Here is a 288,358-nt window from a genome sequence, read left to right as displayed (position 1 = left end):
TGTCTGCTTTAGTGGTACTTGTATAATATATTAATATTGGAGGTATTTGACTACCTTTATTAGAGGTCCGTGGTTGGAAAGTCAGAAGTATGATAAAGTACCCTTAACGTGTGTAATGTACATATCCTGGTTTTATTTCATCTCACAGCTGATTACATCAGAACTGCATTATTTTAATACAAAAAGATCACAACTAATTGAGATATTTGAATCTGTGTTGCAGGCTTGCTGATTTTTCGAAGGATCAATATTAAATTATGGCATTTGTAACAATAATGAAAAAAAACTTTTGTTTTTCTGCAGGAGATACACTTGCATCTCGAGTTGCTGCTTCACAGCTCACTTGCCTTGGTTGTCCAGAGTTAATTGCTAAAAGCAGACAAGACTACGAGGATATAGCTGTGAAATTGGGCACAGACTTGGAATTGTAAGTATTTTTAATGTCAGACAAATATTTTGTATGTTTTGTTATTTTGTGGAAAACGGTCAAGCTCTGCTTTCCTGCTTCATTTGTCCTTTTATGGGAGCTTATGTTGCTTGTTTAAGAGTTTAGCACAGCGCTTCAACAATGTGTTTATGCACAAATGTATGTTTAGAATAGTCTAGTCTTATTGTAAGGAAAGGAAACTTTTGTAGTTGTGCTACATCAAGCAACTCATGATAGTGTCAGCTAAAGAATTCTGGGCAATGAGCTTTGTATTTCGGCAGCAGCTAGAGGTGTCTTTTTAGCCACCTGTAGATCAAAGCAGTGTGTTCACAACCTACAGATTGGTTTTATTAATACTTGTAATTTATTTTATAGCCTAAAAAAGATCCGTGCTAAAGTGTGGAAGCAAAGAATATCCAGCCCTCTCTTCAATACTAAGCAGTACACAATGGATTTGGAGCGATTATATCTGCAAATGTGGGAGCATTATGCTGCTGGAAATAAACTGGACCATCTCCTCAAGCCAATTGAAAATACAGAGTCTGCTTAACTTTCTGTTTTATGATGTAACCTTGGAGATTGTTTGAAACACAATACCAGAGGACTGGAATGCACAGTCGGGCCTGCCAATCTGTGCCACAGAAGGAAAAGATTTGAATATCTGTTGATATTTAGACATTTTATTTGCTCTCTCTAAATTTGTGTTCCTCTTGGTAAACCTACAGGGAATCTTTCAAATTGCCATCCAGTTTAGACATCATGGGCAGACATTTTTTTTTTTATGCCAATTTTAGTCTTGTCTTGCAGTATACATATTTGAAATTTCAGGCTTTTAAACATACACATTCATGTTTGTGTCTGCTAGCTGATTCCTTTATTCACAGCTTGAATCTTAGCTAACCGTGCTTATTTGAAAGATTAAAAAGAAAAAAAATAATCACACGGCATCATTAATGGTGTTCTAGTCCTTTTATAGGTTTTATAAACCACTTGTAGCCTTTTTATGTCTGGCGTCTGTTTACAAGCAGCTCTGTATGTATGCTTTTGGTATAGATGATGAAAAGTCTTTGAGGGAAAAATGTGTTTGTTTTTTTTTGCAAATATTTTATTTAAATTTTCTAAGTCAACCCATCTTCAAACAAATATCCTGTTTCCAAAAAACAAACTCAAATATACATGCTACAAATATACGTTTAGCAACAGTCAGACCTGTGCAAACAGCAAAGTGTTTAGTGGTTCATGTGTTTGAGGAGCTAAGGCAGGCTTGTGTGTATGTGTAGTAGTAGATTCAAGTGTTTCATTTATAAATTGTCATTTAAAAAAAAAAAAAATGTTCAGAGGAAGCATATACTTTTGTGTGTGTGTGTGGTTTGTTTTTTGTTTAGTTTTTTTGTTTGTTTTTTCCCTCCTGTGGATGCTTCATGCATTTGAGTGAAAAATGAGCATGTGCTTGAACAGGTTAGTTATAATTAAATAATGCACCTGCACATTGCATTGCCTGTTGATTTAATAAACCTTATGTTGACTTTGTAGGTTTTTTTTTTTTTCTGTTCATAATTGTTTTCTTTCAAATGTATGAATTTTATTTTTTTTGTTCAGTAAAATTTTCAGGTGGAATATATAATTGTTTCAGGTTTTTTTTGTCGTCGTCTTTGTGTTCCCTGCTTTGGTGTTTTAGGAATTAGAATACATGTTTGTTTTTACCTTTTTTGTGCGCACATGAAGGCTAGCCCTAAAAAGGTTGATTTGAGATTATCCAGAACAATTGAGGCAGTGCTACTGGGGTAGCAATTTGAAGAATTATCACTTCTACCAGTTAGGGCAAGACTTGTTGGTGTAGCACTCGGCAACATAATAATCTGCTTTGGCAGAATTCTGGTAAAGGCTTTCTCTAATTGGGGTCATCTTGGAAGTTCTGACTAGTGCATCTTGGCCATCTTTCCAAAAAAAACTGGGTAGCTTAGTTTGAGAGGCTTTTCACAGTTTTTATAACTTTTCTTTATAAATCACATATTCCACAGCAGTATACATTTTCTGGATAAAGGAGTATTTGTAACAAGACCGGTTTGATCTACAGGAACAAGAGATGGTGAGAGCCATGCTCAAAAGCTTAAAGGGACACTATAGTCACCAGAACAACTACAGCTTATTGTATTTGTTCTGGTGAGTAGAATCATTCCCTTCAGGCTTATTACAGTAAACACTTTTTTTTTTCCAGAGAAAATGCAGGGTTTACATTACAGCCTAGGGATAACTCCACTGGCCACCCCTCAGATGGCTACTAGAGGTGCTGCCATTCAGTGTCTCCACCCTCTGCCTAGAGACACTGAACACTTATAGTGATTCTTTGATTCGATGCATCTCTGAGGAGATGCTGATTGGCCATGGCTGTGCTGTCTCTGCCCCTTATCTGCCTCCTTGAAAGTCCCAGCCAATCCAATGCTTTCCTATGGGAAAGCATTGTGATTTCCTCAGTATAACATTTCTGATGTCAGCTGAGCAGGCAGATCAGGGACAGTGCCAGCGGATTGGAATAAAAGTAAGATTTTCCTATATTTAGGGAGGATGGAGAGGAGGAGCTAGATGGTGTTTTTAACACTATAGGTCCTATAGTGTTCCTTTAAGCTTAAAGGAAGCCGTAGACTCTACTTCATACGTAAGAACCATGATTCACCTCTACCCCTAGTTGGGAGTCAATGTAAGGGCTGCCAGAAATTGGAGGTGTAGGAGGAACTGGAAGGGGAGCCCGGTGGTGGTATTGATTATGGGTATGAGTGGGATCAATGAGAACCAGATTGCTTTAATCAAGCCTGGAGAGAACAGAAGAGGGGTCGGCTACATCAAGTTTTAGGAAATGGTGAATACAAAAGCTTTCTTGCAGGATTTGGAAATGTAATCTCTTTTCATATTGTAGGGAAGGGTGATTGACCTCAGCTTTGGTAATAAAGTTATTGTAAAATGAGTAAGGTGATTTGAGCACAAATGCTGTATTGGAGCAAAACGGCAGGTGGAACAAGGGTCCAGTTTGAAAGAAGAGTGGGCTACCCATCATTTAATGTTGCAGAGATTTTAATCAGAGGGTGCGGGGGGGGGGGGGGGGGGGCGAGGAAAATATGGTTAAAATATAAAGTGTAACATTTGCTTTTTATGCATCTATTTCTTTGAATCGCTTCATTGTTTTGTTTTTGTTTCCCCCCACCCCCCCTTCATTTCTTCACACTGTTGCTCCTAATATGTAGAGTGAAATAACCATTTTTTTTTTTTTTTTTTTTTAAATTCTTTATTTTTGTTGTGCAGGTAGGTACATGACATTTCAAACGCCACAACAGCGTACATATATATTCATATAGAATGAGCAGTGGCATGAGAGCGTGCACGTTTTTTTTAAATACAAACAATATAACAGGCTTAACATTGATGAATATTTACTGCCATGTAGTGTAGCATGTGGACGAGTTAAGGTTGCTTAGCTGTACACTATTGCAGTATAATGAATGCTGGGACATACAAGTCTGCATGGAAAACAAGACTGGTGATTCAATCGTAGGATATAGCAGACATGAGAATTTCTTGTTAAATATATTAGGTAGGTAGATGAGCAATCTGGCCACACTGAATGGCTAGTACAGTTAACCCCCAAGGCTTTACACCCTTAAACATAGCTGCATTTTATGTGTTAACACAGGACTTCTAGCGACAACATTGTTGGCATCAGTATGATCAAAGACTATGAATTGCAACACACAAAAAAAGGAAACATAAAATACTTAGTTATCAGGCATGTAGATGTCGGAATAAGGGTGGCATGATCAGACAGTCTAACGCCAACATATGCCCTGGTCTGGGGCGAGATAGAGGCTGTCCCTGGGTTGTTTAATGTGTGGCTGTCTTCAGGAGCTGTAGCTCAGTCACGGAAGGCACTGCGGTGTAGATCAACGGTAGGGTGAGCCAACCGCTTGGGTAAGCCTATGTCTGAGTCGCTCGGTGATGTTCCATGCTGTGCCTGTCAGTCAGCTGTCTCCTCGCGCACTTCGCCACATGTGAGCCCATGTGTCGTGGCAGCTTTGTTCCGGCAAGTGTTGGAGTGGTGTGTCGCGGAGATCCCTCCTGTCAGGCTGCCTCATGCAGGTATGTGACTAATGCCTTGCGTATGTAAGGGCCTTAACCAGCGACGGAGGAAAGAAGGCTTGGTTCCCATTGCGAGCTAGTGGATTTGCGTTTGCCGCCATTTTAGTGGTGCCTCGTGGTCTGAGTAGTTTGATCACTTGTGCGGTAAGGGCTACAGCGTGTGGGCCGGGATCACCCCCACCGGCCCAAGGGGGGGGGGGGACGGGGCCCTGTTTGCACATCCGTTGGAGTCCAGCACGATACCGTCGGGTGGGATAGCGGGGCAGCGGCCGTCCACCCCACTCACCACCTGAGTAGGCCTCATCCTGTAGGGACGACTGTTATCGTCTCGAGGGACTAAAACAAAGGGTTTGCAAGCCTCTCCTCTGAGCCAGTGCTCCCTTGTGCCTCGGACCGCAGCTGCTGGTCGTTAATCAGGTGTAAGATCTGCTTTTGTATGTTTAAAGTTTGAGGGTTGCAGGAGCTGTTGTTGTGTGCGACCATTCAGGTTGGCGGTCAGGCCCCGGCCCCGAAATAACCATTTTATATATAATAAAATGGACAGTGTCCACAAAACCTTCTATATGTGAAGGCAAACATGATACATAAACATCAATTTTCTATTTTGCTATCTCTATATATAAAATATTCCATGTCTGCACTATATAGACTTATGGGGGGGGGGGGGGGGGGGATGGGAACATTTTTAGAGAATGCATCTGCATAAGATTTAAAGGAACCTCAAAAAAAAAAATCTGGGTTGCAAAAGAGTGCTTTAATTAAACTCCCATATACATGGTACTTGAATCTCATTAGGAGCCAGACAGTGTCCAGAATTAGTATACATCTTGTGTTTAGGTATTTGCCACTCTGTACAAAGAATATCCCATTCAAAGTAAGGCCAGCAAGGGGGAAGAGGGTGTGGAGCTGCTGATGGCTCGTTAGTGGGATTAGACAGACTGTTCGTAAACTCTAATTTTGAATGCCTTTTCAGGTCACACTCCAGTAACCATTACACTACACAGAGCTTTTTGCCCGGGTGTTTTTATTTATTATTACTACAGTATGATTCCTATGTTTCGCTTTTGGAAGGGGTCAGCGTACTGTTTTAAAAGTAAATTTTAAATGAAATGCAAATCTGCCAGAAAACAAGAGGAATTGGGGGGGTGGGTGGGGAGAATATCTCCCAAGTCAGTTATGAATTTAGTTAAAGGGTTACTTCAGCCACCATGACCAATTCTGCTTTTTCAAGCGATCATGGTTATAGGAGTCTGGATCTGCAATATTTCACTCTGAAACACTGCTCATCCAGAGTTATTGGCACTTGTGTGCAGGGGGCAAGTTGCAACCCGGCACATGTGACTTAGATGGCCAAGAACTGTGTTCTGGATTGCCTAATGTCCATTCTGAGCCTATTTTCCATCAGAAAGAAAACCAAGGTACAAAATATTGTGAATCACCAAAGTGATAATGTATGAATGAATATAATACAAACTGCAGATGTGTAGAATTATATGGATTCAAAATAGTATCTGCAAAAGATATATAAACACTACATAGGGTAATATTGTAAGAGACCACTGAGAAGTATGGGTGGTAGAGAACTCACAAAATTAAGCAGAAATCAGGCGTATCTCCCTCTAAAATGGGGAACTGGACAGTATAGAAGATCTCCAGCGATGAATCTCAATATGAGATGATGACAAATCTTCTAATGCACTCCAAATACAGAAAAGAGAATAGATAGTGCAGATGGTATAAAAAATTAACAATTTAATTGCATATATTGCACTTACAATGTATCAGAGTAAAATCAGCTTTTCTCCACACTGGGTGGTATTCATAAGCAGCAACTGAACCAATCAGGATGTGGGATCAGGAACAATAGTAGCAGCACCAAACAATGTACAAATAAAATAAAATAAAAGTTCGGTATAAGAAACAAATAAAACAATTCCAACGCGTTTCGTCCTTCTGTGGACTTCCTCAGGGATGTATGACTGTGATGGGGGTAGGATTCCTCTTAAATATCCTTCAAATCATCTTCCAAACGATTGCCGGTGTAGGCGTGCGTTCCACTGTGGAACGCAAGTTGCTTCCGCATGACGTCATTTCCGGTATTCCGGTATCGTTTGGAATTATTTGTTTCTTATACCGAACTTTTATTTTATTTTATTTGTACATTGTTTGGTGATGCTACTACTGTTCCTGATCCCACATCCTGATTGGTTCAGTTGCTGCTTATGAATACCACCCAGTGTGGAGAAAAGCTGATTTTACTCTGATACATTGTAAGTGCAATATATGCAATTAAATTGTTAATTTTTTTATACCATCTGCACTATCTATTCTCTTTTCTGTATTTGGAGTGCATTAGAAGATTTGACATCATCTCATATTGAGATTCATCGCTGGAGATCTTCTATACTGTCCAGTTCCCCATTTTAGAGGGAGATACGCCTGATTTCTGCTTAATTTTGTGAGTTCTCTACCACCCATACTTCTCAGTGGTCTCTTACAATATTACCCTATGTAGTGTTTATATATCTTTTGCAGATACTATTTTGAATCCATATAATTCTACACATCTGCAGTTTGTATTATATTCATTCATACATTATCACTTTGGTGATTCACAATATTTTGTACCTTGGTTTTCTTTCTTTTTTTCTTGTCACTGAATTTTGAGTGTTTATAAGGGTACACTTGTAAACCTAAGGTACTGTGTGCTATATAGATACTGACGGTTAACCTTTTGTCTTTTTCCTATTTTCCATCAGAGCATGCAATCCTATCCCCTGTAATATTTTAAACCATTAACCATGCACTTCCTCCACCTCCTTTCACTCCCTCCTTTTGCCACCTCAGAGCACACGCATGTACCCATGGCCAGTAAAATGGCCCAATCGAAGGCTTCTCAATGAGAAGCCTTTGATTGGACCTCAGTGCAGCTCCTGTGACATCAGACTGGGTGCAACAGGGAACTTCGCCGTACGCTGGATAAAGGTAAGTAAATTTTTTTTAATTTTTTTTTTAAACCCCTTAAGGACCAAACTTCTGGAATAAAAGGGAATCATGACATGTCGTGTCCTTAAGGGGTTAAATAAATACAGACCTTCCAAGTCTGAAATCAGGAAAGCACAAGGCTCAGTGGAGGCGTCACAGATGTGCCTGCATGTAAAAGGACATGACATCAAAGCAAGCTAAATGAGATTTAGTGCCCTAAAATTTGCTTAACACTGAATTACAATAAATTGAAATGTGAATGGGAGAAGCTAGAATAATGTAGGCAATCTGATACTATTGTAGAGTTCTAAAATTTCCAGATCATCTATTTCTACCTACATGCTGGCAGATTCAATTCAATGCACTTTGTAGTTTAGTAAATAGCTCTACTAAGTGAGAATGGTAAGAATGAAAATATCAGGACAAAATAATCTAACAGAAAAATATATATATTTTGTCAACTGCGCTTGTTGCCATTTAATTCAGGGTTAATGACCAAACTCCATCGAGAAGAAGCCTGCATTTCCTTAAATAAAGCATATGACAAAGTTTAACCCCTTAAGGACCAAACTTCTGGAATAAAAGGGAATCATGACATGTCACGTGTCCTTAAGGGGTTAAACCTCCTGTCATCTTTAAATATGTCCATTGTGTTTCCCAATATGGAGGAGGTTTGGAAATTCACACTCCAGTCTGACACAACTGATTGAGTGATTATAAAGACCACACTTCCCATGATGCCCTGCCTGTGTGGCTCTCTGGGCATTACAGTAAATGGGATTTATATACAGAAATGGAATGCCAAGACATCTCTGCATTCTAAGCGCGTTAATAAAATAACAGAACGTTCGAAACGAAACAAAAACCCACCGTGACACGCAAACATTCTGGCCCTACCCGGAAGTAGTGAAATCACGCCTCGCTATCATATCGTAGCCGGAAGCAGTACTGTAAGCTTCCGGGTCACGGCAAGTTTGAATTCTCGCCACTATTATTGTGTGGGAGACATGGCCACTGAGTCCCTGAGTTTGTTAGAGAGGATCTCATCCCGCCTGGGGCCCATGGACAGGGTAAGAGGGGCAGGGTGTTAAAGGCTGGAGCCTTCAGGGATTGTCAATATTATAATAATAATAACTAGATCATTAATAGTGAATAAACCCCCTTCTCCTCCTTAATATGTGTTTAATTGAAAATCACCTTGGACACCTATATCTGACTCTTGGTATTGGGTAAAGCCTGATCATTTTTGCATTGTGCATTTTTTTTTTTTTTTTTTTTTAAATTATAATAATTGTTTTTACAGAAAGCATTTATAATAATTTATAATTGTTTTTACAGAAAGCAAAGCAGACTAGTTTTAAGACTGGGGGCTCACTGAGTCTAGATTGTGATGAAGCTGACAGCCCAACACCACCGCCCTGTGTCCAAGAACTACTAATGTCCGATTCAGACACTGAAATTGCACCTGTGGATGGTGAGGCTGAATAAAATGTTGTGAAATGTTTGTATTTCTCCAATAACTATTCTAAACCTTGATGGCCAACCATTTTACTATTTACCGGTGATTTGCTCTATATCTGGCCGTTTATACAAGCAGTATTCTTTGAATTGCAATCCTCTCAAGCAGTGTGAAGTATGTCCGCAATAAGAGAGCTGCTCTGGCATTGGAGCTAATTAACCCATATAAACAAAGAATGTTTAAAAAGTACCATGAGCGTGGCAAATGGTGAATAAAGTTGCGACAGCTGAAATTGATCTTTTAAAGCCTGTGGGGTTTTGTTTATCCTGTGTTAATGTAAACTATAAAAAGAGAACAATTGCATTAAATGACTAGAACAGTTGTATATAAAAACATTATTCTCCATTTCTCCCAAACAGTAATCCTACAATATCCTAGAGTTTGTTCACATGTATACATATGTACATAGGAACCCTGTTGAGTATGGTTTAATAATGATCCCAGGATCCAGGTTACTATTCACAAAAGTTTAAATGCAAAAAAAAAGCTTAAAACTTTTTTTATCATTCTAAACTTGGATAGCCATGTACGTGTGGTGGTTAGCTGTCTATTCAAGGTGATCATTGCTAGAAGCAGCAGGTTTAGGGCTGGGTACAGCCGTGAACAACACTTGGACATTAGTAAGGTTCCAACAGGCATTACATAGCGCACACACACACAAAGTGTGAGTACATGGGCATGTCCTGTCATGTTTTCACCAAATTGTGTGGCTACTGGACTAAGGAAGCACAGATGCTTGTTCTATCTATGTGTTCTTTTTTCATTTACTCTGTTATTCTTCTAGATTATATATTGTTGTAATCTGTTTTTTTGTTTCCCTTTTCTTTTAGATTACATTCGCAGTTTTGGTAATCTGAACCTCAAGTCTGCTCGGGAGAAGACAAGGTAAAAAGTCAAGGTTTATTCACTAACCGGGCTATTTACAAAAGTGAGAATTCAAAGTGAATTTGAAACTTAAGGACAAAGTAGCCAAACTGAAAACACAGCTGATTTAGAGAATTCTTCCAGTCTGGCTTTTTTGACCTTAAATTTGAAATTCACGTTGAATTCTAATTTGCAGTAAATTAAAGGAAATGAGGCTTGCTGGATATTCAAAGTGCATTTTGAAATTTAGCACAAAATAGCTGGATTAGAAAAATGTGTCCAAATCAGTTCTGATTTCATTTATTCTGGCCTTAAATTCACGTTATATGTGTGTATTTTAATTGAAATCTTCTTTTTAATAAAAATTCAAGATTATTCTTTATTTTTCTTATCTCTATAAAGCCATCAATCTGTCGAAATTGGTTTCTATCCCCTGCCACACAGTTACTGTAAATGGATTTAGCAATAGAACAATTTACTTAATTTAATCACTGCTCAGTTAACACCAGTGGTATCACGGTAGCCTAGAGCGGTGATGGAAAACTGTGGCATTGCATAAATTGGTTCTTGCCCAAATATTTCAAATGTGGATACTAGCAGGATTATTTACAAAAGTGACAACTATTAGGATTGCAGAGTGAATTTTAAATGTTAAAGGACCACTATAGGCATCCAGACCATTTCAGCTCAATGAAGTGGTCTGAGTGCCAGGTCCCTCTAGTTTTATCCCTGCAGCTGAAAACAAAACTATGTTTACACTGAGGGTTAATCCAGCCTCTTGTGGCTGTCTCACTGACAGCCACTAGAGGCGCGTCCGCGATTCTCACTGTGAAAATCACAGTGAGAAGACGCTGACGTCCATAGGAAAGCATTGAGTAATGCTTTCCTACGGGCGGTTTGAATGCGCGCGCGGCACTTGCATTCAGCGCTGGCGTCGGCAGGAGGAGAGTTCCCCAGTGCCGAGGGAGCCTGGTGCTGGAGAAAGGTAAGTGGCTGAAGGGGTTAAAACTGAGTTTGTTTTCCTGGCACTATAGTGGTCCTTTAAGACGAAACTAGCAGAACTGGGAAAATTCTCAGCTGAGCTTCCAGTTTAGCTAGTTTTATAATTGTAACTCAAAATTCATGATTGCTTTTATTTATCTCTGTTTGCAGGTCCCCTGTAAGAATATTGGAATCCAGTGATGATGACTTTGAAAATTGTAAGTCAGAATTTTCCCCAATATACGGATGTATATGAATTATTTGGATGTATAAATTGTCGTTTGTTTCTGACATTTGGAGACATTTAAAATATTTTTAAATTCCTATTTTGGCAGAGAATCTAGAATTGTTTACAAGTAATGACTCTAAGCATTGTGACCAGTGGCGTTCACACGACCCATGGGGCCTTACTCTGCGCGGGCCTGGGCCGCAACACATGGTGGCGGGCACCTGGTCGCAGGGCTGCGACCGCGGTATGTACGCCAGTGCATGCAGATACACATACACTTAAAGGACCACTACAGACACCCAGATCACATCAGCTCAATGAAGTGGGTGCCAGGTCCCTCTAGTTTTAACCCTGCAGCTGAAAACATAGCAGTTTCAGAGAAACTATGTTTCACTGAGGGTTAATCCAGCCTCTTGTGGCTGTCTCACTGACAGCCGCTAGAGGCACTTCCGCGATTCTCACTGTGAAAATCACAGTGAAAAGACGCTGAAAGTCCATAGGAAAGCATTGAGTAATGCTTTCCTATGGGCGGTTTGAATGCGTGCACGGCTCTTGCCGCGCATGCGCATTCGGAGCTCAGAGGCGGATCGGGGTGGAGGGATCCCCAGCGCCAAGGGAGTCCGGCACTGGAGAAAGGTAAGTGCTGAAGGGGTTTTAAACACACAAACACAGATGCATACACACTAGCTATATGACGTCATATTCCGGCTCCGGCATCAGCGAGGGAGCTGGGCAGAGAGCACTCAGGGGAGATTGCTCCTTCGCACGCCTGCCAGCCCGCCCGGTGACACCAGGGCAAGCTCCTGGGCCCCCCAGGAAAAGTGGCAGACCACACTGGCGTACATACCGGGTCGCAGGGAGGCTGGGCCCCCTGGTGTGCCGGGCCCGGTCACAGCCTCGGCCCCTGCGACCGTGGTATGTACGCCACTGATTGTGACCCAATATTATAGATTATTTAAAAAGTGATTTGTAAAGCCATAAACGCTGTCTACATTTATTTGGGATACAAGCCATGTTTTCCCACACCTGCATGTACATGACAAACGTACTGATTACATTGGCCATTGCTTGTTTTTTTTTTCTCCTGGTGACTTAGTCTCCAATGTCACTCATTGAGTTCCATGTTTTGAGTGGATGGATCCAAAATGTTTATTGGCAGTCTAAGAATAATAATGATCTATATACATAGTTTCTTTAAACTACTCTTCAATTCTGGGCATTCTAAAGTTTACTAACTTAGTATCTGTGGGGATAGTATTTTGCTAGTTGGACTTTCAGCAGATTAGTGCGGGTCCAACATGCCCTTTTACCAACCACTCCCTATCACTATGGGGTTTTATGATTACTTCCAACAATGCTTTCTGACTTGATGCTGTTATTTTCTCCCAAGTTCCAATTGCTTGTCAAGTTTTCACAACCTCAAACGGACACTCCAGATCCCTAAAGCACTTCAGCACGCTGAAATGCTTTAAAGTGTGAAGAGTGTATTCTCTTTTTCTAATTTTATAAAATGTTCACGTTCAAAAGAAATTTTCCTGTTACTTCCTGGTTTGTTTAGCTCAGTAAAGCTAAGCTCAAGAGGCAGCAATTGCCCAGAGCACCTGCCTTGCAAAGACTTCTGAGCAGCATTGGGAAGTCTGTGATTGGACAGCCACAGAAAGTCTGGGCAGGGATAGAAGGGGAGGTCTTGCGATTCAGACGAGATCTACACCTTTTGCATGCAAGCTTTGTTTTTCTTTTAGGATGTATCTAAAGAGGGATTTAAAAATTTTTTTTTTATGTGGGCAGTGGAGCGTACCTTTAACTTGCACCACTTGGCAATAGTGACTTTCCCAAACTAGAAGATGTAGGGAAGACATTTAGGAATTCCCTCCCTTCCTTTTTCACTATTCTTTTTTTTTAATATATATTATAGTTTATCTTGTTTTAATATGTATATTTGTATTTTGTCCTCTAATTTACTGTTTTTTTTTTTTTTTTAATCTCTTAATATAGTTTTAGTAAAGCTGAAAACTCCAAAGCCACGCACCTCTAAAAAACCTTCAAACAATCAGACTGGAAGGTAGGTAGCAATCTCCACATTGCCATAACAATGTACGCTGTTTAATGTATCTTTTATCTGTTGGTTAGGCCGAGTAAAAAAAAAAACCAAAAAACACTTGTGCCATTTGCGAATTCCTCTCTTTAGCGTCCATTTCCTTTCTGGTACTAAATAAGTTAACCTGTGAATTATTCCCCACTAGATCCTTCACCATTTAGATTTTATTTTTTTAAAATTCTTTATTTTAGTTGTGCACAGAAATAACAAGCAGCCTCAGTGCGCCACAACAGCGGCATCAGGGCAAAATGGTAGACAGTTGCAATACAGGTTGTGGCACAGATTAGTCAGGCACATTTTTTTTAAAATGAATATCATTTGTACAACAATTTGGTGACTCGTTTTGTTAAGTAGGTTAGTAGAAGGCGCAAGTCAGGAAAGATTATTCAGAGGAGTGACAAATGAGTGAATAAACAGTTTCGTTAACCAACAGGTAAAACATTTTAGGAAGGCCTTAAGAGAGGTCCTCTAGCTATAGACCGATAGATGAGCCTAAATTCAGTAGCTAGTATGAGAGATATATCTAAACTGCATGCATCTAGTTTGTAACTTAGAGATCTAGCTAGATAAGGAGGTATGAGTAATTAACACAGTAGATTGACATACTAAGTAACCGTGGCCGGCTAATATTTCACTGGGTCATGCTGTCGTCATCGTATCATCCTCGCTAGCATGGAGAGATGGACTAAACAGTTGTAGAGCATAACATAAAAGTATAAGGGAAACGTCAAATGAAAAAAAACAAACAGGAAAAGCTATAACATTTGCGGATATAAACCGTATGGGGCATCAGTTGTGTCCAGAGTCCCGGTCAGCCTACCCCCGCAGGAGGTATGCCACAGTCTCATTCTGTTGCTTTTGCGTTGTATAATTACAGAAGGTCTCGTTAGCCATAACATGCAAACATACATTAGTTCTAACATTATTAATAACAATTACATGCCATGCAACCTCGCCTGGTCGATCAGAAAACAGTTATTTGTGCCTCTTCATCAAAGGGGTGAGATGATAGCAGTCCAGAGGGTGGTACATGACGGTTAGCCGGTTTGCAGGGAGCAGTGCTTGTGTCGAGTGGGAAGGTGGGTAAGTCCAGCTCTAACAAGGTGTGCCCGACAGACCCAGAGTCATTGCCAGTGCTTATCCAATCCCTTCTGGGCGATGCACGCTGCCCTGGAGAGCCCTTGGCGTTGTGTCGCAGTCCCGGTTAGGAGCTTCTGCCTCTTTTCCGCTGCTTGGGTACAGGCTTGGTAGGTGAGCTCACCATTTAGATTTTTGCCACAACTTGGCATCATTTGCATGTTTCATTTCCTCATCCATTATCTAAGTTTCGTGATCCCCGATCACTAAAATATATATATATCACACCTCAACGTGTGTTTAGAGAATACTACAGATATAGTCCTGGTTATAATGTTTAGATTGCTTTTCATGGTTTTATTATGACTACAGTATACCAGTATTAATTTGGAATCCTTCCAATGCATTCTATTTCACATAGTTGTGGCTGTGTGATTGTTAAAACCTTTTCACCCAGCTGGACTTGTAGATAATGATGCTCTTATTAATCCCATTCACTACCATACCATTGTCCAGCACCATTTCCCTAGTACTTTGAAATAAAACCCAATGTTTGTTTAATTTGTACTATTTCTATGCTTATTTGTGCTGTTCCTGTGATAATGGCTATAAACCGTTGACCTGTCCTTTCTCTTTTGCCCTTAATGTGATATTGATACCAATTTTATATCTCAGCTTTGCAGTAAAGCATTCTCAAGGTTTAATAATTGTTTTTTTATGTGTTTACCGTAATTGCTTTTAAGAAAAGTATGCAGTTTTCTTTTTCTTTTTTTAGTGTAAAAAAGTTCATTGTAGATTCTGATGAAGACGATTTTACCTCCTTCTTCCCCAAAAATCAAAAAGGCACAAAAAGTGTAACTGGTAAGTGGTAGTCGAGAAACAACGGTATAAAACATTAGCTGCATTTTTATCATACACTAGGTAGAAGGCAGTTTAACCTCTAAACAGGAACTATCCCTTCCAATGAAGTTCAGGTAATAATATAGTGGAACCTCGGAACCAGAACACTCCCTTACCTGAACAATTCAGTATTCAAACATAAAATTTGAGAAAAAATGTCTTGGTACCCGAACAAAACTCTGTATTAGAATACAATCACATGGTGTTAACCTTGTTGGAACCTCGTTGGTATGACACATTGGCCTCCTAGCACTAGACAAAGTGAAACAGAGCTGACGGGTATAGTGAAGTTACATTTTCATTTCATTTACATTGTGTTTATTGTTTTTCTTTATGATTTTTATGCATGTATGGTACTGTACAATTTGTGTTAAAATGCTGTAATTTTGGGGATCTGGAACGGATTCATCTAATTTACATGAATTCTTATGGAAAATCTTGATTTCAGTTTTCAAACAAATCCGTTCTCAAACAGCCTTCTGGAACGGATTAGGTTAGAGTGTGTCTTTGCTATTTTATCTGGCAGCGTGGCACACGTGCATGCTTTAAGCGTATAACACTATGAGAGTTAACTAATTTACACACTTTGCCTGACGTAGAATGGAAATAAAATATAAATTACAAAAAAAAAAAAAGTTACAACTAATCACTAACGTGTTTAGCATTGGGTTGTGCAAAAAGTGAGCGCTCCTTTTTAACCTTTTCTTAATTTAGGACACTGTTGTTTTGTACAGTTGCTACTGTTGTATTGCAATGATTACTCCCCTTTTTAATTCATAGCAACCAAGAAATCTAATGGTGAATTATCTCAGACTCCACACACCAGCCGGCTGCCCTCTGCGAGCATAATCTCTCCAGTGGTTTTCAGTGATAGTGATGAAGACGATTCAGTTGTCCTAAAAAGCACGTGGCGTGACAGACATAACGGAAAGTCGAGTAATCCTAAATTTGGCAACGACCAGAAACAGAACTCGAAAGGCAACTTTTTTCAAGAATCTCCGTCACAAAATAACAAAGAAAACTCTCTCGCATCATCCAATAAGTGGTCGTTGGAAGGAAGAGATGCTGGGGGAAAAGCAGGAGGAGGAGGAATACCCAAATTCCATTCTTCTAGTTCTGATGAGGAGTTTGAATCCCTGGTGGAACGTATCAAGAATCGAACCAAGAGCCAGACACCAAGTTCGACAGTAACTAAAGCCGTGTTTCGCCATCCACCTGCAACAGGTTGGGTTATATTATTTTGCTTTCTATATTTCAAATAGTTCAAGTGCAATTATGACTTTTGTGTATGTGTGCGTTTTATGTCCACTATAAGCGGATCTTAAAGTCTAAAACAAAAGTCCTATCGCTATATTTTTTATTATATCTAGTGTTCTTGATAAAGCAGAGCAATTTTGGTCCTTACTAGAAACATGGGCCGATCCTGGCATGAATTCTGCCCACAGTCTTCTAATTGGCATCGCTAAGCCCTAATATCTAATTAATGTGCATGTTAATATCTAAACTTCATTGCTGTATCAGGGGATCCTGAGTGCAGTCGGGAAACATGGGATCTTCACTCTCACTATCCCAACTTCTTCTATAAGGTGTCCACCTGCAGTATATGCCCAACACGCCACCCAGAGATGCCGAGGGGGTTAGGGGAACATTTTACTATTTGGTTCCCTCTCTCATACTGCGCTCCAGTGCTGGGATATAAGTGATGTCCTATCCCAGCACAGTCTCTCTGAGAAGTGAGCAATGAAATTTGTAAAGATGAGTCCCCCTCACTGTATGCCGGCAGCAGAAAGCGAGAGGGGGTGCACGGTAAACAGCATCACAGGACTCCTTGCTGGTAAAACATTACAGAGCGATATTGCTTTGGAGCCCTGGATATTCTCATACACAGTGCAAATTAGTTTAATTGCTTTGGAGCTCTGTCATACGTGTATTTACATAGCACATTACTGTGCGTTATATTGCTGTGGAGCTCTGTGCTAAACGTATACATGCTGAAAGTTGCTGTGAAGCTCTGTTATTCATTCCCACACCATGCTGTGAGTTTTATTGCTGTGAAGCTCTGTTATTCATTCCCACACCATACTGTGAGTTTTATTGCTGTGAAGCTCTGTTATTCATTCCCACACCATACTGTGGGTTTTATTGCTGTGAAGCTCTGTTATTCATTCCCACACCATACTGTGAGTTTTATTGCTGTGAAGCTCTGTTATTCATTCCCACTCCATACTGTGAGTTTTATTGCTGTGAAGCTCTGTTATTCATTCCCACTCCATGCTGTGAGTTTTATTGCTGTGAAGCTCTGTTATTCATTCCCACACCATGCTGTGAGTTTTATTGCCGTGAAGCTCTGTTATTCATTCCCACACCATACTGTGAGTTTTATTGCTCACTTAATATTCCCTTTTGCCTTTCAAATTACTGTGGAGCTCTGAATTTTGCTGCTATTGAGCTCTTTGATACACACAGCAGATGTTTATATATATATATATATATATATATATATATATATATATATATATATATATATATATATATATATATATATATATATATATATATATATATATATATAATACTACCATGATGGAATAGCAAAAGACTCGGATAACCACATGGATTAAAGCATGAAGATAGAAGAATGACGTGAGAGATGAGATTATTCTATATATTATGATACACACATACATGGCAAACCATCAGTAGACATTTCAGTTGAATTGGAACTTCAGCCTTGTGAGGCCCCTGAGAAGCCAGGACAGCGGCATCTCCTGTGACCACTGCTCGTGTTGCTGTATAATTGGATGTTTTACTCTGTATTTTCATTTTATCGGATTACATTATTGCTTCTTTTTGTCACAGAGCCAGCCAAGGTTCCTTGCATTGACTTGACAAACCAATCAACGAATGTTAAAGTGCAGAGACCAAAGTCGTTCACGGGCGCTCCGTCCTCCAGTCCTTATTTCCTACCAGAGAAAACTGATAGAGGAAGCCTGCGACCTGTGGAGAAGCCGCGCTCCAGTAGTGTGTATGTAATAATTCCCCTTTAAACGTCACTGTTTAACGGACTTAATCTCGATACAAATACTGACATGTGTACTTGCACATTTTAATCTGTCAATCTTTCTTTTATTGAGGCCTTCAAAGTTACTGTACAGAAAAAAAAAATGGAGTTATAACAGATGATCAGACCTAAACATCGCGAATAAAATGCAGATTGACAGCCTCTTTTTATTTTTTTATAACTGGCTTTGAGTAAACAGGCATAACAGAGGCATAGGTATACTAATCATACATGTCTAAACTAAGTCTATGGCATTCAAGAGCACTGTATAATTCATAATCAGCAGGAATCTGGCTACAATACGCTTATCTAGTTATCAGGTTTGGTGTAGCATTAGCCTAAGCTGCTTATAGTGCTTTCACAAATTATGAGACAAATCATTTATGTGGATAGAATGCTCTGCTGGACATGTGAGGCTCAATTGAATGACACGAGCGTTAATCTGTAAACTGTGTGAGTTACTGACAGTGTTGTATGCATGGTAAGAAGTTTAGCTTTATGATTACGCAATGCTATGCTTGCCTGTATGAAATGAGCATGCTATATGCTATACATATTGGTAAAAGAAAACGGGCTTTAACAAAATATTTAGAGTCAATGATTGCCGAGAGCCAGGGTGATGCATCTCCGCGAGTGAAGGTGGCATGCAGCTACATTGTGCCAAGTCTTCGGCTTGCGTGACTCACACCCAGCTGGCTGGCTGGCTTTCACCCAATATCTATGCTGACCATCTGAGTCAAGTATGGAGACAGTTCCCGGGTAGTCCAAGCTTGGCCGCTCCGCCAACCCCAGGCCGTCTCAAGATACTCGCACATTTTAGCGTTTAATAAGTTCAGATTAAACTTGTATGTACAGTTTGTCACATTTAGGGATGTTGCAAATTAGACCTAAGCTTTAAAAGGGATCTACACTGCACAAATTTAATAAAATAAAAATCACCATTTAGTAGATATAACTCCACTGAAAACTTGCATGCATTTAATTATGCATTTTTTTTCATTTAGGGCATACTTAAAAACTGCTTGTAAAAGCTGCAGATCTCTTGTCTGAAGCCTTTGCAAGCCCTCCCCTTCTAATCCCGCCCAGACTTTCTGTGGCTGTCCAATCACAGACTTCCCAATGCAGCTCAATGAGAAGGCATGTGTTTCTATATTGATGAGCAAAGTGATGGCGGCTGAAACTTGCTTAGGTGTAAATGTGTCATTATCAATAGGTAGGCTTTTAATCACCGACGTTTTTCTTTTTGTTTTGGTTTTATCTCCTTCTTCCTTTTCTTTTGCAGGAAAGCTTCATGTAAGGTAGCAGACTGTTTTCTTCAAGAGCTCTCGTGTCCAAATTCATTATATGCGAAAAGCTTCAAGCAAAAGAAAGAGCAGTTGACAGCGAGGTTATATACTCTGTATAACAGCACTATTTTTGCCGAGAAGGTGAGTTTGCTAAATATTCTGGCATTTTATCTAGTTTTCAATCTTGAGGATGACTGTGTCCCTTCCATAATCTCTATATGTTCCACCAAAGTCCCCTCTAGATTACTCCCTTACTTCAACAGTACATTGTGCTAGTGAAACAACAAGAAAAGTTATTCTGCTTATAGTTTTCTAAAAATCAGAAAAGCACTTACACCAAAACACAAAACGAGGAATGGGATTGCTGCAACAAACTTACCACATCCCCAGTGTAACATTAAAGGAGCACTATAGTGCTAGGAAAACAAACTCGTTTTCCTGGCACTATAGGGTAATTATGCCCCCCCCCCCCCCCCCCCCCCCTTCAGCCACTTACCTTTCTCCAGCGCCGGGCTCCCTCGGCACTGGGGAACTCTCCTCCTCCTGCTGGCGTCAGCGCCGAATGCGCATGCACGACAAGAGCTGCGCGTGCATTCAAACCGCCCATAGGAAAGCATTACTCAATGCTTTCCTATGGACGTCAGCGTCTTCTCTCTGTGATTTTCACAGTGAGAATCGCGGAAGCAGCCTCTAGTGGCTGTCAGTGAGACAGCTACTAGAGGCTGGATTAACCCACAATGTTAACATGGGAGTTTCTCTGAAACTGCCATGTTTACAGCTGCAGGGTTAAAACTAGAGGGACCAGGCACCCAGACCACTTCATTGAGCTGAAGTGGTCTGGGTGCCTATAGTGGTCCTTTAAACTAAAACTCATTTGATGTTTAACTATAACTTTGGTCAAAATAATTGTACTCAGGGATGCAAACTAATCAAGCATTCAGGTAGAGAACGGACTGATAGACTGTAGCCTGTGCTTCTCCTACTGCACCACTACAGAAAAAATTGGCACCTATCAGAACAGATGATCTAAAATTATGGAAATCCATCATACTGCCGTAAAAAAAAAAATCACTGATGAAAGAGAAAAAAAAATTGAAGGTGCTTCTCCGATTCCAGAGTTATAATCAATAAGAAGTGGTGCGATGTTTAGGTGATCAGAATATAGTCAAATCCAATATAATAGCTGGTAAGCTTATGTTAAAATTAAAATTTTATTCAGACAAAAAGTTAAAAGATCTTGATAGAAGTGTAAATGAACTATCACAAAACAAAGTGCAAGCATGCTGCCGCTTACAAGATAAAGTGCTGAGTATGACGGTACATGTACCCGTTATTCACAGCCGCGCTCAGTGACAATGGGGGTTACCCATGTGGATCTGAAGTCTCTGCAGCTTCTGTCTGGTGACGTAATACGCATCGAGGTGGGCGGAGCTGAGTTTTGACTGGGTAAGACAAACGGCACTCGAGCAGCTAATATCGCAACTCCACCAGACGGAAGCGCTCCGATATATTGAATTTTTTTTGCTGCAATCTCTTTTTTATCAGAGTGCTTTTTCTGTTTCCCTATACTATTTTTTTTATTTTATAGAAGATCAGCAGTTGCCTTTTGTATTGTGTTTCAGTTACCAGTGAACATGGAAATAGTATGGAATAAAAAGATGCGCAAAACTGCTGGTTACTGTGTAACTGGGCAGAAGAAAATCCCTGCTTTACATCGCTATGCCAGGATTGAGCTGTCAGAGAAAGTTTGTGATTCTGCGGGTAAGCGTTGTTGTGTCTGTTGCTTGGGGGAAAAAAATAAAAAGTACTATAATTTAAAAGAGTTTTTCTTATCGCAAAGTTGAATGTTTTAAGGGGGGCTTCTGATTTCTATTCTTGATCAGATCGACTTCGAGACACTTTAATCCATGAAATATGTCATGCGGCCACCTGGTTGATAAACGGAGTCCGAGATGGACATGGACAATTCTGGAGATTTTACGCGGGGAAAGCCACACATATTCACCCAGAGCTGCCAATGGTTACCCGATGTCACTCTTACGAAATAAACTACAAGTATACTTATGAGTGTTCTCGCTGCAAAAATACGTGAGTGTTTCTTTCTTTAGTTTTCATTATTACCCTTGAACTTCTTATAATCATCTAATGGAAACTGGTATGCTAAGAAAGGGTAAGAAAGGAAACAGCATAAAATATGGAGCTTTTCAAAGAATTTCCTCAAATATCTAAAAGAAATGCACATATTGGCATTTTCTGAAGCTCAAAAAAGTAGCAATTTAGCAGATATACCCATATCCCATTGCTTTGGGAGTATATGAAATAACTCACAATAGCTGCAGATCCAGTATCTGCAGCTACTTCAAGCCCTCCCCTTCTTCCCCAGACATTCTGTTTCTGTCCAATCACAGACTTCTTAACGAGTCGCATTAAAACTCAGAGAGGCCTTTACAAGGAAAGTGCTATAGGCCATGTCCTGCCTCTTGACTATGGCTCCCCAGAGCTAAGCTGCCAGGAAGTAACAGGTTCGGCTGTATTACAAACGAGGAGGTGTAATAAGCTTCATATATAAGTGCTAATTTCTACTGCTAACTGATTTTAAGTCCTAATGTTGCAAGTTTCATTCTTAAAAAACGTTTTGTTTATTTTGTATTTTTTTTTTTTTTTCCCTGAAGGATCGGACGGCATTCCAAGTCTTTAGATACAGAGAAGTTTGTCTGTGCCTTATGTAAGGGGAAACTGGTCTTGATGGGTTCTACGCGAAAAGACGGCTCTCCTGCCTGCAGCCAACTCACTCCGTTCGCCAAGTTTGTCAAAGAGAATTATGGGTCTGCAAAGAAAGAAATGGCTGGCATGAGTCACGCCGAAGTGATGCGAAAACTCGGTGCTGATTTTTCAACCAAGACCAAACTTGCAAACTGAATCGGATTGTGAAAACTAAATTTTATTATCTTTATTTTTCTTCTATGGAGAGTTAGTGTTTTATCGGTAAAATATTGCAATTTTTGAATGTTATTTATCTAATTTTTTTTTTGTGTGTGCTCTTATGAATGAAAACGAGTGAATGAATTGACCAACATTACCAAGGGACAATTTAATGTCGGATATTTTGGTCAAATAATAGAAGTAAATTCAAACTGCTAGACCTCCTGGTTTTATGTGAATAGCCAGGTATACATCCCATTTTGTGTTTGCTTGTTGTCCACAACAGACATTGTATTCTAAGCACTCAGCTAAGCGTGTTCTTCTAACTGGCAGCTGTATCAAATGCTGTTCCCAATAAGTATTTTTTAATGAGTGCTAAATCACTGAAAAAGGATTCATTGGACAGGGTCCTGTGCGGTTTACATAGGAACAAAAGGTGCATGCTGTGACATCACAAAATCCTTCTCCACCAATTAAAGAATTAAATGTTTCAAAGTAGCTTGAAAGGAACGCTGTTGGTGAACGGCACTTTCTGGGTGAATTTTAACCTGTTTAGCATAATTTTACTCTAACCTATAGGCCTGTCACATTGTCCCTTTGGGTTGGCCTGTTTTGAGGGCAGGAAATGCTTTAATCTCAGGCTAAAAAAGTCCTGTTTGTATAATCAATTTTAGATTTTGTTTTAGTAATTATTGTTAATTACCTATCTGTTTTTGTAATTAATTATGCATTGGGAATTACAGGTCACACCTACCTCATACAGCATTTCCTGTTGTTGGGGACAGGCCAGGTGCATGTTGGGAAATGCTACACCGGAAATCTCTTAAAATGGTGAATAATACAAATCAATCGCAATGTAATCTGGTATTGATGGCCTTCTAGTGGATAATCTTTTTATATTTTTATATCGTTTGAGGTAAATGTATGATATGTTGAAGTAAAGAGTTAATAAAAAACCAAAAAAAAACTGATATTAACCCTTTGGAGGCTACTGAGATTCCATGCTACCATCACAATCTGAGCCATAAAAAGCCCATATATACACTGAATGTCACCAAGGGTCAATGCTCCTTAAAGAATGTTGTTTATTTGTTGCTTTTTCTACTTTCCTTTATAAATAAAGAATATTTCTGATACCAAATTGGACTTTGTTCTTGCATGGCAGGATTTCATGGGACGCGATTTTTAAATGTCCGTCTTAAGGAATTTAGAGCAAGTGAAATATTTCTATTCAATGTAATCACTAAGGAGATTATGTTATGAACCGCTGAAGCACGTTGCCACATACTTCACATGCAGTCCGTATCTACAATGTCTTCCTTGTCTACATATAGTGGTAAAGGTGACATCCACAATCCAAGATTTTATTATTATTTTTTTGTCAATCTTTATTTTATTGTGCAAATCATGAACAAAGCAGGCTTGTTGCGCCACGACAGCGGTACAAGCCCAATTTAAGCATACATGAGGTAACAGTGTCATGGTATACAGATTTCTTGCACATTTTTGTGGATGTAAGTGAATACATGGTCATCGAGTATGTCTACTGAAAATAAGCAGAAACCAGCTAACTATCAAGTGAGAGTGTTTTCTCTAGGTTATCTCTCGCAAAACTGAAAACATTAAAACGATGGAATAAGCTAAACATAACATTGGCATTAATTAAGTTGTCCATCGTTGGACATATGCCATTGAAACAATGTGAGAATAATATTCGCAGGGCGCTTAGCTGCGGCATATGATGGGTGAAGCTGATGTGGCTGTGGGGGGCAGTAGTTGTCAGCATATCATAGATAACCTAAAGCTCGGTCATGGAACATAATGATTCGCTATGCATGGGCGTGCATGATATTTGTTCTATGCTGAAGGGAGCTGTACTGCGTAGTGTGGGCCCTGCTGTATAACCCTAAGATGAGCTGGTGGCCCTTGCGTTCTGTCTACCCTGTTTCTGTCTATAGCGAGTAGTTTAGTGTCCCCTTGTGTCGGTCAGGTGGCGCCTGTAACCCCGAGGGGAAGCTCAGGGGGGGCCATAGATAAATGGCGTGAAAGTGCCTTTGGTTGCCTGTAATAGTGTGGGTGCTCCTGGAATATGTCCAAGATTTAATACGTTTTAACTTGTTTAGGAGTACAGTGAGTGTAGGAGGTGTTGCTGCTAAGGTATAATGGTCAGCCCAGTGTGGTAGGTATTCAGTGACGGTCAAAAGGGACACAGCCTAATGCTGCTGAAGACCAAACCTGCAATGGTGGTCCTTTAGCAGCCAATGCCAGTGCTCGGGGGCTCATTGTAGCTGAAGCGGGTCTAGTGTATATGTGGTATTGCCTAAGAAGCCTTTAAGCTGTAAGAGATTGTGTGCACAGCGTGTGTCAACATATGCGTGGGCAGGAAGTTATTAGGCACATTCTGGTGAGGTTAGTGAAGAAGAAGAAAAATAAAAATAAACTATTTCCGTAGTTGCAAAATTAACACTTAAAATGTTCTCAACTGTAACATGTGTAGAGTCTTATGCAAATGGTCGACGGTGGGGGGCATGCCCTAAAGTGAGTCCCACAGCACCGAGCTCCAGTTCATGTAGTGGCTGCCGCATATGGGTTTGCAGGTGGTCGCCGAGGGACAAATTCCGGTGCGGCGGCTGCGTTCCTCCTGTTATGGGCAAATGCAAATATTACAAGTTTTAGAATGAAACTTAAACTGTGTACTTTGTCTTTAAGAGATATTGCAAGTTGACATGGTGTTAGAAATGGAACATATTGTTTTTCATAGATGTTTCTTTAACCCCTTAAGGACACATGACATGTGTGACATGTCATGATTCCCTTTTATTCCAGAAGTTTGGTCCTTAAGGGGTTAAGCAATAACCTCAGTGCATAATGTTTGCGCCATTTTGTCCCAGACGAATTACAATAACAATAATGCATAAACAAGCTTCAAGGCTATGCTACGACTCTTTCAGTACACAATATACTGTGGTAACCCCAAGTTAATGGAACTTCCCCAAATCCGGGAATCTCCCACGACTGTGCACTTACGTCTTAGTATAAACAACAGATAAGCTATTCAGACTTTAAGATGCCATCTTGAACTAAGTCAGGAAAATTTCCATGACGTATGCACCCTTTAGTTATGGCCTTGTATCTTTGCCAAATTAAGGGAGGTCCTACATTGATTTAAAGTAGACAAGTTACTTTTTCATATATGAACTATGGTGACTCTAAAATGACGACACTTAAGGTATAAATAAGTGTACTTTTAAATGTTAAGAAACAGAGGAGAGACTTGGAGACAGACGCTGCTCCATCTTAAAATGACTGAGAGGCTGACATGATGACATGTTCAGAAGGGTATGTTAACCTATTAATGATATTTGCAAGCATTTAATTTCATCTTATAAACTCTGCTATAATGGATTTGATATGTCTATATTTATATTTTTATATAATAAATATCTAAAAGACAAAACTATTGCTTCCAAGACAATCCTTATTTTATATTGTATTCTCAATTATTTACATATGTTAAATAGAGGATCTCTTACTAACTGTATAACATTATGGCTAAGATATCTGTATGGTTAGCCCTGCTAAGTTCTATGCTTTAAGACATTATAGAGGTAAATAAGGGAACCGCCCACGGTTACACTCCCTAGTGTGCGCGTGGATCCAGCTGTGTCTGTCGCTGTGGTGAGCGCAGTCGTGGGGAGGTTCAATAGTCCTAGTGCCTCCGTGGCCTCCTGCATGTTATGGACTATGTGAGAGCTGCCTCCTCGATCAACCAGAAGGGTGCGCCCTGGTCCCCAGCGGTACCGGATTTGGTGTTGTCGTAGGAGGGATGTGAATGTGCCCAGGGATCTCCTCCACGCCAATGTCCCCCCCTGAGAATGTCCCCCCTGTGTGGGTCTCGATGGCTGTCTGGAGCGGTGTTTTGATCCGTTTGCTCGTTTGTATAGGGGGTTTGTTGGCTCGATTATCGGGAGCCCCGCTACCATGCGACCGTCCGCTTTGCCCGCTAAGCTCCGCCTCTTATTTATTTTTTTATGAATATCTTTTTTTCATTTTCATTTTTTGAGGGGGGGGGGGGAGCGAAAAAGAGTTTGAATGCGCAGGTCCCCAATGTTTTAAAATGTAGGTGAGCAGTGCAAGATTTTTTTTACAAAATCTGAATGTAGGTGGATTTTTAAGAAGAAAAAAAATCTAAAGACAGTAAAATATTTATAGCGTCTAAATTTTCATGATCCTTTAAAAGCTGTTCCAAATTTTGCAAATATATTTTTAATTTTTTGGGGGCTTGGTTACCAAGTTCTACAGAGGGCAATGCATTTCATTAAAAGCAATGTTTGCACCCTGGTTCAATAGAGATGTTACCCATCTTCTTCTTATTGACGTCTTCTCTCAGGTTCTCATTCGTACTTTTTTACTTGTCTTCACTCCATCACTCCATCATCTTGTCTTCACTCCTGCCTTCCTTTACATTCCCCCTATGCTACGCCCTTCCTGTCCTCCTATCACCTTCCCCTCTTCCCACTGATTTCTCAAACTATTAACCATTCATTGGAGTCACCTTTTACACCAGAAATACTGCCGATGAAACCCACACGAACAACCAACACAGGTTTTGCTTACAATCGTGTTCGTAGTTTTGTAGTGGCTACAAATTACCACCACTTTTTGTAGCTGGGTTTGCTGACCGAAACCAACAACTCGCATACATGGGAGCAAGTGAGATAGGAAAAAAGATTGAAAGGAATGTTGAATAAAGGAAACTGGATTGTGCCGAATGTGATCTAGGAGCAAATACTGGGACGAAGCCCATCTACTCCGTGTCTAATAGAGACTGGAAGTATTGCTGCAGTTTCTGGGATTTAAGTTTAGCGTTATGTTTAAAATGCACATTCAGGAGTGATAGTGGCCTGTAATTTGCAGGGAGTGTAGGATTCTTTCCTTCTTTTATTACGGGAATCTTAATGTGGTCATACAACGTGGGGTGTATGCAGTTTTTGCAAACATTGCCCAGGTAACCTGTCCACTTGAGGAATAAGTAGGTAGGCAGATATAATTACCTAATGTTCCTCCTCATTGCCATGTTTCTTCAGTTTCCGAAACTTTGACTGCCAAGAGCCACACCGATCCTATACTCTTATACAGGAATATAAAAACCGGAATCTATGGGACATGTTTCTAAATCATGGGAGTGTACATAGATATTCTATCATATGAAGTCAACGTGGGTCTTCATAAAGAAGCTAAAACATAACAGCGCCTCGTTTTTCATTTGTTTTTAGATGGTCTATTGGTTTTTTTTTTTCTTCATACAGAAAGGAACAATTACAGTAACAAAACAAATACAAAAGTATATAGATATACAAAAAAGAAAAAACAGACATGGCATTTTCTGAGGGAGCGTTTAAATCCCAATGTGTGGGGTTGAGACGAGTGGCAGGTAAAAAAGACAATTTTCAGAGGTCCCTATAAAGAGGATAGATGGGAGGGGTGCACTACATGTGACCAGTGGTGTATTTTGGATTTGTGCTGCCCTAGGCACAACTAAATTCGGGCATCCCCTAATCTAAATTTTCCCCCCTAATTCGTGTCAAGGCCACTTTTTTGACTGACAGACACAGGCCCTCATTGATACATGCACTGACATACACTCAATTGCAGATACAGTCATTGGCACACACACTGTTTAACCAACACACGTTTTCACTAACAGACACACTCTCAGATCCACATAAAATGACACACACAGTGACACACACTCACAGACATACCCATCCTCACTGATTTGACACACTCTGACAGACATACACTTTCACTCACTCACAGACACACACTGACAGCTACACTCACTCACAGACACACACTGACAGCTACACAGACTCACATAATGTGAGAGAGCAAGTAGAGCAGAGGATAGCACTTCCTTGCTGCCTGCCTAGAATATTAATAGTTTAACACCTCGGGGGGGCCCTAGGAAGGACAGCCGCAGGACACAAGGCAAACAAGGCATTTGTTTGGGAGCTTGGGGTGGCGTTTTTGGCAGCTCCCTGAAAGTGCCGACCTAGGCAAATGCCTTGTTTGCCTTGTGGTAAATACAGCCCTGCATCAATAATTTGATCTCATTGAAATGTTTATAGTACCTGGAGTCCCATGCTGTCCCTCGACTGAAGGGATTCTATGGTGTAAGAACTACAAATCTGTATTCCTTTCAATATAGTTCCCTCCCTGACACACAGAAAGCACTAAAAAAAAAAACTTTTAATACTTTGCCAATTCCAGCTGTGAAATCCCTCGGCGCTCCACGGGGACGAGGGGAATGCGCATGTACAGCGAGCGCATTAGGCCCTCACCGTAGGAAGACATTGCGTGAGGACGTCCAGCGCCAGTTAGGCGACCAAAAGTTGCTTAACCACCAGGAAGTGCTTCTAGTGGCTGTCTGATTGACAGCCACTAGAGGCAGTCTTAGTTCTGCAATGTAATCACTGCAGTTTCTCTAAAAACTTGCAGGACTAATGGGGACAGCGACACTGTACCCAGACCACTTCAATGAGCTGAAGTGGTCTGGGTGACTATAGTGTCCCTTTAAGTACACAGAAAAGGAGACCCTTGAAACAAGGGGATCCTGAGAAGCAACTTTGGACACGGAAAAGGCACTTGAATGCCCGGTAACAGGAAAGAGAGAGAGAGTAATAGGAGAATGAACAGGTGAGAGATAATGAATCATAACCTGTACCCCCAACTTGCTTGATATATCATACTAGTGATGTGGGATTATTTAAAAAACCTTATTGTATTTGTATTCAATTATTGCACTAACTCCATTTTAACTTTATACTGTGACAATCCTCCATTTTGTCCCCCTAACCTGACTTCTTCAATCCTCCATTTTGTCCTCATAACCTAACTTGTTCATTTTAAAATCACCTTACATGACAGAATTTCCCAGCACATCTAATACAATAGAACAAAGACTGTATTTTCTATAAAGATATGATTAACACAGGAATTGCTGACTTTTCCTTAGATTTGCAACAAAGTATAATTTGAAGGCCATGCGAACACAGTAGTAATGAAATGTTCTATTCATAAGAGACCTTGCACCTGGCCACGAGGCCTGAGATCACCGACCGTGTAAAATGACGCTCAAGACCCCTTGTCCCCCACCCGTGTCCAGAACAATCCCACCTCTTGGTGGGTGGACACGGGATTAACCACTTAGTCTTTTGAGCCAATTAATAATATTGATAGGTGGACACTAATCCCGACACTTGACAATTAATCCAATTAATGATGTTTATTTACTGATATTCTAATAAGCAATGATGACGTAAAATGTCTCTTAAAAGGACCTGCGTGTCCGCTTTTTAATCACTTGCCAATAAATTTTCTCGAAGTTATTTTAACCTGAACCTTGTGTGTCAGACTTAATTACTTCAGCGTATATACGCAATTTATTTTATTGATTTGGACAGGAACAGATAGACATTTAAACATTTTGGTTTACTGCTAAAAAGTACCATAACAACTTGGCTGCCCAACGTGGGGCACCGGGCTATGTCTGGCCGGTGAGCCGTCCTAAGGAAGACGCTGTTGGACGGAGGAATCCAGGGGGAAGGAAGGGAGATTGATCACCTCCAGATACACGGTAGAGACTTCTGCAGAGCCACCGGTACGTTCCGGCCCCTTTGATTGACCCGTCCACGTGTCTGTGACTGCTTCCCGGGAGGACATCAAAGACAGGTAATATCTTGCCCGGTGTCTCGTTACTCATTTGTTTACCTGCATTTTAGTCTATCTGTTGCCTGGGTGTGTTTGAATTGTGTTTGAATTGTTTGCCTGTTTCCCCATTTTGAGATAAAGGGGGGGTGGACCTGCAGGGGATTTGCCTGGGGTTCTGTCTTGCTTGTTTTCCCCTTTTTGGGATAAAGGGGGGTGGACCTGAGGGGATTTGCCTGGGTCTTCTGTTTTGTCTGTTTATCTGTTTGTATTTTGCCCCTTTTGGGATAAAGGGGGGGTGGACCCGAGGGGATTTGCCTGGGTCTTCTGTTGCCTGTTTTACTCCTTTTAGGAACCACGGTGCCGTGGTTGTAGGGAAAAAGGGGGGTTGACCTGTGGATGCGTTCCTGGGGGTCTTCTTTGCCTGTTTACCTCTTTTAGGAGCCTCGTGGCTGTGGCTGTAAGGAAAAAGGGGATTGTTGGAACTGTGGATTTTGTGTAGACTCATAATTTCCTGTGATCCTTCTCGTGACACTCTGAGAGCTTAGCTAGCCTCATTGTGCACGTGGTAACCCACAGTTTCGAGTACTGGGGCTAGTGGAATTCCAATTTTGGTAACCACTGTCCCGAGTACCGAGGCTGGGGGGATTCCAGTTTTGGTAAACCTCAGCTTCGGCTGGGGGGATTCCAGTTTTCTCTTGGTAACCGCCGCCCTGAGCGCTGGGGGCTGGTGGAATTCCAGTTTTTCTGTTTATTTGTGGTAGTGAGACTTGTAAGTGGGTTTTATAGGGGCACTACGGGGTTGAGGGAGGTGACTTTGGAGTAAGCACATGAGTAAAGGAAAGGAATTACTGTTGATTTCATTTGAACTGTGATGCATACACTGTATTTCAACTGTATTGTTGTCTTGTTTGTTTAATGAGGAGTCTCATGTACTCCTGTGTCTGTCTCTAAGGATTTTTCCTTGCCTTTCATCTTTTCTACACTTTCTATATTATTATACTATCCACTCCCATTCCTCTTAAAAGAGAAGTGATTGGTCACACACTTCTCACCTCGCTCCAATCCGTGTCTACCACCCCGGGTAGGCGGATTAAGTGACTAGTCTACGTTTTGGGAAGACGCACCTGAGAAAGTCCCAAGATTCTCGGGTGGCAGTCGAGCATTGTAGACGTTCTTGTTCAAATTTCCCTCTCTCTCTCTATATCTAGGACGCTGGTATAGGGGTAAAGGGACTATGGGACAGGATTTAGATAAGCCCAGCAAGGGCTGGTTAGCATGTGATTTGGTAGAGAACAGAGAGGGTGAAGAGATGGTTAAAGGTGTTGAAAAGATTGCAAAAGTATGTAAAATTGCTGTACCGACATGTGGGAGATTGCAACCAGAAAGTTGGCGCAAGTTACTAGCAGAAATTAAAGGCAAGCTTACAGATAATGGTTTATTAAAGACTGCTGAAGCATGGTACAGAGTAGCGAAGGCTATTCAGTTAGAAGGTTGGGTTGAGGAAGAAGTAAATCACAAAGGTGTAAAATTGTTTGTGTATCATAAAAATTGTGTTGCTGGGGTTTACCCTCAGCCAGCGCCCCAAAATGGCGCCCAGGGGATGTCCGTCCCCAAGGTTCAGTCAGCCATAGGTGATAGCCAGCTGACTATGTTCCCCACTCCCGATCCTCCCGAATCCCATCCCATCACCTCCCCTGTCTGCCCGGTCCTGAATTCTGATGGATCTTTCTTTACCCCTTCCCTTTCTCTAACGGTCCCATCATCCTCAGCCATCCCCACGCTTCCTTCCATGCCTAATCCTAACATCTCATCTGCCGCCTCCTCCCTGCAATCCCTCTCTATGGTTAATCCCCTTCCATCAGCACCCGTCCAGCTAACTACCCCTCCCTCCCATGCTACGACTCCTCTTTCTGCATCCATCCCTACTAATCCTGTCCTGTCTCCTCCGATAACCAGCTCCGCCCCAGTCCAATATCCTACCTCCTTAACCGTACCTGCCCACCCTACTCTTTTGCCCTCCCCTGCCTGGCCCTACCCCTTCCCATATCCCATGGCCCTGCCCTACCCCGGTTACCCTCCCTTTCCCCAAGCCACTCCCCAGGTTCCGGTCATGCCCAGTCCGGCCCAATCTACCCCGGAAGTGCCCATATCAAATATGGCCGCCGCTTCTTCCCTTAATCCTGAAGCAACTCCTTTCCCCGCCTCCAATACAGCGGCTCCCAGTTCAGCCCTGATGCCAGTAATTCCCGGCGACTACCTGTCCCCAGGTTACGACTCGCTAGCCACCCCTGCATCTGGGGCTCATTCCCAGCCACCGACCCTTTCACCTCACGCGGGACCTGCACCGCGTAGAAGAGTCAATATCATAGAATTCGATGATGACGAGATGGACAGGGTGTCCCATGTCTCATCGGAACTTGCTGCGGGAGCCCCATCTCATCGTTCTATCGATGATCCCTTCGGCCACAAGGGTCGGGGAGAACAGGCCCCTCCTAAATATGTAGCTTTTAACCCCACTCAAGCTAGTGCTCTGATGAAATCACTCCCGGACCCAGAAAAGCAGCCCATGCCCTTCTACCGAGGGATAGTTCAAATTCAAAAGACTTATTCAGCCGCATGGCGTGATCTATTGAGCATTTGTGCTATTAAAGCAGGGGATGCATATTGGCCAAGTATGGCCCGACACCTCAGTACAGATCAGCTCAACAGTGATGTTGATTACCCCTCTGGAGTAACTTTTTGCACCCAATTAAAAGAATGGGCTAAGGACAAACTTGCAGATCAGGCTGCTGGCCTTACTGATGTTATTCAAGATAAAGGAGAATCAGTGGAAAGGTTTCATGCAAGACTGTATCAAATGTTTACAGATTTGGGGTTTGATCTTACTGACAAAATTCATTCACAAATGCTGTCAGGTGCGTTTGTCCAAGGTGTTAAGGACTCTATACGCAAGGGAATCATTGCTGCACGCCCTGAATATAAGGTTGTTCCCCTGGACACCCTACTTTTAGTTGCTAGAGGTTTGGAATCCGCTCAGACCCCAAGAAGATCCACTTCAGCGCCTCTCATGGTATCCCGCTCCACCCCAGTCCCAAAAGGTACTAGACCGGAGGAGGGGGGACATTGTTTTAATTGTGGAGCCAAGGGGCACTTTAGAAGTGACTGCCCAGAACCTAAAAAGGAGCCAAGGGAGCCCAGAAAGCCCTCCAAACCTGCCCCAGCTCCCAAAGCCACCAAACAGGTTCCGATAATTGAGGAACCAGATGATTAGGAAATTGGCAAGCCTGTGTCTGCAACCCCTGTCATGGCAGTGTCTACAGGGGATAAAGGGGGGCCACTTGCCACAGTGACTTTGCCCATTGAAGGCCACCCTACCACATTTCTAGTTGACACAGGTGCAGCCCGTAGTGTTCTGCGAGAACAAGACCTGCCAGACCCATCCTTTCTGTCAAATATTGACGTCTCTTGTGTTGGAGTGGATGGCCAGCCAAGACATAGCCCTTTAACAACTCCATTACGAGTTGGCTCTAGCCTGCTTGCTCGCTTTGTGGTATCCTCCACATGCCCAATTAACCTATTAGGTGCTGATGTTCTTTCACGCCTGCAAGCATCCATCACCTTTACCCCGGATGGGCAGGTAGAAATGTCCACACCTCTATCTGAATCAGACACCTCAGCCTTGTGCTCCTTGCCTCTAATGCTGCATTTAGAAAAGCCCCGTGAGAAAGCAGCAGAATTAAGGTCCAATTTCCCAGAGGCATTAAAAACACAGGTGCCCGCCAAGTTATGGTCCTCAGGCCCAGAGGACATAGGTCACCTAAATGTTCCCCCTGTGGTGGTAAAGCTTATTCCAGGGGCTAAATTACCAAGAAAACCACAATATCCATTAAAACCAGCACAGGCTGCTGCCATTTCTACCCACATCAAGGCACTCTTGGAGAAGGGTGCCCTAGTGAAATGCAAATCTGAATGCAACACCCCATTATTCCCTGTGAAAAAGAAAACTCCAAAAGGTGAGCCAGAGAAGTACAGGATGGTTCAGGATCTCCGTGCTGTTAATGAAGCTACCGTCCTGGACACCCCTCTTGTACCAAATCCCCATACTCTGCTCTCTGGAGTCCCACCATCTGCAAAATTTTTCACAGTCATTGACCTAGCAAATGCCTTTTTCAGTGTTCCACTGGACCCATCCTGCCAATACCTGTTTGCTTTCACCCATGAGATGCAACAGTATACCTGGACTGTCATGCCCCAAGGGGCACAAAATTCACCAAGTCAGTTTGCAAAGGCCATGGCCACCATCCTTGACCCATGGCAAGCCGAGCACCCAGAAGTTGTTCTGCTTCAGTATGTGGATGATTTGCTGCTTTGTGGAGATGATATACCCACTACTGAAAAGTGCTCAATTAGCCTGCTTTGTTATTTGGCAGAACAAGGATGCAAAGCTTCACTCATCAAGCTACAGTTCTGCCAACCCTCAGTAATTTTCCTTGGACATTGCCTATCTCAAGGTACCAGACATCTTACCCGGGACCGGGTAAGAGCCGTACTGGATATTCCAACTCCAAGAACTTCAAAATCTCTCCATGCCTTCCTAGGCCTTATTTCCTACTGCAGAGCATGGATCCCAGAGGCCTCCCTGCTCATGCAACCTCTCTATGACGCACTTAAGTCTGACCCTTTCTGTTTAACTAATGAAGCAATAGACAATTTCAATGCTCTAAAACGTGCCATTGCTTCTGCTCCTGCCTTGGGCCTGCCTGATTACTCCAAACCTTTCAAATTATTTGTCTCTGAAAGACAAGGCCATGCAACAGGAGTTCTCACCCAAACTAATGACTTAAGAGGCCGCCAGAGGCCTATTGGATATTTCTCATGTCAACTGGACATTGTGGCCAGAGGGACTCCTTCCTGTCTCAGGGCTGTTTTTGCTGCAAGAGAGCTCATAGAAAGAACCTCAGACCTGGTCCTTGGCCACCCCCTGGTTGTTTTGGCCCCTCATGACATTTCTGCCATCATCAACCAAGTCCAGCTCAAGCACGTGTCTCCAGCCAGACACCTACGCCTCCAGTGCCATCTTCTTCTACCTGACAACATTTCCATCCAAAGATGTCAAGTTCTTAACCCATCCACTCTTCTTCCACTCCCTGAGGGGGGTATCTATTATGGATTTATCACAGATGAAACCTACATTTACCTGCTTTGTGGATGTATCAAGAAAGTCATGCATCCACATTTGACATTTTATGAAGGTGAAAAGCCTCTCTGTGAAGGCCCAGATCACGCCTTCTGTACCATGTGGTACAAACCAGACATTACTCCCGAGCCTTGCTATGAAGATGAGCTCTACCATTGGACTGATGTTAAGCTCACTGCTCAAGATTTCTATTGTGACTCTGAAGGCAATAGCATGGTCTTGGTCCAACTACCTCAACAACTTAACTACCTCTACCGCCATTGGGATACTGCTATCCCACATATTCCTGTTACCAAATTGAAGACAAGGTCATGGAATGATCTTGGGCCCATGGCAAAGTTATGGGCCACCATGGATGAAGAACAGCTACAGGAAAATGGTATTGTCAAATACCCAACAACTGACCTTCTGGAAGCATGGCCACGCCACTTCCTAGAAAAGGAATTTCAAGATCTGGTCATAGTGAATGATTATGACCCCGAAACACCTCATGACTGTTTTGAACAGATGAAGATGGAGACAGTGCACCTACCAACTGTGCACGAGAACCCATTACCAGATCCAGATTTCACCCTGTTTGTGGACGGCTCAAGATATGCTGATGAAGAAGGAAGATATCATACAGGATATGCCGTAACCACAACAGACGAAGTTATCAAATCATCAGCTTTACCGCCAGCAATGTCTGCGCAAGAAGCCGAATTACAGGCTCTGACTTCAGCATGCAAAATTTCCGAAGGAAAACGTGCCAACATCTATACAGATTCAAGATATGCTCTGGGTGTGGCACATGACTTCGGCCTAATTTGGAAGACAAGAGGATTTCTTACCACCGCCGGTACACCAGTCAAACATAGTACTGCAATTAAGGAGCTAATGGATGCCCTCCTACTCCCTGAAGAAGTGGCCGTTTTGAAGGTAAAGGCCCATGGGAAATTGGATACAGATGAAGCAAAGGGCAACCATTTGGCTGATCAGGCTGCTAAGCTAGCAGCCAGGGATCTGCAGGAAGTGGATGAAGAAGTGTCCGGACAAGAAGAAGAAGAAGTCCCTATTTTTGCTCTGCAAACTCTTCCTACTGATTTGCGAATTTTGCGAGAACAGCAAGCTGCAGTCACTCCTGAAGAAACCCAAAAATGGAAAAATAAAGGAGCTGTCCAAAAGGACGGAGTATATTACAACAACTTCAAATTTTGCCTTCCAAAAAATGTATATCCAGCAGTTGTCCAATGGGCACATGGGCCTGCACACCTGTCAAAAGAATTGATGGCCGCCCTCATACAGAAGTATTATGAAGCACCCGGAATCACAACATTGATCAACAGCTTCTGTAAGGCCTGTGTTATTTGTGCAAAATGCAATCCAGGAAGACCAATCAAGGTGCCTGCAAAACACCTGGCAAAGCCCATGTACCCCTTCCAGCGAATTCAAATTGACCACATCCAAATGCCCAAGAGTGGGCCCCATGAATATGCACTAGTCATAGTGGACATGTTCTCAGGGTGGCCAGAGGCCTACCCAGTGGCCAATATCACTGCAAAGACAACCGCAAGACGCCTACTTACAGAGATAGTATGTAGATTTGGACTCCCAGAAGTCATTGAAAGTGATCAAGGCCCAGCCTTCACAGCAACAGTGACTAAAGAAATTTGGACTGCTCTAGGGGTGACCCTAGCCTTCCACACCCCTTACCACCCACAAAGTAGTGGTAAAGTAGAGCGCATGAATGGCACTCTAAAAGCCAGAATGTTAAAAATGTCGCAAGAAACAAAGATGCCCTGGCCAGAAAGCCTGTCAATAGCTTTATTCAGTGTTAGGCACACACCTAGAGGGAAGCATTCACTGTCCCCATATGAGATTCTATTTGGGACAGCACCCAGACTAGGTTGTTATTATCCGCAGCAGTTACAGCTCCAATCAGATGTTTTAGTAGATTATGTAACTGAACTTGCAAGTGCCTTAAACAAAATACATGCCCAAGTTTTCTCTTCAATTCCAGATCCCGAATTGGATACAGGTGCCCATAACCTGCTCCCCGGAGATTGGGTTCTGGTCAAGAAGTTTGTGCGGAAAAATACCCTGGAACCAAGATTTGACGGTCCATTCCAAGTTCTCCTGATTACCGCAACTTCCGTCAAACTGGCCGGTAGGCCAAATTGGATCCACGCTTCCCACTGCAAGAAATCTCCTGCCCCAGAGGAAGCAGATACCGCACAAGCATGTACCTCTGGCACATCTTCTCCTTAATCAGCCTCATAAAGGCCCAACAAGTAGCCATCACCAAAGATATTAGTGGGTATACCTTCTGGTACAATTCATCATGCACCCATGTGGCTACTTACACCTTTGACTATTGTGATATTGTAGAATGCCCGTTCCCCACATCACAAATCCAGAGTATTTACAGAGATATCCCTCATTCAAAAGACCCATATGTTTGTGTAGTTGACAAACAATGGGGGCACAATTGTAATCATTGGGGGGCAGCGGGATGGAATGCCGGGCCTGCCTGGGGTTACAAACCAAAAAGTGCCTTATCTAAAGTAGATGAACAAGGTAGATCCCTTCTCCAGAGAATGACTTTGAGAAAGCCTGGGGGAGGTACACCAATGAAATTAATCCTTAACATTGAGCATCCAAGCCCAACGGATGCCGACCAGTATGTGATGGGAATGTATTGGAAAAAGGGTTCCTACCGTAAATTAGGGCATTTCTTCCTAAAAGATATGTGCAACTCTTCCGAGTGGCAAGGGGCCACCCATATGGTCCCTAACCCATTAAAACCTCATATCCAGACCTTTCAAGACATGATGGCCATTGCTAACCCCACCTTTGAAGATACCATGGCCGCTGAAACAGGTTTTAATGATGTAAATTTATGGTTAGAATGGATGAAATATAATGCTAATAAGCATAATAAGACTGCATGTTATGTGTGTGGTGGTGCCCGGCCTCACCTGGGTACCGTACCTCTAATCCTGCCAGTAGATATAGAGGAATGTGTTTTAAGCCTTTTTGCCTATCACTATGATTTTAACAGGTCCATATGTAGTGCATGGACAAAGGAGTATCCTCTCCTAACCAAGGATGTCAAACCCCCAGATGGTATTACCGTGTATAAAGGTAATTACACTTGTTATGCTAATTATGATGGAATTGGTAAATTCTTGGGTAACTTCTCTAAGGGGTATTGTGCTACCTACAGGAGTGTCTCTATGAACTTGTTGCAGTTTCACACCAGGTCATTAGGGGATATCTACTGGTTGTGTGGGGATTTACAGTTAAGATCCCGAATGGACAAGGAGTGGTGGGGGGAGTGTACTTTGGCTAAAGCTATTATGCCTATACATATCATCTCTGACACACACCTCAACACCCATGAGTCCAGACACACTAAGGTTAAGCGTGACGCCCCAGTAAAAGGAAGTTTTGATCCTCATGTCTATATTGATGCCATTGGGGTGCCTAGGGGGGTGCCCAATGAATTTAAAGCAAGAGATGAAGTTGCTGCAGGATTTGAATCACTTTTTGCCATAGTTACCACAAACAAGAATTTAAATTGGATAAATTACATTTATTATAATCAACAGCGCTTTGTTAATTATACCAGAGACGCCCTCCAGGGATTGGCCGAACAATTGCAGGCCACATCCCAAATGGCTTTCCAGAATAGAATGGCCCTAGATATGATCTTAGCCGAAAAAGGAGGAGTTTGTAAAATTTTGCCCGACACCTTGACATGTTGTACCTATATCCCAGAAAACACAGGCCCTAATGGTAAAGTTACATTAGCCATAGAGAAATTAAATGACCTGTCTATAGAGTTGAAAAGGAATTCTGGGATACAAGATCCCTGGGAAAGATGGTTTGGCTGGATGACGGGATGGCAAAAGGCTTTAATGCATATTGGTATGGCTATACTAATTTTTCTTTTTCTCTTTGCTCTTCTCTTTTGTTGTATTCTCCCATGTCTGAGAAAATCCCTCCTGAAGACTGTTGACCAAGCGGCACCCACTTTCACCCATCTCGAAGTTGATGACCAAGAGCTCCAAGACATCAACTCACCCTGTCTGCCGCTGCAAACAATCCCTTTTGTTGATAAAGTGCAGGAATTCTAGGAAGGGACTAGCTCAGGGACAGCATCTGTCAGTGAATGGTAAAGACCCCGTGTTGGAGAAGTGGTGGGTTAGCTGCCATGGGATACCCATGGGTGTGAAGTGTTCGAGAGCCATACTGACGGATGAGTTAGCCTACTAGGGTCAGATCTAGGGACAGCCTTGCACTTTGCATTAACACCTAGCTAGCGGCCACGGGGTTTCTGTGCCTTTGGGTTAACACGTCTTCCTGGTACTAACTTAATAAAGTTTTATCTCTTAGAATCTAACATTTCATAGGGGGGACTGATGTGGGATTATTTAAAAAACCTTATTGTATTTGTATTCAATTATTGCACTAACTCCATTTTAACTTTATACTGTGACAATCCTCCATTTTGTCCCCCTAACCTGACTTCTTCAATCCTCCATTTTGTCCTCATAACCTAACTTGTTCATTTTAAAATCACCTTACATGACAGAATTTCCCAGCACATCTAATACAATAGAACAAAGACTGTATTTTCTATAAAGATATGATTAACACAGGAATTGCTGACTTTTCCTTAGATTTGCAACAAAGTATAATTTGAAGGCCATGCGAACACAGTAGTAATGAAATGTTCTATTCATAAGAGACCTTGCACCTGGCCACGAGGCCTGAGATCACCGACCGTGTAAAATGACGCTCAAGACCCCTTGTCCCCCACCCGTGTCCAGAACAATCCCACCTCTTGGTGGGTGGACACGGGATTAACCACTTAGTCTTTTGAGCCAATTAATAATATTGATAGGTGGACACTAATCCCGACACTTGACAATTAATCCAATTAATGATGTTTATTTACTGATATTCTAATAAGCAATGATGACGTAAAATGTCTCTTAAAAGGACCTGCGTGTCCGCTTTTTAATCACTTGCCAATAAATTTTCTCGAAGTTATTTTAACCTGAACCTTGTGTGTCAGACTTAATTACTTCAGCGTATATACGCAATTTATTTTATTGATTTGGACAGGAACAGATAGACATTTAAACATTTTGGTTTACTGCTAAAAAGTACCATAACACTAGTACAAAATAATAGTAAAACTAGATGAATAGCCCCGCACGAGGGCTATAGAGGAGTAACAAACAAGAGAACCCCCAAAAATATCTCTCCAATAGCTGCCTAGTATAATATGTGGATACAACCACCTTAACTAGGGCAAACACACTAAATGCCTGCTACCGTTGGCAAACCAAAAAGTCACCTAATAAAAAAACTATAAAGTGCTACCTAAAAGTGTGAGACAAACATAAGAAAAATAAAGTAAAGGAAACGCTCAACGCGCGTTTCAGCGTGTATGCACGCCGTCGTCAGGAGCTAGTCAAACACTGTGTGCTCCCAGGCTTCTTAAATATCCGACGTATCATGACCAGATGGCTTGCAGCTGATCGAGGCAAATTGAAGGTGTCATTCTGTCCCACCTCCTATGCCGCATCATAGCCGAGTAGTGCCTATGCATTGGTGGAAGTGTGGGTCAATCATAAGGTGATCCCACAGCGGATCCGCCTATCCTCATTGCTGCACACACTCGGCGGCGGTCATAGGTTCAACAGCATGTCCGTCAAATGTGGGCGGACAAGGGGGAGGGGATGCAGTAACTAGCAATCCAATCGCCATGAATCCTTCAATGCTGGGCTGTCCAGCTAAGTGGGAGTGTGAAGCTCCGTCAAAGAGGCGGGGCTTCATGTCAATCACTCAAATCTGGTAAAAGGGGATTATTCACTAAACTAGCACATCGCACATACACCGATTATGGTGCTAAACGAGGGCTAATAGATAAATAAACAAACCACTTATGAGTGCCCACGATGGAAGATCATATTACGACATCTAACCCAAGCTTAAAGGTGAAATGAATGCTGCAAGACCAACTTTATAACTCCACTATCTTAGAAGGTTATGCTAATGCATAACATGGGTTAATACATCAAACCCATATGCTGCAAAGAGCTACAAAGAAAGACAGAGAGAGGGGCCATTAGTTAAACTGCGTTAAATGACAGTCCCTCAATTAAAGGGATAGTACTATTAAGTCAGATAAAGAGCTAGTGATTACACACAATGTTGTTCCAAAGAACAGATGACAAAAAACAAAAAAACTTTATTATTTACATATATACACCATAGCTCCTGACGACGGCGTGCATACACGCTGAAACGCGCGTCGAGCGTTTCCTTTACTTTATTTTTCTTATGTTTGTCTCACACTTTTAGGTAGCACTTTATAGTTTTTTATTAGGTGACTTTTCGGTTTGCCAACGGTAGCAGGCATTTAGTGTGTTTGCCCTAGTTAAGGTGGTTGTATCCACATATTATACTAGGCAGCTATTGGAGAGATATTTTTGGGGGTTCTCTTGTTTGTTACTCCTCTATAGCCCTCGTGCGGGGCTATTCATCTAGTTTTACTATTATTTTGTACTAGTATGATATATCAAGCAAGTTGGGGGTACAGGTTATGATTCATTATCTCTCACCTGTTCATTCTCCTATTACTCTCTCTCTCTTTCCTGTTACCGGGCATTCAAGTGCCTTTTCCGTGTCCAAAGTTGCTTCTCAGGATCCCCTTGTTTCAAGGGTCTCCTTTTCTGTGTATTTTCTCTGGGTTACCCCCTACTTTGCAGCTTTGAGGTAGGCAATGAATGGGGTCTTTTTCAATGGTTTGCATATAGCTATGTGAATTATTGGATCTACCCTATTCATCATTTGTTTCTTCGTGTCCCTTTAAGTGTTAACTGTTTTTTAATGGATTAAAGGGTTACTCCAACCAGAAAACAGTGTTTTCATAAAATGACAAGCGTTGGTTATAGTTGCTCCCCTCTCCCACCTATTTTTTGAATTTTTTTAAATAAAATAAAAAGTCAAAGTTCCCTCTGAAGGTCAGGGAGGAAGGATTGGGGTGGACGCATGCTGTGCATTCAGGTCTCATCTGCCAAATTTGCATAAAACTGACATTAGTCGTCTGAAACTTTGTTCTGGACTGGCTATTGACACAGCTGGAAGTGGAGGAGTTACACCTTCGACAGCCAGCGGGTTAATCTCTGCGTGGCTTTTCAAACCGAAACACTGCACATACAGACTCCAGGCACCATGACCACTTCACACTGAATGATTGTCACAAGCTGTCCAATCTGTACTGCTCAGGCTAATGGGATAAAGTGATCACAGTGCCTAGAGCGGGGGTGCCCAAAAGGTAGATCCCCAGGTGTTATAAAACTACATCTCCCAGATGCTTTTCGAATGCCTTAAGAGGGACACTGCATCATGGGAGCTGTAGTTTTAAAACTTCTGTGGCTCTACCTTTTGGGTACCCCTGGCTTAGAGTGTCCCTTTAAACGTTGCAGCAGGAGGCAAGGGGTTAAATATCCTGAGCACAGAGGAAATGAGTGAGTCTAGATGCTGATGATCAGTAGAGGCAGCTGAGTGATGGTGAGTGATTGAAACTCTGTATCAGTGGAGCCTCCATAGAACACTGGGATCTATACCAGGTATTGTGTGAACTCCCAACATGGCAAGTCTGTACAGTACCCTTTAAAAACCAGTTACGGTTCTATGTATTGATGTGTATCTTGTAGTGAGTTGGAAGGTTATTCACTAACGTGTGAATTGAATTTAAAGTTAATTTCATTTCACTGAAATCATAGATGACTTTAAGAACTGTTTAAACTCTACTTTGGCTTCAAATGTGAAATTCACTCTAAATTCCCAGCGATTCACACTTTAGTGTCACTTTCTTCAGGTTACCGGATTTGCTATTATTTTACTGAATTCGTCACGACTTCATGAAATCTCACGCTCGCTTTGTGTTGGTTTCATATGTATTAAGAGTGACATCTGTTAATCAAGCTGGTTCCTTTAATTATACAGGGCAGCATATTTCCTGTACTACCCAACAGCATAAGATATATCAGCTATTCAGGGAATCGCACCAGTAAATTTTGAGAATTTTTATTTTTTTTTCTCCAATTTGGATTCTTCTTCTTCTTCTTTTGGTGTAAGATTAACAATTATCTTAAAAGGTATGGGGAGGCCCTTCCCATCATACTGCAACGTTTTCACTGACTAAACTACAGTCCCAGTAGAAGATCCCCTTAATTACGTTTCAGGGCCCACTAGGGGGCACATATTTAGAAGCGGCTGTTCCTCTTTAAGATGCGACATCGAGATATATTTCCATGGGTACAACTTGGCACTTTTAAATTCCATGAGTTTATACAGGCCCAGCTAATGGCAAATGTGAGGAAGCCATGTCTTGCCTTATGGTAGTACTTGCCTTATGGTAGTAGTATGTTGGCACTGTCAAACCAAAAAGTTGCATACGTCCACCTGATCTGGTTCGGTCAAAATGATGCAACTACAGGTTAATATGTTTGTGTGTGGTGTGTTGTGTGTTTTGTTTTTGTTTGTTTGTTTTTTTTATAATCAGATTTTTTGCAGGAATACTGCCACAGGTATCTGCTTTGTGTTTGATTATCTCAGTAAGATGAAGGTTCTGACTTGGTGCTCCATGCTTTAGTGGAGTCCCAGAGGTGGCACCATGTGTTTGTGGCTGTCTAGATACTGATGTATGCATTGTCAATTTGGGGATTACAGAAACGTTTGAAATCAAAGGCCGCGTTGATTCCAATATATTGTTTGCTAACCAGGAATAACAGTTGTGTTCTTAGAAGCAATGATGACTACAACAGGAAATGGCACAAGGCTTTGATCGCCGAGTCGGAGATACCTTGTAATGGCTTTACTTATACCTGCTTGATCTGGCTTAGTTGTCGAAAACTTTAGACCCAGGGGTACCCAAAAGGTAGAACCCCAAATGTTTTAAAACTACAGCTCCCATCAGGGCCGGCCTTAGGCATTTGGGCGCCCTGTGCAAAAAATCTTCACAGCGCCCCCCCCTCCCCCACTCCTTACCCCTTCCCACACACACACACACACACACACACACACACACACACACACTCAGGCAGTCATATACAGACAGCCACACACAAACACACAGACATAGAATGTGACGGCAGATAAGAACCATTCGGCCCATCTAGTCTGGCCAGACAGTCACACATAGGCAGTCACACACAAACACACACACACACACACACGCAGGCAGACAGCCACACACGCAGGCAGACAGCCACACACGCAGGCAGACAGCCACACACGCAGGCAGACAGCCACACACGCAGGCAGACAGCCACACACGCAGGCAGACAGCCACACACGCAGGCAGACAGCCACACACGCAGGCAGACAGCCACACACGCAGGCAGACAGCCACACACGCAGGCAGACAGCCACACACGCAGGCAGACAGCCACACACGCAGGCAGACAGCCACACACGCAGGCAGACAGCCACACACGCAGGCAGACAGCCACACACGCAGGCAGACAGCCACACACGCAGGCAGACAGCCACACACGCAGGCAGACAGCCACACACGCAGGCAGACAGCCACACACGCAGGCAGACAGCCACACACGCAGGCAGACAGCCACACACGCAGGCAGACAGCCACACACGCAGGCAGACAGCCACACACGCAGGCAGACAGCCACACACGCAGGCAGACAGCCACACACGCAGGCAGACAGCCAAACACTCGCAGACAGTCAAACACACGCAGACAGTCAAACACACGCAGACAGTCAAACACACGCAGACAGTCAAACACACGCAGACAGTCAAACACACGCAGACAGTCAAACACACGCAGACAGTCAAACACACGCAGACAGTCAAACACACGCAGACAGTCAAACACACGCAGACAGTCAAACACACGCAGACAGTCAAACACACGCAGACAGTCAAACACACGCAGACAGTCAAACACACGCAGACAGTCAAACACACGCAGACAGTCAAACACACGCAGACAGTCAAACACACGCAGACAGTCAAACACACGCAGACAGTCAAACACACGCAGACAGTCAAACACACGCAGACAGTCAAACACACACAGACAGTCAAACACACACAGACAGTCAAACACACACAGACAGTCAAACACACACAGACAAACAGTCAAACACACACAGACAAACAGTCAAACACACACAGACAAACAGTCAAACACACACACACACACGCGCAGACAGTCACACACACACACACACGCGCAGACAGTCACACACACACACACGCGCAGACAGACACACACACACGCAGGCAAACGGTCACACACACACGCAGGCAGACGGCCACACACACACGCAGGCAAACAGTCACACACACACGCAGGCAGACAGCCACACACACACGCAGGCAGACAGCCACACACGCAGGCAGACAGTCACACACACACGCAGGCAGACAGCCACACACGCAGACAGTCAAACACACGCAGACAGTCAAACACACGCAGACAGTCAAACACACGCAGACAGTCAAACACACGCAGACAGTCAAACACACGCAGACAGTCAAACACACGCAGACAGTCAAACACACGCAGACAGTCAAACACACGCAGACAGTCAAACACACGCAGACAGTCAAACACACGCAGACAGTCAAACACACACAGACAAACAGTCAAACACACACAGACAAACAGTCAAACACACACAGACAAACAGTCAAACACACACAGACAAACAGTCAAACACACACAGACAAACAGTCAAACACACACAGACAGTCAAACACACACAGACAGTCAAACACACACAGACAGTCAAACACACACAGACAGTCAAACACACACAGACAGTCAAACACACACAGACAGTCAAACACACACAGACAGTCAAACACACACAGACAGTCAAACACACACACACAGACAAACAGTCAAACACACACAGACAAACAGTCAAACACACACAGACAAACAGTCAAACACACACACACACACACACACGCGCAGACAGTCACACACACACACACACGCGCAGACAGTCACACACACACACACACGCGCAGACAGTCACACACACACACACACGCGCAGGCAAACAGTCACACACACACGCAGGCAAACAGTCACACACACACGCAGGCAGACGGCCACACACACACGCAGGCAAACAGTCACACACACACGCAGGCAGACGGCCACACACACACGCAGGCAGACGGCCACACACACACGCAGGCAAACAGTCACACACACACACAGGCAGACGGCCACACACACACACAGGCAGACGGCCACACACACAGTCAGACACACACTAACATACACATTAACACATTTTTTAAAATTTATTTAGACCCCCCCCCCCTTACCTTTGGGAATGCTGGGGGGGGGGGTATCTTCCTCCCTGGTGGTCCAGTGGCTGCTGGGCTGGGCGGGCGGCTGGCGAGGGAGCACTTCCCCTGAACTGTTTGCTCAGCTCCCTCGCGCGCCGCAGAGTGAGGCTGGGAGCCGGAATATGACGTCATATTCCGCCTCCGCCTCCCAGCCTCACTCTGCGGCCGGCGAGGGAGCTGAGCAAACAGCTCAAGGGAAGTGCTCCCTCGGCAGCCGCCCGCCCAGCCCATTGCGGCTAACAGACATGCCGTGTGAGCTATGCGGCCGCAGGGCGCCCCCTGCACCATGGCGCCCTGTGCGGCCGCACAGCTCGCACACCCCTAAGGCCGGCCCTGGCTCCCATGATGCCTTGTCATTCTAAAGTATTCTAAGGGCATGCAAAGGATCATGGGAGTTGTAGTTCTACACCATCTAGGATCTACCTTTTTGGCACCCCTACTTTATAAGTAGCAAAGCTCAAGTGCAGGATTAAGCAACCTTCAGCTCTCCATATGTTGTGGACTACCTCCCCTGATGCTTTGCTAGCATTATGGCAGATGTAGCTATCACAACATCTAGAATGCCAAAGGTTTCCTACCACTGCTCTAGATATCATGTTTTCCCCTTCCTCCTGGCTTCTAGAGTCTTTAGACCCAATGCAGGATTAAACATAGTTACATAGCTGAAAAGAGACTTGCGTCCATCAAGTTCAGCCTTCCTCACATTTGTTTTTTGCTGTTGATCCATTAGAAGGCAAAAAACCCAGTTTGAAGCACTTCCAATTTTGCAACAAGCTAGGAAAAAAATTCCCTTTTGACCCCAGAATGGCAGTCAGATTTATCCTTGGATCAAGCAGTTATTACCCTACATTGAGAGATTATATCCTTGAATATTCTGTCTTTGCAAGTATGCATCTAGTAGCTGTTTGAACATCTGTATGGACTCTGATAAAACCACTTCTTCAGGCAGAGAATTCCACATCCTGATTGTTCTTACAGTAAAAAAAACAAACCTTTCCTTTTCCTTAGACAAAATCTTCTTTCTTCCATAAGGGGACTTGGGCAGCCAACTAGGACCCAGTGATAAGACGAGTGAGCCCAGAAATATGCATGGCCCTATTCTCCATCCCTTTTGTGAGGAGTGAAGGTGGGCCCCAACCTATTAACCTGTCTATGATCTTGTGGGATCTTCATCCTCCTATAACAAGGCCCAGGGAGCTGTTGCTGCATCGCAGCCATGAGTATTGACTTGATCTGTTTAGTGCCAAAAGGGAAACCATTACAAAAGGTTCGTGTCTGACTTATTCAGAACCTTTATTAGGATGCCTTCTCCTCATTGGGCTCAGTAAAGGAGTAAATTAAGCTGAAGTGGCATTGGATACCAGTTCCAGGGTACTTTGTACACAGACACAATGTCTTAAAGTGGACAATTTGGAAAAATACTGAGGGGGTTGAGGTAAAGAAAGTTTTACCTCAAGGTAAAGAAAGTTCTGGAATCCATCATTGGCAATGTCTAGTTCAGTTAACAAAAGTCTAGTTTTGCAACTTCTCCATTTATTATTATGCCCCTTCAGACAGTCTTTCAAAATGGCTCCTCTACCTATTGTTGCCATCTTGCCGGTGTTGGCTCTCACCCTATTGTGTGCGCATTCTGACCCGGACACAGCAGTAATGGAGAAAGGCAAGACGGAGCTGCAGAAACTCCAGGACTTTGCACGGCACCCTCGTTTCGGAGACTGCTGGACCCGGGCCTTGCAGACTGTGGATGTTGGGTGCAAGCAACTGGATGAAGAACAACAAAGCCGCATAGCTCTGGCATTCACACACTGCCACTTGGAGAGGTGACTGCTTGTATTTTAGCATTTTTCTAGGTCTGGGGTAGTTCCACCTTCGGCACTCCACGTGTTGTGGACTACATCTCCCATAATGCTCTTACAGCCATAATGCTAGTAAATTATCAGGGGAGATGTAGTCCATAACATCTGGAGTTCTGAAGGCTACCTACCCCTGGTCTAGGGCTTTATATTAAATAAAAACTCTGTCCGTTTTTTTTTTTTTTTTTTTTAACGTATTGATATCTGTGGAATTTGTGTTTTTTACATGATAAAAACCATACTAGAGAGCGAGAAAAATATAAAAAGTAAATGTCTCCGAATCGTAGGAAAACCTGTAGTTCTCAAACTGTTTTTGGGTTTTCATCAAACCTCATTAGATATGTTTTGTTTTTATTTTATTTTGTACTGATCTAAAGTGTGTTTTTTTTTTTTTTTTTTAAACCTTTTTTGAGATCTGGTCGTGACTACCCTGTCTGTACAGAAAAAAACTCCATACGGCAGTGCACACGTGGTATGGACTCAGTGGCCTTCAATACGTACACAGAATTCTTCACTCATGCTCACAGTATCTGTTACTATCTGCAGAATGAGATGTGGCAGGAGCAGGCCCAGGACACCATTCTAAGGTAAGTGACGAGGTATAGTACAGCATTCAAAATACTACTGGTGGTGAGGTGGTAGACTCTACCTTGGCAATTTAACTCTGCCCTGACAATACTGAAGAAATATAGTTTCTGCCCTCCTTAATCACTTCTCACGTGATCTGTGAATAAAATCAACATTTAATGGTAGTCCACTAGCCCATGCCTCCCAACTGTCCAGATTTTGGGTTCCTATCCCATCTACATTCGCTGGTGTTGTGCTTTTGGGTAGACCAGGGACTGTTCCCAACAAACAAAGCATTAAAGCTCGAGCTATGTTCAGAGCACTATGCCCTTGCAGGGAACACTAAAACAGTGATTCAGCTCAGAGTTCAGAAATTCGTACTATCTACCCAAATTTATAATGAAATGAATCTCCAAGTCTCGAAAAGATGACTGATCCATTTGTAGATTCCTCTGTGGCACATCTGGTAAATAGGATGTACTGAGCTTCACTACGTTATGATGACGTTTGAGTGGAATTCTTAGACCACTTTACAACACACATCTTGATGTTCGTACGCTAGTTTGTTGGGTGGGGTGGGTGTGTTCTGAAAATTGGGAGTGGAGGCTGGGATACCTGCTGCACCGATCACAATGCGACTACTGTCTAGATGAGGTGGGTACTTTTAAATAGATGGACTAGCCCCTTCCACAAAACCAGGCTCCCGCCTACTATTGATTTATTTTAATTTTTCTCTGCAGATTAACTGCACACTCTGACAGTGTAGCCAAGCAGCTAGAGGCCACCAACATATTGGCAGAAGAGATGATGCAAGCCCAGAATGCAACTCTTCAGTCTCAGGAGGAGATCCTACGAAACGGACACCTTCTCAAACAGACACTACAGGAGTCCACGCTGGGTAAGAGCAAGTAAAATTTGCAGAAAACCCGTCCTTTTCAATGAACCATGTAGATTCACACATTATGGTCTAATCTCAGGGATGAAGCAAGCTTTCCAAGAGATGGAGCAGTCTGCCACTGAACAGCGTTTGTTATTCTCTGAAATCTTTAACCGGATCACCTTCCTCCACCAGTTTGTTGTTGGAGAATCCAACTCGCTCTACTCCTTCCTCTACAACCTTTTGGCTTGTGTTGCTGTCTTTCTGCTCACCTCCACACAGAGAACCTCTGGAGCCAGGTATGTACCTTCCACTGCTTTACACTTCCTTAGGCTGCCTGTCTACTGAAATGAACCAGCTGGTAAGATAGTTCACTTGGTTAGTACACCAACTGTAATATTTGTCATGCATGGTCAAACTTCAGGGGGGGAAAGTTTAATTCCTGGCATGACTCATACATATAAGATAGATCACTAAAAGATGTATGCTGTAGTTATATCGCCACATGAACACTCCAGATGAGCTAAAACCCGCTTGAGATCTGAGCGGGGACCCACCAAAGGGCAGGCTATTTCAGCTGCTGCCCGTTCTAAGTATTCTCTTGCGTCCTGTTTTTTGCTCTCACAAGTTTAACCCCTTAAGGACACATGACATGTGTGACATGTCATTATTCCCTTTTATTCCAGAAGTTTGGTCCTTAAGGGGTTAAAGGGTAATCCAGACGTGGACCCCTTGCTCACGGTGCCTAGAGAGAAATCAGCTATGCCTCACTGATGATGCCTAACAAGGCTGAAACAATCGTCTGGGGTTGCTGTGTCTCTCGTGCAGAGGGAACTTGCTGGCATTTCAGATCTGGACAGCTTGTATGGGTGGGACCAGTCTGATATGTTTCAGAGATGTTCTCTCTGTAATGGCACAAGATGAGCTAAAACCAGCTTGAGATCCGAGCGGGGACCCACCAAAGGGCAGGCTAATTGAGCTGTTGTCCGTTCTCAGTATTTTCTTGCGTCCTGATTTTTTTGCTCACCCTAGGATCTAAATTCAAATCAGGCATATCTAAAGGTATCTTTTCTGGGAATACTGGAGTATTCATTGTTAAATGCTGTCTATATACTAAATGCTTTCACAACTATTTATATATATTTTCGGCATAGAATGGCAAGGCGCTATGAATTATAGAATATTCTACAGAATGCCATGAAAGTAAAAGTGGAAGGCAACGTTTGTAATTGGACAAGAATAAAAATACCATTTAAATTCAAAAGAATGATTTGTATTGCAGCAATTCAAATATATTTGTGTTTTTAGTAGTGTTTTGGAACTACTGTTCATACTGTAAAATATAGCCATCGTAATTGCAATATTTATAAAAACTAATAATGCCTTTTTCTAAATCTTGTGAAATACTGACTGTTGGAATAATGTATTTACAGATTGATCCTGTTTGGCTTAGTAGCTGCTAATGTATATTCAGAGAGAATGATCTGTTCATATATCCTTGGAGGTACTGACTCTGGCTTTGACCAGACGGTGAGTGACTTGTACTAATTCCAACAAATCTATTGGCATGGTGAGGACTATTGATAGGTGTGTATTTAAATAAAACTTCTTGTGTCATTATTTTTTTATTTATTTTTTTTTCTTTTCGTCTCCTCTCCTTGCCCTGTATTGATGACTGGAGATACATCCTAGTCTTCAGTAACGAATCATGTCAAGATATTTGAGCATTTCTGCAAAATGCCCCATTTTATTAATGTACTTCCCTCAGATACCTATTCTTCTGTAACATTTCTGGTGTCCCCCACTGGCTTTGCATTGGGCTGTAAGATTTCGAGCACCCAAAAGACTAGCGTGCATATTGTCCAGTTTTTAGGGTTGCCATTGGATATGAAAATCAGAGGGTGGGATCAGCCTTTTTTACATGGGTAGTTGTTGTTTTACAGATGTGTGTCTATAGATCTTGAATAGACCTTAAAGTCTTATGTTTTGAGTATATTAAGGGACAGAAAGCAATTCCGGGGAGGGGAGTAGAGTCTTGTGCCCCACCATTTCAAACTTAACCTGCTGCCACTTGATCTCTTCTTTCCAGGAGAGCATAGCTTTCTGGGTTGGGATATCGCGCAGAATCTCCACATCCATTGGACTTTTAGTCCTCCTCTACTTCACTGTAACCCATCGAGATGTGCAGAGACAGAGCCTGGAGGTGCTGCATGGTCTGCAGGAAACAAAAGCGGAGTTACAGAGCATTATCCGAGAAGCAGGTACTGATCTATTAAGAATGGACAGAAATGTGGCCAAGCTCATCAGGCATGAGAGGGCTGGCAATTGGGTTGTGGGCAAAAGCCTCAAATCATTCTTGTAAAAATTAAGATACAGGAAGATTTTCTTTCGATGTCCACCTACAACATAGTACAGGAGTAAGTTGCAGAATTGTATAAGCAGACCGGAATTGTGTTTTGCCTTTTTTTTAAGCCGAGCACTGTTTAACCCCTTAAGGACACATGACGTGTGACATGTCATGATTCCCTTTTATTCCAGAAGTTTGGTCCTTAAGGGGTTAAATTTGCACAAAGGCTGGTGGCCTGTGTTCTTGATGTCCACTGGGGTAGTTCCAGGTGGGCTGCAATATATGTGGCTGACCAGGCTTCTAGTCTAGCCCTCTCAAATGAATGAAATGTGCAAAAACGATGCAAAAAAGTGCCCCACTTTAACCAGGCCATTGTTGTGCTGTCTGTACCCTGTGAGAAAGAGGTAACATCAGGGAAGTTTGTGTTGACCGCATGAATTTCCTTGTACTTAATTCCAAATCTGCAATGGAACCAGGAAGACAAGATTTGCCAGAGCCTCCAATCTAAATGAGGACAGCCAACCTCCTCTGACCGCAGCATGCTGCAATAGGAAGTTATAAGGCACAGCCAAGGAGCATTACAGCATTTTTTAATTTTATTTTAATTAAATACATGGCTAAGTCTAGGTCTATAACCTCACCATAGAAACTCAGATTTTGGGATGCACAGAGATTTAAAAAAAAAAAAAAAAGGCCTGTGGGCCTCGACCAGCAATTGTAATTCATCTGAATTTTGGGTGACTGGCAATTCAACTGAAATCCCAAACTGAAATGAAATCTGTCCAAATAACGAAATAAAAAATGGACAAGCCATTTTGTTTTGTAATTAGGGGTTCCATCCCAGGCCCCTCCAAAAAGATTGGATTGGGGGGTGAGTGATTGCTTAGGTTACAGCCACTAAATATGGATTTTTATTCACAAATCAAGTTAGAAGTGACAAATAGAGGTTGGGGGGAAAAAAGAGCAGATAGAAATGTATAGTATTCTGTTTATCTAACTTTTTGGTATTTCCTATTTTGTATGTATTGTTTTTTTTGTATTTCGGTACCAAACCAGGAAACTTAAACGCTGAATCCATTGTTATCGAATTACAGGTGGTCCTCTTTTTATGACCTACCTGTTTTACGACTTTGCACTTACCACCCTGTGAGAGAGCTGGTCGTAAGTGCGAGCCATCATGGGAATTAGAGGGATACCCCGATCTTCTGCGTTCGTCTATGTTCGGGGATATTTCCCTGAACATAGACGAACGCAACAGAGCAGGGAATCCCATAGCTCCTCACTTACTGACCAATTTGTTCTACAATGGGGTTTTAGGAACGGAACCCGGTTGGTAAGTGATGTGTACCTGTGCAAAGAAACACCCACAGAGTGTTTGCGTTTTTTTGTAAAAATATTTTTTATTTATTATCAAACAAATAACTTTTTTTTTTTTTTTTTTTGACAATCATGCCAAATATTTGCTATACTACTTTCATGTTTTGTTCCACGAGTGACCATTTTATGTATATCTTTTCCCCCTTGTATCTATAAAATAACACCACCCGTGACATTTGATCTTTATTAAGTCCTCTGTAAAGATCACTGTGTGGATATTCTTTATGAGACCCTTTAGGCATGTTTCCAATCTTTAATTACATTTTTGGCCTCTTGATCTTCTTAGTTGTTGTAACTTTTTTTTTTTGTGTGTGTGTGTGTGTGTAACCTTTGCTGTAGAACATATTCTAAAAAACCCAAAAGTCTCAGACGACCAAGTTCTACTGACAAATGATCGGATGTTTGGAGATTCTGGAATTCCTGACCCATCCTTTCTTTTGGAAAATACCCGAGAACAGTACCTGCTAGACTCTCGGCATAGCGAACATCTGGGTAAGTTGAACTCTCACAATGTTTTAAGACTGTCTCCAAAGTATCTGAAATGGCATTTATTGTCTAACATTTGATATTTACTTTCAAACAAAGTTGCCTTATAATGAATTTTAATTTTGCATCATTCTGTTCCACAGAGTGTTTGTTTTGTATATGATCCTTGTCACCATTTCCATGATGGTTATATTTGATGCATAATGATCTAACAGGAGACCTTCTCACTTTACAAAATTGACTTGCATCTAAATCCCGTTACTCTGCCACAACACATTTTCAATCCTCCTCTTTATACAGTCTAGTAAAGGTCATGATTTATAGGTTCGTTGTTTTAACATTGCTGTGAGTGGATGCAATCCACCTGAATATTAAACATGGAGAGTCGTTGTGGACCAAACGGCAATTTGGCCCAAACTACGGCAATTTCGGGATCAGCAGATTTCCCAAATTCCGAATCAAAATATACTTTAATTACGGAGTAACTGAAATGCTCATTGCCAAATATGTTCGGAGGTAGTAAGTGGCCAAATTTCAAAATTCCACTTGTCATAAAACAAAACAAATATTTAATGTTCTAGATTTTTATTTATTTATTTATTTTTTTTTATTTGTCCATCAGCACAGATTACTAGCACTCCAAAGAGGAGGGGTCGCTCAAGGTCGCGCAGCGCTAGTCGCAGGACAAGTACAAGACCCTCCGAGCCAGCTGTATATAATATTGCTGTGACTCAGCCAGGGGTAAGTGTAATCTCCGTTACTAAAGTATGTTGTGTTTTTTTTTTTGCCGGGTATATTGTCAAATGAAATTCTTGTTTGAAAATTGCTTCTCAGAGAGAGGCCTTTTAGGACAAATCTCCAGTCTAAAGTTTTCTCCTAGATGGGTAGTTTTGAGATTTCAAGATTTGTGTAAATTTATAAAAAAATATATATATTAAATACTGTTTCGGTTCATGTGCTATATAAAGTTATTCTTGACTGAAATTCCTATTGGGCTCAGCCAGATACTGGATGAAAATAACTGGAGTTATATTCAACATCAGCTGTTTAACCCCTTAAGGACACATGACATGTCATGATTCCCTTTTATTCCAGAAGTTTGGTCCTTAAGGGGTTAACAAGTGGTTGTCCCCCACTGTCACATTACATCAGATGTTTATTTTCACTCCCATTAGCCTCAGCCAGAATCTCACTGAGCATGACAAGAGCTGCGATCCAATAGGTGGCTGGACAATTGCACTTAATTTGACGGGGCATAAATTCCAACAGAGTGACTTCTGTTACATTTGTTTAACCCTTCGCACCTTGCAAAGCAGAACCATTTTTAATTTTTTTTATTAATCGGGGATTTAAGAGACGATTTTGTGTAACTTGCCCCATGCTGTCCCAGGTTCCTGGGGTTGGCATGCTATGTAATTTCTTTTAAAATTATGATCCAAGGCCATCTTTCTTCTTTAGAGGACCAGGACAATGCAGCAAAGAAGGAGCCGTTCTCGATCTCGCAGCACAAGCCGTAGAAAAAGCATTCGGCCTTCTGTATTGAAGATCCCTGTGGTTCCGCCCGCGGTAATTGGAACCAGTTCAAACTGCGTAAGTGTCATACTGATTAACCAACTCTTGTATCTTAAAATATTTTGAAAACTGTTATTCACTTAACTGAGTTTAAAGGAACACTTTAGTTTTAGGAATACAAAGCTGTATTCTAAAGTAGTCATCTGCCGTACCCTGCAACACTCAAAGGGTTAAATAACCCCTAAATTCACTCTCCTTATTCCAACATTAAAGTCAGCCTCCTCAGATGTCTGCCCCAAGGGAGAACGTAGTGTGCATGCATTATGCCTTCCCCATAGGAAAGCTTTGAATCAATGCTTTCCCATGGGGGATTTTGAGATGCTGAATGTCTTAATTAACAGCTTGAGGACGTCCAACATCATTTTGCGAACTTAAACTCCAGGAAACGGCACTACAGGCAGTCCTAACCCTGCAATATAAGCCTTGCAGTTTCTCTAGAATTGCAGGGTTTAGGGAACAGGGACACTGCGTCCAATGAGATTAAGTGGTCTGGGTGCCTATAGTGTCCCTTTAAAGCAGTTGGAGATTTTTAATTTTAAAGGCTGCTAGTTTTGTCAAAATGTTGCAATTTCCGTTAACTAGCAGTTGGAGAATAACTATGATGCAGAGACTGGAAAAAAACAAAAAAAACATAATAACTGCAGTATTTACTTAATTATAACTGCCGAAAAATGTAATGCGGGTCCAAGTTTGAATTTTCTGTTTTCTATACAAGTGTATTTTCAGTTGTAGGTATACCATACACAATGCAGAATCAAGAAACAAGTCACCTTCTGTGTAAGCTGAAGTCTCATCAACTGAAACAAATGCAAGTTAAATATTCCAAGGAAAATGTATTCACTGTATGGACCAATATATCTCTGCAGATATTTAAACCATATGTTGCTATGGACTGAGACCCTTAATGCTTCAACTCTATCATCCTAACTGTATCTTGTCATTTTTAATATATTCTATTAAAGTGTTTCTATTCAACATTTTTGTGTTTACCCATGGGGTCAACCATAAATTCCACATTGAGCATAGCTGGAGAGTTTATAGAACGCTATAAGACCATGAAATCTAGTCATACACCATGATTGTACTCATCTGTTATGATCTTACACTATAACGGCCGTGAAACATAACACGTGCCCCCCCCCTTTTTTTTTTTTTAACGAACTCTACTTCCACATACACTGAAAATTCAATGTACACTTAATCCCCCCCTTAAGAATATATATCACAATTAACCCAATATAGACTTTATACCAAGAGCTATAACATGTACCAGACACATTTTAAACACAAACTGTAAATACAGAGTGGGGGAGAAAGAAAAAAAATTCACATTTGGGCCATTAGATAATACCAGCTATTTTGAATTCCCGGTTTTTTTGTTTTTTTTTAATTTATTCTATTTTGGCAATGAAATGAAAAACTGTCCGAGCAGTTTGTTGGCTTGAAGTACTTGTATTACAGCAAGTTCTCAGTCTTGATAAAACTTAACCCAGCGATGAGTATGTACACAGATTATGGGAGCGGAGTGAGTAGAGTCTCTCTTGCCAATTCAGCCTTTTCGTTGAATCTATTCTTGTGAAGCAGCACTGATCCTGCTGGGACCCCGATTATTCAGTCATCACACAGCTCGAAATTCATGGCCATAGTCAGGGAGTCTGAGAGCTTGGTAGCAATTTTGTCTGCAGAGAGATAAGGTTAAACGACCTTAATTAGTGCCTTTAAATAGAATTTAAAAAATGTTTTCCCCAACGTTACTGGCCTTGCTCAGCAAACCCCTGCAGGTGCCGCCCTCACAGTTCACTAAATTATGAATTCTAGCAAATTTAATCTGAATGGTGAATCTTAAACGAGCAGATTTGGGAAACGTTTACTGAATAACCCTGTCAGTGTATACTCTCAGTAATCTTTGCTAAATTCATTATAGTTCGAACCCATTTAAATAACTTTATACTTAACACAATGAAGACTGTACTATAGTGACATCCAGAGGCAACTAGTGGGTATTGCAATCCTTTTCAATAAAACTAACACTATTGCATCTTTACATCACTCCTTTCAGGGTTGTATCGACAAACTAGGTCAACAAGTTTGTTAAACTTACTGGCTCGCTTCTGCAGCTTTTTCCGCCTCTTGCCAGCGGCACGCAGGGCTTGTCCTTGCTGCAGGGGGTCCACCGCTCTGATTTCGTTAAGGTTGGGGGCTTTGGGGATCTGTTCAGGTTCAGTCTTTGACTTTGTTTTGGTGCTTTTAATTTCAACAGTCATAGGGCCAAACTGGAAGACAGAGCACAATAAATCAACAGCTGTGCCATGAATAAGGACTAACTGAATACCGATACAAGACTTAAAGGACCACTCTAGGCACCCAGACCACTTCAGCTTAATGAAGTGGTCTGGGTGCCAGGTCCAGCTAGGGTTAACCCATTTCTTTATAAACATAGCAGTTTCAGAGAAACTGCTATGTTTATATAAGGGTTAAGCCAGCCTCCAAATCCTCTAGTGGCTGTCTCACTGACAGCCGCTAGAGGCGCTTGCGTGATTCTCACTGTGAAAATAACAGCGAGAGCACGCAAGCGTCCATAGGAAAGCATTGTAAATGCTTTCCTATGAGACCGGCTGAATGCGCGCGCAGCTCTTGCCGCGCATGCGCATTCAGCCGAAAGGGAGGAGGAGAGCGCCCCGCCCAGCGCTGGAATAAAGGTAAGTTTTAACCCTTTCCTCTCCCCAGAGCTGGGCGGGAGCACCCGCAGGGCACTATAGTGCCAGGAAAACGAGTGTTTTCCTGGCACTACAGTGGTCCTTTAAACCGGAAACATTTTACCGAGACCACTGTCCATTTATTTTCACTTCCGCATACACTATTAGCATATACATCTATCCACAACTAAGATTGATGAGTCAGTAGCATCTGTCACAGCCTTAAAAGCTGTTTTCAAGTGAGTTTGTTAATATTATTTGCAACATCCTACAGCCCCCCCCCCCCATTAGTTAATATTATTTGCAACATCCTACAGCCCCCCCCCCCATTAGTTAATATTATTTGCAACATCCTACAGCCCCCCCCCATTAGTTAATATTATTTGCAACATCCTACAGCAGTCTACTGCCTGATGGTTTTACAGAACACATATCATGCAAGGTAAGTTTCTTATGTTTTAAAGTGCATAAATGTTGTACAGATTAAAAATTTAACTTTTTTTGTAAAAGTCCTATGTTCCCAAATAACCAGGCCATACCTCGGGATCTACGTCCTCTTCCATAGAATTAAGAGCTTCTTCCTCCTCGCTGGATTCATCTAGTTCGACGTCATCCACTTCTTGAGCTGCTGTGGTTAGACCTGACGCTTCCATGGCAATGCCTTGAGGTGCAGCCTGGATCTCTGGAGGGGATCACAGAATTACAAAGAATATTATGAAATATCAACCTTTCAAAGTGCAGCTGGCAACTAAGAGAACATCACCCTCCTCTAGACTGTAAACCTGTTTGAGCAGGGTCCTCATCAACCTATTGTTCCTGTAGCCTTTTGTAATGGTCTCATTTATTGTTAAGCACAGCGGAATAAGTTCTCGCTATGTAAATGCTGATCATATTGATCAATATAGTCATGTTCTTAAGACTTGCAATCAGGACCCAAAAAGCAAAACAAAAACACTATTTTATGATATTCCTACTTTAATTCAGGGGAGTTTAGCTGTAGCTCAGATATAAAAAAAATGCCACTAAACGGGGTTAGCAGACAGGATTGAGAAAGGCTGCAGATGTTTGATTATAGGGAGACTGTAAAAACTGTATTTATTTAATCTCATGAATTGATTATAGTGCACGGAGTCCCTTGATGCTGTGTCTGCATTCAGTGTTAAACCATTTTCGAGCAGTTTAACACTAAAGCGTCCCTGGCCATCTGCAGCCTGGCTTCTACTGGAGGTGTGGCTAAGGCAGAGATTACACACTTATTTCTAGCCATACCAATTCATACCAGCAATGTTATAAGCTGAAAGCAGTCAGCTGACACTCTCAGCCAATCACAACCGCCCACTTCAGCTCAGGCTAATGTGTCCTAATATCTCCCAACTTTTCAAGTGGACAAAAAGGGGCACTTTAATTTTAGGGGTGTGAGGGGAGCTGTGGCCAGGAGCAGGACAGTTCTGAGACATTTTATGTGACTTACTCCTAACAATTTAACTAAAACGTAATTTAGAACAAGAACCATGTATCTCATTTACACAGATGGATTTCTAAATACCCGCCTGCCAACGTCAAGGCAGACCCCCCTTGATGGGTCCTACTCTGACCTTTTACCTTGTTTCTGGCAAAAATCTATCTAATGAAACAGAAAGGGGTATTTTTTTTTATATACACCCCTTTATACTTATTAACCCTTAATAGGGAACACTTGGGATGGGCGGCAGCATTGTAACCTAGCTGTGTTATACAAAAAGAAAAGTCCTGCGCTCACTCCCATCACTCCTGGGCGGCAGCAATGACTTCAGTACACATCAGATAATACATAGTAAAAACCAAAGAAAAAAAAAAAAAGTTACCTGCGCTCTCTCCTTAATCCCTATGTATATTTAAACAAATGGAGGTAATTTAATTACTCCAATGGCCACTGGAGGGAATGCCCACCTGCCAACGTCAAGGCAGAGCCCCCTAAGCGGGTCCTAACACTGACCCTTCAGCCTGCTTCCTTGAGCTTCTGGCAAAAATATCTCTAATGAGACAGAAAGGGGTATTTTTTATATACACCCCTATATACTAATTAACCCTTAATAGGGAACACATGGGATGGGCGGCAGTCTTGTAACTGTATTCACTTTTTGTATCACACAGCTAGGTTACAATGCTGCCGCCCATCCCATGTGTTCCCTATTAAGGGTTAACAAGTATATAGGGGTGTATATAATAAAATACCCCTTTCTGTCTCAGAGATTTTTTTGCCAGAAGCTCAAGGAAGCAAGGTAAAGGGTCAGAGTAGGACCCGTCTAGGGGGTCTGCCTTGACATTGGCAGGCGGGCATTCCCTCCAGTGGCCATTGGAGTAATTAAATGACCTCAATTTGTTTAAATATACATAGGGATTAAGGAGAGAGCGCAGGAACCTTTATCCTTTGGTTTTTACTATATGTATTAGCTGATGTGTTCTGTAGTCGTTGCTGCCGCCCAAGAGTGATGGGAGGGAGCGCAGGACTTTTCTTTTTGGATTTCTAAATACACCTATTGTAACAAAGACACATTACAGAGAGTATTATTGTTGCAGAGCTCTGATATACACCAACAATATGGACCTCCTAAAAAAAAAGAGGGGCATTAGGATAAAAAGAGAGGGACAGAGGGATTTGGGGGCCAAAATAGGGACTGTCCCTTCTAAACAGGGACACTTTGGACGTGTACTTGCTCCTTAGACCAGGGATAGGCAACCTTTGGCTCTCCAGATGTTGTGGACTACATCCCCCATAATGCTCTTACACACATAATGCTGGCAAAGCATCATGGGAGGTGTAGTCCAAAACATCTGGAGAGACGAAGGTTCCCCACCCCTGCCTTAAACCAAGCAGCACAGAAGGGATGGGCTGCTGATGACTCTAGTTTAGCATTAAAATGTTAAAGATGGTTTAACACTGAATAGAAGGACGGCACCAGGGGGACTCCGGACACTTCAATAAGATAAAGTTGTTACAGTCCCTCCAGTGCCCCTTTAAACCCAGCTGTGATCTTGGCCACAATGCAGAATCCCCTCAATATTCTCTGCACCACTTACTTGACAAGGACTCGTTATTGTCCGCTTCCAGTGCTTCAAAATCAAAGGCTTTCCCCATTTCTGTAACAATCTCAGCGCTGATGTGCGTGGGCATTGTGTGGGTCTCTGGCGGGTGAGTAAAATAGCTTATTTTACCACTGAAGATAGAGGGAAAGCAGAGAAGAAAAAAAAAAAAATGTATCAAAGATCGAAGCAAATTATACAAAAATGTATCATATAAAATATTTGTAATAAAACTAAAAGGCCTTACATTTTCATTGATCTAAAACAAACACTCTTAAACATTAGTTGAAAGAGACTCTATAAAAAATACAAATCTTGGAGGCGGAGCCTAACCCTTCATGGAGACGGACGCGTGAGCCCTTAACTCTCCGACCCCGGGATTACAATCCGCAAATATTAGCGACAAAACTACGGCATCTCGCCACCAAAACCCGACCTACTGCCACCCCACATACCCCTCATCTACCTACCCCATGGGAGGCACCAAAAAACGACGGGACACTACTCAGTCTGTGGCCACAATGTTCCGCAGCAAGGACAACGGACGGGCATCTTTATCACAGGGCCCCACAGAATCAGGCTCCGAATCCGACGGGTATGAACCCGCGGAGGAGCGAACAACACCCCTCACAAAGGAGGACCTCAGGAGGATGCTCAGGGAGACCTCGGACGACATCAAGGCCTACACAACGGCCGCCCTAGAGAAACAAATTGCGGGCCTCAAAGAAGACATGGAGGCCCTGGCCTCACGCACCAGCCACGCAGAAAAACAAATAACGGAAACACAGGCCACAACCAAGACACACTCCAGGGATATTGAGACACTACAAGAAAGGGTCCTATACCTGGAGGATGGCCTAGAAGATCTTAACAACAGATCACGAAGACAAAATATCCGGATAAGGGGCCTACCTGAATCGGTCCAACCTGAGGCAATACTACCTACCATCCGGGCTATATTCCATTCCCTTCTACCGGACACACCTGAACAAGAACTCTACATTGAACGAGCGCACAGAGCCCTGCATCCCCCAACTTTCAACATGAACGCGCCCAGGGACATCATCACCAAGCTCCTATACTTCCCTGTAAAAGAGCAGCTCATGAAAGCAGCAAGGGATAACCCCCCAACATATCAGGGACACACCCTGCACTTCTATCAGGACCTGGCACCGACTACTCTGAAGAAACGCCGGGAACTCAAGCCCCTTACGACCGCGCTCATGGAGAAGGGCTGGTGATATATGTGGGAACATCCCTTCAAGCTCCTCGTCAAAAAGGGGGATCAGACATACACCCTTCACCAAGTCACGGATATGCAGGACTTCGCCAACCATATCGGACTCTCACTACGCCAACCTGCACCGGCCACCGACCCACCCGCCGAGAACCAATAAAAAAGGCTGTTTTTTTTTTGTTTTTCTTGTCTTATTTTAAAGGGTTGTAGGGATTCCTTTTAAGGTTGCTGCCTATAAGTTAAGTAAGCGCTGTCTCATTCTTCCATTTTTTTCACCCGCAGAAAACGGCCGACACGGAGAGCCGAGACCCCGTCCATCCAGACAACAGACCAAGCCAACTGCCCTGCGGGTCCACTAACCCCGAGAGCACTCCCCTCCCCCAAGCATAGACAAAATGAAGGCTCTGACCCAAAAAAGAAACACCCGCCCACCGTAGCCCACAAGGCAACTCGCCTGAGCCTCCCGCTAAAAAGCGCCTAACACCACCACCAAGGAGGTATCTATACAAGGCGCCCAGTGCTTAAGGGCGAGCCACATGACGTTCGATGCCTGATGCTAGAGGCTTTTCCCTCAGTGTGGTGTGGGCCCCCACCATAGTCTCCGCTGACCCATTGGCCCTGGGGGCAGTGACTTCCCCGGGCATGGGAGACGCGGGCCCGCTGGGCGGCGCGCCCGATCCCCCTGCCGACTTGACCACCGGGCACTACAACTGTTAAGAGATCCATAGACGGTGACCGGCAGGGGGAGAGGGGTGGGCTGCACTGCGGGTGTGAAGTCAGACTGCGGTTTACAACCTGAAGCCGCCTGCTCATTACTCAAGGTACTATGTATACCCCACCAAATGCGCTGCAAACCCAACAACCCTGAGGGAAATAGATTCCCCAAATACGGAAGACACAAAGGCCCCCCACACAACAACAAAGCACTCGGGGGCCCACGAGGCAACTCGCCTGAGCCCCCCACCAAAATACCAACCAGCCCACAACACTATCGAGACATATATATACACAAGGTGTTTAGCGTTAAGGGGCGAACCACATCGCATGTTAAGTATCAGATTGATGTTTAATGCCTAATGTTGAATGTTTATTATCCAATGTGTTATGTACACACCACCGAATGCTCTACAAACCCATCAGCCCCGCAAACAATGAACTCCCCACGCATAGAAGACACAAAGACTCCGACCCGACGACTAAGCACCCACCCACCTCGGCCCACGAGGCAATTCACCTGAGCCCCCGCCCAAATACCCACCAAACAACACCGCCACGCCCCAGACCACTACGACTATTGACGATCAGACCAAACCAGGGCACCTCTCACACCACCACAAGCAGCGGATGACAAATGAGCCCCCAGAAAAAACCCAGGGACAGCACCAGCAAGATCCACGGACCACCAGCAGGACAGGGGTCTTACCCAACACGCTGACTGGACTAATGACACGCATCACAGACCACCTTGAACAACGAATCCAGGATACCCCAGTGGGACAAGAGCCCCATTAGTTGAATCAGCAGACGAAAAAAGGGACCACCCAGAACACCCCAAGCTAGAGACCGATAGGGATATGACACACCGACGGCACACACCACATCCCAAAGCCACAGACCCCCCCGAACAAGGGACTGAAATACGCCCCACTCACGCAACAACCAACTCAGTCATGCCCCAGGCAACAAACCATAACGACCCCCGACCACCTTAGGTACCAGACCCCACCACACACCTCCCCACCTCAACGGACACAGACCCGAAGGGAAACCACACCAAACCCCCCAACATAACTCAAGGCACCGACCATACCAGGGACAAGAACCAAAGGACTCTGGTATAACCCTACACGACGGCAACCAGCCATCAGGGTAAACACCCCCCGCACACCCGTCACAGTACCACAAGACGACCTCAGAAACCCCCACCCGACTACCCACCGAACCATACCGCACTAAACTGCACAGCAACCCTACCCAGGGAGGACCAACCAGACCACATAGGGGACCCACCCTCCACCACACCATACAAAACAGCGAAATACTACAACCAAAGAATCCCGGGGAGGACAGCACCTGGTATACCGGCCGTCTTCTCCCCACAACCCCACACGGATAACACACTCCCGGCACTCTCCCCAACCCAGGGGACAGAGACCGCGGAAAGGACACATAACAAAACAGCAAACACAAGTCCAAAGACGCAACCCCCTCTTCCGACACGACACCTGGCAGTAACCTAGTAAGACCAGGTACTCTCACTCCACAACCCCTCCCCCCCCCCTTTTTCCCCCCTCTTTTCTCTCTCTCTCTCTTCTTCTTCCCCCCCCTTCTCTCTCCCCCTCCCTCCTTCTACTCCTCCCTTCCCCGAGGCACTCCCCTCACCTCGACCCTACAACAATACGAACAGCAGGACACACTCCAATACCCGAACACCTTAACCACGAAAGATGCCGGCCACTCTGACCTGCCTATCAATCATTTGCAAAGGCCTAAACAACCCCTCCAAAAGACACCAACTCATGCGGTGGGCCAATAACTCGAAAGCAGATATACTCCTACTCCAGGAGACTCACTTCACTCAAACCAAGCAGTTTCCTCTCCTGAGCCGACACTATCGGGTGAACCACTACGCCAGCTCCCCAAGGGCAAACAAAATGGAGTAGCCATCATCATACGGAAGTCATGCCCCCTCTCATACCATTGCCGACCCACAAGGCAGATACCTCACAATAATAGGCAAAATCGGCCCACAACATATGCATTCTCCTCAGTACACGTGCCCAACATACCCACCAGTTCATTCTGGAACACCCTTAGAGCACACCTGGCACTATTCCCCTCCCACCATTCGATCATCGGAGGAGACTTCAACGCCACCCCCTCGCCCACAGTAGATAGATGCCGAGCCAGAAGCCACGCACAACGCCGACAACCGACGACAAAAGCCGACAAACTCTTCGGCATTCCTCGACCGGACCCACCTCATAGACGCTTGGAGATCTCAACACCCCACGACATTAGACTACACCTTCTTCTCCCACCCACCTCAATCGCATTCCCGCATAGACCTCATCTTAATATTCCCGGCGATAGCACCCTCGCTCAAGAACATGTCCATCGGCCAGATTACCTGGCCCGACCACGCAAACACCACACTAACATTCACCATCCCAGGCACAGCCCGACCATGGTCATGGAGGCTCAACCCCACTCTCCTCCACAACCCACAGATTCGAACAACGATTGACCAGGCCCTGACCGAATACTTCAAAACAAATAAAGACTCGGTAGATTCCAAATGCACCTTATGGGCGGCACACAAAGCGGTCCTCAGGGGGACATTAATAAACCAAGCAACCATACATAAGAGAAAACAGCTCGCCCACCTGGAACAAACTCTGGCGACACTCAGAACCCTGGAGACCAAACTAAAACTCAACCCCACACCAGAAGTGACAGCTAAAATTACAAAATGCCAGTCGGAAATCAAGGAACACATGAAAAGGGACTCGATAAAAGCCCTACTGTGGTCCAAACAACTCTTTTACGACAAGGCCAATAAGGCTGACACTCTACTGGCACGAAAGCTCAGACAACGCACAGCCCAGAAACAGATAAACAGAATAGCTACACCAAATGGAACCATAACAGAAGACCCCAACAAGATAGCCGAAGTATTTCAAAACTACTTCACGTCCCTATACGACCACGACCCCGAAACGCGGCAGAACCCAAACGCCACCAAAACACTCATCGACCACTACCTGACACATACTCCGTTACCTTCCCTACCAAATGAAGCAGCACAAAAACTGATTGACCCAATAACGCCAGAAGAACTCGCGAGCACCATGAAATCGCTCAAACCAAACAAAAGCCCAGTCCCAGACGGGTTCACTGGGTTATACTACAAAACGTTCGCCCCCACACTCTCCCCCACCTATGCAACCTATACAATGCCATCCTACAAGGCAATCCACTACCACAAGAAATGCTCCAGGCCACAGTCTGCCTCCTCCCCAAACCCAATAAAACACACTTAGACCCGGGACATTTCCGGCCCATCTCCCTACTTAATGTAGACATAAAACTATTCACCAAACTCATGGCAGACCGGATATGCCCCTACCTACCTCAACTCATCCACCCTGACCAGGTAGGTTTCATCCCCACAAGACAGGCCAGCGACAACACCAGAAGAACAATCGACCTAATATGGGCCGCAACCGCGAAATGGATCCCAACCCTACTACTATCACTAGACGCAGAAAAGGCCTTTGATAGGCTGCTCTGGCCATACCTATTCGCAACGCTCCAGAAATTCGGATTCCCTACGTGCTTCCTAGAAGCACTACAAACATACGCCTCACCAAGGGCCAGCCTCCTATTGCCCCTTACACAACCACCCATGTTCACCATACACAATGGAACACGCCAGGGGTGCCCCCTATCACCGATCTTGTGCGCCCTATCTCTAGAACCGCTCCTACAGAACCTCAGACGAAATACAGCCATAAAAGGCCTCAAAATCCGAGAAGAAGAGTACAAAACCGCAGTCTACGCGGATGACCTACTTGTCACCCTCACAGACCCGACAGCCTCCTTACCACCTCTTATTCAAGCCCTAGAGCAGTACGCCAAAATCTCCGGATACAAATTCAATATAGATAAAACGGAAGCCCTACCCATACACATAGACCCCCCCACACTGGAGCACCTACAAAAGACATACCCTTTTAAGCTAAACTCCAACCACATACAATACCTAGGCATCACCCTACCAACAGATCTCTCCCAAAGCTACTCCATGAACTATACCCCAATCATACAGAAAATCACACACGAAATCACCACATGGCAGAACATGTCGATATCTTGGCTAGGCAGACTAGCCTCGGTCAAAATGAATCTCCTACCCAGACTTCTATACTTATTTCAAGCCCTCCCAATTCCACTCTCCGTCCCAGACTTCAAACGACTACAGACAAAAATAGACAAGTTCATATGGTCCAACAGACGCACGCGAATAAAGAGGCAAACCCTATACGTACCCAACAGAGACGGAGGCCTAGGCCTCCCACACCTCATCCATTACTATCAGGCAGCGCAACTAACGCAAGCCCAAAACCTGCACGCTCCATACAGAGTCAAAAGATGGGTAGACCTTGAGCACGACATATTTGGCAGAGATCACCCATCCCTCTACATCTGGCTACCAAAACAAGCCAGACCCCCCATGCCACAGACAAGCCCAGCACTGACCAACACAATCAAAATATGGGACAAAGTAGCACATAAAAGCGGCCTCACCACACCCCAGTCCCCACTCACCCCAATACTCCGCAACATACAATTCCCCCCAGGCATGACACCCAAAGACTTCACGCGCTACGAAGACAACAACCTCACGCGCCTTTACCACTTCTTCCAGGGCCAACAAATTACACCATTCTCCGAACTACAGCAAACCACAACTTTCCAAACATTTGACCTATTCAGGCATATACAGATCAAAAGCTTCCTAGCAACACCTGAAAACACAAAAGCGGGCACAACGGCACTTACCACATTTGAGAAACAATGCATGCAAGCCACAATACAGAAAGGCCAGATTTCAGCGCTCTACACCCACATAATCCAAAACGTCAAAAAAGGAGCTCTCACGTACGTGTCGGCTTGGGAGAGGGACCTGGGACCAGCAGAGGACCCAACAGACTGGGTAGACATATGGGAGGCCACAGTAACAATCTCCATCTGCGTAAACCACAAGGAACAGGCCTATAAAACACTCATGAGATGGTATATCACCCCCCTCAAGCTTAAACAGATGGGCAGGTCAGACACAGATTTGTGCTGGAAGGGATGCGGCCACAAGGGAACCTACCTCCACCAATGGTGGGAATGCCCCCCAATCAAACAAATTTGGCAACGAGTAGCGACCATGGTCTCTAGAATCCTACACACAGACATCCCACTAAATCCCTGGATCTGGCTGCTATCGAAACCACACGCAGACATACCCAGAGCACAAAACAAACTGACAGCAAAGATAGCACTAGCAGCCAGACGGGCGATAGCCGAAAAATGGGGCAGCAATGAAACACCGACCATGGAGGCAATCAGACAAAAAATAGCAGACGCAATTAAAATGGACGAATTGTCCGCAATAGTGCACGACACCACCAAACACTTTCACAAAATATGGGACCCATGGTTCTACGAATTCCCGACCCTCGCCGGCACACACTGAGCAAGCCACACACTCAAGACACCCCGAACCGGGGCACACGAATCCACCAACCCGAATGGACACCCTCCTCCCCCTTCCCCCCCCTTTTTTGTTTTTGTTGGTTTTTCTCCCACCCAGACCCACACTGCTATCCGACATCAAGACCACGCAAAACTACTAGAAACGTAAGCATCTAAGACCAAAGACAACACGAGAACCCACCATCACCAGCAACACACCCACCCCCCCCCCAAAAAAAGGGGGAAAACCAGGAAAGAAAATCTAAGATGACACACACTGACCCCCACCCCTTACTCCCATATACCCTACCACCCCAAACAGAAAAGACACAACCAAAAACGCAATTAACCCAACTCTCAAAGTCCATAATCGAGAGGTACACGGCAAATAGAACGCGAGACAGGAACAAGACGCACAAGACACTTCAAAATGTATGTAACACACCGCAAAGAGAGGGTACTCCTACCCCCATCCCTCTTACTTCTGTACCCCACCCCAAACCCAAGAAGACAGGAAAATGCATGTTGACACGAGAGTAGAAACAGTATACTTGATATGTATATACGCTTAAACTACTGACGAACAACTTCCACTTGCATGTGGAAAGTTAGAATGCTATGAAAAACAATTCAATGTAATGCAAATCTGTACCACAAACTCTAATCCCCTACTTTCTTTCTGCACCCCCACCCCAAAAACTAACACTTTTAAAAATTCAAAAATAAAGAATAAAAAATAAATAAATAAATAAATAAATACAAAGATTTGTCTGGTTGTAAAGGAACACTCTGGGAACCATAACGACTTAATTGGAATAAAAGTTGTTGCGGTTCCTGGCACCGGCTAACCTTCAGCGCTATCCTTCAGCTTCTGTTCAAGGTTGGAATCAGGAAGTCTCTTACATGGGCACCGCTAACAGGCTGAGAGTGTGATTTGACAATGTCAGCCTATAAGTGTTAACTGGCGCTGGATACAATACTTTGCAGTTAAACTGTATGCTGTTGGTTTCACCCCGTAATGTAAGCCGGTGTCCTGGTTATGGTTTTTTACACGGACTATGAAATATTGCTTGCCTGATGTTCCCAATTTATGAAACACACCTACCTCCTTTTTATATTAAAACACTTACCTAACCCAGTCTGTTAGCACCGATTTGGCCGCCTTGTCATGGTCTGGTGTCCCCCCTTTCTTCAGCTTTCCTTGCCGTTTAGCAAGCATGGCTAAGAATTCCAGGGTATCTCTAAAATCTGTCACCTTGTAGTGTTGTAAGATCTGGAAGAAGACATTTAGAGGGCTAGAACAAAGCGATTTGAAACTCTAGACCTAGTGTGTTTTAACCCAGTACTCAAAAGCCACGGTATTAGGCGACTGCCCATTTCCACTGCACTGAATATAGTGACAGAACCTCAGCCGTTGAAGATCCTTGGAGTCTGGTTTAAAAGCCATCCTGTTAAACTATAAATGCAATATACTCATGTTTGTAAATTGAGTCCGATGAGGATTCGACAGTCAAAAGAATCTCTTCATCTAAATCACATATTCTAGGGCATCTACCAACTGGGGAAGTTGGCATGGACAAAATTTTAGACCTGTCCAGTCTCTGCAGTAGGCTGGGGCAATTTCATGCTATCCTATACTTTTGGATGGACTTAATCTATGTGACCACTGATTATGTAAAAGTGCTTTTGAAGTCATTTTTGTTTCATTAGTGAAAACTTCCTAGACCCCTAAATTTTGGATAGTCATATTTTACCTGCTCCTTGTTGCAACGTCTCAATATGGCCTCCACTGGCCCTACAGGGTCCATAAGTTGCTCTATCTTCACACAGTTACGCAGGATCATGGCTGCATCTGACGTGGTAGTAGCCATGACTATTCCTGGACAGTCCAGGAGTTTGATGTGTTTGTCCAGATGAACCTCCTGTAGGCACCTAAGTTAGATGGAAGAGTTGCATGTATTAGTCAATCCTACACTGAACCAGCTGAACACTACATAATACAAAGTTCTAAGTGTCTTCAAGCTCATTATAAGAAAAACAAGACAACCCAAATTGGGGTTGGGGAGTAGAGTGAAATAGAGACATACATGGAACCAGAGACTATGTAGAGTTCTGTGGTGATGCCAGTTATAGATTCTCCAACTGTAGTTGGACTACAAGTCCTATTACCTACAGAGGAAGGCAGCCTTCGGCACTCTAGTTGTTGTGGACTACAGCTCACATAATGCTCTTGCACCAGTAATGCTGGCAAAGCATCAGAAAAGGAGGATGGTATATTTCAAAGAAGTATAGTATACCTGCCCATTCACCCCTGAGCCTGAACGTCATCCAATGTATCAAGTGGTTCATGGATTGCAGGATAAAACTTACCAGGAAAGGTTAAAGGATCTTAACATGTATAGCTTGGAGTTAAGACGAGACAGGGGGATATGATAGAAACATTTAAATACATAAAGGGAATCAACACAGTAAAGGAGGATGCTATATTTAAAAGAAGAAAAGCTACCACAACAAGAGGACAGTCATAAATTAGAGGGACAAAGGTTTAAAAATAATATCTGGAAGTTTTACTTTACTGAGAGGGTAGTGGATGCATGGAATAGCCTTCCAGCTGAAGTGGTAGAGGTTAACACAGTGAAGGAGTTTAAGCATGCGTGGGATAGGCATAAGGCTATCCTAACTATAAGATAAGGCCAGGGACTAATGAGAGTATTTAGAAAATTGGGCAGACTAGATGGGCCGAATGGTTCTTATCTGCCGTCACATTCTATGTTTCTATCAGGGGAGAGGAGTTCACAACATTGGGGGTGCCGAAGGTTGCCTACCCCTTCCTTAGTAAGTAACAACATTTGCAGGTTTTCTGATCTTCATGATGGATAATGGAGTATTAATACTGTCAAGCTCATTACTTACTTGGTTACCCCAGGTGTGGCACCCACGTTGCAGGCCCGCGCCCTCTTCAGACTGTTTATCAAACTGCTCTTCCCCACATTCGGAAACCCTGTAAGAGAAGACAAATTGAACCTTGTATGTAAAAAGATTTCTAAAATTGCCCCTTACACAGATATTCAAATATAACAAATACCTACCATATGTGTTTAAATACATTCAATCCACAATTCTTTATTTTTTTTACAGATGGCGGTACAATCAAACAAGAAAGGAAGAGAAGGTGAGAAAAGACAGGCGGAAAAAGGGGGAAGAGGAGGAGAGACTCCTTGAGTCCTGAACAGAATGTCATGTGTCAGAGATGAGAGAGACTAGAGTATATCTCTGTGATACTGGACTCCTAGTAATTGGCCCCAGACCTTTTGACAGAACCTGTGTACATCAGACTTAGGCTGTTCATCCATTGTGCCTCTAACTCTCTGAAGAACTGCAGACCTGGGTGGTGTTTCAATACTTCTCCACATCTCTACAAGAGCCCTAAGTTTTGTTAATGCTAATCTATTTGTGTGGGTTGTGGAGGAGTCTACGATCTTACAGAACTGAATGAGTACATTTCAAAGTTAAGGCCAGAGTAACAGAACTGAAAGCAGCTGCTTACTAGGAGAATTTTTCCATTTTGGCTATTTTAACCTTAAAATGTAAATTCCCTTTGGCTTCTCACTTTAGTGGGCGTAACTCTGTTAGAAAGGAGGAACGACCAAGGGGACAAGTAGGCTGATTTTTTTTTATAATTCTTTATTTTTGTTGTGGAGTAGTTTCCACTATTTTTCGAGGTAACATACAATCATCCAATACAAAAGGATAAAAGGCAAAAAAAGCAAATTTAACATTGGTTAATAGTTAACATGAGACATTCTGGGATAATTGCTCTAGCATCCTCTTACTGAAACAAACCTCTTGAGGAGTTAATAAGCACACAGGTCTGTACATTGTGCATGCCTTTCTCACGGCCTCGAGATGTACAATATGCTATGGCAGTCTAACATTTTAGTTGCCCTCAAGGTTAAGATTTACGGGTTGGTACTGCACGCCAGTAGCGCCAATGGGTTTAAGGTGTGCACTATAGTATAGCATGCTAGTGGCTGATGAGGGCTTAAGCTTATTGAAGATTGGTGTAACCTGCCAGTTGCTCTTTCAGGCTTAAAGTGTGTAGCTTGGTATATCAAGCTGATATCTCATGAGGATTTAAAGCTAACTATTCAGTCCAGCATGCTAGCAGCTCAGGCGGGCCCAATACGAGCCATACGATATAACACGCTAGCCGCCTATGTGGGGTTGAGACATACTGGCCGCTCATGTGGGTTTTAAAAAAAAAAAGGGGACACTTTGTTACTTCCCGTTAATGGCTTTTGTAACGTTAAGTGTATAGCACATTGATGGTGTAACGGAGCACTTCGTGTGGGGTCATGTTAAGCACATTGGGAACATTTGGTAATAGTTTTTGGGAAGGCAAAATGTACACATTGGCAGGTCACATCAGCGTGTCTAGTGGAGGTAACGTACGCTCAGTGAGATCGCCTGTTCGTAGCTCTAGTGGAGTAAGGGTGAGTGCGTTGGCAGTGCATGTTAGCTACTCTCGTGGGGTTAAAATAGGCTCGCGGACAGCACGAGTTAGCAACTCATGTGGAGTTGTACAATATACTTCTATAATACGTTTTAGTTTCTCATATGTAGGTAACATGATCCCATTAGTGGAGCGTGTTGCTGGCTCTTGTGGGGTGAAACTAACCACCTAGGTACCATATGTGAACGACTCTCGTGATGGTAGTACATGTTACATTGGCCGACCTCTTCGGCGATTCGTGTGGGGTGGACTCTTTGTTATCACATGTTGGCAAGATTAATGAAGTCAAAATAAACACATTGGGAAGAAACGAACTAACAAACAAGCAAAAAAAAAAAAAAAAAAAAAAAAAAAAGGTGGAAGTATAGTAAAAACAGGGATACATGGCAAAATAGATACTTGGGGGCTTGTGAAGAGCCTGGTTCACCCGAATGTCCCCAACTTGCCCATTAGGCAGGTGTATGTCCAGTCCTTTAGCGTTCTAACAGTCCTATGGAGGGTTCTGTGGACGTGGCCTTCTCTGTGCTCCTGTCTCCTCAGAGCCTTTCTCCAGTGCTGCTTTGTCGCTGGTGGAGCTGGGGGTCTTGCTTTTCCCCTGTCCAGGGAGTCCGGGCTGAGGGAGTTGGAGCTCCTGTAGGAAGTCCGTGGGGTCTTCCTCTGCTGACAGCAAAAGAACTCTGTCCCCATGCGGCACCACCAGTGTGCCAGACGTCCCCCATCTATATCTAATACCGCAGTCTCTCAGCTGCCGAGTGATTGGCATGAATCTTCTCCTTTCTAGCAGCGTTGCAAATGGTAAGTCATCAAATACTTTGATGTGAAGGTTATCTACCGTGATGGTGGGCGTCTTCCTTGAGCGGGCCAGAATTGCCGCTTTTACCGCTATGTCTCGGGTGAGTGCAATGATGTCCCTGGGGGCGTCTGCGGGGGCGGCCACGGCCTTCCGGATCCTAAATGCCGCTGTAATAGGCCATGCTTCGCCGATTTTCTTTGCTCCCATCACGATCGCCATTTTGTTGGCAAACTCTAGCAGGGCTTCTGGGCCTATTGTTTCCGGTGCTCCGCGGACCCGGACGTTTCTCTTGCGGTGCCTGGTTTCCATCGCGGTCACCGTGCGGGTAAGTTGTTGGAGTTGCTGGGTCAGGGAGGCCACTTGGGTTTGAGTCTCAGCTATGAGAACGTCTCTGTCCCCTTCTCTTGTCTCCACTGCTCCCAAGCGTGCTGTGACCCCGGTCATCTCGGACCGCACCTCTTCCAGATCCGACTTCCATACCTTCCGTAGGTCTAGTAATAACTTTTTAATATCACCTTTTGTCGAGGGCGAGTTGTCAGAGTCGGAGTCTTCCGTCTGGTATACTGCGTTGGCGGTCTGTATGGTCGGGGGGCCCCTTTCTCGGGCCGATGCCTCTGAGTCACTGGAGCTTTGGTTATCCCCTTGCGCCATCTTAGTTTGTGTCTGTGTTTGCGGCCTATTGAAGGACCGTCTGATGTCAGGCGTGTATGAGCCCTCCAGGCAGGTTATTTTCCTATGTTTTCGCCCCATATTGAGGTTGGGGGTATCTGGGTCAGTATTAGGCTGTTTGTCTGGTGTGTTTGTTGGAATTTCGTGGCGATTCGTCGATTAAAACAGTGTGTTCAGCCGGAGCTCCACACCAACACGTCTTGTTAGCTGCTCAGCTAGCCACTCCTCCCCCTCGTGTCATCCAAGTAGGCTGATTTTAAAAGAATTTCTGCACTGCCAGTATAGTATCCCAATAACTAGCTACTTTTCAGCAAAGCCGTAACGTTTTAATACATTTAAATAATGTTTATACAATGTTTCTTGAAAATGTTACACAGCACAATCTGATATACGACCGGTTCTACAACGTATGACACGGTGATCCAGTGCAGAATATGGCTATACAATGCACAATGAAAAAAAAACTGATCAAAGTAGAATTGGGAGAGGTGTGTATCACATAAGATTTTCTTGTTATGAGGATTGATGTTCTTTCAGTCCTCCTTGCTAAAACCATTAAAAGTCTTTATAAAAGGTCCATTTTCATGGCTACAATTTATGGTGTAAGGTAATATTTAATCAAAATAAAAAAGTAAAAATAGAGCAACAACCCCGACGCTAAAGGATGGAAAACAATATTTCAGTCCATCTCTGGGAACTGAAATATCAAAACACAAATATTAATTTACTAAAGCTACTAGAATTACATTTCGGCATACATAATCATCATCTAGTTATCAATATTTGCCACATACAAATGTGGATTGGGGGGTTGTCATGACTTAAAGCGGCACTGTCATGCCGAACTTACCTTTCCTCAATCTCTTCCTCTTCTCCCCCTCTCTCAGGATCTGTTCTTCTTTTCTTCCTGTCTGCTATAGTTTTCTTTAAAATCATAAGACAAAGTAGGGACTCTTTGTCTTATGGAGGATTCCTCCGCTTGACCAGCTCTGACCAGCGGAGGAGCAAAGTGTGCTTCATTTCCGCTGGTCAGAGCAATTTTCCCACAATTCTCACCTTTCCTCAGTGTTCCCACGATGCTTCCTGTCCGAAACGCGTTCTAGCTGAATGAGAACAGTATGTTCGTTTGTTTTAGAACGCAATTTGGCACTTTGTTCGGATTGGAATTTCATTCGAATGAATGAAACTCCGATCCTATTCATTGCTGCGGCTGCATCTTGCAGCCGCTTAGTAGATAACTCCCTAATTCCCACGGTATCAGGGAGCTATCTACTAAAAGGCCACATTTACTAATACTAAGTAAAAATGACTTAGTATTAGTAAATTATGCCCCTACTCGCTATACCGTGAGTAGGGGCATGTCTAGTAAGCAGTGATCAGCCAGTAAAAACCTATTGGCCCCCACCCCTAAACGACGGGTGGGGGCCCTAAAGTAAAATAAGGCGGGAGACCTATTGTCCCCCCCACCCCCACCCCTCATCCCTGAGCGGTGGGTGGGGGCCATAAAGATAATGAGGGGGGGACACAACCTACTGTCCTCCCCCCGGCCCCCACTCCTGCGCGTTGGGTGTGGGCCATAATGATAATGTCAACGTCTTCTTTTTTCTGAAATCTTCATTTTTCAGCCCCAAAAAAGGGCAAATAAAAATCCATTATACCCGAACTTAAAATAAAATAAAAAAACAGAGCGCAAAAAAAAAAAAACCTGACGAAAAAGAAAAACCCCGAGCGCAAAAAAATATTCCATCTTCACCCATGGAGGGCTCCGCGCAGACTGAGCTCCGCAGGGCGGGGAAGGCTTATAAAGCCTTGCCCTGCAATTAGGCTAAGAACACTCTGATTGGTTGGTTTAAGCCAATCAGAGTGCTCTGTCATTTTACACAGCGTGGGAAAGTTCTTTGGAATTTTCCCACGCTGTGTAAAATGACACAGAGCACCGTGATTGGATGGCTTGAAATCCATCCAATCACAGTGCTCTGTGTCATTTTACACAGCGTGGGAAAATTCCAAAGAACTTTCCAATGCTGTGTAAAATGACACAGAGCACTGTGATTGAATGGCTTGAAAATTCCAAAGGTCCCCGTCCCCCCATTGAAATGTATGGCCCCCACCCGCCACGCAGGGGTGGGGGCCGGATAGTAGGGATTTTATTTTACAGTGAGCAGCCACTGGGAGATTTTATTCTTCTTTATACTATTATGGGGGTCATATTGACCCCCATAGAGTAAGAGGGGGACCTGGGGGGGTTTAGGAAGTGGTGGGGAGCTCTGCTCCCTGCCGCTTCTGTCTTTACATATTACAAGGAGGGAGCTGCACGCCGGTAGCTCCCTCCTTGTAACAAACTGAACGAACAAACGAACACTGATTCACAGTGTTAGTTTGTTCGTCTGATTTTTCTATTCATTAATTCGTCTGTCAGATGAATGAATGAAAAGATGAAATTCCCGTTCGCATGTCCAGGTGTTTAACTGGGCATGTGCAGTAATCTCAGTGCTATCTAGTGTGGGCAGATGACGTGTCCCACAGGGACTTCACCTACCCACACAAAGATGGCGGCGCCCTGAATATAGATCGGGGCAGAAAATGCAGATTAATAAATAGGTAATCTCGGAGGTTTAGGGGCATTTGGGGGTGACTAAGGGGTCAATTGGATGTAGTGGAGGCGGGAGGGGGGTTTAAAAAAAATAAATAAAACGGGATTCGACATGACAGTGCCGCTTTAAGGGCAAAGCTTTACAAATACTAAATGTCCTGGGAAAGGAGTATTAAAAAAAATGAGCACAAACACCAATTAACAAAAATTTCAAAGTTCTGTTTGAGAATTAAGATGCATTTTATTAATTTTTCATTAAAGGGACACTATAGTCACCAAAACAGCTTTTAGCTTAATGAAGCGTTTTTGGTCTTTAGATCATGCCCCTGAAGCTTCACTGCTTACTTCTCTGCTATTTAGGATTTATATCACTTTTGTTTCGGTTTATGCAGCCCTAGCCACACCTCCCCTGGCTGTGACTGACACCGCCTGCATGGAAACAAAATAGTTTCATTTTCAATCAGATGTAACTTACTTTAAATGTTTTTATCTCCTGCTCAGTAAATTGACCTTTAATTACATACAGGGAGGCTCCTGCATGGTCTAGACGGCTATTAACAGAGCAGGAGATAAGAAATTAAACAGAATTTGCAATAAAAGAAGTATAAACATTAGATGATTCTTTACAGGAAGTGTTTAGGTAGGTTGTGCAAGTCACACGCAGAGAGGTGTGGCTTGGGCTGCATAACCAAACTTATTTAACTCCTAAATGGCAGATAATCAAGCTGTGAGACTGCAGGGGCATGTTCTATACACTAAAACTGCTTCATTAAGCTAAAGTTGTTTTGGTGACTATAGGGTCCCTTTAATGGTTATACAAAGCCATATTACATACCTACAACTCCTACACTTATAGCAGTCTTTATGTCCAGGTTCCGACAATAGTTTCCAAGAAGCTTCATTAAGGAATCAGCCCCAACACAGGCGCCAGAGCTTAACAGATCCTGGGATGCTTGCGTGACTGGCACTCTGCTTTGTTGCTGTAAAATATGAGAATATTAGTTAACAGTATGTATTATTACATAGTATAATCAACCCTTAATGCCCCAAAGCAAATCTATGGCACCAGGAAAGATCGCATTTCCCTGCAAAAAGGGCAAGCATGAGAGGGGGAAAAACCTTTTTTTTTCACATTTTTTTGGGTTTAAACTTTATTACCGCAGTTAAATAAAAATAAACACCCCTCACAACATGCGCCATACACACAGCGTGACCTCTGTTTTCACGTGTGCTGTGTTGGCACTGTGAGATAAATACGTTTTTTTTCCCCACTAGCAGTTTGAGCTTTAAATGGTTCACCAAATGAATATCTTTGACCAGCTCTTTTTCGGGTGATCTACACGTTTGAATAGAACCCTGCAAAAGCGGTGGTTACCAACTTTTCGTTGACCAAGGCGCACGCCAATGAGAGAAGCATTTCCAAGACATACTTTTTTTATATAACCATCTGTGGCTTAAAATTATCACATTTACACATATAAGGCCATATTTAAGAAGGATGCAAGATATGCACACTTCTAGTTAACCCGACGTATTAGTTTTAATTAATTGCCACTATTTAAGGAATCACATATTTACCGAAAAAAAATATACACTTAACCCCTTAAGGACACATGACATGTGTGACATGTCATGATTCCCTTTTATTCCAGAAGCTTGGTCCTTAAGGGGTTAAAGGAACACTGCAGGTATTTTAACTATTTCATCTCACTGAATTAGTTGCAGTGCCTAGGGTTCACCCACACTCTCCCTCCATTCAGGGTTAAACCATTTTAGGGCAGTTTAACAAATAATTGGGGTTCCTGGATTCCCATAGCCCCGCCCACCCATTGAAGGTGTGGCTAAGGCAGAGATTACAAATTTACTTCTAGCCATACCAATTCATAACAGCAATGGGCACTGTGATAGGACGAAAGAGGTCTGCTGATACTCCAAGCCAATCGCAGTTAACATTTGCTGATGAGGACAATTCCTCATTATTACCCAAAGCAGCACATAGAGGTTGGTCCGCCAGGACTCGTTTAGCTTTAAAACATTAAAAGCAGTTTTACACTCAATTGAAAAACGGCACCAGGGGATTCCTGACACTTTAACTACTTAAATGAGATGAAGGAGTTTCAGTGCCTACAGTGTCCCTTTAATAACCAGCCTTCAGTATATAACAGGCCTAAAGTCAATGAGATTGTGGCAAACTATGAGGTGGCTTACGACACACCCTTGTGCCTCAGGAACATTCAGTGAAGCCCCACCTAATCGCTTTTCAATGTTCGTAAAACTCTTTTTTTTTTTTTTGGAATGTTAAAATTTTTTAGGTTCATAAACAAGTTTGATATGAATACAAAGTAGCTGAAAATCTAAACTGAACATCAAATAATGTTGAAAATGGAGTTGCAAAATAGAAGCTAAAAAAAAAAGCCAAGCTTGACTTCAACCAAATGGAGATTCTTTCCAAATAGGTTTTTTTTTTAAACTAAAGTGAAAATTGTTCAAATTCACTTTAATTTAATTCCAATTTAAGGCCAAAGTAGTCAAACTGGCAGCATTGCTAACTCTGAGAACTTTTCCAGTGTGACTATTTTGTCTGAAATTTAAATGCACTTTGAATTCCTGCTCATGTTTCAGAATACGCCGTTAGGAGCAGGGAGAGGTACTGTACCAAATTCTTGTTCTGCTGTTGGGTGGATGCTTTGAAGGCGACAGTAGGAAACTCGTTCCGGAGGTATTTCAACCACTTCTCCACAATGGGCTTCGAGACCAGATCTAAACAAAGGAGCATTGGAGTAAACCACAGCCGGAGCAAAGCTTGTCATGTAAACTGAATGCCCTGGCATGTAGGGGTAAAACCAGCGCCAACAGAACTGCTATTATACGAACTGCGTGGAGTAATACATTAAAAATGGCTACTGCTAATTTCTATCCAATGACAGCTATTACTTATTATTTAGCTATTACTTAGATTTTATTTAGTTTGTGATGTTATTCTAATTATACAATAAAACAATAATTTCAATGGGATCGGCCACTCCCCAGGAGTTTGGATATTGTGTCAATGCATCCCTTCTATTTGACAAATATGCATTTGGGAGGTCGGGAAAACAAAACTGCCTGTGGAAAACCACACTGGATTTAACTCTACATGGAACGGTATTTCCATTCATGATATACAATAATAAACTAACTGCTTGGGTATGATTGGCGGCCATACTAAATATGAATCATTTCAAACCTTTAAAAAAAAGAATATTCTTGTTTCAAACAAAGTATTTTTCTAAACAAGATATGCTCGTTTTCCCCCCTCATTCAGACCTGGGAGCCATATTGGCTCTATGAGCATACACTTACTAAGGATGCCCAGAGGAAAAAAAAAGATCATATATTATTATTTATATATTATATACACACACACACTTACATTTCCGGCCGTGGTGACATAATAGCAATCATCCTCTGGTATTTACCTATTTTATTCAGGACTAGAACCAGCTTCTTGTTTGTGCCAGATTGAACGACTGCCTGCTCCACCTGTGGGCAACGACAACCCAGTGGGTCCCTGGCATCTAGTACTTCCAAAATAACATCGGCCGCCTCCACCACCTGCACGAAGAGATAACCAAAGAAGACAACACCCCCCATAGCACGAAAACAACGTTAGATTATGGAAGCAGTTTTGGTGTATAGATCGTGCCCCTGCAGTCTCACTGCTCTATTCTCTGCGATTTAGACATTAAATTACTTTTGTTTCTGTTTATGCAGCCTTGCTGTGACTCCCGCAGTCTGAATGAAAAAAAATGGTGTCATTTCGCAGTGTGTTCAATTGAACGTTAATCACACACAGGATGTTGTTGGAGGCACTAGCAGGCTATTAACAGAAGAGGAGACAAGAAATTCTAAATAAAACAGACTGTTCAATAAATAAAGTTGAAACATTAGATTTCTCCTTACAGGTAGGGTGTAGGGAGACTGTGTAAGTCACATGTAAGAGAGGTGTGGCTAGGGCTGTATAAACAAAGTGAATTAACTCCTAAATGGCAGAGGATTGAGCAGTGAGACTGCAGATGCATGATCTATACACCAAAACGGATTCATTGAGACAATTGTTTTGATGCTTAGAGTGTCCCTTACATATACATTTCAATAAAACAAAAGCACCTACTCCTCATTTGGAAGTGATCATTGATTTTAAATGCTAAATAAATTAAATGAACAAATATTAAGAAATTGTTGTGTCCAAATTGTCTCTTGCTGCGGCAATGCAGCACAGAAGCAGATATAGACTAGGTTAATCAAATCTCAAACTACAAACAGTGTTAGAATGATGAGAGTTGTATTTCAACAACTGCTATATTGTTAAATATGGAGATCCTAGTGGCTCGTCATTTTCCGCAACGTTTTATAATTTTATTTCATATTAATGAAATGAAAGGCTGTTCTGGGAAGAAATAAGTGCTCGTCAGAAAGATTTACAGCTGTAATCCTAATGCTATATTTCGTCCTGGGGTAGAAGGCTGGCTGCAGAAAACGGCACATTCATAACTCTCTAAGACGGATGCAGACAGACATATTTAAACAAATAACCATAATTAGAAATCATGTATTAACGCTATGTCTAAACAAAACGTACTTGCTGTATCCCAGGACTGGGGTAAGATTGTTAGAACCTTCAAACAAAAAGTAAAACAAGGACACTGACCTTTTTAAACTCTCGATAATAAGCCTTTCTGGAATTTTCAGTCTCCAACTGCTCATGTTTCTCAAGGCTTTTAAGATCCGCCTCCTGCGCAGACACATTTGTTTTTAATGAAACACACACAAAGATAACGGTCAGTGTCACAGCTTGTCCATAGGCAATAACCAAATCACCTTCATCTAAGAAAGGCTGTAACGTTATTGGTGTTTCCACATTACCGGGAAACTGGGCTAGGGTTCTCCTGGCACCATAACCACTACAGCAGACTACAGTAGGTATGATGCTTGGAATAATGCTTTACCTGGTCATTTAATGTGGCCCTCCCACCACCGTGTTAGTCAGTTGTCTATTCACACATATGTCTACACCTGAAATAATATTGGGCGGAACGTAAACATATTTTTTTTATAGGACTAGATCATTAAATGGTGTTATTTATTTTCGAAATGGATAACAAATCTAACAAAACAAAACCACTCTCCCACCATTCCCTTCCCAAGAAGCACACCTTGATTGAAAATTTCACTGAAATGCCAATGTATTATTTAACCAGAGATAAGGGACAGGGTCTATTCACCAAAAAAAAATAAAGTGATGTTGGAACTTTGAATGACCCTTTAACTCACATAAATAAACTTTCCATATTAGCCCCAGAAAAGAGAATACGAAGTGGGGATATGATTAAAATATACAGATATGTTCAAAATGAACCACTTGCTTACCTTTCCACGAATGAACCATCATAAACACTATGGGGACAGCTTTAGAGAGGAGAGGCAAAGTGTGGGGTTTATCCGGCAGTTTAGTTTGGCTCAATTCTGTGGAATTCGAGGTTCACTGTTTTGACTATACCCTTCAGACTGTAACTGTATGGAATATGGGAAAGTTAGAAGAGACTCACCTTCTGCTCAAACTCTCTCTGCCTCTTCAGGATGTCCTTTTGAAAGGTATCCAAGCTTCGTCTTTTCGCTACCTCCTTCTCTCGGTTTGCTCTCTGCTTCTCCCTCATTTCTTCTACCTACAGCAAGGCCAGAAATCATGGTAAAATATCAATAAACCGATACCTCTCTGTTCTGATTCAGACCTGGACCATCAGATTACAGAGATTATGTACATATGTATTCGATATGTATATATTTTATATCCTGCAATTAAAGGGTTAACCCAAGCACAATCACCACTTCAGTGATTTTAAGGTGTCATGTTGCCTGGAGTCTGCATGTGTAGCATTTTGCTTTGAAATGCTGCACATACAGAGTTTAACCCCTCTGCTGCTGGAGTTGTAACTCTACCTGGTGCCCGGCGGAGACCTTTGCAAAACGGTTTCCCCATTACCGGGAAACTGAGCTAGGGTTCTCCTGGCACCATAACCACTACAGCAGACTTGGAATAACGCTTTAACTGGTCATTTAATGTGGCCCCTACCACCACCGTGTTAGTCAGTTGTCTATTCCCACATATGTCTACACCTGAATTAATATCAGGTGAACGTAAAAATATTTTTCTTATAGGACTAGGTCATTAACTGTAACCTGAGGTTCTCAGTATTCAATTACATAATTTAATATCCTTCTTTAAAGGAAAGGAGGAACCTAATGTGCATTTGTAGCGAGTGCCACATTTGGCCTTATCCATAGAAAATCATTTAATCAATGCTTTCCTATGGTCATTTAGAAGACGCTGGATGTACTCCGTGAAGGGCCAGGAAGTGCCTCTAGTAGGTTCTGGTAGACAGCCACTAGGGGTAGGCTTAACACTGCTATGTAAACATTGCTAAGAGGACAGGGGCTTTGAACCCACACCACTCCAATAAGATAACGTGATTTGGGTGCCTATAGTGTCCCTTTAGTGGTGTATATTGTCAAATTTGGTTAACAGACTATGAAGGTAACACTGTATACTCCAACATGTATCACAGCTGATCAATGTTAAGGTGGTTGCCCCTACCCTGAATTCCGAATTCCAGGGACCTATAAATCTAGACATAAGACTGTCTGTCTGTCATAAAAGGTAGTTCACAAACAGGGGGTCCCAAGGTTAGATATTACAGCATGGATGAAAAAAAGATATATGTCTCACCCTCTTCCTCTTCTGTTCTGCCTCTCTCTTGGCCTGATCCTTGAAGTGTGACAGGTTGGGCACGCCTGGATCTTTCTTGACATTTTTTCCAGGATTTGGTGGTCCTTTACCCTGCCACGAAAAAAAAAAAAAAAAAGTGCAGTAAAAAGTTATAAACTACATGCATTAGTAAGGACAAGGCACTGCAAGGTTTCTATTTGGAGAGAGCATCTAAGGTGAGACAGAGGTGTCCGTGCTGTTACTAACAGACTGCGGCAGTGCGTGGGATCTCCTAAATATCTCGCCCATAACAGAATAAAACATTCACTGAATTATGCATATACTGATGTCGCTGTAATGTCATAAGAGCAGTTATTGCAGTGATAACAGTTACAAGTATTGTTAAGAGTAGAATTTTGTTTTTAGAAGGCGAAAGGAATAAAGACAAACATGGTTATTTACTAAAAGCAAGGACTGGAAATTCAGGTGAATTTCACATTTAATACCAAAACAGCAGCACTAAAGGCATACTTTACTTTTCAAATTTGAAATTCACCTTAAATTCCAGACAATCCTCACTTACTCAGTAAATAATCCTGAATTTGACTTGCAACCTGGAAGGGTTACTTTAAGCATCATCACAACTTTGCGTAGTGTTATAAAAGCACAAAAAGCCCACTGAGCTGATCATCTGTCTTGAGTGAAACTGCTTCTAGGGGATAAACTACTCATCCCATAAATGAGAAAACAAATTATGGAAATTGTGTCCTCTCATTCTGACTTCTTATCCTATAGATCTCTGCACAACAGTGGTTTATGGGATATGAAGAGACCTGATAGACTAAAATGAGGTGCTACTGATACACAACTGATAGGACAACTCTTCCTGGTGAGAGGGTCTGCAGGACGACCGGCTGAACAGGGCATCACCGTAAACATTGAAGGGGGATAATTTTTCCCCCTCATTTTTTAAGCATTACCTTAACCCCTTAAGGACCAAACTTCTGGAATGAAAGGGAATCATGACATGTCACGTGTCCTTAAGGGGTTAAACACATGAATTCATTTAACCCATTAGTTTGCCTTCAATGTACGAGCATGAAGATCAGATCTAATCCTGCGCCAACACTGTTCTCTCATGTGAAGCTAAACTGACCTAACCCCCTTTGTGGCTCTTAATGCTGCGAGTTAAACACCGTGACAACCCATGACAAATGTCACTTTCCAGTGATAGAAACGTAGAATGTGACGGCAGATAACCATTTGGCCCATCTAGTCTGCCCAATTTTCTAAATACTCTCATTAGTCCCTGGCCTTATCTTATAGTTAGGATAGCCTTATGCCTATCACACACATGCTTAAACTCCCTCACTGTGTTAACCTCTACCACTTCAGCTGGAAGGCTATTCCATGCATCCACTACCCTCTCAGTAAAGTAATACTTCCTGATATTATTTTTAAACCTTTGCCCCTCTAATTTAAGACTATGTCCTCTTGTTGTGGTAGTTTTTCTTCTTTTAAATATAGTCTCCTCCTTTACTGTGTTGATTCCCTTTATGTATTTAAATGTTTCTATCATATCCCCCGTCTCGTCTTTCCTCCAAGCTACACATGTTAAGATCCTTTAACCTTTCCTTGTGATTCAGTCATACCCATTAGAAAACCAGTACTTTATTTTTAAACTTATTAAAACAAACCTTTTATTCTACTTTATATCTAGATATTTTATTATTATTATTTCACATGGAGCCCTACTGAACTCTAATTCACCAAATCTGAATTTCTAGACGTTAGTAGAAGGAAACCAGCCATTATGGCGCCCAGGAGAGTGCAGTGGCTGTGTAGACTGTGGACATGTTTACAGATTACATTGTATCAGGTTTTATTATAACCTTCCATAGCTCTGAAAAAGTAGCCCAGCTGAAAACACGTGTCCGAAATGCATGACGGGGTTTGTAGTTCTAGCTGCATTCAATGCCGCTCTCTGTAGGAGTAGCCAGCACTACAAATCCCGGCATGCTCCGCGCGCTAGGTCTATCTCTGGCTGGCTGTACCCTGAGTCCTACCTGAGACTTGGCAGCTCCTTTTCCGTTCCGTCTGTGCTCTGTGGAGAGGAAACACACAGTAAACAATCAATAAATGACGGGGTGCAGCGGGAAATAGGGTGAAACACCCGAGCTGGGAATGCTGTACACTTACTGTTCCGGGACATGCTGTGTGTTTAGGTTTAGTGCGACAGCCGTAAAGGAACGTCGTAAAGAGTCTAACAGGACACGTGGTGAAGGGGGCAGGCATGGCCAATCTGTCATATAGCTCACAGAGGGCAACACACTGTGCTTCTCTCCCCTCAATATAGGGGAGGCTTTCTCACCCCATTTGGTCTCTGTAGAAACTGAGAATTCAAGGAAAATTCAAAGTGAATTTCAAATTTAAGCTCAAAGTAGCCAAGCTGGAAAAATGAATCCAAGTCAATTTGGATACTTTGGCCTTAAATTTCAAATTGACTTTAAATTCTTACTTTAGTAAATACATGGGGAATGTTCTCAATGTGAGTAAGAAATGATAACCATCGTTTTAAAATAATATAAAACTATTTTCTAAGATATTAGAAAAGCTTATCTATATTGCAGGAGTCAAACAATACTTCACAATTATCCCAATTTCAACAGTACAGTCCTGAGTTTTGGGTCTTGTACCGCCATCCTGACTTTGTTCCCTGGTGTCTCCCTTTTGGGGACACCAGGGAACAGTCCCCAAAAGCGTAGTGTGAGCACTTCGATGTTGCAATGCACTCAGGGCTCTTAGACCCCAAAGAAAACACTGAAACCGAGCTCCTTCAGGGTCTTCCCTCAGTGGGCTAGTTTGCTTGATCCGCAGACAGCCTAGCATGTATTACCACGAGGCTGGCCTGCCAGTAATCTAGGAAGACCCGCCCCTTTCTCAGTAGGTACAATCCTGTGTGACAAAATCAGTGACAATATTGCACCACCTGTACCCCACTCCCATCGGCATCTCACTTTTTGGGACACCAATGTTGAAGGATATGCAAAAGTCAGAAACTTGTCTCATTTTCCCTCCAATTTATTGATCCCTTCTAGAAGGGTTTATGCTATTGATCGGATTATTGCATTCACGCGTAGTGACAAGAGGCATAAGGTGGCCGCACACACATAGAATGTGTTACATTTTTTGTTAACAAAGTTATACTGCCGCTACAGATCACTGTACTGATTATCTTGTCTAGCATCATAGTACTGTTCCCTGGTTTACTGTCAAACCATTTAGGAAAGGTTTAATGTAAAGTGAGGTTTCTAACTCTGTTTTGATAACATGGTATTAAAAGTGCTGCCTAAGCATCATGCAGTTATAGTGGTTATAGTTTTATTAGTCTGCAAGCGCAGTGTCTAGATTGTAAATCAAACCATTTTCGAGAGACTCATCTGCAACCCCCTGCTCATTGGATTGCTAATGTGCTGTAGTGGTATGGTGCTTGAAATGTTCCCTTAATAAGACCAAAGAGATGACGCACTCACAATTTAGAGAGCTATACCAAGCTCTATATGGGCGGTATGACCTCTGCTCAAGGATGTGTGAGGATGTAACAACTTCAGGAATGTTGATCTCAAATGCAGTATGTTAAAGAACAGAAAGCTCCAATATATCAGCATTGAATTAAACAATTCTGTCTCCAGATGTTCTTGGAGGTGTGGTGAACATTTAATACATACAATGTACATACTGGTGGAACACCAAAGAAGATAACAAAGAAATCTACTTACAGTAACTCGAGCATATGCTAAAAGGATTTGGCATAGGTGGTATCATCCCCACCAAGGATATATTAAGAAACCCGTATCAAAAGTAGCAGCAAGGAGGCACATATGAGCAGGAATAAAAGAACATCAAAATTTATTAAACAACCAACATAAAACCATGTAAAATATTAACGAATACATATCACATACATTACATTTTTTTTTATCCTGAGGGTGTTTTCTTTTATATCAGCTGCAAATTTTGAATCCTGGGCAAATGATGTCATAGTAGTAGTTCTGGAGATATCAGGAGTGTGCGAGATCTGTGCTTCATACCTGGTCCGAATGCCCAGTGATAGTCCCAGAGGTGTTGCGCTTTTGTGGGGTTTAAGCCCTAGAAGCAGGATTTCAGGGCTTGGCTTCTGTCCATAGAACCCCTATATCCCAATGGTAGTAGTGATCGGTTCCTTAGTTTTGAATCACTGTGGACTTACAAAGAATTTTGCCACAGATGGAGACCTTATTAGACTTGGGATCATATATGTCCTCCTGTCTTAGACATCACAAATGGATAAGTGTTTGAAAAGAATTATTTTCCAACGTGTGCAATGGAATGTAATATGCTACTGTTAAAGGGTTACTCCAACCACCATGACCACTGAAGTGATTTGAAGTGGTCATGGTTGCAGGAGTCAGTATGTGCAGTGTTTCTGCTTTAAACACTGCACATACAGGAATATTGGGGGTTAGTTGAACTTCCAGCACACGTGACTTGCACAGAACTCTGTTTCTGACTTCATAATGTCAATTCTGTGCATAAATTATGTCTGATGTCAGCACGCACTGTATGCTGACAACAGACATAATTATGTTCTTAGCTAATTCTCCCCTCCCACATTGTGTTCTTTCTTTTTAGTTTGATAGAGTAGGACCTGCCAAAGATGGGGTACATTAACATTGTGGCAGGCTTGTGCAATGTATGATCATATAATGTAACTAAACACCCATTATTTAGGCCTAGATTAGGGTTTTTAAAAATACTAATAAAATCTGTAAGCTTTGATAGTGCTGTTTAGTGGATGAGTGAGAGTGCTGAATCTTGTGTATTATATATAAAGAATTGATTTTCTCACCACTCCTGGGTGGTATGTTTTTATTCCACATTCTCGGGTCCTCTACCAGAGGACTGGGAGTTTGAGGGTTCTGCGCAATATCTTAGCTGTCCCTAGAACTGCACTCTTCTGGACAGTGATTTTTAGATGTCCCACCTGGAATCTGTTGAAACCACTCCCCCAACTTGGGAGTCACAGCCCCAAGTGCTCCTATCACAACTGGGACTACTACTGCCTTCACTTTCCACATCCTTTCTAGTTCTTCTTTCAGTCCTTGGTATTTGTCCACCTTCTCATGTTCCTTCTTCCTGATGTTATAGTCACTGGGTATTGCCACATCCACCACCACGACAGTCTTCGGTTCCTTTTCTACCACCACGATGTCTGGTTGGTTGGCTAGCACTTGTTTGTATGTCTGGATCTTGAAGTCCCACAGGATCTTAGCCCTGTCATTCTCAACTACCCTTTGCAGTATCTCCCATCTGGACTTAGGCAGGTCCAATTCATATTCTGTACGGATGTTTCGGTACACAATCCCAGCAACTTGGTTGTGTCTCTCTGTGTATGCTGTTTCTGCTAATATCTTGCATCCGGTTACTAGGTGCTGGACTGTCTCAGAAGCCTCTTTGCACAGTATGCACCTTGGGTCTTGCCTGGTGTGGTAGACTCCAGCTTCTAATGATCTGGTGCTGAGTGCCTGTTCCTGTGCTGCTAGGATTAGTGCCTCAGTGCTTTCAGTCCTGCCTTTTCCAACCACTGGTAGGATTTTGTCATGTGAGCCACATCCACTATCTGCCAGTGGTACACCCCATGGAGAGGTTTGTCTTGCCAAGGAACCTCCTCTTCCTCTGCATCCTCTATCTGTTGAAGTCCCAGGCATTCCCTTATCATTTCATCTTTGGGAGTCATCTTCGTGATGTACTTGTAGATGCTCTGTGTTTCATCCTGGACTGTGGCCTTGACACTAATCAGGCCCCGACCTCCTTCCTTCCGGCAGGTGTACAGTCTCTGGGTGCCGGATTTCAGGTTATTGTGTAATAATTTGAAGTGGTAATGGTGCCTGGAGTCTGTAGGTGCAGTTTTTCACTATGCTCCACTTTTTCAAATAACAATGTTTGTTCATTGAAAAAAATAAAGCAAAAAGAACAAAAAATATGTATTTTTGACTATGTCAAAAAGGGGGGGAAATAATCGTGACTCAAGGCAACTTCCTTGGATCAACATCTCCTAAACTGAATTTAATCCTTATAGCCCTGTATGATTTTTTGACAGAAACACATTGAGCCTGTTTATGAAAGTATTGAGGGAATCTGCCAAAACAACTCCCTTTGGCAGTGAATTCCTTTGGGGTTATACATTGTATTCCATTAGTGAGTCGGAAAATGTTGCCGAAATTGCAATTCAGCTATGTACGAATGCCAATCTGGATGATCATTCTGAGATTAGCCACGGAAATGCAAATCTGATTGGAGCTATTTTGTGTAAACTAAAATACAAACAACAATGTCTGCACTCCATGCAAAGTGACTTTGGCATTTATCAATCACTGATTTATATGAGAATTGATCCAGAATTTTACCATTTGAAGACAGATTAGTTGATTTTATATCACCCTATATTTTTTTTATATACACAGCATATAACTAACCCCTCACAACATTACAATGACCCCAAAATAACACCGTAACAATATAACAACATAAATAAATAACATCATGAAACATAATAAAGTGCAAACAACTTGTCCGAATGATCCAATGTAGGGGTATGCCGAGATATCCCTACGCCCCAAAGGTTCTAAACCACAGGCCAGCTCGAAACCTACCATACCAAATTGCCGAATGAGCAAATGTAGGGGTATATCAAGAAACCCCTACACCCCCAGATTCTGAGCCACAGGACAGCATGAAAACCTACCATACCAACTTGCCCAAATGAGCAAATGTAGGGGTATACCATGATACCATTACACCCCCAGGTTCTGAGCCACAGGCCAGCTCGAAACCTACCACACCAACTTGTCCGAATGATCCAATGTAGGGGTATACCGAGATATCCCTACACCCCCAGGTTCTGAGCCACAGGCCAGCTCGAAACCTACCATACCAAATTGCCCGAATGAGCAAATGTAGGGGTATATCAAGATACCCCTACACCCACAGATTCTGAGCAACAGGCCAGCTCGAAACCTACCGTACCAACATACCCGAATGAGCAAATGTAGGGCTATACTGAGATACCCCTACACCAACAGGTTCTGAGCCACAGGCCAGCTCGAAACCTACCATACCAACTTGCCTGAATGAGCAAATGTAGTGGTATACTGAGGTACCCCTACACCCCGAGGTTCTGCACCACAGGCCAGTTGGAAACCTACCATACCAACTTTTAAACCACATACCAACATTTAAAAACACATAATTCAATCCCTGATATCAATCCATTCCACCTCCCACTTTACCTATCCAGTCCCCCGCCGCTGTGACCAGACGGAGGATAACTCCAAACCTAACACAAAATCAGGGAGGGTGGGAGGGACAACAACAAGGTCTGTGAGAAAGCATTAGAATGGAAACATTTTGGGGGGCGGGGCCCGACAGCCGAGCTAGCCAGACGCATATGCAGAGAGCTCTGACACAAACAAACCTAATATTGGCTATTATTAGCCAAAATCTCAAATATAGCAGTCTTGCTCAAAGATAACTTCTTTCTGAATCGTGTGGGGGCGAGTGGACACCTGATTTACAAACTTTTGCCGAGAAAAAGCACACTCCACAAATGCGGCCTAGCGAAGAAAGCGGCCTAGTGGTAGGGGGAGGCGGCCGATCTCCCGCCCTGGGGACCGTTATAAGCAGCAGCTCTCCTGACGTCCAGCATCCCCCCCTCTGGACCGGTGGGGGTCATCCCGGTCCCCGCTGGGGAATCTCACAAACTTACTACAAATGGCAAGCCCTGAGACCCAGACCTGGAGAGAGCACTTTGAGGCTTGATTTGATCGAGTCTGCCAGGAATTCTTTGAGTGCATGGAACATAAAATCACCCGCAATGATCTATTTGCTGTGAAGGGGAAAGAGGCTGAACCGGCACCCACACATTTGCTGTGAAGGGGAAAGAGGCTGAATCCAGCACCCACACAAAGTCACACCCCCCCTGCAGACGGGACCGCCGGCGGACCCTCCAGGCACCGAACCGCAAAGCAGCACGCCAACACCAATCACTCATCCATCCTACCATCTCGCAGCGGCTTTTCTGCACGACGCTCCAAACCACTCCGTCGCAGGGTCCACATAAGGCAGCGCAGATCAAGAGCACAGAGAAAGCCCAGAGACCAAGATCCAGCTACAGGACTAGATGGATTGTTGATTGGCGCAGAACAGGAGCACACAGGCATCTGGGACCGGAGGGGCTCTCACCTGCAGAACGATGGACTCAGGTCCCCCAAGGCTGACAGTCTGCCATCAACAGGCATTGGTTAAGCATTCACAGGCAGAGGCATCTAACCCCCTTAAAGGACCACTCTAGTGCCAGGAAAGCATACTCGTTTTCCTGGCACTAGAGTGCCCTGAGGGTGCCCCCACCCTCAGGGACCCACTCCCGCCCGGCTCTGGAAAGGGGAAAGGGGTAAAAACTTACCTTTTTCCAGCGCTGGGCGGAGAGCTCTCCTCCTCCTCTCCGCCTCCGTTCCTCCCCGTCGGCTGAATGCGCACGCGCGGCAAGAGCTGCGCGCGCATTCAGCCGGTCGCATAGGAAAGCATTCATAATGCTTTCCTATGGACGCTTGCGTGCTCTCACTGTGATTTTCACAGTGAGAATCACGCAAGCGCCTCTAGCGGCTGTCAGTGAGACAGCCACTAGAGGAAATAGGGGAAGGCTTAACTAATTGATAAACAAAGCAGTTTCTCTGAAACTGCTATGTTTATAAAACAATTAGTTAACCCTAGCTGGACCTGGCACCCAGACCACTTCATTAAGCTGAAGTGGTCTGGGTGCCTAGAGTGGTCCTTTAATGCAAAGCCTTACTACAAGGCTATGATGTTGTTGTTTTTTTTTTCCCTCAGCAGTCATACTTGTAATACAATCAGCTCAGGATATATGCCTCTGCAGTATTTCTCTAAGGCAATGCAGATGTACAACCAGTGGAAACTGTGCTTTAATTTTATTTCCTTTCCATTTTAGTTTTACGGTTTCACTGGTTTTATTACTTTGATTCAGTTTTAGTCTTCGCCAATATGTTTCTATGCCACTTAAGATAATTTAGCATGTTACCTACTGTTCATAACCAGCAAATACCATGCCTAGGAATGATTCATGTATACAAATAAGCTATTTCTACATTCTATAAACGTAACTACCCAGTGGCTACTACAGAGCTAATCATAGATAAGCACGTTATATAACTCTCCTTTCTTTGATGCAGTTAATGTCAGCCTACACTACTTTCAATCACGCTTAATAATGCCTTACCACTCTCTGACACAACCTGTATTATTAACCTGTTAGTTACATAAAAGTGTGCAGTTCTCTTATATGTCACAGTATAACGCCTTGTGAAATGTCTTTAATTGTTACCGTGGCAAAATAAGCATGTCTGTCGAATTTTTGCACAACAAAAATAACGACTAAAAAAAAAAAAAGAAAAAAGAATGGAAACATTTTAAGATGGCTGCCTAAATGTATCAGCCCCACCCATCCCAGGTAGCTAGCCAATCCAAACACACTAGCTCTGAATGCCCGCCTCCTAGCTCTGCCAAGGCCCTATTCCACTAAGCTGTGCTGCTCCATGGGCTACAAGACGGATCCACAATGCTGTCAGGCTCACTCTGTATGTGATTATTTACAATTATAATTACAAGCAGTATATAGGTGAATTGATAGTAATGTTTCTGTTTTTAATTAATTTACTTATCTGTGCTTTTTCTACGACACATTTTTATTTTATCTATGTTTCCCATCATTTAATTATTGTGTAAGATGTATTTCTCAATAAAAATGTATATTATTATTTGTGTTATTGCTGGTATTTATAAAACAACAGCATATTGTACAGCGCAGTATGGTCGGGATATAAATATATATAAAACATTGCCTCAGAACCATCAGAGCGGTGTCTATTTCATTCTTTTTTTTTTTTTAAGTAATTCAATTCCCACATTGCTATAGAGTAGATTATTGATTATCTGCCAATCACGGAGAATCCATGTCCTGTTTATAATCAGTTTCAGCAGAAAATCAATATTACGGGTGACCCTCTACGTTAGATTTATTTTCTAGTGAATTGGGTGGATCATGGTTCCATACAAAGTGAAAAGCCCCTTTAACACCTGACTGTGACTGTCACAAAACATTCACCCTCTGGACCTGAATGTTTGCCGTATAAATGGTTTGTGTATTGCCACCAGTCTAATCAGTTACCTGCTGAGAATGCTGGAATTTTGGCTGTAAATCTTCCGAAAATAGAAGACATTTTATACATTTTTTTATACATAATTACCAGTTAATCTCCTCAGTTAATGGAACCATAAGGGCTGGGGTATTTTAAAAGGAGGTTAAAGAAATATATATATATATATACCAGTGTGAAGTTCTTGAGTTTTCAGCAATTCTCTTGGATTTGCAGTTTCTGCAGTGGGCAACAGTTTGCCCCATTACCAGGGAACCAGGCCAGAGTGCTATTGGCATCATATCTACTACGGCAATCTGTACTGGTTATGATCCTTGGAGTAACCTTTTAATCTCTTTAGAATGCTTCTGATAGAATATGCTAATATGAAACAGAACCTGTTGTACAGCTCTGCTAAATTTGTTGGTGCTTTATAAATAATTCTAATAATAAACACGCTCGATTAATACTGATTTAATTTAGCATTGTGAACACTGGATGGCAGCACTAACCAGCAAGGCTCTCTCCTGTATGTATGTAAATATCAGAATAAAATACTTGTTGCAGTAAGAAAATACTTATGTGAACTCAGTTTAAAGTAACCGTTTGTGACTGGTACCCATGTTAAACAGTTGCAGTGTGTGTACATATTGTTTTATATTCTGCATACACATGGTCCTATACACATACACTGATTTCTTAATAGCCTTACATAAAAACTCAGTTTAAACTAACTTAAAGGGACACCCCAGACTCCTAAAGCACATTAGCTTGTTGAAGTGTTTTATCTGTGAAGAATGTGGCCTCGTTTTTCGTGTTGCAAAAAAGTGCAGAATTCAAAAGAAATTGACACTTTTATAAATTAACCTGGTTACACCCCAGTGGCTATCAATCAGACAACAGATTCTGTTACTTCCTGCTTTGTTTAGCTCAGTGGAGCCAAACTTAAGAGGCAGCAATTGCCCAGAGCATCTGCCTTGCAAAGACTTCTCATTGAGCTGCATTGTTAAGTCTGCAATGTGTCTGTAATGTGTCTCTTTGGACGTATTACTTCAAAATCATATTCCCCAACTATAGAGTATGTATGATGAGGTGGACTCAAGCCACCACAGGGTGAGATAAGACAGTGCTTGTGACATTAATAAAGGCATCCCCTGGACTGTAAGCAAGGAAGGGGAAGCATGACTGCTTCCCTACAGTAAGGGGTGGGATAGAGAGGGATACAATGTTGCAGAGATGGGATGGTATAAGAAGGGGTGTAAAGGGGAGGGCACTCACCATTCGCAGAAGGAAAGGCTAGGAACAAGTTTTCCCTTTATCCCTTCTGCGGTTTGCTAAAAAAATGAAAAAATAAAAAAAGGACAAGAAAAGATAAGTTAGAGTTAGTTTAGGGCCTGCTACTTGCCTCAGAGTTAGCGTCCTAAGTGTCCCTTCTTCAAGATGGCTGCAGTGTTCAAAGATGTGCTGATTGGGATGCTGCAGGCTTACCTGGCTTCCAATGGAGCGGGTTCCCTGTCGAAGGTGATGGCTGGGCTTCCCCAAGAGCTGATGGGAGTGGAGCAGCGGGCGGCAGAGAGTCCATCTCTGGCCAGCGGTAGGAGGCCGAGGTGGTTCAGGCCTCCTACTCACCTTTCCCCCTAGTCCGGTTCGACAAAGCAGCGGAGCAGAGGTCGGGATGAGCGAGAGGTAGTTGGCTCTCGGTAATGGAGTGGTGAGCAGAAGATCCTGGGCTTTCAGGAGGCGGCCGGGGGCAGCGATGTCAGCGGGGAGTTGGGTCCGAGATGGCGGATGACATAGAAGCTCAAGATGTCTGAGTGGAGCTTGGAGTCGTCAGATGTGATGCTGGGCACGTGTACGTGACCGACGCACGTTGTGGAAGCACGTTGTGGAGTGCTAAAGTCACAGGCCCGCCATCTTGGATCCAAATTGGTGATTTTTCACTATCGGAGACCCAGGAGAGCCGGGAAAGGGCTGAAGATACAGTCCGGAGGCCCTTCCAGCGCAGGAGGGGATTGGAGGCTACTGCACAGCCACAAGGAGAGGTAGCAGCATGATGGAGTCGGGGTCCGGTGCCTGTGAGGAGCCCAGCATCTAGGAGACACGGCAGCCGGCGGACCGGGTAGCTGCCAGAAGAATTGGATTCAGGATCCCAGGAGGAGTTGGAGGATCAGGACCAGATGGGAGTTCATGGCACTTGTCCTGTTGAGCGGGCTACCGTGGCAGCTCCAGTGAGTGGTGAGTTGGCCTGCGCTAGTGCTTGGGGTGGCCTAGCAGGGGGGCAGGGCGCGTTAGGGGACTCCCCTAGACCAAGATTAGGCTGCACAGGGGGAATTGCTGCGCTTGCTTAGGGCTGTAGTGGACAGGTTTCCAGGGAACGCTGCGCCTAGATCAGGGGAGATACGCACAGGGTTCTGAAGGAGGCACCGGCTGAAGAAACTCTGGATGTGAGTTGTCTCCTTTGGGTATGCATGTACCAGTGGAGATGCGTGACAAGATCCTCAAAGCTTTCGCTAGTTCCCCCTGAGAAGGATTGGGTGGATAGGCCGTGCCGTGGCAATCCACAGGACACGGATAAGAGTAAACAACTTCTGCGTACCTTTTGGAATTGGTTACAGGGGTTTGCGATTTTTGCGAGTATATTGACCCGTCGGTTTCCGGATGAGCGCTGTCGTTTTTCGGATATTTGGACCTTATTTGGGGTGCTTATAAGGTCAGAACTGGTTTCGATACGACCAGCAGTACAGACAAAAGATGGCGGCGTGTCCGGGATTGGACTTTGGCACTCAGGACAGCAGCCTATGGCTGTTTCTCCTAACTCCCCTGTCATCCCTCTTCCTTTCCAGGAGCAGCCGGAGCACTGTCCGGCTCGTCAGAAAAAAGGAGTGTGTTGGCTCTTTAATGAGAGCCTCTGCTGGTGATACTCCTCCTGCAGGTTTAAGCATGAGTGCTCGCGTTGCAGGGGGGCTCAGCCCACAAGTCAATACTTTAAGAAGGCAAAACAGACATTGCCTAAATCGGGGACCTGTGAAAACGGGTCTAAGGGAGAGTACACCAGTAAGCGTGGCAAGGATGTTGCCGTGTCTCGAGCGCTACCCTAAACGTCGCAACGCCGCGGTGTTGGGGGAAGGATTTTTAGTCAGTTTTTGGATCCCCTTTGTTTTTTCATCTGAGACACGTTTTGCTGATAATCCGCGGTTGGTTCGGGGTAAGGAGAATATGTTGAGTGACAAGTTGTCTAAGGGGACATCGCTGGGGCACATGGCTGGGCCTTTTGATTTTCGCCCCTTTCCTAACCTGCGGGTATCGCCCTTGGGGTTGGTGCCGTAAAAGGAGTCTGGTTCCTTTTATATGATTCAATACCTGTCCTACCTGGTGGGGAGTTCGGTGAATGATCACATTGACAAGGAGTACAGCAGGGTTCGGTACGCCTCTTTCGATCTGGCTTTGTCGCTGGTTAGGAGAGCGGGAGTGGGGGCACTCCTGGCAAAATCGGACATTGAATCGGCGTTTCAGTTGTTTCACCGAATGTTTTCACCTTCTGGGTTGTTACTTTCAGGGGTCGTATTTCTATGACATGTGCCTCTCCATGGGCTGCTCCATTTCGTGTTCATGTTTTGAAAAGTTTCCTTTGTTTTTGGAGTGGATAGTGGTTCAGTTTTCAGGCATTGATTCAGAAAATCATTATCTCGATGACTTTTTGTTTGAGGGTCCTCGGGAGTGTGAGGGATGTGCCCAGTTATTGTCATCATTCTGCGCAGTGGCAGCTTGGTTTGGCGTGCCGTGGCAGAGCAAAAGGCGGCAGGGCCTTCCACGAGCTTGTCTTTCCTGGGGATAGAAATTGACACATTGGACATGGTTTTTCATCTGCCAGACGTAAAGATCATAACCTTACACACTTAGAGAAATTGGCACTAAAAGAACTCCAAGATGATGAAAATATTGTGATCAAGCCTGCCGATAAGGGCGGAGGGATAGTCATTCAATCAGCACAAATGTATATACAAGAGGCATACAGACAATTAAATGATACAAATGTGTATGAAAAACTCCTATCTGACCCTATCAAACAAATTCAAAACACTTTTATTCAATTTTTAAACAATGGTGTGATTTTAGGTATTTTAAACAAACACGAATTTAATTTTTTAAATAACAAATTCCCCGTCACTCCTGTTTTATACTTTCTTTCGAAAATTCATAAGAATGAAACCTCCCCCCCAGGGAGGCCCATTGTTTCTGGCATAGGCTCTCTCTTATGTAACCTCTCACAATATATAGATATTCTGTTGCAGCCTTCAGTCCGTCTCATGAGATCCTATCTTCAAGATTCCATGGCTCTTTTAAACTTTTAAAAAATTTTACATGGAAACCTGATTTTATACTAGTGACCTGCGATGTTCAGTCACTGTACACAATCATACCTCATGATATAGGTTGTCAAGCTGTAAAGAATATATTAACGAAAGAAGGAAAAATCGCTGATAAACAAATTGAATTTATTTTAGAAGGTATTATCATTATTTTAAAAAACAATTATTTTTGGTTTTTAAATTCATTTTACCTTCAAAAAAGAGGGACCGCTATGGGGACTAGGTTTGCTCCCAGCTATGCAAATTTATTTATGGCTGATTGGGAGTCGGAAGCCATTTTTAGCAATCATGCTTGGAGAGCAAACCTAGTCTCCTTTTTTAGGTACATTGATGATCTTTTTTTTATTTGGGATGGTACTGAAGACAATCGCAATTCTTTTATTACTAATTTAAATACAAATAATAGAGGTATAATTCTGACCCACGAATACAGTAAAGATCAAATTAATTTTTTAGACCTTAATATTTTTATAAAAAATGGTAAGTTACACACAAAGACTTTTTTTAAAAAGGTCTGTGTCAATACTGCTATAGATAAAAGTAGCTGTCACTACCAACCCTGGCTAGACAGCGCCCCAAAAAGTCAAATGCTCAGACTCAGACGCAATTGTTCAGAAATAACAGATTTTAATACACAAGCAGACCTCCTAAAAGAAAAATTTGTTGAGAAAAACTATTCCGAAATAGAACTTGATAATACCATCAGGGATATCCAAAAAAAAGATAGAACTGAACTTTTAAAATATAAACCAAAAACCACAGATATGGCAATGCCTTTACCAATTATTTTTAATTTTAATAACAAAAGCAACAATGTAAAAAAGATCATAAGGAAGCATTGGCACCTGTTAAAACAAGATGAAACACTAAATAAAATTATACCTGAACGTCCAAATATTATCTTTAGGGGAGCACAACATTTTAAATCTATTTTAACCAATAATTTTACTAGAGAAACCAAAAAGGCCCCCTTTGTATCTTTCTTTACACAAACTAAAGGTTTTTGTAAGTGCAAAATGTGTATAGTATGCAGAACTACCAATCCTGACGTCCCTCATAAAGTCACCGAATTTGTATCAAATAAGACAAACAAGGTTTATAAAATAAATGATTTTATTCATTGTTCCACAAAAAAATGTTATATATCTGCTTGAATGCCCTTGTGGCCTCCAATATGTTGGAATGACCACAAGGTGCTTAAAGACACGCTTAAGTGAGCACTGCAGAAACTTTAAAAATGGATACCAGAATCATTCTGTATCCAAACACTTTATTACACATAATAAAGATCCAAAAATGCTAAAATGTATTGGAATAACAAAATGTGTTGTTCCATGGAGGGGCGGAAATATTAAGAATATTTTAGGCAGAAAAGAAATGGAGTGGGTTTATAGACTCCAAACCCTTGCCCCACTTGGTCTTAATGTTGATTTTGATCTGTTCAACTTTTTATAATATTTTTTATTTCTCTGTATATGCTTCTGCTTATTTTTATTCCATTGCCTCTTTGTATTTTATTTTTTTTACATTTTGGGGCTGCTGTTGCTTTAAGACATTGGTTTTCATGCACTGTTCTTATGTTTGCTTTTATATTGTGATACCATCATGTCTGGTCACACTGTTCAAGTGGATCAGACATGATGTGTATTTTCCTTTTACATGATTTCATTATATGCTTTCTTATCTAGCCTTTTCTGTCCGGCCGGCCGCAGTTTTGTGCGAGCCGACCGGCTGTTTATTTTCATTGCCATGATGACGGCTGTCATCAGCCGCGTCACTCCATTCATGCCCCTCCTATACCGACGGCCGCAGCTTCGTGCGAGCCGTCGCTTCTTCCCCCTCACGTCGGCCGCATATTCTATGCGTGCCGACGTGATGCAGCCCATTCCTCCCTCCTATCTGTAGTTCTGCTGAGACACCGGCGGCTGCGCAGTGCTTGCCGGCGTCTCACTACATTTCCCACAATCCCCCTGCTCTGTTTATGCCGGTCATGTGACCGAGCTTCATTATATTGTTTTTATTGCATTACCCGCTCGTTTTTTATATACATTTGTACAATCATGTTGTGAATATGCTTTTTTATGCTAACATACTGTTCTTATATAATTTTTAATATGATTTTATATTATCATATTCAATCCTTTGCTGTGATTGGTTAGCCCAATTTGTGGCGCCAATTTCAACTGTGTTTGTTATTTAAAGTTTCTATTGCCAGGTATCAGGTTCTTTCCCCATATTGATAACGCCGTATTGGCGAAACGCGTTTATGGTTATAATATTGTATTTTTAATATTAAAGTATATTTTATCACTTTTTATTGTATTTTTTATATACATTTATTACTTCCTTACCTGGCATTTTATCATCACTTCGGACTCCAAGAAATCCTAGGTGGGGATAATACCACCAGCGCTATTTTAAAGGAGCAGTGTACCTGCTCCCCCATTGTGAGTACCCATTTTATTTCTTTCATTTAACCATAGTTTTATATCCAGTGTACACTATTGGTTGTCTCTCTCTACCCGAGTGTTTGCCATACAAAGGACGAAGAAAACACACTAAAGACGGAGGACACCTACTGCATATCCCATAAGCGGGGATCCAAACCGCTGCACGCCCTCTACACCAGAGCAGGCTTTTGCACTTTCAAATGTGAGTTTGCATTCAAGAGTTTTATCCATTTTATTCCCTTTATTTTTAACAATACTACACTATCTGGCTTCCTTTATATACCCTTTGTCTCTTACATATGAGTGGATCCATAAGGAAGAACCAAACAAGGATAAATATTGCGGACTGAACATTGATGTACCAGACGACCACATCAGATCGATTTAGATAAGACTTTCTATTTTTATTTTTATATTTGGACTATCTGTTCATTATTTTATTTATTTTTTATTAGGCGCAGCTCTTATTTCTATTTGTTTTTATTGTGTTACTTTTAAGGATCCTTGAGGGATTCCCTTATAGAGTTGCTGCCTCCTGTGTTATCCAGCGCTTACTTATTTTTCTGTTTTTACTTTGTAAAGATCATTGTGCTGCTGAGGCAGGTGTAGCGGTACTTACCCTCTCCAGGGGCCGGCCGGGGTCCTCCCTTCTCGCCGCGCGCGGTCCTGCTCCTGCACGAGCCGCGCGCGGCTCAGCCAACGATGGGATCAGTCAGGCGGGCAGTGACCGCGAGAAGCGGTCACATGTCCCGCCCGACACTAAGAGCGCGCCGCGCGTCTCGGGCGCACTCTTAAAGGGACAGTGGGAGACTAAATTAGAATCAGTCTCCCATTGGCCCCTGTCAGGCCACATTCCCCATTCACTCACGTTTTGGGGGCGTGGATATGACAGGAGCCAATCAAAGTGAACCTTAGGGTTTTTATACTCACCTGTTTCCCCTTGCTCCTTGCCCTATCGTGGTTTCTGTCCAGTTCCCTTTAGTGCTTGTATCGTTCAGTTGGTTTTTTGGTGCTTGACCTTGGCTTTGTTCCTGACTCCGCTCTCTCTTTATCCTTGCTTGCTTATCCGCTGTTTTGTCCTCTGTGTACCAGTCCTCGGCTTGTTCTACGTTACGCTGTCTCTCAGTTCCCTTGACCTCGGCTTGTTCTGACTCTGTCTTTCTCTCGTCCTAGTCCGGCCATTCTAAGGTCCGGTAAGACGAACACTGTTTCTTGTCTCTTGACTGTGAACTATTCCTGCGTGTTGGGGTATATTACCGTGACAGCAGGTTGATCTGGTGAAGTTGGCGCGGAAGGTCAAGCTGCGGACGATGCAGTTCCTGGGTCATCTAGCTTTTGCTTGCAGGTTTCTGCCTATGGGTTGGGCCTTTTGTAATCGCTTGTCCTTGGCGGGAATCAGGGAAGCACACCATTTTATTTGGGTGACGGCTAAGCTGCGGGCTGACCTGCAAGTATGGAGTGCCTTCCGGTTTAAGTACAATGGGCGGTCATGCTGGTTGCGGGAAGCGGTGTCCAGTTCTGAGTTGGAACTCTTCACGGATGCATCGGGATTGGTAGTGTTTGGCGCCTTCATTCGGGGTTAGTGGTGTGCGGCAGCATGGTCTCCAGAATGGCGTGAGTTAGACATTATGCGTAACCTAACATTTTTGGAACTTTTTCCCATAGTGGTGGCTCTGGCATTAGGGGGGGAGAATCTTCGGGTTTGGGTGATAGTTTTTCACATGGACAGTATGAGTGTTGTCCATGTGATTAACCAATTGTCATCTGTGTCTCCTCCAGTTCTGGCTCTCTTGCGACATCCGGATGCTGCTAAGCTTAAGGTTTAATGTGTGGGTGTAGACGCGGCATATCCCGGAGGACTTGAAAGTAGTGGCTGACTCTCATATCGTTTTTATTGGGACCGTTTTCGGGAGTCGGCTCCAGGAGCGGAGCGAGAGGGTCTTTTCTGCCCTTCCTACTTATGGGACCTAGTTTCGAAAGGCTTGATGTCCTTGGTGTCGGACTCGTGTCTGCCCTGATGTGGAAGGCATACAGGTCGGTATGGTCAGGTTGGTTGTCTCTCGTGGTTACTAGAGCAGGGTCACTCTTGCACTGTGGCAGAAAAAGCATTGTCTGCTCTATCATTCCTGTTTCGGTTTTTGGGATGGCGAGACATTACCAAGGAGTTTTGCTTGCAGCGTGTCCTGAGCGGTTGGAGGAGTTGGAGGCATCCGGACAGACACCGGCCGATTTCTGTGGATTTGCTGTGGCGGTTAATGTCGGCGTTGCCTAGTGTTTGCGGCTCGTATAACGACAGTCTTTTATTCCAGGTGGCATTTGTTTTTTGGGTTTTTTGCAGCTTTGCGAGTGAGGGAGCTAGTAGCCCCCAATCGCCGTTCGGTTGCCCGTTGTTGTTATCGGATGTGAATTGGTCTGATAGTTTTGTGGACTTACATATTCGTAGGTCTAAGACTGATCAGTCCGGTAGAGGTCTATGGCTCTGGGTGGGTAGTACTGGGGGCGTGCGTTGCCCTTAGCAGGTTCGTGTCAGGGGGGTAATGATCTAGGTAGGGTTAGGACCGTGGATTTAGTGCACTCTGTAAAGCATGACTTGGCACGGTGTTGGCGTTGTTTTCTGAGTGCTCTTTGATATGGCCCGAGATTGTTCCCCGTCCATGTTGGCAAGCCTTGCCGCATGCCAAGTGTTTGGAACGGAGCAGACGCAAATTCAATGTCACCATTTCTAGGTTTGTGCTTCGACTTTGTGGTGTGTTGGTCTGACAAGTGGAGCTGGAGGGGGACAATCGTAGCTTAATAAGGGCGGATGGGGTGCACCTTAATCAGATTGGCTTGGATATTTTTATATATTTGGGTCTGCAAGCAGGAATAGAACAGGCGCTGTCTGCAGGGGGCTAAGAGGCCGGCAGAGGGGAATTAGTGCTGGCATCGCGTTGGCGGAGTTCCTGTCCAGCGCAAGTAATTCAAGAAACAAGGCTTTGGGGAGTCGCAGCCTGCTCGGGCTGATGGCGGAAGGCAGGTTGTACGAACTCTGAAAGTATACGGTTTTATCTGTCTGTTGGGTAGTCACCCCAACAGCCAACAGGTGGTGTTAATGCTGGCGGTGTTTAAAGTTAAAATTAAATAAAGCTGTGGCTGTTGCCCTTATCCAATACTAAGGCGTCATGTCATTATTGGGGGGTAACAGGAATATAATTTGGTCAGTAGTTATGCACAGGTCATATTGATGGAGATTGCAGGGATGTATGATGTCATACATTGCAACTCCAGCAGCCTCCATCAGTGTAGCCCATACATCACGTGTTCCATGTGACTAGGACCACGCACACTGAAATCTACATAATGTGTTTTGTGACAAAAAAAAGCCATGGACACAGACAGAAACACATGCTTTGTTTCTTATCACAGTCCCCTCCGTTAGCTCCTCTGTAAATGACAAGGTTATAGCAGAATGGAGCATGACATCATATTCCCTCACTAAGCCAGATCAGACAATAGAGTGTTCTATGTACTCCAAACAGGTTCACAGATCAGTTTCTGGTGGACTACAAATGAGAGAGGGCTGGTACATAGATTGCGGGCAGGCCTTCATGTTTCAGGGCCTCCTGCAGCCAGTGCTGCCCAGGTGGTGCAATATGCATCAGTGAAGGCATCAAAATGACACCCTTTCCCATGGCGGCCTGGGTCCATTGGAGGCAGTAGGACTCTTGGGGGGCTGACCTTGACACAAGGATAAAGTGATACCAACACCTAGGAGTTGTTTTGGATTCTTATGAATCCATGTCTTTGGCCAGCTTTTTCTCTTTGTCCCAGTTTCCTCATTGACTCCCCCTTCTGGGCTGTAACACCTTCTCACAAAAAACAGGTTAACAAAATCAGTTTAGCCCTCGACTGCCCTGTCAGAATTAATGCAGGTGATTCTTCAAAAGAAGATAAACACCTTGTCCCTTCCTCCTGTGTGTCTACCACATTCCACTTACAAACTGACAGGGCAGGTAGGTCATAGCTTGGTGTGAATCCCAATGGAACACTTTGCTCTTTGTGATTCGGGACATCTCAACATTCTGTAGACATTCATAAACTATGCACCTTCAAGGCTTATCATTTGTTTTTGTTTTTTCTATCTACGGAACGCCGAGGTGGCATTATTTTTTCATAATAAATGGTGCATCATTATTTATACTGACTCTTTTTTTGGATATTTTAACTATCAAACAGGCTATTGATAAATAGATAACATTTTCTATTACCCAGTGAAATGGTCCAATTTATCTGCCATAGAAGGATGAACCTACTGGGTATCAAAGCTGTAACGCTGCAGTTTGAATATAAACTACAATCAGTCCATTAAAGGACCACTATAGTCACTAAACTCACCTTTCAAACCCTCACAGGGCGGGTCGGGGATACCAACCTAAATAGGTAGGGGATCACTATATGTAAATAAATCTTTGTATTATTAAAGATATAGTGTTTATCTAAGCAACTGAGTCATGTCACAGGCCAGATTAAATTCCTGTTTCCGTAAATTTCATATAATTCGGATTATTTTCAAGAGGTATTCAAAAGATCTGGCTGCGATTGAGTTGGTGACACACAGAATCTTAGCAATTGTCAATGACGCAAGGTGCTCAGTTTGAGCAAAAACACATTTATAGAAGATAATATTTGTTCATGTGTAAAAATAGGTCAACGTTGGCCTTCCTGCATTGACCGTGTCTCAATAGAGGTTTTGTATTTCTTGTTGCATAGAGCTGGGGGGTTTATATGTAACCATGCTATGCACGCCTTCTTGTTGTTTTGCTGGATCCAAACATTACAGCGAGACCTTTAAATTCTGACCGCATCCTCTGGCTGAGATTTGACGTGCTCTATAGGGTTTGGTTCGTGCTGCCGTTTAATCTCCTTCACAGCTGGATGAGAGTCCTGTAGACACGGAGTCTGCTGCAGTCTCAGCGTGTCGGCTCATCTGGATCGCAGAGCTCCAGGAAGTTATAATCACTGGTCCCATCTGTAGGGAGCTCATTACAGGAGCTCCAAGAATATTTTTACTTCTTGCAAGCCTTGGCCGCGTTTTACACCACGTTTAGCTTCTGTCCTTTCTGTTTTAGAGAAACATTCGAGTATAATTGCATTGTGGTTTTCCCTCATACAAAGTCATGCGTTGTAACTCATGAAATAATGGTCAAGCAGGGTAATGTAATTACTTTTGTCATATCTACCGTAGCAGCTCTGGGTTTTGAGGGCCGCTAAGAAAATTAATAAATACTACAGCTCCTATGTTTTATTTTTAGAGGGACACTTTTTAGCACCACAACCACCATAGCTTATTACGGTGGTTATGGCACAAGGGGGGTCTCTGTAAAGCACTTTTTAGTTTCACCAAACCATTTTGAAGTAGATGGAACTATGAAGTATCAAAACCCCACTCTTCTTCTGCCGTGATAGCAAAGATGTTTCACTGTTGGGTTAAAATATTGAAGGATTCAGCCTTACCGAAGAGCTGTTGATCGCTTCGGTCCTGCAGAATTCAGACAGACTCCCTGTGACATATGCACATTATGTATTGCACTTGCCCAACAAACGCACGGGTTAAATCATATTTGTAACTGAAAGTTTCATTTGTTTTAGAACATCTAGTGTAATGCTGCCTGGTCTTGGCATCTTAGATGCCTGTGAACTACTTTGTCTCAGTATATCTTTTGACCGGGTTGGAATTTCAGTAAAATTCCGACACAGTCACTATGAGTATATTACAAAGATATTATCTTTATGAAATACTAATTTGCAAGGGAAGGTGGGCTGGAGGTGTGACAGTGCCACTTTAAGTCTTGCAAGTGGCGAAGTGGAGCCTCCATTGATCGGATTGATATCTGGGGGATTTCGAGGCCATAGCAACACCTTGAACTCTTTGTCATGTTCCTCGAACCATTCCTGAACAATTCTTGCAGTGTGCCTGGGTGTTTTATGCTACCCGAAAGAGGCTACTGCCATCAGGGAACACCATTGCCATGAAGGGTTGCACGTGGTCTGCATCAATCTCTGGGTAGGTGGTACATGTCAAAGTAAGATCCACATGAATGCCAGGACCCAAAGTTTTCCAGCAGAACATTGCCCTGAGCATAACACTGCCTCTGATAACCTGCCTTATTCCCATAGTGCATCCTGCTGACATCTCTTCCCCAGGTAAATGACGCACAGGCCTTCCACCTGATTTAAGAGAAAACATGACTCATGAGACAAGGCAATCTTCTTCCATAGCTCCATGGTCCAGTTCCAATGCTCAGAGCCTTGAGCGCCCATGGCCGTTATGCCATACTCTATCACCAATTTTTGTAGGTGCTAACCACTACATATCGGGAATACCTCCACAAGTCTTGCCATTTTGGAGATGATGTGACCCAGTTGTCTAGCCATCACTATTTGGACCTTGACAGAGTCACTCAGATCTTTTTGCTTGTCCATTTTTCCTGCTTCCAAAACATGAAATTCAAGAACTGACTGTTCGCTCACTGCTTAATATATCCCACCCCCTTGACTGGTGCTATTGTAACAATATAATCAATGTTATTCACTTTATCTGTCAGTGGTTTAATGTTGAGGCTGATCAGTGTTTAATCCTTTATCCATATTAACCTTATATGATGCCACAGCCTGCTAACTGTTGGCAGTCAGTGAGAATGTTATACCGCCTCACTAAGTCTCAATAAAGTACCATTCTAAAGGCACAATGTCTGACATTTTCTATTTATTTACCCACTTAGCATTAATGATATCTGTTCAGTGTTCTCCAAGAAGAGGGCAGTTGAGTGCCAGGAATGTTGTGAAGGAGGAAGTACTGAACAGCGATTATCTATTAACCCCTTAAAGGGACACTATAGTCACCTGAACAACTACAGCTTAATGTATTTGTTCAAGTATGATCTATAGCTCCCTGCAGGCAATCTAATGTAAACACTGTATTTTCAGAGAAAATACAGTGTTTACATTGATTGATAGGAATACCTCCAGTGGCCGTCACTCAGACGGCCACCAGAGGGACTTTCTATCATGCAGGGCCCTAAAAAAGGCCCTGTACACGTCAGACGTACTAAAATACGTCTGACGTGTGCAGGAGAGAGAAGGCACTGTGTGCGCACCTTCTCTCTCCAGCCTGTCAGAGAGGAGAGGGGGGCGGGCAAAGACCGTGAGCTGAGCTGTCAGTCAGCTCAGCTCGCGGCCGCGCACACCGTGCGCATGCGCGGTAGTGCGCTCAAGACTTCAGAGGGCGACATGAATGCCGCCCTCTGAAGTATGTGCGCATGTGCGGCAATGACGCTTCCAAATGACGCTCCCTGCTCGCGCCTGCCCATTTTGTCATTTTGACGAAATAGGGGGCTCGGCTTCACGAGTGTAGCGGTACTTACCTTATCCGGGGGCCGGACGCGGTCCTCTCTTCAAGCCGCGCGCGGTCCTGCGGCTGCACGAGCCGCGCGCGGCTCGTCCAACTGTTCAGACAGGAAGGCGGGCAGTGACCGCGGGAAGCGGTCACGTGTCCCGCCTGCAGCTAAGAGCGCGCCGCGAATCTCGGGCGCGCTCTTAAAGAGACAGTGGGAGCCTAAATTGCAAAAAGGCTCCCATTGGCTCCTGTCATGCCAATCACCCCATACACTTACCTGTTGGGGGAGTGGAAGTGACAGGAGCCAATCACATTAGTTTGAAGGCTACTTATACTTACCCTTTTCCCTTAGTTCCTTGCCCTATCGTGGTTTCTGCTACAGTTCCCTTTAGTGCTTGTTGTGTTCAGTTGTGTTTCTCCGTATTTGACCTTGGCTTTGTATTCTGACTTCGTTTTCGCTTTATCCTATTCTGTACTGTTTGCCGGCTTGCTGATTCCTGTGTACCAGTCCCCGGCTAGTTTTCGTTTACGCTGTCTCTTTGTGCCCTTGACCTCGGATCGTTCCTGACTCTGTCTTATCCTATTACGTCGAGTCCGGCCACTCTAAGGTCCGGTAGACGTATCTCTCCTCTGTACTGTCTTCTGTTAGGCTGGATCCTGCGTGTAGGGGTATATACTCGTTACATTACGATAGGGCCATGGACCCCGCAGATTTAGCTCAACAGATGGCGACCCATGAGGCTAGATTTGTAGAGCAGGATCACCGTATGGATCAAATAGCTCAGGCTCTCCAGACGCTCTTAGCTAGAACCATTCCAGCAACCGCACCTAACCCTCCTGCACCCCTGCTTCCTGAAGTATCGACTATGCCTAACGCTACAGCACATTTAACGCCTCCTCCTAGGTATGGAGGGGATTCTAAGACATGCAGAGGGTTCATTAACCAAATAGAGTTTCATTTTGAAATGTATCCACGTTCATTTCCCACAGAGAGGTCTAAAGTTGGGTTCTTTATGCACCAACTTACCGACAAAGCACTTGAATGGGCAAACCCTATTTGGGAGGCTAATGGACCTATGGTGCATAACTTTCACAGTTTCCTAACAGCTTTTCGCAGAACTTTTGATACTATGAAAAGGTCTAAGAATGCCGCTAGAGCATTAATGAGGGTTAAACAGGGTTCTAGGTCTGTGGCTGATTACGCTATACAGTTTCGTACCCTTGCCTCACAGGTCGATTGGACCAATAATGGGTTAACTACGGCCTTCATGGAAGGTTTATCAGACTCTATATTGGATGAGGTAGCAGCTAAGGAGCTTCCTATTGCCTTAGAGGACCTTATTGACTACCTCATCGATATAGATAATAGGATTCGTGACAGGCTCTATACTAAGAACAGGAATAGACGTTTTGTTACACCTATTCAACCCAGAGTTAATATACCGGAGAGTGTTAAAGTATCTGAAGAGGAACCTATGCAATTAGGGGTTGCCAAACTCTCAGATACTGAGAAATTACATAGGAGAAGGGAGGGACTCTGCCTATATTGTGGTAAGAGAGACCATATGGTAAAGGAGTGTCCTCTGCTCCCGGAAAACTCTCGCACCTAAGACCTTATAGGGGACTGGCCTTGGGTGTGATTTCTAAGTCTCCTACATTGCCTCCTAACCGACTGCTTCTCCCTGTTTCTTTACATATGGGAGAGAGTTGTATAGTTGAAAACATAGACGCCCTGGTTGATTCTGGGGCAGCCGAGAACTTTATAGACTCTGGTTTTGTAAAGAGAAACAATATTCCCATCAGAGAGAAGGAGATACCCTTGGCCGTTGAGGCCATAGATGGTAGACCATTGATATCTCCTGTTGTTACTCACGAGACTGCACCGCTACACATGTACACAGGGGTTCTACACTATGAAACCATTCGGTTCCAGGTCATCACCTCTCCCTCTTCACAGTTGGTGTTAGGGTATCCATGGTTACGTGCCCACAATCCCATTTTTGACTGGGAGACAGGGCAGATAAAATCATGGAGTGAAGCCTGCCATGAGTCATGTACTATTGAAGTCACGCCTGTGAATTCTATTAACGTTCCTACTGTTCCTCCTTTATCTACGACAATACCCTCTCAGTATTTAACTTTAAAGACTGTCTTTGATAAAAGAGAGGCTGACAAATTACCGCCTCACAGACCCTACGATTGTGCTATTGATTTGTTGCCTGGTACTATACCTCCTAAGGGCAGGGTGTACCCCCTATCGGTTCAAGAAAACCGTGTCATGGAGGAGTACATTAAAGAGTCATTAGACAAGGGATTTATTAGAAGATCCTCCTCTCCGGCTGGAGCGGGGTTCTTCTTTGTATCAAAGAAAGAAGGTGATTTAAGACCTTGCATTGATTATAGAGGTCTTAACAAGATCACCATCAAAAATGCTTACCCTATACCTCTAATAACAGAATTGTTTGACAGGCTCAAACATGCTACGGTATTCACCAAATTAGATCTTAGAGGAGCATACAATTTGATACGTATTAAAAAGGACCACGAATGGAAGACAGCCTTTAACACTCGGTCAGGTCATTATGAGTATACCGTCATGCCATTTGGGCTTTGCAATGCCCCAGCAGTGTTCCAAGAATTTATTAATGATGTCTTAAGGGACTTTATTCACTCATTTGTTATTGTGTACTTGGATGACATTTTAATATATTCTACTGACATTCACGCTCATCACAGACATGTTACAACAGTTCTGAAGACCCTTCTTGCTAATGGTCTTTATTGCAAATTAGAAAAATGTCTATTCGACCAGTCCGAGGTCCAGTTTTTAGGGTATTTGATTTCCGCCGAGGGTTTTCGGATGGATCCCCAGAAGCTCGCTGCAGTCATAGAATGGCCTCTGCCGCAAGGTCTGAAAGCCATCCAGCGTTTTCTGGGTTTCTCTAATTATTATAGACGTTTTATCAAAGGTTTTTCGTCTATAGTAGCGCCTATTACTCGTATGACTAAAAAGGATGGCAATACACGTGTCTGGTCTACTGAGGCACTTCAGGCTTTTGACTTTCTTAAAACTACGTTCGCCTCTGCCCCTATTTTACAGCATCCTGTCCCCTCATTGCCATATATACTTGAGGTTGATGCTTCCGATATAGGGGTAGGTGCTGTCTTATCCCAAAGAGAGTCTCCTGACAAGCCATTGCATCCTTGTGGCTTCTTTTCTAAACAAATGTCCAAGGCAGAGAGGAATTATGATGTGGGTAATCGCGAACTCCTTGCTATCATTTTAGCACTCAAAGAATGGAGACATTTGCTAGAAGGAACTAAGGATCCTATTCTCATATTTACAGATCACAAGAACCTATCCTACCTTAGCGAAGCTAAAAGATTGTCTTCAAGGCAGGCTAGGTGGTCACTGTTCTTGTCTCATTTTAATTATATAATCACCTATAGGCCAGGTGACCGGAACACCAAAGCGGATGCTCTGTCCAGACAATTCGAGACTATTGACAAACAGGAGATTGATGTCACTCCTGTCATTCCCCCAGACAGGATAATAGCAACTACTATATTGTCTATTTCCTCGTCCCTCTTGCAGGCCATACAAGCGAAACAAGGCATGGCACCCAGCGAGAGGCCTAATGATAAATTGTTCGTTGACATTCCCGAGAGACGGGATATTCTGTCACTTTATCACGATACTAAGACTGCTGGACATCCTGGTATTTCCAAAACAGTGTCAGCCGTTTCTCGGTATTTCTGGTGGGATACCTTACGTAAGGATGTTACTGACTATATAAGTGCTTGTACTACTTGTGCATGTATGAAAACCTCTCGTAGAGTTCCTTGTGGGCTGTTGCATCCGTTGCCCGTTCCCGAGAGACCTTGGTCTAATCTATCAATGGATTTTATTGTTGAATTACCCCCATCGAATGGTAACACAGTCATCCTAATGATAGTAGATCGGTTTTCCAAAATGGCTCACTTTGTGTCTCTTCGCAAGTTGCCCACTTCCAAGGAATTGGCTCTTATCTTCGCTAGAGAAGTGTTTCGATTACATGGTATTCCCTTATCTATTGTATCCGATAGGGGTAGCCAATTTATTTCCAGGTTCTGGAAAGCCTTTTGTTCGGAGATGGGTATTTCCCTCTCATTTTCTTCCGCTTACCATCCCCAGTCTAATGGAGCTGCTGAACGTGCCAACCAGTCTCTTGAGCAGTACCTCCGTTGTTTTGTGTCTCACCATCAGGACAATTGGTCTGACCTGCTTCCTTGGGCTGAATTTGCTCGGAATAATGCCACTCATGATTCTTCCGGCAAAAGCCCTTTTTACGTTGTCTATGGCCAGCATCCCGTTGTTCTTCCGGCTGCATTCTCCTCTCAGGGCATGCCAGTTCTGGATGAGCATTTGGCTGGTTTGCGTAGTACTTGGGAGCAGGTTCAGCGTTCTTTGGTGGACTCTGCTGCCCGCCAGAAGGCTCAGGCTGACAAGCATCGCAGAGCGGCTCCTTCCTATGTTGTGGGGGACAGGGTTTTGCTTTCCACACGGAATATTCGCCTCTGGGTGCCTTCTATGAAATTGGCTCCCCGCTTCATTGGTCCTTATCGCATTATACATAAGGTTAATCCCGTTTCTTATGCCTTGGGTCTGCCTAAGAATCTGCGTATACCCAATGTATTTCACACCTCTTTGTTGAAGCCTTACGTACGCAACCGCTATACCCGGCATACTCCCCCTCCCCCTCCTGTCTCTGTGGAGGGTCATGAGGAGTTCGAAGTATCTGCTGTTATTGACTCTCGTTTTCTTAGGGGTCGGCTTCAGTACTTGGTACATTGGAAGGGTTATGGGCCTGAGGAGCGCAGTTGGATTTCTGCGGATGCTGTTCATGCTCCCCGCCTTGTACGTTCTTTCCATTCGCGTTTTCCTGCCAGGCCTGGTCCTGCCCGCCCGGAGGGCGTGTCCTCAGGGGGGGGTACTGTAGCGGTACTTACCTTATCCGGGGGCCGGACGCGGTCCTCTCTTCAAGCCGCGCGCGGTCCTGCGGCTGCACGAGCCGCGCGCGGCTCGTCCGACTGTTCAGACAGGAAGGCGGGCAGTGACCGCGGGAAGCGTTCACGTGTCCCGCCTGCAGCTAAGAGCGCGCCGCGAATCTCGGGCGCGCTCTTAAAGAGACAGTGGGAGCCTAAATTGCAAAAAGGCTCCCATTGGCTCCTGTCATGCCAATCACCCCATACACTTACCTGTTGGGGGAGTGGAAGTGACAGGAGCCAATCACATTAGTTTGAAGGCTACTTATACTTACCCTTTTCCCTTAGTTCCTTGCCCTATTGTGGTTTCTGCTACAGTTCCCTTTAGTGCTTGTTGTGTTCAGTTGTGTTTCTCCGTATTTGACCTTGGCTTTGTATTCTGACTTCGTTTTCGCTTTATCCTATTCTGTACTGTTTGCCGGCTTGCTGATTCCTGTGTACCAGTCCCCGGCTAGTTTTCGTTTACGCTGTCTCTTTGTGCCCTTGACCTCGGATCGTTCCTGACTCTGTCTTATCCTATTACGTCGAGTCCGGCCACTCTAAGGTCCGGTAGACGTATCTCTCCTCTGTACTGTCTTCTGTTAGGCTGGATCCTGCGTGTAGGGGTATATACTCGTTACAACGAGGCTCCCGGCGCTGGAACCAGGTGAGTAAATTCGGCTTCCTGGAGAGTCCCTTTAAGGACTTCTGGAATAAAAGGGAATCATGACATGTCACACATGTCATGTGTCCTTAAGGGGTTAATTTACATATAATATATAGTAATATTTAATTTGCTATAAAAAAGTATTTATAGAAAAGTATTTGGAATACGATTTGAGAGTTCTACAATTAAAGGAAAACCCCAAACCCATAACAACCTCATATTATTCCAGTTGTTATGAGTCTGACTTACCTTCAGAGGTAAACCTTTTTACAACGGTTTAACTGTGAGGATGGTCCTCCGCACACAACATACCTGGCACCTAGCTTCCTTCTTCTTTGTGGTCAGTGATAGACTGAGAACATCAACTGACGGTAAGAATTAAACACAACAGACAACCTTGCCAGCCACTGTAACAATAAAAAGAGCTGAAGTTGTTATTGGAGTTGGATTGTTTCTTTAAGAGCGTTCCTTGGGGCCATTATCTATCCCTCTATCTATCTATCTATCTATCTATCTATCTATCCATCCATCCATCTAGCCATCCATCGATTTATCTATCTATCTATCCCTCTATCTATCTATCTATCCCTCTATCTATCTATCTATCTAGCCATCCACCTATCTATCTATCTATCTATCTAGCCATCCATCCATCTATCTATCGATCTATCTAGCCATCCATCCATCTAGCCATCCATCCATCTAGCCATCCACCTATCTATCGATCTATCTATCTATCTATCTATCCCTCTATCTATCTATCTATCCCTCTATCTATCTATCTATCCATCCATCCATCTAGCCATCCATCTATTTATCTATCTATCTATCTATCTATCTATCTATCTATCCCTCTATCTATCTATCTATCCCTCTATCTATCTATCTATCTATCTATCTAGCCATCCACCTATCTATCTATCGATCTATCTAGCCATCCATCCATCTAGCCATCCATCCATCTAGCCATCCACCTATCTATCGATCTATCTATCTATCTATCCCTCTATCTATCTATCTATCTATCTATCTATCTATCTATCTATCTATCCATCCATCCCTCTATCTCTCTCTCTATCTATCTATCCCTCTATCTATCTATCCCTCTATCTATCTATCCCTCTATTTCTCTATCCCTCTATCTATCTATATATCTATCTATCTATCTATCTATCCCTTTATCCATCCATCCACCCATCCCTCTACCCATCCCTCTACCCATCCCTCTATCTATCTATCTATCCCTCTATCCATCTATCTATCTATCTAGCCGTCCGTCCGTCTATCCATCCATCTATCATGGTGAAATAACACATAACATGGTAATCTACATGACACCTAGACATTCTATAAAACGCCTAAAACAGCCTTCAAACCAGGCACCGGGCAAAATTTCAAGACTGGAATTCTGGCTATTTCCTGTTGAAATTGTATATATTATTTTCTTCTTTGATTCACTCCGATAAAATGAACTTGCAGTGACTAAAATAAAACTGTTAGTATTGTCAGACTGAGCAAGTCCTGTAATTTGTGGGGTGGTTTGTCTACAAGACTGTTTCGCCCTTCGGATAACAGCAAGAGTAAAACATATTTTGAACTAGGACAAAAAACAGTATAAAGAAACTGAACTGTGCAAACGATATACTGATCAAATATTAGATACAGAGGTTTATACTAAACCGTTAAAGTTATTAAACCGTTACTTGTGTAAAATCTTAATGAAAAAAAAAAACCTCTCAACATTATTTCCCCCAGTGTCATATGCTGCTCTATAGTATGTAGAATTCATATGCTCCGGGATTCCCAATGGATTTATCACCTTAATTACTATCTGCATCATTTGACGTTCACATACTACAGGACAGCACGTCCATATGTTACCCATTGATTTGTATGCAAGTTACGTGCCTGGAAAACACAGATTATATCTCTTCTCTATCCAGGAAGCTCAGTAAGCTCTTTATTAGACCAGTCATTTTATAGGACAGGCAGGGTATGATAGAAACATTTAAATACATACAGGGAATCAACACAGTAAAGGAGGAGACTCTATTTAAAAGAAGAAAAACCACCACAACAAGAGGACATTGTCTTAAATTAGAGGGGCAAAGGTTTAAAAATAATATCAGGAAGTATTACTTTACTGAGAGGGTAGTGGATGCATGGAATAGCCTTCCAGCTGAAGTGGTAGAGTTTAACACAGTGAAAAGCATGTATGGGATAAGCATAAGCAGGGCCGGCCCTCTTGATTGGCCAGAGATCGCGAGACACTGCACAGTCTGCAGCTCACACTCGGCGGAGCTGCAGACTGTGCTGGCTTTCTGCCTCTCAGGGCAGACTGGAGGGGCCTCGCACACGATGGCATACCGGGCAAGCCGCCGGGGCCCCTCCTGGTGTCGGGTCCACGGTGAGTGACCAAGGACCTGACACAGTCTGCCTGCCCTATGGCGAGTTAGGCGGCCACGAGGCCCTAGGCGGCCGCCTAACTCGCCTAACACGCCTGGAGCCGTGACTTCACCGCGGGCAATGGACGGGCAGGCACTGGGTAAAAGGCTATCCTAGATATAAGATAAGGCCAGGCACTAATGAGAGTATTTGAAAACAGGACAGACTAAATGGGCTGAATGGTTCTTATCTGCTGTCACATTCTATGTTTCTATAAGGGCATTCTAGGGGTGAGTGTAAGAAGCTTAATATTGGCTTCACCCACTCCATACATTATTCCTGGTGTGGCCATGCCAATGGAATACGGAGAAATTTTTACGTTTACATACCGCCCAACAGTTTAGTATTATTGCTGTGGAGCTCCGTTATACACTCGGACACATTACAGGGAGTATTATTGCTGTGGAGCTCCGTTATACACTCGGACACATTACTGGGAGTATTATTGCTGTGGAGCTCCGTTATACACTCGGACACATTACTGGGAGTATTATTGCTGTGGAGCTCCGTTATACACTCAGACATATCAACTATATGGCGCTCCTAGAAAAGAGGGACATTAGGATAAAATAGACTGACAGAGGGATTTGAGCCAAAAAAAAAAAGGACTGTCCCTCCTAAATAGGGACACTTGGGAGGTATGTCCTTTTTCTAACCTAGAATTAAAATCAGTCAATCCTATTGCAAAAAAAAGTTTTTTCACATGTACAAGCATGTAAATGCCTCTTAGTTACTGTGTATTTTCCAATTTACCTCACTGGGCAGGGGGTGCATTGGATATTTTTAGGCAGTTGTCTCTCATAATATTTTGGATACTAGTTGGATTTTTTTGAGGGGAGAAGATGGGGATGCCAATGGTACTGGATAATAGGTACAGGTCAATTAAAAAGAAAAAAAAAAGACTTTCCTTCCTTTCTTTATAGCAACAACGGGATTACAAACAGAGTAGATAGGGACTTAAACTTTTACTTATGTATTCAGAAGCAGTCAAGTCCCTGTTCACGCAGGTATATAGAGACACACGGGTATATAGCGTGGTATACGAGGTCTGTCCGGAAAGTATACAGCAATGTAATGTGAAAAATAGAGACATTTATTGAAGAAGATACAAGAAACATTCTACGTAGGACAATAACACCTCAGTCCCGTTCAAAGTAGGCACCTTGGGACCTCACACAGTTCTCCCAGCATCTCTACAACTGTTCAAAACTCTCTGCAAAATCCTTTGCTGGAATCGCCATCAGCTGCCTGGTCATATTTATTTAAGGTGATTTTAGCTTTGGGAAAAGCCAGAAGTCTGGACCATCTTTGAAGCTTTGTGCCACCCTCATTGCATCTTCCCTGAAAGCCTTCTTAATCATCCGAAAAAAATATTCAAGATTAACGGAAAATTGTATTCAGATTCGTTGCTCTATTCTCTCAATCATTTTGAATGTGATGCCCACACAGTACACATGCTCACTCAACAGTGTCTAGCGCTCCCACTGACTAGTACAGTGAAGTTGTCATTGTTCACGCATGCGCACTCCAGTTCCTTCTACTTGGCAGAATTACACCACCCATCGTTTTCACCCCACCTATATTATTAGGAATGCAGAACACTCCACATGGAGTAACGCTGACTACTAGTTTGTTCTATGGGCATCCTTGTTTGTGTCCACCTACTTTCCAACACAGTGGGTAGCAGGTTGTCCATGTCATTTCCATGGAGAAAATCAGTAGTCCTTAAAGTGTCTCTGTCACTTTATAATTCCCACGGCTGAGAACCAAGGTATCCATTACTCAGAACCATCCAATGCCCCCCCAACTGTTTTTGGACCTTAACGCCTTGTCTCTTTAGGTACTGCCTAAGTTTTTAAGATGGTAGCGCCCAGAAATAGTACCATCTGCCCATAGCTGAGTGTGCGTGTAAAATTAATGAGGATCGGCCACGAGGGAGGTGTGACATTTATTATTATTATTATTATTATTATTATTGCAATTTATATAGCGCCAACAGATTCCGTAGCGCTTTACAATATTATGAGAGGGGATTTAACTATAAATAGGACAATTACAAATAAACTTACAGGAACAATAGGTTGAAGAGGACCCTGCTCGATCGAGCTTACATTCTATAGGAGGTGGGGTGTAAAACACATTAGGACAGGAATTTGCAATCAAATAAGGTGGACTGCCCTTTAGGAGAGGGCAAGAGACAGGTATGTGAGGTATTGGTTAGTCTTGGAGGCCATAAGCTTTCCTAAAGAGATGGGTTTTAACCCCTTAAGGACACATGACATGTGTGACATGTCATGATTCCCTTTTATTTCAGAAGTTTGGTCCTTAAGGGGTTAAGGCACTTCTTAAAAGATGCAAGACTAGGGGAGAGTCTGATGGCAGTAGGCAGGCTATTCCATAGGAAGGGAGCCGCCCGCGAGAAGTCCTGCAAGCGCGAGTTGGCCGTACGAGTGCGGACAACGGACAGGAGGTGGTCACGGGCAGAGCGGAGAGACCGAGAAGGGACATACCTATGGATCTGTGAGGAGATATAAGAGGGGCTAGAGTTGTTCAGTGCTTTATAGGTGTGAGTTAGTACCTTGAATTGACTCCTATAGCATACAGGAAGCCAATGTAAGGACTGGCAGAGGGGTGAGGTGTGAGAGAAACGACTAGAGAGGAAAATCAGTCTAGCAGCAGCGTTCATTACGGACTGTAGGGGTGCAGTACGGCTTTTGGGAAGACCAATCAGGAGAGGGTTACAGTAATCCATGCGGGAAATTACTAGAGCATGGACAAACTCCTTGGGGTAGTATCTGGTGCTGGAAGCCCAAAATTGTGCCCAAAATTGTGTTGTCTGCTCTGGACACAGTTCCTCTTAGGAGACTTTTCCTTACTGGAACTAAATGACTGCACACCCAGTATCAGTTGTCTATTACCTCCTAGATTGTAAATTCTCGAGATGAAGATTCTATGTGCTATCTGTACAAATAGTTCTACATTTTATGTGTACTTAATTGGAAACATGTATTTTTTTTTCTTGTGTTGCCTGGCTCTGGGTGGTTTACCATTCTGTTACAAAAAACATCTAGATCTGGCAATCCATGTCTTAAGTTGTGAAACTTGAAAAGGGGCAAACAAGTGATGTCACAATTGTGGGTCATGGGATTTGGAAATCGAGTCTGGGATGTTCATGTGAAGATGATTTTTATTTAGAGATTCCTAGCATTCCCTTGTCCTTGCAAGACGAGAAGAGGGTGAGGGGGGACAGGAAATGTTCCTGATCTTATTTTTGACTTTGGGAGATGTGTAAGCCTTCTTGGAGTTTCATATGTTTGTTTGCTTTGTTACATTTTTTTTGTTGGGGGGGGGAAGAGGGGGAGTTCTTGTAAAATGTACTATTTTTAGCATTCTCTAAGTAGTACAGCATGATTAAATGGACCTGATTGAATACTAGAATTATAACCTCTTGGAGTTTTTGCATTTCAACAATGAGATTGACTTTATTTCAGATCATACTGATTTTGACGCATTGTATCTGTTCCAAAATCAGTCAAGTTTTATCCTGTCTTTTTAGAACTTTATTTTCTTCAGCTCAATGGATAGATATAATCGTTTCCTATGGACTGGACCTCAGGCTGGGGAGGGTTGCCATCAACACCAACAAGGAAGAGAATTAATAGATACCTTGTAAGAGGCTCAAGCACAGGGGGCATCATTTTACGCCCAAACCAGCCTTTCTCTTATGAGTTTTAATTAGTTGCTGTTTTCCAAATTGGAGCAAATACAATGCAGAACATAAAAAAATCTATGAAGGGACAGCGCAGTAAAATGTGTTGGATAGAGCTTTGAGAATGTGGGAGGTGCTGGCATTGGACACCAGGTATGTTACAACACCTGATGCAACAAAGTTACAATAGATCCATTTGTTTATTGGCAAATCTGCTGCCAAATCTTCACAGTCTATATCCATTGGTGCTTGACTGTGTGGCTATGCCGTGGGTGTGCCTCTATGTTGAATGGGCATATTAAGCTAAGAAGCAGGGTGCCAACCACTTGCAAATTACCAGTAAACTGATATTTCCCTTCATAACTGGCATGGTTATTCACGTGAGAATTCAAAATGACTTTTTACATTTAAAGGGACACTATAGTCACCAAGACAACTTTAGCTGAATGAAGCAGTTTTGGTGTATAGAACATGCCCCTGCAGCCTCACTGCTTAATTCTCTGCCATTTAGGAGTTAAATCACTTTGTTTATGAACCCTCGTCACACCTCCCAGCCTTCCTAAACACTTCCTGTAAAGAGTCATCTAAAGTCTATCCTTCCTTTATTGCAAGTTCTGTTTAATTTAGAGTTTCTTATCCCCTTCTATGTGAATAACTTGCTAGACCCTGCAAGAGCCCCCTGTGTGTGATTAAAGTTATATTTATAGAGACAGAGATACAATTGTTTAAGGTAAATTACATCTGATTGAAAGTGAAACCAGTTTTTTCATGCAGGCTGTGTCAATCAGATCCAGGGGAGGTGTGGCAAGGGCTGCATAATGTAGCCCATGGAGCAGCGTAGCTAAGGGGAGTGGGCCTTGACATTGCCAGGAGACAGGCCATCTAGGGGTCAGTGGTTTGGGATAGGCCTAAGGATATGGAGTGGGGTGGAGTTATAAGGGGAATATAAGTAGTGGCCATTTTAGATCTAAGGATCACTTTTAATCTAAAGTTACACTTACCTGTTGTTGTAGCAGGATTTGTGTGGCTTTGTTTCTTCTTTTGTCTCCTCTGCAGGTTGTCAGCCTGATGGAAGATTGGCTGGATCAGGAAGCTCCCAGGGTCAGAGGCCGGTTAGGAGGACGAGGCCCCCGCAGAGATTGAGCCCCAGCGCAGTTCCGGGTTCCCGGCGTCCGAGGTGCCCCTCTGGAGGTCGTCTGGGCGGCAGTGAGGCTGCTGGCGGGAATGCCGCAAGTGGAGGAGGTCGCGGGCGCCGTCGCAGTGTGGCCGCACGAACCTGCCGTCAGGCGAGGCTGGAGCTACAGGCTGCGGGTTCGGGAACCGAATCGGATACTGCCGAACGTTCGGGGAGTGAACGTGGAGGTAGGAGTATCGGTGACCAGACGGAAACTGCCGAACGTTCGGGAGATGAACGTGGAGGTAGGAGATCTGGCGAATGGGCGGAAACTGCCGAACGTTCAGGAGACGAATGTGGAGGTACTTCTACTGCAGATCGTTCGTTTCCCGGACGGGGAGGTAAAAATACTGCCGAACGTTCGGGAGTTGGACGGGGAGGTAGCTATACTGCCGGCCGTTCGGCTGCCGAACATGGAGGCAGCAAAACTGCCGAACGTTCGGTTCTTGTGTCCTCTTTTACAGGAAGGGAAGGAGAATTGGCTGCTGGTGACAGGAGTTCGAAAAAGGGGCCATTGCAAGCGCGGGCCAGTGGAAGAAGGGGGAGCGGTACGGCAGGCTTGGCAGCAGGTTCAAGGAACGCTGGAAGTGCTGTTGGTGGAACAGGAACAACGGCTGCGCATCGCCCGGGTGAGTCGCCCTCTGACGCTACTGCCCCTTCCGTTGCTAGCCCACGGGTTACCCCGGGGGTGGGTCCTGGTACTGGCATGGTTGGTGATGACAGGGTGGCAGGTGGCAGGCAGGGGACTGCTAGGGCACGGAGGGGACCGGAAGGGTTTAGCGCCAGTCAGTCAGCGGGCGGGAGCGCAGTGCTTCGCCAGGGTCTCCCATACGACTAGGCCGGGGACGACGACAGGCTGGTCAGGAAGTCGGGGACGTATCCGAAGGAAGCACCAGCGAGGGACAGTGCTGGAGGTCAGCACCCTCCAAGGGGATAGCGCGCAAGGCTATAGCGAATGGTGCGCAGGGTGCTAGGAGACACAAGTCACGGAGCAGCCACTGGAGGGGGACGGACGGAGACGACAGGGACCCCTGCGGGGTGGACCACACCCGAGGGGCGGCGTAGGGTGCCCCCTGTCAGGACTAGGGGATGGATGCAGCGGGACGATAGTTCCATGAGCGGGAGTTCCCCGGAGGGAATGTGGACTGCTGCGCAGGCTCTTGCCCCTCGAGGGCGGACGACTAGAGGGGAGTTGGGTTACAGTTCCCAGGACAAGGGGGGACAGGGCAGGGTTTCCACGGCCAGCCTACCCAGGATGTCTTCTCCTTGCAGGTCTCGCAGATGGTCACCCTCCAGGAGGGAGCGATCCCACGCAGTGAGGACATCAGGACGGTCGCCGGCAGGCGAGGTGGACCCGGTTACAAGAAAGGGGTCGTCAAGGTCGCCCGTGGATCGGGTGAGACCCAGCGCCACAGGACTACGGCCCGGAGCAGCGGAACGCAGGACATCCACAGCCGGACGGCAACCCCACGGCCTTCGGCGGCAAGGGGTTCGGAAGGTGAGGCACTGTCATTACAACAGTCGGGGGAGCTGTTAGCGGGCATTAGGCAGTTAATTGATTCCTGGGGAGGGGGTAAAAGGAAGGACGGGGACTGTAGCCAGGTTTGGGCTCCGCAAGGGGAGGTCTCCGGGTCTAGTCCAGTGGTGGTTTCCGGGGCCGGGGGCGGCGTAGTTGGGGACGGGGGCGCGACTCCCGCAGTGGAGACTCCCGGATTGGCGAGCGAGAGGGAGAATTTGCTTGGGGGGTCCCGGAGGCTGCGCGACAGAACGTGCATGTTTCGTTCGCAGGCCCTTTGGGCTGTCACCTCAAGCCTGAGGTGAAGCAGAGGATCTGGAAAGGGGAGTTCGTGGAGCTCTTTTCGCTTCTCCCCCTTGAGGAATACATTGACCTCAAGGAGGAGGATAAAAAAGACGCGAAAAAGGAGGAGGAGGAAAAGAAACGGCGGTACAGGAAGATCCCCAAAACGTTTGGGAACTGGCTAAGGTCGTTCTGCATCTTGGCCAGTGTGATGGGCGAGAAGGCGGCAGAGCGCTGTTCACAGCTCTTCTGTTACCTGGACGGGGTTTGGGAAGCATATCGGACGTATGGGGGTCTAGCGTGGTGGCGGTACGACAAACAATTTCATCAGCGACTGGCCGCTAATCCGGGGATGCGGTGGGACCAGATGGACCTACCACTCTGGATAAAACTAATGATGGCGCAGAAAGTGTCTCCCTTTCAGTTGGGGGCTGGCACGGGCGCTTCTACCGCCGTGTCGGCCAACCAAAAACGGGGCTACTGTTGGCTATACAATGAGGGGCAGTGCATGTGGGGGGCCACCTGTTGCTTCAAGCATGAGTGCTCAGGGTGTGGAGGCACTCACGGTCTCCACAGGTGCTTTAAGAAGGGGGAAGCGGGGGGGGCCCGGAGGTTCGGCCACGTCCCCTGCCACTGGGAGCAACGCCAGTGAAGGTCGGCGCGATGCTGCCTTGGCTAAACAAATACGCTAACAGGGAAGATGCTGGGTTGCTTAAAGAGGGGTTTTCGAAAGGGTTTATGATACCGTTTCGGGACCAGGATGTGGCTCATCGGCTTCGCAACCTGAAGTCGGACGGGAAATTTCCAGGGGTGGTCAGGGAGAAGTTGCTTAAGGAGGTGCAGTTGGGCAGGGTGGCGGGCCGTTCAGCGAGCCCCCCTTACCTAACTTGAGGGTATCACCGTTGGGGGTGGTACCTAAGAAGGAGCCCGGCAAGTACCGCCTTATACATCACCTGTCCTACCCCAAGGGGTCGTCTGTTAATGATGACATCGACAAGGCCCTTTGTTCGGAATTGTACACTTCGTTCAACCAGGCGGTGAGTCTGGTGCAGCGAGCGGGATGGGGGGCGTTATTGGCTAAGGCGAACGTTGAGGCGGCTTTTCGCCTTTTACCAATCCACCCGAAGTGCCATCACCTACTGGGTTGTCACTTTGAGGGGGAATACTACGTGGATTTATGTTTGCCCATGGGGTGCTCGATATCGTGCGCAAACTTCGAGAAGTTTAGCACATTTCTGGAATGGGTGGTGAAGCTGGAAGCGGGCACTAGGATGGTAGTCCATAACCTGGATGACTTCCTATGTGTCGGGCCTCCCGGATCGGAGGAATGCCGGAGGGGATTAAGGACTTTGGAATGGGTGGCGCACGGTATCGGAGTCCCCCTGGCGGGTGACAAAACGGTGGGACCTATGACGTGCTTGAGTTTCTTGGGCTTGGAGATCGACTTGATCAAAGGGGAGTGTAGGCTGCCGCAGGATAAGTTGGTGGCTCTGCTGCAGGCAGTGGCAGAGGTACGAGGAGCTAAGAAGGTCACGCTCTGGGCGCTTTAGTCACTACTAGGCCAGCTAAACTTCGCCTGTCGGGTGATCCCAGTCGGCAGGGTCTTTAACAGGTGGCGGGCCGTTCAGCGAGCCAGGGTGTTCCCGCACCACCTTATTCGGGTCTCGGCGGCTATGAAGGCCGATCTGGACGTCTGGGGGGAATTCTTACGGGATTTTAACGGGAAGGTGTTCTTTCGGGAGCCGGTAGCTTAGTCACAGGAGCTGGAGCTATTCACGGACGCTTTGGGCAGCGTTGGTTTCGGTGCTTACTTCACCGGGCAATGGTGTGCGGGGACCTGGCCAGAGGAGTGGAGGGTCAGCCCGCTGATCCGCAACTTGGCGCTCCTGGAGTTGTTCCCATTAGTCGTAGCGCTGTCACTATGGGGTCCGCAGTTGAGGGATAAGAAGGACGTATTCTTTTCGGACAATATGGCAGTAGTTGACGCAGTGAATGGGCTGTCAGCGTCCTCTATCCCGGTGGTGCGGCTTCTTCGCCGTTTTGTATTGTTCTGTATGCGTTTTAATGTTGTTTTTCGGGCCCGACACGTGCCTGGACTGTTGAATGTTATTGCCGATGCGTTATCTCGTTCACAGTGGGAGAGGTTTCGGCAAGCGGCACCTGGTGCGCGGGAGGAAGGGATGTCTTGCCTGGACGAGATGTGGTGGCTCGGGACATCATACTTGGCCGACTAATCAGGGACTCCCTGGCGCCCGCTACATGGACAGCTTACAGTAAGGTGTGGGGGGAATGGGACGAGCTAGTGCAACAGTCAGGGGGTCAGCTCTCACGGGAGGCCTGGTTGGACACGCTGTTGTGGCTCGTGTACAGGTCGGTTACCACAGGGGCTTCGGTCGCGGTGATAGGACGGAAGCTGGCACCGCTAGCTTTCTTGTTCAAATTTAATGGATGGGAGGATGCCACAAAACATTTTCTGGTGAGGCAGGCGCTGAAAGGTCTAAGGAGGGGAAAAGTAACAGTGGATTCCAGGAGGCCGGTGTCGTTCGAGTTGCTACAGCAGGTAGTCGGGGTCCTGCCCGGGGTGTGTTTTTCAGGATACGAAGTTAAGTTGTTCTCTGTGGTTTTTAGTTTTGCTTTTTCGGGGCATTTCGGGTCAGCGAGCTGGTCAGCAGCAACCGCCAAGGGGCTTCAGGCAGTGGATGTGGAGGTGTGGAGTGACAAGGTAGTGATCAACCTGAGGCGGTCCAAAACGGACACAATGGGGAAGGGGACCTTGGTTACGTTGAGGGAGCTCCTAGGCGGGGGCACGTGCCCTGCTAAGTGCGCCACGGCCTTCCAGGTCGTCCGGGCGACGGCCGGGGGTTCATATTTTCAGCACGAGGACGGCTCTTCACTATCGATGTTCCAGTTCCTCAGGGTTCTGCGGAAGGCATTGGAAAAGCTGGGAGTGGACCCAAGACAATTTGGGACTCATTCCTTTCGGATTGGCGCGGCTACGGAAGCAAGACTGGGTTTGGGTGATGATCGGGTAAAAAAGATCGGCAGGTGGGAATCCCTGAGGTTCAGGTCTTACGTTAGGCCAGACAAGTTGGTGTGAGGCCTATGGGTGGTTCAAGGGGGATTGTTACTTTAATGTTGTGTCGTGGTTGGAATTGTACGTTATGTTTTGCAGGTTGGACGGCATGGGTGGTCAGCCACTCATATATATACTGGGCACATCGGAGAGCTGCAGTTCGACATCGGGGTCTACAGCTGGGCTTTCCGAGTTCCATGGTGCAGCTCCGGTGGTTTGGATACCGGGGTTGGGGTTGGAATGCTATCTGTGCGGAAATGTTTTGTAAAATTCTGTTGGGTCAGGTTCCGGACATGGTGTTGCTTCATGCAGGAGGCATTTGCCCATAACAGTTGCCTCAGAAGGTAATGATCGAGAGTAGGAAGAGGGATGTGGTCAAGTTAATGGAGTTACTGCCAGGGGTTATGGTAGTGTGGTCGGAAATGGTTCCGAGGTTTTATTGGCGGCACACGCGGAACCCCTCCGCGGTGGCGAAAATTAAGGGCAAGCTTAACAAAGTCATGGCTGCATATGTGAAGTGTTTGGGGGGGGGGTTGTAATTAGGCACAGGGAGTTGGAAGACATGCTTCCAGGCTATTATAGGCGAGACGGGGTCCACCTCTCTGAAGTGGGCTTAGATTTTCTGTTGCTAGGTTTCCAGGAGGGCCTCCAGAGGGCAATCTTTTCCCTGGAGGAGTCAAGCTCTGAGCTGTGGCGGGGGATGGAGAGTAAAGTTGGGGGGAGAAAAGAGTGAGATGGGGGAAAAGTTTGGAGTTCAGGGCTAATAGGTAGGCCTTTGGACTGGTTTGGTAGGTTCGAGCTCGTAGGTAGATCCGAACCAGGGTGTGTAGGGGTGTCTTGGTATGCCCCTACACTGGTGGTGCCCTTTGGTGGCAATGGATGGTGCCCTTCGGTGGCAATGGTCATGTTTCAATGTTAAGTTAATATGTTACAATGTTTTGGTATTATGTTACGTGGGGGTGGGTCATTGTCAAGGGGTTAAATTGTAAACTACTGTGGTAATTGTGCAGGCCAACGTGGGCCTGATGTTGACAATGACCTTTATAATTTATGTTAATAATAAATAAAAGCTGTGATATACTTTTGCCAAAACCCTGGTGTCAGTGTCTTTTATTGTAATGGGTATTGGTGGGGGGTTTTGTGCATATGCCGACAAGGCGACTGTGCACATGTCATATAGCCCATGGAGCAGCGTAGCTAAGGGGAGTGGGCCTTGACATTGCCAAGAGGCAGGCCATCTAGGGGTCAGTGGTTTGGGATGGGCCTAAGGATTTGGAGTGGGGTGGAGTTATAAGGGGAGTATAAGTAGTGGCCATTTTAGATCTAAGGATCACTTTTAATCTAAAGTTACACTTACCTGTTGTTGTCCCACCCACCCTCCCTTTGGTTCCAGGTGTTTCCCGTTTGTTCACGGCAGCAGGGGATGGAGAGTAAAGTTGGGGGGAGAAAAGAGTGAGATGGGAGAAAAGTTTGGAGTTCAGGGCTAATAGGTAGGCCTTTGGACTGGTTTGGTAGGTTCGAGCTCGTAGGTAGCTCCGAACCAGGGTGTGTAGGGGTGTCTCGGTATGCCCCTACACTGGTGGTGCCCTTTGGTGGCAATGGTCATGTTTCAATGTTAAGTTAATATGTTACAATGTTTGGGTATTATGTTACGTGGGGGTGGGTCATTGTCAAGGGGTTAAATTGTAAACTACTGTGGTAATTGTGCAGGCCAACGTGGGCCTGATGTTGACAATGACCTTTATAATTTATGTTAATAATAAATAAAAGCTGTGATATACTTTTGCCAAAACCCTGGTGTCAGTGTCTTTTATTGTAATGGGTATTGGTGGGGGGTTTTGTGCATATGCCGACAAGGCGACTGTGCACATGTCATATAGCCCATGGAGCAGCGTAGCTAAGGGGAGTGGGCCTTGACATTGCCAAGAGGCAGGCCATCTAGGGGTCAGTGGTTTGGGATGGGCCTAAGGATTTGGAGTGGGGTGGAGTTATAAGGGGAGTATAAGTAGTGGCCATTTTAGATCTAAGGATCATTTTTAATCTAAAGTTACACTTACCTGTTGTTGTCCCACCCACCCTCCCTTTGGTTTCAGGTGTTTCCCGTTTGGTCACGGCAGCAGGGGATGGAGAGTAAAGTTGGGGGGAGAAAAGAGTGAGATGGGAGAAAAGTTTGGAGTTCAGGGCTAATAGGTAGGCCTTTGGACTGGTTTGGTAGGTTCGAGCTCGTAGGTAGCTCCGAAACAGGGTGTGTAGGGGTGTCTCGGTATGCCCCTACACTGGTGGTGCCCTTTGGTGGCAATGGTCATGTTTCAATGTTAAGTTAATATGTTACAATGTTTGGGTATTATGTTACGTGGGGGTGGGTCATTGTCAAGGGGTTAAATTGTAAACTACTGGGGGGCGGGGCCTGACTGTCATGGAGGGAAGACGTGCCTGACTGAAGCTCTCTACAAATTTCTAAGAAAACAATGCTAAAGGCACCCTCAAACTACAATAAACGACAGAAAATGACCCCACACGACTTACTGGCAATCAGCCCCCACGGTAAACCGGTAATGCGGACCGTGGGTGGACGACAGACGGCAGGCAGAACCTGCGAGGGCATGAGGCCTGGGGCGCACTGGATGGGAGCGGCGGCCGAGCTCCCAGCCTGGAGCAGCCCAGAGACTGACTGCTGCAAGTGGGTTCCCCGCAACCCCCCCTTCGGGACCTGTGAGGGAGATCACGGTCCACCCATGGGAGTCCTCCCATATAGGGCAGCAGGGAAAGGGAAATCGGGCGGAGAGCCAAGAGACCCGCCAAAGATGGCAGAGACCAGGCGGCCTGACGGCTGCCACGCAATATGGCAGGGCTCCTTGATCAGCCTGGAGCAAATCCTCACAGACCTCTGGTGCAAAATGGAGCTCACACTTCGGCAGATGACACCGAGGAGGCCTGCCTCAAGCTGCATACCCTGCCGCCCACCGCCTGACCCACAGCAAAGCCCAACAGCCCTGCAACAACCCAGAAAGGCGGGAAGGCGACGGAGAACCAAACCGCCATCTTACCGGCACAGAACAACAAACCTGAAAACGCCGCCGAAACCAAGCGCAACCTTCACCTTGCGAGCAGCCATACTCCGGCCCAAAGACCCACCTCGACAACTCCAATCACGTCCAGAGACCCGTCGCACTGAGTCATCACTGCATGGGAACACATGGTGGGCCGCTGCACTGCCCCAACGAGGCGTCGGATGATCTGAAGAGACGCACCGCACCCCTGGCACTCTGATCCGGAGACCTGACACGGCACACCGCAACCGGATACCGCGAAACACGTCCCTCCAACATGCCCAGAGACGGACTTCGTCCTAGGGGACCTCAGGGGATAATACAGTGCTGTAATGGCCTACTATATGGTATAATACTGGCAGTGGTAGAAATCAGATGCCTTATCAGTAAAAAATTCTAGATGTTGTGGTATGAATGCATAGACTATAACAGATCTTGTAAGAATAACCCCAGCTTCTGGAGCTTGAATGCACTTATCACTGCTAGGCTGTTTTATAATATGGTAGATATTGTCTTATACCAGCCTGTAACCTAACTGACAGACCTACCTTATTTTAACAGGTATACTAAATATAGCTTAACTGTACTAAATGCAAGAATGTCTTAGGATCACTAACATATACATTTATATTACTTTGATTAGGTTTGTTGCCTCTGCTGGTAGCTATGACTTGCTGTATTAATACTCAGTGTCAGGTCTATAGAAAAGCCCTAGTAACTCTTGGATACCTCCTTACTATGACAATGCTAGCCTTAACTTGTTACAACTTTCAAGCTATTTACTTCACTGCGATTTAAACATGTCCGTAAATATAAAAAATAGTGCATTGTACCACCATACCCTAATGCTTTCCTTGTTACACACTCTTTGTCATTGAAATAAGCATGCGGATTGCCTTTGGGGTACCACGTGCCTGTATGTTACCATCATATGCATTGCAAAAATAAAGAATTAAAAAAAAAAAAAAAAAATTGTAAACTACTGTGGTAATTGTGCAGGCCAAAGTGGGCCTGATGTTGACAATGACCTTTATAATTTATGTTAATAATAAATAAAAGCTGTGATACACTTTTGCCAAAACCCTGGTGTCAGTGTCTTTTATTGTAATGGGTATTGGTGGGGGTTTTTGTGCATATTCCGACAAGGCGACTGTGCACATGTCAAGAGAAACAAAGTGATTTAACTCCTAAATGGCAGTGATTTGAGCAGTAAAACCTGAGAGGCATGATCTATACTCTAAAACTGCTTCATTAAGCTAAAGTTGTTTAGGTGACTATAGTGTTAATTTAAGGCCAAAGTAGACGAACTGTAAGCATAGATGCAGAGCGTGGAGACGCTGAGCGTCAGTGCAGACCCAGGAAGCTCCGCTAGTGGCCGTCTGAGTGACTGCCACTGGAGGTGTCCCAAAGCAGCAATGTAAACACTACGTTTTCTCGGGAAAAGCGGTAGTTTTTTTCTGGTGACTATCATGCCCCTTTAAAGAATGTTTCCAATTTGGCTATTTGCAGGCCCGGACTGGCCATCGGGCACACTGGGCAAATGCCCGGTGGGCCGCGGTGGCCGTGGGCCGAGGCCGGCAGGGGAAGGTCCCAGGATATCCCCTGCCGGTCTTTGCAGGGCCGGCACTATCCTAGCGCCGGCCCCGCTGTATTCCATGGAGGGCCGGTGGGGAGATCAAAGATCTCCCTCACCGGCCCACATAGTGTCCAATGCGGCCGCCGGCGGGGAGAGAGAGGGAGGGAGCCAGCCTGCCTGTAGAGAGGACCCGGCGGAGCTCTATCTTGCAGCTCCGCCGGGTTCCTCTCGCGAGATCCGGCGCGTTGCCATGGCAATGACCGGATCTCGCGAGAGTGAACTCTAGCCCGTAGGCTAGAGTTCACTCACCGCTGGACCACCAGGGAAGCGGCACCATGCCGGTCCCCCCTCCCAGATACCACAATGCCGGTTCCCCCCACCAGCGTGCCGGTCCCCCCCTCCCAGGCTAAAAGGTAAGAAGGGAGGGGGGGACATAATGCTTACTTATTTATTTTTATTTACCCCCCCACACACACAATCCCTATTCTAACATGTATACAGAGCACTCTCACACCCATCACACTCAGCACTCACACACATCATCCACAGCACTCTCACACTCAGCACTCACACACACATCACACTCAGCACTCACACACACATCACACTCAGCACTCACACACACATCACACTCAGCACTCACACATCTGCACTCTCACACACATCACACTCAGCACTCACACACATCATCCACAGCACTCTCACACTCAGCACTCTCACACACAGCACTCTCACACACATCATCCACAGCACTCTCACATCTGCACTCTCACACACATTGCACTCAGCACTCTCACACACATTACACTCAGCACTCACACACATTACACTCAGCACTCACACACATCACACTCAGCACATCACCCTCAGCACTCACACATCACTCTCTCACACATCATCCACAGCACCCACACACACAGCACCCACACACACATCACACAGCACCCTCACACAAATCAATCACACACAGCACCCTCACACACATCACACTGCACCCCTCACATACACACAGAACCCCCCCCCCCCGACACACTGCACCACACACATACACAATACTTCCAAACATATTTATATATGTATATATATACACACACACACACACACACTAGATTCCTTGTAAGCAAACACATACTACACTCCTAACACACACTCTCTACAAACACTACATCACCTATACACACACACACACTATAGCCTGCATGCACACTCTTGCTACATCCCCTATACACATTCTCTACAGCCCCTAGCCACATATGCATCACATTACACCACAAACACAACATGCCTAAAACCGACCTTATAACACAATACCACACCACAATCAGCTCACTCTACACACACGCAATACCACAAGCAGGCTCCAAACACATGCACAATACTCTTTCCTGGCATTTTTGTCTCCTGGTATCCATTTATAGAGACACCAGAGACAAGTTGCAAGGAAACACAGTGCAAGCATGTTATTAAATTTGCTTGCAATGTGCAGAACAAATACAGGGCTTTTTTCTCATGCTAGAGCTCTTCAGCAGAGCTCTGCGTATGGTCTGCCCTGGAAGAGCATTGAACCAACATGCTCACTTTGAGAGGGGGCGTGCTTGTCTTAGTGGGCCGCTGTGGTAAAAAAATGCCCGGGCCGAATTTTTTTCCCAGTCCGGCCCTGGCTATTTGTACATTCAATTTTTACATTGAATTTGAAATTAACTAGCGTGAATAGCCCTGTAACTCTTGGAAGCTTGCTTGGCAAACCCATGTGCTACAAGAAATAACAGGGTAAACATATACAAATTTTTAAAAGCCTGTTGCTGTTTTGTTTTTACCATTGGTGTACTGTCTATTTGGGGTAATCAGTAAAAGTGGAAAATAAGTCCAAACCTGGTACAAGTGGTAGGTATGATAAAACCCCCCCACAAATAACTAGAATCCCCAACCACGTCTCCTGGGAATCTTCTCCACTGACATCACATTACATGGGTTCTGCTTACATGTATACACATTGTGTATGTGGAATATACTGCGTGCTGACGATTTTAATGAAATGACAAGCAACAATTGTAGTATCAATTGGCTTGACTGATGATGACCTAGTTTGTACAGGACAGATTGTGTAATAAGTCCACTTATTGAGAACATTGAATTCTCTCCTTTAAGTCAAACCGTGTACAAAATTATTGTGCAACAAAAACATCCTTGTTTAGTGATTTGCTAAATCCAGGAAACACCATTAATTCCTTATTCATCTGTTTTGAAATGATTATAGCCAAGGAGAGAACGCGTCTGTTGAAGTATGAAGTGGCCAGACTTAAACTTTGCTAAAAGTAGATTTTCTAAGCCTTCTTTAATATTATTTCTAGAAGAAACATGGACATTGCTTGTAGACGGTTAAAGCAATATAAAATACTATTACATTTTGTTTATATAACACATTACTGTGCTCACTTACCCTTTAAGAAACGCCAAAGTCAGCCCCACTTGGTTAGTTTTGCCTCTGTATTAAAGGAATACTCCAAGCACAATAACCAAGGCAGCTGTCGTAGTGGTTGTTGTGAAAGGAGTGCCCTGGCATTCCCCTACTGTAAGAAGTGTTTCAGAGAGATTTGACTTGTAACCTGGGATGTGCCGGGTGCTGCTCTCTGCCTCCACTGCTAACGACAGAGATCCGGGATCACCCTGTCTGAGCTAAGCCCTGCAGTGCAGAACTTAGCTCATTGGCTGAGAGCCATCAGCTGGGATCGCTATATTCACTCCAAGGGAACCTGAACACAGAGATCTGTGCATGGCCCCGCTCCCTCAGACTAAACAAAGTGATCTGTGCATGGCCCCGCCCCCTCAGAATTAACAGTGATCTGTGCATGGCCCTGCCCACTCAGAATTACCAGTGATCTGCGCATGACCCCGTCCACTCAGAATTAACACAGTGATCTGTGCATGGCCCCGTCCCCTCAGACTGAACACCGAGATATGTGCTTATCCCCGCCGCCTCAGACTGAACAAAGTGATCTGTGCATGGCCCCGCCCACTCAGAATTAACACAGTGATCTGTGCATGGCCCCGCCCACTTAGAATAAGCACAGTGATCTGTGCATGGCCATAGGCGTGCGCAGCCTATTGCATAAGGGTGTGCACCCTAAAGCACAAACACACATGCCACGTGTATATATATATATATATATATATATATACACACACACACACACACACACACTGCTTGTGTGGGCGATGTGTGTGTGAGGGTGCTGTGTGTGTGTGAGGGTGCTGTTAGTGTGTGTGTGTGTGTGTGTGTTTGTGAGGCTGGTGCTGTGTGTGTGTGTGTGAGGGTGCTGTTAGTGTGTGAGGGTGCTGTGTGTGTGTGTGTGGGTGCTGTGTGTGTGAGGGAGCTGCTTGTGTGAGGGAGTTGTGTGTGAGGGTGCTGTGTATCTGTGTGAGGATGCTGTTAGTGTGTGTGTGTGCGTTGTGTGTATGTATGTGTAAGGGTGCTGTGTGTAAGAGTGCTGTTTGTGTGTGTGTGTGAGGGTGCTGTTAGTGTGTGTGTGCTGTGTGTGTAAGGGTGCTGTGTGTGTGTGAGAGTGCTGTTAGTGTGTGTGTATGTGTAAGGGTGCTGTTTGTGAGGATGCTGTGTGTGAGGGTGCTGTGTGTGTAAGGGTGCTGTATGTGTGTGGGTGCTGTTAGTGTGAGGGTGCTGTTAGTGTGTGTGTGTTATGTGTGTATGTCTAAGGGTGCTGTGTGTGTGTGGGTGCTGTTTGTGTGTATTTGTTTGGAGGGACTGTGGGGTTGGGGGGGACCGTTTAGGAAATAACCCCCCTCTCTTCTTACCTTTTGCCTGGGAGGGGGGCCGTGCTGCTGCCATCCCTGGTGGTCCAGTGGTGAGTGAACTCTAGCCTGCTGCTGGCTAGAGCTCCCTGGGTCCTCTCCTGCCTCCCTCCCTGTCTGTGGGCTGGTGAGGGAGATCTTTGATCTCCCCACCGGCCCATGGAGGCATATAGCGCGGGCCGCAGGTATTAGGGTGTGCCCAGGACACCCCGTGCGCACGCTGATGTGCATTGACCCCGCCCACTCAGACTGTGAAAACAAAGTGTCTGTCAGTGAGTGTGTCTGTCATTGTAAGTGTGTTTGTATGTCTGTGAGTGAGTGTCTGTCAGAGTGTGTCAAATCAGTGAGGATGGGTATGTCTGTGAGTTTGTGTCACTGTGTGTCTATCATTTTATGTGTATCTGAGAGTGTGTGCATGTCAGTGAGTGGCTATTTCAGTGTGTGTCTGTCAGTGAAAGTGTGTGTTGGTTAAACATTGTGTGTGCCAATGACTGTATGTGTGTGCCAATGACTGTGTATCTGTCAGTGAGTGTATGTCAGTGCATGTATCAATGAGGGCCTGTGTCTGTCAGTCAAAAAAGTGGCCTTAACACAAATTGGGGAGGCAAATTTAGATTTGGGGGGTGTCCGGATTTAGTCGTGCCCAGGGCAGCAAAAATCCAAAATACACCACTGCCCACTGTGTTACACAAACAGTGGCATACTGCTACCCACACTGTACACACAAACAATGCACATGATGCTACCCACACTATTACAAGCACACACTGCTACACGCACACTCTACACAAACACACACTGACACACACATACATACTGTCATAAAAATGCACTCAGACACATACACACTGCTCCACAGGCGCGCACACTATACACACATTCACATGCATTCACACTAGCGATCACTCTATGTGACTGTATAAATAACTGTTTTCATTATATTTAAAAGATCAAGCATGTTTCATATTAGTTTGAAAGGGGGGATTGGGCCGCCAGTCTTCAACCTGCCTCTCACTGAAGAGAGGGATACAGGCAATGTACACAGTGAGAGGCAGGTTGAAGACAAGCGGAGGTGGATACAGGTTATCAGAAGTAATAACACCTTGGAGGTAGAACACCATCTTAGAGTGGCTCTGTCATCGTCTGAGGTCTTTGCATATTTAACCCCTTAAGGACACATGACATGTGTGACATGTCATGATTCCCTTTTATTCCAGAAGTTTGGTCCTTAAGGGGTTAAAAGACCTCCAATGGTGACATTGTCTCTGGGGTTCCAGTGGTCATTGGGGGCAAGGGAAGGTAGGTTATAATCACCTGAACCTGTCCCTCACGGGCACCGCCATCCTCCCGTTTCCTTTAGTTCCTGTAGCTTCAGTATCTGGGTTGTCTCCTCTCTTCATCCCTGCTATCTCTCTCCACCTCTCTCCACTTGTGCTTCTTATTCTAACACAAGAGGCACGTTACAATGTATACAATAATAATGATGTATTATAGTTTGTCTTATTATTTGACAATCATAATGATTAGGGTCTAATAGTGAACACATTATTCTTTAGATAATTATCACTTTGTTTTTTGGAGGGTTATGACACAGGCTGCCAGTTAGCCTAAAGCCAACTCAAATTAACAAGATGATTAAGTGGTCCCTTAGGCCCCAATCAAGATAATGAAATACCAGGGGGTCATATAAATACACCATTGTCAGTTCGCCAGTTTACCACTGCCACATCCCTCACGGTTACTCCTGTAAAATTGTGATTGCTCTCCTGGTTGTCCATGGGAACTGCATTGCTCCCTGGTCTCCTTGGCAATTTATGCGTTAACATCAATAATAATGCAGGGATCTTAGCTGATACCTGAAGGAGCAAGGACAGTATTTAGAAAGATTATGAAAGGGGGGAGGGGGGGGTTGAAGGACGGTAAGCCATGTGTTAAGAGGGGTGGGGAAAATACACAGCAGATTTTTTTATTTTTTTTTAAATACATCTGACGTGAAAAACCAACTGCAGAAAAAAAAGAGAGAGAGAGTCAAATTTCACATACACGGTGAAAAAAAAAATCAGGAGAAGAAAAAAAAAAACACACACACACTGAAAATCCAGAAAGCTTGTGCGTGTTTGAAAGCCAAAATAATCTTCACCAGCAGAATGAGAACAAAGAGGACTGAGTCTGTGTGAGGTGTACCGTGCTTGTCTCTGCGCTGAACACTACGCATGACTGCACACCCAAGGGTGCCATTTGGATCGCAACACGCGGGTACACCTTCCACGTAATGCCCCATCCTTGGCATCCAATACTGCAAGACGCCTGAGGGTTTTAAATGAGGACAGGCTCTGCCACGGTGGATTGTGGGTGATACCTCCACGCTGCAATAAAAAGGACTCTCTGTTCACAGAAGCTGACCTTCTTCAGGTCAAAAGATACAGTCAATGTAAGGAGAGGGGAGTGATGGATTAGCAATCAGTGCCTCATCAGTGCTCCTGAAAGAAAAGGGAGATGGTTCGGGAGGATGGTCAGAAATTGGGCATTCGTGCCCCAGGGTGGGCTGTGATCTGTCTGAATGCTTAGACCTGTTACACATGCTCCTATGGATTTACCAGATGCTCTGATTACAGAAGCAGTAGGCTGTGTGCATTATATGCTGCAGCAGAGGCGGCCGGTGTATTGCATGCCTGTTTCGTCGTCTGTGTGGTTGTTCGTGCTACCTTCTCGTCACTAATGATGACCTGGAATAAAAGAACCCTTGAAGACATCTCTAAATAATCACAAGAAAAAAATCGCAGCATTAACAATCTAACATTCAGAAGTGTGATTTACAGCTTAAACTAAATGAGAACAAAATAAAGAACAAACTAACGATATTGTCTTGTTCCATCAGCAACAGTGTCGGTAGGGTTTACCAATGCCTGGACCCTCTTTATATCTCTGCAGCCAGACCCCTCTCCTGGCTTGTCTTATGATCAGAGGGCAGAAGTTGCAGTGTGAATTAAAGGGGCACAAGCCTACCTCCTCCACCGTACAAACATGCAGGTAAACAGGCCCCGGAGTACGGCATTTACATACCCACCATCTAATCCTCAGGAGCAGTCTGCATCATATGCAAAGCAGTTCCAGAACAGGCGATTTTCTTATCATATCACAGGAATTACACCTGTCCTGGGCCCCCAACACCTGCACAATGAAGGTGAGTCGATATGATTTCCTGCTGATCACTGCTGCACGCATGCAGTCCTGCTTAGTATTGGCAATATGTTTTCTTTTTTTTCTGAAATATATATATATATTTATATATTATCTATTACCCCATTCAAGATCACATTGTTTTCTTTTCAGATTGAGAAATTTGAACACAGGGAATAGACCGTTAAGCTGCAGTCTGTGTGTGTGCGCTGTTAAAATAAATCCATTCTAACACAAATGGCCAACAAATCCATTTATTATAAGATATTAAGTAATGCACTCGGGCATTTGACACCCATTGTTATTGCACTGCTTTTCCACTAGAGGTGTATGTCTTACTCTAATAAATATTTGTTTCTAATTTAGCATCTACCTGTCCCATATATATGTATGTATCTGTCTATCTATCTATCTATCTATCTATCTATGTTATCTTCTAACCAGGGCACCAAGAGCCCCAATATATTATTCCAGTGGGCAGTGCTAGCCTGTTGTGTGTACAAAATATTATGTGTATATGGACATTGTATATAGTTTATTGATACCAGTAGCTGAAAAACTGTTTTTGTTTACTGCAACTCCCATGACAATCAGCCAGCTTATTGGATACTAGCCCACTGCCCAACAGTAGCCTCGTTACCGCACAATCCAGCTCATAGGTGGTTTATTATATAGAAGTAGGTCAGCACGAAGCAACAGCTATTGCATTAACACATTGTTTTCCAAAACACGTATTGCATACATAATGTATTCCAATTCAACCATACTGAATGTAATATTTTCCCGAACACTGTAAGTATTAGACTTGAATGAGCGAAAATTATGTCTGTACATCTTGTTTGGAAGTCTGGGTGACACGTCTTTACAATGTTTTAGGCACCTGATCGTTATGTTTATTTTTCAATAATGTACGTGATAGGCTAGCTTGCAATGCAGGTTAGAACACTGAAATTTCTAAAACCTATAGGTGAATTTTATATAATAACACATCATTAGATTAAAAGGGACACACTAGAGTGGACGTGATCACCATTTCTAATGCATCATGCAGACAATAAATAGTTAAATCTAAAGTCATAGCTAAAACAATCCTTTTGAAGTTAACACATCTGCTGCAAATTCATAGGCTTTGCAGCTTCTACAGTAAATTTTGCACAGACAAAGAAACGTCTCAGCCAATAAGGATTCTCTTACTATTTTTTCAAACGAAACTGAACATATTTTCTAAATCCCTGCCCAGCAAAGGTATATGGGACATGTAGTTTAGCACTTGGCAGAAATTATATTCATCTGATAAGGTGAATGGAACTGCTGTCTAAGCTTCTATCAGCGGCACTGCAGCTTCTATCAGCATGCAAATAGTTCCTTTAACCCCTTAAGGACACACGACATGTGTGACATGTCATGATTCCCTTTTATTCCAGAAATGTGGTCCTTAAGGGGTTAAATAGTTTTGAAAGGAGATCTCAGATGCAGTTGTGTGTTGGTATTACTGTGCATGCACACAACAGTGGATTTGCGGCGGTTGGGTCTTCCTGTTGCGATGTTTGCCATTGATTGGGCAGGCTTGTAGCTATTCTGATTTTTGCTGGGAAGTGGGATTTGTTATGGTGCATGGAGTGTCCCTTTAATGTGTGCTGCTTCTTCTATTCATCAACTTCAAATTATGGACCTCAATCAGTTGGACATTAAATTTATGGGGTCTGCAACCCCATTACAGCCAAAGGGTGAAGGGTTAAAACCATTTGTGGAGACAATCCAAAACCTGCAATTCTGATCATTTAACCCCTTAAGGACACATGACATGTGTGACATGTCATGATTCCCTTTTATTCCAGAAGTTTGGTCCTTAAGGGGTTAAGGAACACAAGGCCGAGGGTTGAGATTGTTTTAAAGTATGAGAGCTATTGGTTCCAGAACCAAAATACGGAAATCGGGCAATCCAGCTGCTGTTTAACACCGTTTCCATGATGCACAACTAAGACTTGGGTTTTAAGTCTAACGTAGCGTACATAACAGATGTTCCGTATGTGTTTTCAATACCAGATGCTTAGGATTTCAAGAGTCAACGAGCATTTGTATTATACGGTGATGCAACGTCGTAGCTGTCTTAATTAATAACTGACATTTTTAAATGTAAGTTGCTAATTAAAATACAGCTAATTGAATTTTTTTTCAGTTATGTATTTTCCATTGCCTCGTGTGGCACTCGTGGAAACCTGGTTTTGCCTTTCGGACTTTGCCACATATATTATGGCAGCTGACTCTCGGAGGAAGGATTTAGGCATTTGACTTTTCCCACATTAGTTAAGATTTCTCTATATTCCCAATGGAAATGTTTTCCCCGCATTTCCTTTCTTACAGCATTCCTTTTGTTGTCCTTAGTGATTTCATTAATGTTTATGGTTCCCATCCCGTTACTGATGAGTCCAAACATCTCTTATGCTTCCCTTTGGCTTTACACAATGCATGAAACTCTTGACACAAAGCTGGTACCGACATCTCATATTTTTTCTTCTCCAAATTACCTTTCAAAGCCTATCTTGTCCTAGCAGAAAGCTATACTTTCTTAAGCTCAAGTCTTCCTTTGATGTCCTTGATATAGGTTGGGATCCAACATTCACAAGGGCTTGATCCACCTGAGAGAACTGTTCGGCGAATGGATAATTCTAAAATATTGTCAGATTAAATGGCCACCACAATCCTCTGACCTATCTCAAGAAGTACATGGTGGCCAAACCGCGCACACTTTAGCAGCTCAAGGAGAATATCCGTGCAGAAAATCGAGTGCTAGAGCCTCAAACATCAACTAATGTTATGAACAATGCAACATTGCGAGACGCCCAACATTGCGAGACGGCAAATGGAGCACATTTAAAAGATGTCTTCTTTCGTACCTAGTCAGACAAATCTCCATACGTTAAGCATTCATTGTATGTAATATAATTGAAACTGGTTCATTAATAAAAAAGTTATTGACTACTCAAACCCTATTCTGAATTTTGACCCACCACATATAAAAAGCTAAGGACTATAGATACCTAATAAGTTTCTTGCGCACAATATTCTTTACCTCTGCAGAAATTGCCAACTTCTTCTCTTGTCCATCTCTTTACAACTCAACCCACATTATTAGCAACTTTCAAAATACATCATGCCCAGTACTTTATTTCTTCTTCCATCCTACGTTTATTTTCTTTACTGAGTTACTGAGAAGGAGGATTTGCACCTAAGGTCCTTCTGTCCACCATCTCTTCTCTAAATCATCTCCTTTCACAGTTACATAGTTACATAGTTAGATAGCTGAAAAGAGACTTGCGTCCATCAAGTTCAGCCTTCCTCACACCTGTTTTTTGCTGTTGATCCAAAAGAGAAAAAAAAAAAAAACCCAGTTTGAAGCACAATTTTGCAACAAGCTAGGACAAAAAATTCCTTATTGACCCCAGAATGGCAGTCAGATTTATCCTTGAATCAAGCAGTTATTACCCTACATTGAAAGATTATATCCTTGAATATTCTGTCTTTGCAAGTATGCATCTAGTAGCTGTTTGAACATCTGTATGGACTCTGATAAAACCACTTCTTCAGGCAGAGAATTCCACATCCTGATTGTTCTTACAGTAAAAAAACCTTTCCTTTGCCTTAGACGAAATCTTCTTTCTTCCAGTCTAAACGCATGGCCTCGTGTCCTATGTAAAGTCCGGTTTGTGAATAGATTTCCACACAATGGTTTGTATTGGCCCCGAATATATTTGTATAATGTTATCATATCCCCTCTCAGGCGACGTTTTTCTAAACTAAATAGGTTTAAATTTGTTAACCTGTTGACTTGATATCTCTTCCCCACACTTCTTCCATTCCTAATAAAAATGTTATATTTATCTCCTTGTTTTCCCCCCCACTGCCTTCAGACATTGAACCATTACTCCCACATAAATAAAAAAAAATATAAAAAATCTCTTTCTAGACCAAACATCCTATCGCCCTTCTCCACTTTACCCACAGGCTTTTGGAACAGCTTGTATAAATCTAGCTACATTCTTTGTCTCATCCTTTGTGAGTTTGGTTTCCAAGATTCTGCTTCTATTTTGACCTCTCCTTCTGTTAGTCCTTTACTGTCTCATTTTGTGGCCTCTTTCTCCCGGCTATCTTTTTCATTTTTGTTACCTAAATGTCCTTTTCCGAAGAACCTTTTGTTTTTATTATACAGTGGCCTGGATTACAATATAATAATGTCCTTTAGATTCCAATACTAGGTATAAGGTATATGCAGATGACTCTGATCTCCCTCTCGTCTCCCGATGTCTAGATCATTCCAACATCATAATCTCTTACTGGGTAAATGCTCAATTCCAAAATGCTGTTTCTCCAAAACAGAAGTTCTTCTTTCATCTCCATCAAGCACAAATTGTCCTTTGTCAGAGTCCCCTCAGATCAGTAGAGCGAACCCACACCCAGCTCTCTAAACCTATCACTGCCACCCAGGTTGGGTGAAATTGATATTGATGGTGTGGAAGTGTAAGCTACCAAATACCATTGCATCTATGGAGGAGGTAGTCTTTAGGTGACAGGGAGAGTGTCGATTTGTATCAAACCACTGCAAAACAGTTTAGACAATAAACTGAAAGACTCCTTCCAGAGACTCATGGCACCATTACTACTGCACTGAGCTGGAGTGGTCATGTTGTCCCACAAATCCCAGTTTAACGAATAACCCCCCTATTAATCAATGTACTCATCAGGGATGCAGATGTCAGCATCTATTAAAGGGATATTACAAGTACCATAACCACTACAACATGCTGTAGTGGTCAGTTATAGTGTCGGGAGTGTTCTGGCGCCCCAACTCCAATTCCAAGTAGTTAAGCTACTTGGCTTCTTTGTTGGGGTCCACCATGGACAGGACCTCTCCCTACCTCCCTGCAGGTGGAAGTGAGAGCAGGAAGCTTAATTAAAGAGGAAGTATAATAGCGCTATACTCCACACTATGGAAATTTGTAGTGCTTAGTGCTTAATTTGTTGTTGGTTTCCATTTCATTAACTGTAATATACAATGATCTTGTGTGTGTTGTACTGTAGTATGTATTACCATGTGCCTGTTAGATTACTAGAATTTACATCGCCTCGGTGTGTCTCCATTCTAGTCAGCCTATATCGTGCTGAGAGGTAGAGTACACAGCTCGGTAGTGAGAAGCAGACATGCTGCTCCTAATTTAGGAGTGCATTGTTCAGGCCTGGCTGTGTTTATACAGCGTGGGATGGAAACATCTGGACATGGAGTCAGCAAACCCACTTGATTAAGGAATCCTGGTCTCTTGTGGTCGGAGCTGAACCCAGACACTGCAAAAAGTGACGAGGTGGTGACTCTGCGAGGCGCTGACTAGCAGGCAAATTCGCCTTTCATTGCCATTCGTCAGAAACATTTGGGGGATATTTCTGAATGACTTCTGTAATGTGATTCAACAAGGGAATTCTATTTAGAATGAACGTGCAGAGAGATGTGAGCTGGGAAACCAGAATCAGAGTACAATAGCTTTATTGTAAGGGGGATTAATATTTAAATTATAACAATTTATTTAGATAAATACAGAATTAAGCCAAGCATGGCATGCCCCTGGATTGGAATTTAAGTGATGTGTTACATACTGAATAAGGTCAGAACTTGAATAATAAATAACCATATGTTGGCACTGGCAGACATCATACCTATACTAAGAGCCATTTTGCCATGCTGATACAGTTATGAGGCCCTGTGCCTCTTTACTGCGACTGAAAGCATATTCCATACCTCTCAAGTGTCCCTATTTATTAGGGACAGTCCTTATTTTGGTCCCTCAAATTCCTCTGTTCACCTTTTCTATCCTAATGTCCCTCTTTTCTTGGAGCTCCATATTGTTGGTGTGTCTGAGTGTATAATAGAGCTCCACAGCAATAATACTCCCAGTAACAGAGCTCCACAGCAATAATACTCCCAGTAACAGAGCTCCACAGCAATAATACTCCGAGTAATGTGTCTGAGTGTATAATAGAGCTCCACAGCAATAATACTCCCAGTAACAGAGCTCCACAGCAATAATACTATGCAGTACTGTAAGATACATTGCTTTTGTTGTAAATTACATTTGAGTTGCATAAATTGTTATTAGTAAGTCACTTAAAATTTCTCCGAACAGCCCCGCCTCAGGCCAAACCCTTACTCACATTCCCTAGAAGTGTCTCTCTCCATCCATATGAAATGTTGCGAGGTATGACATTCTATTACAAAGTCTTTATATTTTGATTTTGCAAAAGCTGCCATAAAGCAAAGCTGTTAAAGGGACAGTTAAGACACCATAACAACTTTAAATAAATTAAGTTGTTATGGTTCCAGGTCTCCGGGGAGCACTCTTACCTTAAGGGGTTAAACCATTCTCAAACGATATAACCCCAAAGTGAGCCTCCAGTGCCTATTCTCAGGTTCCCAGGCGTCATCTGGCTTCTGAAATCGGAAGCGCGGAGTGCCGTCAAGCAGGGGTGTTGCTGATTGGCTCAGAGCGATCAGCTGACACTCTCAGCCACTCAGTGACTCCCCATTCATAAAACTTTCTTGAAAAAAAGGTATGTGGTTAAAAAGGTAAGAGTGCACCTTGTGGCCTCCTGGCACCATTGCAAGTTAATTTAGATGAAGTTGTTATGGTGCCCAGAATGCCCCTTTTAGAAAGTACAAATAAAGAGGAGGGATATATGGGTATTTGACGTGTCAAATTAGGACAATGTATCCATCAGGTCTACTAAAATAAATATTAAAAACTACAATAAAAAAGGTACTCACCTTGGAAATTCTTGCATTTGTTGCATTTTTCCAGGCTTTACAGCATCTGCAGTGAGCTGATTCCAGACCAGGAAGTGGTCTGACAGGAGTCTGAGACAGTCAGCAGGCAACAGCATTTTTAATGGTGCTGGACACATCCCATAAATGTGAGAGTTTATAGTATTTGTAGTTAAGTAATTTTACTATCAGCCCTATTCACAGTTTTGTGATACGTTCGGCCTTTGCTGTGAAGATTAGATGAGGTAAGGGCTGTGACTACTCCGCAGCACCCTCTGTTGGTCGAACAGAAATGTGTTGATTTACATAGTTCCATTATGCAAATGAGTGTAATTACTAATGCTGCCAAATAAGCACTTACTTTTTCCACGTTAGAACGTTGTATTTGTATTCCATATTTGCCGTCCTTTTTATGGTTGCCTGTTCTTTAATGCTGTGCTTTTTTGTTTTTTGATTTATATATATAAATGTTTCTCCAAACATGTTAAGGATAAGTTGCTAAAGGCTAATCCTTGTTAAAAATAAAGTATTTTGTTGTTTTTTTTCACTTCATGGAGTCCACTCCGCTAGTGGGGACCTCTGTCAAGACTTGGAACTTAACAGAACGCTATAGGATCAGGAATATAAACAATAAAAACATGTATTCCTGACACTATAGCCCAAATGTGCTGAAAAAGTGTTTTTTACTCACCCTTTTTCTCATGCAGCGCAGGTCAAACGTGATGATCTTGGCCAATCTAACGCTTTCCCGCAAGCACGTCAAAACACAGCCCATTGCGCGAATCAGCATCTCCTCGTGGCGATGCATTGAATCAATGCATCTCTACGGGGAACGTTCAGTGCCCCCATGCTGAGCATGGAGACGCTGAACACAAGTGCTGCACAGTGTGCAGCACTGACACAGGAAGCACCTCTAGCGGTCGTCTGAGTGAATTTTACTACAGGTGTTACTAGGCAGCAATGTAAACACCTTCCAATCGTTTACATTGAAAGGTCCGCAGGGACATGGAATAGACAACAGAACCACTACATTAAGCTGTTGTGAATCTGGTGACTATAGTGTCACTTTAATCAGTTGGTCTGGGAGCTGCAACTTGCAAGTGTCCTCATAAACTTGTCTGGGGCATCTTGGATGGAGTTATAGACAGAGGGGTTGCCTGGTAGGAGTTATAGATGGGGGGAGAGTTTGGGATCTGCAGCTGCCTGGAATGAGGTATAGGCAGAAGGGGTGGCATCTGACTAGTCCAGCTCAGCAACAATCCATCTCTCCAGCAGGGTGTTCCTGGGTAATGGGTGATCCTGTGCCCGACATCACAGGGGCTTGTTAGGGGTGTGCACACTGTACATGCATATGGACAGACAGACAGACAGGGAATTATAGCTTATTCCTGTGATGTCTTTTACTGAGGAGGTGGATAGCAGCAGCAAGTTTTGCAAATCTCTGCACTTATAAGTAAATATCAGCAGAGACAAAGCGACAGTGGCCCTATTTTTGCACCATTAACTGTAAGTTATGTAAGTTGTTATGGTACGTAGAGTATAACTTTAAAGGACCACTATAGGCACCCAGACCACTTCAGCTCAATTAAGTGGTCTGGGTGCCAGGTCCAGCTAGGATTAACCCTGCCTGCTGTAAACATAGCAGTTTCAGAGAAACTGCTATGTTTACATATGGGTTAATCCAGCCTCTAGTGGCTGTCTCATTGACAGCCGCTAGAGGTGCTTCCGCGCTTCTCACTGTGATTTTCACAGTGAGAAGATGCCAGCGTCCATAGAAAAGCATTGAGAATGCTTTCCTATGGACTGGCTGAATGCGCGCTCTGCTCTTGCCGCGCATGCGCATTCAGCCGATGACGGCGAAAGGAGGAGGAGAGTCCCCAGCGCCAAGGGAGCCCGGCGGAGGAGAAAGGTGAGTGTTTAACCCCTTCCTCTCCATTCTGCGTGACGGGAGGGGGACCCTCGGGGCACTATAGTGCCAGGAAAACGAGTTTGTTTTCCTGGCACTATAGTGGTCCTTTAAGGAGCAGAGCATGATCCCTGTCTGTCACTATGTCTCATTGGCCCCAAGGACTCAAACCAACGTGAATCTGCAAAAATCTTCTGTACACAATCACTACCAGCTGCATCAATGTAGCTAAAGAATGATCTATTAGTTAATTTTACGTCATAGTTTTATTTTGCTAATTTGTCTTTAGCATACAATGGATTTTATGATTGGAATAGGAAATAGATCTTGGACATGCCTAATACAAAATGAAAAGGGATTACAGTAAAGGAAACTGAGCAAAGTGGTGTTCAGGAAGTGGTAAGTGGGGATTTTTCTCTGAAATGCCTTCATCACGGACACACACAACTTCAGAGTGATAATACGGACCCCACTAGGCATCCTGATTTACATATGAAAAGATTGTTGTTCTGTTCGCGACTCGTAATGCCGCCTTGTTACAAAATGTACGGTTATAATTTGCATTTGTTTATAAAGTGACGGCGAGTTGTAAAGGACTCTGCAGCTGGTGGGTAACGAACACACGCATTAATGATATTCAAGAGAAAAAATTTAAAGGATTGATGAAATAATTAAGGAGGAAAAAAAAAAAACACACAAAAATGAACTCACGGGCTCCAATAGCAGTGTGGTAGCTATAAATCACATACTGCCTATGCACAATGTGAGTGGTAAATCAGTAGAAATAATATGAGAGTAAATCTCATTATACAGCGCCGCAGAATATGTTGGTGCTATGCAAATTATAATATGCACAATAGACTGTTGTATGATGAACACACACATTAGATATATTTCATAAAGGTAAACGACTGGTGAAATATTCAGTTCAAGCACCATAACCACTACAGTGCAAATGTAGAAGTGCCCTGGCCCTGTTTCTCAGTAATAAGGGAGGCGTTTTGCAATAGTTTGCCCTCTTATCTGGGTCCCTCCAGCTCTAGGGATGTGCAGCTGTAGAAGCTGTATAATAAAATCAAAGCTAAATTGGTGAGAGCACACTAACAAAACATGCATATTACCATCCATGTACATAAATTAGTCCCGTAGATAAAACAAAACAGAAAGACCAACATAGGGTAATAACGTTTAAAATGAGTAAAACCAGTATTAATATTAGTCTCACTCACATGGTCATGAGCCACTTATATAAGCTGGCTCAGACTAAGGGTGTTGAAATCAGTATAGGTGGTCTCAAGGTGCCAGACTGCCTCATCCGTGTTGTTTTTATGGTATTTTACCAGCAATTCCAGGATGCAGGAAATCAGCAAAAAAAAATATTTATTGAGCAAACTAATTACGAGACAGCTTTAAAACTAAATTAAAAGAGTCCACTATACATAGAGGTAGGTATTTGACACGTTTCGGCATTAGTCTATTTCGAAAGTCCATACCATATGCGTTTGGACTTTCGAAAAAGGCTAATGCCGAAACGCTAATGCTGCAGGTTGGTTCGTTTATAAAAAGTTTCCAATTAAATACCTTCCATGATTAATGACTAAATCCTACATGGCAGTGGTGGCTTAACTACTTTTCCCAAGATGCCTTGCTAACCTGCACACATGCCAATCCTTAATAAAAAAAACAAAACTTAATCAAGGAAAGTGATGGTTGGTGTTCCCAGTTAATGACTTGCAGTGTGTCTATTCCAGTGATGGTATTAGGGGACACATACATTAAAGGGTTAGAATCCAGAGCAAAGTTCCATAGAACATCCATATCGTATATCCACCTCAACATATTGCCTAATCTTCCTGATTTGAGACTTGAGTCTTGTCATGCTGGGCCATACCATTGCCTCCAATATGTCTAAATCGTGTTCTGGTCTTTGGATAACGTGCATTTAGTTTGTTTATCCGCACGTTCCCTCTTCCATCACTCTGGTACATTCTTCTTATCTTATCTTAAAATATATATATATATATATACTCTGTTTATACTAGAACTTTATTGTTATAAATCCTGTCCTTTGCACCTGGCAGTCAGCGTAGAGAGAGCATTCAGAGAAGAGGAGACATGAAACAATGCCCATGCATCACTGGGCTAGGTTCAGAAGTTTAGGAGTTTCTGTCCCTCCGTTGGGAGTAGTGGAGGCAGGGAGTAGGCCACAGCCACAAAACCGCTGCAGTGGTCTCTGTGTTTGGAATGCTTTTTTTCATGTGTGTAGGTAGCGGTTACGTGTGGTGCGACACAATACATCACCCCCATTCAAACCCTTAACCCAATCAAAACCAGGAAACATATATGTGTGGTATAAAAAGGCCACAGCTTTTATTTATATTTCGTTTATAATTTATCAAACATATTTATAAAACCAACCATAAATAAAACAAGGTATAAACATTATTTAACTTGAACTAGTCCTTGCCAACCGTACCACCAACCCTCTAGGGTACACGCCCTACCGAGGCATCAGCCCTCCCCCCTCGTCCATGATACCTGGCCTTCACCTTGGCCTTCCAATACCACATGCCAACCCCTGGCCACCATTCCTGGCACAGAGGGCACGCGCAAATACCCAAACCTTTCCCGAGGTTAGGGGAGGGGACCCGACCCAGCATCCTTCTTTTTCTTGTACTCCTCTTCCCAATTGGTTCGGCAAGGACCATACCCGCCAGCTGTGACAAGATATTGAACACCTACAGAGGAAGGAAACAAAAACAGCAAAAAGGGGAGGGAGGGAGGGAGATTGTCACCTTGCCGTTATTTTAAGATGGCTGAGGTGAAGGGGACAAAATGTCCGTTATTTATACAACCCCACCCAAACCCTTAACCTAAATGCCACACCCATTTTACAGCCACACCCACCACACCCACACATGCCTCCTATCCGGCTAGCTTTCAGCCCGCCTCCTCTGGGCCTTGTGTGTAGGTAGCGGTTACGTGTGGTGCGACACAATACATCACCCCCATTCAAACCCTTAACCCAATCAAAACCAGGAAACATATATGTGTGGTATAAAAAGGCCACAGCTTTTATTTATATTTCGTTTATAATTTATCAAACATATTTATAAAACCAACCATAAATAAAACAAGGTATAAACATTATTTAACTTGAACTAGTCCTTGCCAACCGTACCACCAACCCTCTAGGGTACACGCCCTACCGAGGCATCAGCCCTCCCCCCTCGTCCATGATACCTGGCCTTCACCTTGGCCTTCCAATACCACATGCCAACCCCTGGCCACCATTCCTGGCACAGAGGGCACGCGCAAATACCCAAACCTTTCCCGAGGTTAGGGGAGGGGACCCGACCCAGCATCCTTCTTTTTCTTGTACTCCTCTTCCCAATTGGTTCGGCAAGGACCATACCCGCCACTAGCCCCGCTGCATTTACGCCTAAATCAGCGGGCGCGACCCCCAAGCAACGCCATGGCCTGTTCCAACGCATCCTGCAGCTCTAGGTTAAACAAGTCCAAACCGACATCAGTGAGATGGACCCCATCCGGGCGGAAAAAGATAGCCGCCTCCCGCTCAAAAGTACGGTGTCGAACTGCCAAGCCCCCGATACCTAGCACAAACTTGGAAACCCGCTTATTAATCTTTATGCGACAGCGCTCCATAGCACCCTGATCGCGTGCGCACTTCCAATAGTTCCTGGAAACTATTCCTGACCATATTAAGCAAATTTTTGGAAAAAGTACTCGCAAGCGCGCCAAGTCTCGCCTGATCAGCTCCCCTAAGCCCCACGCGGGCAGCGAACCTAAATCGTTCCCTCCCAGATGCACCACCAAGATATCCGGGATTCCTAATAACGTGGATAACTGCACGACCTCAGGCAACAGCTGACCCCATTTCATGCCCCGGAACCCGAACCACCGGACCTCCGCCAGCTCCCGAGGTATTCCAAGCCTTGTCCCACCCGGGCGAACCCCAGCCCGCAGGTGGGCCCAGTAGATGTAGGAATGACCGATTATCCAGATCCGTCGGCCGGGCCCTGTGGAGAAAACACAAGGGGAATACCGATCAGCCGAGTGGGCCGAACATAGGACCGAAACCTCCCCGATTCCCATCTACCAATCCTTTGAATGGCCTGGTCCGAGAGACCTAAACGAGAGGCTTCCGTAGCGGCCCCAATCCGAAAAGAGTGACCCCCAAAGTCTGTGCTCGAAATACCCAGATGTTCGAGTGCCAGACGGAAAACCCGGAGAAATTGGAAGCGGGAAAGAAAAGACCCATCCCCATGGATTAACAATGGGCCTACAACATCCGGGCGACACAGAAGGTAAGATTGAAAAGCTGCGACGGGACAGACAGCCGAGCCGGGAATGGCGCGAAGGGACACCCATGCCCCCCTACCAAAAATGTCAGTTTTCGACTTTCGCACCAGAAAACGCACCGTATCATCCACGACCGACACATCATGGAACAACAAGCCGCCTGGAATCCGCTTGCTAGGGCTCACAAGTTCCCCAATCCGCAGAGCACCAAAGAAGGCGAAAGAGAAAGCCACCCGAAACAAACGCGCTTCGAAATCGGACAAACAGACCCTGGATAAGACCGACGCAATACCAAGTAGCAGTGCGCCAGAAACCGGTCTCCTGGAATCCCGAGGCTGCGGACCTCTACGCCAGCCACGCATAGCAAGCCGGACCATGAAATCTTTGGTCACATCCGGCACGCGAGTCAGGTTGAACCAGAAGCTCAGACCTGATAGCTTCCCTGATACCGTGGCTGGGGAACAACCACTAGCCTCCCAAAACCAGAGCAACCGTAAAACCCCCTGAACCCTCTCCGCAGATGAAGAAAACCCACCTTGGTCCTGCTCTAGAGCGACCCAGTCACCCCATGCCTTACCGTACCGGGCCCAAGTAGCATCCGACACTGAAGACCGAATCCATTCCCTTATTCGCTCAGGCCAAGGGACCATAGCTCCCTGGGACAGGGAAGGCCCATCGTATCTGCTTCGGGCGCGATCTGACGAAACACCTGCCATTGGAAACGAGAAAGGGCGTCAGCCGTGGTATTCTCTACACCGGGAATATGCACAGCGCGACATGTAACGTTCAAAGACAGGCAACGCAGTACCAAGCTCCGCAGGAGCCTGACCACCGGAGGAGAGGAGGCTGTCAACCGATTAATGGCCTGGACAACGCCCAAATTGTCACAGTGGAACACGACACGCCTGTTCTTGATCTCCGGTCCCCAAAGATGGAGAGCCACCACAATGGGAAAAAGCTCCAAGAACGCCATGTTCTTGGTCAGGCCCGAGTCGAACCACGATCTTGGCCAAGGTTCTGCGCACCATTGTTTTCCCATGATAGCCCCAAAACCCGACGAACCCGCGGCATCCGTAAACAGGTGCAGCACTGAGTTTGCTACCTCGGGCTGCTGCCAGTAAGACCTACCATTGTACTCTTCCAGAAAAACCGCCCAAACCGCTAAATCCTCCCTGAGCGGTTTGGTCAGGCGGACGAAGTGGAACGGCTTCAGTATCCCTGACGTGGCAGCCGCCAGGCGTCGGTTAAATACTCTACCCATGGGCATAATCCGGCAGGCAAAGTTTAATTTGCCCAACAAGGACTGAAGTCGTTGCAGCGTGATCTTCCGCAAGGAGCTCGCCTCCTGGACCACCCCACGTAGATCAGCCAACTTGTCCAACGGAAGCCGACATTCCCCGATGACCGAATCAATCTCGATCCCGAGGAAGCTCAAGCACGTGGAAGGGCCAATTGTCTTGTCAGGTGCCAGCGGCACGCCGAACATACAGGCCACATCCGACACTGCTTGTAAGATCTGGGAGCATATCGGGGAATGCGCGGGGCCCACACACAGAAAGTCATCTAAGTAGTGAAGCAGGGAATCGTAACCGGACTCCATTCTCACTACCCATTCTAGAAAAGAGCTGAAGCATTCAAAATAAAAACAGGATATAGCACAACCCATGGGGAGACACATATCCACGTAATAATGACCTTCAAATGCACATCCCAAGAGATGATGACACTCCGGGTGAACTGGTAGCAGGCGAAAGGCAGACTCGATATCAGTTTTTGCCATAAGTGCCCCGGGGCCAGCGGCCCTGACTATGCCCACAGCAGCATCAAAGGACGCATAGGAAACGCGGCATAATTCAGCTGCAATGTCATCGTTTACCGAGCACCCATGAGGGTGCGACAGGTGATGAATCAGCCGGAACTTTCCCGGTTCCCGTTTGGGCACCACGCCCAACGGTGACACCCTTAGATCGGGGAGTGGCGAATCCCGAAATGGGCCCGCCATTCGGCCCAGCGCCACTTCCTTCGCCAGTTTTTCCCTGACCACCCCTGGATATTCAGAAACAGATCTCAGGTTTCTGCAAAAACCGGAGACCTGCCGAGGCCGGTGAGGGATCCAAAACCCCTGCCCAAATCCCTCTAGCAATAAGGCAGCCGCCTTCTTATTCCTATAACGATTTAGCCATGGGCGCATCGCGTCGACGTCCACCGGCGTCCTCGCTCTTAGCGCCCACGGAGTCCCCTTTGTCGCCAGTTTTGGCTCGTTTGAAGCATTTTGAAGCGGGGTGAGACCCACCGCACCCCGAACACTCATGCTTGAAGCGGCAACTAGACCCGAATTTGCATTGGCCATCGTTATATTGCCAACAGCAGCCTGTTTTTCGTTGCCCGGCCGACGCTGCGGTTGAAGAACCCGCGCCGGCCCCCCCAAGAAAGGACGACAGGCCCCCTTGATGTGAGGCTGGGCGGGTCATGATAGCTAACCACAAGCCAATGTCCATTTGATCCCAGCCCATGGAAGGCCGAACCGCTAAACGTTGGCGGAACTGCTCATCATACCGCCACCAACCTAAACCGCCGTACACCCGACAAGCGGTCCATATGACGTCCTGGTAGCAGAATAGGGAAGAACATTTGGCGGGAGTCTTCTCACCTATCACGCTGGCTAAGATCGAAAAGGCTCGGATCCAGTTTCCGAAAGTTTTCGGAATCTTCCGGTACCGAAACTTTTCTTTGTCCTTTTCGGACTCTTTAGCGTCAGCGTCAACCCGGGGAAGATCTTCCATAGGGAGGAGAGAAAAAATTTCAACAAATTCCCCCTTGTCTATTTTGGCGCGCAATTCCGGCGTGAGATGGAGGCCCAGAGGGCCTGACCAGCACATGTACGCCGCACCGTGCGCAGCCGGAGCAACCCCCAAACCCGAGAGAGCAGCGGCGTCCCCGGCCGTGCCCAGTGCAGATTCCGGCGTCACCGGCAGTAACGCCGAGGTTGAGGGGATGGGGGCCTGTGTTATATTAGCGGGCATTGGCGCCGCGACTGCAGAAGGATCAGACCCTGCGGAACCTGCCCAACCCGCCCGAAGTTGGTTATCTAACGACACCGGGGGGGAAGCCCCGGGGCGATAACCCCGCTCAAGGGTTAGCAAAACCTGCTTCATAGCCTGGAGTACAGAACCCAATTCTTGCACCTCCCCTGCGCCAGCGCCCCCCAAACCCGACCCCGTTATACCAGAGTACTCACCTGCAGGAGCTGAATTGGCAGGTAGTAGCGGGACTTCAACATGCCCACCAGGCTGCAACGGCCCCAAGGGAACTGCGACCGCAGGAAGCACTGCACCAGTCACAGCATCGGGGGACCGACTTGTCAGCCGACCAGGGGTGACCTGTGAAGACAGGACAGGTGAAAAAGAACCCTGCCCACCCAACCCAGGTAACTGGGGACCCGCAGAAGTGGTAAAGACTGTGTGTAAAACTGGCATGGCAGAAGGAGCCCCAGAGGGGGCAGCATGGGCCATGGGTAATGGCGGGGCAGATGCAGAGGGCATCAGACCCATAGGGAGGGGGCCAAGGGGGGTAGGATGGGCAGGAGATAGTGTTGGAAGAGCTTGATGGGCGGCTGAGGATGATGAGAATGCAAGATGAACGGATGAGGTTGATGGGAGTGCATGCTGTCCGGCTGAGGATGATGGGAGTGCATGCTGGCCGGATGAGGATGATGGGAGTGCATGCTGGCCGGATGAAGATGATGGAAGTGCCTGTTGAACGGATGAGGCTGATGGGAGTGTGGTAGTGGCCGGGCCAGGGGAGACAGAGCGGGGAGGATGATAAGGGGGGGGGCTGTGCCCACGAGTAGCCGGACCTGGCTCCATACCCCGACCCCCCGAACCCCCCAACCCCCTACTGGTTGCCCTGCCGCCTCGCGGCCTACTCACCACTCCTGAAGAAGAGCCGGCCGCCGACCTCACTTGCTCGCGCTCCGCCTGGGATCCACCATGAGCCGAGCGCCTGTCAGGTGCTCGGGTTGTCGCCATCGTTGAGCTGGAGAGTGATCTCGCGGACGACCTCCTGGAGGCCCGCGAGATCACAGGAGCAGGAACCGGCGCGGGATGGCCATCACCTCCCCGAGAAGCGGCAGCCGCACGGGTAGCTCTAGACCGCCTCGGGGAGGAGGCGACAGGCTGCACTGACACGTTGCCGCCCGCGGCCGCGGGGGACCTGGCGCGCGGGCCGGCAACGGGGCTCCTGCTCCTACCCCTCACCCGACCCTCCCGCGAGGGGCTATAACGGGTAGGAGGACGCGCCCGGCGGCGCGGAGTACCCTGGCTGCCGACAGAGGGAGCAGCTACCAGGGAGGCACCCTGCAGCCTTACCAGCTGGGCCTGCAGGTGCCGGCCACCGTCCTGGAGGGCCTCAGCCCGAAGAGCAGCAAGGATTCCGTCAATATCCATGCTTCTGGCCGTGGGGTAAGCAAAGCAACACAATGATAGGAAAGAGATTGTCACCTTGCCGTTATTTTAAGATGGCTGAGGTGAAGGGGACAAAATGTCCGTTATTTATACAACCCCACCCAAACCCTTAACCTAAATGCCACACCCATTTTACAGCCACACCCACCACACCCACACATGCCTCCTATCCGGCTAGCTTTCAGCCCGCCTCCTCTGGGCCTAAGCTAAAGGTCTGAGATAGTTTAATAAGAAGGCTTAGCACATCAGATTGCCATATTTGCTTCAGCTACCATCATAAAAATATATAGAAAAAAATAGGAAAAAATAAAAAGGATGTGCAATAAGCACATAATTTCCCTGCAGTTGGCTTTGTACTGTATTCCTAACCTGTTTCACCTGTGGTGTTGAAGATCCCCTTCCATCTATCCTAAGAATGTGTTAATCTTCCCAGTGAATGGGCTGCGGATGAGGGCTGTGTACGCAGCATTGGGCAGGCAGCCTCTCTCTAAGCTGGCTCTAATAGATCCCTTGGAGATGCCATATAATTTTCGCCTTCTATTTTGGGATTGCGTGCTAGTATTTTCTCCTGCTTCCCCCACCACCCAGGGAGAATGCTTGGCTTTCATTTATTCTGTGTGATTTTAAAGGTGTCATCATTTTTTCATAGTGCCAGCAGTCAGGATTGCAAGATGAAAGAGACGCGAGAAGCAAAAAAGATAACAAAAAGAATTCTATGCACATCGATAGCAGTCTACATAAACACGGAACCATCTCATTGACACTCAAAGCACACGTACATTCATCACACACACATACACACGCATCTCACACACAGCACACACCCACATCCAAATTACACACACACACACACAAATATATGTATATACACTTATATCTTACATGATCCATCCTTTCCATGGGCAGACGGTATGGTATGTGACATCACACTGAATAAAAACTGTATCTCGCTCTCTCTCTGCATCAAAGAACAAAAATTCATATATTCGCATTGTTTAGGTTTTTTTCTCTGAAATGTTTATAGTTGGAAATACATGAAGTCTTGACAATTGTGTTTGGATATAATACCTAGAGTTGTTTTTGTGTATTTGATATATATATTATATATTCATATCTAAACAGAGATAATATTTGACACATGAAATGTGTGACGCAGAGATACACAACAGACAAAAAAACAAAACAAGTGGCAGTAATTGCAGATCAGACACCCAGACATCGAGTTTTTGCAAAGCATGATTTAAAAATAAATCTTCATTGTTCATGAGATAGCGTTGGCGGTTTGTCTTATCTCCACGTTTAAGTGAATGTGACAGTTGTAACCTACAAACCCATTGCTTTGCAATGCTCAGCTCGTCTCTGGCACATAAAGGATTATATTAAAACAGAACCTTAACCCTTTTCGGTACTGGTATTGTTATTTGTACATATTTACCAGAGGCATCTTATCGAGGGTGTAAACCTTTTTTACTTATGCTATAGTTCCCCGTCTCTAGGTGTATTAATGTCCACCTCTAGCGCCGATGCTCCCTCAGCTTGCTCACATCTCCACCTCCTGCGATGTCTTCGCGCAGGCATGGCATCCTCCACGATGGTCCAATCCAATGCTTCTTATAGAGGAGCATTGAGGATTTCATGTGCATGCGTGGTGAGCGCCACACACTCATTCAAGCTTACATATGAGCTTGTGCAACATGTGACTGATATTTACTCGGTCAGGGAAGTGGAACCACCTCTAGTGGCTGTCAGTATAACAGCCACTAGAGGTGGATTTAACCCTGCATTGTAAACAAAAGTAAGCTTACCTTTTTTTTTATCAGCTCTAAGGCCAATTTTCCTCAGCCCTATCTTTCTCTGCTGACATCATTCTCCTGGAGGGGGTAAGTGGGCAGACAAAAAGAAGGACCGGGTGGCACGGAGGGGGGCTGCACCACAGTTGGTTGCTTGGCCAGGCTGGAACCTTGTGGTCATGGTGCTTGGAGTAATGCTTTAATGGGCTGTGTGTCAGATAAAGGATAGATAGGCAGTCGCAACTTAAATTCCTATAAAGGAAAAATGTGGGCCACTGCAGTTTTTAAAGTGCTGCTCCACATATGGACTAGTCAATACAATACAGTTTATTCACTAACCAGTGAGTGTTGGTGAGTTTGTAACATTATTCAGACTGAAATGGAAAATCTGTGACTATAGCCAAGTTGTAGAATTGGTCCAACTCGGCTATTTCGGCCTAAATTATGCGAATTATTCTTCATTTCACTACAGTTTGCTGTGTGTTCATCAGCAACCACTGAACTGATTTGAGGTGGTCAGGTGGTGCTGTGAAATGATGCACATAGTGAGTTTAACACCTTGGCTGCCAAAGGTGTAACTCCACATCCAGTAGAGTCATGTGGTGTCCTCACTCCAAGCTGACTAATATCAGCTCTTTGCTCTCAGCCAATGAAATGCGACTGCATTGCTTCCAGCTTCTGCTGCTCTGCAAAAGCATGAAGTCCACCACCAAGGAAAAAAGGACCCTCAAAGCCTGGCGGGGACCCAGGAAATAGGGGAAACCATTTCAATAACCTGGGAACTGGGTCCATGGTCTCTTGGCATGATAACCTCTAGAGTTATGTTGCTTGGAGTAAATCTTTAATGAATAAATCTTTAAAATGTATTTCACACCTTCTGGCTCTTTTGTTTTGTTGCTTGAATTATGTTGGCCTGCAGTAACATAGTCGCACTGATATCTTCAGGTCTAGTTCATTTATGGTCGGTAGCCTGAAGGTTTACTCCATTATCTACTGTCGTGATGTCTGGTATTTTAAATACGCAGAGGAGTTGAAGTATTTTGTTGCTTACAGGGAAACTGACAAATGTTGCCAACGTTATCGTGTTTCTAACTTTACCTTTACTGCTGTCCCTCACCCACTTGCTTCTCCAAAGCCGTATCCGAGGTGGACTAACAGTACATCTCTGTCCATGTTGACAAACAGTTGACCCTCTAAATATTAATATGTAGATAATATGACAGAAACTCAATTTGACCCGTTATCTAATGGACCAACCAACCATTACGTTCAGATCTACATTTTGCTAGACCACCCATGGCTTGTGGTTGACACTTGGAGACTAAAAACATCTTGTGAGTCTTGACAGAGTTCATATAGACCTGTGAGAACCGTAGTTTGGGTACAATATACCTACCTATTCACCCCGGAGCCCGAACGTCATCCAATGTATCAAGTGGTTCATGGATTGCAGGATAAAACTTACCAGGAAAGGTTAAAGGATCTTAAAGGATCACTATAGGGTCAGGAACACAAACATGTATTCCTGAACCTATAGTGAAACCCCACCATTTAGGTGGCTTCCCCCTAACCCCCTCCCCTTTGGTCCCCTCAGAATGAGTTAAAACTCACCTTATTTCCAGCTCTCCACAGGTCTGCTGGCACTGGCCCCGCCCCCTTGGTGACATCATCAAAATTTAATTGTTTTGGCCAATCAGGACCTCCTTATAGAGATGCATTGAATAAATGCATCTCTATGAGTAAAATTCTGCGTCTCCATGCAGAGCGTGGGAACGCTGAACGGCAGGGCTGCTTACTGTGCAGCACTGAGCCAGGAAGCCCCTACAGTGGCCATCTGAGGAGTGGCCACTTGGAGGTGTCCCTAGGGGCAATGTAAATTGCATGAATATGCCGGAAGGGAGCTATTATACTCACCAGAACAGCTACATTAAGCTGTAGTTGTTCTGGTGACTATAGTGTCCCTTTAACATGTATAGCTTGGAGGAAAGATGAGACAGGGGGGGATATGATAGAAACATTTAAATACATAAAGGGAATCAACACAGTAAAGGAGGAGACTATATTTAAAAGAAGAATATAGAGGACATAGTCTCAAATTAGAGGGACAAAGGTTTAAAAATAATATTCGGAAGTATTACTTTACTGAGAGGGTAGTGGATGCATGGGATAGCCTTCCAGCTGAAGTGGTAGAGGTTAACACAGTAAAGGAGTTTAAGCATGCGTGGGATAGGCATAAGGCTATCCTAACTATAAGATAAGGCCAGGGACTAATGAAAGTATTTAGAAAACTGGGCAGACTAGATGGGCCGAATGGTTCTTATCTGCCGTCACATTCTATGTTTCTAAGTTCTTGTGTTCTACTTGAAAGCAATAAGCCACGGTCTAAAGTTTGTATTGTTCAATCTGTCAAACTGCCGTTTTGTCAAACAACATCCAGCTTGCTACTGCTTCCAACAAAATATTATGATATTACTTAAAGATCTTATTTGGCAACGATAAGATGCTCTTAAAGGATACATTTGTCTTTTACGTGTTGTGTTTGACAATGTTAACAAAAGACATTGCATGACATTGTCTTGTGTTTTATTTAAAAGTAAAAACACTATTTTATGAAATAAATCTTACTTTCATTATATCTTAGTACTGAATACAGTTGATGATCTATTTGTTCTGATGGTTTTGATGTTTACAGTCTATTTAAGGACAGCTGCTCCAATGTCAAACCATTCCTTTTTTTTTTGTATGTTTATGGAGCTCCACGGAGGTTATCTGTTAAATCTAGTGACCTTGTAGTTGTCAATGGGGTCAAAGTGGCTTTTTTTGTTCCATAAGGAATTAATTTATGGGGATCACGCAGTGCATTCCACGCTGTTCAAATGCCCTCTACCCAAAACATATAGCGAAATCAAATAAATAATCTTAATTGTAACAATTTTAAAGTATAATTGCTTAATGGGATTAAGCTGGAGCAGCTTGCAATGATATTTTGAAACACATGGAGCGAGAGAATGATTGTACACGGAATACATTTTCTTAACTTTCTTCCAATGAGTAGAAATACCTAAATAATACAATATTTGAGAGCTATAAATGTAAGGCAAACATGCATCACGTCTTGGTCCGTACGTTATTTTGCTATCAATTCTGATACAAGAAAAAGCCGTCCCGCATCCCTTTATCCTATTATTATTTTAATTATTGTTATTTATATAGTGCCGACATATTCTGCATTGCTTTACAATATTATAAAGGGGACAATTTAACAATACAAAATGTTACAGGAACATTTGCTCAAAAGAGCTAACAATCCAGAAGAACGCAAACCTACAGTGAGAAGGCATGGAAACAGTGCCAGGGATTTACTGAAATATATAAAAACATCCCTCCTGCAGAAAATCCTAAAACTGCAGCAATCTCCAGGGGCAGAGCTTTGCAAGTGGAGCAATTACCGTGGTGGAAACCAAGATAATGTTCCTGCTGTTTGTACACTTTGAGAGCTATGCTCCAGAATAGCCCAATAAGCATGAATTCTATGAATTCCTCTTTCTGCTTTAAATGTAATTGGAAGCAAGAGACACCAGTTTTATTTATTTTAACTGTTCACAAAAATAATATGCACCTTACCACACGTCCTCAATTCACTTAAAACACTACGGTAGAATGCTCACCTTGCTGGTAAAGTTTCCCTGAACCAAGCCCTAACCGAACATCTCAGACTTGAACTGTTGAACAAAGGACAGTAACTTATCCAAACTCTGTTTCTGGAGCAAGGCCTGGTATTTTTTCATCATGGACCATCGGTGGTGCTCAAGGATCAGGTTCCGAATGTCTGTTCCCAATTTTTGTGGAAAACACACTGATGCTTCCAACCCAACGTCATTTTTGCATGCATGAATGACGCAAATCAATCCTCAGGCAGTTACAGCTATATATATCCATCATACGATCATACACATTGCTCTCTTGTGATTCCAACAGTGTTCTTTATATGTATATAGTGTTCTGGAATTTCACTTGGGTTGTTCTTGACCTTTCTCCGCTTTGGTAACCCTGATTGGCCTTACCTATTAACTCTGTGTATCTCTACAACTCCTTGTGTGATCAAAGTGATTTAACTCCTAAATGACCTAGAATTGAGCAGTGAGACTGTAGGGGCACAATCTATACACCAATACTCTATAACCAATAGTGTAAGTCGAATTTTAGTGATAGTCGACCGAAGTGGAATCAGTGGAAATTCTCACCAGTCATGTCCTATATTTGTACAAATTAATAAAATGTCATATCAGTTCTGGTAATTAATTTTCAGGTACATATCTCCATAAATTTAATTATTATTTTCTCCAGAAGGAAACCAATTATAATTCTCAATGGTGCCAGGCAAATAGGAAATTAATCAAAATTAATAGTGAATTTAACTAGCCTGTCTTTGGTCATTCTGATCATGATGGGAGAATGGAGAATATTCCCGAGACTGCCTGCTTGGAATTCACAGCAGGTTTCCACATCACTGACTCCATAACCCATGGTGTTGCCGGGCTGAAATTCACTAACCAAATGCATGTTAAGGTGAAATGACCCCCGTGACAATATGTAGACTGAGAGTAAAAGATAAGGAGAGAAACCTTTTCTGGTATATAAGACTGCCATAAAATGAGAGAGACCTCCATATAATGAGTGAGCCCAGTCTATGATTACTAAATCAGTCTGTCATTCACTTGACTGGCTTAGTGAATGACTGACTAAATGAGTCTTCCATAAAATGAGTGAGACTGCTATACCATGAATGAGTCTGCCATAAAATGAGTGAGACTGCTATATCATGAATGAGCCTGTCATACAATGAGTGAGACTGCTATACAATGAATACGCCTGTCATACAATGAGTGAGACTGCTATACGATGAATGAGTCTGCCATACAATGAGTGAGACTGCTATACGATGAATAAGTCTGCCATACAATGAGTGAGACTGCTATACAATGAGTCTGCCATACAATGAATGAGACTGCTATACAGTGAGTGAGATTGCTATACGATGAATGAGTCTGCCATACAATGAGTGAGACTGCTATACCATGAATGAGCCTGTCATACAATGAGTGAGACTGCTTTACGATGAATGAGTCTGCCATACAATGAGTGAGACTGTTATACGATGAATGAGCCTGTCATACAATGAGTGAGAATGCTATACCATGTATGAGCCTGTCATACAATGAGTGAGACTGCTATACCATGTATGAGCCTGTCATACAATGAGTGAGACTGCTATACCATGAATGAGCCTGTCATACAATGAGTGAGACTGCTATACCATGAATGAGTCTGCCATACAATGAGTGAGACTGCTATACCATGAATGAGCCTGTCATTCAATGAGTGAGACTGCTATACCATGTATGAGCCTGTCATACAATGAGTGAGACTGTTATACGATGAATGAGCCTGTCATACAATGAGTGAGAATGCTATACCATGTATGAGCCTGTCATACAATGAGTGAGACTGCTATACCATGTATGAGCCTGTCATACAATGAGTGAGACTGCTATACCATGTATGAGCCTGTCATACAATGAGTGAGACTGCTATACCATGAATGAGCCTGTCATACAATGAGTGAGACTGCTATACCATGAATGAGTCTGCCATACAATGAGTGAGACTGCTATACCATGAATGAGCCTGTCATTCAATGAGTGAGACTGCTATACCATGTATGAGCCTGTCATACAATGAGTGAGACTGCTATACCATGAATGAGCCTTCCATACAATGAGTGAGACTGCTATACCATGAATGAGCCTGTCATACAATGAGTGAGACTGCTATGCCATGTATGAGCCTGTCATACAATGAGTGAGACTGCTATACCATGAATGCGCCTGTCATACAATGAGTGAGACTGCTATACCATGTATCAGCCTGTCATACAATGAGTGAGACTGCTATACAATGAGTCTGCCATACAATGAGTGAGACTGCTATACAATGAGTCTGCCAAACAATGAATGAGTCTGCTATACAATGAGTGAGATTGCTATACGATGAATGAGTCTGCCATACAATGAGTGAGACTGCTATACCATGAATGAGTCTGCCATAAAATGAGTGAGACTGCTATATCATGAATGAGCCTGTCATACAATGAGTGAGACTGCTATACAATGAATACGCCTGTCATACAATGAGTGAGACTGCTATACGATGAATGAGTCTGCCATACAATGAGTGAGACTGCTATACGATGAATAAGTCTGCCATACAATGAGTGAGACTGCTATACAATGAGTCTGCCATACAATGAATGAGACTGCTATACAGTGAGTGAGATTGCTATACGATGAATGAGTCTGCCATACAATGAGTGAGACTGCTATACCATGAATGAGCCTGTCATACAATGAGTGAGACTGCTACACGATGAATGAGTCTGCCATACAATGAGTGAGACTGTTATACGATGAATGAGGCTGTCATACAATGAGTGAGAATGCTATACCATGTATGAGCCTGTCATACAATGAGTGAGACTGCTATACCATGTATGAGCCTATCATACAATGAGTGAGACTGCTATACGGTGAATGAGTCAGCCATACAATGAGTGAGACTGCTATACAATGAGTCTGACATACAATGAGTGAGACTGCTATACAATGAGTCTGCCATACACTGAGTGAGACTGCTTTACAATGAGTGATATTGCTATACGATGAATGAGTCTGCCATCCAATGAGTGAGACTGCTATACCATGAATGAGTCTGCCATACAATGAGTGAGACTGCTATACCATGAATGAGTCTGCCATACAATGAGTGAGACTGCTATACCATGAATGTGCCTGTCATACAATGAGTGAGACTGCTATACCATGAATGTGCCTGTCATACAATGAGTGAGACTGCTATACCATGAATGCACCGGCCATACAATGAGTGAGACTGCTATACCATGTATGAGCCTGTCATACAATGAGTGAGACTGCTATACAATGAGTGAGATTGCTATACAATGAATGAGTCTGCCATACAATGAGTGAGACTGCTATACCATGAATGAGCCTGTGAGACTGTGTCACGGTTGCCGGCCCGCCGCGTGGCAGGGCTGTGCCCGACCGGCACAGCCTCCCCGACAGCACAAGCTTACCTGATCGCCGGCAAACCGACAACCGCTTCCCTGCATCCTCCGGCCGTCGCGCCCGGATCCAAAATGGCGCTGACCGCGTTGTCGCGCCTAGACGTAGCTCCGCCTCCGAAGTCCATACTGACGTGCGCGTGACGTCACGACGTCAACGCGCACGCACGTTTTGGGGTCAGAGGTCGCCCTCTGACCAATCAGACCTTAGAGAGGGATATTTAAATACCTAGCTCACCTCAGTACCTTGCCCTGTCGTGGTTTCTTGTTCCTGGTTTCCTGAGAATGCTTTATCTTTGTGAATCTGATTTCCTGGTATCCTGATCTTGGCTTTTCCCTGGTTATTCTGAATTCTGGTTTCCCTGACTTGGCTTGTGTAAACGGTATTGTGTATTTTCTGGCTTCCTTGACCTCAGCTTTCCCTTTGACCATTCTCTGTCCCTAGCGTATTAGTCCGGCCATTCTAAGGTCCAGTTTACGCTCTGTCCTTTTATTTTCCTTTTCTTGTCTATGTATATGTTTACATAGTTTCTGCGTGCTGGACCACACTAGTAGTCGTGACATTACGACAGGGCCATGAATCCTGCAGAACTATGCAAACATATGATTGCCTGTGAGAATAGGGTGGAGGATATGGATCACAGGTTAGATCAATTTGCTCAGGCATTTCAGACCTTGCTCCAGAGAACTGCCTATTTAGAGGCACCTCCTGTACCACCTGTGGTTCCGCCACCTGTAGTGGCTCCCATGCCACATAAACCACCGTTCATAACCCTTTTACCTCCCCCTCGTTATGGAGGTGATTCTAAAGAATTTAGAGTTTTTTTAAACCAAATTGAGTACCACTTCGAAGCTTCCCCCGGTTCATTCCCTACAGATAGATCGAAAATTGGCTATTTGATGAACCAATTAACAGGAAAGGCTTTAACTTGGGCTAACCCCTTATGGGAGAGTGGCTGTAGCCCGTGATTACAGTGTCTTCCTAACAGCATTTAAGGCTACTTTTGAACCCAAAGGCAGAGAAAAGAACGCTGCCAAAGCCCTAATGAGGATAAAACAAGGCAGTCGCTCTGTAGCCGATTACGCCATAGAGTTCAGAACATTGGCGTCCGAGGTTGACTGGACCAATAGTGGTTTGGTGGCTGCTTTCTCAAAAGGTTTAGCTGAGAGTATACAGGACGAGACCGCAGCTTCCGTTTAACCTCAAAGACTTTATTACGTACATGATAGATATCGATAACAGGCTCAGAGAAAGAGAGAAAAACAAACAACGTAATAGACATCCTAACTTGTCCATAGCCCCTTGTTTCTTTAACCCAGTGGTGATTAGCCAAGCTCCACCTCCAGAACCTGAACCCATGCTATTGGGTATTGCTAAACTTACTGAGGCAGAGAGACAACACAGACGTAATGAAGGGTAAAGTATGTATTGTGGCAAGAAGGGACATCAAAGATTTTCATGTCCAGTTCGGCCGGAAAACTTGGGGGGACCGACTTTAGGTGTGATGTATATGTCCCCTAAATTGACTAAGAACCGTTTCCTTGTCAGAGTTACCTCTGAAAACCGCTGTACAGTGTGAGGCTATGATTGACTCTGGGGCAGCGGAGAATTTCCTAGACAAAGAATTCTCTGCAAAGTTTCTCCTGCTCTTAAGACAGAAAGAGAGACCCATAGTAGTAGAGGCTATTGATGGAAGGCCTCTTACCCAGCCCCTCATCACACACGAAACTCTGCCAATCACTGTCTCAGTGGGTATTCTTCACTCTTCAAATCATATCTTCACCTACATGTCTGATAATACTCGGTTTCCCTTGGCTCCAGAAACACAATCCACGTTTAGATTGGGTTGAAGGAGAGATTGTGAGTTGGGGTGAGAGATGCAGAGGTGTTTGCTTAAAGCAGATACCACAACCAATTGGTACCATCAATGTTCCCATTGCACCTCCCCTGACCACACAGATACCACCACAGTATTTGGACTTAAAGGAGGTGTTCAACAAGGCCCAGTCGGAGGGGTTTCCACCACATAGACCCTATGACTGTGCCATAAATGTATTACCAGGTACTATGCCTCCAAAGGGAGGAGTGTGTGCTCTATCCCCCCAAGAAAACCTTTGTTTAGAGGAGTATATAAAGGATGCTCTCAGAAAGGGTCATACCCGTAGGTCCTCCTCACCCGCCGGGGCTGGGTTCTTCTTTGTCTCTAAAAAAGGAGACCTACGCCCCTGTATAGACTATAGGGGTTTAAATAGGATTATGATAAAAAACGCCTATCCTATTCCCCTTATATCAGAGTTATTCGACAGGTTGAAAGGAGCTCGAGTCTTCACTAAGCTCGATCTCAGAAGTGCGTACAACCTATTCAGGATTAAGGAAGGTCACGAGTGGATGACCGCATTTAATACTAGAATGGGACATTACGAATACCTGGTTATGCCGTTTGGATTATGCTACGCTCCAGCGGTATTCCAGTATTTTATCAACGATGTCCTAAGAGAGTACCTCCACATGTTTGTTTTAGTGTACCTAGACGACATTCTCATCTATTCCCCAGACCTAGAGACACATCACGAACATGTAAGAATAGTACTCAAAACCCTGTTAAAGAACAGTCTCTACTGTAAGCTGGAGAAATGCCAGTTTGACCAAACGGAGATACAATTTCTTGGATATGTTATATCTCCGTCCGGTTTCCAGATGGATCCCCACAAGCTGGAGGCAGTCTTACAGTGGCCGTTGCCCAAGGGCCTTAAAGCTACACAACGCTTTATAGGTTTTGCGAATTACTACCGCAAATTTATTAAAGGGTTTTCTTCTGTAGTTTCTCCTATAACCAACCTAACCAAAAAATTAGCAAATTGCAAATCATGGCCCAAAGAAGCAAGAGAGGCATTTGAACAGTTAAAATCTTTATTTTCTTCAGCACCTGTCCTGACCCATCCTGATCCAACCAAGCCATTTATTTTAGAAGTGGATGCGTCAGAAACAGGAGTTAAAGCCATTCTGTCTCAGAGAAAGTCCTGATGCGCCTTTACATCCCTGTGGATTTTTCTCTCGCAAACTCACACCTGCAGAGAAGAACTATGACATAGGGAATAGGGAACTTTTGGCCATTGTACTTGCCCTTAAGGAATGGAGGCATCTCTTGGAAGGTTCCAAAGAGCCACTTTTGATCTTTACCGATCATAAGAATTTGGCTTATATTGGGGACGCTAAGAGATTGTCCTCTCGTCAGGCTAGATGATCATTGTTCCTCTCCCGATTCAACTTTGTAATTACTTATAGGCCTGGGACCAAGAACACAAAGGCAGATGCACTTTCTAGACAGTTTGAGACAGATGAAGTTCCTGAACAGGAGGTATTTCCTAACATATCTCCAGAATGCCTCATTGCCACCACAGTTTCCGAAGTGTCTTCTCCACTCTTCTGTGCCATACTAGCAGATCAAACTCAGGCACCCGTGGGAAAACCTCCGGATAAACTGTATGTGTCACCTCCCTTAAGAAAAAAGGTACTTGATTTATTCCATGATAATCTCACAGCAGGTCATCCTGGAGTCCATAAAACCCTCTCTGCTATCTCTAGGAGGTTTTGGTGGTCTACTCTTAGGAACGATATCAAAGATTATGTGGGGGCATGTCAAATATGTGCCGTTTCTAAAGTTCCTCCTAGATCACCTCCTGGACTGTTACAACCACTGCCCATACCTAATGCTCCATGGAACCATTTAGCCATGGATTTTATTGTGGATCTACCCAGGGATGTATTTACCACAAGGCAAACAAGGCATTCGCCTAGGGCGGCACTTTCAGGGGGGGCGGCAAAAAATGCCACCCCAAGCTCCCAGGCAAATGCCTTGTTTGTCCTGTGTACTGGGGGGCTCAAGTGCTGGCTGCCACCTTAGGGCTCCCCCCCAGGTGTTAAAGTAATAATTTTCTATCCGGGCAATGGGGGAGATATGTCCTTTTAAGATTAAAAAAATATGAACAATTGGTGAGTGTATGAGAAAATGTCTGTGTGTGTGTGTGTGTGTCTGGCAGTGAGTATGTTTGGGACTGTCAGTGAGTGTGTGTTTGTGTCTGTCATTCTGAGCGTGTGTGTCTGTCAGTCAAAAAAAAGGCCTTGACACAAGTTGGTGGGGCAAATTTAGATAAGGGGTGTAGAATTTAGTCGTGCCTAGGGCAGCACAAATCCAGAATACACCACTGGATCTACCCAGTTCAAACGGGTTTAATACAATCCTTATGGTCATCGATAGATTCTCAAAGATGGCACATTTTATTCCTCTTAAAAAATTACCGTCTGCTCAAGATCTCGTTCAGATATTCTTGAGAGAGATCTTTCGGTTGCACGGAGTGCCCAAAAACATAGTGTCTGACAGAGGCACCCAATTTATTTCTAGGTTTTGGCGTTCCTTTTGTAAACAATTGGGTATCGAACTCTCCTTTTCGTCAGCATATCATCCTCAAACAAATGGAGCAGCAGAAAGGGGCAATCAATCTTTAGAATCCTATTTACGTTGTTTTATCAATGCCAATCAGTCTAACTGGTATGAGCTCTTACCCATGGCTGAGTTCGCCAGGAACAACGCGACTCATGAATCTTCTAATCATAGTCCATTTTTTGTAAATCAGGGTTATCACCCCACAGTTTTCCCTTCGGAATTCTCAGACACGGACATTCCTGCTTTAAACACCCGTTTAGAATCTATTCATGATACTTGGGATTCCGTTCATTCAGCTCTGCAAAAGGCTTCGATACGTGCGAAAGTCCAAGCCGACAAGAAACGGGGTGCCAATCCTGTCTATCATCTGGCTGACAAGGTGTGGTTATCCACACGCCATATCAAACTTAAGGTTCCTTCCATGAAATTTGCCCCTCGGTACTTTTCGAGTCATCCGACGTACCAATCCAGTGACCTATTCCTTATCACTTCCTGCCCATATGAGGATTGCCAATTAGTTTCATGTATCTTTACTCAAGCCTCTTACTTGCAATCGATACACTAGAATGTCCACTCCTCCTCCGCCCTTGGTAGTAGGTGACCAGGAGGAGTACGAAGTTCGTTCTATAATGGACTCCAAAATATCCAGAGGTATCTTGTCCTATCTTTTTGATTGGAAGGGGTATGGCCCTGAGGAACGTTGTTGGGTTCATGCGCCCCGTCTTGTCCGGTGGTTTCACAACCGCTTTCCCCTCAAGCCGGGTCCTTCCCGCCCGGTGGGCGGTCTTCGAGTGGGGGGTACTGTCATGGTTGCCGGCCCACTGCGTGGCAGGGCTGTGCCCGACCGGCACAGCCTCGCCGACAGTATGAGCTTACCTGCTCGCCGGCAAACTGACAACCGCTTCCCTGCATCCTCCGGCTGTTGCTCCCGGATCCAAAATGGCGCTGACCTAGACGTAGCTCCGCCTCCGAAGTCCATACTGACGTCACTAGGTTAACGCGCACGCACGTTTTGGGGTCAGAGGTCGCCCTCTGACCAATCAGACCTTAGAGAGGGATATTTAAATCCCTAGCTCACCTCAGTACCTTGCCCTGTCGTGGTTTCCTGTTCCTGGTTTCCTGAGAGTGCTTTATCTTTGTGAATCTGATTTCCTGGTATCCTGATCTTGGCTTTTCCCTGGTTATTCTGCATTCTGGTTTCCCTGACTTGGCTTGTGTAAACGGTATTGTGTATTTTCTGGCTTCCTTGACCTCGGTTTACCCTTTGACCATTCTCTGTCCCTAGCGTATTAGTCCGTCCATTCTAAGGTCCAGTTTACACTCTGTCCTTTTATTTTCCTTTTCTTGTCTATGTATATGTTTACATAGTTTCTGCATGCTGGACCACACTAGTAGTCGTGACAGACTGCTATACCATGAATGCGCCTGTCATACAATGAGTCAGACTGCTATACAATAAACTGCTATACAATGAGTGAGATTGCTATACAATGAATGAGTCTGCCATACAATGAGTGAGACTGCTATACCATGAATTAATCTGTCATACAATGAGTGAGATTGCTATACGATGAGTGAGCCTGTCATACAATGAGTGAGACTGCTATACAATGAATAAGTCTGCCATACAATGAGTGAGACTGCTATACAATGAATGAGTCTGCCATACAATGAGTGAGACTGCTATACAATAAACTGCTATACAATGAGTGAGATTGCTATACAATGAATGAGTCTGCCATACAATGAGTGAGACTGCTATACCATGAATTAATCTGTCATACAATGAGTGAGATTGCTATACGATGAGTGAGTCTGCCATACAATTAGTGAGACTGCTATACTATGAATGTTCCTGTCATATGAGTGAAACGGCTATACAATGAATGAGCCTGCCATGCAATGAGTGAGACTGCTACACAATGAATGAGTCTGCCATACACTGAGTGAGACTGCAATTCGATGAATGATTCTGCCAAACAATGAGTGAGACTGCAATTCAATGAACGAGTCTGCCAAACAATGAGTGAGACTGCAATTCAATGAACGAGTCTGCCAAACAATGAGTGAGACTGCAATTCAATTAATGAGTCTGCCAAACAATGAGTGAGACTGCAATTCAATAAATAAATCTGCCATGCAATGAGTGAGAGTGCAATACGATAAAAAGTCTGCCATACAATGAATGAGTCTGCCATACAGTGAGTGAGACTGCTATACAAGGAATGAGTCTGCCATACAAGTGCCATACAATGTGCCATGAGTGAGACTGCTATGCGACGAATAAGTCGTGCCATACGATGAATGAGTGTGCCAAACAATGAGTGAGACTGCAATTCAATGAACGAGTCTGCCAAACAATGAGTGAGACTGCAATTCAATGGATAAGTCTGCCATACAATGAATGAGACTGCAATTCAATTAATGAGCCTGCCAAACAATGAGTGAGACTGCAATTCAATAAATAAATCTGCCATGCAATGAGTGAGACTGCAATACGATAAAAAGTCTGCCATACAATGAATGAGTCTGCCATACAGTGAGTGAGACTGCTATACAAGGAATGAGTCTGCCATACAAGTGCCATACAATGTGCCATGAGTGAGACTGCTATGCGACAAATAAGTCGTGCCATACGATGAATGAGTGTGCCATACCATGAACGAGTGTGCCATACCATGAACGAGTGTGCCATACCATGAACGAGTGTGCCATACGATGAACGAGTGTGCCATACAATGAACGAGTGTGCCACACAGTGAGTGAGTCTTTTTGTTACTAATTGAGTCTGCCATCCCGAGTGATAGTGATGTTGCAGCAGACTGAGTAAAATACAAAAAGACACATCTGAGTGTGATTTCCTCACAAAGAGCGTGAATTACACAGAGCTTAGACATCTCACACCGATAACACAGAGACCCCCACACACCATACCAGGAAACCCTATTTTAGAGCATTCTAAGCAACCAGATGTTCTGTCTGAGAGGGGGGAGGGATGTATATAACATTGGGTCCCTGAACAAAAAGAACACTCGTTTTGCCGATATACAATATGGAAATTCCATGGGGGACAAGCAGCTGCTTGTAATTTCATATATTGTGCCTGTGAAAGACTAGCGTGACTGCACCTCCCTCCCTCGCACAGGTGGGTACCAGGCCCAGGAAACAGCAGGAATCAATGGCCAGGGACAGCGAGGAGAATTCTGTCCAACTGGGCCCATGATAAGTGAACCTGTCATCTAGTTTGTGAGGGTTAAGCAAGGAGCTAGCTATTCGCTTAATGGTCATACAGACCTGTGTCACACAGGGTTATTCAGTAAAGTCAGAATTGCCAGGAATTTTAACATTTAAGGCCAAAATAACCTAAATGGAAAAATTCTCTGTCTGCTATGCCTCCTGTTTGACTACTTTGGCCTTAAATTTGAAATGAACCATAACAGTAAATAACAAGTTGGGCTTGTGACAGACATTGTGCCAGAACCATAATAACATAAAGAGATTTGCTTAACCCCTTGTGATGAAGGCCTAAAGTGGGCGAAACGTTGATCGTCAGTAAAGACCACTTTATGATGTGATTCACCGAATAAAACCACGACAAACAGACATGTGAATTCTACTAATATGTTCTGATATACATCGAAAATACAGAGATTTCTTATATATCAACAAATGACAGGCTGCACGTATTGTTTTTTTCCAAGTTGTAAATGACATCAAGAGCACAGTTATGAGAGATGGGGGGCTTCTTCTTATATTGCATCTGTAGTGGGGGAATATTGGCTTTAGTAGGATTATTGTGTCCATGGAAGGGTTAGCGATTGTAGTGGAGTGATAGGTGTTACAGTGGGGGGATAGGGGCTAATATTGGGAGTATGGGGGTAATAGTGGGTAGATAGTGTCTATAGTGGGAGGATAGGGGCTGTAGTTGGGTATAAAACATTTTTGTTTAACCCTTTAAATCTAAAGTTTATACCCCCATCCCTGAGGCTTACCTTGGGTCAGGTGTAGGGGGAGGAATCCTGATTTCACGTGGTCCGGTGGGTGTAGGCAACTTCTTCAGGCTGGCGCCGGGGAACGTATCAGAGCATTGCTATGGTAACCCACACACTTCTTTCGCTACGCTAACACATACTGCATCCACTATAGAAACACAAACACACTGCATCCAATATACAAACACACACACACTTCATTAATCACAATAACGCACACTGCACCCACTACAGAAACACACACACATTGCATCCATTATACAAACACACACTTCATCCACTACACTAACACACCACACACTGCATCCACTACAGAAACACACACACTTCATTAATTACACTAACGCACACTGCATCCACTATAGAAAAACACACACATTGCATCCATTATGCAAACACACACTGCATCCACTATACAAACACACACGTTGCATCCACTATACAAACAAACGCTGCATCCACTATACACACACGGTGGTGAAATGGGTGGGCAGACTCAAACTGTGTAAGGGCCCCCAAAATTCTGATGGCAGCCCTAACTGACAAATACCTACTCACATTTTGAAACCACGAAGCAACGGAGGGAGGAGTGGGCCTTGACAGAGCCAGGAGTAGGCAGGTGAATTTTAGGTCAAGGGGGTTGTCTTAGGGTAATGCAAGGGGAGGGGGATAGAAGGGAAGCAAAATAGCGGCCATTTTGGGTTATGGCCATTTTAACTTGAGCCCTACTTACCTGTAAATTGTCCCTCCCACCCACCCTATGAGTACGAGGTAGTTCCCGTTTGGTCACAGCGGCGGGAAAAGGTCTTGGTTAAACAGGAAGTTTGGTGGGTTAGGAAATTGGTAGGCCAAGGTCTAGGCTGGAGTAGGCCGGAGTTAAAGTGTGGAGGTAGATTCTAGCCCATCGGTGGCTACGAACCAAGGGGTGTAGGGGTGTCTGGGTACACCCCTGCAGTTAAACAAATGGAGGTGGGGCCTCTTGGTAGGCCGTGAGTTATATGTGATGTATTATTGGTTATGTTAATGTTTGTTCTTTGGTAGGGTCATTGTCGGGGGTATGGTACAGGAAGGAATGGAACGAAAGGAGTACTGTTGACAATGACCCTAAATTGTTAATTTATATATTTATGCTAATTAATAAAGCTGTGGACTTTATACTCCAACAGAACTTATGGGTGTCTGAGTGTTATTAAAAATAATGGTTGGCACATGCCGAATAATGACTGTGCAATAATGTCAAGGCAATGCAGCTTCTGCAGTGACACTGTTGCTGTGATGTCTGAATCAATTCAATGCTCTCTTCCCTCTGTATATCAAGCAGATTTAACAAGAGGTAGCCTGGCAAACATTTTAGTAATTTGAAAGCCGGCGTTTGGGGACAGATTGGAAGTGACCCCCTAATTAGCTCCTGCTGCCAATCAGATATTATTTCTCCTGGCTTCTTGGGAAGTTTATTTGCCCCATGCTTCTCAACACGTCCACAGTCCCAAGAAACTGTTCTCGGGCAACACAGCGCCAGCATATCATAGACGTACGAGTGCTGTCCAGAGGGCACTAGGACCATGCAGGAAACACTTCGGTAGCACTCTCTGCGTTATCCTCTATGAGGGCATCTGTTCGGGCGGCTCATATGACCTTAAGGGGGTGGACCAGCCTACTTTCTAGCTGGGCCTATCAATTTAGGGGCATCACCAGTGGCACAATTTGCACCCATCCCGATTCTAGCAGGGGCAATGTTAAGAGGTATGTTGCCCTGATGCTCCTCCTGGATCTGCCACTGAATTTACTTGAAATTTCCAATAATTCACACAACAGTGAATAAACCTTTTATGCTAAGTTTGATGACGACTCTAAAAAGAGCTTGCAAAAGCCTATGCCAGTTGTATGAAGCCTATGCCAGTCTTACCCTTCCAACCCTGTCCAGACTTTCTGTGGCTGTCCAATCACAGACTTCCCAAAGAAACTCAATGAGAAATCTTTGCAAGGCAGGTGCTCTGGGCAATTGCTGCCTCTTGAGTTAAGCTCCACTGAGCTAACCAAACCAGGAAGTAACAGGATCGGTTGTCTGATTGACAGCCAGGAAGGTTAACATGGTTAATTTATAAAAGTGTCAATTTCTACTGAAATCATTACTTTCTGTGAAATTATAAAAAGAGAGGGCGCACTCTTCACAAATAAAGCACTTCAGCAAGAAAGTGTCCCTTTGAGAATACACAAGACACTCATATGGTATACACAGTTTTTGAAAAATCAGAAAGTGGAAACGTTGTCATTTCAGTAAGACCAGTTTAGATTTTAGTGATGTCATTCAGGACGTGCCTGAAAATGAGCAACATCTGTTTGATAGTCCTGAAAAAGGAAAACACTTTCTAATGAAATTTAAAAAAAAACTTGTATTTGTATTTGAAAGTGTATTTGAAAGGCGCGTGCGTCCACTCGTACAAACACATACAGGCACAGCTTCCTCTAGCCTTTGCTTCCTCCAACCAGCAGGGAATATATGTGGTTACAGGAGAATGTTTTATTAGAGTCAAAACCTCTGCACCAGGAAATTCCATGTACATTGTAAAATAAAACCGATGGACGTAGGGCCATGAAGCCAATTTATTCTCCTTAGCACAACGTTTGTAAAGGCTTGCCAAAGTACCAGAGACATTACCAACAGTGAGCCCCCTAAAAGTGAGGCCCATTGGAAGGGTTGCTATCCAACATCTAATTTACAAATGGTCAGTGAAATAAAAAAAAAAAACATATTTTATTGACTAAATTCTCTGTGGAGAATTGACAAAAAGATTACAAATTTCAGGCTGAAAAACCTAACTGAAAATTGATTGACGAAGAATTTCACCACAATTCCCGATTTAGTGAATAAATACTTAAAATGGCTTCTTAAGACCAAACATTTGGATGGTAATGTCTGCTTCAGTTAAAGGAACAACTCTCAGCCTTTGAAACCGTCAACTGTACAAAGTTGTTATGGTGGCAATAGTGCCTGTAAGGCCTTCTTACATTCAAGTTACTCTCGTAAGCTTGTTCGAACAAATGGGGGGAAAAAAATAAACAAAAAAGCCTTCTTCACCTCTTCTCCTTTCTATAAATATATAGTGTCACATACAGATACATTTTTTCCCCATTGAGGCTAGCGCAATATATGAAAAAAATAAAATGTAAAAAATAATTAAAATGTGTCGGCATTTAAAATCTGTCGCGGCCAAATAGAAATGCTTTATTCCTGGTGATTCCGGTGAAATTGAGAATGTGCCGATAAAATGCAGTAGGGTAAAACAACCCTTGATAAAAGCAGAGAAATCTATTGTGTGTATTGCTGACTAGTTGTAGTACAAATCGAAATAAAGAGTAATAAAGATCTTAAGAGAAGAACATACTCATAATAGAATGCAGGGCTCCACTCTAGATGGACAATACAACTTCAATGTCCCATTCCTGCCTTATAATTATGATTGCAGTTGAAAATGTAAAGGCAAAGTGATACCAAAATGGCAGTCTATGATGTCATGTGCTGCCACTATTAAAGTGACGCAGTTTGCCCAAAAATCACCCCCCCCCCCATACTATTACATATCCTGTTGCCTTACCTCACCTGGTATTGGCCATTTGATTGGTCCGTCACTGGTACAGCTCCTATGTTTGGCCCGCTCTGTCTGTGCTCTTGTACCTCCCTATGGGATTTTCACCTGGAGGTTGTATTATTACTGGGAGAGCCCCAGTTATTACAGATATGTATATAATTTACTCTAGCGGATGCTGTCTGCTACTATTATTGGCCTATTTTCTATACTATATTACTGGGGGTGAACCCCCCCTCCATAATATTATTACTTATCCTGGTACCTTACCTTGCCTGGTATTGGCTATTTGATCTGACTGGCACTGTCACAGCTCATATGATTGGCCTGCTTTGTCCGTACCACTGCACCTCCCTCCTGGATATTCTCCTGGAGGTCTTATTATTACTGGGTAAGCCCCAGTTATTACAGATATGTATATAATTTACTCTAGCGGATGCTGTCTTCTACTATACTGGCCTATTTTCTATACTATATTACTGGGGGTGAGCCCTCCATCATATTATTACATATCCTGGTACCTTACCTGGCCTGATATTGGCTATTTGATCTGGCTGTCACTGTTACTGCTCTATGATTGTCTTGCCTTGTCTGTGCCACTGTACCTCCCTACTGGATATACTCTTGGAGGTTTTATTATTACTGGGTGAGCCCCAGTTATTAAGGATATATATATATATATATTATCTTATAATCTGCATGGCATTAAGCAGACTATCGCACAAGGCTTTATTTACGCCCTCAGGCATTTTCTCCTTTCAGAGGAATCAGAAGATACTAATGCCTCCAAAATACAGACTAACACAATCCCACAAGCACTACTGGACAGGGGAAGACCCATTGCTCCATGTCGGACTGTGCATAAAACGCACCAAGCGCGAGAAAAGACCGGAGTCTCTGCTCAGCCCTACGATTACTACCCAGTATCAATTTGGTATAAATGGCAGGAGGCACGCTCAACTTCTGAGAATGAGGATAGCTGGCAAGGTTCAGAGGTGGAGAACTCTCCCTTTGTACATGAATCATTCACGAAAGCTTCCCTTGATTTATCTCCCGCGCAACCCCCTATTTCAGACATCATGACCTACACATACTTCGCATGATTGGGACCTGGACCTTGCAAGGTTATTGATCGCAGCCTGAGACTGACTCAAACCAAGATTTTCGACGTTCTCGAAACCCTGGCGAAGTTCCCGCTCCTAGCGGATGAAGCCCTTACGCAAAGCTGTCCTCTGGAACCGTCGGCTGAGCTTTTCCTTTTGATAGACCTTTTAGACAATGCTAAGGTATTAATGTGCACTGAATGAGGTTGGGTGGTGTTCCTTCGTATAGATGCCAAGATTTCAGACCTTGAGTTAAGATCTGGGCCCCTTGGCCTGGGACCTATGCTTTGGAGAAACATTAATAAAGGATTCACGAACACATGGACATATACATCACACTCAATAGAGCCCACTCTTCAGCGTGACAAGCGTTTCATCAAGGCTGAACAACAGCGGGGTCATTCCTCCAGCCACTTTGGCCTATTCCATTCCATCACTATAGAGACAACATTCCCACCGAACCCGGTCTTGTCGGCGGACCACCAGGCACTTGTAGATGCCAAACTCCAAACCCTGGTCGACTAAAGAGCGTGTCAGCTTCCCATCTGACACCAAGTGTTTCTACAACTCCAGCCTCCTTATGTGTAGTCAGGTGAGTTTACACACTGTATTTAACCTCCGGAATCTGTCGTTTTCTGTTTTAGGTATCAATGTTTGCTGTGTTTCCTGAGGAATGGCCGGTCCGGCCAGGTCAACCTATCTACCATCCAATCTAGGTTCGAGCTCTTGGTGTTTCAACAAACTACTAAGACCAGTGATGGCTTATCTTCATTTACAAAGGTTTCCATGACCTCATATAGCCGGACTCCTTATTACTCTCCCGCCAGGATGCCTCTGGACTGATCTCAACCTTACTTTACGATCCCCTTGTTCGTAAACCTGGTCTTTGCAGTCTTCCAAGGAAAGTCGACCGGCACCCTGTCCCGCGTGGTGAAGTTCCTGGGTTCAAGATAGATGCACCCTTAGGAGTGCTTTGTCTGCCACAGTCACTAAATATTCCACAATTTGAATGGAAAGCCGGAGAATTCTATGGCGCGACCAGATTCCCCTCCGCACCTATTCTCAGATGATACTACACACCTCGGAGGTCAAAGGGGAACAGGGACACTTTATTCGTTTCAGCCCCAGACTTGGGTGTGGTTCAGACACAAGTCTTAAGATTTGGGGGCTGTTTGCATGAGCACACCGCTTTATGGCCCTTGGACACTCGGAAGCCGGCTTCCATATCTATGATCTAAAACTGATCGCAGGTTATATTTCGCAATCTCAAATCTCAACAATAATTTATCAGACTGTTGCATCTTCCTGAGAATGGACACCATATTGGCATTGCATTACATAGACCGTCTTGGTGGATCCCGGTCACATGTTACCAGGTACAGTGGATCATACGGCGGATTGATTTTTCCCGGAATTGGAGGAACATCACCAACTGCCGGCTCCGTTGATCAAATTTCTGTCGCATTTCACTGTTGAAGGATCCATTTGGGACTAATCTATTTGCCTCCCGGAATTATTACCAACGGAACAATCATTGTTTGCTTTGTTGACTGAGCGTTAAAATGGCAAATATGATGCCTCCTGTCATGTTATAAAATTGTAGATTATGCTAGCTTTAGTGTACCTATAATCTTAATTTAACAACAAATGAGACAAACTAAAAAAAAAAAAAATCACAGTGTAACGAAACCGCTTGCACCCCAACTGGGTACCTTCCGTTGATGGATGCTCCTAGTGCTTCCCGAGGACTCCAAGCACTCCGCCAGACACCATAACTACTGTAGACTCCCACGAACCGCCGCAGCTTGGTTGGGGTCTCGCTGTCTCCACCCACTCTGGACCCAAGACCAGGGTCCAGCTTCTAGTAGGTCAACCTCTCCGAATTCCAGAGAGCAGGAACAGGAACAAGTTCTTGACAGAGCTTAGTGATTATACCCTGGGGAGTATAGTGATTATAGCAATCCCCAGAGTGTATTTCTCCAATCCCCTAAACATGAGTCGAAACTTCATGAAGGTACAAATCACTGCAGTAAACTCAATTATCTCCAGGTACAGAAAATATCTACATTTTACACTAACAGCAAAAATACGTAAAAGTACATAAAAATACATAATTCTTATTATGTTACACAGAACCCCCACATTTAACCTATCCCCAGATAGCTCGGATCTGAGTGCCCAATATAGGTGAACAGCGCTAAGATCCTACGAACAAAGTAAATCTGCCATGGGGTTAAAGTTTTGGGGAAGCCTCTTTTGACCGACCGCACGCAGGATTTCCTGCCAAAAACAGTTTAACAGAGTTTGACTGTGCGGCCGGTCTATTTCCAATGTTAAAGTCAGTTCACATAGAAAAAATGACTAAGTCCCATTCAAATGCACGAACGGACCCCGTTCGTGCAAATAGCACAGTGTAACATGGCGTTCGAATTGTCGAACGCACTTCGACTTTAGCCGAAGTGTCGAAGTGGAGGAGGAGGTCAGGGTCAGCGGTGTTCGTGCAAATGTGTAGCCGATTTTAGTTCCATGGATTCAGGGGCGCACACCACTGACCGCGTTCGACTAAATTAAAATGGCCACCGCCACGTGTTCGTTTGTCGAATGGCGGCCACTTCGACTACTTTGGCTGCATCCGAAGTGCCATATAAAATGTACCAATCCTTCCCTACAGTTCTTAAAGGGCCAGAAGTAGTGAAATAAAATCCGATATAGCTAATTAATGTTTTTAAAGGGCAAAATCTCCCCGGGGCCATAGTCATGAGGAAGGAGGCTGGCTAGGGAATTCGGGGCTCCTCCAACAGCCAGGGGCAAAGGGCAGCTTGTCACCTAAAACTCCAGTGACAAAAGGCATTTCGTCACACACAGGAACAATAGGTTGATAAAACCCTTAAGTCTCTGCCGCACTTTTCTTTGAAGACCGTCTTTCTTCATTTCCAAGTAAATCATGTAAAAAGATTTAATTATCCATTTCATGGATGCTGCTAAATCTTTCATCCCACACCACCGGTGGGATGTTAACCAACCTATCATCTCTGAATGGATCTCCAAAGTTGAGGTATAAGGGCAATAGACGATCTTCTAATCTTTATTAATTGTATCTCGGCATGTAGTCCTACACTCAAACCTAATGCTATTAGCTAATTAAAATTGTCACCGCGACCATGCCTGATTGTCTTGTGTGTTCCAGACTGGGACATACCTCCTTGAGCGAAGCCCATCAGATTATTCGCCAGCATGTGTTTTCTAATCGTACTGTCTTCTATGTTTTGCTAATTATACAGACTGCCAAACATGCTTTCATATTGCTTTTTGAAAAGCTTGATTACCAGTGATGTTATTGCTTATAATTAACATAGTCCCTTTTCCTTTATTTTACTGCCGTTCTACCGTCATTCTCTCTTTCGCTTGAACCATTTAAAGAGACATTATAGTCACCAGAAAAACTACAGCTTATTGAATTTGTTCTGGTGAGTAGAATCCTTCCCTTCAGGCTTTTTGCTGTAAACACTGTCTTTTCAGAGAAAATGCAGTGTTCACATTACAGCCTAGTGATAACTTCACTGGCCACTCAGATGGCTGCTAGAGGTGCTCCCTGGGGCAGTCCTGTCTAGTGTGCATCACAACATTCAGTGTCTCCACCCTATGCATGCAGACACTGAACTTTCCTCATAGAGATGCATTGATTCACTGTATTTCTATGAGGAGATGCTGATTGGCCAGGGCTGTGTTTGGATTGCGCTGACTCTGCCCCTAATCTGCCTCCTTGACAGTCTCAGCCAATCCAATGCTTTCCTATGGGAAAGCATTGGGATTGGCTCAGATCACCACTTCTGATGATGTCAGCCAAGCAGGTAGATCAGGGGCAGAATCAGCCGCAGCAAACTGGAATAAAGGTAAGATTTTACTATATTTAGGGGAACAGAGTGGCAAGATAGTTGAGTGGCGTAAAAAAGGAAGCATCACCAACCCAATGGTTCATCATGGCAGGGATTGCGGGCAACTTTCTTCTTGCATTTAATCTCAAAAGTTAAAAAAAAAAAAAAAAAAAAAAGGCTCACTCAATTGGACCTAATGTGCTTCTGTTTTTTTGTTACAACTAACATCGCTATGTCTGCATTCCTCCCTACGCATTGAGTTAATCTTGTACATTGTACATTGCGTAGATTTACAGCGGCTTGGATGCTGTACAAACAAACTTGATCTCCACTTGAATATATTCTGGAGATCAGGGGGTGTATTCCTCCTTGTAACCCCAGACCTCTGGAAGAATTGCTGACCTCGTATTCTTAGCACAAAAAAAACTGAATACGCTCACAAGTAGCCTTTTCTTTCGTCTTGCATATAGCCGCGGTGGCTGTGCTTCTAATTCTTTCCATATGTCAAATCGGGAAAATAAAATGCAAAAAATAGAAGACTTTGGTTAGAGCATTGCAGAGTTGGCAGTTAATGCTTAGATATTTGTACTATTACAGGGGGATCGTAGAACCATATATGAGAATAATGGAATTTACAGATGTGTAAAAACCATGGTTAATATACATTTATCTGTTTAGGAGAACCAGTTAAAAGCCAGTTTGACTATCCTTCTCCTTTGAGATTTATAAGCATTTGTCTTGAATGTGACATGTTAATATACAATTATGGGTAAAGCTAGGACAGACTAATGTTCCAGGCTTGCTGTGACGCTAGTTATGATGTCATCTCATCAACCAATGTCTGTCTATCAAAGTTTGCTGTTGAATGCAGAGAACAGCTGTCCAGTATTTGGTGTAGACCAGACGCAGGCACAAGGCCATATATCATGAAATGGGCGAGGAGAGACAGCAGGTTTACAGTACAATGTAATGTAGGCAGTAAGAGGATATGGGTCTAAATGTATCATATCATAGAAGGGTTAGATTATGGATAATCGCTGAATTCTTACTGATACAACTATGTATAGTTGAAAGGTGAAGGTCACAAGGTCAATTTATAACCAAAAAGCAAAATCTAACCCAAATTTGCAGAGTTGAAACCAAAATAAATAAAAAGACAAAAACAACTGGATTAATTATCAACCAGTGTTTTTCTCTAAATTTTAAAGTTAGCAGGGTTATACACTAAAGTGTGAATGACCCCGATATAGTCAGCTCCATGCCCCCACCAGTGGGCATCAGATGTGGACTACTTTATCGATTCATGGGGAGGACCTAACTTGCCACCCTGGCCCCCACGTTATTATATGTAATAAAGGGGGGTGACCTATTGTCTCCTACCCTGGCCACCACCCATGGGCAATGGGTTGGGGCCTTCATATTTATAATAAAGGGGGCGCCTATTGTCCCTTCCTTGGCCCTCACCCATTAGCAACAGGTAGGGGCCCGAATATTCATAATTGAGAAGAGGTACGTATTGTCCTACCCTCTTCCTCTACCCATGTGCGAGTTATTATAAAATAGGGGGGTGGACGTGCCGTTGTCCACCCTGCAATTAATTGTATGCTACCCCCTGGATGGCTGGGGTCCCCCAATTCCCTAGCCACCCCCTTAAAGAAATGTCCCTACCTGACCCGTTTACCCTAATAATATTGGGGAGGGGGCCAAAAAATTTAAAACCTGTTAAAATAAAAATTATACTAACTATCTAAAGTCTTCTTTCTTCTAATTCTTCTGTTCTCCAGACCCCCAAAAAAGGCAAAAATAAATAGCCACAATCACCAACGCCTGAAAAGAAGTGAGACTTGGCTGTCAGAGAGATCTGATTGGCTTACTAGTCTGCCAATTAGCGTGCCCTTGGTCATTTTCGAAAGCATGGAGAATTTTCCCACGCTTTCCAAGAACTGTCATAATATGGGAAAGCCTATATATAGTGGCATCGGATATTATGGATCTTTGTTTGGCTTTAGTGTTAGCATACAGCCAGTAACATTAACAAGACTTAGTGCACAATGAGTAACATAGTGATAGCTGTAAGGGTTAGTTTACAAGGAGTAACATAGTGATAGCTGTAAGGGTTAGTGTACATGGAGTAACATAGTAATAGCTGTATGGGTTAGTGTACAAGGAGTAACATAGTGATAGCTGTAAGGATTAGTGTACACGGAGGAATTAGTGCACAACGAGTAACATAGTGATAGCTGTAAAGGTTAGTGTACAAGGAGTAACATAGTTATAGCTGTAAGGGCTAATGTACAAGGAGTAACATAGTGATAGCTGTAAGGGTTAGTGTACATGGAGTAACATAGTTATAGCTGCCTGTAAGGGTTAGTGTACAAGAAGTAACATAGTGATAGCTGTAAGGGTTAGTGTACACGGAGTAACATAGTGATAGCTGTAAGGGTTAGTGTACACGGAGTAACATAGTGATAGCTGTAAGGGTTAGTGTACACGGAGTAACATAGTGATAGCTGTAAGGGTTAGTGTACACGGAGTAACATAGTGATAGCTGTAAGGGTTAGTTTACAAGGAGTAACATAGTGATAGCTGTAAGGGTTAGTGTACACGGAGTAACATAGTTATAGCTGTAAGGGTTAGTTTACATGGAGTAACATAGTGATAGCTGTAAGGGTTAGTGTACACGGAGTAACATAGTGATAGCTGTAAGGGTTAGTGTACACGGAGTAACATAGTGATAGCTGTAAGGGTTAGTGTACAAGGAGTAACATAGTGATAGCTGTAAGGGTTAGTGTACACGGAGTAACATCGTGATAGCTGTAAGGGTTAGTGTACACGGAGTAACATAGTGATAGCTGTAAGGGTTAGTGTACACGGAGTAACATAGTGATAGCTGTAAGGGTTAGTGTACACGGAGTAACATAGTGATAGCTGTAAGGGTTAGTGTACACGGAGTAACATAGTGATAGCTGTAAGGATTAGTATACACGGAGTAACATAGTGATAGCTGTAAGGGTTAGTGTACAAGGAGTAACATCGTGATAGCTGTAAGGGTTAGTGTACACGGAGTAACATAGTGATAGCTGTAAGGGTTAGTGTACAAGGAGTAACATAGTGGTAGCTGTAAGGGTTAGTGTACACGGAGTAACATCGTGATAGCTGTAAGGGTTAGTGTACACGGAGTAACATAGTGATAGCTGTAAGGGTTAGTGTACATGGAGTAACATAGTGATAGCTGTAAGGGTTAGTGTACACGGAGTAACATAGTGATGGCTGTAAGGGTTAGTGTACAAGGAGTAACATAGTGATAGCTGTAAGGGTTAGTGTACACGGAGTAACATAGTGATAGCTGTAAGGGTTAGTGTACAAGGAGTAACATAGTGATAGCTGTAAGGGTTAGTGTACAAGGAGTAACATAGTGATATCTGTAAGGGTTAGTGTACAAGGAGTAACATAGTGATAGCTGTAAGGGTTAGTGTACACGGAGTAACATCGTGATAGCTGTAAGGGTTAGTGTACATGGAGTAACATAGTGATAGCTGTAAGGGTTAGTGTACACGGAGTAACATCGTGATAGCTGTAAGGGTTAGTATACAAGGAGTAACATAGTGATAGCTGTAAGGGTTAGTGTACATGGAGTAACATAGTGATAGCTGTAAGGGTTAGTATACAAGGAGTAACATAGTGATAGCTGTAAGGGTTAGTGTACAAGGAGTAACATAGTGATAGCTGTAAGGGTTAGTGTACAAGGAGTAACATAGTGATAGCTGTAAGGGTTAGTGTACATGGAGTAACATAGTGATAGCTGTAAGGGTTAGTGTACAAGGAGTAACATAGTGATAGCTGTAAGGGCTAATGTACAAGGAGTAACATAGTTATAGCTGTAAGGGTTAGTGTACAAGGAGTAACATAGTGATAGCTGTAAGGGCTAATGTACAAGGAGTAACATAGTGATAGCTGTAAGGGTTAGTGTACATGGAGTAACATAGTGATAGCTGTAAGGGTTAGTGTACATGGAGTAACATAGTTATAGCTGTAAGGGTTAGTGTACAAGGAGTAACATAGTGATAGCTGTAAGGGTTAGTGTACAAGGAGTAACATCGTGATAGCTGTAAGGGTTAGTGTACATGGAGTAACATAGTGATAGCTGTAAGGGTTAGTGTACACGGAGTAACATAGTGATTGCTGTAAGGGTTAGTGTACATGGAGTAACATAGTGATAGCTGTAAGGGTTAGTGTACACGGAGTAACATAGTGATAGCTGTAAGGGTTAGTGTACAAGGAGTAACATAGTTATAGCTGTAAGGGTTAGTGTACATGGAGTAACATAGTGATAGCTGTAAGGGTTAGTGTACAAGGAGTAACATAGTGATAGCTGTAAGGGTTAGTGTACACGGAGTAACATAGTGATAGCTGTAAGGGTTAGTGTACACGGAGTAACATAGTGATAGCTGTAAGGGTTAGTGTACACGGAGTAACATAGTGATAGCTGTAAGGGTTAGTGTACACGGAGTAACATAGTGATAGCTGTAAGGGTTAGTGTACAAGGAGTAACATAGTGATAGCTGTAAGGGTTAGTGTACATGGAGTATTGCTGTAAGGGTTAGTGTACACAGAGTAACATAGTGATAGCTGTAAGGGTTAGTGTACACGGAGTAACATAGTGATAGCTGTAAGGGTTAGTGTACAAGGAGTAACATAGTGATAGCTGTAAGGGTTAGTGTACACGGAGTAACATAGTGATAGCTGTAAGGGTTAGTGTACAAGGAGTAACATAGTGATAGCTGTAAGGGTTAGTGTACAAGGAGTAACATAGTTATAGCTGTAAGGGTTAGTGTACACGGAGTAACATCGTGATAGCTGTAAGGGTTAGTGTACACGGAGTAACATAGTGATAGCTGTAAGGGTTAGTGTACACGGAGTAACATAGTGATAGCTGTAAGGGTTAGTGTACACGGAGCAACATAGTGATAGCTGTAAGGGTTAGTGTACAAGGAGTAACATAGTGATAGCTGTAAGGGTTAGTGTACACGGAGTAACATAGTGATAGCTGTAAGGGTTAGTGTACAAGGAGTAACATAGTGATAGCTGTAAGGGTTAGTGTACAAGGAGTAACATAGTGATAGCTGTAAGGGTTAGTGTACACGGAGTAACATAGTGATAGCTGTAAGGGTTAGTGTACACGGAGTAACATAGTGATAGCTGTAAGGGTTAGTGTACAAGGAGTAACATAGTGATAGCTGTAAGGGTTAGTGTACAAGGAGTAACATAGTGATAGCTGTAAGGGTTAGTGTACAAGGAGTAACATAGTGATAGCTGTAAGGGTTAGTGTACAAGGAGTAACATAGTGATAGCTGTAAGGGTTAGTGTACACGGAGTAACATCGTGATAGCTGTAAGGGTTAGTGTACACGGAGTAACATAGTGATAGCTGTAAGGGTTAGTGTACACGGAGTAACATAGTGATAGCTGTAAGGGTTAGTGTACAAGGAGTAACATAGTGATAGCTGTAAGGGTTAGTGTACAAGGAGTAACATAGTGATAGCTGTAAGGGTTAGTGTACACGGAGTAACATAGTGATAGCTGTAAGGGTTAGTGTACAAGGAGTAACATAGTTATAGCTGTAAGGGTTAGTGTACATGGAGTAACATAGTGATAGCTGTAAGGGTTAGTGTACAAGGAGTAACATAGTGATAGCTGTAAGGGTTAGTGTACACGGAGTAACATAGTGATAGCTGTAAGGGTTAGTGTACACGGAGTAACATAGTGATAGCTGTAAGGGTTAGTGTACACGGAGTAACATAGTGATAGCTGTAAGGGTTAGTGTACACGGAGTAACATAGTGATAGCTGTAAGGGTTAGTGTACAAGGAGTAACATAGTGATAGCTGTAAGGGTTAGTGTACATGGAGTATTGCTGTAAGGGTTAGTGTACACAGAGTAACATAGTGATAGCTGTAAGGGTTAGTGTACACGGAGTAACATAGTGATAGCTGTAAGGGTTAGTGTACAAGGAGTAACATAGTGATAGCTGTAAGGGTTAGTGTACACGGAGTAACATAGTGATAGCTGTAAGGGTTAGTGTACAAGGAGTAACATAGTGATAGCTGTAAGGGTTAGTGTACAAGGAGTAACATAGTTATAGCTGTAAGGGTTAGTGTACACGGAGTAACATCGTGATAGCTGTAAGGGTTAGTGTACACGGAGTAACATAGTGATAGCTGTAAGGGTTAGTGTACACGGAGTAACATAGTGATAGCTGTAAGGGTTAGTGTACACGGAGCAACATAGTGATAGCTGTAAGGGTTAGTGTACAAGGAGTAACATAGTGATAGCTGTAAGGGTTAGTGTACACGGAGTAACATAGTGATAGCTGTAAGGGTTAGTGTACAAGGAGTAACATAGTGATAGCTGTAAGGGTTAGTGTACAAGGAGTAACATAGTGATAGCTGTAAGGGTTAGTGTACACGGAGTAACATAGTGATAGCTGTAAGGGTTAGTGTACACGGAGTAACATAGTGATAGCTGTAAGGGTTAGTGTACAAGGAGTAACATAGTGATAGCTGTAAGGGTTAGTGTACAAGGAGTAACATAGTGATAGCTGTAAGGGTTAGTGTACAAGGAGTAACATAGTGATAGCTGTAAGGGTTAGTGTACAAGGAGTAACATAGTGATAGCTGTAAGGGTTAGTGTACACGGAGTAACATCGTGATAGCTGTAAGGGTTAGTGTACACGGAGTAACATAGTGATAGCTGTAAGGGTTAGTGTACACGGAGTAACATAGTGATAGCTGTAAGGGTTAGTGTACAAGGAGTAACATAGTGATAGCTGTAAGGGTTAGTGTACAAGGAGTAACATAGTGATAGCTGTAAGGGTTAGTGTACACGGAGTAACATAGTGATAGCTGTAAGGGTTAGTGTACAAGGAGTAACATAGTGATAGCTGTAAGGGTTAGTGTACACGGAGTAACATAGTGATAGCTGTAAGGGTTAGTGTACAAGGAGTAACATAGTGATAGCTGTAAGGGTTAGTGTACATGGAGTATTGCTGTAAGGGTTAGTGTACACGGAGTAACATAGTGATAGCTGTAAGGGTTAGTGTACAAGGAGTAACATAGTGATAGCTGTAAGGGTTAGTGTACAAGGAGTAACATAGTGATAGCTGTAAGGGTTAGTGTACACGGAGTAACATTGTGATAGCTGTAAAGGTTAGTGTACACGGAGTAACATAGTGATAGCTGTACGGGTTAGTGTACACGGAGTAACATAGTGATAGCTGTAAGGGTTAGTGTACACGGAGTAACATTGTGATAGCTGTAAGGGTTAGTGTACACGGAGTAACATAGTGATAGCTGTAAGGGTTAGTGTACAAGGAGTAACATAGTGATAGCTGTAAGGGTTAGTGTACACGGAGTAACATAGTTATAGCTGTAAGGGTTAGTGTACACGGAGTAACATTGTGATAGCTGTAAGGGTTAGTGTACACGGAGTAACATAGTGATATATGTAATGTACGGGTTAGTGTACAAAGTAAAGCACAGTAACATCTCGAAGGATCATGGTAAGAGGTTGTTACATAGTGACAGCTCTAATATTTATTTTTAAAACGTGTAACTAGGAAGCACACATTGACATTCCTCTTGGTGATAGGTATGTCCTGGGACGCTCAAACAATATAATCGTGTAGCCAGGTTACATAAAGGTTACACATATACCATAAACAAAGCATCAAACTTTATGATCATTACAGGTTGTTACAGCCTTGATTGGAGATAGACTGCTGCTCTCAATAATCGCAGGCCTACACATTTGCTGAATATATATTTCAATTCACAGGTTTATCTATATTATAAAGCGGTGTGATTTACTTTCTTGATTTAAAGGGTGATTGCAGGTGATTCCAAGTGCTGGAAATTTACCTTATTTAACCCCTTAAGGACACATGACATGTGTGACATGTCATAATTCCCTTTTATTCCAGAAGTTTGGTCCTTAAGGGGTTAAACACCACAATAGCATTAATAATACAAACATTTATTGCTAGTGCGATAGTGTTGTCCGCCCTTATTAGATTTAGGGGATCCCATAAAGTACGGTATATAAAAAAACGGAAAAAAGGTTTTCACTTAACTTCTTTTCAGTGCACAGACTTACTTACTTTTGCCGCCTGCTCCGCCTCCGGTGATGTCATCCAACAAGCATCGCTTCCTAGGCTTCTCGTCCCCTCCAATACTTTTCAAAGAGAAACTTTAGGATCAATGCGTTATATGAGCAACATTTGATGGCGTTCGATGTCGGACATCTCATAACCGAGCCAAACTCATTGTTGCTGAGGTAGTTCAGAAGCTTGCTAGATAATTGGTTCTGAACCAGTCAAGATAAATGAATGGTATGTCTGGATTCGGAGGATGGTCATTTTAGTTTGTTCAAAAGAACACTAAATTATTAGGAATACAAAACTATCTAAAATCATAAAAAAAAAAAAAAAAAAAAAGGGGGGGGGGGGGTTTAATTGACTTGTATCCAGTGCCAAGGCTCCCAAATCGTTTAACACTCTTCCTCCTGCAGTGTCATGAAGGAGGCCCAATCCAATACTTCTCATAGCATTTGCAAAGAGTGCCACATGTACATCCATGTTTTCCTATGGGAGCTGCAGTCACATGAGAGAGTGATACCGGAGAAACTGACGGAAGCAAAGCACAGAGAGATGGACACAGGTTTCTTCAGGAAGGAAGAGATTCTTTATTGGATCACCGATCGGGACTCAGAGGGACTAGCGTCACCAAAATACCACAAGTTCTGAGCCCCTGACAATAGTGCAGGCTCCTTATATAGGCATATAACTCCTCCCATATTAAGCTCCACCCGCACATTCTCTTAACCAATCAACACAAATAAGAATTAACTTCCTGTTTGACCGCATGGCTTGTCCAGCACAATGGAGGAGGGGAATACTATATCCTGTATTCTTGCACATGCTCCGTACACTACTGATCGTATCTTGCCTCGTGCAACCAACTGATCGATACGTCAGCATATGCACGTACACATGCCACGTGGTAATCTCGGCCTACTAAATTTATTTTTACCGAGATTCCACCACATTCCCCCCTTTGATGCCTCTTGATATTTTACAATTACTTGAGGCATCACATAACCTTAGTTTTGCTTACACCGCAAGTTACCTTGAACCAGACCAGACTTATCTTATGATGTGAATCTTTTAACACTCATCTTCCTGCATTGGTTCTCCTTGATCTAGAGCCTTATACTTATATATCGCCATTATCTGTGCAGCAGCCTTCCTCTCTGCTATACTTCCTATCAGGCTTTGCACAGACCTAACTACTAAGGGTATAAGACACGGTAGGAGTAGACACAACAGTAAAATCAGTAGGACTCCACCTACCACTGCCTTAAGCCCTCCAAACCACTCATACCAGCTACCAAACCAACTACTTGGATTATACCCTTTCCATACCTGAGTAGGCACATGCGCTAGTTTAACCATATGGCTAGTAAGCTCAGCTATTGCTTGCCCTTCGTCATCTATTTGAAGACAGCAATTGCTTAGGTTAAACTTCCCACATACACCTCCCTCTACTGCCAAAAGGTAATCCAAGGCTAATCTATTCTGGTATACTGCTGTCCTCATCCTGGTATTATGTTTCACTAGGAGATTGAGCGCTTGTGATGTTTCATTAGTGATAATCTCAACCACCGCCTGTAATCTTATAATGCGGTTGAGCATATAAATAGGGGTTCTATAACCAAAGGTTCCATCTTCTGCCCACGTGGCTGGCCCATAATAATCTATGATACGCTGGGGAGGCCATTCATTATCTTCCCAGGTGCCTATCTCTAAGGGTCCCCTTTTCTTCCTATGATTCACATCATACACTTTAACACCTAAAGTCTCACCTGTTTCAATCGGTAACAAGAAGAAGGATGGTTTGAGCATACCCAACACACATGCCCCTTCCCAGTCCTGTGGCAACTCCGAATAGGCTTTCTTACCACAGATCCAGTACAAATTTGCTGGGGCTCTCCAGGTAGATGTGATGGATAAATCAAACCACACATCCTTTAAACTGGCATATCTAGCAAACGGGTTAGATGGTTCTGAGACATTTGAAGCCGACCACCAAGTTGTATTTTTAGTATCATCATCATAAGCTTTTTGCCCTAGACAAGTTAATTCTCCTACAGAAGTATTATACATTATTCCTTTCCTTGCTATGCAAACATAACCTATGATGGAGGTCTTTAATCTCCACTCAGATTTACCTCTAACACTCAAATGATAATCGGCTTGTGTAGATATTAGTTGGTCAACTGCCTCAGAACCGGACATTACCTCCTTTGCTTCCCAAGGCCATTGGTCTCCCATGTTAGTACCTCCACACACATAGCAGTTGGTAACATTAAGACTACCGGCAATACTTTCGGCTAAATCTATGAACAGGTTTTTAGCGTTATGGGGGATCTTATTATCTATACTCATCTCTTCATAAAAGGAATGGTATACTTGATGAGTCTGGGAGGATACCGTATCAGTCTCTATTCCTATAAACAATAATGTCCCAGGATCTAAACCCGTCCTGTATATCTGAAACCCAAATAAATTTCCATACTTATCTAGGAACTTGTCGGGGTTATTAATAAGTATATGGACTGGGTTGCATTCCATAGACTTACAATAAGGGCTAGTCGGCAACTTAGTCACTATCATGTCTTTATCTACTGTCTGTCCCCAAGTCGCCCACCCCACACAAGACCAATATGGGCAAAAGTTATAGTCTTTATTTGGGCATCTAGGACTTACATATTTATTTTTACTACTGGGACAAATATATTTATCATTAGACCCATACGTCCTCTCCCATCTAAGATCCCCACATACATTCCACGGTTTTCTACCACTTGATATCGCCTTACATGCATCAAATAGCAGAACACCCGAAGAATATACGGATTCTAACACCGTCTTATTAATTAGGGTCCCCTGAGGATCTCCATTCCTGAGAGTCAACCAAATTGTACGAGGTTGATACTCTGGACTGAAGCACTTAGGTTCTCCTACTCCTAAATGGCACACACTATAGTCTATATTTAGGTATCTACATCTTGATACCTCTCCTTTACATTCGTATTGTGAATGCCAAATTAGGGTTTGGGAAATATGGTTACCTGTTCTCGTAGTCTTAATGCATACCTCACAGCTAGGAGTGTCGGTACCTCTACCTTCCTGAATATAAAAACACATGTAAATAAACACAATCAAAAGCACATCTTTCGCCGTCATCCTCAGTCTTCGTCCGTGCGATGGAACCTCAGCTTCCAGGATGTGAGGGCTGCAGGGAATGGAGTTCTGCTCGTCTTCACAGGTGTCCCTTCGAGACTTTCCTGGCTTATACACTATGTGTTGGTAAGCGGACAGGCTTTATTATGGCCTTCTCACTCACACCTGTAACAATAAAATTTGTAATCCACAATAATTCCTCGTTACTCCGACTGAGTAGTGCGTTTCAACCGGATCTTGCAGGGATTCTCTGGATCTGCTGTAACTTGCCAAGAATCGACTGCTGCTGGTTTAACCCTGGAGTGATGTATCCACGGAGTCACTTCGGCTACTTTTATCGCTGTAGGGGTAGACAAAAGAACAACATAAGGACCTCTCCACTTGGGCCGTAACGGTACATTATTCCACTCTTTAATCCACACTTGGTCTCCTGGATGATAACTATGAACAGGGGGATAAATATTCATAGGTAATCTATCTTGTACCCATTTCTGTACCTCCTCCATAGTCTTACCCAACTCTACAACCTGCTGCCGGGTAATTCCTTCTCCCAACTGACTCAAATCCCCCCTTAAGTTACCAAGTACGGGAGGTGGTCGCCCATACATAATTTCAAAAGGAGAGAGACCCATCCTTCTGGTAGGGGTACTGCGGATTCGCAATAGAGCTATAGGTAAGAGAACGTTCCACTTAAGTTGGGTTTCCTGACACATTTTAGCCAACTGGTTCTTAATAGTTCTATTCATTCTCTCTACCTTACCAGAACTCTGGGGTCTATATGCGGTATGAAGCCTCCACTTTATACCAAGCATATGAGTCAGTTGTTGTAGGCACTGATGAACAAAAGCTGGACCATTGTCCGATCCTATAGAACAGGGTAGTCCATATCGGGGTATTATTTCTCGTAGCAGGAATCTCACAACTTCTCCTGCTTTCTCTGTACGAGTAGGACATGCTTCTACCCAGCCTGAATAGGTGCACACAATTACCAACAGGTAACGATGTCCACCCGATTTAGGCATCACTGTAAAGTCTATTTGTAGATCGGACATGGGGAGTCCCCCCATAAACTGGACTCCTGGTGGCTTTACTGGTCCTTGTCTTGCATTATTCTTAGCACACGTTACACATCTGCGTACAATGGCCTGAGTCAAGTTGGACAATCTTGGTATGTAGAAATGTTTCCTGAGAGATTCTTCTGTACTGTCTCTCCCAGAATGTGTCCCGTTATGATAGTTCTGGACAATTTCTACTGCTAGTGATGCTGGTATAACTATTCTTCCATCTTCTAGCTGATACCACTTGTTCTCCAAATACTTTCCCGGTTCAGTCTTTAACCACTCCTCTTCTTGAGTTGTATAAACTGGAGTCCATTGAGACAGTGGGGTTGGTATTAGAGCAGCTATATGCCCCACATACTCCTGTCTTCCTGATTCAGCAGCACGCTTAGCTGCACTATCTGCCATCCGATTTCCTTTGGTTACATCACCATCTCCTCTCAGATGCGCTCGACAATGTATAATACCGACTTCTTTCGGCTCCCACACTGCTTCCAATAGTTGTAGGATTTCGGCTGCGTATTTGATTTCTTTGCCTTCTGAATTCAGTAGTCCTCTTTCTTTATACAAAGCTCCGTGGGCATGAGTGGTTAAAAACGCATACTTAGAGTCCGTATAGATATTTACTCTTAAACCTTCAGCCAATTGTAACGCTCGTGTTAGTGCTATTAATTCTGCCTTTTGTGCTGATGTTCCTTTTGCCAGTGGCCGAGCTTCTATCACCTTGTCTATTGTTGTTACTGCATATCCTGCATAGCGGATCCCTTCTTTCACATAACTACTGCCGTCAGTGTAATATTGAACATCGGGGTTCTGGATGGGAAAATCACGAAGATCTGGTCTACTTGAAAATACTTCATCCATTACTTCCAAACAATCATGTTGACTTTCAGTAGGTTGCGGCAAAAGGGTAGCTGGATTTAAGGTGTTTACAGTCTCTAAATGCACTCTTGGGTTTTCACACAACATTGCTTGATACTTGGTCATACGGCTGTTACTAAACCAATGATTTCCTTTGTAATCCAACAACGTCTGTACTGCATGTGGGACTCGTACATAAAGTTCTTGACCCAGAGTGAGTTTATCGGCTTCAGCTACTAGCAGGGCGGCTGCAGCTACGGCTCTTAGACAAGGTGGTAGTCCGCTGGCCACTGCATCCAGTTGCTTAGACATGTAGGCAACAGGTCTTTGCCATGATCCCAAGTACTGTGTCAATACTCCCACAGCCATTCTTCTTTGCTCATGTACATACAGGTAGAATGGTCGTGTGTGATCAGGTAGACCTAATGCTGGGGCACTCATCAAAGCCTTCTTCACATCTTCAAATGCCGTTTGCTGTTCTTGGGTCCATAAGAAGGGGTCGTGCTCTGTACCTTTGATGGCTGCGTACAGAGGTTTTGCCAGTATCGCATAGCTGGGAATCCATATCCTACAGAAGCCTGCTGCCCCCAAGAATTCTCGCACTTGTCTTCTATTCTTGGGTATTGGTATTTGGCAGACAGCTTCTTTTCTCTCTGGCCCCATAATCCTTTGACCTTCAGAGATATGGAATCCCAGATACTTGACAGTTGGCAAACACAACTGAGCCTTCTTTCTAGACACCTTGTATCCTGCCTTCCAGAGAATATGTAGTAGATCGTGCGTTGCTTGCTGACATTTTTCTTTTGTAACTGCTGCTATCAACAAGTCATCTACATATTGTAACAATACACATTCTCCTGGGATAGACTCGAAATCCAGTAGATCTTGACTTAGAGCTGAACCAAATAGGGTAGGTGAATTTTTAAACCCTTGGGGCAGTCTTGTCCAAGTCATTTGGTGTTTTGAGCCCGTTACAGCGTTCTCCCATTGGAAAGCGAAAATACATTGACTTTCTGTGGCAATTCGGAGGCAAAAGAAGGCATCTTTGAGATCTAAGACTGTGAAGTAAGTAGCCCCGCCCGGAATTAAAGCAAGCAGGTTATATGGATTGGGTACAACTGGATGTATACTAACAACCGCATCATTGACTGCTCTCAAGTCCTGCACAGGTCGATACTCATCTGTACCGGGCTTTTGAACAGGCAGCAATGGGGTGTTCCAGGGGGAAGTACAGAATTTTAGGATACCATACCGTATGAACTTATCCAGATAGGATTGAATGTTCTTCTTAGCCTTCTGCGGGATGTGGTATTGTCTTAGGCTTACTGGATAAACCCCAAGTTTTAGTTCAATTTTTATAGGTGGAATATTGCGGGCCAGTCCTGGTGGGTTGTTCTCTGCCCAAACTCCTGGTATGTTGAACAATGTCTCATCACTCCTAGGGTTTTGGCTAGTCAACACTGTATAAAGTCGCCACTCTTCTTCCTTTGGTACGGATAAAGTCATAATACCTGAAGGTCCATTAAACTTTAAGGATGTTGTTCCATTTGGTAGGAACGTAATCTGCGCTTGTAATTTTGATAGCATATCACGTCCCAGCAATTGGACTGGACATTCACGCATATAAAGGAATTGATGTTTTACTACGTGGCCTCCCAATGTACAGAGTCGACTTTTAAGAACCGGTTTTTCAGCACTTCTTCCAGTTGCTCCTATCACAGTAATAGTCCTTCCAGATGGAGGAGCAACTAGATTAGTCACCACTGAATGTTCAGCACCAGTGTCGATCATGAACGCACTCCTTTTTCCCCCTATTGATACATCGACCATAGGCTCCGCTCGACCAAGGGGGATGGAGCCCGGTCGGTATCAATAGTCCTCCATGACCGTGTCAGCCAATCCTACAAAGTCCCTACCTTCTCTATCGCGGGTCCTTTGCGCTGCTGGAATATACCTGTCTTCCCTAACACTTCCTCTGTTCCCATTACTCCCTCTATAACCATTACTCCCTCTATAACCATTACTCCCTCCGGGGCCTCCTCTACCTCTCGCTCTGCCTCTAAAGTTTCCGTAGCCTGCCCTGGGTTGGTCTCTCTCGTACTGCTCTCTTTGCGGACATTCGTTCCTCCAATGCCCTTCTTCCTTGCAATACGCGCATTGATCCCTACTCAAAGGCTCCCTACTCCATCTATTATTGCCTCTATCTGGGCCCCGTTTATCTACGCCTGCGATCGCTACCGCTAGCATATCAGCCTTTTTACGCATCTTGCGCTCTTCCTCTTTCTTACTTTCTGTATCCCTGTTCATATAGACCTTATTTGCTACCTCCATTAGTTGGGTGATGGACATACCTGCAAACCCTTCTAACTTTTGTAGCTTGCGCTTAATATCTCCGTATGCTTGGCTGACAAAGGCGGAGTTAACCATTCGGGAATTGTCTGCGTCTTCCGGATTAAAGGGGGTATACAAGCGGTATGCCTCCAATAATCGGTCATAAAAGACACTGGGCGCTTCATCACTTTTCTGGATCACCTCAACTGTCTTCGACATGTTAATGGCTTTCTTTCCTCCTGCTTTCATGCCAGCAATTATAGCGTCTCTATAGGCTCTGAGTTGAACCATATCAGCACCATTTACGTTCCAATCGGGATCAGTGTTGGGATAATGTGTTGCGGCCCATGCTGCTGGATTAGCTTGGTTCAAAGCACGGGCTCTATCCTCTAGTGCTTTTATGGCTGCTTGATTTATTCTTGTCCTTTCCTCATTGTTAAATAAAGTCATTAGTAACTGCTGGCAATCAGCCCATGTCGGATTATGCGTCTGTACTATTGAGGTGAACAGATCAGTCATAGCTTGTGGTTTCTCAGTATACGAGGAATTATGGGTCTTCCAGTTTAAAAGATCGGTTGTGGTAAATGGGACATATACGAAGACTGGGTCAGCGTGTGCCATTTGACCTGCGGCATCGATATAAGCTGACCCGGGATTCAGACGAAGAGGCATCTGATAGTGCTTTAATTGTTGGGCACCAGTCAACTGTCGGGTTTGGATGGGGCTACGTAGAGAGGCGTCAGTCATGGGTTCCGGTCGGGGAGAGATAGGGTATGGGGATGTGGGAGGTTGGTTTTGGGAAAAGATCGTAAATAAAACACTTCGAGCCGAGCTAGATGAAGCTTGACCGGAAGTCTGAAGTGGCGCCAAATCAGGATATTCGTTTCTAATGGGGGTGGGTTCTGGTTCCGGAAGGGGAGATTTAGTACGAGGGGGGGTGGATCCTGTACTGGAGGAGGAAGCGGAAGTGGATGGGGGTAATGAGGGGAGGGCTGCAGGACTTCCTGCGTTTGCGTCACTTCTTCTTAACGGAAAGTAAGGGGGCGGCAAAGGGATCTCGGACTCAGGGGGCGTGTCCAAAATGGGCCTAACACCAGTCCTAGTGGACGAACAAGTCCTAGCTACCATGAGGCGACACTGCTCCTCGTGGCATGTCTGGAGCCATTTTGGCGAGTCATTTACGGCCTGTCTCCAACAGTCAATATAAGGAAACTGGCCGTAAAGTTCAGGCCTACCTGATACAGCCACGTGTAAGCGCTGTACCAGAGTTAGATCCAAACTGCCACGTGGCGGCCATGCCGCAACCAAAGTAGGCCACTCCCTAGTGCACAAAGTAACTAAACGCACAGGAGACATCTTAACCCCAAAATCACAAGTTTTGAATCCCTTTTTAAAATTCTTCACCATACAACCTAAGGGATCCGGAATCGTTGACTGCGACGCACCCATACTTAACAATGGAACGTCGTCGACAACGAATACTATACACGCGTACTATTCAACAGTCACACCCGTTTCCTCTGGCAACAGCACCACGTGGTACGGTTACCAAGTGAAACGTACACAATAACAATAAACACTCAGGGAATTCCCGTACACACACAGCTGTTACACCAGTCACTAGATAATCAATATTATGCCCTTTGGCGTAACTATACAGTCACCCACGCTATAATTCTCTATATACGAATTACCCGTCTATAACACACCCCAGTAACATCGTCTTTTACAAATAGCGGTTACAGTACGGTTAGCATAGGTCAAAGCACAAGTTAAGGTCACAATACAATTATTAGTGGTTATGGTGTTAAACATGCAATGGACAACAATGATTAGTACTTATATACTGTGTCAGTAAATATACAGGGTTATGGTACCGTGTACTATAATACAGCAACACACTATTAACACTCTCGCTAGACGGCTGAGCTCGCGCTATCTAACAAGATATACACTTTACTAAAACAATCGTTAACACATTTACAATTCCCAACTAAACTATTGGCCAGTACCTTGATGGACTACCTAAAACTATATACACCCGTTTTGGTTAGCCACACTGCCCAATCACCACATATATAGCGAGCTAGAGAACCGAATTTACACAGGCGCCTCTTAGTCGCACTATCAAAAGTCTAGTGGGTTCCAAATTTACACGCCTTCCCACTTAGCCCAGATAGGATGAGAACTAGCGAACCGAATTTACACAGGCGCCGCTTAGTCTCCCGGTCTCTCCGACCTAGCGAACAAAATGTACACCCTAGAACGCTAGTCTAGACAAGACACCGGTGTCCGGCTAGGGCTATTTACACCAGGACCCCGCCTGACTAACCAAATCAAACGGTCTGACTAAAGAGCGTTCGATCGAGCGGTGCGCCTTCGCTCCTTCCCTCCGACAGAGGGGGCAGATACACAGATTCAAAAACCCCTTTGGGCCTACCGCACAATCGGTATACCCCTAGTGGGTCCTGCCGTCTAAAACAGCAGTTGTCTTACCTCCTCGTTCCTGAACCTGAGTTCACACTCATCGACGGGGACACCCCAGCACTTCTCACGTAGAGGCCGATGATCTCCTGGACAACGGCCCAGTGGCGCCGAGACGAAGGGAGGTCCACGCAGAAGTTCAGGGGTGCAGCCGTAGAGAACGTGGGCAAAGATAGACCGTCTCACGCCTCTGCCTCTCAGCTACCGTTGAACGATGAGCTTCCCGGCCAATGCACCAAATGATACCGGAGAAACTGACGGAAGCAAAGCACAGAGAGATGGACACAGGTTTCTTCAGGAAGGAAGAGATTCTTTATTGGATCACCGATCGGGACTCAGAGGGACTAGCGTCACCAAAATACCACAAGTTCTGAGCCCCGGACAATAGTGCAGGCTCCTTATATAGGCATATAACTCCTCCCATATTAAGCTCCACCCGCACATTCTCTTAACCAATCAACACAAATAAGAATTAACTTCCTGTTTGACCGCATGGCTTGTCCAGCACAATGGAGGAGGGGAATACTATATCCTGTATTCTTGCACATGCTCCGTACACTACTGATCGTATCTTGCCTCGTGCAACCAACTGATCGATACGTCAGCATATGCACGTACACATGCCACGTGGTAATCTCGGCCTACTAAATTTATTTTTACCGAGATTCCACCACAAGAGTTTTACTCGGTCAGTGCAGCAGGAAGTGCCTCTAGTGGCTGACAGGAAGTGTAAACATTGCACAATCTCCAAAACTATGTTTTTACGTTGCAGAGTTAAACCGATACGGGACCACTACACCCAGACCACCAACTTGAGATGAAGTGGCCTGGATGACTTTAGTGGTCCTTTAAATTATTCCAATGACAGGTAGTGGAATCATATAGCAACATAAACAGGGTTAATCACTAAAGTTCGAACTTCCAGAAATTCTAAGTAAATTTCAAATTTAGCCCCAAAATAGCCAAACTGAAACCAGATCTGACTTGGAGAATAATTCTAATTTGCATATTTTGACCTAGATTTTATAAATCCACTTTACATTTTCGGTGAAAATCCCTGTGAGTAACAAAATGATTTATAGAGGGTTTAATTTACTGAGATGGATTTGTGGTGCAGTGCATATACAGCATCTCCATAATCAATATCTGACATTACCATAAGTCGTTCTATGCGTTTCCTTATCACAGGACCTACAGAAGATTGGTTTCTGTACAGAGAACCACATTAACAAGATAGTTTATAGATGATAATGTATCAGTACGAACCTCAGAATAGATACAGGACTGGATTTACATCTATAGCGCCTGTACGCAAGCATTCTTATGTGGTTTCCTCCAATCCAATGCTTTTCTTAAAAAAGTAATGGATTGAAAATAGACATGCGCGGCAAAACACTGTGCTCCTCCAATCAATGCAGCTACCATCAGCATTGGTTCCAGGACGGAGTTTTACTTGGTCTAAAGGAGGAAACACCTCTAGGGGGTCTTGGGAAGACATCTACTAGGCGTATTTAACTCTGCAAGGTAAACATTGCAGCTCATACAAAACTATGTTTTTACATTGCAGGGCTAAAATGACGTTTAGACGAAGTGGTCTGCGTGACTCTAGTGGTACTTTAGACAGGGTCACTGGTGTTTTTTTTTTTATAACAGTTAAGGTAAGCCTTCATTGCAACCTGTTCTCCAACTGATATCTGTTGCAACCTTCTACTTATCTATTAGTAAAACCTTAATGGACCAGTTTGGGACCAATAACAACTTCATCAAAATGACTCCTCTTTAGGGGTTAAACTGTTCACAAACGGTTTAACAACGAAGTCTGTCTAAAAGAGCGGGATTGCTCTGCTCTCTTGTCCTTCCACTATCTAAAATACTATATAATCAAAGGCTCGGGCAGCATGGGATATCTGATTGGCTTAGAGCGGTCAGCAGGCGCTATAAACCAATCAGTAGCTCCCCATTCATAAAAAAAAGTATGTATCGTTTTCATGAATGGGGGGCTGGCGCTGGAACAAAGACTTTGTGGTTAAACCATTTGTGAACAGTTTAACTCCTAAATTTGAGTCAGCACCAGGGACTTCCTGGCACCATAACAACTTAATTTCAATGTTCAAAGTTGTTATGGTGTCGAGAGTTCATTTAATAAGGATTCTTTTTTTAATTGAAATATAACGCTACTGCTTTGCTACGCGTGAGATCTCATGGTGCAATTAAATAATCTCATAGCAACAGCTGAGATAAACCGGCACCTAGCTGCAGACAGCCAAATACAGGTTAGAATGCAAACTCCAATGTCCAGTACCCAGGATAATCTCAGAGACATCATGGACTGCGGGACTGTGCTACAAAGTAACCTTTGCTTGATACATGGCTAATGAATATACAAGGAGGTTTAATTATTTATTGCATGACGTATATTCTATGGATTGCTCATAGACCTGCCGAGATAAGGGTTGAACTTGTGTGCAACAGGATTAGCCAGAAAACAAATCTCTAATGGTAATAGGACTATAATTCCTATGATTTCTGACTGAGAAGGCTTATAAAGCATAATGATACTTAAGGTTCTACAATAGCTGGGAAGCTATATTGGAGGTCTACTGCAAACGATCATCATGCATTGCTAGACTCAACCTGCCGAGCGATAATTTGAATCCTTAAAGGTCCGACTGAGATCCTAACGCAATTCTGACTCATTCAGAAACAGAATAGAAAAATTTAGAAATTTTTAAATAGTGTGAATAATATCCGTATTCCGCTTCCGAATGACCTCGTACACAAATGGGTTTACCCCATTCCGAACAGGGCTGTTCAAGCTTTAGTAAATAGACCTGTAACGGCTTTTTTAAAAGACTAAATTTTTATTATATATTTTTCGTATGCATCACAACTAGGGCCGGCCCAAGACATTGTGCTGCCTGGGTCCAATGATTAAATGCTGCCTTTCCCCCCACCCCAACCCCCCAAAAGCACGCCAACATCTATTATGTTATGCAGTGTGCGTAATGAATGCAATGTCTGTTTGTGTAGTGGATGCAGTATGTGTATCTTATGCATTTTGTGTGTAGTGAATGCAGTGTATGTGTGTCATGGATGCTGTCTGTTTTTGTGTCATGGATGTAGTGTGTATTGTATGCAGTGTGTATGGACTACATTGTGTGCAAGTGGATGCAGTGTCTGTGTTTGTGTAGTGTATGCAGTGTGTGTAGTGCATGCAGTATTTGTGTGGTGGATGCAGGGTGTCTAGTGGATGTAGTGTCTGCGTAGTTGATGTAGTGTTGGATTGGATGGTATGGGAGTGCAGGCTGTTGGATAAGTGCTGGGGGGGTGAGCAGTTTAAATTACCTGAGTGCTGGAGGGGGGAGGGGTAGTGTGTAGGAAGGTGACAGTATAGAGGGGCAATGTGTAGAAAGGTGACAGTATAGGGGGGCAGTGTGTACTAAGGTGACAGTATGGGGAGGGTAGTGTGCAGGAAGGCTGTGGGGGCAGGCTGTATGGGTGACAGTGTGGAGGGGACAGGCTGTGGGCATGCAGGGTGTGGAGGGACAGGCTCTGGTGGACCCAGGCTGTGGGGGAGCAGGGTGTGAAGGACATGGTGAGGGGGACAGGCTGTGAGGGGGAGCATGGTGTGGTAGTGCAGCGTGTGGGGGACAGACTGGGGGGGTGCAGGTTGTGGGAGTGCAGAGTGTAAGGGGGAAGGCTGTGAGGGACATGGTGTGGGGGTGCAGGCTGTAGGGGTGCAGAGTGTAAGGGGGAAGGCTGTGAGGCACAAGGTGTGGTAGTGCAGGCTGTGGCAGGCTCTGTGGGGGGCAGGGTGTAATGGACATGGTGTGGGGGGAAGGCTGTAAGGGACATGGTGTGGGGGATCAAGGTGTGGGAGTGCAGGCTCTGGCAGGATCTGTGGGGGACAGGGTGTAATGGACATGGTGTGGGGGGGGGCAGGCTGTAAGGGACATGGTGTGGGGGATCAAGGTGTGGGAGTGCAGGCTGTGTGGGGGGCAGGGTGTAAGGGACATGGTGTGGGGGGCAGGCTGTGAGGGACATGGTGTGGGGGGCAGGCTGTGAGGGACATGGTGTGGGGGGGCAGACTGTAAGGGATGGGGCAGAGTGTGGGGGTGCAGGCTGTGGGGGACAGGTTGTGGGGGAAGCAGGCTATAAGGGATGGGGCTGGCTGTGGGGGGAGTAGGCTGTGGGGGTCAGGCTGTGGTGGGGGGTGGGTTGAGGTGGGGAGAGAGGTTGTGGGGGGGACAGGTTGAGGAGGGGGAGACAGGTTGAGGTGGGGGGAGAGGTTGAGGTGAGGGGGACATGTTCAGGTGGGGGGACAGGTTGAGGTGGGGGGACAGGTTGTGGTTGGGAGGGACAGGTTGTGGTTGGGAGGGACAGGTTGTGGTGGGGGGCAGTTTAAGGTGGGGTGGCAGGTTAAGGTGGGGGGGGGCAGGTTGTGGTTGGGAGGGGCAGGTTGAGGCGGGGGGGCAGGTTTATGTTGGGGGGGCAGGCAGTGTGGGTTGGGCAGGTTGTAGGAAGGCTGTGACAAGCCCCCCCAAATTGACATACCATTTCCCTGGTGATCCAGTGCGATTGCTCTCCAGTCTGCAGCTCCGCCCGGTATGAGCTGCAAACCATGTGGTTTGAGTTTGGTGGTGCGGGTTACCATGGCAAAACTCTGACCGGAGCTTGCGAGACCTCCATCATATAGTCTGCAGCTCTGCACCCGGCGGAGCTGCAGACAGGAGGTTCTCAATCACGGCAGACTGAGTGGAGGGGCCGTGCACCCGGCGGCCTACCTTAACGATTAGAGAGCCGCCTTTGCTGCATATATGTATATATATGCAGCAGAGGCGGCCCAGGCTCCTAACTGCCGGAGTGGCAAAATGCTGCCTCTGTTAAAGTGCTGCCTGGAGCCATGGCTCCAGTCCGTCTTATGGACGGGCCGGCCCTGACCACAACTTTAGAATAACCCATTGAACAGTGCTGCAGAATTTGTGTATACACTACAACTTTATAGCATGATATATATGTACAGCGCTGCGGAATTTATTGGCGCATTATATATAATAATAATTAGATATATATGTCAAATATTCCTGAATTCCTCTACTAAATGTAAACCTGCTAATTTGCTGGAAGGCTAAGGCTTGCAGTCACCATCACCACCCTTGCCTTTGCGTATGCAATACAGACTTTAACAAGTTAGTCTACTAAGAAAAAGCCAACGCAATTCAAATGTGCTGTCTCATGCTAGGGAGACTTTATTGTAAAAATATTACTATAATGAGTTATCTTCCATTTAAATAAGGAAAATGTCCACAGTCCACTTGATCTCCTTTAGATGATAAGCTTAATAACATATTGCTTAGTATTTCATATAAAAGTGCTACAAATAGTAGATTAAAAGCCCACGTGTAGAGTGTTCTATCCCTTTTATTGTCTAATTAAACGTCACACAGTCTCATACCCCTCCAGCTGTCCCAAATTCAGTGGGATAGTCATAATAAATTCGGTCCCCTCTCCTGCCATACTGAGTTGTTTGTTCTTTGTTGCCCAGTTGTGTAAGCATGTCAATTGCCCCCTTTCACCAGGGAAACTTTCCCATAAATCTCAGCGTGAGCACGTCATTAAACACCATCACAACAATTCTAGACCCATCCACGAGCCCTTCAGCAGGCCTTCATATAGAGGTCCTCAATGGCTGTCATCACCGCTGTTAACAAGCGTTTCTCTTTCCTGACAGTATTCCATCCACTTTTCACTTCTCCCTATGTTGAAAAAGTATGGCCAACAACCCCTAGCACTCCCAGACAGCGTTTCCTTCTTCACTGAAGCTGATTCTACTAGGAAGTAGCTTCATTCATCCACAGCCTTGTTTTTATCTGTAAAACAATTCTCATTTCTCAAAACTGTAAGTGATAAACCGCACCAGAAAAAAAATAAAAAACTGTGTTAAGATCAACCTTTTTGTGTGGTATATACAGAATATACAAAAAGGTTGATTTTAACACAGATTTTATTTTCTGGCTCGGTTTATCACTTTTTGTTTTGGTATAATATCCCAATTTTCCCAATGTTTTTGAGAACCCTGCTGGTATTGTTTGGAGTTACAGTGAGCGCCTAAAACATGTTTATCTAAATTCTCATTTCTGCCTGCCTAAATGAGAGTTGCAGTTCATTAACGGAAGGAGGACGAGGGCTCAAATTGCCCGGCGCTGATATCATGCCAGTTTCTCAAATCAGAGTGTTCCGTATAATGTGTGCTACAATTTCACCATTCCATATGAAGCACATTGCTATCCTACAGGATCATATTGCCATCGCCTTGAGTGGCAACGGCAGCGGACTGCGCAGCTTGAGTTATATATAGTAACAGCCTGCAGTGCAAAGACAAGGAGGTCCCACTACAAGAATGGGAGCAGGGAACAAACAGGAAATGTACTATGAGGGTAACACATGGGTTCAGTGCAAGGCAAACAAAGCGTTCTCTTATGTACTGACAGCCGCTTCGGAGTAAAAGAGTAAATAAAACGTTGCTCGTACAGAAACAAAGATTATTAGTGTTTTGTGATCACATCACATCCCTACAAATCCCTTCCCTTATCACGCTTCAAATGAAAGACTGTAAGAGAGACGGAATGGTAGATGCCGATTGCATTCGATGAACATGGGAGAAACTATCTCTTGGTAACACAGAATTATTATGGGAAAAACCTTGAATTTCAAGGGCAATATCTAATTAATTCCAGAATTCAAGTTATCCCAGCTGTAGTCCTAATTCAATGTCATATTTTATAGATGCTCTGTATGGCTATTTTGTTGTCAGCGTGTGTTTCATTCTTTGTGTTTATTGAGCTCAGATACGGGTTGGCGTAAGTATGCCGCATGTGCAAGCACAGCTCTGCGTCTGGTCGGCAAGGGTCGTGGTACTTAAACTACGATACGTGGACCACCAGCGGTTTCAAGGTGAGCTGAAGGATAATGATCAGTGCAGTGGTGTCTGCATTTCTTTTTGTAGAGACAATGGGACATAATATGTGTACAAACAGGCATTGTTTCATAAAGGGATATTATAATTACCAAAACAACTTTAGCTTAATGAAGCTGTTTTTGTGTGTAGATCATACTCTTGCAGTCTCATCGCTCAATTCTCTTCCATTTAGGAGTTAAATCACTTTTGTTTCTGTCAATGAAGCCTTAGCCACAACCCCCCTGGCTGTGACTCATTCAGCCTGCATGAAAAAAATGGATTCATTTAATCAGATGTTAACTCGCATTAGAAGTTTTTATCCCCTGCTTTGTAAATTGACCTTTATTCACCCAAAGGCTACTGCATTGTCTAGTAGGCTATTACCAGTGAAGGTGGTAATAGAATCTAAATAAACAGGTTAGGGTGACTTCGCATTATGGGGTCCAGAAGTCATGGGTGCAATTGGATTAACCAAATAAAAGGCATTTAGTTGCAATTTGTTGCAATTAAGATGATTGTGCGTGGCTAAAATATATAGAAATTAAGCAGATTTTATATAGGTAACTGAATGACAGCTGAATGGTAGTACCAATTTGATTGAAATAAACCAAATGTGTCTTTTGTGAATAACCAAATGGGATAAATTTGGTTGAAACGGCTGAATTTTAACAAGTGGCGTTTTTTTTCTCCATATGATTGGTTTTTTGAGAGATCACACGAGTTACAATGTAACCTGTACATGGATGCTAAGCTCCCAGTACATCCATGCTAGGATGCTATTAACCAGGGGTACCCAAAAAATAGATCCCCATATGTTTTAAAACTACCGCTCCCATGATTCTTTGTCATTCTAAAGGCATGCAAAGCATCATAATAGTTGTAGTTCTATAACACCTGGGGATCTACATTTTGGGCACCCCTGCTATAAACTGTTTTTCATGATAGTCCTCGAAAGTCTATCATCTCAAAGGGCCTAAAGGGATGTGCCATCTGACCACGACTCTTTAACCCAGACATGACAGATGGCAGGTCAGGACTGTCACAACACGTGCTTTGCCTAACGTTTATAATAAATGGGTTAATTTCTTCATTTTTTTTTCATTTTGCAAAGATCCCATTCTTATAATTCTGGATGTAGCAGGCGTGAGCCGGGATCTGGGTTGGGTTTCAGCACTCATAACAATGCATACAATTTTTTTTTGGCCTAAGGGAAACAAAACCAATTTATTTGTTTGGGAAGGAAGCACTGTAGGGGGCAGGAGCAAAAAACACCTTTTCCCAGAAGCTTATCAGATACAATCTGTGAGATTGGATTTAACCTTCTGTGCATTTACAGAATGTGCCGAATTAACACTAAAGTTGGATATCCCAAAGCACTTCCATTTACTTTACAATAAATGATTCAATTAAATCTGATTGTTTAAAACGCATTGATTATTTGTTTGAAAACCACATAGCCGCAGAGAGCCCAAGTAAAAGATTGAACAATTCCACTGAGAATTGTAAATGTATTCGCGCAATCAAAAATGCGAATGCATCATATGACTCATTGCTTGTACCAGATAGACAGATTGCTATGTCTGCCTTTACTAATTTCTTACGTCTACCCTTTCATTTAAAGGGACATGATTATAACAAATCCCCCTTCCACGTTTTTTAATCCCTTTTCGAAAAATGCACTTTAATATTGTTCAGACATAAACAAATAAATTAAATTACTTACCTTCTCAAACTCCTCAATCTTCTGTACTTAAAATAAGCATTCGTCACCAGAAGGCAGACATATGTCTGACCAGGAAGAGGCTTCATCCATCGAAGACTCAAATTTTGGTCTATGGGTTTTGATTTCCTTCTATAAACCCTTGTACAGCAGGGTCTATTGGGTAAGTAGTGTTTCAACCAGTGTCTATCTGTTTTAGTGACTGCTAAACGCACTTTAAGAGAATACTCCAAATACCATAACCACTACATGTTATAGTGCAAGAAGTGCCCTGGTGCCCTCCCAGGGTAACATCTACAGCGAGCTTGAAGTGTTCCTTTAATTGAATACCAATCTATCAATGCAATACTAGTTAATATGCAAATTGATGCCTACACTTTATTGATTCCAGCCGTAACGTAGGTTTGTTTTTCCAAGCACAACTAATTAAAATATGGATTTGTTAGCACTGAAAAAAATTATCTTAATATGGGTTATAAAGTGATACTTGTGATCCTTTTGCCATTATTACCGTATATTTATAAAACACCAACATAGTCCTTCACTGTGCACAATGTCATATCCTTAATGCCGCATGTGTCCCAACAGTCCCGATTTCAGCAGGACAGTCCCAATTTTCAAGTCCTGTCTTGCTATCCCAACCTTGTTCCCTGGTGTTCCCAAAAAGTGTAGCTCTGTCATTTTTTTCCCCTCTTAGGCAAGTCCCAAATCCTGCCCTATGCTCCCAAACCCCCAATTTTAAACAAAGCTTATTTTTAAAGTAATACATAAGAAAAAGTAGGGACAAGTTCAACTTTTGCATGCGCAACTGGCCAAGGAAAAAGGTAAGTTGCACTTGTCCAGAGGGCCTAGAATGGTTGTTGGTGGGTCGGGCAGGAGAGGAGGGGCTGGGAAAAAAGAGCCACTAACAGTAATACCACATGTCTTCTTAGGGTTAAAATTGGTAGCTTACCTATATTTTTGTACTTTCTTTACAGGCAGACATAAAAAAACAAAAAAAAAGCTGTTTTCCCCCAACATAAATGCACTAGCAGACAGATATACAAATGACCTTATTTACATATCAATAGCATTGGGGGTGTGAAAGGTCTTAATGTTATGTACTAGACAAGATCTGGTTTAACCAGGGATTTACCTTTTTACATCTGAATTTACAACTAGCCCCACTTTAACACATAATCCCATAGACCAAACAATAGGCATAGATAAACATCCTGCCTCTAGACCTCTCAGCTTATCAGTGTTGTAAATTGGATGGATTTGCACTTGATAATGTGGAGTTATCAGGGTTTCTGCAGAGAGCTTGGCCTATGCTTGGTGGGAGACCTCGAATTTCTGTTAAACATTTCTTAAAGCATGACAATATATCGTCAGATTCTTATATTCATAGCACCATAACCACTACAATGAGTTGTAGGACACTGTACATAGAATGGCCATTAAAACGCAAGAACTTTTTTTTTTTTTACGTGCCCAGTAGGCATTTTTTTTTAAACTTTATTCTACCTGAAAGTATATTTTAACAATGGATTAAATTTAAAGGGACGCTATAGGCACTAAAACAACTATAGCTCAATGAAGCAGTTTAGGTGTAGAGATCATGCCCCTGCAGTCTCACTGCTCAAATCTCTGTCATTTACAACTTAAATCACTTTTGCAGCCCTAGTCACACCTTCCATAGCTGTGACTCACACAGCCTTCTTAAACATTCCCTGTAAAGAGAAATTTACAAATGTCTTATCTCCTGCTCTGTTAATCACCTGCTAGACCCTGCAGGAGCCTCCTGTGTGCGATTAAAGGTCAATTTACATAGTAGGAGATAACTTCTAAAGCAAGTTCATACCTGTTTAAAAACCTTTTTTTCTGGGGGGAAGTGTGTCTAGGGCTACATAAACAGAAACAAAGTGATTTAACTCCTATTTGACAGAGAACTGAGCAGTGGGACTGCAGGGGCATGAGCTATGCACCAAAACAACTTTATATAAAATTAGGTTGGTACTCCATTGTACAGCGCTACGGAATCTGATGGCGCTATATAAATAATAAAATAATAATAATGGTGCCAGGAGGCCCCCATAGGCACTCTTACATCATAATCATTACAGCAAACGTTAGTGGTTATGGTGCTTAATGTGTACATTTATCCCCTTAAGATCCAAGTCGGTGAAGTTAATTTGCAGCATACTTGAAAACACGAGAAATCTAAACGTACCCTTCTCTGTAAAAACGTATTTATAAAATATTTTACCAGGAAGAGTACATTGAGATTTCTCTCGTTTTCAAATATGTCCACAAAACATTGAATCGTTACAATCGGGTACAATATTACAAAAGATACTATATACAAACAATATATATATATATATAAATTTAACACATAACAGGTGGTTAATATATTCAGCCATGACAGGTGCATTCTGTGCTGAGGTTATATTGACATAGATCTCTTAAAAGATTTTACATTTTAATAAAAAAGTATTATTATTTGCATAGATCCAACGTATGCTGCAGCGCTGTACAAAGGGCATATAAAACCAACAAATAAATGACAAACATTTTTTAGGGAGAAATGCCATAAAAAGTCAAGAGTAATCTGCTCAAACCAAACATTATCCCCCTTCCCCTCCCCCCCTTGCTGTATTATTATATTTTTCAGTCTTTTTTTTCTCCTGTTTCACTCCTCCCTTCCCAGTTGTGGGTACCTTTTCCATCCCACTGATATCACCCCTCCTCTTCCTTCTCTCCCCCCCCCCTCTGCCTGTCTCTCTCCCTCTCTCTCTGTCTCTTTCTCTCTCCCTCTCTCTCTCTCTGTCTCTCCCCCCTCCACCATGAGATGTGAGTCCCCTCCCTCCAGCCTTGTGCTTCTCTCCCCATTCGTTAGCATTGCACTGTAGGTCTTAATTAGTTGCCATGGCGATGCTTTCTGAATGGGGTGGGGGGAAGAGTCTTTGAGGAAGGGTTACAGGCAGCTAAAATTACAGTGGGTGAAACAATGAGTGAAAAACTGTGAGAGTGTCTGAGGTCTGCCAGAGGAAAAAAATAAATACAAAAAAAAAAAAAAAGAGGAGGAGGAGGAAGAAGAGGAAACTACCAGGCTCAGTTCCTGGATTCCCAGCTTTGCAGAGGATTCCTGGGAATATTTTGGGACTGAGGCCAAAGTCCCCATATCCTGTCTCTGTCAGTGCCTTGTCCTGAGTGAGTGCACTCTGCAGACTGCAACTCCTGCGGTTTGGGGGGGCCTCTGCCATCCTGGATCATGGAGGGACTGAGACTTCATGGGATTCTTTGAAAAACCTTGGAGGTACAACTAGAGTGAGTTCAGCTCAGTCCCAGGAAAGAGAGGAAGGCATGACAACACTCAGCTCAGGTGAGTGATACTCCGAGGCAGGAGTACAGTGCCAGTCCATGGAGTTATAACTGGATGATATCCCACTTAGCCTGGAGCTCAACACAGCAACATGGGGGTAGAAACTCAGCATGTGATGATGGTCTTTGTAAAACTTTGTGTTTTTTTTTAAAAGAAAAGTGTGATCCTCACCTTCCAGCAACAGATTCCTGGAATCGGTGATTCCTAATTAGCGGAATGAAAAGCCCCGAATAATGTAGCCAATCAAGGATCTCTGACACCAAAGGACACGGGTATTCCTAATGTACTATAATAGTTTTAGGACACATCTGGACATCTGGTCGATGAAATATGCACCGTTTTTGGCACTTCGTTTTACTTAATATTAAAGTATTTTTTTAATGATTTTTTTTTTCTACATTTTTTTTCCGCTGGTACTCATATGCAATAGTTTCGAAACCTGCAGTGGCCAACTTTGCAAAAGTTTTTGGGTTTAGCATACGTTGAAGAGAGTTTACTTAACGCGCATTGGATCGCCTCTCGAGTTAGTTGCCACTCTAATGTATATTTCCAAATCTTGGCATGGGATTGAGGATATATTGTTCGCCAGTCAATCAATTTGTTAATATTGAATTGCACTCGCAATGTTCCAGATTTTATGTTGCCAAAAGTGGACCCATGGATTGTTGGATAAGATCCTTGGGAATTTGGTTTAGACGAACCGTGGACTACATCTCGTTACCGTGGACAAAAAGAAATTATATTCACATACCCTTTACAGCGGGCAAGTGTTGATTTGGAATCCCCAATGTATATGGACAAGAGCAACCTTCGAGGTAAGTAAAATCAGAAGAATTTAGTCACAAAAGGTCAGTTTTAATTAGGCCTAGAAATATCCTTTGAACTAAAATGGGTCAAAATTACTATGGTCATCCTATAACCTGTATACTAATGGATGCATTAAATGATGTTAATGTCTTCAAAAACACAAAAGATTTAAAAAAAAAATAAAAAATTCGAAGGCAACATTCTAAAAGCAAAGTGATTACTATGAGATTTTTCCCTTTTCTAGGTATTCCCCCAGAATTGCCCTTTATATATAACCTTAGTGCGCTTTTCGGCCCTCTGCGCCAAAGGGTTAATCGCAGAATTGTGAGTGACTGGGGGGAAAGCTGCCGTATAACATATGGAAAACAAAATTTTATGCTTTTACTGATCTGTTATTTAAAATGACTTAATGAAAACTTACGCCGAGACAAATTAATAATTAAGACGGGCTTTAATAATTAATGCAGGGAGCAGCTGCACGCGTCTGGTTTTTAGATTGCTCAGTGAGCAGACTAGTCAGATTCATCATAATATTTAATATGACGGGCGCTCTGCTTAAAAACTAAACTACAGATTGCTGATTGCAGTTGCTGAACTACAACTCCCATGATTCTCTGACTAACTGTTTCATTCAAAGAATCGTGGGAGTTGTAGTTCAGCAACGTCTGGAGGGCCAGAGTTTGGAGAACCCTGGCTTGGACCATTGCTTCTGGATCCTAGACACAGGCGCCTGATGCCAGCGTAGACCAAGGGCAGATATCAAGTTACAAAAAAGGTATGCAGCTTTTCTATTGTTTGTTAAAGCCCTTAAGATCCATTCTATGCTGTCATCACAATCTGGTCCTCAAAGGCCCCTTTGCCAGCATGGAGTGCCCTACTTAAACTTAATTAGCATTAGTAGCTCTATAGAGTCCCGTTAATGTTTAGGGCGTTCCACATCTGTCTTTTAGGCCCATATTGCGATGACATCATAGATCTTGGTTATTAAGAGGCTTTGAGTGCCAGCGGTGTAAGAAAATTGGCCCTAAGTCTTTGTTCTTTGTGGCATTTAAAGAAAGTAGGTTTAACTGAAAGATATATATTTACAGTGTTACTTTGTAGTTGTAAGATCTCCGCTATTGCTCTGGGCATTGGGGACTGTTAGAGGTACATCGCTTGTCTTGAGATGACCCATATCACAAACGGGTTATTGAACCTGTATTGGGCTTACTGCTTCATGCCCCATGGCTTTTATGCAAAAGCCAAATTAATGGCTTGTGCCATTTTGCCATGGGAAACTCACGTTCATTGGATGTGTTACATTTTTGTGGATACCCTAGCTTCCTTGGCCCGTGCCGTTAATGGCTAACCGTTACTACTCCATCTTGTGTGGACTCGGTACTGCGAGGAGATAAGATACCCAACACAGCCGTATGTCCAGAAAAGTTGGGTTGACTTTGGATTTGTAATTCACAGAGACAAAGTTTAACAAATGACCTCTCCACTGTTGGACTAGTTCCCACCATATTTACAGGGTTTGATTTAGTGTTTTTTGTTTGATCCATGTGGCTGTACTCATCCCCCACCATGTAATATCTACAACGAGGAGGGCTGCTCAATATATCTAATGTTCCTTTTATAGTCTGGAAAGATGGGGCATAATCTTTCAGTAACCGAGAGTGGAAAATTAAGTAAAAAATGTAACATCCAAATTACCGTAGTTAGCTAAATCCTTTTAAATTTTGCTGGAATACAATTCCCATCAGCCCTATCCATATTTTTGTATTGAAGGGTTGAAGAGTATTTAATAGGGTAATTTACTAAGATAGGAAATTGGGAGATGGTCAGATACTGACATTGTACCGACAGTTCCTGGCTTATTGACTTAGAGGATTACTTCAACCACCATGACCACTTCGGCTTTTAGAAGGAGGAGTCTGTATGTGCAGCTATATTTACTTTATGGGGCATTCCGCACATGTACAGTCCTATTGGGATCTTCTCATTGCCTATTTGCGAGTCTGCGTTTTAAAAATTTCAGTGGATTCTGTACAATTACTTATTCGATTTACCTGTGTTCTTATTCTTATAGACTGGATGTCAAGGAAATGGCATCTGCGCCTTTAAGATAATTTTCAGGCTTTTTTTTTTTTAAGTATAGGAAGTCAAGGGATACAGCGTAATGCCCAATACTTCATACTCCAGCGATATATATCTACAAAGGATCAATGAACAAATATAACTTAAAGGTACACGATAGTCAATAAAACAGCTTTAGCTTAATGAAGCAGTTTGGGTGTACAGATCATGTCCTTACAGCCTCACTGCTCAATTCTCTGCCTTTCGGGAGTTAAATCCCTTTGTTTATGAACCCTAGTCACACCTCCCTGCATGTGACTTGCACAGCCTTCCTAAACACTTCCTGTAAAGTCATCTAAAATGTATCCCTTCTTCATTGCAAGTTCTGTTTAATTAAGATTTTCTTATCCCCTGCTATGTTAACAGCTTGCTAGACCCTGCAAGAGCGTCCTGTATGTGATTAAAGTTCAATTTACAGAGAAAGAGATACAATTGTGCATTATGACATAGAATCTGAAGACCTGAAAATCTAAGGCCTCTGTCTGCCTGACAGCAACCAACAAGACTATAGACTAGTTTTTGGACAGATGTATTAAACATTGTCCAAGGAAAGAGACATCATCTGTGCACCAAAACCACTACATGACGTTTTGGAGAGTGGAATGTCCCTGTAAATGTTTTAATATTATAATTCTGCAATGAAAAGGTTAAATATTGTGTGATTTTGGGTATCAGACCGTCTGTCACATCCGTAATAACAACTGTAGTGGTTATGATGACAGGAGTACCCTGGTCCAGTACCTGATAATAGGGCGAACATGGTTTGCCCCCTTATCTGTGTCCCTGGTCGGGTTCTGATGCTCCCTGGTTGTCTGGTGACGCACTTCTGGCTTCTGCAGAGTTGTGGAAGCTGGAAGAAGCAGCCGTTGCAATACCTTGGCTGAGAGTGTCAGCTGACTGCTTTTAGTCAATGACTGTCATCCCATGCATTGTGAAAATTGTACAGAATTGACATTAGCCAACCCTCTAGTTCTGGGCTGACTGATGACACCCCAATGATGCTGCTGGGGTGGAGCTAAACCTCCAGTGGTTGAGTGATCAAACTCTGTATGTGCAGCGTTTCAAAGCAAAATTCCTGTAGATACTGACTCCAGGCACCATGACCACTTCAAATCACTAAGGTGGTCATGGTGCTTGGAATAATAACCATTTCAAGGAACGCTCCAAACACCATAACCATTACCTTAACAATCGAGGGGGTTTAATGAATTATCAAAAATTTCAGATTTTATGCCAAACTTGTAAAATAATTGTTTTTTTTTAAATTGAGTTAATTTTGACCGTCTGCTATTTTACCTAAAACTTGCATTTCCCTTGTCCAGCCGTGTGCAATTCACAGTTCTGAGCATGAACCCCTTGCGCAAGCTATCCGTACAGCTGCGTGGGCCTACGCTAAGTCATAACGTATCACCTCTGTTTAACAGCGCAGTCTGATAAATCGAACAGTTTATTCCACCAGCGAAATAATTCTCCTGCTTTTTTAAGCTATGTACTGCAGGGGGCATTGCCTATATTATCATGACATGGAAGGTCTGTAGAAAAACACACAAGAACGATCTACTATCTCAGATCTATCTCAGTTACCAGCAGACACTGTGTAAGCTACTGAGATGCAGTTGTTCAATGTCGGCGTGGATTAACCATTGCATGGCCAGTGCACTCCGTTACGCATTAGCGCTGAGAATATCATACAGACATCCTTTTAATGCATATGTTCACCACAATCATTTCTTTACTTCCTAAGAAGGGTTTCCATGTCTTAAAATATTTATTTTTCCTTTTTTTTAAAATTACAAATCGCATCAGTCAGCCCGTCGACGGTAGGAATCGGAGCAGTTGGAGAGCCACGTCTTAGACTGTACGAGCAACGGCATTGGTATGCCAGATGTTTTCAAACAATGATTTTTTTTTCTAGCCATGTGGCCGAATAAGCCTGATGGAAAAATCGTATCCCTAGCACTGTGCTAGTTTAGTCCTGTCTATAATGGCGAGTATCATCACAGTATGGCTCTATGACACGCAGTAGTCATCCTGTGTAATTATAATGGGATTATGATACGTAGGGGACTTAGGTATAACCTGACTGAGGGTCATAGGTGTTATGGTCCACAGTATTTAGAACGCCAAGCATATACTACCTCGAACGCTAACTCCTTTTAACTCTAAAAACCCCTTAACCCTAAATAGTACTTAATGCTAAATACACTACATCCTTTCTAGACGTAACCTAAGGCCTAGCAGTGTGTAGTGTTAAAGGAACACAATAGGTACCATAACCACCTCAACCTGTGTTTCTTAAACAATGCTTGACATTTAAAATGGGCTCACTTCAACGCATGCCATATTGTCACACGAACAAAAATAGATCAGGACAAATAAAAGATTTCTCTGTGCAAGCCCAGGTGTTACAGAGCACCTTGAACTTTTATTTTTTTGTTTGATTTTTTTGCATGTCAGGGACATGCGTGCCAGTTGGCGCGTTACGCAAATGCCAGTTTTTCTTACCAAATGTGGCCCTGTTCAATAATACGGTCATTAGGGGAAGTAAACGTCAGGGACAGCAGGAGATAAGGGATGTCGCGTGTCAGGGGACAAATAGACACACACAACAGGCTTCCTTACATGGAGGGGAGGGGTGCGTCTGTTGAAAGATTCTTTTTATGGGGGGGACAAAGGTTAACATTTAAAAATATGCAGTGACTGAAGCTCTGCTAAGCCACAGCATGCTTTCTGTGCATTGCAATTCTTTATGTTTTTACCGCAGTAATCACCTTCTCCTGTGTATTTTTTTTATTTTTTTCTCTAACCCTTTCAGTGCCAAAAGACTGAGCAACGTGTTTGCTCTCCGCTTGTGGAAACAAAAAGATTAGGAAAAGTGGATGTCTCCTGGCACAGCTGTAAGGTCGTTAGACATACAGTGGGCACTGTGCCACACCAGTGCCTGGCATAGCAAAGAGCTCTGGGGTTTATTCACTAAACTGCATATCGTTGTGAATTCAGAAACCGAAAATATAGGCAAAGAAATACTGATTTGGAAAAATTATTTAATTCCGCTGTAGTAATAGTATAGTGGAGCTGATTTAGCCTCAATTTCCAATTCACTACAACTGAACATAAGCTCGTTGACACAGCCAGCTAAGGAGAACGCAGTGTTAAAGAGATTTTATTTTCTATGAATTATCTCATTAACACAGCCTCAATATGATTCCTGATGGCCTGCGGGCTAAAAGTAATTACAGTATTTTAACCTAATTATACTGCCAGTTCAGTCAATGGCTACGCAAGACCCACTTCTTGTTCGTCCTCGTTTAAGTTAACATATGTTTTGTTCTGCTTTCGCACCCATTCCTTTTATTGTATCCTTTCAAAATACGTGTCAAGCATCCTTTGTTATCCCGCTCCAAGCCTGGAGACAACATTACGCATTGTTCACACAAAGTCTAAAAATACCGTAGCCATTGCAGTTAAAGAGTTAAAGAAGCCCAGTCGAATATTTTGAGATTCTTAATGCGAATTTCATGTCTCAACAGGCAGGACATATTCTGCTTTATGTATTCTCTCGGTAATGTAAACACATCATTCATACCCTACACCCCTCTATCTTCCTTATATAGGAATGTATAGGAAAACCCGCATGTTATGTTTTAAATCCTCTGGTTTATATAGATTTCCTGCTTTGGTGTGTAAACATCTCTCATATTTCTGGAGAGATGTAAAATCCTTTATTTTGAGGGACGTAGTCCACAGTGTAATATCGGGATTTTTTCTCTTTAACGTCAAAGACTGTTAGCCTGAATTTAAATAAATAAAATATGACTTTACAAAAGTCGCCGTCATACCTCGTAATGAAATTGTTTTGCGTGAATTTAGAAAGAACGCTCCGATTATTGACTAAATTGGGAATTGTGGGAATTTTTTTTTTGCCAAAGCAGACGAGTGAGCTAAGGGTTTTCACAGTCGCCACACAATGCAGTTTGCCTACATGGCAACAGTCAGGAATTTGGCAGTACGGTCACAATTTTCTGCCCCTGTCCAACTGTCCCAGCTTTTTCTCTCATGTTTCCAAAAATGGTAAAGTTCCTATAAACTGTTTAAACACGTCCAGGATTGTGGTAGACACATCCCAAGTATCTCTGCCCTGGAAGGCCTAATCTGGTTCAAATGGACATGTTCTCCTGGCAGATCATATTCTGAAGTAGGCCTTGAAGTAGATTAAAGTCACTCATTGTGGACTATATTTATATGACTTTTCTCAGAATCCCTAGCGGCAGTGTTTATAATGCGTGCAGGAGACATCTTTACAAAAGCATGTCTGCTGACCTGTCTGGGTATGTAACTATGCTCTCTACTGACCTGACTCTAGTTAGCTTTTACCCCCCACTGACACTGTGTATATACTATAGTTGGAACCAATATGAAAACACATGTATTCTAATATAGACATAGTCCAGAACCACCCGGAGTATGTGCATTCTAATCTGGGTTTACACCATACGGACCTGAACAATGTGCACTCTATTCTGGGAATAGACCAAACTTACCTGTATAATGTGCATTCCAATCTGGGTTTAATGCATACATACCTGTATAACGTGATTTCTAATCCGGGCTAAATCCATACGTACCTGTATAACGTGATTTCTAATCCGGGCTAAATCCATACGTACCTGTATAACGTGATTTCTAATCTGGGCATACGTTCAGTTTTCCTGCATTATGTACGTTTAATGTGGTTATAATCCACTTTTTTTTTTTTTTTTTTTATTCTTTATTTTTGGTGCATTGAAAATGGTATAAACATTTGTGTAAATGTCACAACAGCATGAGCGAGGGATACAAGAACATTGCATTTTTCATGTAAGTTAGGCTAAAGCATAGTCTGCACATTTTTTGTTATAATGGGGTAGTGGTCATATCGGTGGTGTTTTCCATGCCCATGGTGAGGGTGATATTTAATATTCTTGCTGCCCCGTGGGGTGCTTGGGCGTTAAATCGACATAGGCATAGGGTCTGGGCTTGCTATTTCCCCATCCCTTTGCATGGTGTGAATTAAGTTAGGTGCGGTGATAGTGTGAGAGTTGGGTTACTATAATTGGTCTATGCGTAGACTATTTAAGGTGCGGAGCCCGGCTATCTGAGCCTGGTTTAGTTGCAAATGTGGGCTGTACAGCGCCCCTTGACTGTTTAATTGGCTTAAGTGGGTGCTCTGTGTTTGTGCTATGCCCTCTAACCCCAGGGCATTGAGGGGGGGGGGAGGTTTCCGCTTTCCGGGTGCGGGGCCTCCGTCTTTTCTCTATCTTTACCCTATCTTTTCTCTATGGGGCCTTCTGGCCGCGTCTGACTTATAGGGTTAGGCGTGAGTCGGGAGTGTTGAGGATAACTTGGTGAAGCAGTGTAACAATAAACATAAAAGGAACAAGGTATTAGCGTGGTTCAGAGCGTATAGTCACTGTAGACTTAGAGTCATGGGTCCAGGTTGTTCGTCGGACGATGACAGTCCCAGCGTGGTCAGCAGGGCAGGACCTTCTCCCGGGTCAGTGAGCTTGTAGTGGTGTTCGCCCTTAGTCACCCATAGTGCTCTGGGGGTTGCCCATCTGTACGGAAGACCTGCTGTTTGCAGTGCGGGCGTGATTGATTGCATGCTCTTGCGCCAAAGTAGAGTGTCTCTGCTCAGATCCTGGAAGAAGGTGATTTGGTGTGTTTCGAAGTTGTGTGATCGTTTCCCTTTAATAGCTGCCATTAGGGCTATTTTGTCTGTTAGCGATTGACATCTCAGTATAATGTCGCGTGGGGCTGTCTGTCGTGCTTGTCGGGGTTTGGTAATGCGGTATACGCCGTTGAAAGTAAACTGTTTTGCCTGCTTAGTGTGAAGGAGAGAAGCCACCAGACGCCTTATAAAGTGGGGCAGTTCCTCCAATGGCACCGCTTCAGATACTCCTCTGATTTTTTTACTCCTCTGATTCTTTCTCCTGCCCCTGTCGTCTAGGACATTGATTTGCCTGTTAATGTTAGCTTGTGCGGTTTGAATTTGGGTGACTGTGTCTTTTAGGGAGGTGAGGTCGTGGCGCAGGTCTCTCACCTCGTGTTCCGCAGCCTGTGTGCGGGCTGATACTGCTTGTACCTCCGCTGCTAGCCCTTTCAAATCCGCCTGCCACATTAATTGTAGGTTTGTTTGGAGGCCGATCAGCATTTTCTGGATGTCCTTCTTTGAAGCCGGGATTGAGTCCTTGGCAGATTGTGTGCGTGTGCCGTCAGTGCCAGTTGCAGCCATGTTGTGCATGGAGTCGCCATCTTCAGACCGCTCGGGTGAGGCTGTCATTGCGTTTCGGGTCCGCGGCGGTGGAGGAGTCTGTAGCATGCTGCCAATGTCTTTATGCGGTATGGAGGTGCCCGGAGCTGTTTTGAGGGATCTCCGTCCCATTTCTTCTGGGGTATAAAAATCTGCTTCTGCGTAACATGGGCTCGTCCCGAGCCACGACGTTAGCTCCCTTGTTAGGGTCTGGTCGCGTGTGCGGTAGGCCCCAGGTCCTTTGACGCGGCGTTTCGTGCCCGATTTTTGCATAAAAGGCATCTGCCGGTTCCGTCGGGTGTCGGGGGTAAGTACCCGTTGTTCTTGTCCGCGGATGGGCTTCCGTTTTTGCGTTAGACGCTCTGTTTGGCTCTGAAGACTCGGAGCTGCTAGGAATGGCGACCTCTTCGTTGCGCCGCTAGCTCCGCCCCCCCAATCCACTTTTTTTTAAGGCTAAAACACTTGTTCAGTTTGTGGGATATCAAATTTTAACTTGAAAAATGGTTTTGATTGTTTGATAATGGCACTGGGACGTCATATCCTTATTCATCATTATTATTTGGTATTTAATGACCAAGGCACGGCTAGCCAACACGTAGCTTTTTAGCCACTGTGGGATTGTATCTGCCACATCACTTGGCCAGCCATGAAGATTATGGCTGGCAAAACATTATGGAAGAAGTTTCACATCTGGTTAGCTACTTGTTTTGCCCCCCTCTCTGACCCTGAGAGGAACATTTCACCGACCTCTGATGGGTGGCCCAAGTTGCGTTGATCTGCTTCCTGCAGAACTGGAGCAGTTATCAGGCAAAATTGCACAATGTAGTGGCATTATCTCTATCACTTGGGAATCCTCTAAAAATAGCAGCCCAGACTCCCACAGTGGAGCATTCTACAACAAATTATTGTAGGCGCTTGTCTAGCCCTGTCTGACTCATGCCTAACGGTATGAAAAAAAGGTAGGATTGAAAGGAAGGGATATAATCTTCATTCAGTAGCTCAGAGAGTTTCTAATGCATATTTCAGACCCTCCGTTCTTTTATTATCGGGCCCTTCTCACTTTTGTATCCTGTATGTTTGTTTTGGGTTAACCACCAAATTTTTACATAAGGTATTGCATGCCGGATAGGGCCGCAGTTTTATATTTTTGGATATGCTTTTAAAACAATGTAATATTTTGAAAAATATTTGTAATATTTTGATATTTTTGGGTATATTGACATTTTTTTTTATAAAGGGCATATTTTTAGATATTTTAATTTAAAAAAAAAATCACTTCAAAAAGTTTATCCAAAAACATTAATTTATTTGAAAGCGTATCCCAAAATATTAAATCGAAGGCCTTTGTTAGTAATTTCTTAATAAACTCATAGTATAATATTTGAATATTAAAGGGACACTATAGTCACCAAAACAACTTTAGCTTAATGGAGCAGTTTTGGTGTATAGATCATGCTCCTGCAGCCTCACTGCTCAATTCTCTGCCATTTAGGAGTTAAATGACGTTGTTTATGAACCCTAGTCACACCTCCCTTGCACAGCCTTCCTAAACACTTTCTGTAAAGACTCATCTAAAGTTTATCCTTTCTTTATTGCAAGTTCTGTATAATTAAGATTTTTGTATCCCCTGCTATGTTAATAGCTTGCTAGACCCTGCAAAAGCCTCCTGTATGTGATTAAAGTTCAATTTACAGAGCAAGAGATAAAATTGTTAAAGGTAAATTACATCTGATTGAAAGTGAAACCAGTTTTTTTTTTTTTCATGCAGGCTCTGTCAATCATAGCCAGGGGAGGCGTGGCAAAGGCTGCATAAAAAGAGACAAAGTGATTTAACTCCTAAATGGCAGTGAATTGAGCAGTAAAACATGAGAGGCATGATCTATACACTAAAACTGCTTCATTAAAGGATCACTATAGTGTCAGGAAAACAAAGCAGCTTACCTTAATCCAGCGCCGGGCTCCCTTGGCGCTGGTGACATCTCCTTCCCCGCCGACATCAGCGGAGCCAAATGCGCATGCGCGGCAAGTGCCAAGCGCGCATTCAAAGTTTCCATAGGAAAGCATTTCTCAGTGCTTTCCTATGGACGCTCTGCGCGATGGAGGCGAAATGTGCCTCCAGCGTCTCAGATGCGCCTCTAGTGGCTGTCCGGAAGACAGTCACTAGAGGCTGGCTTAACCCCAAATGTAAACATAGCAGTTTCTCTGAAACTGCTATGTTTGCATCTGAAGGGTTAAAACCTAAGGGACCTGGCACCCAGACCACTTCATTGAGCTGAAGTGATCTGGCTGTCTATAGTGTCCCTTTAAGCTAAAGTTGTTTAGGTGACTATAGTGTTCCTTTAAATAGATGTTGCTTATATCTATTGTTGGCAAAGAATACTTTATATGTTCCATAAACCAGCATTGTTTAAATCCCCAAGAGAAGTTGAGCTCTTCATTTTACCTCTGTTTGAAACGTATTACATTCACGTACAAAAGTTAATTATTCGATTCTTTCAGACACACATTAAATTCTGCAATTTTATTTTATTTTAGTAACACTCGCATTCTGTGTATGTCTTACTGCCCAATTCTTTCCACCACCACACTCTTATGTCCGAAATTGTCATCAGGCCTGCCCCCGAGACAAAAAAATGTTTTTTATGACTTTGCATCATTCCAGAAATTTTGACATGGAAACTGGGCAATCGTTAAAAAACGACCATCGAATTGTAGCTAATTTGGGACATATGGTCAGTCTAGCTTTGTACTTCTGACCACTGGATCATCCGTTTCTCATATCCTGTGTATTATGTTAGCCAAAATACATAGAATATGTGGCTTTCTTTAAATATGCAATGCTAGTTTGTTTAATGCTATATATAGCTATAATGCGTACAGCTGTTTGTGGACTACAGAGACGCACACGTGTCTGTGGACTACATTCTCCTTGATGCAAGCAAGGCTTAAAGGCTAGTTGAACATCTTCCACAACGTATTTAACAAACACTTATGGTCCCGTTGCCAGAGGCTGCCTAACCATGGATTGTCCTAAATCTGGACTGGAACCCGGTCAGATTTCTCTAGCCCAGAGACACCTGCTCACTGTGATTTCTAAAGGAAATCAATGACAGGCCACTTATGCACAATGGAACCATATGGATATATAATGAATTTGAAACACATGTGCCAATGAATGGAGGCTGCCATGATGGATTCATTCAGTTGCAATTATACAGTTTACAGTTTTCATTGTTTGCAAAGAATGAGATTCCATTCAACTACATTGTGCATGCGTAATCAGTAGACACACATATATGGGATGTCATATTTACTGGTTCTCCTATATATAGCTACGAAAGAGACATCTGTCAGGTCCGAGGTTCTGTGAAAAAGAGAGGATGCAGATTAGATCTCTGATAAAAACTACAAAAGAGATTCCGAAATTTGTTTCAAAACCACAATATGGGTTTAAGCAACAGAGCAGTAGTAATCGATCCTCTTTATCAAACATGTGGGCACCTCCATCTTAGCATCTGGCGGTCAGCACAGAGAAAGCATGCAAAGAAAAGGAGAAATGGAACAATGTTTCTATTTCATCTCCGTGTTTGCCACGTTTGTCCTTGTTTTGCCTAAACTAATGTGGAATGTCATTTACATAATATAAATTAAAAGGGGAACTGGCTCTTCTCTGGAATCTACACCATCGAATAAAATAGTGTTAAAGAGACACTATAGGCCCCAGATCATTTCATCTCCATGAAGTGGTCTAGGTGCCGTGTCGCTGGCCTTTAACACTGCAATGTAAAAAATTGAATTTTTGTTTTTGTTTTAGAAGGTCCACCTCTAGTTGCTGTCAGCATGACTCGTAATGCGGAAGCCTCCATAGAAAAGCATTGATTCAATTCTTTCCTAAGGGAGAGTTTAAGTATGTGCATGACGATTACCGCGCATGCGCACAAGGTCCTCAATGCTCCTTTATGAGGAGCATTGGGTTGGATGTTGGTGGAGGAGGTCATGCCTCCCTTGTGATGCCGTCGGAGGTGGTATAAAGCTAAGGAAAGCATTTTTTACATTTTTTTAAAAATACATTTTATGGCATATGGGGGGACGGGGATTATATACAAGACAAGTAGGGATTCTTTTAACCTTTCTTTTTTTTACATGAGCTGCTCTGTCTTGTTTTAAGATTCTATTAATAAATTTGAAAAAAGACACTTTCATCCAGTTCAGACAAAGCAAAACCAGGGCAAACATTGTAAATAGAAAAATAGTCATTTCTCCCCCTTTCCCTATGCTGAATGTTAATTGCAAAGGACAGAGCTTATAACAATGACTGACAGGGTGCCGAGATGGAGGCGTCCGTTTGCAGGATAAAGAGGTGTGAATTTCTTTACATTTTTAACACCTCAGAAATACCTATTTTTCAAATGCAGGGATAAGTTAATATAATATTTAAATTCCTGAGAAGTGACACTTCCTCTTTAAGAGACAAAAGAACATCGCATGAAAAAATGTTAACACAGGTTCTTGGTGATATACAGTATTTTATTGAATAAGGCTATTTCCTGAGTGTGATGTTCCACCTTAATAACTGGTGAAGGGCTTGGAAGTTTTTTTCCTTATGCGGTAAAGTGATAAATATCACAGTATTGTTCTATGGAAGAAGGCAGAGTGAGATTTTATACATCTAAAATTAACTACTAACAAAGCAGGAAAATAAATCATGGATCATTTACCAGTATGGACACAAGTATAAATTCAAAGCAAATTTCAAATAGAAAGTCAAAATAGCCGAACTTGAAAAATTCTCTAAGTCAGCAATGCTTTCAGCTCAGCTACTCTGGCCTTAAATTTGAAATACGCTTTGAATTCCCCCCCCAAGTGTATTATAGTGTTAAAATAGTTTATAAAGGAACGCTGTAGTGTTAGGAATACAAACACGTATGTACTGTATGTAGTGTACTCACCCTTTCTCCCACATGCGATGGTCTCGCCTCCAAGGCTGAGGTCATCATTCTTGAGATGATCTCTGCCAATCCAGTGCTTTCCCATAGGACAGCATTTGAAGGTTATCATGCATGCGCGGCAAAACGCTGCGGTAATCAGCATCTTCTCATAGAGATTCATTGAACCAATGCATCTCTATGGAGAGCATTCAGCACCTCGCTGCAGAACGCGGAGATGCTAGACACCCAAGCCGGACTCTGTGTAGCACTGACACAGAAAGCACCTTTAGTGGCCACCTGAGGAGTTTCCACCAGAGGTGATCCTAGGCAGTAATGCCTTTTCTCTGTGTTTACATCAAAAACCTGCAGGGACAGGCTATAGACACCATAACAACTACATTAAGCTGGTTTTTTTTTGTGCTGTTATTTTTTTCATTTTTTTGGGTAACATATTGTCTTTAAAGGAGCCAAAATTACAGAGTAGAGAAACATTTTGCAGGTGTGTCACGTTTCGTGTTCCTTATCTTAAAAAAACCTGACTAAACACGCTTTCTCAAAGGATTCTAGGATTCCCTGCTCTGTTTGAATGTAAACAAAGGGGGAGACTAGAAAGTCTCCAGTAACTGGGATGTGAAGGCTAGGCCGGGTGTCTGAAAGGCCTGTGTGGTGCCCTGGGTGTGACGGATGGGCTGGCCTCAGGTGTCATGGGTGATGAGGCATGTAGATGGCTGAGCTGTGATGACAGGTAACGTGTTTGGAATGTAGAGCTCTCCCTCCCTTTATGTACTCTGCCCTTATCTCAGACTTCCTTTGCTCCTTCACTCCCTTCGCCTTTTCTTCTTTCTGTATACTTCTTTATTCATACCTGTACTCTTAGCTACTCCCGGTAATAAAACCCCTTTCTATTTATTCAATATTCTGGGAAGATCACAGATCGGATTATTCACAAAAAAAAATGTGAATTGTGAGGAACAGAAAATGGAAATTTTAGACCTATGTATCAAATGCGGGAAGAGGCAACTTTTCACACTCCAGATGATGTAGACCAGGGCCATATATTGTCGCAAGTAATATGTAAGTAAATGTAGTGGTTCTGGTGTCTATAGCTTGTCCCTGCAGGCTTTTCAATGTAAACATTGACTTTTCAGAGAAAAGGCAGTGTTTACATTCTCTTCCTAGTGACACCTCTAGTGACAGACGGTCACTAGGGGTGCTTCCTGTGTCAGTGCAGCACCTACATTCAGGGCCTCCACGCTCTGGAGGCGCTGAACGTTCCCCATAGAGATACATTGATTCAATGCATCTCTATGAGGAGATGCTGATTGGTGTAACGTTTTGCAGTCAATCCTATGGCAAAGCATTGGATTGTCTGAGATCATCAAGCTTGATGATATCAGCCATAGAGGCAGGGCCAGTTGAGGGGAGACCAGTACGGTGTGGGGGGAAAAAAGGTGAGTAAAAACACTATGACATGACAGACACACACACCCCATGACACACACACACCCCATGACACACACACATACCATGACACACACACACCTTGACACACACACCTTGACAGACACACGCACACACACCATGACACAGACAGACACACACCATGACACACACACACACACCATGTCACAGACAGATCGTGACACAGACACACACACACCATCACACAGACACACACACACACACCATGACACAGGCAGACACACAAACCATGACAGACACACACACACACTCACACACATAATTGCTACCTGTGGGCAGACAGCTGTCCGTGCTGGCGGCCGCTGGGGGAGCTGAGCTGGCGGCCGCTGGGGGAGCTGTGATGGCTCTGCTCTGACGTCATATTCTGTCCCCGGTCTCATTAAGTAGCGTGCGGGGGAGCAGAGACAGTACAGCTCACCCAGTGGCTGCCAGCACAGCTCCCCCAGCGGCCGCCAGGTGCCCACGGCCCACCGGGAAATGTCCTGGTATCCCGGTGGGCCAGTCCGGCCCTGATGTAGATCCCATAATGCAGGCAAACATCAGGGGAGATGTAGTCTACAATATCTGGAGTGCCAAAGGTTGCCTACCCTGCACCAAAGTGAGAATTCAAAGTGAATTTCTAATTTAACGCAACAATAGCTAAAATTGAAATAATTCTCTAAAGCCAGGTATTTTTTCAATTCGGCTACTTTGGTCTAAATTTTGCAATTCACTTTGAATCCTCGCTCTATCTAATGAATAAGCCCCGTCAGATTATTTTTCAGGGTTTCAGGATTATTAAGTAACACTCTGGATTGTACCAAATGAAAGTCTAAATTTAGAAGTTCAGGCTAAAATGGCCGAACTGTGACTATAACTGAGTTGAAGAATCTTTCCAAATCAGGTGTTTTTGTTTACATTTTGCACAGCTGATTTTATTTTACTGTAGTTTTATGTTTAGTGATTTTTTTGTCCTTAAATTTATCTTTATCTTGTCCATTCTCAGCTAACTACTTGCATTACATTGTAGTAAATTGAAATAGGAATGACAAAATTCCGACAATAAGAGCTGATTGGGAAACTTTCACCAGTTGGGATACAGTCACAACTAGGCTACTTTAGTCTAAATTTTGCAATTCGGATTTAACTTCACAATTCGAAACCCTGATTGGGTTTTTAAATGCTAAAATAAAAAAAATCCAAAAAAAAAATCAGTTTGCTGTCACTAGATCACACCCCCTCCCTCGCTAACCCCTATCGAATCTCACACACTCCTGTCATGTTCACACACCTCCCCTGAAGGCACTTACAGTTCAGGACCGGTTTAGCCCTCAGGAGTATTAACACTGTGAATGCCATGAAGTATGTTGTTCACCAGTCTTTGTTCTACGCTGGGCAAACAGTATTTTATTCAGTCAGAGCAGGTTACACACACACCGCTCTGCAAGGCTCACGCAAACAAAGGCTGTTCCATAATTGCTCTGCAAGTCTGTCAGGGCTGTGAAAGAGAACGAGGGTTCTGGCAAGGAACTGGTTACATTTCATTGACCCAGAGGAAGGGTGACTAACTGATGCTCTGCGTAAACTGGGATTGTTCCTCATTTCTGTTCATACCTGTCCCACAAAGAGGTGGCACGCCACAGGGTAGGCTGAGGATGTGGCAGAAAAGGAGTTAACTTGCTGATGTGGCTTGGACGGGGTTAACGCTGTGATGCTCTGAACGTTTCCCTTCCCATTTTGGGTGGCATAACTAAGTCTTTTTTTTTCTTCTCCATCTCGCCTCGCCCCTTTGGCTCGCACATCACAGGATGAGCCCTGCGGCGTGTGTTCCCGACACCCCCCAGTTAGTTTTCTGATGGCTTCTCAAACACATTATTTTTGGAACGCGCGATATGTTGAGATTTCTCGCCACTCCCTCCCTCGTTCCTTGCCAGAAACAGCTGCTGGTGCAGGAGCCTTCCAGATGACTCCAGGTGTATGGCAGGCGGACAGGTATGTTGGCAGGGTACGACTAAGAGAGGAAAAAAACTCTGCTCTTAGTAGATTCTTGGGCATCGTTATATTCGTTAGCAGCTGGACTGCAATTCCCCTTATCCTTAGGCACCTAAAGACACTGTTATATGGCCATATATATACCTATTTTTGTCCGACACAACTTGAGGAGCTCTGTATAATCATATTGCCCCATTTACCCCTATCAAAGAGCCCCTGTTTGAGGCTTACCTGGGGTCTAGTTTAGTTGGTAGGGGGACATCCTGTAATTACAGCATCATTGAAGAAGATCCAGACTCTTATTATACGCTAGCCATAAATTAGGCAAAGCAGTAATGTAATAACACTATACGTATGTAAACAATGTATGCCTAGAAACAATGAGGGTTATGTATATCACTGTAGAGAATAAGTCGGGGGGAAATTCCAAATGTTGAGGAGTCATCAGGACTTCCATCAGGTCACGGTGATGATTGTGGCAATTGTGAAAAGTGCAATGGTACATAAACAGATGTTGAACCCTTCACTGCTAGTCAGGTAAACAATTCTTGGTCCCTATGGAGCTGTGTGTGTGTGTTATATTTGTACGTATGTGGTTACATATATATTTAGCTAATTTTCTGTGTAGTGTTATTACGCTGTGGAAGCCAAGATATAGTTTTATTCTTATTACTTATAGAGAATAATTATTTTTAGGGTTCTAAAATTGGAATAATCCCCATTTTTTCTCTTTTCCAAAGAATTATTTTACTTCTCTGCAAGTGACACTTTTATACGTTTTCTGTTAAGTTCCTAATTTAAGCTTTTTTTGCAGAAAAGCATTAACATATCTACTGATTAAAGGGGTCCGTGGGACCCATTGATAGGCGATATTGACCCGTCTGTAACACAGGGGTTAAATCTGGATCCATCAGTCTTGTTGATACTTGTTATGGGAGGGTTGTGTGACTGAGAAGGAGTTACTAGTACAAAAACACACAATAAAGGGATTGCACATACCGGGGATACCAGTAAACAACTCGAAGATCAACCGATACTTAGTCAGTTATGGAAACAAAAAAAGTATGTATTCATTGGGAAGATTACAATGCACAGCTGTCTATCCACTTTGTAGCTAATCATTTTAACTCTTTCATTGCACAGAGGTAAATCAAATGGGAAGTTGTTAACAGGGAAATAAAAATATTATGTAGCAAATGATAGGAAATTAGGATAACCAAGGTCCGTGAACGTTGGGATGAGCAAATTTCTATGCTAAGAGCTATGGCTATTGAAGATGAGAACTGTTATTGCCAGGGGAGGGCAACCTGTGGCCCGTGGACCACTAAAAACAATTTAGTGGCTTATAGTGCATATATATAGTGATATATATTATATCATCCCACCCGATAACATCAGCGATAGTAGACACAAGTACACAAACAAAACAGATGTGTTGATTGACAAACAAGATAATTGAATATTAAGAATTAAAGTGCTATGCGCTTGAGCATTTACATGTGAAAAGTGGTTAGAGAACAGCATGGGGAGCAATTCCTCTGCCCACTTGACACTTTGACATCACTAATCAATAAGGAAGATCCAGGCAAACATTTAGTAACAGGAGTTCTGAAGGATTTTCCAGCGAGAGAGTGCTATTAGTGCATTAAATGCCTAAACCTTGTATATCATGCCAATGAGGAATACATACATAAACATGGTATATCATGCCAATAAGCCATACGTGCCTCCAGAAAGCCTGCCGGTGCCATTTGTGCCGCCAAACAACCTGCCAGTGCCACACAACTCTGACACCAGCCACTATGTACCATCTATCTCCCCTCAGCATCTCTGTACCACCGCTGTGCCCTCAGCATTTCTGTGCCAGTACTCTGCCCTCAGCATATCTGTGCCATCTCTCTGCCCTCAGCAACCTGTTCAAATACCCTGATTGCATCCCCTGCACATGCTCTGCAGCCATATGCCTGGCATCCCCTGCACTTACCCCAGGACCCCGATGGCATCCCTTGCACTTACCCCAGAACCCAAATGGCATCCTCATGACCTCCCTTGTGTCTAGTAGGAAGCAGAGTGGTGCATGTGCACTGTGTATGTGACCGATAGACAGGATATCTGTGCACATACACAGTGCAACGTGTTGCCTCCACCTCTCCGCAAAGGCGGCTGCCAGCCGTAAGATATACCAGCAATGCTGCACCGGCTGGGTTACCGGCTAGAATTTTGGGCGGCCTAAGGGCAATTGTCCCCCCTTCCCCTGATTACTACATTAAAATCAATGCCAATCTTATTTTCCACGAGTCTTCCCCCTCGTCATCCTTGGTGGTGATGTAACTCGGACAGCTAATAAGTTGTAATTTCGAGATACAACTCTGGGGGCCTCGTTCAGTTTGGAGAATTAAAGTTAAAAAATAAAATAAAACCTTTGAATTGAACATTTTTCCATCTGGCCTATATTCCCCCCATTAATTATAGTACTTTGCGACTAGGAGAAAAGGGAAACCCTGGTCCATGTTGTCACATGGAGCATTTAAGACCAGGGGGAGGACGATTTCTCGGAGGTTGTTACCACGCGATGCTCTGCAGACAGCTGCATTGTGCAGGAAGTGAAGCAATCTCTGAGTTTTCCTTTCCCTGTATGTTTATAACAAACTTTAAGATCAGATAACTCCAGCTGTGTCACATTTATCAAACCATCTCAGGGACCCCATGACAGTATGTGCTCTCCATTACTGCTCTTCTCTCTCACACAGTATATTCTCTCCATCACTTCTCTTCTCTCTGTCCCCTCTTCTATAGCACTCTTCTCCAATTGTTGGTACACCCTCCCATTCACTACTTTCTCCTCTAAACTCTGCCTATGACCAATTACTATGTTTTTCTCACTCAGAATCCTATCAACCCATGACTAATGCCAGCTTACTTTCTTCCTGTTCACTTATTCAAGAGTTATGAATTCCTGATCACAGTTCTCAACTTGTTCACATCACTGCCCTCGGCTTGTTCAGTGTCTTGTCTAACCATTCTAGCTAGTAATCCACTAACATCTTCCAGCTCTCTGATTTATAACCCCTTCCCTGCCCTTGATCTCCCCCCCCCCCCACTCCACCCCCCAGAGTATACTGTACCTGTATCACTATCAACCTTTAGAAACCTATGTTGTCTTCACTATTCAAATGTTCCATCACAGATCATTAGCTAAGTCGTATCCCACCACTCAATCTCCACCAGGATTCTTAATTACCATTATTGCTATAATTTCTTCCAGAATTTTATAATGTCCTTATTGATGTACCTGTCTAAGTCTTCTCCTTTCACTCCCAAAATTATACTCACTTATAAATGTCTTTCATTTGGAGCTATTGAATCCCCCCAAAATCATCTTTTTCTGCAGCAACATCTGCAGAGACCAGGAAGTTGCATTCCTCCCACCCAGCTAATGAACCCAGAGGCTAGATGACCACATGAATAAACAGCTGTGCACGTGTTATCCTTTTTCATATTTTGGGTCAGAAGGTTTTCCTTTCCAAAATGGCATGGATCTTAGCTCCTGGAATTTCCTTTGTCTGCGTCTTCAGGCTTAAAGGACCACTCTAGGCACCCAGACCACTTCAGCTTAATGAAGTGGTCTGGGTGCCAGGTACCTCTAGGATTAACCCTTTTTTTTTATAAACATAGCAGTTTCAGAGAAACTGCTATGTTTATAATGAGGGTTAATCCAGCCTCCAAATCCTCTAGTGGCTGTCTCATTGACAGCCGCTAGAGGCGCTTGCGTGCTTCTCACTGTGAAAATCACAGTGAGAGCACGCAAGCGTCCATAGGAAAGCATTGTAAATGCTTTCCTATGCGACCGGCTGAATGCGAGCGCGGCTCCTGCCGCGCATGCGCATTCAGCCGATGACGTCGCGATCAAGATGGAGAGGAGGAGGAAAGCTTCCCGCCCGGCGCTGGAAAAAGAGGTAAGTTTAACCCCTTCCTCTCTCCAGAGCCCGGCGGGAGGGGGTCCCTGAGGGTGGGGGCACCCTCAGGGTACTCTAGTGCCAGGAAAACGAGTATGTTTTCCTGGCACTAGAGTGGTCCTTTAAAGGGACACATGGGACACCTAAGGCACTTTAGTTTGCTGAAATGCTTTATGTGTGAACAGTGTGTCCTCTTTGTTTCATTTTACAAAAAAGTGCAGATTTGAATAGAAATGGACACTTTTATAAATAGACCTGGTTACACCCCCCTGGCTTTCAAGCAGACAACCGGTCCTGTTACTTCCTAGTTTAATTAGCTCAGTGGAGCTAAACTCAATTGCCCAGAGCACCTGCCTTGCAGTGACATCTCATTGAGCTGCATTGGGAAGTCTGTGATTGGACAGCCACAGAAAGTCTGGGCGGGATTAGAAGGGGAGGACTTGCTAAGTCTGCAGACAAGATATCTGCAGCTTTTACAAGCAGTTTTTAGATATGGCCCCAATGAAAACATGCATAATAAAATACATGCATGTTTTAATTTGGGTTATATCTACAAAATTGTGAATTCTTTTTTTTTTGTCTTTGGGCAGTGGAGTGTCCCATTAAGGATTTAATGGAACACAGAGAATGTCCAGTAGTAGCTGACATCTGCACCTTATTTCTTAGATCTTTATCTTGAATGCTCCCTCTAGCATGTAAGCTCATCGAGCAGGGCCCTGAACCCCCTCTGTTCCTGTACGTCCAGTGGTCTGATCTCAATTATGTGTCTGTTAGTCCACCCATTGTACAGCGCTACGGAATTTGTTGGCGCTATATAAATAATGAAATAATAATAACTAGAGTATATTTGTTATACATTTTCTGTTGCTCCCACAATACCACCTCCTTACTGACCCCTTGAGTATTAAAGATGAACTGTCACCATAGCAAACCCTATTAAGGTTGTGCAGTGGAGAGCAGCACAAACACACTTGCGTTTGTTGCAAAATCCAGTTTTGGCAGTAGCATTCTTCCCATGATGCTATGGGCATGTGCATATTAACGAGGCAGCCGCGGAGAATCATGGGGCATTTACATTTTGAACAGAATATCAGGCTGTTACCCAGCTGGCTTTCGTCTGATGTGCATCAAAGAAAAAGAAATCTCAAAACAAAAATGTCTGTTTGTAAACAAAGAATAAGTACAAACAAATGGTTTGTTTTCGTGCATGTAGCGCACAGATCTCCGTGTCCATGCAGTACTCCAATATAGCCGATCAGAAATCATGAAATATTTTTCGATTCACGTGTTTTGTTCTATCGTTCACTTTTATAATGTATACGTGGTATTCTATCTTATCGATTTGTTCTATTCATCAAGTTAACTCCCCCCCCCCCTTTTTAATGAAGCTAATGAAATTATTCAGCACATTTAAACTCGTTGCCCTGCATGCTGCATTCATTATGAGGTGTGATTTTCTCTTTGATCAATAACTTCCTGGATCAGTTTACCCGGTTGGGGGGAGTGAGGGGTCTACTTGATTTTCACAGATCTTAAACTCAAGACCTAAGGTCAACCACACCGTCAAACTCTTCACGGCCTTCTTGACCAGTGATTTAGGATTTAGCTGCCCTAGTCACCACCTCATCCCCCCAATATTTGTATAGTAACGCCTATACCAGTTAAGAGTACAATGTTCCTAGTGAACATCAGCGATATTTGTGCATATATTGTTAGATCTACATGAATTATTTCTGCTAATTTACCGTTAAGCCCCGCTAATCATTGCCCTGCTACCCCTTTCTTACCATTTAGTAGCAAGCAATTTCTTCTTGCCAAAGCCTGTCATAAGTCTGTTTTGAATGTTTCACTTTAACATTTTCACTTAAAATGATTTATAGATGTGACACAATGTAACCCCTTCACACCCAGGCACACACAGTTGACTCCTCCAGTACTGATGCTGAATATACTACTCTGATAATGGGTGAAATAATGTATTGACCTTTAGCATGATCATCATGAATAGTATATGTTGTGAAAAGTATTATATTGTTTTCATTTTGTGAGCTGATCACAATGTCCTGCTTCGATTCATGGCAAAGAAATTGCTTCCAATACCTGTTTTTTCTTTTTTTTTTTTTAAATATTACTATTAAGATACTTGCCTCCTTTCTTTGTGTCTAGGTCCCCAGCAGAGGGCTCAGCCACTTGTTAAAAGCCTCTCTTTGGAGCCCGCACACATCTCTGCACACCCAGACAAGCCCCAGCGACTCCGATCGGACCCTGGGACCTCTCCTGACTGCAACGGAAGTCTTCCTGTCCCCACCAGCCCCAAACCAGCAGCTCCTAAACGTAGCAACAGCATCAAGCCAGAAGGTAAATACAATCTTCACACTATATTTATATGTGATGGGTTTTCCTTTAAAGAACTAGACCTATGGGAGGCCTGGTTTACATTTTTACACTTTGACACTCTAACTAACTGTGTATCACTGCTCTTTCCTTTACCAGTTAATACAGAGTTCTCGTAAGGCTGTTTGACACGCATTATTTGGTCCACACTGTGTCATTCCTCCAGTTACTTGTAAACCATCATTAGTCCATCTGGAACCTTGGGATTGTTCCGTTTACATTTCTTAATGTGTTTCCAAATTGCTGCAAGATAAAGTCTTGGTAGATTTGTTTTGCAGATTAGGGAAAAGATGTGTGTGCTAGACCAAAATCACCCGACAACAATCAAAGGTGCTGCGTTTCAGGACGGTAGTCATATTGTTATAGACATCTGTGCTGCATGGTAATGTTAAAATCTATTTAAAAAAGGGATACAATAGGCATCAAAATAACTTTAGCTTAATGAAGCGGTTTGGGTGTATTGATCATGCCCCTGCTTTCTCTCTGCTCAATTTGCTGCTATTTAGGAGTTAAATCACTTTTGTTTCTGTCCATACAGGTCTAGCCACACCGACCTCCCCTGGCTGTGACTCACACAGCCTGCATGAAATCAGAAATTAACTTACTTTAGAAGTTTGCATCTCCTGTTCTGTAAATTATTATTATTATTATGTATATAGCACCAACAAATTCCACAGCGCTGTACAATGGGTGGACTTAGAAACTCGTAATTGTAACCAGACAAGTTGGACGCACAGGAACAGAGGGGTTGAGGGCCTCTGAAACCCAGAGGTTTGAACTCTAATCACACGTAGGAGTCCCCTACAGGGTCTTGAAGGCCATTAACAGATCAGAAGATAAGATATTCTAAATTTAGGCAGATTATGCAATAAAGGAAGTTTAAACATTATATCTCTTTTTACAGGAAGTGTTTATGAAGGTTGTGTAATTTGCATGCAGGGAAGTGTGGTGTGCATAAACATAGTGATTTAACTCCTAAATGGATTGTGTAGTGAGGGGCATGATCTATACATCAAAGCTGCTTCATTATGCTAAAGTTGTTTGGGTTCCTATAGTGTCCCTTTAAATATTGTTACAATATGTACATATACTCAAAAATAAAAAAGTAACATAAAATAAACATGTTTAAAACCCAATGAGCTCCTGGTTAAGAATGTATATCTAGGTTACATATAATGTAATACTTAGTACATGGATATATTTTTTTCTTTTCCAGTTCCTCCTAAGCCCCCACATCTGCAGAGCGTGAGAAGGCCTCGTCCACCTGGTCATATCCCTCCACCTCCTTCGCGTCCACTGCCTGCCGACCCCAGACTTTCACGGGTGTTCCTGCCACGGCCGGACAACAAGGATGGAACCCCTTCTGCTGTCACCTCCCTGATCGAGAAATTTGAGAGGTACGTCACTGACGGTGCATTCAAACTTTAAGCGCAGGAAGGAGTTTTATAAATGTGCTTACACGCTGCGCAATATACTGGCGCAAAGGGGTCGACAGCTGGGTGTTTTTCTGCTAGAAGACTGCAGGGCCACGTGGTTTTGCTAGGCAGTATTCTGGCTAAAAAGAGGATATAAGACCAGGTACTATTCTGGCAGGAAGGCATTACATAGCTGGGATGGGAGGTAATTGCACAGGAATAGTTTGCACAATTCATTCTGGATTTATTCTGGATGAGAACAGGTGACAGGGTTGAGCAGTATTTTGGATTGCAAGGCTTATTGCAGGGAAAGTGTTAAGGCTGGGCGGCACAGTATTCTGGTTGCAAAGGGGCTTCACGGTTGAATAATGTTCTGGCAAGAAAACTGCGACACAGTAGGGCAGTCTTCTGGCATAGTGAGACGGTACTCTGGCAAGGAAATGGTTACATGTTACAGCAGTCTTCTGGCAAGGAAAGGGTTACACAATGAGAAGGTTCTGCAGCAGTATAGTGACTGGCCATGCCTGGGTGGTATCCTGACTGGTAGGAGTTACTCTGTTTAGTTGGGCATTATGCTGACAGGATTGGATTGCATGACTTTATGGTATTCTTGCAGGAGAAGCGTGACAGTAATGGCTGTATGGTATTTTTGCATGGATGGTGTGCTGGGCAGTATTCTGCGCCCCCCCCCCCATGGTAAAGGTTGGCACGCTTTCCCGTATTCTTTGAGGAAGGGGTTAAACTGCTGGGTTTGGTTAACACAAATATGTATGGCCAGGATGGGCATGTGTATTATTTTGGCAGGGACAGGGTTACTTGGCTGTCTTGTTTGATGATTTGTCAGAGAAGCATTACATAGTGGTACTAGTGGAATTCTGTTAGAGAAGGGGTTACTTTGAAGGCTACATTCTGGAAGAAATTGGTCACTAGGTTAGGCACCATTTTGTCAGGGAAGGTGTTACATGACTAGGCAGTATTCTGGCAGACAGGGGCTGAACAGGCAGTATTATGGCACAGAAGGGGTTACACAACAAATGTGGGCTGTGTTTTGCTAGTCAGAAAGCGGTTGCTCGGTAGTTGTAGTGCTGGGCAGTTTTCGGACGAGAAGTGTGGCTAGGTTCTGTTCTGGCAGTCACACATATAGGAATTACTCTAGTTGGAATGAAGGGGTTATATGGTAAGAAAGTATTCAGACAGGAATGGGATACACAGCTGGGCAGTATTCTCACACCAAGGGATTGCTTGGTGGGGCTTGACAGTATCCTGGCAGGAAAAGAGTTAATCTTTTTTGCTGTGCAAACACCTGGCAAGGAAGCGGTACATGGGTGGGCAGAATCTTTTCAGGAACGGGATGCATGGCCAGGCCGAGCAGTGTTCCAACAAGAAGGATTTACATGACTGGACAGGAAGGAATTCTGTCAGAAGGGGTTACACTTGGGCTGGACTATACTCTGTCAGGAAGGGGTTACACAGGACAGGACTCTGTCAGGAAGGGGTTACACAGGACTATAGTCTGTCAGGGAGGGGTTACACAGGACAGTACTCTGTCAGGAAGGGGTTACACAGGACGGTACTCTGTCAGGAAGGGGTTACACTTAGGCTGGACAGTACTCTGTCAGGAATGGGTTACACAGGACTGTACTCTTTCTGGAAGGGGTTACACAGGACGGTACTCTGTCAGGAAGGGGTTACACTGGGGCTGGACAGTCAGGAAGGGGTTACACAGGACTGTACTCTGTCAGGAAGGGGTTACACAGGACTATATTCTGTCAGGAAGGGGTTACACAGGACTATACTCTGTCAGGAAGGGGTTATACAGGACTATATTCTGTCAGGAAGGGGTTACACAGGACTATACTCTGTCAGGAAGGGGTTACACAGGACTATATTCTGTCAGGAAGGGTTACACAGGACAGGACTCTGTCAGGAAGGGGTTACACAGGACTATAGTCTGTCAGGACTATATTCTGTCAGGAAGGGGTTACACAGGACTATACTCTGTCAGGAAGGGGTTACACAGGACTATATTCTGTCAGGAAGGGGTTACACAGGACTATATTCTGTCAGGAAGGGGTTACACAGAACTATACTCTGTCAGGAAGGGGTTACACAGGACTATAGACTGTCAGGATGGGGTTACAAAGAACTATACTCTATCAGGAAGGGGTTACATAGTACTGTACTCTGTCAGGAAGGGGTTACACAGGACGGTACTCTGTCAGGAAGCGGTTCCACAGCTGTGATAGGAAGTACTCTGGCAGTAGTGGTTACATGGCTGGGTTGGGCAGTATTCTGGCATGAAAGGAGGATGGACGGCTTTGTGTGGGCAGTATTCCTGCAGTCAGGGGATTACACAGCTGGGCCGTTCAATATTCTGCCTGGGAAGGATTTCATGGCTTGGCCATATTCTGGTATGAAGTTGTTAATTGGTTGGGAGGTCGTCTGTTTGGGTTGGAGAGTATTCAGTCAGGAAGGGGTTACACAGTTGATTTGGGCAATATTACAGCAGTGATGGATTGCATGGCTCTGTGTGGCCAGTGAAGGAGTTATGTACAGTAATCTGGCAGATAATAGGTTACTGGTTTGGATATTATTTTTCCAGAAATATGTTGTGTGTGGGCAATATGTGTTAAGGAAAAGGGGGGTCATGGCTGGACTGTGCAGAATTATGGAAAGGAAAGGGTTACATAGCTGTGTGTGGGCAGCATTCACTCAGTAAAGGTGTTTTATGTCCGTGCTGTACCATATACTGGAAAGCAAAGGGTTACGTTTCTGTATGTGGGCAGTTTTCACTCAGTGAACAGATTTTATGGCTAGGCCGTGTAATATTCTGGGATGGACAGGGTTATGTGGCTGCATGAGGGCTGTATTCACTCTGTAGCTGAGGTTTCCTGACTGGGCACATCCGTATTCTGACAGGGAAGGGGTTACATGGCTGTGCTGTGCCGTATTCTGACAGGGAAAAGGTTACATGGCTGTGCTGTGCTGTATTATGACAGGGAAACGTTTACATGGCTGTGCAGTGCCGTATTCTGACAGGGAAGGGGTTACATGGCTGTGCTGTGCCGTATTCTGACAGGGAAGGGGTTACATGGCTGTGCTGTGCCGTATTTTGACAGGGAAGGGGTTACATGGCTGTGCTGTGCTGTATTATGACAGGGAAACGTTTACATGGCTGTGCTGTGCCGTATTCTGACAGGGAAGGGGTTACATGGCTGTGCTGTATTATGACAGGGAAACATTTACATGGCTGTGCTGTGCCGTATTCTGACAGGGAAGGGTTACATGGCTGTGCAGTGCCGTATTCTGACAGGGAAGGGGTTACATGGCTGTGCTGTGACATATTCTGACAGGGAAGGGGTTACATGGCTGTGCAGTGCCGTATTCTGACAGGGAAGGGGTTACATGGCTGTGCTGTGACGTATTCTGACAGGGAAGGGATACATGGCTGTGCAGTGCCGTATTCTGACAGGGAAGGGGTTACATGGCTGTGCTGTGACATATTCTGACAGGGAAGGGGTTACATGGCTGTGCTGTGCCGTATTCTGCCAGGGAAGGGGTTACATGGCTGTGCTGTGCCGTATTCTGACAGGGAAGGGGTTACATGGCTGTGCCATATTCTGACAGGGAAAGGGTTACATGGCTGTGCTGTGCCGTATTCTGACAGGAAAGTGGTTACATGGCTGTGCTGTGCCATATTCTGACAGGGAAGGGGTTACATGGCTGTGCTGTATTCTGACAGGGAAGGGTTACATGGCTGTGCTGTGCCGTATTCTGACAGGGAAGGGTTACATGGCTGTGCTGTGCCGTATTCTGACAGGGAAGGGGTTACATGGCTGTGCTGTGCCGTATTCTGCCAGGGAAGGGGTTACATGGCTGTGCCATATTCTGACAGGGAAAGGGTTACATGGCTGTGCTGTGCCGTATTCTGACAGGAAAGTGGTTACATGGCTGTGCTGTGCCGTATTCTGACAGGAAAGTGGTTACATGGCTGTGCTGTGCCATATTCTGACAGGGAAGGGGTTACATGGCTGTGCTGTATTCTGACAGGGAAGGGTTACATGGCTGTGCTGTGCCGTATTCTGACAGGGAAGGGGTTACATGGCTGTGCTGTGCCGTATTCTGACAGGGAAGGGTTACATGGCTGTGCCATGACGTATTCTGACAGGGAAGGGGGTTACATGGCTGTGCTGTGCAGTATTCATGTAGGGAAGGGGTTACATGGCTGTGCTGTGCCGTATTCTGACAGGGAAGGGGTTACATGGCTGTGCTGTGCCGTATTCTGACAGGGAAGGGGTTACATGGCTGTGCTGTGCAGCATTCTTGTAGGGAAGGGGCTACATGGCTGTGCTGTACCGTATTCTGACAGGGAAGGGGTTACATGGCTGTGCTGTGCCGTATTCTGACAGGGAAGGGGTTACATGGCTGTGCTGTGCCGTATTCTGACAGGGAAGGGGTTACATGGCTGTGCTGTGCCGTATTCTGACAGGGAAGGGGTTACATGGCTGTTCGTTACATGGCTGTGCTGTGTAGTATCCTTGTAGGGAAGGGGTTACATGGCTGTGCTGTGCTGTATTCTGACAGGGAAAGGGTTACATGGCTGTGCTGTGACGTATTCTGACAGGGAAGGGGTTACATGGCTGTGCTGTGCAGTATTCTTGTAGGGAAGGGGTTACATGGCTGTGCTGTGCCATATTCTGACATGGAAGGGGTTACATGGCTGTGCTGTGCAGTATTCTTGTAGGGAAGGGGTTACATGGCTGTGCTGTGCCGTATTCTGACAGGGAAGGGGTTACATGGCTGTGCTGTGCCGTATTCTGACAGGGAAGGGGTTACATGGCTGTGCTGTGCCGTATTCTGACAGGGAAGGGGTTACATGGCTGTGCTGTGACATATTCTGACAGGGAAGGAGTTACATGGCTGTGCTGTGACGTATTCTGACAGGGAAGGGGTTACATGGCTGTGCTGTGCAGTATTCTTGTAGGGAAGGAGTTACATGGCTGTGCTGTGCCGTTTTCTGACAGGGAAGGGGTTACATGGCTGTGCTGTGCCGTTTTCTGACAGGGAAGGGGTTACATGGCTGTGCTGTGCCGTTTTCTGACAGGGAAGGGGTTACATGGCTGTGCTGTGCCGTATTCTGACAGGGAAGGGGTTACATGGCTGTGCTGTGCCGTATTCTGACAGGGAAGGGTTACATGGCTGTGCTGTGACGTATTCTGACAGGGAAGGGGTTACATGGCTGTGCTGTGCAGTATTCTTGTAGGGAAGGAGTTACATGGCTGTGCTGTGCCGTTTTCTGACAGGGAAGGGGTTACATGGCTGTGCTGTGTCGTATTCTGACAGGGAAGGGGTTACATGGCTGTGCTTTGCCATATTCTGACAGGGAAGGGGTTACATGGCTGTGCTGTGTCGGATTCTGACAGGGAAGGGGTTACATGGCTGTGCTTTTCCATATTCTGACAGGGAAGGGGTTACATTGCAGGGCTGTGCAGTGTTCTTGTAGGGAAGGGGTTACATGGCTGTGCTGTGCCGTTTTCTGATAGGGAAGGGGTTACATGCAGTATTTAGGCAGGGGGTTTTATAGCTCTGCTGTATAGTATTTTGACAGGAATGGGTTAAACGTGTGGCAGGAATTAATACCACTATCCTGAGCAGGACTTCAGCAAAGAACACAGAGGTGCTATGTTGTTGTTTTTTTAATCAGAGATAGGTTTGCTTAGCTGTGCTGTTCCTCACTCTGGTAAAGAAAGGGTTACATGGACGGTCTTTGAGGTAAGGATCTGACAGCATAGCTTGGAATGTAGTTTTCTCTTGGAGCGGAAGTGTTAAGCTGTAATTCCTAGTGATGTAGAACTTTCATGCTGTAGCAGGAAAGCAATATACGCTCTGTGTGCATGACTCTGGCAGGCAAGGGGTTTATGGCTGTTTAATAACCTGTGTAAATGCTGGTCCTTACAATGCTGTGCCCAGACAGGAGTGATAGAAATGACTAGATTCTAGTCTTACATGCCACAGAATTTTATATTTTTGGTTTATTATGATTGGATATCTATCTTGTTGCCTTAATCCGTTTGGCCACTTCCATTATCACCCTCAGCCAGCCATAAAAAGCCTCTTGATCGCCATACCCTGGCTAAGTGAAATACTAGTCCAGCTCATTGGGAGGCTCTTTGGGTACTATCTATGTTAGCGTCCTATAGAAGGGTCTACTGTGCAGGGATTCTCCGCAGGAAATTTTGCTCTGCATTAAAGGAGATGACACGGGAAGTCGCTATAGGTAAATGGGTATCTTGGATGCTCTGCAGGGTAGCGGCGATTCATGTTTTATTTAGTAATACTCTGCAGGGAAGGACTGACACAAAGGTGCTCTGCAGGAAATGGGGAACTAGAATGCTCTGCAGGAAATGGGTTACATGACACAGAAATGCTCTACAAAGAGAGGGCTAAATGGGTGCCCTGCGGAGAATTAATTGGAGTGTTTTCAACAGGGAAAGGTGATTCAGGGACGCTCTGCCCAGAACGTATTTATTTATTTATTTATAAAATATTTTACCAGGATAGATACATTGAGATTTCTCTCATTTTCAAGTATGTCCTGGGTCCACAAAACATTGCATGATTACAATAGGATACAATATTACAAAAATACAATATACAAACTATAAATATATATAAATTTAATACATAACAGGTAATAAATATATTCAACCATGATAGGTGCATTCTGTGCTGAGGTATATTGCCATAGATCTCTTAAAAGATGTTAAGATGAATGAAGATTTGACTGTATCCCTGAGGTTATTCCACTTTATTTTTGTATTGCGGTATGCTAAATATCGTGCTAGTACTTAATCGGAGGTTATAGGAGGTGGGAACAGCCGGGGAGAGCATTCTACTCAGGTAGGGTGGGAGCTTCCCAGAAAAACTCTTATGCACAAGGCTGGAAAGATGAAGAGTGAGACAAGAGTGTATTTAGGGATGCTCTGCAGAAAACATCTGATACAGAAATGCTCTGCAGGAATAGCTTACAAGGGGGTGTTTGCAAGGAAGGGGTTACACTGTAACATTATACAAGGTTGTGTCCCAGACTTTTAAAGTATTACATTACATGTCTCTGCATTTATTACCCTCTCTCCATTTAGCTAAGTACATCATTAGCCTCTGACCTGCTGTTTGTATTTTATTTTATAGGGAGCCTCTCATTCTTCCCGCTGAACAAACTGGCTCAAGCCACGTGTCTGACACCCAATCTGACCTGGACAGTGCCCCCTCGCTGCGTCCAGGGTACAGTATGGGTGAACTGGGGCACAAACTTCTTGATCTGCTGGAGCCGGAGGGATCACAGGGCAGCCTGGAGAGAAGACGTCGGATCGGCCTTGGTGGGGGAGATACTGAAGAAATTGGGGAGCAGGATCCTGGGGGGAAACTGGCAAATAGAGATAGCGGCATTGACAGCATCAGTTCTCCATCCACAAGCGAGGAAATGTGTTTTCTTGGAGAGGTAGAAGAAGGTGGTCGAGAGGAAGTAGAGCCTACTAACACCTTGACCCAACGTTGCTCTGGCCGTGACTCCGAGGGAGACAGCGATATGGAAGATGGCAGTGCAGACGAAGGAGAAATACCTCCTGAAAGGCTGGACCCATGCGAGGTATCCACAGTACTCCCTGCATTATGTAGACAATTAAATAATAAGTACAGAAAACACAAAATAGTTCCTAAGGTCAACAGAGCATGTAGTAGGACGTAGTAGAAGAGATCCTGGATGATATCAGATCCTACTTTTAATCTAGAAGAAAAAAAACTATGTAAAATATAAAATACATCTGGCAGTTTGCACACTGATTGTCCATTGGGAGTGCAAACAAAGGCAGCCAAAGTTAAATAAAACATCATTTATTACACACAATGAAATATCCACACTTCCTCCGGAGTAAATGAGAAAAAATCCTGATGTCTTTTAGAGTTCATCTTCCGGTCCTCTAGAGGAACATCACACATAATATCAGAGTTTGTGTCGGCAGTAAATTCTGTATAAAAAACAGCCTGAAAGTGCCAGGAATAGCGTAAATGTCACAGAAAGTGATAGCAGTGATATGTGTAGCAATTCCGCTGCCCAGCTTCTGTTTAAGGTGACGTTACCTGCTCCGGTTTTTGTTTGTTATCACAGGCATAGGCAACCTTCGGCACTCCAGATGTTTTGGACTACACCTCCCATGATGCTCTGACAGCAGTATGGGGGTAAGAGCATTATGGGGGATGTAGTCCACAACATCTGGAGTGCCGAAGGTTGCCTATCCCTGATTTAGGTTGTGCCATAAAAACAAAGTTATAGCTCCCTATAGTGCCCCCTAATTGGTGGCCTCCTCTTGTTGTGCAGAAGGAAAAAACCCCTTCTGTGACTTACCCGGGTTTGAGCTCTGCCTCTGTTCCTCCCCTGCTGATGCACGCTGGCGGGGGAGACGTAAAGGGGTCTAATGCTTTCTTATGGGGTTTTGGGTGACCTGGACGTCCCCATGCATAGTGTGAGGACGTTGAGTATTAGTTAGGCGACCAAAAGTTGCCATAGTGTCTGTCTGGTAGACACCCACTAGAGGTGGAGTTAGTCCTAGCAGGTAAGAAACTGCAATAATTAGCTTTGCAGGGTTAAGGGACCTGGGACACAGCACTCATACCACTTCAATGTGCTTCAATGAGCTGAAGTGGTCTGGGTGCCTACAGTGTCCCTTTGACTATATTCTGAGACATAAAGCCTTTATCTTGGCTCCCTGTTAATCAATAAACTCTGTCTTTTCTACATATCAGTCAGCATAGAGAGAGAGAGAGAAAGAAAACGATACATGATTTCCGACTCTTCTTCTGTGATATAATGTGTGCCTTGCCTGTGCCAGGACTGGACTGGATCATGATGTCAATTGCTAAATATTTCATAATCCTATTAATAAAATGGCGAATCACATGTAAAGGTTAATGGGACCTTTTTCAAATGATTTCACACTGAATGCTGGTCTGCAGCTGTACTCAGACTGGTCCCCACAGGGAATATGGGCAGATGTGATAGGCTTCAGACAGTGGCTGGGCTCTGGTCATCAGGGGACCATCATTTAGGGGAACTTCAGGCACCATAGCCACTTCAATGAAACAAAGTGGTTATGGTGCCTAGACTGTCCTCCTTAACACAAGCTAGTGTTTTATCCAGTGATGGAATTTCCAGACGAGTCACGGTTCCCCTATTCAGTATTCAGATACGTGATACAACATGACATATTACCCTTAAAAACACCCACACAAAAGGACCACAGTGATAACACATGGATGTGATATTTACCAAGAGCTCTTAATCAGCCTACATATAGGATAGTAACTGGTCCCCCGGGGCATAACCTGTGAATTATTGCATAACCTGTGAATTATTTTACCGGAATCATCCATCGTAAATAAAATGTTCCTTATTTTATAGTAATGTAATAATGTTTTATATTGAACTTCAAACCTCTATCTGGGCCCTATACGAAAATGAAACCACATGTTTCCAGTATGAATGGTGCCATATTTTTCAGAGGTATGCCATTTACTCAGAGGCAGGTGGAGTTGATACTTTCAGAGTTATTCACAGAAGTGAGAATTCAAAGTGAATTTCAAATTTAACCCCTTAAGGACCAAACTTCTGGAATAAAAGGGAATCATGACATGTCACACATGTCGTGTCCTTAAGGGGTTAAAGGGAATCTCCAGTGCCAGGAAAACAATCCGTTTTCCTGGCACTGCAGGTTCCCTCTCCCTCCCACCCCCCAATCCCCAGTTACTGAAGGGGTGAAAACCCCTTCAGTCACTTACCTGAGGCAGCGACGATGTCCCTTGTCGCTGTCTCCTCCTTCTTACTCCGTCGGCCGGTTGGCGAGACTGATCCCGCCCAACGGCCGAGGAGACCTAATGAGCATGCGCATTAGGTCTCCCCATAGGAAAGCATTGAAAACGAATTTCAATGCTTTCCTATGGGGATTTGAGCGAGGCTGGAGGTCCTCACACAGCGTCCAGCGACGCTCCAGCGACGTCCAGCGACGCTCTAGCACAGGTTTCCTGTGCTATAGAGCAGGAAGCTCCCTCTAGTGGCTGTCTTGGAGTTAACCCTGCAAGGTAATTATTGCTTTTTATAAAAAACTGCAATAATTACTGTTGCCGGGTTAAGGGTAGTGGGAGTTGGCACCCAGACCACTCCCATGGGCAGAAGTGGTCTGGGTGCCTGGAGTGTCCCTTTAAGGCCAGAGTAGCCGGACTGAAAGGCAAGCTGATTTAGAGAAATGTTTCCAGTTCGGCTGTTTTCCCCTTACATTTTAAATTCACTTTACTGAATGACCCTTTTAAAATATCAAGGGCTGTTTTATCTGAATTTTTCAATGTAAAATACGCAATATTCATTCATTTTTCATGATGTGTTCCTTCTCTTGCTTTATATCCTTTCGCCCATAGTTTACAGCTCGACAGAAAGTGTATAACATTGCTAATGAGCTTCTGCAGACCGAGAAAGCCTATGTGTCCCGTTTACATTTGCTCGACCAGGTAAGGTCAATAATAGCACTGTTTTCTATATTTGTCTTTTGCGCTAGGCTTTATTCGTTGTTGAAGTTTTCTTTTTTGTTTTTTTTGTTTTGTATTTTTAACTTGCCTATATTTTAAACCCAACTTTACCTCCTCAGGTGTTCTGTGCTCGGCTATTGGAAGAAGCTGGAACTAAAGGTTCCTTTCCTGTAGAAGTGGTGATGGGAATCTTTTCCAACATCTGTTCCATATACTGTTTCCACCAGAAGTTTTTACTGCCCGAGCTTGAGAAACGCATGCAAGAATGGTGAGTTACTAATTCAGGAGCAGTTATAATGCTCAACATTAAAGGGACACCATAGTCACCAAAACAACTTTAGCTTAATGAAGCAGTTTTGGTGTAAAGATCATGCCCCTGCAGTCTCACTGCTCAATCCTCTGCCATTTAGGAGTTAAATCACTTTTGTTGCTGTTTATGCAGCCCTAGCCACACCTCCCCCGGCTTTGATTGACACAGCCTGCATGAAAAAAATGTGGTTTCACTTTCAGTCAGATGTAACTTATTTTAAAAGTTTTTATCTCCTGCTCTGTAAATTTAACTTTACTCACACACAGGAGGCTCCTGTAGGGTCTAGCAAGCTATTAACAGAGAAGAAAATATGAAATTCTAAATTAGACATAATTTGCAATAAAGGAAGCATAAACATTAGCTGACTCTTTACAGGAAGTGTTTAGGAAGGCTGTGCAAGTCACATGCAGGGAGGTGTGACTAGAGCTGTATAAACAAAGTGATTTAGCTCCTAAATGGCAGAGAATTGAGCAGTGAGACTGCAGGGGCATGAAATATACACCAGAACTGCTTTATTAAGCTAAAGTTATATTGGTGACTATAGTGTCCCTTTAACTATGCAAGGAAGGAATTATAGTCTTACAATAGGCCAACCTTAGTAAAAATATTATGATCTGTATGTGCTTCAAACCATCGAAAAACATCTAATCTTCATTGATGTTTATAATATCAGCACTTGCTGTGCCGAAATAGAGCATAGCAAAGTTGGCAAATATTTACTAATCTGGAGTTGTTAGATTTCTAGACTTGTGCACCGCGGGAAAATTTGATTCGGCCGAACCATTTTTTCTGAAAATTAAATTTAGTTCAGGACCTACTGCTCTCATCCATTTCATGGTTCGGCTTGTTCGAATATGGTCCTTGAAAAATATATGTGGACGAACAAAAAGGTCAATATACCGCAAAATATCTACATATAATAATATTTTCCTGCCATTTGGTTCACAGATCAAATGAGAAAAAGTAACCAATAGAGGAATAAGGAGGAGGCGTAGTAAAAATAAAATCTATATGTATTTATTATGGATACTTATTAAATATGTAATATATAAGTATAGAAACTTGTTTTCCTTCTATTGGTGACCTCTCACTTCATCTATAAATAAAATCAACATTTGGTAGCTGTCCCCTAGCCATCAATCATCTTTCCCCCCCCCCCCCATCAGTCATCTTTACTGAGAGGGTAGTGGATGCATGGAATATCCTTCCAGCTGAAGTGGTAGCGGTTAACACAGTAAAGGAGTTTAAGCATGCGTGGGATAGGCATAAGGCTATCCTAACTATAAGATAAGGCCAGGGACTAATGAAAGTATTTAGAAAATTGGGCAGACTAGATGGGCCGAATGGTTCTTATCTGCCGTCACATTCTATGTTTCTATGTTTCTATCTCTATTTTTGGCACTACGGGTGCTACTCGTAATCCTGAAGCAAGTGAACATGCTCAGCCATTGTGCTACTTGTTTTCTCAGTTGTACGTCCGTATGGACCTTCGGACATACGGAATTCAGATGAATTGCGGACCATGCTAAATTCTGACAAATTGCAATTTGGACAAAACCGAATGCACAAACCTATCTTAACTTCTTTAGACTATTAAGGGCAAACTCTTTTCTGTTACTTTTATTCATGGACGTTTTGGAAGTCTCTTTGCTCTGAGGTGTTCAACAATCATGTCCAAGAGCAGCTTTCTACAAGCCTTATCATAGTTTTCCCTTTTCTGGTACAAGATGATAAGCGCTGTAATTCAGCCATAGGCTGGAGATGTACCTTTTGGCCACCATGTCTTGAAGGGACTAGTTTGGAATGCCTTGCTAAAGGATTTTCTTCCAGTTATAATAGTTCCCAACATTCTTTTTCATTCCTTAGGGACAGCAACCCACGGATTGGGGACATCTTACAGAAGCTGGCTCCATTTCTCAAAATGTACGGAGAATATGTCAAGAACTTTGACCGGGCCATGGAATTGTTAAACAGCTGGACAGAAAGGTCCTCCCAGTTCAAAAGTATTATCCAGGAGGTGCAGGTGAGACCCAGACCCTGTGTCCTGTGTTTTTTGGAACTCTGACTATATTCGTCTTCGAAAATGAAATGACAGAAAAAAGGCAACACATTGATTTGGGTGTAAATACTTATTCGGCGATTGCTCGATTGAAAGAAACAAGTTATTAATACTTTGAATTTCACCAACTACCAATAAAAATATATAAGTGCCAGAGTAATAATGTAATTATTATTAGGTAATAAGCTCAGAATAACAAGTTATTGATTATGATTTAGTCTTTGTTGTCAGCTGTTTAAGTATTTTAAACTGGATAAATGATCAGCTACGCAAACAGCACAGATTGTCTTTATGGCTTACAATTACCAGATGCTAAGATTTGGGAGGGGAAAAGGAATTTTTGGCTCTGTTATAGAGCGCTTTTTGAACTTCCTGTCAATCCTTGTATGAAGGCTGCCCAGAGACTGATTATTTTGTGGAACTCTGTAATCAGCAAGACGCACACTTTGGTGTCTTGTCAGATGCTAATAACCTAAATTACACCTTCCTATGGCTTAATTAGAGAGCGAATACATGTGAGGGTTATTCGAGATCGGAGGTGGGTGGAGTTGGCTTCCACAAACTCTTTAGATGAGTTTTGCATTCCCACAGTTAAGACACTGGGTTGAAACAAAAATGTTAGTGTTCATGGGTTACATATTTAAATGTGAATTGTTAAATTGTACGAAAAAATATTTAAGGCCCACCAAAATCCTACAGCAATTTTCACAATGCTAGGGGTAAATTAGGGCTGGCGGATGGACAGGTGCAAAGTGTAGGCAAGAGACAGAGTGTGGAAAGTTAGTAGAAGTAGAAAAGATGTCCTCAACTGGGCCCACCATGAGTATGTTCTATGTTCAGTGGTAGTGCACTCTGAACCCTTGAACTCCAGGGTCAGAAACCTATACCTAGAGTCTGATGTGTTAGGAATGCCGTCCATCAGAATCATCTACACGCCCTCATAGAATGAATGATGTTGGATTCGCAATCCTCATTCATTGACATGAGACCTAATGATCTGTGTGATATTGGGGCATGTTAGCCGGACACGTCTTCTCTGAAACTGCAATTTTAGATTGCAGGGTTAAGAGGACAAGAACAGTGTAACCAGACCACTTCAATGAGATGAGATAAAGTGGTCAGGATGGTTATAATGTCCCTTTAATCACCTTTACAAACAGCACTATACATACGACAGAAGGTCACACGTTTAGACTAGAAGAAAGAAGATTTAGTCTAAGGCAAAGGAAAGGTTTTTTTTTAAACGTAAGAACAATAAGGATGTGGAATTCTCTGACTGAAGAATTGGTTTTATCAGAGTCTGTACAGATGTTTAAACAATACCTAGATGCATACTTGCAAAAACATAATATTCAATGATAAATCTTGATCCAAGGATTAATCTGTCTGCCATTCTGGGGTCTAGAAGGATTCCCCCCCCCTAGTTTTTGCAAAACTGGAAGTGCTTCAAACTGGGGTTTTGTTTTTTTTTTGCCTTTTTTTTGTCTTTTTTTGGAGGAAGGCTGAACTTTATGGACACATGTCTTTTCAGCCTGTGTAACTATGTAACGGTGTAGATTTTTAGGAGTATTTAGATAGTACATTGTATTTTTGATAGGTTCCTCGATTATCCTGTCCATGTTTATTTGTCCATTATCCAGTACTAATCTTTGGCATGTTTACTGCCTACCCCAACTTCTGGCATGCCACACTTTGGCTTGTACGTTACATAGTTGCATAGTTACATAGGCTGAAAAGAGACATGTGTCCATCAAGTTCGGTCTTTTTCACATCCGTTTTTGCTGTTGATCCAACAGAAGGCAAAAAACCTAAAGCGCTTTCCAATTTTGCAACAAACTAGGAAAACAATCCTTCTTGACCTCAGAATGAGTCAGATCTCTTTTTGGAGTAAGATCTCAGATGATCAGATCTCTCATTGGATCGCCTGTTCTTGTTACTCAGTTACCACCCATCTGAGTTGTCTTTATTTTCAATGAATTCTGCTTTCTATTAAAATGTATTTTCATCATTTGCCTAATCGAACCTGACATGATGACTGCTGCCCCCTGCAGGATTAGAAATGTAATCGGAGCTTTCGATTATTCATGTCCTTTTCATTTTACAGAGGGAGGAGGCCTGTGGTAATCTGACATTACAGCACCACATGTTGGAGCCTGTCCAGAGGATTCCTCGCTATGAGCTGCTCCTTAAAGACTACCTCCAGAAACTGCCTGAGGATTCCAGGGACCGGAGGGATGCAGAAAGTACGTATGGGAGTGGGGACAATTAGGATTTAACCATTATGGACTTAACTGTCAGTGAACTAAAATAGAACCCAATACACACAAAGGATGTAATAAATGGTGATAGTGGAATTCTGTATTATTGGACAATTTACAAGTGATAGACAATTAAAATAAGTAAGCATTGGAACATGGAAGCATGACACTCAAAGCACCATAACCACTATAACTCAACGTTGGGGTTATGGTGAAACCGATTTTTGAACTCTGTGTTTTTGTAAAACTCGTTTGAAGCAATTTAATGAAAACAAGGCATTCCTCTCCACCCATAGTCTGACTTTTAAGAACAGCTGAAGAATGGGTTAGCTGTTGATGCTGGGGAGAGTCTACATTTTTCTCAAACTATTTCTAAATAATTTTAAAAAACAGTGCCCAGAGACACATTATGCCATAACACTACATTGCGTGTTATCTAACATCGACATGGTATCTTTCTGTACTAGCCATTGTACCTTTCAATGTATATTATTTAATGGAACAACCTCTCTCGTCTTGCAGAGTCCTTGGACCTGATTGGTACAGCAGCTGAGCACTCGAATGCTGCCATTAAGAAAATGGTAAGAACCTCCTTCCTGTTTCTTGAACCTCTGTCTTCTTCTCCTCAAAACATATCTTCATCTCGTTCCTCCAAATGGATGGTCACTTCTTCTTCTCAAAACATACCTTCATCTCATTCCCCCTAATGGATGGTCACTTCTTCTTCTCAAAACATACCTTCATCTCATTCCCCCTAATGGATGGTCACTTCTTCTTCTCAAAACATACCTTCATCTCATTCCTCCAAATGGATGGTCACTTCTTCTTCTCAAAACATACCTTCATCTCATTCCCCCTAATGGATGGTCACTTCTTCTTCTCAAAACATACCTTCATCTCATTCCCCCTAATGGATGGTCTCTTCTTTTTCTCAAAACATACCTTCATCTCATTCCCCCTAATGGATGGTCTCTTCTTTTTCTCAAAACATACCTTCATCTTGTTCCTCCTAATGAATGGTCTCCTTCTCCTTAAAACATACCTTCATCTTGTTCCTCCTAATGGATGGTCTCTTCTTCTCCTACAGGAACGAATGCACAAGTTGTTGAAAGTGTATGAGCTCTTGGGTGGAGAAGAAGATATTGTGAATCCCACAAATGAGCTGATAAAAGAGGGCCACATACTCAAACTTTCAGCAAAGAATGGAACCACCCAGGACAGATATCTCATACTGGTGAGTACATATAGTAATAAATAATAAAGAATATAGCAAAAATAAAGACACAATTCTCTTTTTATTTATTTATTGCTCCAATCTAAAAAAAATAAAATAAATCTAATGTCCGGTTTATTTGATGCGAGCTGTCAGTATTCATTATTTCCCACATTTGTTATCATGGTTGGAAGTTGTAATGGTTGAATACTGACTGCCAAGTGCAGTTTATTAAAAAGAAAAGGTTTAATGCTCAGTCATTGTACAAATACAGTAATCTATACTCCATTATCACAGCTTGCACAATTGTATGGTTTATTGGTGTAGTGCTCACATGGCTTCGTCTTCATGCACGTAGCTCTCAAATGACGCAATAAAGCCACATAAAACTTATCTGAGAAAGTCAATCGAAAGCGTGTACACTGACAGTTTCTACTTTGATTGCTTCTAAAGGGAGAAACACAAGGGATGGGATAAATAAATAAAAAAAGAGAAGTGTGCGTTCACCATAGTGTGTATTCAATATTAAAGAAATGTCTTGGACCTTTAAAATTATGTTTATAGAACTAACTATAGGGGTCTGTGACACCTCTTTGCTATTTTGTTATTGGCAAATTTCTGGGTTCTTCTTGATGATCGTTCCAGAGTCAAGAAATTATTAGTTTTTTCCAATTGTTATTTAATTACATTATATTTTATTCTTTGGGCAACATTGATTGGATATTTTTTTTAATTATTGCACATCCCTTTTTTTATTAGATGGCCAAGTAAACATTTTAGGGCCTTATTATTTTTTTTTTTTTAAAGGCACATCTGTCAACAGCTGGGTCCAGTAACACGTTTTTTTTTTTTAAAGCAAGTTGATATCAAAATCAAGAGGACCATCATTAGTCGGGGACCTCCAAGAAATCGTTTGGTTGCAGAAAATTGTTTTGCAACTTGTTAAAAATGGTATTGTGTTATAAGTGAAAAAAAGTAACATGGAAGTCATTTTAACTTCTTATCAGAGTATTCTAATAATCTGCTAAATGTTTACTAGCTATACATATTTGTGTTATATATTTACTGCAAATGTATTTGCTTGACTAAGCTGTTATTATAATTCTATTTTTTATTTTCAGTTCAATGACCGACTCCTGTACTGTGTACCCAAGCTGCGACTGATTGGTCAGAAATATAGTGTTCGAGCGAGGATTGATGTCGATGGGATGGAGGTGAGTGACATAGTTGCCCACATTTGAAAAACAAATTCCAGGGACACTTTGCAGCACAGCTATCAATTACTACATTGAACATTTACAACAGCCACTGCCGCAAAGCTCCGCCCACTATGTCCCACTCACATTATTTCTCTCCGCCTATTTATAGTGCAGATTAAAGGGTCTACTCAATAAAGAGAGATTTACAGGGAATTGAGATGGTAATTTTAAACTTAAGGCCAAGTAGCCGAGTTAGAAACATTCTCCCATTCAGCTGCTCTATTTCGACCGAAAGTTTAAAATTCCCATCACAATTCCCTGCAATTCTCTCTTTATTGAGTAGACCTTTGTAACACCAAGTTCCCACCAACAGTACCAGCATCCTTGGTATGCGATAGATACATTCGCAGCACAGCATCTAGATCACGCAGGTACATTTTATCACTTTAATGTGAGTTGGGTATCAGTGGTGACACTGTCAGTATAAATATAGAAAGACCTTGTCTAGATGTGCTACAGTCAGAGAGCTGTGTCTATATCATAGAACATACATTAGTTCACAAAAATAATTATATTGGGGAGTGAATATATAAAAAAAAAAGCTGAAAATAGGGAAATGAAAGATATAGAAGGAAAATTTTCAAAATTGAATTAATGAGAGAAATGGGAGCAAAGGGAAAACATGCACATATTCCATGAGCCCGTTTTCATGCCACCAATTCAACATGTTAAATGTCTCAGATTGAGGCTTCAGTCAGCACTCCACTGCTTCTTATTCCTCTAGTTCCTGGAGTCTGTGGGTATTATACAGAGAGCAGCACTATACAGGGAGCACTGACTGTCCAGGGATATTATACACACAGACCTGTATTATACAGAGAGCAGCACTATACAGGGAGGACTGACTGTCCAGGGATATTATACACACAACCCTGTATTATACAGAAAGCAGCACTATACAGGGAGTACTGACTGTCCCTGGATATTATGCACACACACCTGTATTATACAGAGAGCAGCACAATACAGGGAGCACTGACTGTCCCGGGATATTATACACAGACCTGTATTATACAGAGAGCAACACTATACAGGGAACACTGACTGTCCCAGGATATTATGCACATAGACCTGTATTATCGATAAATTATCGATAAAATTAAGCTTATATTTATTGGTACCTTCAACAAATGCAATACATACATACAATACATACACACAGACTTCTGAATGCAGGCACAGACTGCTGAACACATTCACACACAGACTGCTGAATACACACACACACTGACTGCTAAATACATGCACACACCGACTGCTAAATACACGCACACACAGAGTGCTGAGTACACGCACACACAGACTGCTGAATAAACACAGACAGACTGGTGAATGCACACAGGCTGCTGAATACACACACACACATACACACAGTACACTGAATACACACACTGCTGCTGAATACATACAGACTGCTAAATACACACAGACTGGTGAATACACATACTGCTGAACACACACAGAGATACTGCAGTACACACAGGCTACTTTATATATATATATTAATATATATATATATATATATATATATACACACAGACAGACTGCTGAATACACACATATTGCTGAATACAGTCACAGACTGCTGAACACATTCACACACAGACTGCTGAACACATTCACACACAGATTGGTGAATACACACACAAAGACTGCTAAGTACACACGCACACACACACAGGCTGCTGAATACACACACACAGACTGCTGAGTACACACAGACTACTGAATACACACACACAAAATGCAGTATACACACACAGAGAGACTGCTGAATACACACAGGCTACTTTATATACACACACACACACAGACTGCTGAATACACACACACACTGCTGAATACACACAAAGACTGCAGTGAGGGGTGCAGTGTATGTGTTTTTGTGAAGGGGTGTTGTGTGTTTGTGTGTGTTGTGTGAGCGGTGCAGTGTGTGTGCGAGAGGTGCAGTGAGTGAAGAGTGCTGTCTGTGTGTGTGTGTGGTGCAGTTTGTGACGGGTGCTGTGTGTGTGTGCGGTAGGTGTAATGTGAATGTGTGTAAGAGAGGTGCTGTGTGTGTGAGGGGTGCAGTGTGTGGCGTGTGCTGTGTGTGTGCATGAGGGGTGCAGTGTGTGTGTGAGGGGTGCAGTGTGTGTGTGTGTGCGCGTGAGGGTTGCTGTGTGTGCGTGAGGGTTGCTGTGTGTGCGTGAGGGGTGCTGTGTGTATGTGAGGGGTTCTGTGTGTGTATGTGAAGGTGATGTGTGTGTGTGTGTGTGTGTGCGCTGGAGTGCTTTGTGTCAGGGGTTTGTGTGTGTGTGAGGGGTGCTGTACCCTGGTGGTGGTGAGTTGTCACACGCTTACTACAGACAGATACACACACACACACACACACACACACACTTTCTCATTAGCAGTCACATACACACACACAAACAAGGCTGAGTATATCAAGACTACCTGCCACTGGAGGCTGTTGCTGGGAGGTCAGGTAGTCTTTTTCTGCAGCAAGGTCTCCTGCTTAATGTGAGGGCGGAGCTTGATGGCAGGAGGCGGAGCTTGCTTGCACCGGGGAGCTTACAACGTGGAGGTGGAGCCTGCATCTGTGACGCAGAGCAAGAGCCTGTTTGCCGGGGAAGCTGCTGGGAAATCGGGAGACTGTCAGTGCTCCCCCCGGCCCACAGCAGCCTCAATGCACCCCCCAGCATTTCTCTCCAGCCCCCAGCATCTCCCAGCAGCTCTATCCTGAATTGCTTCGGACTGTAACAGGCTGTTACAGTCCAAAGGAAAGTAATAAAAGCACGTGGTCCAGCAGGTTGTCAGGTCTGTAACGGGAGGTTGATTTACCCGGGACAGACTCTAGCTTGCCGGGACTGTCCCGGCAAAAACGGGACAGTTAGCACCTATAGTGTGTGGGGAAATGTAGCACCTGTCCCAATATTATAAAGCCAATCACCATTTATCAGCTTACATAACTGCACAAGCTGGCGAGCTCCTTCTAAATTGGTTTTGATGAAAGATGAATATACACTCATATGTACAGGGCTCAACATTTTTTATTAGTCATTAGTGACTGTAAATCCAGGCCTGGCTAGTAGAAATTCGCCCCTGGTGAGTTTGCCATGGACTCTCCAGACCTGCAGTGACAAGTAACCTTTAAGGCCTGGCTAGTAGTCTAGAGTTTGACATTTTGAAGCCCTGCAATAAACTTAGTGGAACAATCCATCTGTACACGTGTCTATGAATTTAATGATTGTATACAATTGTTTTAAAGAGATTCACTGTGCAGTCCCTGGCTTCATCTTTGATGTAGACTAGCATGGCTACAATTCTTCTTTAGCCTCCCTACATATAGCTGCCCACGTTGTTTGAAAGCAGATATCATAAGGAGTCATTATAAGGAGTCAACGCCATCATCGGTAGCCGATTGGACTACTGCAATGTTCTGTACCTTGGATTGCCTCAGAACATCATACACAAGCTACAGTTGATACAGAACGCAGCTGCAAGGCTACTTACGGGTGTGGCCCGCAATGACCATATCACTCCATCATTAAGAGCCTTGCACTGGCTGCCCGTTCGTGAACGGGTTCTGTTTAAAAATGGTTGTTTGGTATATAAGGCAATCAATCCATGGTATGGGACCAGACTATCTGAAGGATAAATTAAGACTTGAGAATGATCTACTGAAGTTCCGCCGGAGCTTAAAAACAATTTTATTTGCTCAGGCGTATGGGATGGCATGAAATTTCTAACTTGGTTCAAATGCATGTTGATTATAATGCTGTTGTTTGCTGGATATTGTCTTGTCTGTTTTTGCTGGTATGCGCATCGAGACCCTATGGGTAATAAGACTGCGTTTTCTTAAGAATTTTTAATAAATAAATAAATAAATAAATTATAACTGCATGCTAGAAATTGTGGGATACCACTTTCATTGGGTTGGGTTTAGTTGACCATGCTTCCACTGGTGAAGATCACATTTGTAGTATTTTCCTTTTTTGCCACTGCATATTGTATATACTATATATTTCTCTGCTCTTGCGTTGTTTTTATTCTCCTCAAACATGCTGTATCTCATGTTTTTATCCACAGCTTAAACACAGCAGCAGTCCCAACCTGACTAGGACCTTCTTGGTGTCTGGGAAACAACGATCTCTGGAGCTCCAGGCCAGGTACGTGAGAAGGCACCCAGCGTTATTTAGGGTTTATCACATTGCAATTGATACAGTCTAAACTTTGTGACAAAGAGGTTCCTTTCCAGGTGACTTTGAGTGTCACTAGAAGGTTCAACAAAAAAAGACCTTCCACCGTCTTGTTTGCTATTCTCAATATTTATCTTTGTATTTATAAGTAAAGACACAATAGTGGGAATACACTGGTCTAAAGTGTGAATTACAAAGATGAAAAAGCTGAACTTCAAAACACAGCTGACTAAATTTTTCAAATTCAGCAACTTTAAAACTCACTTTAACCCCTTAAGGACCAAACTTCTGGAATAAAAGGGAATCATGACGTGTCAGACACGTTATGTGTCCTTAAGGGGTTAAACTAACACTCCGGGCACCGTGACAGTTTAATCAGAATGATGGTATCAGTACGTCCCTGACACCGGCTTACCTTCACCTGTTAACCCCAAAGTCTCTTTAGTCTGGCACCAGTTAGCACTGCCCCCTCCACGTCCATTTGAGTCCGAGGCTTGTAACGGGATGCCTCAGACTGGGTGCTGCTGACAACTGACACTCACAGCCTATCAGTAGCTCCCCATTCACAAAATTAATTAAGTAAATGTGTTTGTTTCTCAGTGGCATCCAGTTCGAGGCTTCGTGTTTTAAGCCTCGAGTTTAACTGGATGTGGAGGAAAGAGCTGACCAGCACCAGGTCCGTTAACCGTTTAACTCATGAAGGGAATGCTCCAGGAATCTCCTGACACTGTAACAATTTAATTTAGATTAAGTTGTTATGGTGCCCAGAATGTTCCTTTAAATTTGTGTAGATTTTTTTCCAACAATTAACATTTTAATGAGTAACCCTGGGCGCAATTTCAGTTGAGTCCCTTTCAGAGGTGAAATAACAGCGACTGTAAATTGTGCGTTGCTTTCCCGTCCCTCCGAAGGGAGCATACGGGGTAAAAGAGCACGAAAGGTACGCAACTCCCTTTATTTAATTTGAAGACCTACCATTTGCTTGAGGAAACACTAAAGATGGATGCTGATACTTCATGGCACATCGCCATTATGCCAGTGCTCTGTGACGATACAGGTCACATGGGTTGAGTTTTGTCAGATACTTCGGCGATTATAGCGCCAAGAGGAATAGCTGGAATTCTAGTTGGCAATACAAGGGATGCAACAAGATCAAAAAACAACAAAGTGGAACCCACATCCAATGAGCATACAACATATGTATACAACCTGGGAATTAGACCAGAGTGAAATATTCTATATACAATGGTAGTAGAATCTAGAAAACAAAAAATATAGATCATAGCATAACACTGTATTGTGTAATAAGTGTATAAGTGGTAGTGGTATCTAACTCACAAACGAAAGTAGAAATCAGGCCTCTCACCCCCTTGGGGTATATGGAGTATGAACCTTGATAGCCGCTTCAAATGCACAGTTCAAGGAGGTATATATCGTTAATACAGCTTTTCAGACGAGTATCCCAGTGACAAAAGTGTGAGTCTTTTCCGGCATAGATTCCCTTACAGTTTTTTATTCTGATTTAGATTAGCTTTCTTAGTGCAAATAGAATATTTGTGCAAAATTCCCAAAAAGTGATTGAAAAAAACACATATTACATCCACTGAACACCACAGTATTTGCAACAAGATCATATTGGGAAAAGATGGTAACTGAGCAAAAGACACGTACACATTTTTATTTACTGTACTAGATTAAAATGCAGACATTATAGATCCGTAAGGGCTATCTGTACACAGAAACAAAGTATTCCGATAATAAAACTATATTTACATTTAACCTGATAACGTTCATTTGAACAGAGGTGAGTCATCCTGTGATGAAGGAAATCCCGTAAAGGTACCATAAACAGGCAGCCAGGTCATCTCACGTAGACATTATGATTCATTGGAACGGAAGGGTGTGCTAAATAATAATAAAGTGATTACTTCCCAGTAATTATTCTTTATTCACTAATCTTCTTATTCCACGGAGCTAAAACAGCAGCACGTACAGTTTGCCAAAAACGATATGTGGGATCGCTTGACAATTTGTATATATTATTATGCAACAAAATAGTAACTGGCAATTTCATTAAGATTTCAACTTCAGTCTAAAGACAAAAGTGAATTTTAAATTGTAGGCCAAAGTAGTCAAACTGAAAAAACATAGTTGATTTTAGAGAATTTTTCAAATTCAATTATTTTGGCCTAAATATTGAAATTTACTTGAATTCAATGCGTATCACGTTAGTAAATAACCCTGATTTGACTGATTTTAACCCCTTAAGGACACATGACATGTGTGACATGTCATGATTCCCTTTTATTCCAGAAGTTTGGTCCTTAAGGGGTTAAAAAAGCATTGTGTTCTATGACTGTAATATCAGCCCCCCCACAACGCCAGCTCCCTGAATGAGCTTACTATTTGTGAAAATTGGCATAGCTTAATTACCTTTTTTTTATTTCTTTTTGTTTAGAACCGAGGAAGAGAAAAAACTGTGGATCCAGGTGAGGCTATATCGGATTGTAAGAAGAGAGAGGTCAAAGTCTATATATTTGTATCTGTATTGACTACAGCTCATAACATCATAACTACAAAATCATAAAATCATCATTCACTCTTAACTGGCACCTCTATTAAATTTAAATTACCAAACCGAACATATTTACAGGATATTCATATAACCTATACCCTTTTATAATCCATTATAATGTCTATTTTAATTACACTATTGCTTTTCTTAATGCTAACTGCAATAATTTAACAGATGTCAGTGATGTGACAAGTAACTTAAAAAAAAAACAAATTAGCATCACTTAAATTTGCTAAAATATTATATTTTGCTTTTCGTTCACAGGCCATCGAGACTACAATGAGCTGTCATGAGCAGACAATGGAAACCTATAAACTGCTCAACTCCACTCATCGGGAAGAAGACGAGACTCCACCAAACTCACCGGTAAATAAACAAATTATAAATGGAGGGGGGGGGGGGCAAAGATTAGGCTGATAAGGGAAATTATAGAATGGACAGTGATGCATTAGCTGGTAAATTATTGCATGGACAGACCCTTTGTGTTTGTATTGATGGCTTTCTTGTCTTCCAGAACACTGACTTGGGAAGACGAGCCCCGACTCCCATCAGGGAGAAGGAGGTAACAATGTGCATGAAATGCCAGGAGGCATTTAACTCTATAACTAAGAGAAGACACCACTGCAAGGCGTGTGGACATGTAAGTAACCATTGTCATAAATATAATCCATTTCTGAACACCAATCTGCTTCTAGATCTAATCCAAAAGATTAAAGATCTCTCTTAGTTTCATAGCATCCTGCTGCTAGATCTTCAACTACTGACCATCATCTTGTTTCTTTATCTCTGCTCACTGATTATCCATGTTTGTAGAATTTCCCTTCCTGCAAACCTACTTTCTTATAGTTGTCATTTAACCAAAATCGACTTCTTGCCGCTAAGTTGTCTAATACTGTATTTTCTCAGATTCCAGCCCTTCCTTTACTGCACATTAAAGGGATAATATAGTCACCAAAACCACTTTAGCTTAATGAAGTAGTTTTGGTGTATAGATCATACCCCTGCAGTTTCACTAATCAATTCTCTGACATTTAGTAGTTAAATCACTTTCTTGTATAGCCTCAGTCACACCTCCATGCATCTTACTTACACAGCCTTCCTAAACACTTCCTGTAAATAGTCATCTAATTTTTACACCTGTTTTAATTTTGGTGGCAAATTTAAATTTAGTTTTAGTCACAGTCTTTTGACTAAAAAGCCATTTTAGTTTTATTCAAATTTTAGTCATCTGAATTGTTTTAGATTTAGTTTAGTTTTAGTCGACTACAATTTAGTTAAAGCCGCAGCTCCTGTCAGCTCCCTTCTCTCTCCTCCGTCCGTGCAGCTCCCAGGTCAGCTTCCTCTGCAACTCTCGCGAGAGCCGCGGGGTCAGAGCGTTGCCACGGGTTACCGAGAGTTGCAGAGGAAGCTGAAAAAAAAAATAATAATAAAAAAATAATAATAATAATAAAAAAAATAATAACAACATTAAAAAATATATATATATTACAATAATAATTAAATAATAATAATTAATAAAATGCCCACCCCCACCAATGCTCTGCACTCACACACACTGCATTCATACACACACTCATACACACACTGCACTGCATTCATTATATACACACACTGCATACACACTGCATTAATACACACACTGCATTCATACATACACACATACACACACTGCATTCACATTGCACTCATACACACACTGCACTGCATTCATTATATACACACACTGCATACACACTGCATTCATACACACACTGCATACACACTGCATTCATACATACACACATACACACACTGCATTCACACTGCACTCATACACACACTGCACTGCATTCATTATATACACACACTGCACTGCATTCATTATATACACACTGCATACACACTGCACTCATACACACACACACTGCACTCATATACACACACTGCACTCCATTCATTATATACACACTGCATTCATACACACACTGCATTCATACATACACACTGCACTCATACATACACACTGCATTCATTATATACACACTGCACTCACACACTGCACTGCATTCATTATATACACACTGCACTCATACACACACTGCACTCCATTCATTATATACACACTGCATTCATACACACACTGCATACACACACAGCATTCATATACACACTGCATTCATACACACACACACTGCATTCATTATATACACACACTGTAAATAAATATTAAATTAATATAATTTTTTTAGGATCTAATTTTATTTAGAAATTTACCAGTAGCTGCTGCATTTTCCACCCTAGTCTTATACTCGAGTCAATACGTTTTCCCAGTTTTTTGGGGTAAAATTAGGGGCCTCGGCTTATATTCGGGTTGGCTTATACTCGAGTATATACGGTAATTTAGAATTTCTTATCTCCTGCAATGTTAATAGCTTGCTTGACCCTGCAAGAACCTCCTGTATGTGATTAAAGTTCAATTTACAGAGCAGGAGATAAAACATTTTTTTAAAGTAAGCAACATCTGATTAAAAATTAAACCATTTTTTTTATGCAGGCTGTGTGAGTCACAGCCAGGGGAAGTGTGGCTATGGCTGCATAAACAGAAACAAAGTGATTTAACTCCTAAATGGCAGAGAATTGAGCAGTGAGACTTCAGAGGCATGATCTATACACCAAAACTGCTACAATGAGATAAAGTTGTTTTTGTGACTATAGTGTCCCTTAACCTGTGTTTAGATTTTCCTTTCAAAGAGCTTATCTTGACGCAGTTCTTAATTTCCCAGAAGGGGGGTGGGGTGTATACATACAAACTTTAGATTTTCTTGTATAGTCGATTGTGTTTGTTAAAGGACCACTCTAGGCACCCAGACCACTTCAGCTTAATGAAGTGGTCTGGGTGCCAGGTCCAGCTAGGGTTAACCCATTTTTTCATAAACATAGGTTAAGCCTTCCCCCAAATCCTCTAGTGGCTGTCTCACTGACAGCCGCTAGAGGCGCTTGCGTGATTCTCACTGTGAAAATCACAGTGAGAGCACGCAAGCGTCCATAGGAAAGCATTGTAAATGCTTTCCTATGCGACCGGCTGAATGCGCGCGCAGCTCTTGCCGCGCGTGCGCATTCAGCCGACGGGGCGGAACGGAGGAGGATCGGAGGCAGAGATCTCCCTGCCCAGCGCTGGAAAAAGGTAAGTTTTACCCCTTTTCCCCTTTCCAGAGCCGGGCGGGGGGGGGACCCTGAGGGTGGGGGCACCCTCAGGGCACTATAGTGCCAGGAAAGCGAGTATGTTTTCCTGGCACTAGAGTGGTCCTTTAAATAATTTAATGATCTGTTTTTTTTTTTCTTGCTGTCCAATAAAGAATCTGCAGTTGCATATTTTACAGAAGCTGGATGTTCTTAACCACCAAATTGCAATCATTTCTCATCTTCTCATTTATGAATTGTATCTCCTTCGTATTCCAGGTAGTTTGTGGGAAGTGTTCCGAGTTCCGCGCCCGGCTTGTGTATGATAATAACCGTACGAATCGCGTGTGTGTGGACTGTTATGGGACCCTTCATGGCTCTCTGCCAAGCCCAGGATACAACGTGCACACTCCTCAGCGACGGAAGTCCATCTTGGAGGTATTTTCAGCTATATATGGAAACCATTTCACAGTAACAAAGTGTGTCCATACACTATTCGCTACAGTGAGGATTGTGGGAAATTCATAGTGAATTCAATGTGAATTTCAAATTTAAGGCCCAAAAAAACAGTATTGAGGTCTGAGGTTTTTTCACAATCCCGCTCTTTTGACCTAATTCGAAATTTGCGTTGAATTCCCAGCTCTTATTACTTTAGCAAATCATCCCTTCTGTCTCTTTTTATATACCTTTACGAAGGAATATATGACATTCCTACATTTTGATCGTGTTATGACCATTCGTTTTATTCATGTGTCCATTATTTTCACGTTGGCCAATAAGTGTTTGATATTTCTGGCACCATAACCACTACAGCAGGACTTAGTGTCCCGTTAAACTGAGTATACCAACATCTAGACCCCAGGACGTACTTGACACTGGTAGCAAGCCAAATTAACATATTTAAATGTGTTTTTATTATTATTATATTCAAACTTGCAATAAGTATTTTTTCTGGTCAAATAATTTGTTATTATTACTATATTCACTATGTAAGCAATGTGATAAATGTGGAAGGAAGAGGTATAAAAAGAGAGGACAGTAGTGGGAAAATAGAATATAATACCATTTTATAGATCACTTGTAAGAACGACCTCATCCAGAGTATTGTGTCCAGTTATAGTGCTCCTACCATTATAAAACGAGATAGATATATATATAGTTTAAAGGTGGACTGTATAATCCCTAAACACTTATAGACAAACCGAGAAGACGCACGGGTGGCATTATACATACAGATATCTCAAGTGTATTAAGAAGGTGTTTGTTTGAAGGTGTCGTTTTCCTAGGGAACGTAACCCATACAGTTATAAGTTTTTGAAATAACCAACCAGCAGAGACTAATACAGTGATAGTATTGACAAAAGCTTAGTAAAAACACATTGATTTCTTGTAAGTGAATAGATGTTGCTGGACTGTGCTGAAACCATTGCTCTGTAGTTTCGGTAACAAGATGATATGGATTGTTCGTCATGTCTTCTACAGAAACAGGCCTCGGTAGTAGCAGAACACAGTGTGCTGTGTAGCTATATGCATTACCTGGAGAAGGGAGCTAAGAGTTGGCACAAGGGCTGGTTTGTGATCCCCCAGAATGAACCCATGGTCCTTTACATCTACGGAGCCCCCCAGGTATGAAAATATGACTTATTCTTATATGGTCAGGACTGTGATGGATAATTTTGGATCTCTAAATAGCTGATTTAGCAGCATGGATAAACATAACATTTCAATAGAAACTAATACATTTCTCTTCTTCTAGGATGTCAAAGCTCAGCGCAGCATCCCCCTTATCGGGTTTGAGGTGACCCCCACAGATCCAGGAGAAAGGTCTGACCGCCGACATGTCTTCAAAATCAGTCAAAGCCAGTTAAGCTTTTATTTCAGCCCTGAGACAGAAGAGTTGCAACATCGCTGGATGAGTGCATTGTCTCGGGCTGGTCGAGGAGAAGACTGCAATCCTAGAACACTCCTGTTAGAGACTGAGGAAGAGCATGAGATGACAAGTGGACCCCTGGGGGACACTTGAGGACATTCTTCACTCCCCCACAATGTAACCAGGGGCATAGTGCTCGGACTAATCAATTTATCTTTAAAATGGGAACTTTTACAAATGTGGAGCTGTACCCACCTGGCAGCTTCACTTGGGGAGGGCTGGACTCACCCGTAGGACTTCCATGTTCTGAGAGGCACCTGAAAGAAAGATTTGATGGAACTGTTACAAACCCAGGGGACATTTGATGAACTTAATTGACTTTACAGACTTCAACCCTGGAGAACCGGATTGGGATGGGGCTGGACTGACCCATCATCATATATGTAACAAGGACACTGTGGGCTGGACTGACCCATTCATGCCTCCATGCAAGATTTTCAGATGCTTCCTTCCTCTTGAACTTAGGCTTTGCTCAAAACCACCACCCGCACTTTCTCATTTTTTTAATATGTTATGTATTATAATTATTTTAATAATATTTAGCAACACTTTTTTATTTTAAAGTCTTGTTATCTTGCCTGTTTGGGAACCATGGGCCATACTTATCAAGGCAAACGTGGAGAAATTTTGGGACAAAGTGCTGTTCAGGAGGTATCAGCAGAACATTCCACTGGTCGTAAAGTGAATTCTGTATATTTACCCATTTTATTCCCAATTTTGCTTTGATAAATGTGGCCCCTTGTGCTCCATTCTGTTCCCTGTAGTGTTTATACATCTGTTCCAAAAATTCATGCCCGCCCCACAGACCTAGCCTGTTAGTATGAGAGATTCTGCCAAATTACCATATTGCCAGTCTTGGGAGGGGGAGAGGAAAATGTGCCATACAAAACAGAATATTTAGAAAAAAAATCTAATTTTTTAGCAGTTAAGGTGCTTAATCATTTAAGTGGACTGGTCATCTACCTCCCTCTCCAAAACATATAAATGAATAATGCATAAAACAAACTGTTGTGTTAACCTTTTAAAAACAACCAAAAAGGTATAGCAATTTAAGAGCTCATGCGCGTAGCTCTCTCATATCACAGACTATTTCCCAGCATGCATTTCTTCCTGGTTCTCTACTCATTTCCTGTATTTTTGCTATTTGTTATATAACTAGTGCACGATTTAGTAACAATAAAGTGGCACTTTACCTTGAGGAGTCTTTGTGTTTTTTACAAAGTCCCCTCAAGTTAAAATATGTGCTTGCATAGTGGTGCCAGGGGGGGGGCGGGGGGAGGGAGATATACTGTAGCTCTCCAGTTGAACTGCATCTTGATTTTGAGGCAGACAAAGTCGCCAAGAGTCACATCGCTGGTGTACTTGCACATATGCATGAGGTCAAAGCAGGTTTTATGGAAAATCACACAAATCTGCAGGATCCTCTATATATTTTGCAATCAGATGCCATAGGAAATTGCAAGATGCCGAATTAGTTTGAAGCTTCGCCCTTCCGACACATCTGTTAAAAAAAAATGTGTGCATACACATGACAGAGGTTTCCAACTTTGTCTCTTGTTTGAGATATTTCAGTGAAATTCTATTTCCGTTTCCATAGGTTCTTCATACACATTCTATAGTTGTAAAAAAAAACAAAAAACTTGAAAACGACACTGCTCGTTTAAATCTTTCAAGGAGGGAAGATATTCAACTGTGTGCCAAAATCCCACAAACATACTAAGTGCCGAGACAAGGAGTTTAAAACATAGTTTAAAATAATTATACTAAAACCATGAACACAATATTTAGAGAGATTATATGCTGTATTAAATAGTGTTTATCTAATTTACGTTCACAAGTCAACTTTAATCCCACAGTGTCGTTACACCTTCACTGTGATATACCACATTCGTTAGAGACTTCCTTCTAAATCTTGTGCGTTACTGCCAAACACGCATTCCTGTCTGCCACACACAGCTGTAATGCACATATATTCAGTGTCAGTGATAGCAAACCTTTTGAACTACAACACCCATGATGCACTCCCAGTTTAAAGGCTCTCAGAGATACATAGTTCATGTGTCTCTTCTCAATTCCAAGGATTGCGTTCACTGGTCTACGACATGCGTCGCTACGTCAATCACTACTTTAGATCAACACAGGTCACCAGCACTAGAGTAATTTGCCAAAATTAATCTATTATACCAGGTGTAACAGTTAGTTCTTGCACACTCGCAGACACTCAGATGTTATAAGTAGTCCGTATAAGTCCATATCAAAACAATGAACAGAGTAAGAGGGAGGGAGGGAACCAGGGATTAATGGCTCAGTAAACATCAAACGGTAAATTTGTATTTTAGAGTGTATTCACTGAACACTGATTTGGGGTGAATTGAACACTAAATTGCAAAATCAAGGTCAAAATAGCAAATTAACGTATAAAAAAAAGAGTAAATTTTATACTTCGGTTTTCGATTCACTAAAATATGCAGCGTTATTCGTAAAAGTCTGAATTTTAATAAACCAAAATGCCTTAGGCTAAAGTAGACGATTTGGAAGAATTCTTCAACTCAACTGTAGCCACGACCATTTTAGTCTATGAGCTTAATGAATAACATTAATGGTGTTTAGAGAATAAATTCCAGTGTTTTTTTTTTTTTCTTTTTCTAGGGCTAGAAGTGACAGTGTTGTATTTTTAGTATATTTAATAGGGTCAGCGATTTAAAACCCTGGATCTCTCCACAGAATTGAAAATAAAACACTCTCTAAAATACAAAATTACCTTGGCAATTTCTACCCCAGTTAAACGTGTCTCATTAAGGTGACCGGGCCAGCGCTGGCTGGGTTAAAAGGGATATTTTACTTATCTTTCTTCCCTCGCTGTGCTAGTCTCGTTAGGGGTAGCTCTGCCTCTTTGACTGAGATCATTGAGATTGATGGGAGGCTAGTGCGCATGCGCGGCAAAACGCTGTGCCAATCAGGTAGTCTCCCTGAGACGTTTTGATAGGAATAGCTGAGTTTTACTCTGCTATTTTACTGGTACGACAATGTTATCGGCTGCAGGGTTAAAACTGGGTGGGGGGGGGGGGGGGAGAACATGTCACCCAGACCACTTCAGTGATATTAAGTGATCTGGATGTCTATAGTGTCCCTTTAACTCTTACTAAAGCAGAGTATTAACGTGGTAAAATGAAATAAGGGTGCGTATAACATATTCCAGATGTGCGTACTGACGTATCAGTGTACGCACATACTTTTATATATTCAAAATACTTCCTGCAAGGTCACGTACATCAAAAACATGACCACGTTATTTTCAACAGATATTAAACTCTACTGCGTAGAACACAGTGTGTCCCTCATCTCTCTGATCTGCCAATTCTCCTGTGTGTACCTTGCCTCTGGCTCAGATTGTGCTACCAGCATCTGTAGTCCATACAGAGGGGTTTATTCAGTAAACACCAAATTGCAGTGCATTCAAAACCGAATCGCAAAATTTAAGTAGCCAAGTTGACTGACTGATGGTAGCTCGATGATTTTTTTCCCAAATCAATTATTTTTGCCTGAATTATAGCAGTTTGGTTTTCAATTCACTTCAATTCAGTGGATTTAGTGTTTACGGAATAAAGCCCATTGTCTATGCTCTCTATCTGCACACCTCTCTGCTTCCCGTTTCTGTGGAGTGCAGGGTGGGGGCATGATGATAGTGGCAGGCCACTGGAGATGTTTGTGTTAAATGCCTCCCCCTGCTTTGTGCTGGCGGGGAGAGTTGAATACAGATTGTTTACTGCAGGCAATATTGGCTCATGTGTCTTTATTTTATCTTTCATGTTTGAGAGTGTTGCAAGTTGTGCATGCTGTGTGTATCGATCGGGGTTAGTAACTAAAGTTTCTGAATTCTCACTTTATTGAATAACCCTTTAAGTTATTTATTGAAAGTTACTGTTCGCACACAGCTCCAGAAAGGAATCGCGAGAAGGGGGGGAGATAATAATGGGGGCAGTGCCAGTGAGTAAATATTCAGCAGGTACAGATAGGAGACACAATGCTCTAAGCAGAGATAAAATAGTTCAGTGTTGTCAGATTCTGGAGGAAAAATCTTGATAGCGCTCTTCATTTAAGCGTGAAAGTGTAGTGGTTATGGTGTAAAGAGTTTGTGTCTTCTGTCCTAGGATTCCATGTACAACTACCTAACCCACTCCCAGCACTCTCAGCCTACTCTTGCTCTCCGTGTTGGGTGGAATTGTTATTGATCATATGTGTATTAACATTTTAGTTTGACAAAAAATGTGGGAGGGCGCTCACATACTCCTTTCACCATAACCACTACATTGAGCTGTAGTGGTTATGGTGTTTAGAGTTGTGGAATGTTATATTATTATTATTGTTATTATTATTGTATTCCAGTTATTGCAGTATTATTATAAAACATTTATTATAAAATTAAAGGAACACTATAACATTAGGAATACAAACTTGCTATAGAGTTCCCCTACCTTTGTAGGTGTCCCGTCCTTGCGGGGATGTACCTTACCTCCCGCGATATGCAGCTGCTCCACCGCCACCACCATCTCACAATCAATGATCTCAGCCACTCTAATGCTTCCCCATAGAGAAGCATTGGGAAGCTAGTGCACATGCACACACTTCGATGCGCCAATCAAATAATCTCAGGGAGAGTGATTTGAGCTAGAACCGAGTACACTGGGCACACCCAGCACCTGCATTGCTCAGCGGTGGTTATGATGTCTAGATCAGAAATGATATCAAATACAGATTAAGAGAACAGCTCCGTTTTAAATCTTACAAGGCTATTTAAAAATCATCTATCTTTGCAACAAGTATACGCTGGATTTGTCTCAGATTGGGCAATTTGTTTATTGTATCCCCCTGGTCAAATATAGCTAGCACTCCTAAGGCAGCAGCCACCTTTTTGTGCCATCTGTGCAGCAGATTACTGGTCATCCTGTATCAAAGGAAGCAGAGCCACAGTCCCAGCAACAGCATCCATTATTAAAGGGACACTCTAGGCACTATAACCACTTCAACAGATTGCAGTGGTAATGGTGTCCGGAGTCTGCGGCACCAGGTTCCACATCATATTAGCAGAGATACTCAGCCCCCCCCATAAGCAGCAGTCCAGCCTTCTAATGATGATGCAGCAGTAGCAGAGATATTCTGTAATTCACACCATGTCAATGGCAGGCTCAGAGCAACAGCCTACGCCATCATGGTGGCTGGCTACCAAAATGAAGAATGTAAGCTCTTTACCATAGGATCCGTAACTTTAAAGGACACTCCTGGCACTAACAGAATTGAAGTACATTCTATAGGTTTATGCCTCATTTCATGCTGTTTTCCTCCACTTTCAAACTTTTTTGGTTTTGTTAAAAAATAATTAATTTTGCATATTTCTGCTGATAATCCCGCCCCCTTAGCCACACTTCCTCTTTGCACAAAGTAACTTCCTTATTAGAAGTATGTACTCAGTTCGGCCAATGAGAAGTCAGTGTGAGCTTAGCTGAAGTCATCACTCCTTCTCACAGCCAATCACTGTCCTCTTATTATCTGTCACCCTTCCCTAACAAAGTAAATATTCAACCACCAAAACAAGTCAAATTATTTTTAAAGTAGTGACATTCCTAGGTGGTAAAAAGACTATGGGCATTGGGGTAAAGGGGTAATATTTATGTCTCCTCCTACATATATTCATTTCATGTTTTTCCAAAAACCCTGCACTATGTACATCCTTAACCCCTTAAGGACCAAACTTTTGGAATAAAAGGGAATCATGACATGTCACACATGTCATGTGTCCTTAAGGGGTTAAACCCATCACATTATAATACTAAAATAAAATCCAAGTATTATACATACCTGTATTTATAAACTGCACAACTGCTCTATTAACCCCACACTATGCTATAGTAACCTGCAATAGTTACTGCAAACCTGCAGCATTTACACTCCGAGCAGCATTACAAACTTATTGCAGTTCATTAATTAATTGCATTAATATGCTGTACTGTTACGTGCCCTTTAGCCACACCCCCTCACTCCAGACAAATACTTCCCTATCAAATGTATGTACACAGCTCAGTTACTGAGAAAACAGCCTCCTCAGCCATAAAGGGTGGGTGTGGAGTGGTCCTTTAAGACTTAACAGGTGTGCAGGGGTTCATAATACCCTTTTCTGTCTCATTAGAGATTTTCCCTTGCAGCTGAAGGTCAGTGCAAGACTCACCTAAGAGGTTTTGCCTTGATGTGGCAGGTGAGCTTACACTCTAATGGTGATTGGAATGATACTAAAAACCACCAATTATTTAAATGTGAATAGGGATCTGCAATAGTGCGCAAGTTGGTTTTTAGTTTTATGTATTTGGGCTGATGAATACTATAGTCATTGCTGCCGCCCAGGAGTAGTGGGGGTTTTAGAGAAGGGCTCCATTTAGTGTTTGTAAATTAAGAGTATCTTACTCAGTGCTGCTAGGGGCTGTGTGAATATAATTAATAAGGATGTTATAATAACTTCACATATTATTTTATTTATATAGCACCAGCAAATTCCGTAGCGCTGTACAATGGGATATGTTGCATTGAAGTGACACAGGCAAAAACTGTGTTGTAAACTGAAAGATGAATTTCAAGATTTAGACTAAAATAACCAAGCTGTGATTTATAACTAAGATGGAGTTTTTTTTTCCCCACTTTTCTAGATTCAGCAATTTGGTGGTTTTTAATTAATTACAATTTGAAATGTAGTGCATATTTTCTTTTGCTTGCTCATGTTGGATGGCAACAGTGCCCCCTAGTGGACATATACAAGAATACAAGCATAACCCTCCCTGCATTTTCTGCAGAGCTCTCCCTTTTCTGAATGCGCGAAGGATTTAATTGAAAACAACTATTTTCATGCCGGGTTTATTGGAGTTAGGGTTGCAGTCGTTTCAAGTTTCATGAAACCATTTTTAACGTGAACCTGTTAAGAAAAAATAAATGGACTTTAAATCGTCCCCATATACATTGATTACATCATGTGTCACAAATTTACATGGATTCACTATAAAATATACTTACTTCCCCTCTGTTCCAGTGCCGCCCTCTTCAGAGCTTTGTGGATGTTACTCTTTGTGTTACACCCACCTCCGGTCCGTCGTCTTATGTCATTTGCCATGCTTAGGGGCACGTCCAAACCTCCTGTGTGACACTAAGATGCTAACTTTGTTGCCGGCATCGGAACTCTAACAGCGTTAGCTGTAGAGTTTCCATAGCAACCGCAACATATCCGCTGTGGTTGCTATGCTTGGGAGAGAAGTAGAGCCGGCTGTGAGAGTTCTTGTCTGCTCTCACTTCTCTGTAATATTGTCGGCATAGAGTCTGTGCTGAAGATTTGAGAAGTGGGAGAAAGACATATTTTTAAATAGATTTTGTTCCCAATCTATACACTTACAAGCGAATCTGCAAGCACTTTATAGAGATGAAATTGTATGCTCTTTCAAAGAAGCAGAAGTAGTTTGGGACATGACAGGTACCATTAACCCCGAAGCCAGGCTTTAAAGTCGAAGGGGAGTGTAGAATGTCCTGCGTTTAGTGGCTCCCCCGTGGCATGGGTACTTACCTGCTGCCATGATCCCAATCGGGGGAATGCCTGGTCTGCAGCACATCTGACCCCTCAAACCCCCACAGGCCTTGTGATCGCTGTCACCAAGCAATCCGAGTTTGCAGGAATCTATGATCTGCAAGCTTTCTTTGTCTTAGGGATGAGCATAACCACCTAGCAAAGCTAGTGGGTATGCGGCAGCCTCCCGGAGTCAAATGCCAGAGCTGAAAAAACGCTTGCACTGTGCTCCTGCACAGAAACAGCGTTTCAGCCAATCAGGTAATCAGGAGAGCCATGCTGAGCGCGGGAATCCTGATTACCTCAGATTTAAAAAATTGGGGAAACGGCGGATTGGTTAGCTAATACCACGAAGCACTTAGAATAAATATTACCCAAAGGGTAGAGAAACGTAATTAAACATCTAAACAAACAATTTAAGAACCCAATAGTAAAGGGGAACAAGAAATTATTTGATAGGTCGTAAAGACGTGAGATGTACTTGAAATCTTTTGTATAATGCACACAGCTAAACGGATAACAACAAGGCAACAATGTATAAGCTTAACAAAGTATGAAATAGACACTGAAATTAGAACATCGTAAATTGCAACAAAAAAAGTTTTTTAAAGAAAAAGGAAATGTAACAAGTCACTGAAAACAGATTCTTTATGCAGGGAGCCCATGAGAATTTCATATTGCAGATACTACTAGAATCCAATCTTCCTACTTAGGTGGACCCTTGATTTGGTGGTCTTGTCTTGAAGTACGGTTATAGTCTGTAAAAACAGAAAACAGTAAAAAAAATAAAAAATAGGCCGAATAAGCAAAAGATAACCTTACGTAAAGAAAACCAAACTATCACCAGTAGGCCAAACCCTTACCCTAGGGGAAGGAGGGACGGGCGCTATTGATTGGTGGTTATGCTCATCCCTAAAACAAAGAATGTTTGCAGATCATAGATTCCTGCAAACTCTGATTTGTCCTCCGGGAGGCATAACCACCTAGCAAAGCTAGTGGGTAGAATAGCACACACCTGGTGGTGGTCCTAAGAAACTGAAGGCTTTCAACTTCTGATGGCCTCCAGTAAAACCTAACAAAGGTTTTACTGGACAACCACCCTGCAGCTTTCAAGATAATAGGGAGGGGAAGGCCGTTTGCTGCTGCTTTAGTAGCCGAGGCGCCCCTAATTCAATGGCCTTTGAACACAGAAACATCAATACTAGCCGAAGACATGGCGGGAAGTATCCAACCTCTAATTGTATTAACCTTGGCTGGACGAAAGGGATTCCTTGAACTAATAAATAATTGACTGATCTAATTTCTAAACAAAGCAGAAAGGTCAAGGTACGATTGTAACAGACTGACTAAACATAAGCCGGGTTCAGAAGGATCTTGAACCAAATCCAAATATGGGATGTTTTTTGTCTCCCTTTTAGTATAATATGGAAGCCTCCCGGGTTCCGGGACAACCACTGTTCTGAAATATGGATTTGAGTTGACTCAGCTCCTCTAGCTGCCAAGACCAAAGACCGCAGATAAGCCAACTTAATAGCAGTCCCTCTTAAATCAATTTTAGCATTATCCAAAGAATTAAGGAAATTTAATCAGAGGTCTTCATCCCAAGTAGATGTGTAACATGGAGTATATGGGCGGCAGACTGATAACCCTTTTAGTAATCTCTGCCGGATGCAAACCTCCGAACTGGGAACCTTAAAAGTTGGAGTTGTAAACCCTTTTGAAAAATCTTTACAACCTATTTGTCTGAAGAAATATCCTTCCAATTTGGTGGCGTGTGAGGAGGCACACTTACTTGAATGCATAGGTATTTTCTTGGAAGCTGGACCACCTCTGGAATGAGCTCCTCTGCCACGGCCTGGGAGTTGTGTTTTCCACTGTAGTGGCGGTACTGGGCCTGGTGAGATGCTTCTCGGGACGCTCCAGCAGCCCGATAGGAGTGATCCTCTTTCCGAAAGGACTTCTTGCAGCCAGGAAAGTACTTTTTCAGCTCTGAAAAGGAACTCCTTGCCTTATAACTGCCTTTAACCTCCTGAATAAACGAGGGTTCGAAAAGGTAAGAATCCTCTAAATTTGGGAACTCATGTGATTTAGGGGCTTGGTCAGACATTCCTGCTGCATGGAGGTAGCGGGTTCTGTGAATATTTGAGATGTAATTAAAGGATTGGCCAATAAGTAGCACTGCCCTGCAGGACGCTTTCAATAAAGCCATCTTAGACGCCAGCAGAGATGACGCAGAAGGTTTCTGAGCGTTGTCTTCTTTTTCTGATTTATCCAGCATCAGCAATAGTGGGGCCACCGCATCAGCAGTTTTAAACGGTATATTACGAAAAGTCTGGTCTGTGGGATCTGTAGATAAACTGCTCTCTCTAATAGATAACAGAGCAGAATATACCTCAGGAGCCATTAAAGCCTGGATGTCCTTGATACCAATGTGGTTCCTGAGGAGAAGGTCATCCTCCTTAACCAAGTGGGATCTAAAGGCTAGTTTGGCAAAATCTCTTACCTCAGAATCGTGCTCCATAGCCCATCTGGAGTGAAATAATTTTGATGGGACAGTCTTTCCTAGGAGACTCACTCTAGCCATCTGAATGTTGCTAACTTTCCCTCACTCGGTGGAAGCTGCTTCCACTTCCTCGGATTCCCAGTCTATTTCTGAAGAGCCGTGTCTAGAGCGGGATCGGCTTTGGGAGGAGGAATGAGCAAATGCTCTAGAAGAGGAAGGAGAAGGACTATCTAACCTCCAACGAGATTTGTCCTTTTTCTCTGGTGTTTCTGGTGCTCAAACAAGGGAAACACACTATTCCTCTTTTGGGATACTGTCACTTTTTATCGCTTACTCAAACGAGTATGAGGGGAAGGAGGAGCAGAAAAAATTTCCTCAGACGATGAACTGGCAGAAGATGAAAAGCGATAGATACCTGGCAAGGAAAGCTCAGACACAGAAACAGAGTCCTCCATCAATGATGCCATTTTAACAATCTGAGGCAATCAGGATTCCCGCGCTCAGCACGGCTCTCCTGATTACCTGATTGGCTGAAACGCTGTTGCTGTGCAGGAGCACAGAGTGAGCGTTTTTTCAGCTCTGGCATTTGACTCCGGTAGGGGCTGCCGCATACCCGCTAACTTTGCTAGGTGGTTATGCCTCACGAAGGACAAATAACATGGACGCAATAGTTAGCCAAGCTCTGCCTGCAGGTTGACTACCTGGGCTGTCAGGCAGTCCCCCTGCTGCTGTAAAATAAAAATGTATTGGTATTCCACAAAATATATTTTTATCTATATATAATCTTGAAACGTGGCAAACAACCTGGAATTTGACTATATGTCTATTCAACCATAATTCACCTCTTTCATATTAAGTGCGCCCACACTTGCTACATAGTTACATAGCTGAAAAGAGACTTGCGTCCATCCAGTTCAGCCTTCCTCACATAAGTTTTTGCTGTTGATCCAAAAGAAGGCAAAAAACCCAGTCTGAAGTGCTTCCAATTTTGCAACAAACTAGGAAAAAATTCCTTCTTGACCCACATAATAGCAGTCACATGTCTCCTTGGATCAAACAGCTATTACCCCACTAATTAGACATTATATCCCTGTATGTTATGTTTTTGCAAGTATTTATCCAATTGAAGATTAAACATCTGTATGGACTCTGATAAAACCACCTCTTTAGGCAGAGAATTCCATATCCTTATTGCTCTTACTGTAGAAAAAAACCTTTTCTTTGCCTTAGATGAAATCTCCTTTCTTCAAGCCTAAATGTGTGACCTTGTGTCCTATGTATAGCCCTGTTTATGAATAGATTTCCAGATAATGGTTTGTACTGGCCCCGAATATATTTGTATAATGTTATCATATCCCCTCTCAGGCGCTGTTTTTCCAAATTAAACAGATAACATTTTTTAACCTTTCTTCATAACTAAAATGCTCCATTCCTTTTATCAATGTTGTAGCTCGTCTCTGCACTTTTTCTAGTGCCATGATATCCTTCTTTAGAACAGGTGCCCAAAATTGCACAGCATATTCAAGGTGTGGTCTTACCAGCGATTTGTAAAGAGGCAAAACTATATTTTCATCCCGAGAATTTATGCCCCTATTGATACATGACAAAACCTTACTGCCATTAGCAACTGCCGATTGACATTGCATATTGCTGCCTAATTGTCTCAGTGTGTGTATGTGAGTATCTGCATTTGTCTACATGTGTTTTTAGAGTGTGTGTATATGCGTGTGTGTTTGTGTGGCTGTGCATACATCTCAGCATTCAAACACTAACACGACACACAAATACACCCCTGCATTTAAACTTCAACACTTTATACAAGCACACTCCTTCATTGAAACGTGAAGAATACATACAAAAACACCTCTGTATCAAAATTATATTGCATTTAAAATTCAACACTACTCATAAATGCATGCTTGCATTCAAACACAAACACCACATACAAACATACTCCTACATTCACACAAACATACTACATCAGTGGCGTACACACAATCCATGGGACCCCGGTGGGAAACTGATCAATGCGCCCAGCACTGACCCCCTGATAATCCATCTCCATCGGGTGGCCCTAACAGCATGGCCCACCCGATGGACCCCTTGAACTGCTGCCCCGGCGGTTTGCAAAAGATGGTGACGGGTACTTGGTCGCAGTGGTCCGAAGGCGGCCGGGCCCCCTGGAGTGACGGGCCCGGGGACAGCTGCAACCCCTGCGACCGCAGTATGTACGTCACTGTACTCCATACAAACACATGCTTACATTCAAACACACAGTGCAGCCCTCACTTACAGCCCTCCTCCAAACACACACACACACACAATGCACCCCTCACAAACTAGATCCCTTGTACGTAAAAACACACACTCTGTACAGCACCTATGCACACGCACACTCTCTACAGCCCCTACAAAAGCACAAAAACACCACTTAGCAATCAGCTCACTCTACACACACACAGTACTCTTTCCTGGCCCCTTTTTGTCCTTTGGAATCATATTTATGGAGACACCTGATACAAGTCACAAGCAAACGCAGCGCACGTGTGTCATTAAATTTGTTTGTGCTGCGCATAACAAATACAGGGCCTTTTCCTCCTACAAGAGCTCTTCAGCAGGGCTCTGCGCATGCGCTGCCCTGAAAGAACATTAACCTCCCTAGCGGTATTCCCGAGCGTGACTCGGGCTTAATTTTCGCTGCCAGAAGCGGTAACCCCGAGTCACGCTCGGGGTAGATAAGATTTACTTACCTCCGCCGCGATCCGCTTCGGGAGGACTGCCTCACAGCCCAGGCAGCCCTCCCACGGCAAATCAGGCCCCCGGGGGCCATGTGATCGCTCTCAAAGAGCGATCACATGGCCCTCTATAGCTGGCTGTGGATCTACCAGCAGGGGGACTGTTTGAAATATCAGACAGTCCCCCTGCTGGTGGGAAGTATAAAAAAAATAAAAAAAGACAAGTGTAAAAATAAATTTAAATATATTTTTATATATATATACCGTGTTTCCCCGAAAATAGGACCTACCCCGAAAATAAGCCCTAGCCGAATTTTCGGGGTGGGCTGCAATATAAGCCCTACCCCGAAAATAAGACCTAGGCAGGGCCGGCCCTTTAAATGCCTCAGCCGCCTGAGCGCTCTATAGAGAGCGCTCAGACGGCTGCCGCACTGCCTCACCTCCCCTTCCCTGTAGCGTCGCCGAGCTCCTCTCCGGTCCGCGACCTGCCCGGACTGACAGGAAGTGCACACTGAGTGTGCACTTCCAGGTCAGTCCGGCCGGGTCGCAGACCGGAGAGGAGCTCGGCGACGCTACGGGGAGGTGAGGAGAAGATGGAAGGGAGGGGGGGGGGGGAGTATTACAGGGAGGGAGGGGGGAGTATTACAGGGAGGGAGGGAGGGGGGAGAGCATTACAGGGAGGGGGAGAGCATTACAGGGAGGGAGGGAGGGGGGATAATATTACAGGGAGGGGGGAGAATATTACAGGGAGGGAGGGGGTGTGTATTATAAGGAGGGGGGAGTATTACAGGGGGGGAGTATTACAGGGAGGGAGGGGGGAGTATTACAAGGGGGGAGAGTATTACAGGGAGGGAGGGGGGATAATATTACAGGGAGGGGGGAGAATATTACAGGGAGGGAGGGGGTGTGTATTACAAGGAGGGGGGAGTATTACAGGGAGGGGGGAGTATTACAGGGAGGGAGGGGGGGAGAGCATTACAGGGAGGGAGGGAGGGGGGAGAGCATTACAGGGAGGGAGAGGGGAGAATATTACAGGGAGGGAGGGGGAGAATATTACAGGGAGGGAGGGGGGAGTATTACAGGGAGGGGGTGGGGAGTATTACAGGGAGAGAGGGGGGGAGAGCATTACAGGGAGGGAGGGAGGGGGAGAGCATTACAGGGAGGGAGGGGGGAGAATATTACAGGGAGGGAGGGGGGAGAATATTACAGGGAGGGGGAGGTGAGGATCTCTGGGGGGGTTACACAGCGCGGACACCGGTTAACAGACTGGCTCTAAGCCCTACCCTGAAAATAAGCCCTAGTGTGTTTTTTGTGATTAAAATTAATATAAGACCCGGTCTTATTTTCGGAGAAACACGGTGTGTATATATATATATATATATATATATATATAATATGTATATATATATATATATATTATATATATATAATAGATGTACATATATATATATTATATATAAATACGTATAATTAAAATAATAAATAAATAAAATAATAAAGTAAATAAATTCCTGACATAATCATACCGCCAGGGAGGTTAAACCACAAGGCTCACTTTGAGATTGGGCATGCTCGTCAATGGTGATGACACCACCTCACCACTCTAGTAAAACTTCCTTGCCACTGGGAGGATGCGGCTGGTGAAATGTCTTGGGGAAAGGGTAATGGGGTAACATGGAATTTGGGGGTAATACTATGTAAGTGATGATATGACAAAGTGTACATGGAGGTCCACAAACATAACCGTGGGTAGGACGAAAGCTAGAATCCCATCAATAGTGAGACATTAATAACTGGATGAGAGTTATTAATGAGCACTTTTCCTCTCCCACCTCTCCTATTGTGGTGGGCTGGGAAAGTAATGTATATGGATCAGACGGAAGACCCCTTGGTCCACATACTAGTATGTTTACTAAAGTATGACTACGTACACAGACGGCTACATTTCCAAACAGTATGACCAAGTCGTGTTCTCTGGCTTGCGTTTTATCACCAACATACATCAGTTTTATTATTATTTTTTGTCTGTTTATAGTGGATTTCCTGAGTTATATCTACCAAGATCTAGAGTGCTTCCAGCGGCTAAGATTCCGCATTTAATGAGCTCAGTTCTGGATTTTCACTTCTCAGTATTTCGTTTCTTGAAGAATGTGCTGTGTGTTTACTTTCTGAGGTTCATACCCAGTAGGGCTATATTAACGTTGGTTAGCGTGCTGGCTTATTTTGCTTTCTTGAACATCAAATAAGTCAACTGATACCCTGGGATACAAAGACTGTTATGTTGAGAACATAAAGCTTTACGCTTTCACTGCAAATATCAGAGGAAAAGCACCAGTGTGAATTTACTGATAATGTTATTTCTCCAAATCCCATCAGTGTGTGAAAACAATTGTGGCTCAGCTTATTTCTGCTTCTTATCACAATAAAGACAAGACGTTAAAGCAGAGTGATGGGGTAGAAATACAGCGTAGAACAGTGGTAGGAAACCTTTTTAGCACCAGTGCTACAAAACAAAACTGTGAAGTCCCTTGCCTTGGCATGACAGTCCTACTATTTTAGATTAACGTGTATGTTGTCGTATTGTGTTTGCTTTATGTGTAGGTGCTGCTGCTTTGTAGAGTTGTGTTTGTGTGCAGGGCCGGCTCCTGGCGAGCTGCCAGCCCCTGTCTGGGGCCGCAGTGCTGGGCGAGCGGCTCTTGAGCCGCTCCCAGCGCCCGGACGATCCTCAAGGTGAGTTAGTGTATGTCTGTCAGTGAGCGTGTGTTTGTGTGTCTATCAGTGAGTAAGTCTCTGTGTGTGTGTGTGTCTGTCAATGAGTGAGTGTATGTCAGTGAGTGTGTGTCTGTCTCTGTCAGTGAGTGAGTGTGTGTTTGTCAGTGAGTGTATGTCTATCAGTAAGTGTGTGTATGTGTGTGTGTCTGTCAGTGAGTCAGTGTATATCTGTCAGTAAGTGTCTATGTGTGTGTGTGTATGTGGGTATGTGTGTCAGTGAGTGAGTGTGTGTCAGTGAGTGTGTCTTTCAGCTAGTGAGTGACATGAGGGGGCAGCAAAATGGATCTTTGCCTAGGGTGGCAGAACTCCTGTTTGTGCGCTTGTGGTATCTGTTATATTGTGTATGTGCATGAGCAGTTTGTGATATTGTGGGTGTTGTGTATGTACGTGGACTGTGTATCATGTTTTATTGTGTGTGTGATATGTTGTATTATGTGTGGCTTTGTGTGTATGTGTGAGGGGTTGCTGGCATTGCTTGTGAGGTTGTGTGTGTGCGTGCATGTGGGTTGTTGTAGTGATGTGTTTGCATTTGGGTTTTGTTTTATTGCTTTGTCGGCAGCTATGTGTGTGCCTGTCTGTATGCATGGCTTCCCTGGCGTTAATTCAGGACCAGACTGGTCAGGCACAGGTCAAGGGTAGGCCAGCGCTACCTGTTAGGCGGACTAGGCAGCCGCCTAGGGCGCCCCTTGGGTAGGGGCGCCGCTAGGAGCGCCGGCCCCCCTCATGCTGCAGCCACCCGAGCGCTCTGTAGAGAGCCTCAGGCGGCTGCAGCTCTGCCCGGGCTGGTGCGTCCATGAGGGCGCACCGCCCGGGTGCAGCATGAGGAGAGGGACTAACAGGAGGGAAGCGCTCAGCGCTCCCTCCTGTCCCTCCCTCAATGTAGCGTGGCCGAGCCCTGTATGGTCCGCGGGTACAGGCAGGGCCGGATTAACATAGGGGCTGATGGAGCTGCAGCTCCAGGCCCAGGCCCATGGAATAGGCCCATTTTAAAAAAAAAAAAAATTTTTTTTTTTTTTTTTTACACACTACTCTTAGGTTTGCCACCTGACTGGTATTTTACTGGTTTGCCACCTGACTGGTATTTGAGGCTGCCTGGCCGTGCCAGTATTGCAGTAATACCGGCAATACAAATCCAGGTATTTTTCTCAGAATAAATGGAGATTACTCTGCAATACCAGCACCGGCCAGTAGGTCACTGTGTGTGGGGAGAGACAGGAATAGGAAGTTACAGCATATCCCTGCCTCTCTCTACTACTTACTGATCTGTGGGGGAGCAGCAACACAGCACAGAGTCCAGACAGCAGCTCTACAGCTCAGGTAAGAGAGGGATGGGGTGAAAGGCAGGAGGGACACTGAGACACTAGGGGACACAGACACTAGGGGACAAATGGGACACAGACACTAGGGGACACTGATACACTAGGGCACATGGGGACACAGACACTGGGAAACCTGGAAACACTGAGACACTTGGGGACACTGGAAAACATGGGGACACTGAGACACTAGGGGACACTTGGACACATGGGGATGCTGAGACACATGGGGATGCTGATACACATGGGGATGCTGTGAGACATGGGGATGCTGTGAGACATAGGGACATTGGGAGACACAGACATTGGGACACGGAGACACTATGTCCCATTTCTCCCAGTGTCGCTAGTGTTTCAGTGTCCCCAAGTCTCCCAGTGCCTGTGTCCCATGTCTCTCAGTGTGCCTAGTGTCCCCATGTGTCCCTATATGTCCCAGTGTCCCCATGTATATGTCCACAACTGTCCCCATGTCTCCCAGTGTCCCCAAGTGTCAGTCTCCCAGCCAGTGTCCCCTAGTCTCCCAGTGTCCCATAGTCTCCCATTGTCCCTAGTGTCTTAGTGTCCCTAAATGTTTCAGTGTCCCCATGTCTCCCAGTGTCTGTGTTCCTAGTGGCCCCATGTCTCCCAGTGTCCCTATATGTCCCAGTGTCCCCATGTCTCTGTGTCCCCAATATCCTAGTGACATGGGGACACACTGAGACATTGGGACACTGAGCGAAACGGGGACACTGAGACACTGGGAGACTAGGGGACTGGGCGACATGGGGACACTGACACTGTGATACATAAGGACACTGAGTGACTTGCGAGACTGAGACACTGGAGGCAATCCATCTATACTGTGAGTAGTTTGTTGGTGATTTTACAGAATTTTCTCTGATGTCACTCCTTGTGATTATACAAATGATTAAGGCTGGTATTTTTTTCCAAGAAAGGTGGCAACCCTAACTACTCTTCACATACTCTTGCTTAAAGGAGCACTATAGGGTCAGGAACACAATCATCTATTTCTGACCCTATTATGTTAAAACCCCCACCCTGGCCCCTTCTTGCCTCCCTAAGTATAGTAAAATATGACTTGTATTTAAGTCTGCAGCTGCTGGCTCTGCCTCTGAACTGACTGTCTGCTGACATCATCAGAAGTGGTGGTCTGAGCAAATTACAATACTTCCCCATAGGATTGGCTGAGACTGTCAACTAGGCAGATCAGGGGCAGAGCCAGCACAAGTCCAACATAGCCCTGGCCAATCAGCATCTCCTCATAAAGATAAATTGAATCAATGTATCTGTATGAGGAAAGTTCAGTGTCTGCATGCAGAGGGTGGAGACACTGAATGGCAGTGCTGCACACTAGGCAGTACTGCCCCAGGAAGCACCTCTAGAAGCCATCTAAGGAGTGGCCAGTGGAGTTATTTTCTCTGAAAAGACAGTGCTTACTGCCAAAGGCCTGAATGGAATGATTCTACTTACAAGAACAAATACAATAAGCTGTAGTTGTTATGGTGACTATAGTGTCCCTTTAAGTTTGGAAGCTTAAGCGGGATGTATGGGAACAAAACTTGTGTGGACTGGCTGAAAATAAAATTAGTTTAGGTAATGCAGACGCTGGTCTCTCTAGCACTGTGGCATGTCTCCTTTCTTCTACACTCACTACATACACCTTTTATCTGTCTCAGACTATATACCAGGAACTTCTGCCTGCTAGTAAGAAGGTAAGGAGACAAGTGGACATGTGAGTGCTAGGGGACAGTCCTTAGAAAGCGTGGAGTAGGAGTATCATTTGACGCATTTATGTCAAGCTCAGGGTGCTGCCTGCATAGTATGCCCTTAGTTGGACAGCCTGCAGGATTGGGAGGTATGACTGTTTTAGTGTTTTTGGTCAATAAGATTCCGTAATTAGGCCCATCATAATTGTCAGCACCAGGCCCACTGGGCTCTTAATCCGGCCCTGGGTACAGGGAGCATCTGTCTCCTGTACCCGGCCGAACTAACAGGAAGTGCACACTCAGTGTTCACTTCCTTTTAGTCCGGCCGGGTACAGGAAACAAAATCTCCCTGTACCCACGGACAATACAGGGCTCGGCCACGCTACAGTAGAGGTAGGGGAGGGTGAGGGGGAAATAAATTGAAAGGGAGGGGGGAATAAATTGAAAGGTGGGGGGAAAAAATGGAAAGGGGGGGAAATAAATTGAAAGGTGTCAGGGTACCTGAAGCCTCTACCTCCGAAAGAGGTAGAGACTTAGTAGTTTACTCCTCCAGCAGGTCGGCTTCCTCCATCCCTCGCGGCTCTCCTAGACACTCTCACGCCGGCCGCGAGGGATCCATCTCATTTTATGACGTCACGCACGCTGCCCGACGTCATGACGTCAGTCCGGACCGATCTGTCACTCAAGTGACTGGAAGCCACTCAGGACTCGTCGGAGGCGGGTATACTCACTGTAACCAGGGTATTTAAACCTGTTTCTCCCATTCACTCATTGCCCTGTCGTGGTTCTAGCCTGTCTAGTCACACAGTGCTCTGGCGATTTCAGTTATTCCTTTGGTTCCGACCCGGCTAGTTTGACTTACTCTGTTTCCCTCTGGTATCCTTGACCCGGCTTGTTCCTCGCTCACCTGTCCTCTCGTTCCCTCGACCTCGGCTTGTTTCTGACCATTCTCTTTACTCTCCGTACGTTAGTCCGGCCATTCTAAGGTCCGGTATACGTACCCTGTCCTGTTTGTACTTTGCGTGTTGGATCCCTGTCCCGATCCTGACATTACGACAGGGCCAATGGATCCTGCAGGTACAAACAGTCAGGTTGGTCCCTCTGATTCCAGGTTTGACGCGATGGAACACAGAATGGACCAGATGGCACTAGCACTACAGGCGCTATTATCTCGTGCCAATAACCCACCTGAGGAGATCCGTACTACTTCCATCTCTCCTGTAAGTTCTGGTCTAGAGGTAGCCACTGTAGGTGCCTCTTCCCGTATTACCCCACCTGTACGTTATGGTGGTTCACCGGAGAAGTGTCGTGGTTTTTTGAACCAGATTAGTATCCACTTCGAACTACAACCTCGCTCCTATCCCACAGATAGGGCGAAAGTTGGATTTATTATCACCCTACTCATTGAGAAAGCTCTGAGAAGGGCCAACCCACTATGGGAGAATGATAACCCATTGGTATATAATTATAATGCCTTTGTAGCTGCATTTAGAAGAACTTTTGACCCTCCTGGTAGGAAGGTTAATGCAGCCAGATTACTGTTGCGCCTGAGACAGGAGAACCGAACACTTGTGGATTATGCACTAGAGTTCAGGTCTCTGGCGGCAGAAGTCAAGTGGAATGAGCAGGCTTATATAGATGTATTTTTGAACGGGCTATCAGATATTATCCTTGATGAGGTTGCTACTAGGGAGCTTCCTGAGAATTTAGAGGACTTAATTTCGTTCATTTCTCGTATTGATGAGTGTTTAAGAGAGAGACAGAATACTAGAGAGAGGAACTTCAGACCTGCCTTTAAATTAGCCCCTACATTTCAAAGTCCTGAGTCCAATACCTCACTGTATCCTGAACCTATGCAGATAGGCAATACTCGCCTCTCTGAAGAGGAGAGGCAGTACAGGAGAAGGGAGGGTTTATGTATGTATTGTGGAGCCAGAGGTCATTTGCGTCTGAATTGTCCTACTCGCTCGGGAAACGCCCGCACCTAAGTTTCTCTAGAGGACAGGCCTTGGGTGTTTCTATTTTGTCCTCTACGCATAATTATAAAGATCACAGGCTTCTGCTACCAATTTCTTTAACGTGGGAGAAGGGAATGCTAAAGACCATGGCCTTGATAGATTCCGGAGCTGCTGAGAATTTTATCGACCAAGTCTTTGCTACTAAACACACTATCCCATCCCAGTTAAGGGATACACCCTTGGCTGTTGAGGCCATAGATGGTAGACCTTTACTTGAGCCTGTTATCTCTCGTGAGACTATACCCATTAACTTAACTATTGGTATCTTACACGAGGAGAACTTATCACTTATGCTCATTTCATCTCCTTCTGTTCCCATAGTCCTGGGCTACCCATGGTTAAAGAGACATAACCCTATTATCGATTGGGAATTAGGGGAGATAATCTCATGGGGCCAGGGTTGTCAGGAGAGGTGTTTACGCAGGGTGTCTCCATTGGCTATGATTAACACACCAGATAGTTCTACCCAGTCTACAGGGAGACAGATACCTCCTCTGTACATAGACTTGAAAGCAGTGTTCGATAAGAAGAACGCTGATACACTACCCCCACACAGGACCTTTGATTGTAAAATTAATCTTTTGCCCGGCACCATGCCCCCCAGGGGTAATGTATATCCTCTATCCATTAAAGAGAATTCTGTTTTAGAGGAATATATTCAGGAGAATTTAGACAAGGGATTCATTAGGAGATCCTCTTCTCCCGCCGGGGCTGGATTTTTTTTTTGTTAAAAAGAAGGGTGGCTCACTCAGACCATGTATTGATTACCGAGGTTTGAATAAAATAACCATTAGGAATGCCTATCCGATCCCCTTGATTACCGAGCTCTTTGATCGGCTAAAAGGTTCTAAGATTTTCACCAAGTTGGACCTCAGAGGGGCATATAACTTGGTGAGAATTCAACAAGGTCACGAGTGGAAGACGGCGTTTAATACCCGCTACAGGGATTATGAGTACACGGTCATGCCTTTTGGCCT

The 288,358-nt window shown here is 43.6% G+C and overlaps 5 protein-coding genes across 12 annotated transcripts in view; 4 read left to right on the top strand and 1 right to left on the bottom strand.

Annotated features, from left to right (window-relative positions):
- Positions 1-2,051, top strand: part of OGT (O-linked N-acetylglucosamine (GlcNAc) transferase) — a 38,040-nt gene extending 35,989 nt beyond the window's left edge. For all 5 annotated transcript variants that reach the window (XM_063432739.1, XM_063432738.1, XM_063432736.1 and 2 more), the window contains 2 exons: positions 304-427; positions 803-2,051. In XM_063432739.1, coding sequence (XP_063288809.1) covers positions 304-427; positions 803-977 — 299 coding nt within the window. In that variant the 3' untranslated portion in view covers positions 978-2,051. The remainder of the gene's footprint in view (positions 1-303; positions 428-802) is intronic.
- A 6,450-nt stretch (positions 2,052-8,501) lies between these two features.
- Positions 8,502-22,529, top strand: GCNA (germ cell nuclear acidic peptidase). The gene is made up of 12 exons (XM_063431504.1): positions 8,502-8,610; positions 8,879-9,014; positions 9,890-9,944; positions 11,076-11,122; positions 13,129-13,195; positions 15,084-15,169; positions 15,989-16,432; positions 18,068-18,233; positions 19,552-19,696; positions 21,178-21,316; positions 21,439-21,643; positions 22,228-22,529. Exons 1-12 carry the CDS (start codon positions 8,548-8,550, stop codon positions 22,472-22,474), a joined length of 1,800 nt encoding a protein of 599 aa, XP_063287574.1. The 5' UTR covers positions 8,502-8,547; the 3' UTR covers positions 22,475-22,529.
- A 20,376-nt stretch (positions 22,530-42,905) lies between these two features.
- Positions 42,906-56,833, top strand: LOC134572503 (uncharacterized). Of its 2 annotated transcripts, none has more exons than XM_063431502.1 (11): positions 42,906-42,956; positions 48,338-48,604; positions 49,051-49,224; positions 49,945-50,102; positions 50,182-50,380; positions 51,515-51,611; positions 52,171-52,342; positions 54,145-54,297; positions 54,914-55,032; positions 55,750-55,881; positions 56,590-56,833. In XM_063431502.1, exons 2-11 carry the CDS (start codon positions 48,351-48,353, stop codon positions 56,593-56,595), a joined length of 1,464 nt encoding a protein of 487 aa, XP_063287572.1. In that variant the 5' UTR covers positions 42,906-42,956; positions 48,338-48,350; the 3' UTR covers positions 56,596-56,833. The 2 variants fall into 2 exon arrangements, with proteins under 2 accessions (XP_063287572.1, XP_063287573.1); XM_063431503.1 differs by lacking the exon at positions 42,906-42,956 and adding an exon at positions 42,959-43,015.
- Positions 56,834-57,295: 462 nt separating this feature from the next.
- GNL3L (G protein nucleolar 3 like) lies at positions 57,296-86,691 on the bottom strand. The gene is made up of 15 exons (XM_063431501.1): positions 86,621-86,691; positions 86,488-86,525; positions 84,443-84,553; positions 83,265-83,381; positions 82,367-82,450; positions 81,135-81,270; positions 80,333-80,436; positions 78,512-78,656; positions 72,022-72,109; positions 70,863-71,040; positions 70,239-70,381; positions 61,620-61,756; positions 59,099-59,241; positions 57,965-58,136; positions 57,296-57,542 (listed from the first exon to the last, which is right to left on the bottom strand). Exons 1-15 carry the CDS (start codon positions 86,631-86,633, stop codon positions 57,475-57,477), a joined length of 1,677 nt encoding a protein of 558 aa, XP_063287571.1. The 5' UTR covers positions 86,634-86,691; the 3' UTR covers positions 57,296-57,474.
- Positions 86,692-137,185: 50,494 nt separating this feature from the next.
- FGD1 (FYVE, RhoGEF and PH domain containing 1) lies at positions 137,186-270,510 on the top strand. 3 transcript variants are annotated; one of them, XM_063432732.1, is made up of 18 exons: positions 137,186-138,350; positions 235,573-235,764; positions 237,017-237,197; positions 244,407-244,863; positions 247,683-247,772; positions 247,910-248,058; positions 249,967-250,123; positions 252,264-252,402; positions 252,940-252,998; positions 253,505-253,651; positions 254,752-254,844; positions 258,961-259,040; positions 261,529-261,559; positions 261,910-262,011; positions 262,160-262,285; positions 265,084-265,242; positions 266,287-266,430; positions 266,561-270,510. In XM_063432732.1, the coding sequence occupies exons 1-18, from the start codon at positions 138,191-138,193 to the stop codon at positions 266,825-266,827; spliced, it is 2,733 nt and encodes a 910-aa protein (XP_063288802.1). In that variant the 5' UTR covers positions 137,186-138,190; the 3' UTR covers positions 266,828-270,510. The 3 variants fall into 3 exon arrangements, with proteins under 3 accessions (XP_063288802.1, XP_063288803.1, XP_063288805.1); XM_063432733.1 differs by lacking the exon at positions 137,186-138,350 and adding an exon at positions 211,490-212,670; XM_063432735.1 differs by lacking the exon at positions 137,186-138,350 and adding an exon at positions 229,270-229,463.
- The last annotated feature ends 17,848 nt before the right edge of the window (positions 270,511-288,358 follow it).

The sequence above is a fragment of the Pelobates fuscus genome, chromosome 9 (genome assembly GCF_036172605.1).
Source record: "Pelobates fuscus isolate aPelFus1 chromosome 9, aPelFus1.pri, whole genome shotgun sequence".
NCBI classification, from domain to species: Eukaryota; Metazoa; Chordata; class Amphibia; order Anura; family Pelobatidae; genus Pelobates; species Pelobates fuscus.
Note: the sequence above shows the minus strand (reverse complement) of the source record. Positions and strands in the feature narration are given on the sequence as shown.

Coding starts and splice junctions, on each gene's coding strand:
- GCNA (XM_063431504.1), top strand. CDS start 8,548: ATGGCCACTGAGTCCCTGAGTTTGTTAGAGAGGATCTCATCCCGCCTG. Junction 11,123..13,128: donor TGATGATGACTTTGAAAATT/GTAAGTCAGAAT, acceptor CTCTTAATATAG/TTTTAGTAAAGCTGAAAACT. Junction 18,234..19,551: donor AAGCCGCGCTCCAGTAGTGT/GTATGTAATAAT, acceptor TTTCTTTTGCAG/GAAAGCTTCATGTAAGGTAG.
- LOC134572503 (XM_063431502.1), top strand. CDS start 48,351: ATGGCTCCTCTACCTATTGTTGCCATCTTGCCGGTGTTGGCTCTCACC. Junction 50,381..51,514: donor CAGAGAACCTCTGGAGCCAG/GTATGTACCTTC, acceptor ATGTATTTACAG/ATTGATCCTGTTTGGCTTAG. Junction 54,298..54,913: donor TCGGCATAGCGAACATCTGG/GTAAGTTGAACT, acceptor TTTGTCCATCAG/CACAGATTACTAGCACTCCA.
- GNL3L (XM_063431501.1), bottom strand. Junction 84,554..86,487: donor AAGGAGCTGCCAAGTCTCAG/GTAGGACTCAGG, acceptor TTTTCGTGGCAG/GGTAAAGGACCACCAAATCC. Junction 80,437..81,134: donor TCTAGTCCTGAATAAAATAG/GTAAATACCAGA, acceptor TCCTTTGTTTAG/ATCTGGTCTCGAAGCCCATT.
- FGD1 (XM_063432732.1), top strand. CDS start 138,191: ATGCAGGTAAACAGGCCCCGGAGTACGGCATTTACATACCCACCATCT. Junction 253,652..254,751: donor AGGACAGATATCTCATACTG/GTGAGTACATAT, acceptor TTTTATTTTCAG/TTCAATGACCGACTCCTGTA. Junction 259,041..261,528: donor TCTCTGGAGCTCCAGGCCAG/GTACGTGAGAAG, acceptor CTTTTTGTTTAG/AACCGAGGAAGAGAAAAAAC.